The sequence below is a fragment of the Oncorhynchus gorbuscha genome, linkage group LG08 (genome assembly GCF_021184085.1).
Source record: "Oncorhynchus gorbuscha isolate QuinsamMale2020 ecotype Even-year linkage group LG08, OgorEven_v1.0, whole genome shotgun sequence".
Lineage (NCBI taxonomy): Eukaryota > Metazoa > Chordata > Actinopteri > Salmoniformes > Salmonidae > Oncorhynchus > Oncorhynchus gorbuscha.
Genome location: NC_060180.1, coordinates 51,704,347 through 51,981,525, shown reverse-complemented (window position 1 = coordinate 51,981,525; position 277,179 = coordinate 51,704,347). Strand labels below are relative to the sequence as shown.

The 277,179-nt window shown below is 44.0% G+C and overlaps 3 protein-coding genes across 8 annotated transcripts in view; 2 read left to right on the top strand and 1 right to left on the bottom strand.

Moving 5' to 3' along the window:
• Nucleotides 1–47,430: 47,430 nt before the first annotated feature.
• LOC124041794 (histone-lysine N-methyltransferase 2C-like) lies at nucleotides 47,431–170,931 on the top strand. Its single transcript, XM_046359827.1, is given in 62 exon segments — nucleotides 47,431–48,380; nucleotides 52,329–52,514; nucleotides 59,852–59,973; nucleotides 63,019–63,184; nucleotides 67,653–67,871; nucleotides 69,454–69,682; nucleotides 74,107–74,269; nucleotides 74,457–74,628; nucleotides 75,012–75,126; nucleotides 78,870–79,045; nucleotides 79,166–79,596; nucleotides 96,909–96,989; nucleotides 97,267–98,477; nucleotides 100,869–101,003; nucleotides 108,046–108,162; nucleotides 109,151–109,255; nucleotides 109,382–109,486; nucleotides 109,900–110,081; nucleotides 117,613–117,777; nucleotides 117,887–117,993; nucleotides 118,118–118,192; nucleotides 119,279–119,491; nucleotides 124,724–124,846; nucleotides 125,508–125,633; nucleotides 125,798–125,928; nucleotides 128,730–128,943; nucleotides 129,053–129,145; nucleotides 130,803–130,850; nucleotides 132,565–132,699; nucleotides 132,821–132,853; nucleotides 133,007–133,138; nucleotides 136,640–136,790; nucleotides 137,019–137,272; nucleotides 137,413–137,486; nucleotides 137,797–138,030; nucleotides 138,287–138,535; nucleotides 138,537–138,608; nucleotides 138,610–140,280; nucleotides 140,518–140,804; nucleotides 141,058–142,691; nucleotides 142,879–143,057; nucleotides 143,169–143,232; nucleotides 143,378–143,610; nucleotides 143,917–145,620; nucleotides 146,145–146,348; nucleotides 153,323–153,487; nucleotides 154,477–154,606; nucleotides 154,845–154,992; nucleotides 155,272–155,459; nucleotides 155,677–155,816; nucleotides 156,144–156,483; nucleotides 158,453–158,592; nucleotides 159,717–159,842; nucleotides 160,014–160,556; nucleotides 160,779–161,388; nucleotides 161,711–161,847; nucleotides 164,797–164,939; nucleotides 165,043–165,217; nucleotides 166,057–166,173; nucleotides 166,312–166,385; nucleotides 168,909–169,017; nucleotides 169,110–170,931. Coding segments are annotated over 61 exon segments (15,897 nt in total). The 5' UTR covers nucleotides 47,431–48,380; nucleotide 52,329; the 3' UTR covers nucleotides 169,203–170,931.
• An 8,891-nt stretch (nucleotides 170,932–179,822) lies between these two features.
• On the top strand, nucleotides 179,823–234,307 carry LOC124041791 (5'-AMP-activated protein kinase subunit gamma-2-like). Of its 6 annotated transcripts, XM_046359821.1 has the most exons (18): nucleotides 179,823–180,119; nucleotides 192,177–192,301; nucleotides 193,286–193,330; nucleotides 193,683–193,754; nucleotides 196,660–196,939; nucleotides 215,149–215,378; nucleotides 221,793–221,853; nucleotides 222,364–222,470; nucleotides 223,130–223,211; nucleotides 227,100–227,158; nucleotides 227,288–227,333; nucleotides 227,414–227,468; nucleotides 229,312–229,438; nucleotides 229,994–230,159; nucleotides 230,296–230,333; nucleotides 230,467–230,613; nucleotides 230,687–230,780; nucleotides 233,356–234,307. In XM_046359821.1, exons 2-18 carry the CDS (start codon nucleotides 192,284–192,286, stop codon nucleotides 233,385–233,387), a joined length of 1,659 nt encoding a protein of 552 aa, XP_046215777.1. In that variant the 5' UTR covers nucleotides 179,823–180,119; nucleotides 192,177–192,283; the 3' UTR covers nucleotides 233,388–234,307. The 6 variants fall into 6 exon arrangements, with proteins under 6 accessions (XP_046215777.1, XP_046215778.1, XP_046215776.1 ...); XM_046359822.1 differs by lacking the exon at nucleotides 193,286–193,330; XM_046359820.1 differs by lacking the exons at nucleotides 192,177–192,301; nucleotides 193,286–193,330.
• Nucleotides 234,308–247,134: 12,827 nt separating this feature from the next.
• The window catches only part of LOC124041790 (apoptosis regulator Bcl-2-like), a 58,737-nt gene continuing 28,692 nt past the window's right edge, over nucleotides 247,135–277,179 (bottom strand). Inside the window, exon 2 of the mRNA XM_046359819.1 lies at nucleotides 247,135–247,436. Coding sequence (XP_046215775.1) covers nucleotides 247,302–247,436 — 135 coding nt within the window. The 3' untranslated portion in view covers nucleotides 247,135–247,301. The remainder of the gene's footprint in view (nucleotides 247,437–277,179) is intronic.

Genomic DNA, 277,179 nt, shown 5'->3' with positions numbered 1-277,179 from the left:
ATATATTTTTTAAATATATCCCTACGTGGATTTATTGTACTGTTTAATTTCTCCGTGAAAAGGACGTTATTTTTACTCAGTTCTGTTTCCTGCGCTTGACTCCGTCCTCACCTATACACCACTGACGCTGACAGAATCACGCACTCCTTATGGAGTCAGTAGGTGCACCCAGTCCTCCAGTACCAGTGGAGGAACAAGTCCAGCAGCACGCGACAATGCTTCAACATCTTGGCACAGCCATGGATCGATTGCTGCTCAACATGGAGCGATGGGAAAGAGGGGTTTTTCCTATAACCTCATCAACTTCTCTCCAACCAACACCACAACCCACACCGCTGTCCACCCCTCCGTCATCTGGACCCAGTGGGATTCGGCTCTCCCTCCCGAGCGCATATGATGGGACAGCTGCCCAGTTGGAACTCTACCTGGCGACCGTCCACCCGGCCCCCTCGGGATACGAGAGCGTGTCCGCCCTCATCTCCTCTCTGTCTGGGAAGGCGCTTGAGTGGGCCAAAGCTCAATGGGGAAGTATCGATGCAGCCCGCCGCTTTCGAGTGGTCTTCGATCAGCCACCTGAGGGAGCGCGGCGGGGTAACGCTTGTTCCATCTCAGACAGGGGATGAGGAGCGCACAGGAATTCTCACTGGACTTCAGAACCCTGCCTGCCAGCGCGAGATGGAATGAGAGGGCCCTGATCGACCATTACAGATGTAGTCTACGTGAGGATGTTCGTCGGGAGTTGGCCTGCAGGGATACCACCCTTAACCTCAACCAGCTGGTGGATGTATCCATCCTGCTGGATAACCTGTTGGCTACCTGCGGACGTCTGGATCGGGGTCCGTCCATTCCATCTCACAACAAATCTGCAGGTGGACGCAGCACTTCCCAGGAGTCACATGTATCCTCTATCACAGAAGGAGACGGCGGCTATGGAAACATATATATATATATCACTGAACCTCTGGTACAGGGATACATTCGACCTTCCATTTCAACAGTCTCTTCAAGTTTCTTTTTTGTGAAGAGGGAGGGTGGTTTACGCCTGTGCATTGACTATAGGGGTTTAAATCATATTTCAGTGAAGTATAGTTACCCTCTGCCTCTCATAGCCAGATTGACCGAGTCATTGCATGGGGCAGGCTTCTTCTCCAAATTGGATCTCAGGAGTGCTTACGACCTGGTGCGTATCCGGGAGGGGGATGAGTGGAAGACTGCATTTAGTACCACCTATGGGCACTATGAGTACCTCGTCATGCTGTACGGGTTGGTGAATGTTCCATCTGTCTTCCAATCATTTGTAGATTTTCAGATACCTGCACGGGCAGGCTGTAGTGGTGTATATAGAAGACATTCTAATATACTCCGCTAAATGCGCCAAGCATTTGTCTCTGGTGCGCAAGGACTGTTGAAGCATGACCTGTATGTTAAGGCTGAGAAATATCTGTTCTTCCAACAGTCAGTCTCCTTCCTAGGGTACCGCCTGTCCGAGTCAGGGGTGGAGATGGAGAATGACTGCATTTCAGCCGTGCGTAATTGGTTGACTCCAACCACGGTAAAGGAGGTGCAGCGGTTCTTAGGGTTTGCCGACTACTACCAGAGGTTTATCCAGGGCTTTGGTTGGGTAGCGGCTCCCATTACCTCTTTGCTGAATTTTTATTTATTATTTATTTATTTATCCGTTATTTTACCAGGTAAGTTGACTAAGAACACGTTCTCATTTGCAGCAACGACCTGGGGAACAGTTACAAGGGAGAGGAATGAGCCAATTGTAAACTGGGGATTATTAGGTGACCGTGATGGTTTGAGGGCCAGATTGGGAATTTAGCCAGGACACAGGGGTTAACACCCCTACTCTTACGATAAGTGCCATGGGATCTTTAATGACCTCAGAAAGTCAGGACACCCGTTTAACGTCCCATCCGAAAGACAGCACCCTACACAGGGCAGTGTAGGGTGCTGCCCTGGGGCATTGGGATATTTTTTTAGACCAGAGGAAAGAGTGCCTCCTACTGGCCCTCCAACAGCACTTCCAGCAGCATCTCGTCTCCCATCCAGGGACTGACCAGGACCAACACTGCTTAGCTTCAGAAGCAAGCCAGCAGTGGTATGCAGGGTGGTATGCTGCTGGCAAAGGGGGACTGGTGCGACTGCAGTGGTCCGCTCGGGCGAACAGAGCTTTTTGTCAACTGAAGGCTCTGTTTACCTCGGCTCCTGTGTTGGCTCATCCTTATCCCTCCTTAGCGTTCATAGTTGAGGTGGACTCGTCCGAGGCTGGGATAGGAGCTGTGCTGTCTCAGCGCTCAGGTACACCACTTAAACTCCGCCCTTGTGCGTTCTTTTTCGAAGAAACTCAGCCCAGCGGAGCGAAACTATGATGTGGGGGACCGGGAGCTATTGGCTATTGTCGGGGCTCTGAAGCATGGAGGCATTGGCTTGAGGGGGCTCAACACCCTTTTCTTATTTTGACTGACCACCTCACTCTGGAGTACATCCGGGCGTTGAGGAGATTGAATCCTCGCCAGGCAAGGTGGGCTGTGTTTTTCACCCGTTTTGTGTTCACTCTATCATACAGACCAGGTTCCCAGAACGCTAAAGAAGACGCACTGTCTCGGACGTATGACACAGAGGAGCGGTCCATGGATCCTACTCGCATACTTCCGGCTTCTTGCCGAGTGGCAGCGGTGGTATGGGAGGTTGACGCGGACATCGAACGGGCGTTACGTACGGAGCCATACTCCTACCCAGTGTCCAGTTGGACGTAAGTATGTTCCGTCTGATGTTCGTGATCAATTGATTTGTTGATTGATCGATTGATCCTCTGGTCATCCTGGCATCGGTCGGACACTGCGCTGTCTTAGTGGCAAGTACTGGTGGCCCACTTTAGCTTAGGACGTGAGGGTGTATGTCTCCTCCTGCTCGGTGTGCATTCAGTGCAAGGCACCTAGACACATAATTACAACCCCTACCCGTTCTACAACTGCCATGGTCCCACCTATCCGTGGATTTTGTGACGATCTTCCTCCATCACACGGGAACACCACGATTCTGGTTGTTGTGGTTTACCTGTAACTATTCCCCAGGTCGTTGCTGTAAATGAGAACGTGTTCTCAGTCAACTTACCTGGTAAAAATAACGGATAAATACAATTTTAAATTGTCTAATATTTTTAAAGCTGCTGTTACAACTCTCAGAGGATGCCTTGCAGGGCATGTTTCTTGACTGGCCAACCATAAAATACTTCAGTGTTTAATTGCATTCAGGCCTTTCCTCCGTTTGACTGATAGATAAAGTGAAGTTCTGTGATCCCACAACAGCCACAAAACGCTGACCGACACCATTTCCATATGTTACAGAGCATGATTTGGAGAAAGGAGAGCAGTGACTGAATATTCACCTTGTCTGGCAGTGCTTTAAATGTGGCCATGTTTGCCTCTGTGGTAACCTTTCTACTTCTGCTGTGCCAGTTCTGTTCAGCACAAGAAATACAAATTATTATGCTGTCAAAGTGTCATTCAAACAGTATGTAGACTGGTGAAGTAGATTGCCTGTCAGAATGATTTATGTTAGTTCATAGCTCTCCACTAAGAACCATTGTATCTATGCCGTTTTCACTTCCCAAACGTACTGTACCTCCATATGAACAGATCATGGCTAATGATATGGTACTGTACCTCCATATCAACAGATCATGGCTAATGATATGGTACTGTACCTCCATATGAACAGATCATGGCTAATGATATGGTACTGTACCTCCATATCAACAGATCATGGCTAATGATATGGTACTGTACCTCCATATGAACAGATCATGGCTAATGATATGGGACTGTACCTCCATATGAACAGATCATGGCTAATGATATGGTACTGTACCTCCATATGAACAGATCATGGCTAATGATATGGTACTGTACCTCCATATAAACAGATCATGGCTAATGATATGGTACTGTACCTCCATATGAACAGATCATGGCTAATGATATGGTACTGTACCTCCATATGAACAGATCATGGCTAATGATATGGTACTGTACCTCCATATGAACAGATCATGGCTAATGATATGGTACTGTACCTCCATATGAACAGATCATGGCTAATGATATGGTACTGTACCTTCATATGAACAGATCATGGCTAATGATATGGTACTTGTGCAATAAGGAAGAATGGCTTGAGTGTAACACTGACAAATAATCACTATCACAATCAAGAACAATTCAAATATTGAAACAAAGATTCCATTCATTTACATTACATTTAAGTCATTTAGCAGACACTCTTATCCAGAGCGACTTACAAATTGGTGCATTCACCTTATGACATCCAGTGGAACAGCCACTTTACAATAGTGCATCTAAATCTTTTAAGGGGGGGGGTGAGAAGGATTACTTTATCCTATCCTAGGTATTCCTTAAAGAGGTGGGGTTTCAGGTGTCTCCGGAAGGTGGTGATTGACTCCGCTGTCCTGGCGTCGTGAGGGAGTTTGTTCCACCATTGGGGAGCCAGAGCAGCGAACAGTTTTGACTGGGCTGAGCGGGAACTGTACTTCCTCAGTGGTAGGGAGGCGAGCAGGCCAGAGGTGGATGAACGCAGTGCCCTTATTTGGGTGTAGGGCCTGATCAGAGCCTGGAGGTACTGAGGTGCCGTTCCCCTCACAGCTCCGTAGGCAAGCACCATGGTCTTGTAGCGGATGCGAGCTTCAACTGGAAGCCAGTGGAGAGAGCGGAGGAGCGGGGTGACGTGAGAGAACTTGGGAAGGTTGAACATTAGACGGGCTGCGGCGTTCTGGATGAGTTGTAGGGGTTTAATGGCACAGGCAGGGAGCCCAGCCAACAGCGAGTTGCAGTAATCCAGACGGGAGATGACAAGTGCCTGGATTAGGACCTGCGCCGCTTCCTGTGTGAGGCAGGGTCGTACTCTGCGGATGTTGTAGAGCATGAACCTACATTCCACACATGATGTAAACATTCACCAATAGATAGCATGAATAAAGCATGCCTGTCCTCTGTATTTTTATTTATTTTTTATTTAACCAGGAAGGGCTCATTGAGATTTGAAATCTCTTTTTTAAGAGCGTTCTGGCCAAGATAGGCAGTACCAAGTCATTACACAATTACAGACATATAATATGATAAACTACAGGTAATCTAATAAAAAAAAACAGAATTCACAAGAATATAACAAAATCATAAAACATCAAATTAAAAACATGGATAGGTCAGGGAATCAGCCTCAAAATCCTCATCAATGATTTAAAAACACCAATCGGGACAAGTTCTTACAGTTTAAAAGTATTTTGTAAGCTATTCCAAGCCGATGGCGCAGAGTACATAAAAGCTCTTTTACCAAATTCAGTTTGGACATTTGGAACAGTTAGCAGGACTAAATCCTGCGAACAAAGAGAGCACCCACTACATATCTGACCAATAAAAATGCCGAAATGAAAAAGTATACCAGTGCCTGAGCCTACGAGTGACGAGAAGGCCAGACAACCCTGGTATACAAAGTGCAGTGGTGCGTAAGGTTTTTGCAGTTTAAAATACATCTCAAAGTGCAATGGTAAAGGGTGTCAATTGATCTCAAACACTGAGTGGAAGCATTCATATATAAAATATCCCCATAGTCTAGTAAAGGCATAAATATAGCTGATACTAGCCTCCTGGTTTCAAAAGAAAAAACACATTTTAGGCCTTATTCCTAAAATAAAATCTCAACTTCAGCTTCAATTGTTTTGTTGAATATGCAATTTAATAGAGTGGCCATCATCAATTAAAAATCCACGATATTTATATGAGGTTACAGTCTCAATCTCATTGCCCTGACAGGTAGTAATAGGTGAAAGCTTCAGATGTTTCTTTCTTTCTTTAGAAAACACCATTAGTTTAGTTTGTCAGTATTGAAGCTTCAATTGACACAAGGTATGTTGAACAGTATAAAAAGCAGTTTGCAAGTTCTGGAAAGCTTTTGTAAGAGACGAGGCACAACAATAAATAACAGTATCATCAGCGTAAAAGTGAAGTTGCGTATTTTGCACATTTTTGTCTAAATTATTTATATAAATAGTGAATAAGAGGGGTGTGAGGGAAATTTCTGTTAAACCTTACTAATGCTTGTGTACTAAGATATCCTTCTTTAAGCCTAGACATTGGGCCCGAGATTGTTAAAGAAACTAACTCATATAACATAGAAAGGTGTCACGCCCTGACCTTAGTTATCTTTGTTTTCTTTATTATTTTGGTTAGGTCAGGGTGTGACAAGGGTGGTTGGTTTAGTTTTTGTATTGTCTAGGTGTTTCTGTATATCTATGGGGTTTTAGTATGTCTAGGTATATGTAGGTCTATGGTGGCCTGAATTGGTTCCCAATCAGAGACAGCTGTTTATCGTTGTCTCTGATTGGGAATCCTATTTAGGTGGCCATTTTCCATTTTGGTTTTGTGGGTTATTGTCTATGGTTGGTTGCATGTCAGCACTCCTCACTGAACTTCTGGAGAGAGTTTGCTGCACTGAAAGTAAAGGGGGCTGAATAATTTTGCACGCCCAATTTTTCAGTTTTTGATTTGTTAAAAAAGTTTGAAATATCCAATAAATGTCGTTCCACTTCATGATTGTGTCCCACTTGTTGTTGATTCTTCACAAAAAAATACAGTTTTATATCTTTATGTTTGAAGCCTGAAATGTGGCAAAAGGTCGCAAAGTTCAAGGGGGCCGAATACTTTCGCAAGGCACTGTATATATATATTGGCGTCACGGTCAATTTGTTCAGTGTTCGCTTTCATTAACGAGGAATGTATTCATATCACGCTGCGCCTTGGTCTCCTCATTATGACGAACGTGACAAAAGGTCTATGTGTGCATTGATATAGGCCTCTTCTAACTGTTCTGTGTGTGTGGAATGAACCCATGATGTTCAGGCACTCAGCCAAGAATATGACAGAAACTGACAACTGACTGGTTTCTCTTGATCCTAGACAGAGTAAAGGTTATATCCTGTACACCAGCAACATAGCTATTGTTCTGTTTTGGAGCCTGTTTCTGGGTAAAGACTGTGTTAGAGAAATCAGAATTAGCTTAGTACAACAGATAATCAAGATGGCGACAAGCCTCCTTGTTATAACAAGTCTTTTTAGAAGTAATACCTTGATTGATTATTCATTTTGCCTCCTCATTATTGATTAAGGGTATAATTTTCACCACAGAGGACCAAGTACAGAGCCCTGGGGCACACCATTACAGACAGACAATTTAATAGACATGAGCCCATCAAATTGAGTGCACTGAGTTCTATGAGACAGATAGTTAGCAAACCATGCAACTGCATGTTCCGAAAGACCTACGCTCGACAATCATTGCCTCAGAATAGCATGATCAACTGTATCAAAGCCTTAGAGAGATCAATTAAAAGTGATACACAGTGCTGTTTTTTGTCAAGGGCTTCGGTGATATAATTTAAAAACTTCATGGCTTTAATTTTTCTATCCTTCTTCCTGGAGCCCGACTGGTACATTGATACAATAGAGTATTTAAAGTAGTATTTAAACTATTTTGTTGCTGTTCACTAACAAGGGTTTCAAGTATTTTCGCCAGGGGTGACGGCTTTGAGATTTGCCTATAATTATTTGAAAGAGTTGGATCTCCCCCCTTTTAAAAAGTGGCAGGACAAATGCTGATTTGCAGACCTTTGGAATTTCATTACATTCCAGGGTTAGATTGAACAGATATGTAAGTGGTTCAGCTATGAAATCAGCTGTCAGATTTTATAGGCAGGGATCAAGAAGATCAGGACCTGCAGACTTTCTCTGATCTAAGGATTTCAGGGCTTTATGTACCATCTGCACTGAGAATGGCAACAAGCTAAATGTTTGACCACCTTTTACTGGTTCATCCACACAGGGTTGTACAGAGACAGAGGACACTGAATTAAATAGCCTACCAGATGATACAAAGTGCTCATTGAAACAATTCAGCATTTCAGTTTTGTCATATATGGCAACAGTCCTTCAATACACATAACGGTAATTCATTAACATTACTGTTACCAGACATAGACTTAATAGCCTTCCAACATTTTTAGGTCATTCAGGTTATCAGTGGTAACAGACATAAAATATTCAGACTTGGCCTTCCTGAGGAAAACAATAACACTTGTTTCGTAACTGCCTAAAAAGAAGCCAATCAGCTTCAGAACATGGTTTCCTTGCTTTAGCCCAGGCTAGATTACGGTTGTGAATAATACAAGACAGCTCAGAGGAGAACCATGGATTGTCCCTGTGGATAACCTGTGGAATGGGGCATGTTTGTTTACTATTTGGAAAAAAACATAATGAAAGAATTTCCAGTCAGTTTCCACACCAGGAATAAACTCAATCTTGCTCCAGTCAAAATAAATGAATCATGAAAGAAAGAAAGCCTGCTCGTTAAAACTCTTAAAATGTCTCTTAGGAATAAAGCGTGGGGTTGTCTTAGGAACCTTAGTATTTCTAACAACAACAGCACAATGGTCACTTAAATCATAAAAATAAAAAAACGCAATATATTTATGTGAAACATTTGTCAATATCAAATCAATCAGGGTAGATTTCTCTGTACATTTGAGATTTGGGCGAGGGGGTGAGTCAACTGGGTAAGATTCATAGAATTACAAAACATTTTAAAATCATCAGACACTGGCTTTAACCAACACCAGTGGAGATCACCAATCAATCTAATTAATCTGTAAAGATGTTTAGACATAAGGTCGCAGCCAATCACAGTTATGAGAGACCCTTTGAAACCTCAAGATTCAAAGCAAGAGGAGCAGCAAGGACGAGACACTCTGCGGAGGGAAAGCTGAGGACAGAACCCAGGCCAGCCAGAAATAGGGTTACTTTGGTCAACTTCAAGTAAAGAAGTGCAAATAGCGAGAGAGAAAAAATGTATCCGAGTTGAGGGACATCACGATCTTTACACCAGCAAAACAAAATAGTTTGCACTACGCAACAAGAAAAGTGTGGATTTGCTCCGCCATAAATTAATATGTTATTAGTAGGTTAAAATCTACTAGTCACAGACAAACGACTTGACATGCTGCCATCTTGGATCGTGAAGGCATTGGTGTGTTGTATTCTCCTACATTAATTTAACATTTCCACAAACTTCAAAGTGTTTCCTTTTAAATTCCTTTCAAATGGTATCAAGAATATGCATATCCTTGCTTCAGGTCCTTCTGCTATCATAGTTCTAAACAAACTACCATGGATGTTTCTGCATTGGGTTTTATTACAAGGATTCATTCATTTCCCTATGGACCTGAAATGTCCCTGTACACAGCATACAATTTGAAGGAGGTGTTTCCATTTGGACAGATTGAAATCAGAGTCAACACTATGTGTGCTGGAATCCACTAGCTGCTGTGTTCACAGGTTGAGAACCATCACTCGAGGCAAATCCCACTGCAACTGCATACTGATGTTCTCTATCTTTTTCATTTCACAGAAAGTACAAATAGTTCATATTTCTACTCTATAGTTTTCACCTGCTCTGGTTGTTGTTTTGGCTCACACTCTTTGTCGTTGCAAGTAACCATTTCCAGGTATACTCTGACGATTGCTCAATGTTGAATAGTAAGGGGTAGAATGTTGGGAAATACGCCTTTCAAGTCTCTCAAATACAATGGCCATTCTACAGTGAGTCCACCATCTACGGTGGAAATGTACAATGCTTTATAGGCTTATAATATTACTTATGTTTTTTCCCCATGTGTTTGTGCAAGGCATTTCACTGGCTTTAGATGGCAATCAAGGTGTCTAGAGAGTGTTGTTGTTATATCTCAATAATAATAAGGAATTCTGTATCAACCACATAGTGGTCTGAGAAACAGAAGACCCTTTTCATAAAGTCCTTATGAAAGTGTTCAGACAGCATTCCCATTATCTGTCTTTAGCCTAGATAATGTCAAATCTATTAGCAATGAACCATTAAAAGCTTTATTGACAAATGCCAAGTCATTAACGAATGAGACATAGCTGACAACGTTTCAACCAATTATAAGAGAACAACACAATACAGACACACACTTAACATTTGACTTTTTGGCTTTTGCTTGAAATGTCAAGTAACTTTCCATTTGAATTAGGGGAGAGACTAAGTATGAATGACTTCAGGTAACTTCAGCCATACCATGTCTTGTGTAAGGTCCAACTCACCTTGACACTTCTGTGAAAAGTAATGAAATAGGACTAGAGCCTAAAGGATAAATTAGGTATAAAGAACAAAAGAGAGTAGGCTGACAGTAACATTTAGAAGCATTTTGCTACACCCGCAATAACATCTGCTAAACACGTGTATGTGACCAATCAAATTTGATATGATGATGTGTGGAGAGTGAGGAACATGGCACACTAAACGTCAAGAGAGAGATGGCAGACATCAGGGTGTCCACTGGGTCACAGCTCCTTCAACAGCGAACCCCTGTCCTCATTACTGATGGAGGTAGCCTGGGTAACCAGTGAAGGACTCAGAAACATAATTTAGGGCTGTTTGTCTGAGTGCGATAGAGCGTTGTTCAACAACTCCAGTCCTCAAGTACCCTCAAAAGCACACATTTTTATTGTAGCCCTCAACAAGCACCTGGTTCAACTTGTCAACTAATCATCAAGCCTGTGATGAGTAGAATCAGGTCTGTTTGTTCGGGTTACATCATAAAAGTCTGCTGTTGGAGTACAGGAGGCTGGTGCCACGTTAATTAAGGAGGACGGGCTCATGGTAATAGCTGGAGCAGAATAGGTGGAATGGTATCAATTACATCAAACACATGGTTTCCATGTTTAATGCCATTCCATTTGCTCTGTTCCAGCCATTATTATGAGCCGTCCTCCCCTCAGCAACCTCCACTGTGTTGGAAGTACTTGAACACTAGAGTTGGGAAACATTGCAATAGACTAAATTGGAGGGTTGATTGAATAGAGAGAAATGGCATTTCCCTCATAAAACACCCCAAATACTCTATACTTTTCAGCATCAAACTGTATGGAGACAAACATTTATAAATGGAAATTCCAATTAAATGATTGTGTCAATAGTTTGATGACTACTGTGCTGACTGTAACAGGTACGACCCTCTGGCAGTAAGCAACATGACTGGATTAAAAATGTCACCTGCACGTACCTTGAACCATAACCAACCTGTAGTGGCCTCACACTACAGGGTTTATGAGAACTTGAGCCTCCAGCTGGCATGATAAGAGTCAGGAAAGTGATTTATACAGCAGTTGAAACAACCCCCATTTGGTGCTGCATATTTCAGTGAACCCTCAGAAGGAACAAAACATTACTGGCAAGAAAATAAAAAGAAAAGAAAACAGGGTAATTGAAACATACTTAAATTTGTTGTTTTTTTATCAACAATGTTGTAACACAAGGACAAGGTTGTGCTGTATAGTATTTCTATGTTGAATAGAATGTAGGATCTGTGCGTGTTCTCTGCCATCAATGAAGGTCCCACACTTACCCCATTGTTATAAGGTCCTACAAGGTGGTTTTAGGCACTATAGTGGATAGTATAACAAAAACATTATCGGGTAGAATATCCTCTAAACCCACTTGGACTAGCTTGCTATGTTTTACTATTTACCCTGCCCCTTGGCATGAAAAACTCAGGCAGGCACCTGGACTTGGCTTGATAGAACTCTATAATTGATCAAATCTAACTCTCCCTCACGGACACAGTTATGCAGCTAGAGCTGTTCACCAGCACTGTAGTTGTCCTGGAAGGGTACAACTCATCTGTAGGAGTTCTTCATGGAAGTACAAATCTATGCCAAATCTGAGAGCTCCTGGCACATATATATGCATATGAACGAGAGAGAGAGAGAGATAGGATCTCACCCCCCCCCCTGTCAGCCACCCTGATAGCCCTCCGGACAACCCCCCCCCCACACACACACACACACCCACTACGGACATACACAAGACACAGATTGTACTCCTTATGGACTCAAATGGGAAATCTAAATATCTCCACCCTGCTACCACAAAAAGACTTCCACCCTGCTACCATACAGCGGGTAAACGCAAGTATTTCCCGTGACTGTGCCTCAAAACCGAATGTTTTCCTGGCCTACCACTCCAGCCTGGACTTGAACAGCCTCTATGACCAGGTCCACCTATACAAGGCAGCAGTGCCCACCTTCGCCTGGACTGTAAAGGACATCGCTCTCAAACGCAGCCCGAACACTTCACACAGGAGCAGCAGATCAATAGACACCATGCCAAGACCAGCGAGACACCCTCCAAGACCTGCGGGACCCCCACCTGGACCTACACATAGAGGACCCACGCTGAGAGGACCTACATCCAGACCGTAACACCACCAGCCACATACACACACCCGAAGTCAACCATAACCACACCTCAATTAGGCCCCCTAAGATCAGATTTATCACTGACCTCAACCCAGAGTCTCTCAGAGTGTTCAGTCAGCCCACTGACACCCCTATCAAACCACAGCAAAATCACAGTCTACTTGAAAAGAGCAATACTCAATCATGAGGCATCAAAGCCAAAGGAACTGGATAATATTAAGAAATGCTATAGATGGAAGGCATGTTAAATCCCTTTTAGACAACTTCCTGGACAAAACGTTCCACTGTAATAGTGAAGGTGTAAACTTGGCAGTAGAAAATCTTAACAGTATTTTTGACCTCTCAGCTTTTGTATCAAATCTAAAACATCTTGAATAGAAAACCGAAGAAAATGAACAACAATGACAAACGGTTTGATGAAGAATGCAAAAATCTAAGAAAGAAATTGAGAAACCTGTCCAACCAGAAACATAGAGACCCAGAAAAAAAGTCTACACCTTCACTATGGTGAATCACTAAAACAATACAGAAATACACTACGGAAAAAGATGGAACAGCACGTCAGAAATCAGGTCAATGTAATTGAAGAATCCATGGACTCTAACCACTTCTGGGAACATTGGAAAACACTAAACAAACAACAACACAAAGAATTATCTATCCAAAATGGTGATGTATGGGTGAACCACTTCTCCAATCTTTTTTGGCTCTATAACAAAGAACAAACAGCAAAAACATACACATGATCAAATACAAATCTTAGAATAAACTATAAAGACTCCCAGAACCCACTGGATTCTCCAAATACCTTGAATGAGCTGCAGGACAAAATAAAAACCCTTCAACCTAAAAAGACCTGTGGTATTGATGGTATCCTCAATGAAATGATAAAATATACAGACAACAAATTCCAATTGGCCATACTAAAACTCTTAAACATCATCCTTAGCCCTGACATCTTCCCCAATATTTGGAACCAAGGACTGATCACCCCAATCCTCAAAAGTGGAGACAAATTTGACCCCAATAACACCGTGGGATATGCGTCAACAGCAACCTTGGGAAAATCCTCTGCATTATCATTAACAGCAGACTCGTACATTTCCTCAGTGACAACACTGTACTGTACTGAGCAAATGTCAAATTAGCTTTTTTACCAAATTATTGCACGACAGACTGTCACGAATCCCGCCGAAAATGGTGCCTCTTCCTGTTTGGGTAGCGCTCGGAGGTCGTTGTCGCCGGCCTACTAGCTGCCACCGATCCCTTTTTCTGTTTCATTTAGTTGTGTCTGATTAGTTGCACCTGTTTCGTGTTTAGGTTTTGGTTGTGTTTTTTTTAAACCCAGTAGGCCCGTCGGCTTTTGTGCGGGCTTGTTTTTCTGTTTATGGTGTGCGATTATTTCGTGGTATTCATTTTTCCGCTCAGTTTTGTCCTGTTTGTTTGGAATCAAATCAAATCAAATCAAATTTTATTTGTCACATACACATGGTTAGCAGATGTTAATGCGAGTGTAGCGAAATGCTTGTGCTTCTAGTTCCGACAATGCAGTGATAACCAACAAGTAATCTAACTAACAATTCCAAAAAAAACTACTGTCTTATACACAGTGTAAGGGGATAAGGAACATGTACATAAGGATATATGAATGAGTGATGGTACAGAGCAGCATACAGTAGATGGTATCGAGTACAGTATATACATATGAGATGAGTGTGTAGACAAAGTAAACAAAGTGGCATAGTTAAAGTGGCTAGTGATACATGTGTTACATAAGGATGCAGTCGATGTTGTAGAGTACAGTATATACATATGCATATGAGATGAATAATGTAGGGTAAGTAACATTATATAAGGTAGCATTGTTTAAAGTGGCTAGTGATATATTTACATCATTTCCATCAATTCCCATTATTAAAATGGCTGGAGTTGGGTCAGTGTCAATGACAGTGTGTTGGCAGCAGCCACTCAATGTTAGTGGTGGCTATTTAACAGTCTGATGGCCTTGAGATAGAAGCTGTTTTTCAGTCTCTCGGTCCCAGCTTTGATGCACCTGTACTGACCTCGCCTTCTGGATGATAGCGGGGTGAACAGGCAGTGGTTCGGGTGGTTGATGTCCTTGATGATCTTTATGGCCTTCCTGTAACAACGGGTGGTGTAGGTGTCCTGGAGGGCAGGTAGTTTGCCCCGGTGATGCGTTGTGCAGTCCTCACTACCCTCTGGAGTGCCTTACGGTTGAGGGCGGAGCAGTTGCCGTACCAGGCGGTGATACAGCCCGCCAGGATGCTCTCGATTGTGCATCTGTAGAAGTTTGTGAGTGCTTTTGGTGACAAGCCGAATTTTTTCAGCCTCCTGAGGTTGAATAGGCGCTGCTGCGCCTTCTTCACGACGCTGTCAGTGTGAGTGGACCAATTCAGTTTGTCTGTGATGTGTATGCCGAGGAACTTAAAACTAGCTACCCTCTCCACTACTGTTCCATCGATGTGGATAGGGGGGTGTTCCCTCTGCTGTTTCCTGAAGTCCACAATCATCTCCTTAGTTTGGACTGGGTCTTTACGCGCCCTTGTGTGTCTGGCATGACCGTCTCTCTGTTTTAAAAAAAAAATAAAGATCCACATCTTTTGAACTACCCTGATCTCTGCGCCTGACTCCTCCACCCACTACTTATAGAAGCCGCGACACAGACCACGTATTAGGATCTGGCTAAAAATACTTGAATCAATTCTAGAACCTATTGCCCTTTATGGTTGTGAGGTCTGGGGTCCGCTCACCAACAAAGAATTCACAAAATAGGACAAATGCCAAATTAAGAGACTGCATGCAGAATCCTGCAAAAATATCTCAGTGTACTTTCGTAGAACACCAAATAATGCATGCACAGCAGAATTAGGCCGATACCGGCTAATTATCAAAATCCAGAAAAGAGCTGTTAAATTCTCCAACCACCTAAATGGAAGCGATTCCCAACCTTCCATAACAAACCCATCACCGACAGAGAGATGAACCTGGAGATGTGTCCCCTAAGCAAGCTGGTCCTGGGGCTCTGTTCACAAACACAAACACACCCCACAGAGCCCCAGGACAGCAACACAATTTTTGAGAAAACAAAAAGGTAATTACTTGACACAATTGGAAAGAATTAACAAAAAAACAGAGCAAACTAGAATGCTATTTGGCCCTAAACAGAGAGTACACAGTGGTAGAATACCTGACCACTGTGACGGACCCAAACTTAAGGAAAGCTTTGACTACGTACAGACTCAGTGAGCATCGCCTTGCTATTGAGAAAGGCCACCGTAGGCAGACCTGGCTCTCAAGAGACAGGCTATGTGCACACTGCCCACAAAACTAGGTGGAAACTGAGCTGCATTTCCTAACCTCCTGCCCAATGTATGACCATATTAGAGACAAATATTTCCCTCCAATTACACAGATCCACAAAGAATTTGAAAACAAACCCGATATTGATAAACTCCAATATCTACTGGGTGAAATACCACAGTGTGCCATCACATCAGCAAGATTTGTGACATGTTGCCACAAGAAAAGGTTAACCAGTGAAGAACAAACACCATTGTAACTACAACACATATTAATGTTTGTATATTTTCCCTTTTGTACTTTAACCATGTGTACATCGTTACAACACTGTATATATACATAATATGACATTTGTAATGCCTTTATTAATTTGGAACTTCTGTGAATATGTTTACTGTTAATTTTTATTGTTTATTTCACTTATGTATATTGTCTAATTCACTTGCTTTGGCAACGTTAACATATGTTTCCCATGCTAATAAAGCCCCTTGAATTGAATTGATAGAGACAGAGAGAGAGACAGAGAGAGACAGAGACAGAGAGAGCGTGACAGAGACAGATACAGAGAGACAGAGGGAGAACCTTGGTTTTAATGAGGTCTCCAGGGTGAGGCGTCACATCCTCTGGCTGGAGAAAAGTGTGAAGAGGGGCCTCGTCTGTTCTCCATGTGAGGCTAACACCAGGTGGAAGAATGGGAGTATTAGTGGATGGGTGAAGAAAGAAGGGCAACTTTGGCTTGAACAGAGCCAAGAGGCAATCATGTCAAGAGTCATCCCAATTAGCATCTCAATTTAGAGGGGAGAAGGCTGGAGAAGTGCCCTCACCTCGTATCATCGTGTCTGTTTTGACTTATGAAGGACAATATTTTTCACATTCAGGTACATTCTGTTTCTATCCTGTCTTGTTAGTGGAAAAACTCTGCCCCCCTCTGCTCTGTTGATGTGACAGCGAATAAAAGGCTTTACACTGATAGAATATCATAATTACTAAAAACATTGAACCTTGACCCTTTTATCTTATTGCTGCTTTCAAAATATTGTTGTTTCACAACACTCAAATAAACATGACTCTGAGTGGCACGGTAGGGAGAGCGCGGGCTGTGTTAGTCGAACCAATGCGACATAGAAAACTGCTACTGATGAGGGATAATTGAACTACTGAGTATCGACCCCAGGCTTGTTTTCATGTCCTGTTGCTGTATTGCAGTGCATACGATTGAGTGTTTTAGTGCTTCACGACAGCAGGTCCAGGGAGGCCCATTAGTGCTTATCTGTGAATGGATGATGGTTGGCTCTGCTATGATGAGCTCATTTGAGTGCACCTAGAAGTGTCACTTAATTATGGAGACATGCATCGATTGCTAATCTGTCAATCATTCACCTGGAATCGTCACGGTCTGCTCGCGTACAAAGAGTAACTTCAGTATTTAACCTCACCTCGCTTCTCACGTGTTGTAGCTAGATAAGTGATAGTGCACTGACGTATTATATTATTATGAAGTCATTTTTATGCATATCAACCATGACCACTGATTTTAGCTATGACCCCTAAAATTCAGATACTGCACTCTGTGCCTTCGTATGACGTTAAACAACTATATTGGTAATTCAAAGGCAAGTGCAGTATCTACCATCTTAATGTGTTCATCCAACGTTCTTGTTGTTTTTCTATTTGATTTTGTATGGTCATTTATTTGACTTGGGGTCATAGGTCAAATCAGTGGTCATGGTCGATATGCATGAAAAATTACATCAGTGTTATCACTTATCTACCTAGAACATATTTGTCTGGACACTACATAAAACTTTAAAGCCATTTTTCTAAGTTTCACTGAATGCTAATTACTGCTCTTCGCCTTTGACTGGCAGAGCGGGTAACTGCAGTCAAAACCTGGAGGAACTTCAGTTACTGCTCTTCGCCTTTGACTGGCAGAGCGGGTAACTGAAGTCAAAACCTGGAGGAACTTCAGTTACTGCTGTTTGCCTTGATTTTTACTTGGATTTTGTAGTTGCTGCAAATTTCACACTCCATTTTCTCTGAAACAGAACATAATTGAACCAGGACACTTTGTCACAAGATAAAACAGATACTACAAAGCTTGATTTCAGTCTTAACTCAATTTTGAACAAAAGTGCAGTTAATGTGCTTTGCCTTTGTAGCGCAGAAATTGGTCAGTAACATAAAAGATCCCTACTACATTACATGGTCTACTGATGACTATCAATACAGCTTAATGAGGTGCAGTGTCTCTCCAAGAGTTGATTAATTTATTTTGTGAAATCTGGAAACTTTACCAGAGGTTAGTTGGAAATGTTGGAGTTGGTTGGCTATTCTTGCTGCCTGTAGCATGAAAATGCATTCATATTTGATCAAAGAGTTGTTTGTTTACATTGCATGGACTTGCTCATAGGGAAGACCATAAACCTCTAAATCTTGTACTAAAATTAACACATTGAATTATTATACAGTGTACAAAACATTAGGAACACCTGCTCTTTGTCTTTCCATGACACTAACCGTATTTCTATCCAACCTGTTTATGTGAGTAAAGTACATGTCGGATAAAACATGTCATGACAGACCAGATGGAAACAGAACATTTTTCAGTAAAATTTCCGAATGTCAACAAAAAAAATACTCTAGACAAGGTGGGATCTTTTTGTGTCGGTAAAATGAATTATGCGAGAAATGTATGTGGATGTCACGCCCTGACCATAGAGAGCCCTCTGTTCTCTATGGTGTTTATGTCAGAGCATGACTAGGGGGGTGTTCTAGTCATTGATTTTCTATGTGGCTGGATTGTATGGTTCCAAATTAGAGGCAGCTGGTAATCGTTGCCTCTAATTGGGGATCATATTTAGGAAGCCCTTTATCCCACCTGCTTAGTGGGATATTGTTTTTGAGTGAGTGCATTTAGCACTACGTTTGTTCATGGTCGGTGTTTGTGTATTGTTTTGTTTAGAAGATTTACTTTAAATAAATATGTGGAACTCAAATCACACTGTGCCTTGGTCCGTCTTCCCACACAATCGTGACAGTGGACATGCTTTCAAGTATTGAAATCATAACCATCATATGACGTGTGGTTCTCCCACTACGACTCATCAGGAAAGCATGCCGTTTATTAAATTACAGATGAAATAAATGATGAACTCACAGGGTGGTGAAAGTGCATGGTGATCTTGATGCTCCTTTCCAGTAAATACTGAGGGTCTTTTTCTGGTGACATGATGATTGATGCCTGGCTGGCGTTTGACAAGTTTGTCCATAATCTCATGTAGTAGACTATGATCTACCTGCGCTCTAGCCAACGGTATCTCTTCATAGGCTATACATGTGCTCTAGCTAACGGTATCTCTTCATAGGCTATACATGTGCTCTAGCCAACGGTATCTCTTCATAGGCTATACAAGTGCTCTAGCCAACGGTATCTCTTCATAGGCTATACATGTGCTCTAGCCAACGGTATCTCTTCATAGGCTATACATGTGCTCTAGCCAACAGCATCTCATCATGTGGGTAGGCTATTCATGACACACTATATAACACAAACATTTTTGCGAGAAAACCTATCAGAGTTGAAAATTAAATGGAAACCCATTTAAACTTGTATTCTTTATTCTGTAAATGAGAATTTAACCGCCGAAGGCATGTCACAATGCACAGCCTTTAATCTGCGACAAGTGGATGGAAACACATCTCTGGTGCATATTGTTTTTATGCTGATTTTAGAATATTTGCATAAAAATCTGTCGCCAATTGAATGGAAACCTAGCTATAGACTGACCAGGGGAAAGCTATGATCCCTTGTTGATGTCACATGCTAAATCCACTTCAGTCAGTGTAGGTGAAGGGGAGGAGACGGGTTAAAGAAGGATTATTAAGCCTTGAGACAATTGAGACATGCATTGTGCATGTGTGCCATTCAGAGAGAGAATGAGCAAGACGAAATATTTAAATGTAAGTACCCCCGGAGTCTCAAAAGAGTAAGAAAAATAGAAAACACCAGGTGGAATTTTTTATTTGGTTGTGCATCAGCAGTTTTCCCCTTGTCCCCTTGTCAGTCATTGACAGTCACTATATTAACCATGTCAGCTAACAATTAATAGATTGTTAATCTAGCCAGCGATTTAAGCTTTTAGTAAATCATGGCCGAATACCGACTGGTAGTGCAGGGCATGTGCCCAGGGGCCCTGCCCTCTATGGGGCCCCCATTGATCATATTAAATCATGTTAACATGGCTGCGTTTAGACAAGCAGCCCAATTCTGATCTTTTTTTTCACTAATTGTTCTTTTAACCAATCAAATCAGCTCTGAAAAACATTTGATGTGAAAGATCTGAGATGATTGGTTAAAGGAACAATTAGTGGAAAAAAGGTCCGAATTGAGCTGACTGTGTTTAACGCATCCATGGATACATCAAGATTAATATATTAACCATTTTTAATTGAATGGAAAAAGTATTGATTGATTAGGAATTGTGGTGCAGCTAGGCCAAGTCTAGCCAGCACAAGGAACTCTGGCTATGGAAACAAACTCCAGCTGAGCACTGTTCCTCTAATTATGGTGTGGCAGCCAACTAATTAACTGCCTAAAGACTAAAAAGGTGTGCAGCTCTCTCTCTGCTGGCGAGAGCACACGTGAGCTGTAACACAGAACTCAAACCGACTGCGCGTGCGCCATAGTGCGCTATCGTGCAAACATTTATCTTGTCCCTCTACGCCAAACGCGATCACGACACGCAGGTTAAAATATCACAATAAACTCTGAAACTATGATCCAATACAAACAGTCCAGTTATGCCCTCCATCAGTACAGAGACAAAGTGGAGTTGCAATTCAACGGCTCAGACATGAGACCTATGTGGCAGGGACTCCAAGCGATCCCGGATTATAAAGGGAAAACCAGCCATGTCATGGACATTGACGTCTTGCTCCCAGACAAGCTACACACCTTCTTTGCCCGATTTGAGGATAACATAGTGCTGCCTGTGAGCTCTCGTACTCCGTGACCGACGTGAGTAAGACATGTAAGTGTGTTAACACTCACATCCCTGGTTTCCCAGGTCTAAATCAGCCCATGATTAGAGGGGAACAATGACAAAAACGTAGTGGACCTGGCTTTGACGTCCAGAGTTGAGTTTGAGGGTTGTAGGGGGCAGTAGCGTTGAATGCGTAAAATCCCTGGGGAAGCAAAACCAAGCCAAAAAAAGCCATATAACAATCTACACTAACTACAGTACTAGTCAAGTTTGGACACCTACTCCTTCCAGGGTATTTCTTTATTTGTTCAATTTTCTACATTGTAGAATAATAGTGAAGACATCAACTTTGAAATAGCACATATGGAATCTTGCAGTAACCAAAAAAATGTTAAACAAATCAAAATAGATTTTATATTTAAGATTTTTCAAAGAAGCAACCTTTTGCCTTGATTATATCTTTGCACAATCTTGGCACAGAAATGAGTGCTACAGCCGATAGTTATTTAGTTTAGTGACCTTTGAATCCTTGGGTACAGGAACAATGGTGGACATCTTAAAGCAAGTGGGAACAGCTTACTGGGATAGGGAGATATTTAATATGTCTGTAAACATAAATAATACTATTTTTTACATTATTAACCCATCCACCGCCATCCCTGTACGGAGGTCATATACTTTGGCAAGAATGTTGTAAAATAATTCAAATTGAAAAACTCAGTGTTGAATCAAGTGTTTTTTGTACCAGTTCATGAACAATGTACCATGGAATCGGTACATTAAATCTCTTCCCATTTCTTTTGCAACCTGTATGGTGAAGCTGTCACCATATTTGTCCTCAAATAAAACGGGTATATTTTTCTATATATTCCAATTCCTTTCAGCCAATTTGTATCTTTAATTTATGGCAGACAAACCTGTTCTCTACCTTCTCCCTTTTCCACTTGCCTCCTCCATTTTTGTGGTAATGCTGCAATCAGTTGGTTGTAAGTTTGGATTGAGCAGACATTCCCATATATTTTTGTTAGCTGCATATGTGACAACTCCACTGTTTGTATTCATTGTATCATTAATACATTTCATTTGTACCATAAACCATAACTTTGTTTATAACTGTGGCAATGATCACCCAAAAATCAATCTTTTTAACACACAGGATATCTGTGGTGCATCCACTACTACCATATCTTCAGTAGCATCACTTGTTTTCTCAAATCTTTTAAATTGCCTCCACATAGGAGATTTGATTGGTCGCGCTACCTTTTGCTACCTTAATCTCCTTCACTGTAATGCTCCGGGTGTCGTGGGTGTGGAGTCAAATGCAGGAGACAGAGTTCAATGCTGTGCGTCTTTTAATAGCACCAACGCACCACAGGGTGCTCACAAAAATTACGTTCCCAACCACAGGGAATCAAAAAGTACAATGGAAAAAATCACGACTAGGCACTAACACGTACCTCTACAACAGAGCCGAAGGTTACATAGAAATAATCCCGCACAACAACCAGGCGGGCCGGCTGTCTAATAAAGACAAACTAATTAAACATGAACAGGTGCTACCACTAAACATACAAGGAGGGGGAGGAAAAACAATCAGTGGCAGCTAATAGGCCGGTGACGACGACCGCCGAGCGCCACCCGCCCGGGAAGGGGAAACACCCTCGGTCGGACTCGTGACATTCACCCTTACAGGGCACTCCAGGAACTCAGGATCACGATCCCCAACGAAATTCCAACACTGTTGTCCTTCTACACACCGTTCTTCAGGCCATTCTTCAGTAGACTCCATATGTCTTCACACACTTGAAACATGGCCAAATCCTTTACAGATCTTAGACTGCAGTGGTTCAGGAAGGAAAGCTCTTACAGCTTATCTTACATAACCAAGCTTCACATGCTTAGGTAGATGTCCTTTATCAAAAACAACAGAACTGACAAACGTTCTTATTTTTCTCCATTCACCCAGAGGCCGGGCATCAACGACACCAGGAATTCTCTTCAGGTATTCGACCTGAACATCTGTCGTCACCCCAGAGGTGACTCCTTTGACAGGTGCTCTACCCCGAAGTCCAAAGCACAAAACTTATGTTGTCTGGATTCTTTTGAGGCCTAGTGCAATCTTCCTCTGTTCTTCAGAAATACAATGAATCACAATAAGACCACTCCTGGTTACTCTGAAAGACTCCACTTTTTCCCAGCGCATACTTTGCCATTTTCGACACCCCAAGCTCACAGAACGGGACCACTGAGTGTTGAAGTGTGTAGCGCATAAAAATAGTCTGTCCTCAGTTGCAACACTTGTCATGCGGGTGAAAGAGGACCCAAACGCGACTTAACAGAAACAGAGTTTATTAAAGTCCAAAACGGAATAACAGAAATCCTCAAGATTTGTAGAGGGGAAAACAACTGGAGAAGCGGCCACAGACTGCAGGTCGCTTCGGGTAGGCGCAGGCCGTAGTCGACTGAGACACCTGCTCACACGCAGCATCTGATGAAGGCACAAAACACGACAGGACAGGGCGATACACAATCACGGCAAAAACACGACAGGACAGGGCGAAACGCAATCACAGCATGGTGAATACAATACAAGGAACCGACGGCACAGGAACGGATCACAAAGGAATAAATAGGGACTCTAATCAGGGGAAAGGATCGGGAACAGGTGTGGGAAGACTAAATGATGATTAGGGGAATAGGAACAGCTGGGAGCAGGAACGGAACGATAGAGAGAAGAGAGAGCGAGAGAGTGAGAGAGGGAGGGGGAGAGAGAGGGCTAGAAGGAGGGAAAGAACCAAATAAGACCAGCAGAGGGAAACGAATAGAATGGGAAGCACAGGGACAAGACAAGATAATAAATGACAAACATGACAGTACCCCCACTCACCGAGCGCCTCCTGGCGCTCTCGAGGAGGAACACTGGCGGCAACGGAGGAAATCATAGATCAAACGGTCCAGCACGTCCCGAGAAAGAACCCAACTCCTCTCCTCAGGACCGTAACGAAAAACGATAAAAAGGGAAACTAGGGTACTACTCTAAAAAAAAATGAGAACTAGGGACAGACTGAGACACAGCAAGGGCAGGGACAAGAACAGGAGAGATGCGATGGCAGGGAACAGACTGAGACCCAGCAAGACCAGGAGCAGAAGCAGAAAAAAATTACCAGACTTCTTCTGCGCGCAGTCTGAACACGCAGCCACGAAACGGCGCGTGTCACGCTCCTGAGTCGGCCACCAAAAGCGCTGGCGAATAGACGCAAGAGTGCCTCGAACACCGGGATGACCAGCTAACTTGGCAGAGTGAGCCCACTGAAGAACAGCCAGACGAGTGGAAACAGGAACGAAAAGGAGGTTACTAGGACAAGCGCGCGGCGACGCAGTGTGCGTGAGTGCTTGCTTAACCTGTCTTTCAATTCCCCAGACTGTCAACCCGACAACACGCCCATAAGGAAGAATCCCTCGGGATCAGTAGAAGCCACAGAAGAACTAAACAGACGGGATAAGGCATCAGGCTTGGTGTTCTTGCTACCCGGACGGTAAGAAATCACAAACTCGAAACGAGCGAAAAACAACGCCCAACGAGCTTGACGGGCATTAAGTCGTTTGGCAGAACGGATGTACTCAAGGTTCTTATGGTCTGTCCAAACGACAAAAGGAACGGTCGCCCCCTCCAACCACTGTCGCCATTCGCCTAGGGCTAAGCGGATGGCGAGCAGTTCACGGTTACCCACATCATAGTTGCGCTCAGATGGCGACAGGCGATGAGAAAAATAAGCGCACGGATGAACCTTATCGTCAGACTGGAAGCGCTGGGATAGAATGGCTCCCACGCCTACCTCTGAAGCGTCAACCTCGACAATGAATTGTCTAGTGACGTCAGGAGTAACGAGGATAGGAGCGGACGTAAAACGTTCTTTTAGAAGATCAAAAGCTCCCTGGGCGGAACCGGACCACTTAAAACACGTCTTGACAGAAGTAAGAGCTGTGAGAGGGGCAGCAACTTGACCGAAATTACGAATGAAACGCCGATAGAAATTAGCGAAACCTAAAAAGCGCTGCAACTCGACACGTGACCTTGGAACGGGCCAATCACTGACAGCTTGGACCTTAGCGGAATCCATCTGAATGCCTTCAGCGGAAATAACGGAACCGAGAAAAGTAACGGAGGAGACATGAAAAGAGCACTTCTCAGCCTTTACGTAGAGACAATTCTCTAAAAGGCGCTGTAGAACACGTCGAACGTGCTGAACATGAATCTCGAGTGACGGAGAAAAAATCAGGATATCGTCAAGATAGACAAAAACAAAAATGTTCAGCATGTCTCTCAGAACATCATTAACTAATGCCTGAAAAACAGCTGGCGCATTGGCGAGACCGAACGGCAGAACCCGGTACTCAAAATGCCCTAACGGAGTGTTAAACGCCGTTTTCCACTCGTCCCCCTCTCTGATGCGCACGAGATGGTAAGCGTTACGAAGGTCCAACTTAGTAAAGCACCTGGCTCCCTGCAGAATCTCGAAGGCTGATGACATAAGGGAAGCGGATAACGATTCTTAACCGTTATGTCATTCAGCCTCGATAATCCACGCAGGGGCGCAGAGTACCGTCCTTCTTCTTAACAAAAAAGAACCCCGCCCCGGCCGGAGAAGAAGAAGGCACTATGGTACCGGCGTCAAGAGACACAGACAAATAATCCTCGAGAGCCTTACGTTCGGGAGCCGACAGAGAGTATAGTCTACCTCGAGGAGGCGTGGTCCCTGGAAGGAGATCAATACTACAATCATACGACCGGTGAGGAGGAAGGGAGTTGGCTCGGGACCGACTGAAGACCGTGCGCAGATCATGATATTCCTCCGGCACTCCTGTCAAATCGCCAGGTTCCTCCTGAGAAGTAGGGAGAGAAGAAACGGGAGGGATGGCAGACATTAAACACTTCACATGACAAGAAACGTTCCAGGATAGGATAGAATTACTAGACCAATTAATAGAAGGATTATGACATACTAGCCAGGGATGACCCAAAACAACAGGTGTAAACGGTGAACGGAAAATCAAAAAAGAAATAGTCTCACTGTGGTTACCAGATACTGTGAGAGTTAAAGGTAGTGTCTCAAATTTGATACTGGGAAGATGACTACCATCTAAGGCAAACATGGGCGTAGGCTTGTCTAACGGTCTGAAAGGAATGTTATGTTTCCGAACCCATGCTTCGTCCATGAAACAACCCTCAGCCCCAGAGTCAATCAAGGCACTGCATGTAGCACCCGAACCGGTCCAGCGTAGATGGACCGACATAGTAGTACAAGATCTAGATGAAGGGACCTGAGTAGTAGCGCTCACCAGTAGCCCTCCGCTTACTGATGGGCTCTGGCCTCTTACTGGACATGAATTAACAAAATGTCCAGCAACTCCGCAATAGAGGCACAGGCGGTTGGTGATCCTCCGTTCCCTCTCCTTAGTCGAGATGCGAATCCCTCCCAGCTGCATGGGCTCAGTCTCAAAGCCAGAGGAGGGAGATGGTTGCGATCTGGAGCAGGGAAACACCGTTGATGCGAGCTCTCTTCCACGAGCCCGGTGACGAAGATCTACCCGTCGTTCTATGCGGATGGCGAGAGCAATCAAAGAGTCCACATCTGAAGGAACCTCCCGGGAGAGAATCTCATCCTTAACCACAGCGTGGAGTCCCTCCAGAAAACGAGCGAGCAGCGCCGGCTCGTTCCACTCACTAGAGGCAGCAAGAGTGCGAAACTCAATGGAATAATCCGTTATGGACCGTTCACCTTGGCATAAGGAAGCCAGGGCCCTAGAAGCCTCCTCACCAAAACTGAACGGTCAAAAACCCGAATCATCTCCTCTTTAAAGTTCTGGAAATAGTTAGAGCAAACAGCCCTTGCCTCCCAGATAGCTGTGCCCCATTCTCGAGCCCGGCCAGTAAGGAGTGAAATGACGTAAGCAACCCGAGCTCTCTCTCTAGAGTATGTGTTGGGTTGGAGAGAGAACACAATCTCACACTGCGTGAGAAAGGAGCGGCATTCAGTGGGCTGCCCGGAGTAGCAAGGTGGGTTATTAACCCTAGGTTCTGGAGGCTCGGCAGGCCAGGAAGTAACAGGTGGCACGAGACGTAGACTCTGGAACTGTCCAGAGAGGTCGGAAACCTGAGCAGCCAGGTTTTCCACGGCCTGGCGAGCAGCAGACAATTCCTGCTCGTGTCTGCCGAGCATGGCTCCTTGGATCTCGACAGCAGTGTAACGAGCGTCTGAAGTCGCTGGGTCCATTCCTTGGTCGGTTCCTTCTGTCATGCGGGTGAAAGAGGACCCAAACGCGACTTAACAGAAACAGAGTTTATTAAAGTCCAAAACGGAATAACAGAAATCCTCAAGATTTGTAGAGGGGAAAACAACTGGAGAAGCGGCCACAGACTGCAGGTCGCTTCGGGTAGGCGCAGGCCGTAGTCGACTGAGACACCTGCTCACACGCAGCATCTGATGAAGGCACAAAACACGACAGGACAGGGCGATACACAATCACGGCAAAAACACGACAGGACAGGGCGAAACGCAATCACAGCATGGTGAATACAATACAAGGAACCGACGGCACAGGAACGGATCACAAAGGAATAAATAGGGACTCTAATCAGGGGAAAGGATCGGGAACAGGTGTGGGAAGACTAAATGATGATTAGGGGAATAGGAACAGCTGGGAGCAGGAACGGAACGATAGAGAGAAGAGAGAGCGAGAGAGTGAGAGAGGGAGGGGGAGAGAGAGGGCTAGAAGGAGGGAAAGAACCAAATAAGACCAGCAGAGGGAAACGAATAGAATGGGAAGCACAGGGACAAGACAAGATAATAAATGACAAACATGACAACACTCACCACCGAGGTCTAAACTGCCTCTGGAAGCAACGTCAGCACAAGAACTGTTCGTCTGGCGCTTCATGAAATGGGATTCCATGGCCGAGCTGCCAAACACAAGCCAGTGGAAAGGAGTTCTTTGGAGTGATCAATAACGCTTCACCATCTGGCAGTCCAACAGATGAATCTGGGGTTGGCGGATGCCAGGGGAACGCTACCTGCCCAAATGCATAGTGCCAACTGTAAAGTTTGGTGGAGGAGGAATAATGTTCTGACCTCAACCCCATCGAACACCTTTGGGATGAATTGGAACGCTGACTGCAAGGCAGGCCTAAATGCTCGACCTCATTAATGCTCTTTTGGCTGAATGGAAGGAAGTCCCCGCAGCAATGATCCAACATCTAGTGGAAAGCCTTCCAGAAGAGTGGAGGCTGTTATAGCAGCAAATGGGGGACCAACTCCATATTAATATCAATGATTTGGAATGAGATGTCTGACGAGCAGGTGTCCGCATACTTGATCAGGTAGTGTGTGCATTAATTTGTGGTTGTCCATCATCCATTTTGTATAGTATGTTACAATTCTTATAATATGTTACGAATTTGCAAAACGTACAATATGTTATGAATTTGCAAAACGTATGATATGTTGCGAATTCTAATTTAGTGGCTAAAGTTAGCTAGGTGGCTAATGCTAACGTTAGCTAGCTGCTAACGTTAGCTAGGTTAAAGGGTTAGGTGTTAGGTTAGGGGAAGGGGAAGGGTTAGCTAAAAGGGTTATGGGAAGGGTTAGCTATCATGCCAAGTTGTTGCAAAGTGTTGTAGCTAAAAAGTAGTAAGTAGTTGGAAAGTTGCTAAAATGCTAAAGTTGTCCTTGATGAGAATCAAACATGCATCCTTTGGGTTGTTAGACGTTCATGGTATACACCCATCCACCCCTCATTTTTACCTTTAGTAACCTTATCTTATGTAACCCTACCAAACCTAACATATCATACTAATTTGAGTGTCCCGAATTTCCGTTTACTATGTTACATCTAGTCTGAGTCCCGGCAGAAAACTGCGCTACCTGCTGCACATGTTTGTCCACTCCAAAATAATTCCAGCATCTAAACAGTCGCACTGTGCACCAGCTCCATTTGATGAATGGAAAGAGACATGTGTTACAAAACACCAGAAAGTGTAATGACATACGGTGATGGTCATTGGGTCTACACTCTTGTAGCCTGAATGAATTGATGCGTCTTGCTGACAAATTGACATTTTTTTTGTAGAAAGAAAAGTTGGGACACCAAAAAAGGGCTGAAATACAGGACTGTCCCGGGATGACAAGTGCAGCAACAGAGGCAAAAATTGTTTAAACTAGTCCTTGCATGCATAGCTCTGTCTATGAATTTAAGAGTGGTTACACTTCTCCAGCCCCATGGTCTAGATTTAAAGAGGGAGTGTCTACCCTAAATGGTGTTACCCTGTATGGTCTTCAGCGCACTTAATGTTGTACATGGTGTCATACTGCCCCCTACCTCAAACGAAGAGGTCATACAAGCAGGAGTATATTATGCAGTGGGTTGTATGTAAAGAGGAACATATGAGCACTGTATAAAAGGTCATTAGGACTATAGTGGTGTTTAGCTGAGAAAATGTATTCTCACCATAGGGCTGTAAAAAGCAACACCCAGCACTGCAGGTCCCTCTCACTTTACTACCATGCTGCTCTACAACTGTTGATCTCAACTGCCAGTTCTGTTCAAATGAGTGTCATTACCATAGAGATCTAATTATATGGTCATTGTCTACTTTGCTAGTACAAACTGGGATATGTCCCGGGATTCATCCGATAGCATTGAGGAGTTTACCACAAGAGTCACAGGCTTCATCAATAAGTGCACATCTCCACAGTGACTATATGTATCCAAACCAAAAACCATGGATTACAGGCAATATCCATGCTGGGCTAAAGGCTAGAGCTACCACTTAGAAGGAGCGGGACATGGACACATGCAAGAAAGCCCGCTAGGACCTCCCACGAGACATTGAACATGCAAAAGGACAATGTAGGAGGAAGGGGAAATCCTATTACACCGACTTCAAAGCTCGTTGTATGTGGCAGGGCTTGTCACATACTATAATGGATTAAAAAAGGAAACACAGCCGTGTGCTGCCCAGTGACACAAAACTCCCAAACCAGCTAACTGCCTTTTATGCTCGCTTCGAGGAATACAACACGTCTTGCGGGAAAGCCCTTATCTTTCAAGCTCTCCTTGTCCCAGTCTGTAATCACAACATGTTTCAAGCTGACCATCATTGTCCCTGTTCCCAAGAGCTCCAAGGAAACCTGCCTAAATCTCTATTGCCCTGTAGCACTTACATCTGTAATTATGAAGGGCTTTGAAAGGCTGGTCATGACACACATCAACACCATCCTCTCAGACACCCTGGATCCACTCGCAAACCTCGCAAACCACCCCAACAGATCCACTGATGACGCAATCTCAATTGCACTTCACACTACCCTCTCCAACCTGGACAAGAGGGGAAATAACTAATGTATGTGAGAATGCCGTTCATAGACTACAGCTTCGCATTCAACAGCATAGTCCCCTCCAAGTTTGCCGATGACACAACGGTGGTAGGCTTTATCACCGACGGCAACAAGAAAGCCTACAGGGAAGTGGTCAAAGATTTAGCAGTGTGATGCCAGGACAACAACCTCTCCCTCAACGTCAGTAAGACCAAGGAGCTGATCGTTGACTATAGGAGGGGAGAGCACATCGACATCCACATTAACGGGCTGTAGTGGAGCGGGTCGAGAGCTTCAAGTTCCTTGCTGTCCAAGTCACAAAGGACCTTTTTTTTATATACACATCTTTTTAAATGTATTTTCCACTAACCCTACCAACCCTCTCCTAATTGGAGTAAACTAATGAATAACAACACTTAGGCTTCTACTTCCAGCTTATACATACTATATACACTTCTCAAAAAAATAAAGGGAACACATAAACAACACAATGTAACTCCAAGTCAATCACACTTCTGTGAAATCAAACTGTCCAACACTGATTGACAATACATTTCACATGCTGTTGTGCAAATGGAATAGACAACAGGTGGAAATTATAGGCAATTAGCAAGACACCCCCAATAAAGGAGTGGTTCCTCAGGTGGTGACCACTTCTCAGTTCCTAAGCTTCCTGGCTGATGTTTTGGTCACTTTTGAATGCTGGCGGTGCTTTCACTCTAGTGGCAGCATGAGACGGAGTCTACAACCCACACAAGTGGCTCAGGTAGTGCAGCTCATCCAGGATGGCACATCAATGCGAGCTGTGGCAAGAAGGTTTGCTGTGTCTGTCAGCGTAATGTCCAGAGCATGGAGGCTCTACCAGGAGACAGGCCAGTACATCAGGAGACGTGTAGGAGGCCGTAGGAGGGCAACAACCCAGCAACCCGTAGCAGGACCGCTACGTCCGCCTTTTTGCAAGGAGGAGCAGGAGGAGCACTGCCAGAGCCCTGCAAAATGACCTCCAGCAGGCCACAAATGTGCATGTGTCTACTCAAACGGTCAAAAACAGACTCCATGAGGATGGTATGAGGGCCCGACGTCCACAGGTGGGGGTTTTGCTTACAGCCCAACACCGTGCAGGACGTTTGGCATTTGCAAGAGAACACCAAGATTGGAAAATTCGCCACTGGCGCCCTGTGCTCTTCACAGATGAAAGCAGGTTCACACTGAGCACATGACAGACGTGACAGAGTCTGGAGACGCCGTGGAGAATGTTCTGCTGCCTGCAACATCCTCCAGCATGACCAGTTTGGAGGTGGGTCAGTCATGGTGTGGGGTGGCATTTCTTTGGGGGGGGCGCACAGCCCTCCATGTGCTCGCCAGAGGTAGCCTGACTGCCATTAGGTACCGAGATGAGATCCTCAGACCCCTTTTGAGACCATATGCTGGTGCGGATGGCCCTGGGTTCCTCCTAATGCAAGACAATGCTAGACCTCATGTGGCTGGAGTGTGGCAGCAGTTCCTGCAAGAGGAAGACATTGATGCTATGGACTGGCCTGCCCGTTCCCCAGACCTGAATACAATTGAGCACATCTGGGACATCATGTCTCGCTCCATCCACCAACGCCACGCCACGTTGCACCACAGACTGTCCACCTCCCTACAACGCCACCTCATCAGGAGCATGCCCAGGCGTTGTAGGGAGGTCATACAGGCACGTGGAGGCCACACACACTACTGAGCCTCATTTTGACTCGTTTTAAGGACATTACATCAATGTTGGATCAGCCTGTAGTGTGGTTTTCCACTTTAATTTTGAGTGTGACTCCAAATCCAGACCTCCATGGGTTGATAAATTTGATTTCCATTGATAATTTTTGTGTGATTGTGTTGTCAGCACATTCAACTATGTAAAGAAAAAAGTATTTAATAAGAATATTTCATTCATTCAGATCTAGGATGTGTCATTTTAGTGTTCCCTTTATTGTTTTGAGCAGTGTATATATTTTACAGACACAATCTATTTTACAATAGTTATTTTTTGTTTGTCTTTACTCCTATCCTTCCGCTACTCTCAACCCCTGAAGATCATCCAGTTTGATTTATATTTGCCATATATTTTTCAACTGCGCTGTTTCACAAAAGTTCGAACCTAATGTACATTTTACGGACACAGTACATTTTTACATTAGTTATCCTGTTATTAGTCCCACTCAACCCCTTCCATCTATCACCTAACACCATCTATATTGGATTTCTATTTGCCTTATATTTTTCAACTGTGCTGTTTCATAAAGGTTCTGAACCTTTCTACTTTCATAGTTTTTACAGATTGTAAATTAAAGATTAATTGTCATGTTTTGTCATAGATTGTCATGTCTTGTCCCTGTGCTTTCTCTTCTATTCGTTTCCCCCTGCTGGTCTTATTAGGTTCTTTCCCTCTCTCTTTCCCTCTCTCTCTCTCTATCGTTCCGTTCCTGCTCCCAGCTGTTCCTCATTCTCCTAACTACCTCGTTTACTCTTTCACACCTGTCCCCTATTTTGCCCTCTGATTAAGTCCCTATTTCTCTCTCTGTTTTCGCTTCTGTCCTTGTCGGATCCTTGTTTGATGTTTGCTGTGCTGTGTTCTTGTTCCGTCCTGTCGTGTTTTTGCCTTCATCAGATGCTGCGAGTGAGCAGGTGTATCGGTCAGCTACGTCCTGCGCCTACCCGAAGCGACCTGCAGTCTGTGGCCGCTTCTCCTGTTATTCCCCTCTACAGACTAGAGGATTTCAGTTATTCCCCGTTTGGACATTTCCTGTTAAGGATTCAGGATTTGTCGTTTTCTGTTTGGACTTGAATAAACTCTGTTTCTGTTAAGTCGCTTTTGGGTCTTCACTCACCTGCATAACAGAAGGATCCGACCAAGAATGGACCCAGCGACTACGGATCTTCGCAACTCAGCCGTCGAGATCCAGGGAGCGATGCTCGGCAGACAAGAGCAGGAATTGTCTGCTGCTCGTCATGCCGTTGAGGCCCTGGCCGCTCAGGTCTCCGACCTCTCAAGACAGTTTCACAATCTCCGTCTCGAGCCACCGGCTACTTCCTGGTCTTCTGAGTCTCCGGAACCAAGAATAAATAACCCACCGTGTTACTCTGGGCAGCCCACTGAATGCCGCTCCTTTCTCACCCAGTGTGATATTGTGTTCTCTCTCCAGCCCAACACATACTCTAGGGATAGAGCTCGTATCGCCTACGTCATATCTCTCCTTACTGGACGGGCTCGTGAGTGGGGCACGGCTATCTGGGAGGCAAGGGCTGAGTGTACTAACGAGTATCGGAACTTTAAAGAGGAGATGATACGGGTTTTTGATCGTTCAGTTTTTGGGAAGGAGGCTTCCAGGGCCCTGGCTTCCCTATGTCAAGGTGATCGATCCATAACGGATTACACTATAGAGTTTCGCACTCTTGCTGCCTCCAGTGACTGGAACGAGCCGGCGTTGCTCGCTCGTTTTCTGGAGGGACTCCACGCTGAGGTTAAGGATGAGATTCTCTCCCGGGAGGTTCCTTCCAGCGTGGATTCTTTGATTGAACTCGCCATCCGCATAGAACGACGGGTAGATCTTCGTCACCGAGCTCGTGGAAGAGAGCTCGCGTTAACGGTGTTCCCCCTCTCCGCATCACTACCATCTCCTCCCACTGGCTCAGGTGTTGAGCCCATGCAGCTGGGAGGTATTCGCATCTCGACTAAGGAGAGGGAACGGAGAATCACCAACCGCCTCTGTCTCTATTGCGGTTCTGCTGGACATTTTGTCATTTCATGTCCAGTAAAAGCCAGAGCTCATCAGTAAGCGGAGGGCTACTGGTGAGCGCTACTACTCAGGTCTCTCCATCAAGATCCTGTACTACCTTGTCAGTCCATCTACGCTGGACCGGTTCGGCAGCTTCCTGCAGTGCCTTGATAGACTCTGGGGCTGAGGGCTGTTTTATGGACGAAGCATGGGCTCGGAAACATGACATTCCTCTCAGACAGTTAGGGGAGCCCACGCCCATGTTCGCCTTGGATGGTAGTCCCCTCCCCAGTATATTATGTGAAACACTACCTTTAACCCTCACAGTATCTGGTAACCACAGTGAGAGCATTTCCTTTTTGATTTTTCGTTCACCTTTTACACCTGTTGTTTTGGGTCATCCCTGGCTAGTGTGTCATAATCCTTCTATTAATTGGTCTAGTAATTCTATCCTATCCTGGAACGTTTCTTGTCATGTGAAATGTTTAATGTCTGCTATCCTTCCTGTTTCTTCTGTCCCCTCTTCACAGGAGGAACCTGGTGATTTGACAGGGGTGCTGGAGGAATATCATGATCTGCGCACGGTCTTCAGTCGGTCCAGAGCCACCTCCCTTCCCCCTCACCGGTTGTATGATTGTAGTATTGATCTCCTTCCGGGGACCACTCCCCCCCGGGGTAGACTATACTCTCTGTCGGCTCCCGAACGTAAGGCTCTCGAAGATTATCTGTCTGTTTCTCTCGACGCCGGTACCGTTGTGCCTTCTTCCTCTCCCGCCGGAGCGGGGGTTTTTTTTGTTAAGAAGAAGGACGGTACCCTGCGCCCCTGCGTGGATTATCGAGGGCTGAATGACATAACGGTTAAGAATCGTTATCCGCTTCCCCTTATGTCGTCAGCCTTCGAGATTCTGCAGGGAGCCAGGTTCTTTACTAAGTTGGACCTTCGTAACGCTTACCATCTCGTGCGCATCAGGGAGGGGGACGAGTGGAAAACGGCGTTTAACACTCCGTTAGGGCATTTTGAATACCGGGTTCTGCCGTTCGGTCTCGCTAATGCTCCAGCTGTCTTTCAGGCATTAGTGAATGATGTTCTGAGAGACATGCTGAACATCTTTGTTTTCGTTTACTTTGACGATATCCTGATTTTTTCACCGTCACTCCAGATTCATGTTCAGCACGTTCGACGTGTTCTCCAGCGCCTTTTAGAGAATTGTCTTTATGTGAAGGCTGAGAAGTGCGCTTTTCATGTCTCCTCCGTCACATTTCTCGGTTCTGTTATTTCCGCTGAAGGCATTCAGATGGATCCCGCTAAGGTCCATGCAGTCAGCGATTGGCCCGTTCCTAAGTCACGTGTCGAGTTGCAGCGCTTTCTCGGTTTCGCGAATTTCTATCGGCGTTTCATTCGTAATTTCGGTCAAGTGGCAGCTCCTCTCACAGCTCTTACTTCTGTCAAGACGTGCTTTAAGTGGTCCGGTTCCGCCCAGGAAGCTTTTGATCTCCTCAAGAAGCGTTTTACATCCGCTCCTATCCTTGTTACTCCTGACGTCACTAAACAATTCATTGTCGAGGTTGACGCGTCAGAGGTGGGCGTGGGAGCCATTCTGTCCCAGCGCTTCCATTCTGACGATAAGGTCCATCCTTGCGCGTATTTTTCTCATCGCCTGTCGCCGTCGGAACGTAACTATGATGTGGGAAACCGCGAACTGCTCGCCATCCGCTTAGCCCTAGGCGAATGGCGACAGTGGTTGGAGGGGGCGACCGTTCCTTTTGTCGTTTGGACTGACCATAAGAACCTTGAGTACATCCGTTCTGCCAAATGACTCAATGCGCGTCAGGCTCGTTGGGCGTTGTTTTTCGCTCGTTTCGAGTTCGTGATTTCTTATCGCCCGGGCACTAAGAACACCAAGCCTGATGCTTTATCCCGTCTCTTCAGTTCTTCAGTAGCCTCTACCGACCCCGAGGGGATTCTCCCTGAAGGGCGTGTTGTCGGGTTGACTGTCTGGGGAATTGAGAGACAGGTAAAGCAAGCACTCACACTCCGTCACCGCGCGCTTGTCCTAGTAACCTTCTTTTCGTTCCTGTTTCTACTCGTCTGGCCGTTCTTCAGTGGGCTCACTCTGCCAAGTTAGCTGGCCACCCCGGCGTTCGGGGTACGCATGCTTCTATTCGCCAGCGGTTTTGGTGGCCTACTCAGGAGCGTGACACGCGCCGTTTCGTGGCTGCTTGTTCGGACTGCGCGCAGACTAAGTCAGGTAACTCTCCTCCTGCCGGTCGTCTCAGACCGCTTCCCATTCCTTCTCGATCATGGTCTCACATCGCCTTAGACTTTATTACCGGTCTGCCTTCGTCAGCGGGGAAGATCAAATCAAATCAAATATATTTATATAGCCCTTCGTACATCAGCTGATATCTCAAAGTGCTGTACAGAAACCCAGCCTAAAACCCCAAACAGCAAACAATGCAGGTGTAAAAGCACGGTGGCTAGGAAAAACTCCCTAGAAAGGCCAAAACCTAGGAAGAAACCTAGAGAGGAACCGGGCTATGTGGGGTGGCCAGTCCTCTTCTGGCTGTGCCGGGTAGAGATTATAACAGAACATGACCAAGATGTTCAAATGTTCATAAATGACCAGCATGGTCAAATAATAATAAGGCAGAACAGTTGAAACTGGAGCAGCAGCACAGTCAGGTGGACTGGGGACAGCAAGGAGCCATCATGTCAGGTAGTCCTGGGGCACGGTCCTAGGGCTCAGGTCCTCCGAGAGAGAGAAAGAAAGAGAGAATTAGAGAGAGCATATGTGGGGTGGCCAGTCCTCTTCTGGCTGTGCCGGGTGGAGATTATAACAGAACGTGGCCAAGATGTTCAAATGTTCATAAATGACCAGCATGGTTGAATAATAGTAAGGCAGAACAGTTGAAACTGGAGCAGGAGCATGGCCAGGTGGACTGGGGACAGCAAGGAGTCCTCATGTCAGGTAGTCCTGGGACATGGTCCTAGGGCCCAGGCCAGTTGAAACTGGAGCAGCAGCATGGCCAGGTGGACTGGGGACAGCAAGGAGTCATCATGTCAGGTAGTCCTGGGGCATGGTCCTAGGGCTCAGGTCCTCCGAGAGAGAGAAAGAAAGAGAGAAGGAGAGAATTAGAGAACGCACACTTAGATTCACACAGGACACCTGAATAGGACAGGAGAAGTACTCCAGATAAACAAACTGACCCTAGCCCCCGACACATAAACTACTGCAGCATAAATACTGGAGGCTGAGACAGGAGGGGTCAGGAGACACTGTGACCCCATCCGAGGACACCCCGGACAGGGCCAAACAGGAAGGATATAACCCCACCCACTTTGCCAAAGCACAGCCCCCACACCACTAGAGGGAAATCTTCAACCACCAACTTACCATCCTGAGACAAGGCCGAGTATAGCCCACAAAGATCTCCGACACGGTACAACCCAGGGGGAACCCAGACAGGCCGACCACAACAGTGAATCAACCCACCCAGGTGACGCACCCCCCCCAGGGACGGCACGAGAGAGCCCCAGCAAGCCAGTGACTCAGCCCCTGTAACAGGGTTAGAGGCAAAGAATCCCAGTGAAAAGAGGGGAACCGGCCAGGCAGAGACAGCAAGGGCGGTTCGTTGCTCCAGAGCCTTTCCGTTCACCTTCCCACTCCTGGGCCAGACTACACTCAATCATATGACCCACTGAAGAGATGAGTCTTCAGTAAAGACTTAAAGGTTGAGACCAAGTTTGCGTCTCTGACATGGGTAGGCAGACCGTTCCATAAAAATGGAGCTCTATAGGAGAAAGCCCTGCCTCCAGCTGTTTGCTTAGAAATTCTAGGGACAATTAGGAGGCCTGCGTCTTGTGACCGTAGCGTACGTGTAGGTATGTACGGCAGGACCAAATCAGAGAGGTAGGTAGGAGCAAGCCCATGTAATGCTTTGTAGGTTAGCAGTAAACCCTTGAAATCAGCCCTTGCTTTGACAGGAAGCCAGTGTAGAGAGGCTAGCACTGGAGTAATATGATCAAATTTTTTGGCTCTAGTCAGGATTCTAGCAGCCGTATTTAGCACTAACTGAAGTTTATTTAGTGCTTTATCCGGGTAGCCGTGAATTCTAACGGTTGTCGTTAGGTTCTCTAAGGCGGCTCATTTTATTCCCCTCGCTAAGCTTCCTTCCGCTAAGGAGACGGCACAAATCATCATTGAGAAAGTGTTCAGAATTCATGGCCTTCCGTTAGACGCCGTTTCGGACAGAGGTCCACAATTCACGTCTCAGTTTTGGAGGGAGTTTTGTCGTTTGATTGGTGCTTCAGTCAGTCTCTCTTCCGGTTTTCATCCCCAGTCAAGCAGAACGGGCCAATCAGACGATTGGTCGCATCTTACGCAGTCTTTCTTTTCGAAACCCTGCGTCTTGGGCAGAACAGCTCCCCTGGGCAGAATACGCTCACAACTCGCTTCCTTCGTCTGCAACCGGGCTATCTCCTTTTCAGAGTAGCCTTGGCTACCAGCCCCCTCTGTTCTCGTCCCAGCTCGCCGAGTCCAGCGTTCCCTCCGCTCAGGCTTTTGTCCAACGTTGTGAGCGCACCTGGAGGAGGGTCTGGTCTGCACTTTGCCGTTATAGGGCGCAGACTGTGAGAGCCGCCAATAAACGTAGGATTAAGAGTCCTAGGTATTGTCGCGGTCAGAGAGTATGGCTTTCCACTCGTAACCTTCCCCTTACGACAGCTTCTCGCAAGTTGACTCCGCGGTTCATTGGTCCGTTCCGTATTTCTCAGGTCGTTAATCCTGTCGCAGTGTGACTTCTTCTTCCGCGACATCTTCGTCGCGTCCACCCAGTCTTCCATGTCTCCTGTGTCAAGCCTTTTCTTCGCTCCCCCGTTCGTCTCCCCCCCCCGTCCTTGTCGAGGACGCACCTATCTACAGGGTACGGAAGATCATGGACATGCGTTCTCGGGGACGTGGTCACCAGTACTTAGTGGATTGGGAGGGGTACGGTCCTGAGGAGAGGAGTTGGGTTCCATCTCGGGACGTGCTGGACCGTTCGCTGATCGATGATTTCCTCCGTTGCCGCCAGGGTTCCTCCTCGAGTGCGCCAGGAGGCGCTCGGTGAGTGGGGGGGTACTGTCATGTTTTGTCATAGATTGTCATGTCTTGACCCTGTGCTTTCTCTTCTATTCGTTTCCCCCTGCTGGTCTTATTAGGTTCTTTCCCTCTCTCTTTCCCTCTCTCTCTCTCTCTATCGTTCCGTTCCTGCTCCCAGCTGTTCCTCATTCTCCTAACTACCTCGTTTACTCTTTCACACCTGTCCCCTATTTTGCCCTCTGATTAAGTCCCCATTTCTCTCTCTGTTTTCGCTTCTGTCCTTGTCGGATCCTTGTTTGATGTTTGCTGTGCTGTGTTCTTGTTCCGTCCTGTCGTGTTTTTGCCTTCATCAGATGCTGCGAGTGAGCAGGTGTATCGGTCAGCTACGTCCTGCGCCTACCCGAAGCGACCTGCAGTCTGTGGCAGCTTCTCCTGTTATTCCCCTCTACAGACTAGAGGATTTCAGTTATTCCCCGTTTGGACATTTCCTGTTAAGGATTCAGGATTTGTCGTTTTCTGTTTGGACTTGAATAAACTCTGTTTCTGTTAAGTCGCTTTTGGGTCTTCACTCACCTGCATAACATTAATGTTATTACTAAAGGTATTATTATATTATTGATCAATTGACTATGACTTTTCAAATCACCCAGTAGTGCAATCTGCAGAGTTAGCTCCAGGTAAATGTTACAATTCTTCAGCCATTCCTGGACTGTCACTCTGCTACCGTCCGGCAACAGTACGGGAGGATCGGCACTTGGACCAACAGGCTTCGTGACAGCTTCTTCTCCCAAGTCATAATACTTTTAAACAGTTGTGTAAAAAGTATCCAATTGTCAGACTTGAGTAAAAGTAAAGATACAGTACCTTAATAGAAAATGACTCAAGTAAAAGTGAAAGTCACCCAGTAAAATATTACTTGAGTAAAAGTATTTGGTTTTAAATATACTAAAGTATGAAAAGTACATGGAATTCCTCAAATATACTTAAGTATCTGTAACGGCATTCATAGGAAGAAGGTGAGGACCAAGGTGCAGCATGGTACGTAATTCATATTATTTATTCAAAACTGAACACTAAATAACAAACGGAATAACCGAACCAGTTCTGACAGGCGATACAAACACTCAACAGAAAACAACTACCCACAAAAACCCAGTGGGAAAAGGCTACCTAAGTATGGTTCTAAGTATGGAAGCACAGGCCAAACAACAAAGAAATATAAAACATAGAAAATTAACATAGAATGCCCACCCTAGTCACACCCTGGCCTAACCAAAATAGAGAATAAAGGCCTCTCTATGGCCAGGGCGTGACAGTATCATTTCAAATTCCTTCTATTAAGCAAACCAGATGGCAAAGCAGACAGATAGTCAGGGGCACACTCCAACACAAATGAAGCATGTGTTTAGTGAATCCCCCAGATCAGAAGTGGTAGAGATGACAAGGGATGTTCTCTTGATAAGTGTGTGAATTAGACAATGTTCCTGTACTGTAAGCATTCAAAATGTAACGAGTACTTTTTGGTGTCAGGGAAAATGTGTAGATTAAAAAGTATATTTTCTTTAGGAATGTAGTGAAGTAAAAGTTGTACAAAATATAAATAGTATAGTAAAGTACAGATACGCCAAAAAACGACTTATGTAAAAATACTTGAAAGTACTACTTAAGTACTTGACACCACTACTTTCAAATAGCTACTGGACTGATAAATAGTCAATTAATGGTTACCCGGACTATCTTGCACTGACCGTACACACAAACACTCACTAGATTATACACGCTATATACACTATATACAAAAGCATGTGGACACCGCTTCAAATGAGTGAATTTGGCTATTTCAGCCATACACGTTGCTGATAGGTGTATAAAATCGAGCACACAGCTATGCAATCTTCATAGACAAACATTGACAGTAGAATGGCCTTTACGAAGAGCTCGTGACTTTCAACCTGGCACCGTCATAGGGTGCCACCTTTCCAACAAGTCAGTTCATCAAATTTCTGCCTTGCTAGAGCTGCCCCGGTCAACTGTAAGTGCTGTTTTTGTGAAGTGGAAACGTCCAGGAGCAACAACGGCTCAGCCCTGAAGTGGTAGGCCACACAAGCTCACAGAACAGGACTGCTGAGTGCTGAAGCATGTAGCACGTAAAAATGGTTTGTCCTCGGTTGCAACACTCACTACCGAGTTCTAAACTGCCTCTGGAAGCAACATCAGCACAATAACTGTTTGTCAGGAGCTTGATGAAATGGGTTTCCATGGCCGAGCAGCCGCACAAGTTTACGATCACCATGTGCAATGCGTTAGGCTCGCCGCCATTGTACTCTGGAGCAGTGGAAGCACGTTCTCTGGAGTGATCAATCACGCTTCACCATCTGGCAGTCCGGCGGATGAATCTGGGTTTGGCTGTTGCCAGGAGAACGCTACCTGCCTCAATGCATAGTGCCAACTGTAAAGTTTGGTGGGGAAGGAATTATGGTCTGGGCTGTATTTCATGGCTCGGGCTAGGCCCCTTAGTTCCAGTGAAGGGAAATCTTAATGCTACAGCATACAATTACATTCTAGACAATTCTGTGCTTTGAAATTTGTGGCAACAGTTTGGGGAAGGCCCTTTCCTGTTTCAGCATGACAATACCCCTGTGCAGAAAGCGAGGTCCATACAGAAATTATTTGTCGAGATCGGTGTAGAAGAACTTGACTGGCATGCACAGAGCCCTGACGTCAGCCCCATCGAACACCTTTGGGGTGAATTGGAATGCCAACTTCAAGCCTGGCTTAATCGCCCAACATCTGTGCCCGACCTCACTAATGCTCTTGTGGAGCAAGTCCCCGCGGCAATGTTCCAACATCTAGTGGAAATCTGTCCCAGAAGAGTGGAGGCTGTTATGGCAGCAAAGGGGGGACCAACTCCGTATTAATGCCCATGATTTTGGAATGAGATGTTCGACGAGCAGTTGTACAAATATTTTGAGTCATCTAGTGTACGTACACACTCACACACACCACTTTGGCACTCCCACACAAACCCCCACACAAACATACAGTACCAGTCAAAAGTTTGGACACATCTACTCATTCAAGAGTTTTTATTTATTTTCAGAATTTTCTACATTGTAGAACAATAGTAAATAACACATATGGAATGATGCAGTTACCAAAAAAGTGTTAACCAAATCAAAATATATTTTTGATTTTAGATTCTTCAAAGTAGCCTTTCATTGTAAAGTCTACACCATTTGTATTCGGCCCATGTGGTATAAAATGTACTACTTTTTTTTTACCATACATCTAAAATGTTCTAAAATCAGACGCAGCCATCATCTGTTTTAGCTTTGATCTCTCTATAGGCTATGTCTGTGTCCTGACTGCAGACGTCTCATGTCAAACTGATACATCCTGGTAGCTGGTTATAGTTTTAGATTTCACATTTCTATCTATATACTCTATACTGAGGCCATAGGACTGAGACTAATAGAGTAGACTATACTTGTACGACCACATGGTGGCAATATTTATCTACTTAACTGTTATCACAAAGTTTTTTAAAAACGGAATCCATCCTAATTCAATGGAACAGTAATTGTGTTTAGGTACAGGCATATTTGGAGGAAAAAAAATGTGGGTTAAGGGTTTGGATATTGGGCTGATCTAAAATGAATCGGTGTCAATAAAGCATGTCCTTATGACCCTACAGACTATAGGCCTACTGCCAATGATTCATACAACAAACAAAAACCAATGTGAATCACAAAATGCCAGACCTATTCTGTATTGAAATACTATTGACCAGACATTGCCCATGGGCACCCAATTTGGAACCCACGGGGTGTGCAGGATTTTCAGCCAAGTATTATATCAAAACACCTGATTACACTAACTAAGCAATAACTTTCATGCTTGACTCCGGTATGATAGTGCTAGTGTAACATCTATTCAAACCACAGGTTCTAGGCCCATTAAAGCAGGCCTATAGGGAACAGTCTGAGGCAGATATAAACAAAATTAAAAAACTTTTTAAATTTTCTATTCAGGTATATGATTTGCTTTTTTGAAATAGGATCTTACTGGTTCTGAAGGTCTGATTCAATAGTATAGGCCTGCTGGACTCCTATCTGATGTTCTCCAAACACATGGAATAACCTGCAACCAACTGAAAACAAAATGCATTAATGCATAACTTTACACAATTTAATTAGAATTTGGTCAAACTTGAATAAACAAACATTGATGATAAAGTTAATATACCTTGTGAGCACATTTGACAACACCCCAAATAGCATGGTCCCAAAACGTTTGCCTTCAAAGAAATACACTTGTGCAGCAATGACCCAATACACTCTGCATAGGTCATAAGATCTTATCTAAACACTAAGCCGGTGTAGCCTGGGCGATTTAATCAACTAATTAGGGTCCCCTGGGAAACAGTTCCTACCCTGTTTGAAACAAAAGTATGCAGCCCAGGCCTGTAGCCTACCACTTTTCAACCTTCAACCTTTCAACACTACTTGAGCAAAAGTCTAAAAGTATTTGGTTTAAATACACTTAAGTATCAAAAGTAAAAGCGAAGCTATAAATGGGGCGGGGGTAGGTTGACCTCAGGTCTCCCCACTGGAAGCCCAAGGTAGAGGGAGCTGGATAACCTATTAAATAGCACTCCTCTAACTTTGTACAGTACTAATGCAATAAATAAAATCAGTCACACTACGAAATACTACCAAATAAACCACAATTCATTCATACCACTGTGAATACAGTATATAGTTGCATTTTTTCTGGTTTGTGCGAAATCGTTAATAATATTAAACCAGTGTGCACACCACCAAGGTGTATTGGTTTAGTCTTGACTCTTGGTTGACAGTGTTGGGAAATGGTTAATGTATTGATGCTGGAGTGCCAAATCAACGCAAATTTGATTCTATTTGTCTTTGTTACTTGGGGGGGGGGGGTTCGCCCAGGGAGCTAAACAAGCTAGAACCGCCACTGACCAGGGACACACTTCAACACTTAGACATAAGCAGTTGTGTTTAATGAGTCTGCCAGATCAGAGGCAGTAGGGATGACCAGGGATGTTCTCTTGATAAGTGTGTCAGAGAAAATGTAGGGAGTAAAAGGTACATTATTTTCATTAGAAATGTGGTGAAGTATCAGTAATGGTGCCGGAGGGAGGGCCTGCCGTCTTCTCAGCTCTTAACCAGCCATACTATTATTTTTTTTTTTTTGCGTTGTTCGTAACTTGTTTTGTACATTTGTTCTAGACATCAGTACTGCGATTGCTCACCTCAAACTGGAGGAAGAGTTCTTCAATGAGTTGGACGGGAGGGATATAATACGGACACCCGACCAGGCCCAGATCCTCGTTATTCGCTGGAGAAGGAAACTGAGATATCTCGGAAAGAGACCAGGTTGCTTTGTGAGGATCAGGCGACGAGTGGCTAATCTGCAATTGACTTCCGTCCTGCTAGCTAACGTTCAATCACTGGAAAATAAATAGGAAGAACTGAAAGTATGTTTATCCTACCAATGGGACATTCAAAACTGTAATATCTTATGTTTCAACGAGTCGTGCTGAACAACGACATTAAGAACATACAGCTGGTGGGTTATACGCTCTATCGGCAGGACAGAACAGCAGACTCTGGTAAGACAAAGGGCAGGGGCCTATTCATTTATGTAAACAACAGCTGGTGCACAATATCTAAGGAAGTCTTGAGGTTTTTCTCGCCTGAGGTAGAGTAACTCATGATAAGCTGTAAACCACACCATCTACCTAGAGAGCTTTCATCTGTATTTTTCGTAGCTGTCTACATACCATCACAGACCTATGTTGGCACTAAAACTGCACTCAATGAGCTGTATACCGCCATAAGCAAACAGGAAAATGCTCATCCAGAGGCGGCGCTAATAGTGGCTGGGGACTTTCATGCAGGGAAACTTAAATTAGTTTCTATCAGCATGTTAAATGTGCAACCAGAGGGAAAACAATTCTAGACCACCTTTACTCCACACACAGAGACTTGTACAAAGTTCTCCCTTGTCCTCCATTTGGCAAATCTGACCATAATTCTATCCTCCTGATTTCTGCTTAAAAGCAAAAATTAAAGCTGGAAGCAACAGTTACTCGGTCTATAAAAAAGTGGTCAGATGAAGCAGAAGCAACACTACAGGACTGTTTTGCTAGCATAGACTGGAATATGTTCCAGGATTCTTCCGATGGCATTGAGGAGTACACAACATCAGTCACTGGCTTTGTCAATAAGTGCATCGAGGACGTCATCCCCACAGTGACTGTATGTACATAACCCAACCAGAAGCCATGGATTATAGGCAACATTCCCACCGAGCTAAAGGGTAGAGCTGCCGCATTCAAGGTGTGGGACTCTAACCCGGAAGCTTATAAGAAATCCCTCTATGCCCTCCGACGAACCATCAAACAGGCAAAGTGTCAATACAGGACTAAGATCAAATCGTACTAAACTGGCTCCGACGCTCGTCGGATGTGGCAGGTCCTGCAAACTACTACAGACTACAAAGAGAAGCACAGCCGAGAGCTGCCCAGTGACAACAGCTTAACAGACGAGCTAAATAATTTCTATGCTCGCTTCGAGGCAAGCAACACTGAAACATGCATGAGAGCATCAGCTGTTCGGGACGACTGTGTGATCACTCTCTCTGCATCCGATGTGAGTAAGACCTTTAAACAGGTCAACCTCCACAAGTCCGCAGGGCCAGACGGATAACCAGGATGTGTACTCTGAGCATGCTCTGACCAACTAGCAAGTGTCTTAACTGACATTTTCAACCTCTACCTGTCTGAATCTGCAGTACCAACATGTTTCAAGCAGTCCAACATATTCCCTGTGCCCAAGAACACTAAGGTAACCTACCTAACCTGCCTAAACTACCAACCTGTAGCATTCACGTCTGTAGGCATGAAATGCTTTGAAAGGCTGGTCATGGCTCACATCAACACCATTATCCCAGAAACCCTAGACCCACTCCAATTTATATACCGCCCTAACAGATCCACAGATGATGCAATCTCTATTGCAAGCCACACTGCCCTTTCACACCTGAACAAAAGGAACACCTATGTGAGAATGCTATCAACACCATAGTGCCCACAGAGCTCATCAATAAGCTAAGGGTCCTGGGACTAAACACCTCCCTCTGCAACTGGATCCTGGACTTCCTGACAGACAGCCCCCAGGTGGTACTGGTAGGTAACAAAACATCTGCCACGCTGATCCTCAACACGGGGCCCCTCTGGGTTGCGTGCTCAGTCCCCTCCTGTCATCCCTGTTAACTCATGACTGCATGGCCAGGAACGAATCCAACACCATCATTAAGTTTGCTGATGACACAACAGTGGTAGGCCTGATCACCGACAACGATGAGACCGCGTATAGGGAGGTCAGAGACCTGACCGTGAGGTGCAAGGATAACAATCTCTTCTCAACGTGATCAAGACTAAGGAGATGATTGTGGACTAGAGGAAAAGGAGGACCGAGCACGCACCCATTCTCATCGATGGGGCTGTAGTCGAGCAGGTTGAGAGCTTCAAGTTCCCTGAAGTCCAAATTACCAACAAACTAACATGGTCGAAGCACACCGAGACAGTTGTGAAGAAGGCACGACAAAACCTATTCCCCTCAGGAGACTGAAAAGATTTGGCATGGGTTCTCAGATCCTCAAAAGGTTCTACAACTGCACCACTGAGCGCATCCTGATGGGTTGCTCACTGCCTGGTATGGCAACTGCTCAGCCTCCGACCGCAAGGTACTACAGAAGGTAGTGTGAACGGCCCAGTACATCACTGGGGCCAAGCTTCCTGCTATCCAGGACCTCTATACTAGGCGGTGTCAGAGGAAGGTCCCTAAAAAATTGTCAATGACTCCAACCACCCTAGTCATAGACTGTTCTCTCTGCTACCGCATGGCAAGCGGTACCGGAGTGCCAAGTCTAGGTCCAAGAGGCTCCTAAATAGCTCCAACGTCCAAGCCATAAGACTCATGAACAGCTAATCAAATGGCTTTCTATGCATAGTTACTTTAATAACTCTACCTTCATGTGCATATTACCTCAATTACCTCGACACCGGTGCCCCCACACATTGACTCGGTACCACCCCCTCTATTGTTATTTTCTGCTGCTCTTTAATCATTTGTTGTTCTTATCGTTTACTTTTTTGGGGGTATTTTCTTAAAACTGCATTGTTGGTTAATTAAGGGCTTGTAAGTAAGCAGGTCTACCTGTTGTATTTGGTGCGTGTGACTAATACAATTTGATTTGGTTTGAAGTGAAAGTAAAAGTTGGCAAAAATATAAATATTAAAGTAAAATACAGATACCCCAAAAAACGACTTATGATATGATTAATATGAGGCTGACAATTGGCGGAATTGCCCTTTAAATCACAAGGCCTACTGCAGTCCATTCCACAGGATGAGATCAGAGTTCCACATTTTAGAAGTAACCGATACACTTTACCGTATTTATTAAATGCCCATATTCTTCCGCAGGGTCAGGGAGTATTTTCAATAAATTGTTTTATAAACCTATGGATATTGCATTTAACCTCGTTTGCAGTTTTGATTTCTAATACAAGTGAAAATAGTAAAATATTATTAGAAACCATTACATCTCCAAGTGTATCGCTTCGATTTATGCAACGATATTTTCGTCCTATATTTTTGGGAGTCCTACATTCGGGAGTTATTATTTTGTGTCACTTAAACATGGCCACCGTAAAGAGTACGATACAACTTTAATTATTTTGACCAGGTAGAACTCGCCATTTCGTGTTTATTGACATAGCGAGAGTAAAAAAAGTGTTTTTGTTTATCGGAACACTCGTGTTAGTGTTTCCGGCTCGCCAGCTGAGGCGTCTTTCTGCCGCGGCTGAACAAAATAGAACCAGTTGGCAACGCTCGTGAGCCAGCGAGCTAGCTCGAGGAACTAGCCTTTGCATCGGTTATTTTTGTCCAAAGCATTGGCTTTCTCGTGAAGATTTTGTGATGTTTTTTTTTTTGAAGAAGACTACTTGGAATTTGTGCCTGTTTTGGATTATGGATATTGGCTACATCTTCCCCCTATAATAATAGTTAGTAAAAGGATTAAGTGTGGCAGTTAGCTGAACATTTTATTTGTGCGACGACAGCTGTCATTTGGAGAAAAGAAAGTGATCCATCATGCGTTTGCAATGAAGCTGATCTCTACTGGATTTACATTTGGCATCCTTTTTTCAAATGGGTGATGTTAAACATCGGAGTATTGGTGTATGCGTTCATGCTTTGTTTTTAACAGCGGTGGTATTTCTTTCGTAGCTAACATTGGCGTGGCCACCTAGCTAGTTAGCTACTTCTCGTACAGAACAGAAGACTGAGCTAGCTAACTTATCTAACGTTAACTAGCTGAGTGACAGTTGGCGATATCATTATTCCTCACAAATACACTACAAAGTGATATAACTATATATCTCTTACAATTTTGGACATGAAGAAGATAACCTATTCATAATTTTGAAGGTAAGTTATTTTAGCTAGCTATTTAATGTACTCGCTTGCTACATAATTCTCGGATTTGCAGCGGCCGCTCGAGCCCTAGTGTTTTTCCGCCGCCTTGTTTGGTCCGTTCTTTGACACAGAGAATCAGCCAAACTAGACGAATTTCTGCTAGAAAATACATTTAGACACGTAAATGCTTAAGCTGTGGCTAAATGCAAGGCAATGCAGATGCAATGTGTGCTGTTAATCACCGCTGTTGATTATGTATACTGTAATGTTATGTAGCTAGCGAACCTGTTAGCTAACAACTAGAAGTTGACCAGCTAAGTTAGCTACGCTCGTTTTGATCTCTGTATATTTATTTTGGAGGTCGTCTCATACAAAACATAATGCTAACTAAACTCGATAGCTATCTAGTAAACTAGATGGTTATCTACATTGTTGGCAAACTTTTGTATTTTGGAAATGTAGCGAGTTAGCTCTAGCTAGTTGATTTGCTAGCCAAAACCTTTTATCCACACGCTAGTTAGCTAACGTTAGCTACCGTGTAGGTAGCTGTGGAATCATGCATGGCTTCTAAAGTGACTTGACTTTGAAGTTTAATGTTAGCTAATTGTTAAAACTATCAGGCAGCCTTGGATATCAACACTACGTAGATGTTGACTAACGCTAACTCTCATGTTCAACGGCTCAACTAAATTAGCTAATGGTAGCTACCTACCGTTTTAAGCTAACTGGTCTTTCAGATACTTTGGCTGGCAATATAGGCAGTTGCATCCCATTTATCATTAATCAAATACCCTGATCATCATCTTATGTCTCTGTATCCCACAAAGTGAGATATCACTAGTCTATTAGTAGGCACATCATATTGTTACTCATTTGCAATGCCATGCAATAGCCTAACAAAGACTACAAAGAATCTAGGATGGCTGGCTAGCTGGTTAGCTTGTTTTGGCTGACTTGAGCATGCAGTTGCTTTGTGCTGTACGCTAGTTTAACAAAGGTAGCTAGCTAGCCCAGTGTGTCTGGGGGTACCCAACTGTGCCCACTGCCTTATGAAACCAATGTTATTCCATGCTAATATAGTTCTCTATAGAAACTAATATGAAACATTAAGATTCACTTTAAAGTGAATATATTTAGTCTGTTTACTATAATTGGTCACTACACTTTATTTTATTCCACTTTTTTTTATCCAGTCATTGATCTACTTCACGCCCCAGCTTTTCGCTATCCACTTGTGCCACCTCGTTATGGTCATAGTCTGAGTAGGGCTATAGTGAATCTTTCTTTCCAGAATCCATACTTTATCTATTTGTTATGTTTGTAACCTGTACTTGTTCAAACTTGCTGTCAAGCCTATTGCTCTATATGCAGACAAGGGCACATAATGTATCAGCCTACTTGCTTGTGTATGACAAAGACCACATTAAGGGCTGCTGTGATTACCTTTGGGAAGAATGGAATATAGACGTTAGGCAATTGGCTTACCAAAGACCATCCAATCAGGGGGGCTCATCTAGGGTCTACATATTTTGCAGCAACCTACACGATCTGGAACATCCCCATGCTCAATTTGTTGATACTGTGTCATTTATGTTTTTTCTCTCCCATTGACTACATCTAGTCTTAGCTGAACTTCCCACACAAAGACTGCATTGGATGCCACAAGAGGTCAAATGTAGACTCCGTCACAGAATAACATCAAGCTGTGTTTTGGAAAAGACACCCTGCTCTCACATAGGTAGCTAGTTCATTACAATCTCAAAATCAGTATAAGGTCCCCCTGATGATACAGCAGTATACTGTGCAGTGGATCCTGGTCATGGCTAGCAGGAATGCATATAATGTCAAATAAGGCACTTCTGGCATTAGCTGCATCCTGTCTAGTCAACCATGGATCCGGTGTAGTAGGCTAGTTCCAGGAAGAGACAGTGTGCCGGAAGAGAGTCTCCCATTGGCAGTGTCCCTCAACTGTCTGAGAGAACAGGGTGTCAGACAAGCCCATAAAAAAATCGGGATGACATCATCTTCAACAGACAGTCAGGCTGAGCTGAAAAGTCAATACACTTCTGACTTTTTGTTCTCAGTGTTTGTCATAAAACAAATATGCCTACTGGTTTACAGTGTGTCCTCTCGTACTGTTACAATATGATACTGAACAGAGAACCACAGTGGAGCAAACTAATTAATCCACTGTGGAACAAACAAATAGAGCAGGCTTATTTCAGTGGTAAGTAGAGGCAACTTCGGAGGCTGATAGGAGAGGAATGCAAGAACACAAGCAAGGCATCGAAGGACGAACGATCATCCAGACAGAGACATGAGGTCACAGTGTGGTGGTAGGTAGCTCAGGAAAGGAGAGAGTAGGTATGTGAACTCTTACATTGATAACATTGTCGAATAGGTTGAACATTGCTTCAGCTGATAAGTGATTTTGAAGGACACGTAGAAAGGTCAGAGGTAAGTTTTAAGCATTTCCTCGAGTATCATATCTGGAAAAAGATATGCCACCCCTGTTTTGGTAATAAGGTGAGGGATGGGCCTGAAGAAATGAGAGCTATGGGTGCCAGAACTATGACAAATGTGTTTGAACCATGTTTTGATTTATACTGAAGAAAAATATAAATGCAACAATTTTAAAGATTTTACTGAATTACAGTTCATATAAAGAAATCAGTCCATGTATTTCACATGATTGGGAATACAGATATGCATCATAAAAAAGTAGGGGTTTGGATCAGAACCAGTCCTCATCTCCTTCGTATAGAGTTGATCAGGATGTTGATTGTGGAATGTTGTCCCACTCCTCTTCAACGGCTGTGCAAAGTTGTTGGGAACTGGAACACGAGCATCCAGAGCATTCCAAACGTGCCCAATGGGTGACATGTCTGGTGATTTATGCAGTCCATGGAAGAACATTTTCAGCTTCCAGGAATTATGAATAGATGCATGCGACATGGGGCCATGCGTTATCATGCTGAAACATGAGGTGATGGCGACTGATGAATGGCACGGCAATGGGCCTCAGGATCTCATCATGTTATTTCTGTATATTCAAATTGCCATCAATAAAATGCAATTGTGCTCGTTGTCCGTACTAATGCCTACCCATATTGTAATCCCACTGCCACCATGGGATGGGACACTGTTCACAAAGTTGACATTAGCAATCTGCTCGCGCACACAATGCCATACACGTGGTCTGCGGTTGTGAAGCCAGTTGGGCGTACTGCCAAATTCTCTAAAATGACATTGGAGGTGGCTTACGGTAGAGAAATTAACATTGAATTCTCTGGCAACAGCTCTGGTGGACATTCCTGTAGGCAGCATGCCAATTGCACGCAACCTCAACTTGAGTTATCTGTGTCATTGTGTTGTGACAAAACGGCATGTTTTAGTGACTGTTTATTGTCCCCACCACAACATGCTTCTGTGTAATGATTGTGCTGTTTAATCAGCTTCTTGATATGGTTCACCTGTCAGGTTTGATGGGTTATCTTGGCAAAATATGAATGGTCACTAACAGGGATGTGCACAATATTTGGGAAATATACTTTTTGTGCGTATGGAAAATGTTTATTTCAGCCCATGAAACATGGGACCAACACTACATGTTGCGTTTTATATTTTTGTTCAGTATACTTTGTTTACAAACATTGGAGTAAAATAAGGTTATATTTTGGGTTCTGATGGGGTACGACAGTTGAGGCATTTAAGTTATGTTCTTCAAGAATCAATGGGTACATTTAATTTATGTCTAAAAATGGAAGAGCATCTGCAGATTGACCCTTTTTTAAATAATCAATTGTGTAGAATAGATTCAACATTTGATCAAGGCAATGTGATAACTTGTCCGGCACATCTTATTCATATACTGATTCCAAAGTACGTCAAGTAACCAAACCACATATTCAAACAGGCATTATTGTGCACTGATGCCTCTCTCTCCTTCCCTTCGAGAAGAATGTCATCAGAGGATAAGACTGTGGAGCCCTCTGACCAGGGACCCTCGCTGCCCTCCGGCAGTGCAGGGGCCACGTCCACAGGAAGCCCTGCCCAGACAGACAAGCGCCCCAGGGGCAGGCCACGCAAGGATGCTGCCACCACCATTGCACCCCAGGCGCCACCCACATCCAAGACCAGGAAGAAGTATGTTGTTTACCCTCCATATCGTCACAATTCTATTGGTAATTTACAGTGCACATAGATTTGCCTGAGTCATCACAAACACTGTAAGTCATTCTTCTGTGAACTTAGTCTGCGTTTTGTTTGTGGTGTTAGAACTGGAAGCTATTCAAGTGCTTATAGAGCCCCACAGTGGAGGTGTCATAATACCCATAAAACCTAGCGGGCAAACGGAAACTGTTCCAATTGTTTTTCCACCATTACTTTTTCCCCATACAGGATTTTAGAAATACTTAAAATAAGGGCTGTGTTTCGTGTAAGCTTACCCTGGCGTGACTTTTTGATAACCATGTAAATGTCTCGGACAAGCTGACACTTATCAATATATTCGTCTCTATATTTGCTCAGATTTGAAAATGGTAATTGGCATCAAATTAGAAGTCATGCAAAACTACATATCCCTGCAAGCTCCTGCATGTCATCTCTAGCTGACCCCATTGCTGACAGGTATTGTGTCAATTTAAAACTTAATAAACAAGACAGTTCACGGAATTGTCAATTTTAAAAAATGTAGCCAATTTATTCATTACTACATTTGAATTAACATTCGATAGTTAATCCAAATATTCTTACCTTTGCCTCGATTCGGCAGTCTCACCCATATCATCATAGTATTTGTAGTTCTTTATGATATGCTAATTACCTTCTACTATGGCTTTCATTTTTGGGGTGTAATCACAGGCGAATATATTGGTCAAAGTCACCTTGTCCTAGAGAGATTTACACTTATCAAAACGTCACATCAGGGTAAGCCTACACGAAGCTCTTATTGTAAGTGTTTCTAAAATCCCTTATGGGAAGAATGAATGGTAGAAAGACGATTGGAACCATTTCCCAGTTTAACCTCTAGGTTTTATGGGTGTTATGACTCATACTGTGGTGTTCTATTCCCCTTCCCCAAAATGTGTTTAAACATTACACAGATACTATCCAAATCTGTTCATCAGGCAAAGATCTAATTTTGCAGACAGTTATCCAGAGCTACTCTATGCATAGGGGGCTAAACACATTTATAAATACAGGTAACTCAAGCACAAACCCTTTCCACGGTTTTATTGCATGCAGCAGTACCAACCTGGCTCATTTGTTATATCCATGGCAACACATAATGCAGCTCAGAGAGCTGAGCTGTGTAATATGATGCCTACAATTCATCTAACTCTGACTAATTTGATCTGGGGTCACTATATTAGGATATCAAGGAGATGTGTGTGTGAGCAATCTATTATCAATCATCCAAATGATGTGTTTATGCCATGGCTATAAGGACAGCCGAGACAATTCCCGGTCTAGGTCGAATTAGCTGATAGGTTGGTTGGTGGGAGTGGCAAAGCATGGGTGTAGGTCAACATGTCATTTGCCCCATTATTTATAGCATGCAGGTGATCCAAGGAATACATAGCCTATGTCTGCTATATGGTTGGGCTGTATTTCCCAGCATGCGCTGACGTCCTCACTTGGTTCTTTCCAAGGTCTCCCATGTTCCAGAATCAAGCAGTGGGCGGCTGGTCAGGTTATCAGTGTGTTATTATGGTCAGTTGGGTTTGTATGAGAGAGAGTGCATTAGTTTTCTGGGACACTCTTGGCGGTGATAATGCTAAAGACCCATGGGACGGTGGAGCGAAGTATGCATTATTACGATACTTGTGTCTCAGGCAGCACCTTTCATTAAGGGGGAGGGGAAGCTTGCTGTATACATCTCAGATGACTCAATACTAGCATGCTGTTTTTGTAAGAAGAGTAAGATTTGAAGTGTTCATATCAGGAGAATGAACAAATGTAGTCTAGAGCTAGTGATACTGTATTGTCTTTGCAGCATGTATCAACTGGGCACTATTTTGATGTAAATAGGACACAGAAGGCTTCTCTTAGAAGTTAGACATTTTGTTGACTAATTGGATACTGCGTTGAATCACCCAGTCATCCACCACTCCATTCCAGAATAGATAACGCTGTTCCGGGTTTTCTTGTCGGCTCCCTGAGAGCTGGAACTACTTACCACAGCATTATTTTCAACCTTTTTTTCCTCCTCTCTCCTGGTGGTGGGATCATGGGGAGAAGTTGGGGAGTTGGGATGTTACAGACCTTTAGGGTTTTTTGCCATTTCAAGAAAAGTCAAAAGAAAAGACTACACTTCGAAGGCTACATGAGAGCATAAGGGCACTGCGCTATAGGCACAGCACGTTCGGAATGGTCACAGACAGGGTTATGACGATATACAGTTGTCTGTACTAGACCTAAATGTCAGATATTCTTATGTACCCGTTGCTCATAAAGTGTATTTATCATTAATACCTTGGTGAATAATCAGAAAGCCCTGGTAATTGTGGAGAGAGTGATATTCCATGCCAGTGAAGGTAGGTCAGATCAGATGCATCATCAACTTAATACAGGTTGACTTTATGGCTCGTGTGTATGTACTACCAATCTTCTGAATATGGCTGATATCAGGCATTAATTTACGTCAGACCTATCTATCTTTACTCAAACAGACATATCTATCTGCTGTAGACGTTGGGCACCAGAGAAGCCCCTTACGACAGAGGGAGAGAGGAGCTGGAGATGTCTGGGAACAGCGTTGCATTTTTAAATTTATCCTGGTGTCTGTCTACTCTACACCCCCGTGCCGTCATCACTGATGCTCCTGGGCTTTGAGGTCGTCGGTTACAACATTATGGAGCTCTCGTCACTGTTAGAGCTGAGCTTATTTTGGGCCTTATGGACTTGCTTAAATATGTGTTGCCATGACGAGACCTCATTACAGAAATAAAGATCAGGGCTATCTAGTGTCTACTTCACTAATCATTTATTGATTTGGTACTTTCTGTTGGTATGGCTTTTTTTTGCTTCACTGTTTCCTGCCCAATGTAGAGTCTTGAACTGTGACATTTAGTCTTCCATCTTGTTGCTGCTTATCTGGAGTAGGAAGTCATTTTGGAGGGAGGAGTTGACTTGGCAAACTGGCCGACTTGTGTGTTCTTTCTCCAGTGGCATCGAAAATTACCCCCTCCCCCTGCATCCTCCCCACTACCCCCGCAAAATGCTGGCTTCTCTCATTTAGACTGTTTGCTCTTCCCACTTAGTGGGCTCACTGTACGTGGTGCTGTTTAATTTGTATCCATGACAATTATCACATCGACGTGGCCCTCAGATTGGGTTAAGACAGAACTCCTACTGGGGGATCCTGACACTGACAAATCTCTCCGTGTGTGTGTGTGTGCTCTGTTTATGCACTCTCCATTGATGTTTGTTGACTTTTCTCTGCATACTGTTCATTTCAATAAAAAGAGGAAAAGGTACATCACCTTGTTTGCAGGTCTGAATTTTGACTGTAGCAACTATCTGTGTGTCTTTAACTCTGCACTAGTATCATCATCAGAGGAGCCTAGAGCCTAGAGGTGAAGGGTGGGGTAGGCTAGTGATGGTATGAGAGGTGAAGGGTGGGGTAGGCTAGTGGTGGGGTGAAGGGTGGGGTAGGTTAGTGATGGTGTGAGACGTGTAGTAAAGTCTCTTGAGCCACTCAACAGGAGGTCGAGTGTGATCTGAGTAGGGCCAAATTCCATCTATTGTGAGAAGCATAAAATGCTGAATTTTCTTCAGTCTGCCTTCCACTGGTAGTTGGACAAGCGTCATTGACCAGCAGCTTGTTTAGGAGGTGGTAGCCTAATGATTTTAACCTGATTAAGTGAATATATTATCCAAATACATGTTTTGCGTGCTCGTCCAGGTTTGTAGGCCCATATACACTTCACAAAAATACAGGGATGGACAATAACAATAAAACTGACAGGTTCAATGTCCTTCTGATTGTACTAAGTAGCTGAAGTAATATGGCCTTTCTGTTCATTTCCAGCTTGTGTCTGTCTGAAGCACAACCTCTGGCCATATTACAACTCTCATCATCCAGATTGATCAACGCGTGTTTGTGTTTTGTTGTGTTATAAATCACTGGCTTGTTTTTACGTGATGTATTCTCCCATTGGGTTAAAATGTGGCTTGCTTATGTTCAGCAGTTACAATTATTATGGCCTAATCGAAATGTGTCATACCATTTGGGACTGAGAGTAATGGGCTTGGCTTTGCTTCTCATATGCTTCCCTGGTTTGATCTATGATGGGAGAATTTAGTTGGAATGAAGATATCCCAGTCCTAGGCATTCTCAATTACATATTTACCTCACAGTTCTTGTTTGGATGATCTCGCTAGCTACTATCAATCTATATTTAAGCAATAAGCCCTGAGATGTGGTATATGACCAGGCCAGTATACCACGGCTAAGGGCTGTTCAAATGCGCAACGCGGAGTGCCTGAACACAGCCCTTAGCCGTGGTATATTGGCCATGTATCAAAAACCCTCGGGGGCCTTCTATTATAAACCGGTTACCAATGTAATTAGAGCAGTAAAAATAAATGTTTTGTCATACCCGTGGTATACGGTCTGATATACCACGGCTGTTAGCCAATCAGCATTCAGCTCTCGAACCACTCAGTTTATAATATTGAATGTTTACCAGGTTTCTGTCTGATGTTGATGTTTGTACATTCAAGCTCATTGAAAGCAGGGAGGGAGAATCATGCTCCTCATTCTTGCCCTCTCTCGTTGCCCACCACGGTACCAGCAGCTTGTACCCATACTCTACCGCACCACTCCTCCTACTTTGCCTTTCCTTGCCCAGCGGCCTCAGTGCCATCCTTTTAAGAATCGGTCATGTTTTTTTCTTCTGCCGATGTAATCCTTGGGCGGGCTGCCTAAGCGTTCTTTTGGGTTGCCCAAGTCCAAACAGTGTTAAACAAAAATGCTTTCATTGTTAACTTAAATGACTAAAACCATATATGAAGTATGTAGAAACTATAATTGACCTTTGCATATACCAAACATTTGGACTACCTTTCTAATATTGAGTTGCACCCTCCCCTTTTGCCCTCAAAACAGCCTCAATTCGTTGGGGCGTGGACTCTACAAGGTGTCAAGTATTCCACAGGGATACTGGCCCATGTTGACTCCAATGCTTCCCACAGTTGTGTCAAGTTGGCTGAAATTCTTGATACACACAGGAAACTGTTGTTGAAGAACCCATTAGGGTTGCAGTTTTTTACGCAGTATGTATATATATATATCTCTTTGAGAACTAACAATCACCAAAATAAAAGATTAACAGTCAAGGGATAATAGAACATTCTAAATTCATTTAGCGGTACTAATAACATCACACTAGCCAAAATGCATAGAATTGCAGAATACTAGCTTTAAAACGGCAAACCTTTCTCTCAGCTCCCAAAAACAATCCCATTACAAAATAATGCTTTAAAAAAAAAAAAAAATAAGTGGTTGTTTGGATGCTGATTGGACGAGCAGCATTTCAATCGGTGCTGTGTTGGCTGTCACAACACACCTATGCCTGCTAACCGTTACTGTTTGTCCAGATCTGCAATAGGCTAACTAGCAATCATACCACACACAAAATCATTCGAAGTTGCACAAATTTTCAATATGATAAGGAACACTAAAATAACACATCCTAGATCTAAATGAATTAAATATTCTTATTAAATACTTTTTTTTTTACATAGTTGAATGTGCTGACAACAATCACACAAATTATCAATGGAAATCAAATTTATCAACCCATGGCAGTCTGGATTTGGAGTCACACTCAAAATTAAAGTGGAAAACCACACACAGGCTGATTCAACTTTGATGTAAAACAAGTCAAAATGAGGCTCAGTAGTGTGTGTGGCCTCCACGTGCCTGTATGACCTCCCTACAACGCCAGGGCATGCTCTTGATGAGGTGGCGGATGGTCTCCTGAGGGATCTCCTCCCAGACCTGGACTAAAGCATCCGCCAACTCCTGGACAGTCTGTGGTGCAACGTGTTGTTGGTGGCTGGAGCGAGACATGATGTCCCAGATGTGCTCAATTGTATTCAGGTCTGGGGAACGGGCGGGCCCACTCCAGCCATGTGAGGTCTAGCATTGTCTTGCATTAGGAGGAACCCAGGGCCAACCACACCAGCATATGGTCTCACAAGGGGTCTGAGGATCTCATCTCGGTACCTAATGGCAGTCAGGCTACCTCTGGCGAGCACATCGAGGGCTGTGCGGCCCCCTAAAGAAATGCCACCCCACACCATGACTGACCCACCACCAAACCGGTCATGCTGGAGGATGTTGCAGGCAGCAGAACGTTCTCCACGGCGTCTCCAGACTGTCACGTCTGTCACATGTGCTTAGTGTGAACCTGCTTTCATCTGTGAAGAGCACAAGGGCGCCAGAGGCGAAATTGCCAATCTTGGTGTTCTCTGACAAATGCCAAACGTCCTGCACAGTGTTGGGCTGTAAGCACAACCCCCACCTGTGGACGTCGGGCCCTCATACCACCCTCATGGAGTCTGTTTCTGACCGTTTGAGCAGACACATTTGTGGCCTGCTGGAGGGCTCTGGCAGTGCTCCTCCCTGCACAAAGGTGGAGGTAGCGGTCCTGCTGCTGGATTGTTGCCCTCCTACGGCCTCCTCCACGTCTCCTGATGTACTGGCCTGTCTCCGGGTAACACCTCCATGCTCTGGACACTACGCTGACCGACACAGCAAACCTTCTTGCCACAGTTCGCATTGATGTGTCATCCTGGATGAGCTGCACTACCTGAGCCACTTGTGTGGGTTGTAGACTCTGTCTCATGCTACCACTAGAGTGAAAGCACTGCCAGCATTCAAAAGTGACCAAAACATCAGCCAGGAAGCATAGGAACTGAGAAGTTATTATTATTATTATTATTAAGTGGTCTGTGGTCACCACCTGCAGAACCACTCCTTTATTGGGGTTGTCTTGCTAATTGCCTATAATTTCCACCTGTTATCTATTCCATTTGCTCAACAGCATATGAAATGTATTGTCAATCAGTGTTGCTTCCTAAGTGGACAGTTTGATTTCACAGAAGTGTTGATTGACTTGGAGTTACATTGTTGTTTAAGTTTTCCCTTAATTTTTTTTGAGCAGTGTATATCTCAGCAAAAAAAGAAACATCCTCTCGCTGTCAACTGCGTTTATTTTCAGCAAACTTAACATGTGTAACTATTTGTATGAACATAACAAGATTCAACAACTGAGACATGAACTGAACAAGTTCCACAGACATGTGAATAACAGAAATGGAATAATGTGTCCTTGAACAGGGGGGTCAAAAATAGGGACATTTTCTTGTTGTTTACACAGATATTTTTTGCGGGTTTACGTGGAAACATTCTGTCACCTTTTTGGGCCCTCACAAGTTTGCGTCCTTGTCTTTCTCGCTCGCTCTCTCAGGGGGCGTGCAAGAGGGAGAGCGGTTGTGGAGGAGGAGGAGGAGGAGGAGGAGGAGGAGGAGGACAGCAGCATGGATGGGACGGAGGCAGCCACTTCAGAGAGCCCCCCTCATGATGCAACAGGTGAGTCAGTCTTCCTCTCCCTCCCCTATGTGAGACCTATATAGCCTATTTTGAACTCCAGCTGAGCTGAGAGCTGACACATCCTGGCTGCTCAAAGTATACAATGTCTCAGGAGTTCTCAGGAGGCAGTGGAGTGGTTCCCTCCCCCAATCCTGGAGAGTGAAGGGAGGGATGAATGAGAGCATGCAGATAGATATCTGAAGACTTCCAGTCATTGTTGTAAAGCTAGTTATCATTGGCTCGCAAAACTGCCTGTAACTTTCTTCTTACTGGACACAGAGACACAAAAATTCCTGAGTATATCTGACTCTCTCCCCTCTTTACTCTCCCTCCTTCTGCCCTCTCCTCTCTGTATTTCTCCTCTCCCCCTTTTCTCTCTCTCCCTGCTCTGAGGTTGGCATAGAGAGGTGCAGAGCAGGAGGGAGCCCAAGGCTAATGCCCTCTAAAAGCTTTTCAAAATCCCATCACTCTCCCCCAGCCCATTTTGGATGCTTCTCTATGTGTGTACATCACGTGACCTGCTCCCAGTTCCCATACAGCTCAGAGCTGTCATGGACTTGGCTTATCTATATACAGAGCATTTGGAAAGTATTTAGACCCCTTCCCTTTTCCATGTTTTATAACCTTACAGACTTTTTTTTTTATCCCCTCATAAATCTACACACAATACCCCATCATGACGTTACCTTATTTACATAAGTATTCAGACCCTTTGATCATCCTTGAGATGTTTCTTCAACTTGGAGTCCACCTGTGGTAAATTAAATTGATTGGAAATTACTTGGAAAGGTACACACCTGTTAATATAAGGTCCCATAGTTGTCAGAGCAAAAACCAAGCAATGAGGTTGAAGGAATTGTCTGTAGAGCTCCGGGACAGGATTGTGTTGAGGCACAGATCTGGGGAATGGTAACAAAATATTTCTGCAGCATTGAAGGTCCCCAAGAACACAGTGGCCTCTATCATTCTTAAATGGAAGAAGTATGGAACTGCCAAGACTGGCCAAACTGAGCAATCAAGGGAGAAGGGCCTTGGTCAGGGAGGTGACCAAGAACCCGATGGTCACTCTGACAGAGCTCTAGAGTTCCTTTGTGGAGATGGGAGAACCTTCCAGAAGGACAACCATCTCTGCAGCACTCCACCAATCAGGTCTTTATGGTAGAGTGGCCAGACAGAAGCCACTCTTCAGTAAAAGGCACATGACCGCCAGTTTGGACTTCGCCAAAAGATACCTTTAAGGACTCTCAGACCATGAGAAACAAGATTCTCTGGTCTGATGAAACAAAGATTGAACTCTCTGGCCTGAATTTCAAGCACCACATCTGGAGGAAACCAGGCACCATCCCTACGTTGAAGCATGGTGGTGGCAGCATCATGTTGTGGGGATGTTTCTCAGTCGCACGGACTGGGAAGACTAGTCAGGATGGAGGGAAAGTTGAATGGAACAAAGTACAGATATCCTTAATAAAAACCTGCTCTAGAGTGCTCTGGACCTCAGATTGTGGTGAAGGTTCACCTTCCAACAGGACAGCAACCCTAATCACACAGCCAAGACAACGCAGGAGTGGCAAGACCCGAGGCTGTAATCGCTGACAAAGGTGCTTCAACAAAGTACTGAGTAAAGGGTCTGAATCCTTATGTAAGTGTGATATTAAATGTTTTTTTTTTTATATACATTTGCTCAATTTCTCAACATTGTGTTGCATTATGTGGTATTGTATGTAGGTTGATGGAAAAACAAACAATTTAATACATTTTAAAATAAGGCTGTAACTTGACAAAATGTGGAAAAGGGGTCTGAATACTTTACGAATGCACTGTTGTTGGACGGTGCTATATAGTTGGAGTGATTTTCTTCTCTCAGCTCTAGACCTTGTAGGTGTTTCAGAGGGTGTGTGTGTGCATGCATTTGGGAGTGGGATATGTTATTTTACTTTGCTTTAACAATGGGTATGGATTTTGTTGGTCGAAGTTCCCAATTTTTATGAAAAAGTTACACAATCACTATTGTTATTTATCTCACCGACTGGCTTCTAGGGCTCCTATAGGGGCGTGCTGGTGAACGGAGTCAGACTCTGCATTACTGTCTGCTTTCTTTTCAGGCAGTTGGAACTGAAGGGTCTTCACTCGCAATGTGTCTTTACAATACTCTTGGCCCTTGAGTTCAAGAACAGAAAAAGTCAACACCGAGGTCGTGACATGACCTTTAGTACCAATCCTTCCTGTGTCTGTCTGACTGTCCTTTCATGACACCATGTGTTTAGGCCACTTTACCTTTCCTTTCATGCTTGTTGCCATAGTAATTGTCTCAATAGGTTATCAATACATTACTGACCTTCAAACCTAAACAATGAACATACCTTGGAGAAGACCTTTGACCTTTGGGACTAAATACATCTATTTATCCCCTAATTGCCAGTGGCATTGACATGTTAGCTAAATGCTCATCAAAATTACAAACCAGCAATAGATGGAATGTAACTGCAAGTGCAGGCCAGCCACAGACATGTCAAAACGCAACCAAAACCACAAACCACTCAAAGAGGTTACTTGTCAGATGTCCAATTATAGTCCAATCTTCAAAGTGTCTGTGTAAAAGGCCATGGCCACTATTCAGGTTTCTAATAACCCTCTGTTCTGTTTGTCTGAAGTGACGTGAGTAATTGGTGTTTTTGTCGACGTTGTTATTGTCGTATGTGACTGGAAACCTGCCTGTGGGCTCCCCTTGGGTTTACTGCAATCAGCGCTCCAGCATATGGTCTCCATATTCCCACCATCATCCCTTGCTCTACCAAAGGGTGTTTCTGTTTCTGACCTGGAGCAAATAGCCTGGAACTGAAGACAACAGTCCAGTCCTCCGTGTCGGTCAGAGACTTCATGTCTGTATTCACATCTGATCTGGCATTTGGTAGATGGATGATCACTTCAGGGCACAAATATACATGACTGATAGAAATCTATGGAAACGTACCGGTTAGATTCTATGGCTAGATATTCATGCTTCTCTGCCTCTAAACCCCATCCTATGTGTCTTTGCACCATCAGATGCTCCAGCCCAGCAGCAGGTGGACAGTGTGGATGTGGTTACCACTGAGGGTCCGGGGGAGACCGAGGAGAAGCCCCACTCTCCCCACGTCCAGAGTCCTCAGACTGGGGATGCAGCCGAACCCTCCGCCGCTGGCCCTGCTACTACCCGAGGAGCCAAAAGCAGGTCAGTCAGAGAGGCCTACGTCAAGTCTTCATATGTATGTATTGTATGTGGTCTGTCTGCATGTTTGTGTATATTTGTTAATGAGATATGTATAGGTCCGTCTGTCAGTGTACATGCGTACAGCATATGGGCTTCTCTGCTATTCTCATTAATGCACAAACACACGCATGCACAGTGAACCCCCCCCCCAGGTGTCACTCTGTTAAAGGTTGTAATCAATCTCCCAGACTGACTGCACTGTCGATGTTGCTGATGGAGGGGCAGTCAGGCCAGACAGGCAGAATCTCTCCAGGGATCGTATTAATCTTATTAACAAGCCTATCTCCTCTAGAAACCAACCTGATAAATGTTTGCTGCCTGCGCTGGTCTGCTCTGCCTGGCTCGCTTTACTTTCCCTCACACACGGACTCCCAACCTCTCGGCCCATCTCTCTATGATGGCTCGAGATCCTCTGTTTTGGATCCTCAAATACATGGATGTGGCTTGATCAGTTGATTGAGTATAGGTTGATCAAAGGTCTATGTGTAACTTTCAATTCAGACAGATTTTTGTTGTAAGAATATATTGCTGTGTGTGTACCGTCGCGGCCCAAAGTTTTGAGAATGACACGCATACATTTTCAGTCTGCTGCCTCAGCTTGTATGATGGCAATTTGCATACACTCCAGAATGCTATGAAGAGTGATCAGATGAATTGCAATTAATTGCAAAGTCCCTCTTTGCCATGCAAATAAACTGAATCCCCCCAAAAAAACATTTTCACTGCATTTCAGCCCTGCCACAAAAGGACCAGCTGACATCATGTCAGTGATTCTCTCTTTAACACAGGTGTGAGTGTTGACGAGGACAAGGCTGGAGATCTCTCTGTCATGCTGATTGAATTCGAATAACAGACTGGAAGCTTCAAAAGGAGGGTGGTTCTTGGAATCATTGTTCTTCCTCTGTCAACCATGGTTACCTGCAAGAAAACATGTGCCGTCATCATTGCTTTGCACAAAAGGGGTTTCAGGCAAGGATATTGCTGCCAGTAAGATTGCACCTAAATCAACCATTTATCGGATCATCAAGAACTTCAAGGAGTGGTTCAATTGTTGTGAAGAAGGCTTCAGGGCGCCCAAGAAAGTCCAACAAGCGCCAGGACCGTCTCCTACAGTTGATTCAGCTGTGGGATCGGGGCACCACCAGTAAAGAGCTTGCTCAGGAATGGCAACAGGCAGGTGTGAGTGCATCTGCACACACAGTGAGACAAATACTTTTGGAGGATGGCCTGGTGTCAAGAAGGGCAGCAAAGAAGCCACTTCTCTCCAGGAAAAACATCAGGGACAGACTGATATTCTGCAAAATGAACAGGGATTGGACTGCTGAGGATTGGGGTGAAGTCATTTTCTCTGAATCCCCTTTCCGATTGTTTAGGGCATCTGGAAAAAAAAGTTTGTCTGGAGAAGACTAGGTGAGCGCTACCATCAGTCCTGTGTCATGCCAACCAAATCAAAAATCAAATCAAATGTATTTGTCACATACACATGGTTAGCAGATGTTAATGCGAGTGTAGCGAAATGCTTGTGCTTCTAGTTCCGACAATGCAGTAATAACCAACGAGTAATCTGACCTAACAATTCAACTACTACCTTATACACACAAGTGTAAAGGATAAAGAATATATACATAAAGATACAGTGGGGCAAAAAATTATTTAGTCAGCCACCAATTGTGCAAGTTCTTCCACTTAAAAAGATGAGAGGCCTGTAATTTTCATCATAGGTACACTTCAACTATGACAGACAAAATGAGGGGGAAAAAAATCCAGAAAATCACATTGTAGGATTTGTAATTAATTTATTTGCAAATTATGGTGGAAAACAAGTATTTGGTCACCTACAAACAAGCAAGATTTCTGGCTCTCACAGACCTATAACTTCTTCTTTGAGGCTCCTCTGTCCTCCACTCGTTACCTGTATTAATGGCACCTGTTTGAACTTGTTATCAGTATAAAAGAGTCTAAAACAATCACACTCCAAACTCTACTATGGACAAGACCAAAGAGCTGTCAAAGGACACCAGAAACAAAATTGTAGACCTGCACCAGGCTGGGAAGAATGAATCTGCAATAGGTAAGCAACTTGGTTTGAAGAAATCAACTGTGGGAGCAATTATTAGGAAATGGAAGACATACAAGATCACTGATAATCTCCCTCGATCTGGGGCTCCACGCAAGATCTCACCCCGTGGGGTCAAAATGATCACAAGAACGGTGAGCAAAAATCCCAGAACTGCACGGGGGGACCTAGTGAATGACCTGCAGAGAGCTGGGACCAAAGTAACAAAGCCTACCATCAGTAACACACTACGCCGCCAGGTACTCAAATCCTGCAGTGCCAGACGTGTCCCCCTGCTTAAGCCAGTACATGTCCAGGCCCGTCTGAAGTTTGCTAGAGAGCATTTGGATGATCCAAAAGAAGATTGGGAGAATGTCATATGGTCAGATGAAACCAAAATATAACTTTTTGGTAAAAACTAAACTCGTCATGTTTGGAGGACATAGAATGCTGAGTTGCATCCAAAGAACACCATACCTACTGTGAAGCATGGGGTTGGAAACATCATGCTTTGGGGTTGTTTTTCTGCAAAGGGACCAGGACGACTGATCCGTGTAAAGGAAAGAATGAATGGGGCCATGTATTGTGAGATTTTGAGTGAAAACCTCCTTCCATCAGCAAGGGCATTGAAGATGAAACGTGGCTGGGTCTTTCAGCATGACAAGGATCCCAAACACACCGCCCGGGCAATGACGGAGTGGCTTCGTAAGAAGCATTTCAAGGTCCTGGAGTGGCCTAGCCAGTCTCCAGATCTCAACCCCATAGAAAATCTTTGGAGGGAGTTGAAAGTCTGTGTTGCCCCAAAACATCACTGCTCTAGAGGAGATCTGCATGGAGGAATGGGCCAAAATACCAGCAACAGTGTGTGAAAACCTTGAAAAAAACGTACAGAAAACGTTTGACCTCTGTCATTGCCAACAAAGGGTATATAACAAAGTATTGAGAAACTTTTATTGACCTAATACTTATTTTCCACCATTTTCATATAAATTCATTAAAAATCCTACGTGATTTTCTGGATTTTCTTCTCATTTTGTCTGTCATAGTTGAAGTGTACCTATGATGAAAATTGCAGTTCTCATCTTTTTAAGTGGGAGAACTTGCACAATTGGTGACTGACTAAATACTTTTTAGCCCCACTGTATATGAATGAGTGATGGTACAGAACGGAGAGGCAAGATGCAGTAGATGGTATAGAGTACAGTATTTGCATGATGAGTAATGTAGGGTATATAAACATAGTGCTGTAGTTTAAAGTGGCTCGTGATTCATGTATTACATAAAGATGGCAAGATGCAGTAGAATAGAGTACAGTATATACATATACATATGAGATGAGTAATGTAAATATTAAGTGGCATTGTTTAAAGTGGCTAGTGATACATTTTTTTTACATCAATTTCCATCTTTCCATTATTAAAGTGGCTGGAGTTGAGTCAGTATGTTGGCAGTAGCCACTCAATGTTAGTGGTGGCTGTTAGCGATGACCAACAGTAAAGCATCCTGAGACCATTCAAGTGTGGGGTTGCTTCTCAGCTAAGGGAGTGGGCTCACTCACAATTTTGCCTAAACACAGACATGACTAAAGAATGGTACCAACACATCCTCCGAGAGCAACTTCTCCCAACCATCCAGGAACAGTTTGGTGACGAAAAATGCCTTTTCCAGCATGATGGAGCACCTTACCATAAGGCAAATGTGATAACTAAGTGGCTCGGGGAACAAAACATCAATATTTTAGGTCCATGGCAAGGAAACACCCCAGATCCTAATCCCATTGAGAACTTGTGGTCAATCCTCAAGAGGCGGGTAGACAAACAAAACCCCACAAATTCTGACAAACTCCAAGCATTGATTATGCAAGAATGGGCTGCCATCAGTCAGAATGTGGTTCTGAAGTTAATTGACAGCATATCAGGGCGGATTGCAGAGGTCTTGAAATAGAAGGGTCAACACTGCATATATTGACTTTTTGCATCAACTTCATGTAATTGTCAATAAAAGCCTTTGACACTTATGAAATGCTTGTAATTATACTTCAGTATTCCATAGTAACAGCTGACAAAATATCTAAAGACACTGAAGCAGCAAACTTTGTGGAAATTAATATTTGTGTCGTTCTCAAATTTTGGCCACGACTGTATTCTTGCTTTGCTTGCACCTGACCAGGCCATACCAAAGATAATTAATTCACGACCAGCCAGTGACCATTTCCATTTTTGTCATTTAGCAGACACGTTTAGCAGATGCTCTTATCCAGAGTGACTTACTGTAGTGAGTTCATACATTTTCCTACTTTTATGTACTGCATGCATAGCTGAATGTCCCATATATAATTAACCCTCTCTCTTTCTCGCTCTTTCTCTCTCTCAGTGAGCAGCTCTGTGCCTTCTGTTACTGTGATGGCCGCAGTCTGCTGGGTCAGGGGGATCTCCGAGTATTTGACTCCTCGCCTGGACACGAGCGCAGTGCGACAGGCGGAGTAGGCCATTCCAGTGACCACAGGAAGGCCAGCCAAGGCGGTGGTGACAGAACCACTAAGCCCAGTGACTCGGCTGGAGAGGCCAGCTCAGGACAGAGGGACACACGGAAGTAAGTAGAGCTGGCTGGCAGAGGGTTTGGCCAGCGGAGCTGGTCTGGCTGAGCAGGGACGGTGAAATCTGTCCTGGCCTCTAGCCGGCTAATGAGCTGGGTGAAAATGAGAGCTGAGCTTTGCTGCTGTTGTCCAATACAGACGCACAGACTTTGAGTGAGAAACATGACACATGAGCATAAACAAAGGAACATGAAAACATTATCAAACGAAGATGTGTGTGTGCAGCATCGTTATAGGACGTGATTTAGCTGGCAGATGAGATCTGTAATCTCAGAGTTGATGTGTGGAATAAGTGCTTTGTATATTTCAGAGGAAGGGTCTGAGTGCGTCTATGAATGCTAGCACTCTGCTCTTGAGGGCTAAATTGGTGCCGCTCTGCTCCACCTTAGCAAGCCTTTTCTGCCTACTGTGGTCACCAGGGGCCCTACGATGCCACGAGTAACACTAACACGTGAGCGTTTGCAGTGTGTGTGTGCGCGCACGCTGTACATTTGTGTGCGTGCATACTGTGCGCTATGCCAACAAAGGAACCTCCCTGGACACGTTTTGGACAGCTGCCTAATTTGTTTTGGCTCTTTTGGAGCCAATAGAGCATCTCCCTGGGGTCCCTGTGATGTAATGTAATGAGCAGAGCACTAACGCACACACACCGCAACTCCCCTGGCAGCGGGCTAACGCCAGCCAAGCATTGTTGTGTTGGAGCAGTGTGATTGGTCATCGGGTCTCTAGACTTGACTGGTCCATTGGAGAGAGAGTGTGCGGGTGGGGAGAGGGAGAGAAACCGAGGATGTGGAAGAGGGAGGAGGAGGATGATATAAACAAAAAGAATGTTGGCATTTGTATTTATTATGGATCCCATTAGCTGTTGCCAAGATAGCAGCTACTCTTCCTGGGGTCCAGCAAAATGAAGGCAGTTATACAATTTAAAAAAACATTACAATACGTTCACAACAGATTTCACAACACATTAAGTGTGTGCCCTCAGGCCACTGCTCTACTACCACATATCTACAACACAAAATCCATGTGTGTAGTGTTTTTTTTATTGTGTCTCTTCATAGTCCGCGCTGTTCCATGAGGTGCATTGAATACTAAACCTATATTGCACAATATATAAGCTCCTGTCAGAAGAGCGATAACAATGACAAGGCATTATACAGAGAATATGATTCTAACTACCTCCATCTTAGACCTCAGTCTTTCTGTTTTTGGCTGTCTGTGTGTTTACTGTTTACTGAAACCAACTAGGGTCCTTATAAATGCTAATTCCCTCTCGCCACATTTTCCGCATGCTTTGCTGCTCACTAGAGCAAGCCATGGACTCTGGGAACCCCTTCCCTTTCAGCAGATTTTATGAGACTGAACAGCCAGCCTCTTGTGTGTCACAGCCAAATAATGCGACCCTCCCACCCCCTCTTTCTCCTCTTCTGCTCTCTCCCTCTCCTCTCTGCATTAGTTATTCTCCTTAATCCTTTACGGTCTTCTCCTCCCAGGTTGCCTCACTTTGCTTCATCAACTCTTTCTACCTCTGCCTCATCTCCAGTTGTCTTTGCTCATCTCTCTTCATCTCTCTTCCAGTGGAGCTAAGAGCTGTGGGGAGTTACCCGACCCAGACAAGGCAAGCAGGTTCTGGGATGAGCTGGCTCATGTGGGCCTCCCAGGAGACGTGGACACCCGGTCTCTCTTTGAGGAGTCGGGGCAGTGCTGGGCACATCACCGCTGTGCGTTATGGTCGCAGGGTGTGTGCGTGGGCGAGGGACAATCACTGCTCAACGTGGACAGATCCATCGACTCAGGTAGCACAGAGGTGAGCAGCCCACATTCCACTGATAATGAAACATGTCTATAAAGTGAATGGGATTGTTCACTAGAGCAGTGGATTTCAAACTTTTTCAGTGGGGACCCAATTTTGTTTTTCTGCCAGTTTTTGTGGACCCCATTCCCCCCCCAAGAATTTCTTGCAAGCCCACCCTAAATCTAATGACAACCTTAAAGTCTGTAATTTTAAGGTTTTTACATAAACAAATTACCTTCAATTCATTGCATTTTCGTCTCTTATCAAAATGAAAAGAAACCAATAAATGAATTTACTCAAATTGTATTTTTCAAATTCTCTTTCTCAGTTTTTATACTCTGTGCTCTTAATTTTGTGTTCCCCGACTTTGAATACCACTGCTCTAGAGAATAGGATTTGAACTGTCTCGTGAGTTTTCAGTGTCTACGGTTAAATACAGTAGAACTTTGCACTGGTTTATGAATATGCTTTAACAGTGTGTCCATAGTGAGTGTTAACATGGTGCCTGTAATGAATGACAGCAGCAGGAAAGGGGTGTTCCAGTGAGAGACTAATAGAGAGGGAGGAGGAGAGAGAGAGAGAGACTGATGAGGTGATGGATCAGGCCGGTTGGTAAAGGTCGCCCCTGGCAGCACTGCTCTCTCCTCTCTCTCAGCTGTGAAATGGAAAAGGTCATGCCACTCAACAGTGAAGGCTGTATAGAGTCATGGTGGCTTAGCTCGGTGCCTACTGTAGCATTAGCACCAACACAACTCACAGACCCCTGACTGGGTGGCTGTGTCCCAAATGGCACCCTATTCCCTATATAGTGCACTCATTTTGCCTTGGGCCTACAGGGAATAGGGATCCATTTGGGGCACATCCCATTTGTCTGGCACCTCTTTGCCTGCTAGACCATCAGCAAATCAACCAGCTCCTTTTCAAGTGTCTAAACCTCCATCCGCCTTCATCTGCAATGGTTGGAAAAGACTTGAAGAGTGATAGCAATATGGTGGAAGCTCATCAGTAGGCTGGCTTTCGCCTGGTCAGTTTGTTCAGATCATTGCAGATGAATGAGCCGAGGCATGACTCGGTGTATTTGGGGAATAACATCTGAGGGAATCTGAAGTACCATTAGCATATGATATGACACTCTGTAAGGGAAATGTTAACATCAATGGGCTAATCATGGTGTGACAAAGGGAACCTTTTTGATCTGGAAGCACTGAGAGCATTGATGGATGGTTTTAAAGGAAGCATGAAAGGATGAGGGAACCACGGACTTGCATGAGCAATGCTGCATTCTGTGGACAATACTTTAGAGAGGTCGTCCTTTGAAATTATTTGTCCTTTGTTGTAGGAGTTTTTCAATTGGTTTGTAGATGCTGTTAGGGACTGGATTACCATATTGTATCAATTTTAATCTGTTACTGTAAAAGCACTATGTCCTGGAGGCACATCCAGAGCATTCCTTGTGCCCAGTGATTTTAATGCAGGGAAACTGAAATCTGCTTGACCTCATTTTTACCAGCATGTCACCTGTGCAACTAGAGGCAATAAAACACTTGATCACCTTTTAGTCCACACATAGAAATCCATACAAAGCTCTCCCTCGCATTCCATTTGGCAAATCTGACCATAACTCTATCCTCCTGATTCCTGCTAAGAAGCAAAAACTCAAACAGGAGGTACCAGTGATACGCTCACTACAGAAGTGGTCCAATGAAGCAGATGCTAGGCTACAGGACTGTTTCGGCTATCACAGACTGGAATGTGTTCCGGGATTCATCTGATGGCATTGGGGAGTTTACCACCTCAGTCAGCGGCTTATTTAATAAGTGCATTGGCGACGTAGTCCCCACAGTGGGGGGAGCATTTGACGCTTATAAGACATCCAGCTACAACCTCTGATGAGCCATCAAACAGTCAAAACGTCAATACAGGATGTGGCAGGGCTTGCAAAATATCATGGATTACACAGGGAAAGCCAGCCGCGAGCTGCCCAGTGAGTACTGGACGACTGTGTGATCTCGCTCCCAGGAGCCGACGTGAGTAAGACCTTTTAAACAGGTCAACATTCACAAGGCCGCGGGGCCAGACGGATTACCAGGACGTCTACTCCGAGCATACACTGACCAGCTGTCAGGTGTCTCCACTAATATTTTCAACCTCTCCCTGACCCAGTCTGTTATACCTATATGTTTCAAGCAGACCACCATAGACCCTGTGCTCAAGAATGCCAAGATAACCTGTCTAAATGACAATCGCCCTGTAGCCATGAAGTGCTTTGTGGCTGAGGGGCATTGCTTGCTGTCGTCGGGTGCTTAAAATGTGTGTGTGTGTGTGTGTGTGTGTGTGTGTGTGTGTGTGTGTGTGTGTGTGTGTGTGTGTGTGTGTGTGTGTGTGTGTGTGTGTGTGTGTGTGTGTGTGTGCATGCAATCATCTTAAAAAATTGGATGGTTATTCTTCAAATGATTGAATGAATGTGTTATGTTGCCTCTTGTTATCGCCACAACTCTGAGGGACTTTTTGCACATGAAATTCTTTGAAAGGCTGGTCATGACTCACAACACCATCCCAGACACCCTGGACCCTCTGAATTTGCATACAGATCGACAGATGATGCAATCTCTATTGCACTCCACACTGCCCACTCCCACCTGGACAAGAGGAACATCTATGTGAGAATGCTGTTCATTGACTACAGCTCAGCGTTCAACACCATAGTGCCCTCCAAGCTCATCGCTAAGCTCAGGACCCTGGGACTGAACATCTCCCTTTGCAACTGGATCCTGGACTTCCTGATTGAGGGTAGACGACAACAACACATCCGCCAAGCTCACCCTCAACACCGGGGCCCCTCAGGGGTGCGTGCTTAGTCCTATGGCTGCACTATTTGGACAAAATACAGTATCTAATTGCAATTTTTTGGGGCCAGATTGCGATTTATGAATGGTGAATTTCAAACAAATGTCAGGGTAGAGAACATCACTTCTAAAATGAGACCATATGAATGAATGCACACTGTGCTAACTGAATACAAAACAAATATTTTCTGACATTGTTACTGGCTACATGATTAGAATTATTACACCTAATATTAACAAACTAATGTTTTACACGCTCATCAAAATATAGTGTGCTTTAAGCGCAGCACTAATGAATTAATAATATTCCCATTTCCTATTTTACCATTATGAATTCTTAAATAACCAAAGTTAATTATTTATTCAGGTAGCAATAGACTGCAAATGGAATAGGAAGCTTATGATTGTGTAATTATGTATAAGTAGGCTCAATCATTATTATAATTGAAATCATAAGTGTCTTCAACATGTAACGCACACAGTCTACCGACTGCAAGGTGTCATTGGTGTCTGAAGCATTTGAAGACTGGTACAGTCATTCAACGTGACATTTTTCAATATCTCCCTTATTTTTGTTATAGTGTTGGGATGGCGAATGTGTGCGAGATGGATGGAATCTTGTATCTTCTTGAAGCCACCTTTGTTGACTGTGTAAATAGGAACCTTGGATCTTGAAGCCGTCTTTGCTGGCTGTGTAAATAGGAACCTTGGATCTTGAAGCCGTCTTTGCTGACTGTGTAAATAGGAACCATGTTTTTGGCTATGTGATAGCTTCCTGTTTCACCCACACGACACCATAGATTCTGTCTGCCATTTACCCGGTACAGTTGAAACCCGGATTCATCAGTGAAGAGCACACTTATCCAGTGTGCCAGTGGCCATCAAAGCTGAGCATTTTCCCACTGAAGTTGATTACGATGCCGAACGGCAGTTCTGATCAAGATCCTGGTGAGGACGACGAGCACGCAGATGAGCTTCCCTGAGACTGTTTTGAACAGTTTATGCAGAAATTCTTTGGTTGTGGAAACCTACAGTTTCATCAACGTCCGGGTGGTTGGTCTCAGACAATCCCACCGGTGAAGAGGCCGGATGTGGAGATCCTGGCCTGGCATAGTTACACATGGTCTGCGGTTGTGAGGCCGGTTGGACGTACTGCCAAATTCTCTAAAGCGCCGTTGGAGGTGGCTTATGGTTGACAAATGAACATTCAATTCTCTGGCAACAGCTCTGGTGGACATTCCTGCAGTCAGCATGCCAATTGTGCATGCTCCCTCAACCTGATACATCTGTAGCATTGTGTTATGTGACACAACTGAAATTCTTTTTGTGGCCTTTGATTGTCCCCAGCACAACATGCACCTGTGTAATGATAATGCTGTTTAATCAGCTTCTTGATATGCCACACCTGTCAGGTGGATGGATTATCTTGGCAAAGGAGAAATGCTGACTAACCGGGATGTAAACAAATGTGTGCACTAAATTAGATTTTTTTGTTTGTTGCCTATGGCACCAACATTTAGCATGTTGAGTTTTATATTTTTGTTCAGTATAAATACATTTGATTGACTCTCTTGTTTCCCCCTTCTCTAGCACTGTGCGTACTGTAAGCGCCTTGGAGCCTCCATCAAGTGCTGTGCTGAAGGATGTGCTCGACTGTACCATTACCCATGTGCGGGGGCAGCAGGGACTTTTCAGGATATCAGGAGTCTCTCCCTCCTCTGTCCAGATCACATAGAACTGGCCATCAGCAGATGTGAGTCCAGCATTCTAATAATACACTTGAAATAATTTAAGTAATGCTGTCATAAGTAGGACCAAGGAAAAACTCTCTAGACACGAGCTACTCACAATCCCCATTCTATTCTCCATTTCTCTCTCTCCCCCCTCCCTACCTCTTACCCTCTCTCATTTCCTTACCCTCCCCCTCTTCCCACTCTTAGTTCCAGACGACTTTATCTGTGCACTGTGTGACAGCCCTGGGGAGCTCCCTGACCAGCTCTTCTGTACCAGCTGTGGGCAGCACTACCACGGGGCCTGCCTGGACATGGCTGTGACTCCGCTGAGGAGAGCCGGCTGGCAGTGCCCCGAGTGCAAGGTCTGCCAGACATGCAAGTGAGTCACCTTCCAACCGCCCCATCCGTCCACCCACACACCTGACCTGGCCCTGTATTGAGATGTGTGTGTCTGTGGCCGTCAGGCATGGAGGTGGAAACTGTGATTTTTGTTTGTGCTTCCACTATGGTTTGTGGGTAACGCACCCTCAGGCACTGCTCTTTCGTCTCGTACCTCAAACAGCCTGGTTACTGTTAGCAACCGAGTCCGTGATAAATTCAGGTCAGCTCTGCAATACAGATTAGAGCAACACATTGACCCTTTAGCTGTGACTTTGCAACAGTCGTTAGTTTCAAGGATTAGAGCACAAGGGGCTACGTATAGAGTCCATAGAGCCAAAGAATATATGTACAGCCCTCAAGTGTCCTTCTCCCTGTGTGCAGGAACCCAGGGGAGGACGATAAGATGTTGGTGTGTGACATGTGTGACAAAGGCTACCACACCTTCTGCCTGCAACCGGCCATCGACGACATCCCTACCAACGGATGGAGGTGTAAGGTATGTGGAAGACACTACAATACTGTAAGGTGCTGTATCGGGGTTGGAATTTAACGAGGACTTGGGGCAGAAATGCCCACTAAAGTTTCTTAAATGCCCCCTAATTGTCATAATGAGGGCAAATAAATGCCCTTAAATGTATTGTAAGCTATCACAAATTAAAACTATACACCAGCTGCAGTAGCGGGATCAAGCCCCCCCCCATCTCGCACAGCCTGGGCACCTCGGGCAATAATAACAGAGGCGAAGTGAAGGAGTTAACTCCTGTCAAAATCTGTCCACTGTAAGCAGACCTGCTCCCCTTTCTCAATTTTTTTTATTTTATTGGCATTGAGCGATTTCTAATTTGAAAAACGAAGGCGCAAACATCAGCGGCAGCAGAAGTGGAAAAATATGTTAATAATAATGACCCACCGCTAGCCTCTACTGTTGAGCAAGTCAACCGTCAAAACCACAGTAAAAAAAACACTACCATCGAGGGATGGAAGATTGATTGGGTGGGGGTCGAGGCCATTCAAGATCCTGTGTTCTGCAAAGCCTGCCACAAAACGTTGGTACAAAAGACATCTAAGAGCTTTCGCGGGGCTATCGCTTTTGATTTTTTTGTGACATGGACTCAGTCTAAAAGATATGAGAGCAACAGTCACTAAGCAGTGTATGGTCAGTTTAGTTCATTTGTCACTTAAACTAGTTAAATATGTATTTCATTTTTTTTTGCTTCAGACAAGGTGGAAATGGGCTTTTTTCATTAATGAATAGTGTAAAAAGGACAGGAGAATCCAGCTCAATACCAGCACGCTGACGGACCTAATGATCTTTTCGAAGGCCCACCAGAGGAATAGATCAACCATGTTCCATAAATTACTTAGTAGTCCTGTAATTATATTTATTATATTTCTTTTTACGAATGTTAATACTGATCATTGGTGTGTCCAATTGTTAGGCATCACATTTAGGCAGCTAACACCACAAATAATGTGAATTTTTACATGTGTGATTTTAAATTAATAATACAAATATAAACTGTTACAATGACATTAATTGAGTAAATGCTTGCTTTTTTGCTAATACACGACCGTAGAAACATTTCCACATTCGTTATTTACGTTTTTGTTTTTTTCTCCCACAAATGAAAATGTCGTGGAAACGCCTCAAAATACCTCTAAAGGGCAGAACATGCCCTGTCAGAACATGCCCTGTCAGAACATGCCCTGTCAGAACATGCCCTGTCAGAACATGCCCTGTCAGAACATGCCCTGTCAGAACATGCCCTGTCAGAACATGCCCTGTCCCCTGCTGTATATTACAGGTAAACTTAGCAAAAAAAAAGAAACATTCTCTCACTGTCAACTGCGTTTATTTTCAGGAAACTTAACATGTGTAAATAGTTGTATGAACATAAGATTCAACAACTGAGACATGAACTGAACAAGTTCCACATACATGTGACTAACAAATGGAATAATGTGTCCCTGAACAAAGGGGGGGTCAAAATCAAAAGTAACAGTCAGTATCTGGTGTGGCCACCAGCTGCATTAAGTACTGCAGTGCATCTCCTCCTCATGGACTCACCATATTTGCCTGTTCTTGCTGTGAGATGTTACCCCACTCTTCCACCAAGGCACTGCAAGTTCCTGGATATTTCTGAGGGAATGACCCTAGCCCTCACCCTCCGATCCAACAGCTCAATGGGATTGAGATCCGGGCTCTTCGCTGGCCATGGCAGAACACTGACATTCCTGTCCTGAAGGAAATCGCACACGAGCAGTATGGCTGGTGGCATTGTCATGCTGGAGGGTCATGTCAGGATGAGCCTGCAGGAAGGGTACCACATGAGGGAGGAGGATGTCTTCCCTGTAACGCACAGTTACAGAGTTGAGATTGCCTGCAATGACAACAAGCTCAGTCCGATGATGCTGTAACACCGCAGCAGACCATGACGGACCCTCCCCCTTCAAATCGATCCCGCTCCGGAGTACAGGCGTCAGTGTAACGCTCATTCCTTCGATGACAAACACGAATCCGACCATCACCCCTGGTGAGACAAACCCGCGACACGTCAGTGAAGATAACTTTTTGCCAGTCCGGTCTGATCCGGCGACGGTGGGTTTGTGCCCATTGGCGTCGTTGTTGCCGGTGATACGTGGTGAGGACCTGCCCCTTACAACAGGCCTACAAGCCCTCAGTCCAGCCTCTCTGTTTATTGCGGACAGTCTGAGCACTGATAGAGGGATTGTGCGTTCCTGGTGTAACTCGGGCAGTTGTTGCCATCCTGTCCCACAGGTGTGATGTTCCGATGTACTGTTACACGTGATCTGCCACTTTGAGGACGATCAGCTGTCCGTCCTGTCTCCTTGTACCTCTGTCTTAGGCGTCTCACAGTGTGGACATGGCAATTTATTGCCCTGGCCACATCTGCAGTCCTCATGCCTCGTTGCAGCATGCCTAAGGCACGTACACGCAGATTTGCAGGGACCCTGGAAATCTTTCTTTGTGTTTTTAAGAGTCAGTAGAAAGGCCTCTTTAGTGTCCTAAGTTTTTATACCTGTGACCTTAGTTGCCTACCATCTGTAAGCTGTTAGTGTCTTAACGACCGTTCCACAGGTGCATGTTCATTAATTGTTTATGGTTCATTGAACAAGCATGGGAAACAGTGTTTAAACTCTTTCCAATGTTGATCTGAGAAGTTATTTGGATTTATTTGGATTTTTACAAATTATCTTTGAAAGACAAGGTCCTGAAAAAGGGCCGTTTCTTTTTTTTGCTGAGTTTGTATGGTATGAAAAGCTGTAGATGGCACGGGGGGAACAAATCTGTATAGAATGAGAAATGGAATAAAAGGGTTGCCTGTTCCTTTTATTTGTCAATATGTATGAACAGAGGTTTAAAACTCCCACAGTTCTTATTGAGAAATTATCACCTGATGAGAATATTACATTTTTTCCGTGGTTGTATCTGTGTTTCCCATGGTTAAGAAATGACTCACACAGGCTGCTCTTTTAAAGGCTGCCGTTTAGCCTCAGACCCTGTATCATTTCAGATAAGGCAGCTGTGTGTGTGTGTGTGTGTGTGTGTGTGTGTGTGTGCGCGCGGCGGGGAAATCAAACCGTATGCGTCATCATCCCCTGCCTGTGGCCCCTTCCTCTGGTGGAGCAGGTGGTGTGCACTGCCTGTCTGGGTGGCCTATCAGCTGTGGTGGTGGGTGGGGATCTGACTTCAGACCGCAGCAGCCAGTGAGGAGCCAGCCAGGTGGCGGAACATCTTACACTCACTTAGCTTTTGCCTCTCAGTCTGACTCGGCAGCACAGAAGGAACACAGCCCACACAGCACCCAACCCCCTCTTGCTTTTCTTTTGCTTTCGCTCTCTTGCTCTTCTCGATCGCTTTTCTTGCTCTGTTCTCGCTCTTTCTCTTGCGCAGCCTAACTCGCCCCTCTCTCTCTCCTCCACTCTTGAAGCTGCTGCGTCTCACCCAAGCACTTCAGTTCAGACTGAAGCCTCATCTGAATGTCTTCATGGAGATGAATAAAAACAAAACATCATTGCTCCAGTTTCAGTTGTCTGTCTCTCTCTGTCTCTCTCTGTCTCTCTCTGTCTCTCTCTGTCTCTCTCTGTCTCTCTCTGTCTCTGTCTCTGTCTCTCTCTGTCTCTGTCTCTCTCTGTCTCTGTCTCTGTCTCTCTCTGTCTCTGTCTCTCTCTGTCTCTCTCTGTCTCTCTCTGTCTCTCTCTCTCTCTCTCCTCCAGAACTGCAGAGTGTGTGTCCAGTGTGGCACCAGGACCAGCGGTCAGTGGCACCACACCAGTCTATTGTGTGAGACCTGTGTCCAACATCAGGACCCCAGCCTTAGCTGTCCACTGTGTGCCTGTATCCTGGACCCAGAGCACCACAAAGACCTGCTGTCCTGCCACAGTTGTAAAAGGTACTAACACACACAGTCCCGTTGGTCATTCTATTTTTTTTCCATTGTTTTAGCATTGTCTCTTTTTCCATTGATGTGTGATGTCCTTAATCTTCATTTGTCCACTCCTCCTGCTTCCAGATGGCTCCACCTGGAGTGTGAGCGCCAGTCGTCAGGCCATGCAGACATCCAGCCCAGCCAGGGCTATGTATGTTCAAGCTGCAGGCCTACTGGGTCACAACCACAACATGCACCACCACAGGTAGAAGAGGAGGTGGTGGTGCCGGAGAAGGACACTGGAGGCCTAGAGCTGAGCCCACAGACTGCTACTCAGAGCCACACAGACTCCCAACCGGTGGTTCTAATGCACACCGATCTAGAACCTGGTCTGAAGCAGCTGAGGTCTCCTCCACCAGTGCATAATGATCCAGAACCGGAATTACAACCAGTTCCAATGCACACTGATACAGAACCAGAGCCCCAGCCAAAGCCTATCCAAGCCACCGCCGCTGTCTGTGAGAACGACCATGAGGAGAGGCAGCCACAGCAGGCTACGTCAGACCAGCAGCCTGGTAAGTCCTTCTTTTTTTGTCTGACTAGGTTATTTGTGTCTACACACAGAGGCCAACTGTGTGTTGTGGTTGAACATTATTTCCCCCTATCATTCTCCTTTAATGCTCTCCAGCGGTTTGGCAGGTGGACTCATTAGAGTGTGAGAGATTTGTTTGTCACGTGGCTTATTACCTCAGGATTGAAAGGTTGCATGAAAACCGCTAGTCTGGCTTATTTAGTGTCCAAACTCAGACCAGACAGGCTTTCGGGTACAGAATGCCAGACAGTGTAACTCTGTGGGCTAGACACACACACACACACACACACACACACACACACACACACACACACACACACACACACACACACACACACACACACAATTCCTTTCCATGCAGGTGTTAGGTTTGGCCACGGTCGAGCAGCAGTATCACTGATGAAGTTATAAGTCCCTTGTGTGTAGATGAAGGCGGTCTGGCCTGGATGAAGACCAGAGGGAAGCATCGCTCTGTCTGCTCACTCTCTTTGCCATGGCTCACATCAGACTGACAGCCATTCATCAGCAGGGGCTTTGTTTCTAAAGGCATCGATAACCAGATGGGCTCACATTATCACAAGATTAAAGCCATGAAAGCATTGTCTTTGTAATTCTTTTGGAGTGAAAAAGCACTTTGTATTCTACCATTGATGCTCCTGGGGAGATCTTGGTCTCTGTCCTTGTTTTGAGGACTGGGCTAGAGACTAACCTGGGTGAACAGAACACTACTGGCTGGTGTTCAATATGGCGCACTGTAGCAAGATGTTTTGCAATGGAAAACAGAAGTCTGCTTTTATTTGACAAATGAATACATTCTACAATGAGTTCAGAATTCGAAGTAGGCGTTCGTTCGAACTACCCAATGTTTCACTTCCCTGCAGAATGTGTCTTCTCTTGAGCACGACCCTGGCCTGGATTCCTCCTCATCTATTATACTTTAGCAGCAATGCTTTTCTTCGCTACAGTTTCCATGGGCGACAAAGCTTCTTGCTCACATACCGTAGATATAAGTAGTTTTGTCCCCGATTTTGTGATATCCAATTGCGGTCCAATTATGATAGGCTGGACTATAGAACGAGTCAAAATTCAAACAAGGCTGAAAAATGTCAAAAGAGCATTTGCTAAGCTGGAACACTAGCGTGAGCCCATAGCAAATTAATGGAATCGAATGTTCGCAGAGCCTCTGGCTGGAGTGACGCTTAGAATTCCATTTTGTCTAAATGGCACCAAAAAATGTATAACTTTGTATTTTACCACTACAATCTGTTATTAGGACAAAACTGAAAAATAATAACTTAGAAAGTAAACATCTGCAGTTTTTGATGGTGCCAAGTGAGCTTATGTCTGCATAACGAAGTAGGGAAAATGACAACTTTTGACTATTTCTGGTCCAGCGATCGATGACAGCTGAGTACACTGCCCAACCTTATGTAATTAGAAAGAGGAGATTATCCTGATTTAAAATGGTGTCCGCTTTGAAAAAAATTGGAATATATACATTGGGGCGGCAGGGTAGCCTAGTGGTGAGTGTTGGACTAGTAACCGAGAGGTTGCAAGTTCGAATCCATGAGCTGACAAGGTACAAATCTGTTGTTCTGCCCCTGAACAGGCAGTTAACCCACTGTTCCTAGGCCGTCATTGAAAATAAGAATTTGTTCTTAATGGACTTGCCTAGTAAAATAAAGGTAAAAAAATAAAATTAAAAAAATTGCGAGTTATTTGGCAAAATAGACAGATATACCTGTATTTCCCTATAGTAAATAATGGAACGACCTCAAGAGTTCCATGAGTTCCATTTTTTGTTGTTTACATTTTAACTACAAACAACGTGGGCAGTTCTCATTGCCAACAATAGCAAAGCAGGCATTGTGACGTAGAACAATAAACTGGGAATTTTAATGGGGGGGAAAAAGCATTGTTAAAAATGTCATATGTCCAGCCTAATTATGATCTTGTCTCATTGCTGCAACTCCCCAATGGGCTCGGGAGAGGCGAAGGTCGGTTCATGCGTCCTCCCGAAACATGACCCGCCAAACCGTGTTCCTTAACACCCGCCCGCTTAACCTGGTAGCCAGCTGCACCAATGTGTCAGAGGAAACACCATTCAACTGATGACAGAAGTCAGCTTGCAGGCGCCTGACCCGCCACAAGGAGTCGATAGTGCGCGATGAGCCAAGTAAAGCCCCCCCCCAGGCCAAACCCTCCCCTAACCCAGACGGCGTTGGGCAAGTTGTGCACCGCCTTATGGGACTCCCGGTCATGGCCGGTTGAGATACAGACTGGTATCAATCCCGGGTCTGTAGTGACGCCTCTAGCACAGCGGCGCAGCCTAAGGACTGCTGCACCACTCGGGAGGCCCCATCACTGAGCTCTTCAGTAAGGCCATTCTACTTCCAATGTTTGTCTATGGAGATTGCATTGCTGTGTGCTCAATTTTATACACCTGTCAGCAATGTGTTGTGGTTGAAACAGCCGAATCCCCTAATTTGACAGGATATCCACATACTTTTGTGTAAATATAGTGTATGTTCATGTCATTGTCACTCAAAAGTAATTTAAATGTAGTTGCGAGTAGACTAACGACAACGTTACAATGGTTAAAGTAGTTTTTATGTCGTTTTGGAAATAAAACCTCCTTGCCACTGCACTGCTTTAACACCTATTACCATAGGAAGCTTCTTCAGACAGTTTTGTCGACGAGCTACGGGCGTGGAGGTATGTTTTAGTTTGAAGATGCCATGATGTTGGCATTTTTCCTCTCTCGCTTGCTTCTCAAAAGTGGCTTGCGATGTGTCTGCTGCAAGCACAAGTATCCTAGCTAGCTTCTGCTCCTTGAAGATTTAGACAAATTACTAGACACTCGATCCTCTCAATCTGTATATGAAGTGAGACACATTTGAAAGAAGTACTAAGTGACAAAAATTAGAATACTGAAAAGTACAGATGTTTCGGTATACCGTGCAACACTTATAGGTAGGGGTAAAGTGACTAGGCACCAGGATAGATCATAAACGGTAGCAGCATCATATGTGATGAGTCAAAAGGATTAGTGCAAAGAGGGTCAATGCAGAATGTTTAGTAGTCTTATGGCTTGGGGATAGAAGCTGTTCAGGGTTCTGTTGGTTCCAGACTTGGTGCATCGGGACCACTTGCCGTACAGTAGCAGAGAGAACACTGTGACTTGGGTAGCTGGAGTCTTTGACAATTTTTAGGGCTGACACCACCTGGTAGAGAGGTCCTGGGCGTCAGGGAGCTTGGCCCCAGTAATTGACTGGGTCGTACTCAGTACTAGGGCCGGACGGTATACCGTATTGTACTATACTGATGTATGGACCGGTTTGGGTTTTTACTTTCTAATACTGTTATAAAGGTAATGTTTGGTTTGTTAAATGTGATACGCTGTGTGTAACGTCTGTTTTTATAGTTTACTCCACTACTTGAGTCATCCCTCTCCACTCGCGCTCTCTCTCTCTCGCTCTCTCCATGCCGCTTTCCACACAGACCTAGTCCAACCGCCTGTCACTCAAGGAGCGCATTTGTTGTTGCTTGACCATGAGATACTTTTGTTCAGTCTGCATGGTCAATGTAGCACAGTTATTTTTTTATTTAAACTTTTATTTAACTAGGCAAGTCAGTTAAGAATAAATTTGTATTTACAATGACGGCTTACCGGGGAACAGTGGGTTAACTGCCTTGTTCAGGGGTTGAACATTTTTTTCCATTTTTATTTTATTTAACCTTTATTTAACCAGGTAGGCTAGTTGAGAACAAGTTCTCATTTGCAACTGCGACCTGGCCAAGATAAAGCATAGCAGTGTGAACAGACAACACAGAGTTACACATGGAGTAAACAATTAACAAGGCAATAACACAGTAGAAAAAAAGGGGAGTCTATATACATTGTGTGCAAAAGGCATGAAGAGGTAGGCGAATAATTACAATTTTGCAGATTAGCACTGGAGTGATAAATGATCAGATGGTCATGTACAGGTAGAGATATTGGTGTGCAAAAGAGCAGAAAAGTAAATAAATAAAAACAGTATGGAGATGAGGTAGGTGAAAATGGGTGGCTATTTACCAATAGACTATGTACAGCTGCAGCGATTGGTTAGCTGCTCAGATAGCAGATGTTTGAAGTTGGTGAGGGAGGTAAAAGTCTCCAACTTCAGCAATTTTTTTTGCAATTCGTTCCAGTCACAGGCTGCAGAGTACTGGAACGAAAGGCGGCCAAATGAGGTGTTGGCTTTAAGGATGATCAGTGAGATACACCTGCTTGAGCGCGTGCTACGGATGGGTGTTGCCATCGTGACCAGGCATGGTAGAATATATTCAGGGCATAATGCGCAGACAGGGGTATGGTGGGGTGCGGGTACAGCGGAGGTAAGCCCAGGCACTGGGTGATGATGAGAGGTTGTATCTCTGGACATGCTGGTTGTAATGGGTGAGGTCACCGCATGTGTGGGAGGTGGGACAAAGGAGGTATCAGGGGTATGAAGAGTGGAACTAGGGGCTCCATTGTGAACTAAAACAATGATAACTAACCTGAACAACAGTATACAAGGCATATTGACATTTGAGAGAGACATACAGCGAGGCATACATTAATCACAGGTGTTGAATTGGGAGACCTAGCTAAAACAGTAGGTGAGACAACAGCTAATCAGCTAGCACAACAACAGCAGGTAAAATGGCGTTGACTAGGCAACGGGGCCGACAGATTAAACATAAACAAGCAGAATGGAGTACCGTGATTAATGGACAGTCCAGCGTGCATCAGCTATGTAGCCAAGTGATCAGTGTCCATGGGGCAGGGAAGCTGGACTGGCGAGTGTTATCCAGATAAAAAAAAAAAATAACAATGACTAAATAGCTTGTAGCTGGTTAGCTTCTGGAGGTTCTTGAGTGTGTTCTAAAATAAAAAATAATAGCGATTCCGTATCACATTGGGTGAGGCAGGTTACCGGAAGGTATAAACAAATTAAAAATCGAAAAGAGATAGAAAGTAAATATGGGTCCAGTGAGTGTTTGGGGCGCGGCGATTCAGATGGTTAGCAGGCCTGTGCTAACAAGCTAACAGTTAGTAGGCCGGGGCTAAACAAGGTAGCAGTTAGCGGACCGGGGCTAAACAAGCTAGCAGTTAGCAGGCCGAATTAGCAAGCAAGGAGATAGCAAGGGCTAGAGTTATCCTTTAGAGGACGTCGCGATGGGGTGAGTCTGTTTATTCCTCTTAACCTCTTGCTCCTTCCTGACATGCAGGCGTCCCATCTAGACATCTGGAAATGCAAATGCGCTACGCTAAATGCTAATAGTACTAGTTAAAACTCAAACGTTCATAATAATACACATGCAGGGTATTGAATTAAAGCTACACTCGTTGTGAATCCAGGCAACAAGTCAGATTTTTAAAATGCTTTTCGGCGAAAGCATGAGAAGCTATTATCTGATAGCATGTAACACCCCAAAAGACCCGCAGGGGACGTAAACAAAATAATTAGCATAGTCGTCACTACACAAACCGCACAAATAAAATATAAAACATTCATTACCTTTGACCATCTTCTTTGTTGGCACTCCTAGATGTCCCATAATCACTATTGGGTCTTTTTTTCAATTAAATCGGTCCATATATAGCCTAGATATCGATCTATGAAGACTGCGTGATAAACGAAAAAAATAGCGTCTTATAACGTAACGTCATTTTTTTAAATTTAAAAAGTTGACGATAAACTTTCACAAAACACTTCGAAATACTTTTGTAATGCAACTTTAGGTATTAGTACACGTTAATAAGAGCGTCTGCTAAATGACTTAAATGTAAATGTTAATAAGCGATCAAATTGATCACGAGGTGATGTATATTCTATATGGGGTACGACTGGAAATAATGTCCGGGTAAATCTCAACCAAAATATCCGGTCGGAGACCTGAACAAATTGCTTGTCTCTTCTTCGTTTGACCAAGAAACAAAGCCTAGGCAAATGACAAGACTGTTGACATTGTGTGGAAGCTGTAGGTATTGCAACCTCAGCCCCATTTAATGTGGTTCGCCTTTAACAATGGGTTGATGCGGCGGATGGATATATTTTTCCATTTTCAGTGATCAGATTTTCCTGCGCTTTTCGATTAAACGCACGTTCTGTTATAGTCACAGCCGTGATTTAACCAGTTTTATAAACGTCTGAGTGTTTTCTATCCACACATACTAATCATATGCATATACTATATTCCTGGCATGAGCAGCAGGGCGCTGAAATGTTGCACGATTTTTAACAGAATGTTAGAAAAAGTAGGGGGTAGGAGTAACAGGTTAATGCGGTGACATCGATAGACCGGTCGTGGGTCCCCAAACTGAAGTATTGTAGCCCAGTAGTATGCTACGGTGGTAGCACAGGGGCTCTGGCCGGGCTAGCTTCAAGCTAAGTGGGTGGAAACGCTAGCCAGGAGTAATCATCCGGGGTTGTGGTTTAGCTAGATAGCTAGTTGTGAAGATCCAGCTGAAAAATGTTCTGTTTGCGGTGGGAATCCGGGGATAAAAAAATAAATAGGTCCGTTATGCTCTGGTTAGAGTCGCGTTGTTCGAACTGGCGAGAGCTTTCCGAGCTAAAGGTTAGCTGAAGACCGCTAGCATAGCTGGTAGTTAGCTGGCTAGCTTCAGTTGAGGGGTTCCGGGTTTGAAGTAAATATAAATACTTTAGGAAAAATAGCTACATTGGGTGAGGCGGGTTGCAGGAGAGTATTTAGAAGCTAAGGTTTAGTAAAATGTTTTAAAAGATATGTGAAGAAAAATATGTAAAAACGAGAAAAAAAACGATACATACAAGGGACACGACACGACAGGACGTCTTACTGCTACGCCATCTTGGATCACCTTGTCAGCTTGGGGATTCGATCTAGCAACCTTTCGGTTACTGGCCCAACGCTCCAACCACTAGGCTACCTGCAGCCACATGCAACAATGTTGGTGACAACGATCTTAGTATAAATCCGCAAGCATTCTATAATTACAATATTCATTTTTGTTTCTTACATCTGCAAACAGCTAGTTTGTATTTTCTTTGCAAGTTAAGCTAAATTGTGTTAGTTGGGATTGGCTAAGAATTGAGAGAGCCATGTGAATGAGAGGTGGCTGTGTAGCATGGCGATTGGCAGCCAGGAGAAGGGAATTATAATTATTATATTCAGCCCAAAGGCACAATTGTTTTTATGGGTTTATTACTGCCACAAGGGGGGCATGCTCGGGCCTCCGTTTGCTGTAGTCCACGAGCAGCTCTTTTGTCATGTTGATGTTGAGGGAGAGGTTGTTGTCCTGGCACCACACGGCCAGTTCACTGACCAACTCTCTATAGGTAGTCTCATTGTCGGTGATCAGGCCTACCACTTCCCCAAACTGAATTACTGTTTTGGAGTCGTGTGCGGCCACGCAGTCGTGGGTGAACAGGAGGGGACTTACTAGGGCTGCACGAGGAATCGAATTCAGATCGATATTACGATATTGACGTGCACTATCCATATCGCAATAGGCTGCGATTTTCTTGTTTCTTTGACATTCCATTAATACAACAACAACCAGACTAATATACCTCCTCCAATGAGATGTGCTAATTTGTTAATTCGCTCTACATGCACAGAGGATGCTGAACAATCACAAGCAGGCTTTCTCTCTGCATGGCATGCACACACTCCCTGCTTAGAGCACACCGCTAGATGCTGGCAGGAGAGAAAGGGCTTTACCAAAGACCTTACAGTATAAGGTTTAGGAACTCTGTGGCTTTACCGCATGTGTGTCGGATACACAAGTGCTGCAGGTTCTAAAGAGAACGTCGATTTGGTGCCAAAGAAGGGCACATCTTCAGTGGTATGGGAGTATTGCGGCTATAGACATACCGATATCAACTAAATGCAAGTGTTGTGCAAAAAGTCCCTCCGTTGTGGCGACAATGAAGCAACATTATTGTTTAATAATTTTAAGAATAAACATCCTCTACTTTACGACAATTGCATAGTTACAACAACAAAAAGCGATCGACAGTTGCAATGCCCCTCAGCCACAACCGGCACCCTATGTTAAACAGGCATTGATTGCCGATGCGTTTTGAAGTGTAACGCCCTATGAATGACAGACGCGATCACAGCCAAAGACACGGTTCCTATTTACACAGTCAGAGAAGACTACTTCATGAAGACAATGAAGAAGGTGAACAGGAAATACAAGATTACATCTCGCACATATTCACCATCCCAACACTGTACAACAAAAATAAGGGAGATGTTGAAACATGTTGCATTAAGTGACTGGACCAGAATCCAATGTTTTGGACACAAGCTGCACCAAATGTTACATGTTTTAAAGGCACTTTGCCTTTAAAAAAAAAGTATAAATCACTTTGATTTATAATTTGAATTATAATAATGATTAAGCTTACTTATACATAATTACACAATCATAAGATTTCTATTCAATCTGCATCCTATTGTTGCCTGATTAAATATCTTGGGTTATTTAAGAACTCATCATTTTTAAAATGGGTACTCATGTTATAATTCATTAATTACTGCTGCGATTAAAGTCTATTTTGATTATTTAAAAAAATGTTTGTTAATATATGTAGGTGTAATAATCCTATCTATTATCATATGTAGCCTATAACAATGAAAAAATGTCATTTGGTTTTGTATTCAGTTAGCACAGTATGTATTAATTCATATGATATCATTTTAGAAGTGATGTTCTCTACCCTGACACTGGTTTGAAAATCACAATTGCGATATCTGGCCAAATCCTGCATTTTATCCAGTTGCACAGGGAGGTGTTCAGTCCCAGGGTCTGGAGCTAAGTGATGATCTTGTAGGGCGCTATGGTGTTGAATGCTGAGCTGTAATCAATGAACAGCATTCTGACTTAGGTGTTCCTCTTGTACAGGCGGTATACATAATTTAAACATTCACAGTGTAGGTTGGAAAGGTATGTGAACCCCTAGGCTAATGGTATTTCCCAAAGCTAATTGGAGTCAGGAGTCAGCTAACCTGGAGTCCAATCAATGAGACTAAATTTGAGATGTTGGTTAGAGCTGCCTTGCCCTATAAAAACTCTCGCAAAATTTGAGTTTGCAAAATTTGAGTTTGCTGTCAAACAAAAGAGATCTTAGAAGACCTAAATAATTGTTGACTTGCATGAAGCTGGAAAGGGTTACCAAAGTATCGCTAAAAGCCTTTGTTCATCAGTCCACAGTAAGACAAATTGTCTATAAATGGAGAACATTCAGCACTGTTCCTACTCTCCTTAGGAGTGGCCGTCCTGCAAAGATGACTCCAAGTGCACAGCGGAATGCGTCATGAGGTTAAGAAGAATCCTGGAGTGTCATCTAAGACTTACAGAAATCTCTGGAACATGCTAAAATCTCTGTTGACGGGTCTACGATACGTAAAACAGTAAACAAGAATGGTGTTCATGGTAGGACACCACGGAAGAAGCCAATGCTGTCCAAAAAAAACATTGCTGCACGTCTGAAGTTTGCCAACCGCACCTGGATGTTCCACAGCGCTACTGGCAATAATATTTCTCAGACAGTTGAAACTACAGTTGAGTTGTTTGGAAGGAACACACACTGTGTGGAGAAAAAAAGGCACAGCACACCGACATCAACCTCATCCCAACTGTAAAGTATGTTGGAGGGAGCATCATGGATTGGGGCTGCCTAAGGGCCTGGACAGCTTGCTATCATTGACGGAAAAATGCATTCCCAAGTTTATCAAGACAGTTTAGGCTATCTGGCCGCCAATTGAAGCTCGACAGACAAAAGTTTGGTGACGCAACAGGACAACGACCTAAATCACAGAAGTAATGGCTTCAACAGAAGAAAATACGCATTCTGGTGTGGCCCATTCAGAGTCCTGACGTCAACCTGATTGAGATGCTGTGGCATGACCTCGAGAGCAGTACACACCAGGCATCCCAATAATATTACTGAACTGAAGCAGTTTTGTAAAGAGGAATGGTCCAAAATTCCACCTGACCGTTGTGCAGGTTTGATCCGCAACTACAGCAAATGTTTGGTTGAGGTTATTGCTGCCAAAGGAGGGTCAACCAGTTATTAACCTGTTAATCCTACCCCCTACTTTTTCGAACACTCTGTTAAAAATCGTGCAACATTTCAGCGCCCTGCTACTCATGCCAGGAATATAGTATATGCATATGATTAGTATGTGTGGATAGAAAACACTCAGACGTTTATAAAACTGGTTGAATCACGGCTGTGACTATAACAGAACGTGCGTTTCATCAAAAAGCGCAGGAAAATCTGATCACTGAAAATGGAAATATATATCCATGCGCGACTTGAACCCATTGATAAAGGTGAACCACATTTAATGGGGCTGAGGTTGCAATACCTACAGCTTCCACACGTTGTCTAGAGTCTTGTCATTTGCCTAGGCTTTGTTTCTTGGTCAAACAGACTCAAGGCAACGCATTTTTTCCGGTCTCCGACCGGATATTTTGGTTGAGATTTACCCGGACATTATTTCCAGACGGACAGCTAAAGAATATACTTCGCCTCGTGATCAATTTGATCACTTATTAACATTTAATAATACCTAAAGTTGCATTACAAAAGTATTTTGAAGTGTTTTGTGAATGTTTAGTCAACTTTTTAAATTAAAAAAAGACGTTACGTTATAAGACGCTATTTTTTTCTGTTTATCACACAGTCTTCATAGATCGATATCTAGGCCATATATGGACCGATTTAATCGGAAAAAAAAGACCCAATAGTGATTATGGGACATCTAGGAGTGCCAACAAAGAAGATGGTCAAAGGTAATGAATGTTTTATATTTTATTTGTGCGGTTTGTGTAGCGCCGACTATGCTAATTATTTTGTTTACGTCCCCTGCGGGTCTTTTGGGGTGTTACATGCTATCAGATAATAGCTTCTCATGCTTTCGCCGAAAAGCATTTTAAAAATCTGACTTGTTGCCTGGTTTCAGCTTTAATTCAATAGCTTTAATTCAATACCCTGCATGTGTATTTTAATGAACGTTTGAGTTTTAACTAGTACTATTAGCATTTAGCGTAGCGCATTTGCATTTCCAGATGTCTAGATGGGACGCCTGCGTGCCAGGTAGGACCAAGAGGTTAAATCCAAGGGTTCACATACTTTTTCACCCTGCACTGTGAATGTTTACACGGTGTGTTCAATAAAGACATGAAAACAAATAATTGTTTGTGTTATTAGTTTAAGCAGACTGTTTGTCTGTTGTGATCTAGATGAAAGTCAGATCAAATTTTATGACCAATTTATGCAGAAATCCAGGTATCTCCAAAGGGTTCACATACTTTTTCTTACCACTGTAGGTAGGGGTAAAGTGACTATGCATAGATAATAAACAGTGAGTAGCAGCAGTGTAAAACAAAGGGGGTGTCAAAGTAAATAGTCCAGGTGGCCAATTGATTAATTGGTACCGCTTTCCTTGCGGTAGCAGAAAGAGCGGTCTTTGACTTGGGTGGCTGGAGTCTTTGATATTTTTTTGGCCTTCCTCTGACTGCGCCGAGTATATAGGTCCTGGCTGGCAGGAGGTTTGTTCCCAGTGATGTACTGGGCCATACGCACTACCCTCTGTAGCGACTGAAGGTCTAATGCCGAGCAGTTGCTATACCAGGCGGCAATGAAACCGGTCAGGATGCTCTCGAGGGGTGCAGCTGTATAACTTTTTGCCAAATTATGCCAAATCTTTTCAGTGTCCTGAGGGGGAACTTATTGCACTCATTGATTAAGACAGTGACCTGAGGTGGTGTACTCCTTAATGCCATTGGATAAAACACTGAACATATTCCAGTCTGTGCTAGCAAATCAGTCCTTTTTAACATCTGCGTCGTCTGACCACTTCCATATTGAGCGAGTCACTAGAACTTTCTGCTTTAGTTTTTGCTTGTAAGCAGGAATCAGGAGGATAGAATTATGGTAAGATGTACTAAAGGGATAGCGAGGGAGAGCTTTGTATGGGCCTCTGTCTGCGAAGTAAATGTGGTCTAGAGGTTTTTTTCTTCTGGTTGCACGTGACATGCTGTTAGAAATTGGGTAAAATGGATTTAAGTTCCCCTGCATTAAATTTCCCGGCCACTAGGTGCGCCTTTCTGGATGAGCATGTTCTTACTTATAGCCTTATACAGCTTGCTGAGTGCGGTCTTAGTGGTTGTAAATCGGTTTGTGGTGGTAAATTGACAGCTATGAATAATATAGATGAGAACTCTCTTGGTGGATTGTGTGGTCTAAAGATTATTATGAGGTACTCAGTTGGGCAATACCTCAAGACTTCTTTAATATTAGACATGGCACCAGTTACTGACAAATAGACACACCCCTGACCCTCGCCTTACCAGACGTAGCTGCTCTGTCCTGCCGATGCACGGGAAACACAACCAGCTCTGTGTCATCTTTCAGCCACAACTCCTTGAAACACAAGATATTACCATTTTTAATGCCATGTTGGTAGGATAGTCTCGACCGTTTGTTTCATCCAGTTTGTTTTCCGGTGATTGCACGTTGTTCAGTAGAACCAATGGTAGTGGTGATTTACTCACTTTCATACGAATCCTCACAAGGCACCACGACCTTCACCGCCTGTATCTCCATATTTTCTTCACCCGAATGACTGGGATTTGGGCCTGGTCTCCGGGAAGCACTAGTATCCTTCGCATCAGACTCATTAAAGAAAAAATCTTTGTCCAGTTTGAGGTGAGCAATCGCTGTTCTGATGTCCAGACACTCTTTTAGGTCATAAGAGACAGTAGCTGCAACGTTATGTACAAAATAAGTTACAAACAATGCGAAAACACAAGAAATCGCTTAGTTGGTTAGGAGCCCGTAAAACGGCAGCCATCCCCTCCGGCACCATTATATAGTAGATGTGAGTGCTACGGGGCAATAGTCATTTAGACAGGTTACCTTTTGAGTTCTTGGGTACAGGGACAATGGTGGTCTGCTTGAAACATGAAGTTATTACAGGCTGTGTCAGGGAGAGTTTGAAAATGTTAGTAAAGACACCCGCCAGCTGGTCCTCATGCTCTGAGTACGCATGCTCCGAGTATGCATTCTGGTAATCCATCTGGCCCGCAGCCTTGTGAGTGTTGACCTGTTTAAAAGCCTTACTCACATTGGCTACAGAGAGCTAGATCACACAATCGTCCTTAACTGCTGATGTTCTCATGCATGGTTCAGTGTTGCTTGCCTTGAAGTGAGCATAGAAGGCATTTAGCTCCTCTGGTAGGCTGGTGTCACTGGGCTGTTTGTGGCTAGGTTTCTCTTTGTAGTCCATGATAGTTTGCACACCCTGCCACATCTGACGAGTGTCAAAACCGGCGAAATAGGATTCACCCGTGGTCCTGTATTGACGCGTTACCTGTTTGATGGCTCCACGGAGGTCGTGTCGGGATTTCTTATAAGCGTCCGGATTAGTGTCCCACTCTTTGAAAGTGCCAGCTCTAGCCTTTAGCTCAGTGTGGATGTTTCCTGTAATCCATGGATTTTGGTTGGGATATGTACGTACAGTCACTGTGGGGAAGATGTCATTGGTGCACTTATTAATGTAGCAGGTGAATGAGCTGCAGGGTATATTACAGTGGGTTCTAACCTGGATGTCCACCGTCTGCTGTGGAGGGGGGGAGCGGTGCTGATGACAGAACCAGGCAGCGAGTTGTCCAAGATTCTGATCCATCGCCTATGTGGCTTTTAAAAACACCCCTGAGTTGATCCCCTCTCTTTACCACTCACACTCTCTTGCGATTATATATACACACACACACACACACACAAAGAGGAGCAGATCACTTTAGAATCCTGTATGTCTGTGTGTGGCTCCTGTCCTAAGCAGCAGTGCTTTTGTTTTATTGTGCTGCTGCTGGCTGCTTGGAGAGAGGCTGGTGATTAGGCCTGTATGATGGTAAAAACCACTAGGGGCCTTGATCTAGTAGCATTTCATCTCCATTGATTGGATGAGCGGAGCCTACCTCGAGAGGCCTGAGGCTGAACACCAAGGGCTATAGCACTAGGTCATACTAGATGGTTGGTTTAGCTCCGAATTCAGCCGCCACATGCCTCCTGTCTACGGTCTGGCCCCTACATCCCCTCCTCCATTCACTGCCCCTGCTGTCTCACACCTGTCGAGAAACTTCAACTCTACACTCTCTGTTGATCGGTCAGCCATTCAAATCAAATCAAATCAAATTTATTTATATAGCCCTTCGTACATCAGCTGATATCTCAAAGTGCTGTACAGAAACCCAGCCTAAAACCCCAAACAGCAAACAATGCAGGTGTAAAAGCACGGTGGCTAGGAAAAACTCCCTAGAAAGGCCAAAACCTAGGAAGAAACCTAGAGAGGAACCGGGCTATGTGGGGTGGCCAGTCCTCTTCTGGCTGTGCCGGGTAGAGATTATAACAGAACATGACCAAGATGTTCAAATGTTCATAAATGACCAGCATGGTCAAATAATAATAAGGCAGAACAGTTGAAACTGGAGCAGCAGCACAGTCAGGTGGACTGGGGACAGCAAGGAGCCATCATGTCAGGTAGTCCTGGGGCACGGTCCTAGGGCTCAGGTCCTCCGAGAGAGAGAAAGAAAGAGAGAATTAGAGAGAGCATATGTGGGGTGGCCAGTCCTCTTCTGGCTGTGCCGGGTGGAGATTATAACAGAACGTGGCCAAGATGTTCAAATGTTCATAAATGACCAGCATGGTTGAATAATATAGTAAGGCAGAACAGTTGAAACTGGAGCAGGAGCATGGCCAGGTGGACTGGGGACAGCAAGGAGTCCTCATGTCAGGTAGTCCTGGGACATGGTCCTAGGGCCCAGGCCAGTTGAAACTGGAGCAGCAGCATGGCCAGGTGGACTGGGGACAGCAAGGAGTCATAATATAATATAATAATATATGCCATTTAGCAGACGCTTTTATCCAAAGCGACTTACAGTCATGTGTGCATACATTCTACGTATGGGTGGTCCCGGGGATCGAACCCACTCATGTCAGGTAGTCCTGGGGCATGGTTCTAGGGCTCAGGTCCTCCGAGAGAGAGAAAGAAAGAGAGAAGGAGAGAATTAGAGAACGCACACTTAGATTTACACAGGACACCTGAATAGGACAGGAGAAGTACTCCAGATAAACAAACTGACCCTAGCCCCCCGACACATAAACTACTGCAGCATAAATACTGGAGGCTGAGACAGGAGGGGTCAGGAGACACTGTGGCCCCATCCGAGGACACCCCCCGGACAGGGCCAAACAGGAAGGATATAACCCCACCCACTTTGCCAAAGCACAGCCCCCACACCACTAGAGGGAAATCTTCAACCACCAACTTACCATCCTGAGACAAGGCCGAGTATAGCCCACAAAGATCTCCGACACGGTACAACCCATTCAAGTGTCATATTGACAGCTTTTGGCATATGTTTGATGCTCTTGTCCTCTGTAGATGAGGGAAGTCATTCACAATGTAGGCCATGTATCCAATCACTGCTCCCAGACAGGTTTACCAAATGTCCTTTCAAGCCTATGCATATGTGTATGTTTGGTGCTGGGCTATATGCTAGCTGTGGTGTTGCATAGGCTAGCTAAACATTGGCTTTGTGGGATCATGGCACTACAAGCCAATCTCCTCCTGGCCCACCTGCCACCCAGTGTAAAGTTAATTAAGGTTATTAAAATGAGCTGTGGATACCTGTCCAGATCCTTCTCATCCACTCATGGCTTAGCAGCAGGCTTATCATGAATCTAATGACAGACATACCGCCTACTGTCAGATCTATGGTGTGAACTCCAATTAAATCTGACACGATGATGGCTTATCTGTGTAAAATAGAGCTGTGTGCGTGTGTGTCTACAATCGCTTCCTTCTGCAAGGAGTCAAGGGGAATAAGGATTTGATAACAATCTGCAGTAAGGGTTCATGATGACAGTAATCAGCAGTAAGGGTTTGATAACGATAACACAAACCCCTCTTGTAGTGTTTGTACGAAGGATACAAGGATGCTTGAAATGCTCGCTCATCTCGTAATTGACTCTGGGTGTTGAGGCCCAGATATGCTTGTGTTGTGAGCTGCACAGTCATCAGAGTTCAGACCTTGATATGCAGGTTGTCATGGTTACTCAAAGTCCTTTACGAGTAGAGAAATGCTCAGCAGGTGCATGTTGTGTGTTTGCTAGGGATGGGATCATTAGAGCGGGGATGCTGTGGGAACTTGTGAAATGTGAGGGACTGTTTGTAGTTTGTATTAAGCTGTCAGCAGGAATTCTGAGGGTAGGCGGGATGAGCTACCGGAGTATGTGTAAGAATGCATTGATGATTATTACAAATTTGATTGTAGCTATACGCAGTCCATTGTTTTCTAACGTTGCTTGGATTTCCAAGCAACCATTGCTTTCTTTGAGTGAGCACCACAGGCTCTGTTCTCCAGTTTACTGTTTTTTTGTGCAGCAGCTGGAGTTGAGAAACCTGAGGTGTTTAACAGCCTGCAGCTCAGGTCTGTTAACCTCAGCCAATATTGAGTTTATAAAATCCTCCTATCTGGTGTTGGCCTAGATGGATGACTGTCTTTTCCATGAGGAAATTAGGGCTTTTTATGTGACAGATTCATGACTTAGTAATGGATTATTGGGTTACTTTGAGGGCACTTGGCTGGGAATCTGCACGTCTCAGTGGTTCGGTTCTGTGTGTGAGGGGGACAGCCACCGCAATCAAAGACTGCGAGCTAGGATTGACGTTACAAATCAAAGCAATGCGTCTTTGGCTGTTGGAACTAGGAGTGGGATTTGAAATAATGCCCAGTTAAAACTGACTCTGTTCACTGCCAATAAGCCTGCTGGGCATCTAATATTTCTGCCTGTATTAGCCCACTTTTTATTTCTCTCTCTGACTTTCACTCTCTCGTTCACACATTCAATTTAATTTGCTTTATTGGCATGATGTAACAATGTACATATTGCGAAGCGTACTTTGGAAATGATTAATTAGCAACAGCATAAAAAAAATACAAATCAAAATGTCACTAACAGGACAATCAGTAACAACCTCTTTCTCGCTCTCCCCCTCTGTTTTCTCTCTCTCCTTCTTTTTGTCTGTCATTTTCACTCCATTAATGTTTAGTTATGTCCATATCCTGTGATGAAAATGATGACTCCAATCTTTACCTACATAATATGTCATTTTGTAAGAGGCTGAGTCTGGACAAATTAACAGTTGATGGTGGTGGGTTTCAGGTTGGTCTCTCTCTGCTATAATTCACTGCTTCTCTCCCAGGCATCTCAGTGGGAGCAGCTGCTGTGGAGCAAGGGACTGATGAGGTGTCTATCAACAAGGACCTGGGCCAGTTACATCCAGGTTAGGTTCATAGCCTGCTTTGCTAGTCCATCAATGTATCAAGAATATTTGTTCTGCTCTTACTCAGCCTATAGTTCATTCTCTACTTCTACTTTAATCCCCTCACAGCATAAAAGTGATCATTTTTTTAAATGGGCCTTTCACCATCTAAGGCAACTTCTCTTATGTGAAAATATTGGTTTAAATTCCAAATGGTACAGCCTTTGTCATCTGTTGGTTTTCATTATGATATTTTACTGACGGGTCGTGTGATGTCTATCTCTGTTCATTTCCTTAGAAATGCAACCAGCAGCGGAGACCCATGTTCCTTCAACAAAGAGTCCTGAGTCTCCATGGCTGACCAAGCAGGAGCCTGAGAAACAACCCCTGTTAGCCCAGGTGTCAAGAGAGCCAGAGCAGCCACAGGATGTAACAGGACTGACCAAGCAGGAACCTGAGAAACAACCCCTGTCAGCACAGGTGTCAAGAGAGCCAGAGCAGGCACAGGATGTAACAGGACTGACCAAGCAGGAGCCTGAGAAACAACCCCTGTCAGCCCAGGTGTCAAGAGAGCTAGAGCAGCCACAGGATGTAACAGGACTGACCAAGCAGGAGCCTGAGAAACAAGCCCTGCCAGCCCAGGTGTCAAGAGAGCCTGAGCAGCCACAGGATGTAACAGGACTGACCAAGCAGGAGCCTGAGAAACAACCCCTGCCAGCCCAGGTGTCAAGAGAGCCAGTGCAGCCACAGGATGTAACAGGACTGACCAAGCAGGAGCCTGAGAAACAAGCCCAGGTGTCAAGAGAGCCAGAGCAGCCACAGGATGTGACAGGAATGACCAAGCAGGAGCCTGAGAAACAACCCCTGCCAACCCAGGTGTCAAGAGAGCCAGAGCAGCCACAGGATGTAACAGGACTGACCAAGACAGTAAAGACAGAACCTTCCTCTGAAAACAGGGCATTGAAACACAGCACAGAGGACATCATGACCCCGCCCACCAACACCAAAGAACCAAGTACCGCCTCTGTAATCATCAAGGAAGAACCCATGGAGGTGTCGGCTTCTGATAATTCAGGAGTAGAACAAGTGGAAGGTCCTTCTAGTCTGGAGACAGCAATGAAGGCTAGAAGGGAGAGGAAAGGGGAACCTATGTCTGAGGCACTGGCTGGTGGGGCTTTGGAGGGGGCCTGCGCCTTGGAAGAGATGGACACCACCCCCGAGACTGAGAACAAGCCTAAACTCTCCCATCACAGTCCCCCCATCAAGGAGAAGCCTTACAAGACATCCATGGAAAGACTGGCAGAGATGGCTGCCTCCCCTACCCACTCCTCCCCTAGGACCATGGGGCCCTCTCCTAGGGAGCCTCCCCTCCACGCCCACCCTGCCCCAGGGGAACACAGCAGCAGCGTCCCCTCCACCACCCTCATACTTCTCACCCCTAAGATCGGCATGGGCAAGCCAGCCATCTCCAAGAGGAAGTTCTCCCCAGGCAGACCCAGGGTGAAGCAGGTAATGCTGGTGGGTGTGTTGGGTGCTCTTATATCCAAATCTTCACGTGTTATTCTTAGGGTTTTATCCCAGGGCTTCAAAATCTATTTCAGAATCTTTTTTTTTGTGTGTAATATATGTATTATTTATGTATTATCTAGGCTTATGTCTTTTATTTTCAAAGAGAATCTAAAAAATCAAAGGTTGAAATCTCTGGAGAGGAACCATAATTGTGTGATCCTCTAGGTTGGTCATTCTGTGGTTGAGTGTGTTGAATGATGAGAGGAGGAGAAGCTTTCTGAGTGCTCTGCCCCAGAGCGGTGGATTGGCTATGATGTCAGTGGTTTGGAATATGACTAAAACGGGTGTTGCTGCTGCAGAGGACACTTAACCCAGAGAACTTGCCAGTTGTGGCAGTTGAGAACCGTTGAGTCCTGTGTGTTTGATGTCGGGTTATTGGCCAAACTGTATCGTCAGCAGAGACCACGGCTGTTCTCACCCTCCCGCCTCAATTTTCACTTGAGCTGAATCCCAAATAGCCCATCCCCCTCAATTTGCACGCTCGTGCTCACCACCACCATATGCACAAGTGTCCCAAAGTTGAGGGAGTGAAAATGATCAAGGGCGTAGGGGCTAATTTGACCCGCAGACAGCCACTGCGGCCTCCAGAGTGAAGTGATATCCCAACACGCACCGTAGGTTTGGAGTCTGCACAACATCACACAAAAGAATTGAGAGGCATGACTAATCCTCTGACTCATGTTTGTTTGTCTGATTTTGAGTCTTGACAGGTTAAACAGGTGAAATAACCACTTCATTTGGGTGGTAGCCTAACTGTTGCTGAGGTTTATATCTTGTGCAACCATAGGGGGAATTTGTTCATTAGAATTTCCTGCTCGTTTTATTATTACATTTGGAATTGCATCATACAAGTTGCCAGTGTGTCCCAAAGTTGATGCGTTTATTGATCCCCTCGCCACTTTATATACGTCACCCTCCGACTTACGCCAACAACACGTGACAACGGGGGGCCCTCCGAACAAGTTTTTAGGGGTGAGAGGGCCTGGTTTTGGATTCACTGATGGTGTGTCTGAAGAATACTGATGGTGAGTCTGAAGAATAGTTTCCCACACTGCAGAATGAGAATTGAATATTAGTACAGCCTATTCCTTAGGCCATGTGCAAACACCACCTACCAGAAAACCTTACACACCATACCCCACCTCTACATTTTACCTGTTCTTTCTGATCCACTCTGCAAACACCCACCACACACTGCCCCACTGCCCTATAGGAGCACACTGCCAACATGTATAGACAATACTAACAGGCTACTTTATATACAACCCCATATCCCCATATGCAATCCCACAGTATATAACTTCAAGCTGTGTCACCTGTCCTAGACTAGTATCCAATTTCCATGGTATTCCTAGTACATGTTTTATGTGCTGAAGGCAGTCCATCTCTGATGATGGCTACAAGCCTGTTCTCATTCTCCTTAGAATACCTTCATTAGGGCTTTGTTAACCCCCCCCCCCCCCAAACACACTTTCATCAAGCCACTAATCAGAGACACAGTATGCGGGTTGGGTCAAATCCTAATAATACTGGGATGTTAATCATACACATGGCTATGATATATTATGGATGAGGCTGAGGAGAGTTTAGCCTTGCAACGTCGTGCTTTTCTCTCCAGATATATCCTATTGCTTAAATAAACGCTGTGTGTAGACAGACTAATTTGTTAGATCAGGCCTGGGGGAGATCAAATGTAGGCTATTTGAATAGAGTGGGATCTTGTGTAGTCCGATTTGGTGTCTTTGTGCTTCTGCCTCGGAAGAGCCATGCGCTATCAGTCGTGCAGTCTGACGCAACCAGGTGGTGTTTTGTCAACAAGCCAGCGATATGAGTGAGGCAGTGACAGGCGGTTGCCATGGCAAGAGGATGCTGTGGTCTCTTGCTCCTCCCCGTCCTGCTGCTGTTGCATGGTGCTGTTGCTTGTCTGAATTCAAGGTTGCTGCGCCGACTAACATGATTCTGCTTCACCTTTGCAAGCTCTCTCTGAACGTCTAGCTCGAAACAACATGCCTCAACTCGTATGCATGAAAGATCTCTTGGAATGGCTTCAATATAGAAAGTATCTTGTGCATCATAATATCCTGGCTTTTTGCCCCAAGTCAGAATGTATAACAGCATCATTATTAGCGCCATATCTCTTACTTTGGGTGTGTTGAATGGTCCCAACAAGCTTCTTCAGCCACCAGCCTTTTAAACTCACTGCATCTGCCTGTTATGTTTTCATCTTTCTCTGGCTTTGTTTTTTAAGTTGCTGCATTTTGTCACCCTCCTTCTCCCCTCAATCCCTCCCTCTCTCACCCACCCAACCTGGCCCCCCTACCTGTACCTTAGGGCGCATGGCATGGGAGCCCCCATAGCAGTGTGAGCTCCCCCTCCTGGTCTCCAGACCAGCCAGAGGCGTGGAACGTCCCAAAGACCAGGCAGCTCTCGTCCGGCTGCTGCAGCCCTGCCTGGAGCATCAGAGTGGTAAATAACCGCGGCTCTCTCTGGGGACCAGACCTCCAGAACCACCACAGGGCCATGCCACAGCAGTCTTCTGCTTACCTTAGGCTATGTGAAGCACACTGGCAGAGTGATGCTTGATGTCACTGTGTTATTGGTGGACTTTCACAATGAATCATTCAACTAACACTGTCACCAGAGGAGAGGAGACTGTGGTAAATTCACATTGACAGGCTAATAAGGGAACGGTGAATGAGAACCTGTAGTAGCCTAATGCAACTCATCCTTATTAATGGCAAAATGTTTAACTTTTTATCCACTAGAGGATCTCTTGCTAGGCTTTGTACTTGTAATATAGCATTGTGAATTGGGTTAATATCTTGGCCTTCCTTTGCAGCCTGGGGCACAAGGTTTAACCTGTGTTTGTTTGTTGCCTGTTTGTTTAATTGTTTGTTTAGTTTGTGTCATACTTTTGTGGGTGAGTTTGGGGCGGGATGGAGATTTTTTTTAAGTGGGCTGTGTGGGCACTTAGGCCTGCCCAAGTGAATACTGCAATCTGTCGCCATGGTGACATTAGTGTTACACACTGGCGCTAAGTGAGGTAGTAATTGCTGGGTCTTGGCATGCGTTTTGGGCAGGTTAAGCAGCACCATACTGTGTGTCAATCAGGTTGTCAGACCGCTGGGGGGTGTGAAGAGAATGGACTGGGGAATCAGGGAGGAGGGATTTGGGGGGAAGATTCACAGAATGTAGACTCGTTTGACAGTCGTGATTAGGCCCCAGCAGCCACCACCACCGGAAAAGTGTTGACAGCGTAATGGAGTTCAAATGGCCAGAATAACATTAGAGAGGTCCTCTGTCAACAGCCTGGACAGAGAGCCTGGACACTTGCTGTGTTACAAAGGCTGTCTCTCATAGTGCTGAGCGATTTAACCAACATTTTGTTTAGTTTTAGTTTTTTAAACAACGACCGATGTAGGTTCAATAATTTATTACATGTATTATTATTTTTGTGAGCTCAATGCACGCATTGATCCAGCCTGAACTGTGCAATGTAGCAGGGCGTTGTTTCCAATAGGCCAATATTCTACTTAGTTTAGTGCATAAAATGTGGTAATTAACTACAATGACCATAATCCATTGCACATCTACTTGTCCAGCCTGTGTTTTCTTTTACACCTGCTACAGAAGAGACAGAAGAATTTTTTTTTTTATTTTACCTTTATTTAACCAGGCAAGTCAGTTAAGAACATATTCTTATTTTCAATGACTGCCTGGGAACAGTGGGTTAACTGCCTGAACAGGGGCAGAACGACAGATTTGTACCTTGTCAGCTCGGGGGTTTGAACTTGCAACCCTCCGGTTACTAGTCCAACGCTCTAACACTAGGCTACGCTGCCGCGTGAGGGGATATTGAGGAACAACAGGAAAGTAATTCTGCTTTTGCAAGTTGATCAACTTGTAAATGGAGCGGCAGGGTAGCCTAGTGGTTAAGAGCGTTGGACTAGTAACCGGAAGGTTGCAAGTTCAAACCCCCGAGCTGACAAGGTACAAATCTGTCGTTCTGCCCCTGTTCCTAGGCCGTCATTGTAAATAAGAATTTGTTCTTAACTGACTTGCCTAGTTAAATAAAGGTTCAATTAAATTTAAAAAACTCACTTGAGAAAATCATATTCAATGTTTTAGTACTACTATTGGAGAGCCCTTCTTTGTCTATACCAGGTATTTCCCCAGGGGTACGCACAATTCCGTCGGGGGTACACCAAATAAAAATGTGATTCACATTTCCAAACGGTACATTTATATTTTCCAACGGGGCTATACATTTGGGTGAGTTTTTTTTCTCTCGTCTGAGTAGCCTCGTTTCACTGCCAAAAATAAAACAGTTAGCCTAGTCAAATAATTAACATCCAATCACATTAACCGTTACACTCTCGTGGGAATTCCACTAACGGTCCGTATGTAGACAAACGTAGCTGCTGCTCATTCGGTTTGCTCCAAAATTGATAAAGGGTTAAAAGAAGTAAGGCCCGTGTCCATAGAAATGCATACCAGCTCTACTGGTAGTACTGCTACTACCAGCTCTACTGGTAGTACTGCTACTACCAGCAGTACTGCACCTGTCGATGACACAAGTTGTTCTGCTTCCAGGAGCACATCCAATGTAAGCATCAGTAATTCTACATTTGTTGCTAGCCCAGCTAGCATAGACGCTGACAGTTGTGAGTCTGATGCAGCCAAAGAGCTACTGCCCCCTTAACCGGGAAAGCACCGAACAACAGACAGGGACATTGGACCATCAGAGGCACAAATATGTTGAGAGCTACATTGATTTGGGGTTCACTTATATTGGAAGTAGTGCCTTTCCTCAGCCACAGTGTGTTATATGTGCAAAAGTACTATCTCACAACTCGATGAAACCTTTACTCTTGCGCAGACATTTAGAAACAAAACATGCCAATTTGAGAAATAAGTCACGGGAGTTTTTGAGCGACTGTTATATGTCCGTTAAGTTTATGGGGGATCAATTAAGGAAGACTTCCTCTCCTGCAAACCACTGGAAACCAGGACAACAGGAGAGGATATTTTTAAAGTACTGGACAGCTTTGTGACATCAAATGGACTTTGGTGGTCAAGGTGTGTTGGTATCTGTACAATTACGTAGGTACTTTCCCGAAACGGATGACACAAACAACTGGATTTGTTATCCCTTTTTTGCCCTGCCTCCAGTCCACTTATCGATATCTGAATAAGAGAGCCTCATCGAGATTGCAACAAGCGGTTCTGTGAAAAATGTAATTTAATCAGAAGCCACTGACAGATTTCTGGATTCGGCTGCGCTCAGTGTATCCTGCACTGTTTAGACACTGATGCCCTTTGCAACCACATACCTATGTGAGAGTGGATTCTCAGCCCTCACTAGCATAAAATCTAAATACAGGCACAGACTGTGGAAAATGAATTATACAACCGAACATTGCAGGGTTATGTGCATCCTTTCAAGCACACCCTTCTCATTAACCTGTGGTGAGTTATTCACAATTGTTGATGAACAAAAGTTGTATATGTAAGATGGCTAAATAAAAAGAAAAATTATTGATTATTATTATTTGTGCCCTGGTCCTATAAGAGCTCATTGTCACTTCCAACGAGCTGAGTTGTGACAACTCACACTCATTCTTATGTTTAATAACTGTATCGTATAGTGTGTGTGTGTGGCAAGGATGGCAAATAACATTTGAGAGTGCGCTGACCCTGGTGCTAGAGGGGTCATGCAGCTGGAGGTTGAATGTTTGAAGGGGTACGGGACGATAAAAAGTTGGGGAACCACTGGTCTATACCCCTTAAGCATTGTTCACACCCTCTTAAGCCTTAGGTGGGGTTATCTCTTTAAGTGTTGATCGGAACGTTCTTCACTAACATCTAAGACATCTGAGAGAGAACAGCTCACTGAACATTACTCGCCCAAGCAGAGCTGGTTAGGCTGTTATGTTATCCAGAGCATTGGTGACTGCAACTGTGCTGTCAGATTGTCCATTTGTAAATTCAGAGCGTTTCGTGTTGAGGGCACACTGGACACTCTGGCCAATACGTAGGGTTGATCCGAAAGCTCTGACCTCACAATGACAGTCAAGCACCCAAGCTAACTGGCTAACATTGGCTAGCTACTTCCAGACACATAATGAGAACACCCCACTCTGATCATTTTACTCCCTCTAGCAGAGCTGGTTCGGCTGTTTTCATGTTATCCAGAGCGTTTGTGACTAACTGTGCTGCCTACAACAATTTAATTACGCTTGGTTGCGTTTACTTTGGCAGACCAATCCAAACTCCTCTCTTTGCATGTCCAGCCCACTCATTATCTCAGCCAATCATGACCAGCCTGAAGGTTGCTCACTTTTTCTGTGGCTAAACCAACTAGGCTCGTAATTTAACAATTTTGATAGTTTGATATTAAGGCACATGAAAGTTCACATGTTAGAGAAGGCATTTCTGCCAATAAATGCATTTTGGTAAAAAAGAAAATGATCAAATATGGTTTATGTCCAAACGGCTCGACTGAAGTCGTGACTTGCACCATAAGGCCTAGTTTCCTGAATCAGCTCACAAATAGTGATTTTTATCAGACAGTATAGGTAGCAGCTCTACAGAGGTGAGATGACTTGGAATGAAATAATAGTCATCAAATAAAACAAATGTAATATACAGAACTTTAATATTTTATCAAGGTAATGTGAACAAATGATGGCTAATAAGTGATAATCAGTAATGAGCAGTCACTACCACCATGGGACTTTTTAATTGTTTTATTCTGTGTTACGGCATCCAAACCACATTTATATAATCAAGCCGAAAACGAACCGATCTCAAAAAGCACTAATCGCTCAGCAGTAGTCTCTCAGAATGGTGCAGGAGAGATGATCCTATTACTGAGAAAGATGAACACGTCAAGGTGTCTTATTTGGAGAAATGGGTTTTGTGTTGTCACCACTGGACTGCCTATGTACTGTTGACTTGTGGAATGTGGAGACTGAAGGGGTACCCTACAAAGCAGGATCAATGAGTTAGCCAGCTAAATATTCTGAAGTAACTTTATTTTTAAGATATGCCTAACATGGGCACGTTCTAATTGACTCAACAAACACATATACTGAACAAAAATATGAAAGCAACATGTAACAATTTCAACGATTTTACTGAATTATAGTTCATATAAGGAATTCAGCTGAAATAAATTAATTAGGCCCTAGCGTATGCATTTCACATGACTGGACTGGGGTGCAGCCATGGGTGGGCCTGGGAGGGCATAGCCCACCCACAAAAGGGCTTTATTAGGGACAGAAATACTCCTCCGTTTCAACAGCTGTCCGGGTGGCTCGTCTCACACGATCCCGCAGGTGAAGAAGCCTGGTGTGGTTACGCATGGTCTGTGGTTGTGAGGCTGGTTGAGTGTACTGCCAAATTCTCTAAAACGACGACGTAGGAGGCTGATGGTAGGGAAATTAACATTCACGTCTCTGGCAACAGTTCTGGTGGACATTCCTGCAGTCAGCATGCCAATTGCACGCACCCTCAAAACTGCATGTTGTAGTCCGATAAAACTGCACATTTTAGAGTGGCCTTCTAATGTTCCCAGCACAAGGTTCACCGGTGTTCCCAAGAAAGCTAAGGTAACTGAGCTAAACGACTACCGCCCCGTAGCACTCACTTCCGTCATCATGAAGTGCTTTGAGAGACTAGTCAAGGACTATATCACCTCCACCCTACCTGACACCCTAGAACCACTCCAATTTGCTTACCGCCCAAATAGGTCCACAGACGATGCAATCTCAACCACACTGCACACTGCCCTAACCCATCTGGACAAGAGGAATACCTATGTGAGAATGTTGTTCATCGACTACAGCTCGGCATTCAACACCATAGTACCCTCCAAGCTCGTCATCAAGCTCGAGACCCTGGGTCTCGACCCCGCCCTGTGCAACTGGGTACTGGACTTCCTGACGGGCCGCCCCCAGGTGGTGAGGGTACGCAACAACATCTCCACCCCGCTGATCCTCAACACTGGGGCCCCACAAGGGTGCGTTCTGAGCCCTCTCCTGTACTCCCTGTTCACCCACGACTGCGTGGCCACGCACGCCTCCAACTCAATCATCAAGTTTGCGGACGACACAACAGTGGTAGGCTTGATTACCAACAACGACGAGACTGCCTACAGGGAGGAGGTGAGGGCCCTCTGAGTGTGGTGTCAGGAAAATAACCTCACACTCAACGTCAACAAATCTAAGGAGATGATTGTGGACTTCAGGAAACAGCAGAGAGAACACCCCCCTATCCACATCTCATATGCATACGTATATACTGTACTCTATCATCGACTGCATCCTTATGTAATACATGTATCACTAGCCACTTTAACTATGCCACTTTGTTTACATATTAATCTCAAATGTATATACTGTACTCGATACCATCTACTGTATCTTGCCTATGCTGCTCTGTACCATCACTCATTCATGTATCCTTATGTACAGATTCTTTATCCCCTTACACTGTGTATAAGACAGTAGTTTTGGAATTGTTAGTTAGATTACTTGTTGGTTATTACTGCATTGTCAGAACTAGAAGCACAAGCATTTCGCTACACTCGCATTAACATCTGCTAACCATGTGTATGTGACAAATAAAATTTGATTTGATTTGTAATGATGATGCTATTTAATCAGCTTCTTGATATGCTACACCTGTCAGGTGGATGGATCATCTTGGCATTGGAGAAATTGTCACTAACAATTTGTAAGTCGCTCTGGATAAGAGCGTCTGCTAAATGACTTAAATGTAAATGTAAATGTAAAAAAAATTGTGCACATAATTTGAGAGAAATACGCTTTTTGTGCATATGGAACATTTCTGTGATTTAATTTTTTTTTTTTTCCACTAATGAAACATGCGACCAACACTTTACATGTTGCATTTATATTTTTGTTCAGTATAGAAGTTGAACTTTATTTTAGTTTTTTAAATATAAGTTAGCCGACTAACTCATCGATCCTGCTTTGTAGTATGCTGCTCTAGCTGAATAAAGAAAATAAAAACAAATTGCGTTCTCAATTTTCTTAAATCAGAAATGGCAGCTTTTTCCCCCTGCATCAATTTGTTTTGTAGCTTGAATTAAGCACTATTCTAAGATGTGTTAAATATTACTATGGATATGAAACCATTTCATATCAGTGCGTAGGCTTTGCAATGTTCTACCTACCATCCAAGAAAACACCACTGAATGGGAAAGGACATTACCTCTGTAAAGTAGACCAAGCTGCTGTTCCTGTTACCTGACTAGATACCAGCAGCCTCATAGCTCAACAGCTCTACAGTGGGTGGAGGGAGAAGTCCCCTACGGCAAACTTTTTAATTAAGCTGACTTCATCGATCACAGTCTAGCAAGTGAGGACCTGTGTGTGTGTTTTTCTGTATCTGACTGTGAACACGACTCTTGCGAGTGTTTTTGTGTGTGTGATCCGGTGTGTGTTGAGAAGGAGTCCTGAGGTGTGTGTTTCTGTTGCAGGGTCGGGGGTCAGGGTTCCCCGGGAGGAGGCGACCCAGAGGGGCTGGTCTGTCGGGCAGAGGGGGTCGGGGCCGAGCGAGAGGGAAGAATGGAGCCAGTCCCACAGTCAACCCTGGGGTAGGCTATGTCACCTGTCAACCTGATCTCTTTAGTTCACACTAATCCATTACAATTAACTGAAAGACAGTTTTATTACTAGTGTTGGGAGGAAAAATTTAGTTATATATCGCAATATTATTGGATGTTATTAATTCTGGGGCTCCCGATGCATCACATCCGGCCATGATTGGGAGTCCCATAGGGCGGCACACAATTGGCCCAGTGCCGTCCGGGTTTGGCCGGAGTAGACTGTCATTGTAAATAAGAATTTGTTCTTAGCGGACTTACCTGGTTAAATGGAGGTTAAATAAAACATTTTATAAAAATACTTTGGCTCCAAGTATCGATTTTTATCGGTATTTTTATCCTATAGCTTGTTCGCAATCTTAAAAAAGAAATAGTGAGCCAATGTGTTTTCAGCACTTTTATTTTCATGGCTGATCAAAACAAATGTTCTAATGCCCTATCCTGTCTCTACTGCAGACATATACTAAGCAATATGTTTCGAACATCAAATTGCAATAAAATTACAGTATCCAATCACAATACATATGGGATCGTTTGAATTGCAATACATATTGTATCGGCACCTAAGTTTCGTGATAATATCGTATCGTGAGGTTCCTGGCAATTCCCAGCCGTATTTATTACCCATAAACCTCCTAGTTTTCCTGGTGTATTGTAAACCGTAATCATATGTTGTGGATAGATTATTTGCTGCAGCACAAAAACAGAGTCACCCAGTGGACATGTTACTCCATACCACAGCATGACACAACATTCGTGTCCGAGGCAAATGCTAATCAATAATCCTATCCAGGCAGTCTCTTGTAATGCTGACAACTTCACATGCTGTAAAATAATCTGTAAGAATGTACGCCATAAACAGAGATGCATACCTCTGCAATATTGGTTTAGAGACAAACACTTCACTTTCACGTAGGGAATATCACAGGACTCAATCCTATCTAATGCTGTGTTGGTGCTCATGCTTCATAACATACAGGTCACCACCATGGAATCACCATACCAGATGAAGGAGGAAGAGGAGAATGCCATGCACAACACCGTGGTCATATTCTCCAGCAACGACAGCTTCACATTGAAACAGGTGGGCATCTGTTTGTGTACAAATTATACATTTCCTCTACCTCTATTATTCGATTAGTACCATATCACAGTTCAACATTGATTCTCTAGTATCATGTGTAAACTCCATTTGTTTCCCCTCTCTCAGGACATGTGTGTGGTGTGTGGGAGTTTTGGGCTGGGTGCAGAGGGTCGTCTTCTGGCCTGTGCCCAGTGTGGGCAGTGCTACCACCCCTTCTGTGTTGGCATCAAGGTAAGTACCCCGTCCTTTACAGTGGCATTTTCTCTGAGATCTTACTGACGATTCTGATACTACATACGAGTAGGAATCGTGGGAACCCCACAGATGACTGGCCTTAAGGTTATTCATCTATTGATTTCAAAGATTTTAACCTGGCTATGACTGACTGCCTCAGTATGTGAGTGTCAACTGGATTAAACGGGCCATTTAAACTCTGTAATCACAGGAAGCTCAGCTCAAGTTGATTCCATCCTTATCTCTTAATGCTGCCAATTACTGCAAACAAAACTTTTTAGTGTAGCCTGGCAGCACAGGGATATATCAATGTCCTTTACTATGGGATCTTCTTTAGAGATAAGCTCACACAATTTGGACTTTTGCCAATATACTCTCACACCACATCTGACCCTGTCCTCTCCTTCCAGATCACCAAGGTGGTGTTGAATAAAGGCTGGCGCTGTCTGGAGTGTACAGTGTGCGAGGCGTGTGGCCAGGCCACCGACCCGGGCCGTCTGCTGCTGTGTGACGACTGTGACATCAGCTATCACACCTACTGCCTGGACCCTCCGCTGCAGAACGTTCCCAAGGACAGCTGGAAGTGCAAATGGTGTGTAGCTGACTTTTTATATTTTTTTATTTTTATTTCACCTTTATTTGTCCATCCCCTCAACCTCTTTAACCTGCATATTTAGTTAATATTGCCTGCTAACATTAATTTCTTTTAAATAGGGAAATTGTGTCACTTCTCTTGCGTTCCGTGCAAACGGAGTCAGGGTATATGCAGCAGTTTGAGCCGCCTGGCTCTTTGCGAACTGTGTGAAGACTATTTCTTCCTAACAAAGACAGCCAACTTCGCCAAACTGGAGAGGATTTAACAAAAGCGCATTTGTAATTGTTGCACGAATGTACCTAACCATAAACATCAAGGTCTTTCTTAAAATAAATACACAGAATTATATTTTTTTTAAACCTGCATATTTACATTTTACATTTAACATTTAAGTCATTTAGCAGACGCTCTTATCCAGAGCGACTTACAAATTGGTGCATTCACCTTATGACATCCAGTGGAACAGTCACTTTACAATAGTGCATCTAAATCTTAAAGGGGGGGGGGTGAGAGGGATTACTTATCCTATCCTAGGTATTCCTTAAAGAGGTGGGGTTTCAGGTGTCTCCGGAAGGTGGTGATTGACTCCGCTGTCCTGGCGTCGTGAGGGAGTTTGTTCCACCATTGGGGGGCCAGAGCAGCGAACAGTTAAAAAAAAAAAAAAATTCATGTTAGCAGGCAATATTAAACTATTGAAATTGTGTCTCTTCTCTTGCGTTCATTGCACGCAGTGTCAGGGTATATGCAACAGTTTGGGCCGCCTGGCTCGTTGCGAACTAAATCGCCAGAATTTTACGTAATTATGACATAACATTGAAGGTTGTACAATGTAACAGCAATATTTAGACTTATGGATACCACCCGTTAGATACTGAAAGAATAAACCTTTTGTTTTCAAAATGATAGTTTCCGGATTCGACCATATTAATGACGTAAGGCTCGTATTCCTGTGTGTTATTATATATGTAATTAAGTCTATAAGGCTCGTAAGCATTCATTCAAACAGCACTTTACTGGGTTTTGCCAGCAGCTCTTCACAATGCGTAAAAGCATTGCACTGTTTATGACTTCAAGCCTATCAACTCCCGAGATTAGGCTGGCAATACTAAAGTACTTATTAGAACATCCAATAGTCAAAGCTATATGAATTACAAATGGTATAGAGAGAAATAGTCCTATAATAACTACAACCTAAAACTTCTTAACTGGGAAAATTGAAGACTCGTGTTAAAAGGAACCACCAGCTTTCATATGTTTAAGGTCCTTGCTCAGAACGTTTTTTTTACATGGCACATATTGCACGTTTCATTATTTGAGACTAAATTGATTTTATTGATGTATTATATTAAGTTAAAATAAGTGTTCATTGTTCATTCAGTATTGTTGTAATTGTCAAATGTGTGTGTGTATATATATATACAGTGCCTTGCGAAAGTATTCGGCCCCCTTGAACTTTGCGACCTTTTGCCACATTTCAGGCTTCAAACATAAAGATATAAAACTGTATTTTTTTGTGAAGAATCAACAAGTGAGACACAATCATGAAGTGGAACGACATTTATTGGATATTTCAAACTTTTTTAACAAATCAAAAACTGAAAAATTGGGCGTGCAAAATTATTCAGCCCCCTTAAGTTAATACTTTGTAGCACCACCTTTTGCTGCGATTACAGCTGTAAGTCGCTTGGGGTATGTCTCTGTCAGTTTTGCACATCGAGAGACTGAAGTTTTTTCCCATTCCTCCTTGCAAAACAGCTCGAGCTCAGTGAGGTTGGATGGAGAGCATTTGTGAACAGCAGTTTTCAGTTCTTTCCACAGATTCTCGATTGGATTCAGGTCTGGACTTTGACTTGGCCAATCTAACACCTGGATATGTTTATTCCATTGTAGATTTTGCTTTATGTTTTGGATCATTGTCTTGTTGGAAGACAAATCTCCGTCCCAGTCTCAGGTCTTTTGCAGACTCCATCATGTTTTCTTCCAGAATGGTCCTGTATTTGGCTCCATCCATCTTCCCATCAATTTTAACCATCTTCTCTGTCCCTGCTGAAGAAAAGCAGGCCCAAACCATTGATGCTGCCACCACCATGTTTGACAGTGGGGATGCTGTGTTCAGGGTGTTGCTTTTACGCCAAACCTAACGTTTTGCATTGTTGCCAAAAAGTTCAATTTTGGTTTCATCTGACCAGAGCACCTTCTTCCACATGTTTGGTGTGTCTCCCAGGTGGCTTGTGGCAAACTTTAAACAACACTTTTTATGGATATCTTTAAGAAATGGCTTTCTTCTTGCTACTCTTCCATAAAAGGCCAGATTTGTGTAATATACGACTGATTGTTGTCTTATGGACAGAGTCTCCCACCTCAGCTGTAGATCTCTGCAGTTCATCCAGAGTGATCATGGGCCTCTTGGCTGCATCTCTGATCAGTCTTCTCCTTGTATGAGCTGAAAGTTTAGAGGGATGGCCAGGTCTTGGTAGATTTGCAGTGTTCTGATACTCCTTCCATTTCAATATTATCGCTTGCACAGTGCTCCTTGGGATGTTTAAAGCTTGGGAAATCTTTTTGTATCCAAATCCGGCTTTAAACTTCTTCACAACAGTATCTCGGACCTGCCTGGTGTGTTCCTTGTTCTTCATGATGCTCTCTGCGCTTTTAACGGACCTCTGAGACTATCACAGTGCAGGTGCATTTATACGGAGACTTGATTACACACAGGTGGATTGTATTTATCATCATTAGTCATTTAGGTCAACATTGGATCATTCAGAGATCCTCACTGAACTTCTGGAGAGAGTTTGCTGCACTGAAAGTAAAGGGGCTGAATAATTTTGCACGCCCAATTTTTCAGTTTTTGATTTGTTAAAAAAGTTTGAAATATCCAATAAATGTCATTCCACTTCATGATTGTGTCCCACTTGTTGTTGATTCTTCACAAAAAAATACAGTTTTATATCTTTATGTTTGAAGCCTGAAATGTGGCAAAAGGTCGCAAAGTTCAAGGGGGCCAAATACTTTCGCAAGGCACTGTATGTAATTGTCATATATATATATATATATAGTAAGAAATCAGCTTTTTTTTTTTTTTTTTTTGGTCCGCCAATAATTGGTATCGGCGTTGAAAAATCATAATCGGTCGACCTAGTACCAACAACAACTTATTTGCCGTCTCCTCACACAAAAAAACTATCCATTTTCTCCATGAATGACCTAGTTCATTATTTCTCAATCTACTGTACTTAATGTACATCCACCTAAATGTACTCAGCTATTCATTGAAACCTTTTATTTATAAAAAAAAAAAATAAACCTTTATTTAACCAGGTAGACTAGTTGAGAACAAGTTCTAATTTGCAACTGCGACCTGGCCAAGATAAAGCATAGCAGTGTGAACAGACAACACAGAGTTACACATGGAATAAACAATTAACAAGTCAATAACACAGTAGGAGAAAAAAGGGGAGTCTATATACATTGTGTGCAAAAGGCATGAGGTAGGCGAATAATTACAATTTTGCAGATTAACACTGGAGTGATAAATGATCAGATGGTCATGTACAGGTAGAGATATTGGTTTGCAAAAGAGCAGAAAAGTAAATAAATAAACAGTATGGGGATGAGGTAGGTAAAAATGGGTGGGCTATTTGCCGATAGACTATGTACAGCTGCAGCGATCGATTAGCTGCTCAGATAGCTGATGTTTGAAGTTGGTGAGGGAGATAAAAGTCTCCAACTTCAGCGATTTTTGCAATTCGTTCCAGTCACAGGCAGCAGAGAACTGGACCAAAAGGCGGCCAAATGAGGTGTTGGCTTTAGGGATGATCAGTGAGATACACCTGCTGGAGCGCGTGCTACGGATGGGTGTTGCCATCGTGACCAGTGAACTGAGAAGGCGGAGCTTTACCTAGCATGGACTTGTAGATGACCTGGAGCCAGTGGGTCTGGCGACGAATATGTAGCGAGGGCCAGCCGACTAGAGCATACAAGTTGCAGTGGTGGGTGGTATAAGGTGCTTTAGTGACAAAACGGATGGCACTGTGATAAACTGCATCCAGTTTGCTGAGTAGAGTGTTGGAAGCAATTTTGTAGATGACATCGCCGAAGTCGAGGATCGGTAGGATAGTCAGTTTTACTAGGGTAAGTTTGGCGTCGTGAGTGAAGGAGGCTTTGTTGCGGAATAGAAAGCAGACTCTTGATTTGATTTTCGATTGGAGATGTTTGATATGAGTCTGGAAGGATAGTTTACAGTCTAGCCAGACACCTAGGTACTTATAGATGTCCACATATTCAAGGTTGGAACCATCCAGGGTTGTGATGCTGGTCAGGCGTGCGGGTGCAGGCAGCGAACGGTTGAAAAGCATGCATTTGGTTTTACTAGCGTTTAAGAGCAGTTTGAGGCCACGGATGGAGTGTTGTATGGCATTGAAGCTCGTTTTGAGGTTAGATAGCACAGTGTCCAAGGACGGGCCGGAAGTAAATAGAATGATGTCGTCTGCGTAGATGTGGATCAGGGAATCGCCCGCAGCAAGAGCAACATCATTGATATATACAGAAAAAAGAGTCGGCCCGAGGATTGTACCCTGTGGCACCCCCATAGAGACTTCCAGAGGACCGGACAGCATGCCCTCCGTTTTGACAGACTGAACTCTGTCTGCAAAGTAATTGGTGAACTAGGCAAGGCAGTCATCCGAAAAACCGAGGCTACTGAGTCTGCCGATAAGAATATGGTGATTGACCGAGTCGAAAGCCTTGACAAGGTCGATGAAGACTGCTGCACAGTACTGTCTTTTATCGATGGCTGTTATGATATCGTTTGGTACCTTGAGCATGGCTGAGGTGCACCTGTGACTGGCTCAGAAACCAGATTGCACAGCAGAGAAGGTACGGTGGGATTTGAGATGGTCAGTGACCTGTTTGCTGACTTGGCTTTCGAAGACCTAAGATAGGCAGGGCAGGATGGATATAGGTCTGTAACAGTTTGGGTCCAGGGTGTCTCCCCCTTTGAAGAGGGGGATGACTGCGGCAGCTTTCCAATCCTTGGGGATCTCAGACAATATGAAAGAGAGGTTGAACAGGCTGGTAAAATAGGGGTTGCGACAATGGCGGCGGTTAGTTTCAGAAATAGAGGGTCCAGATTGTCAAGCCCAGCTGATTTGTACGGGTCCAGGTTTTGCAGCTCTTTCAGAACATCTGCTATCTGGATTTGGGTAAAGGAGAACCTGGAGAGGCTTGGGCGAGTAGCTGCGCGGGGGGCGGAGCTGTTGGCCGAGGTTGGAGTAGCCAGGCGGAAGGCATGGCCAGCCGTTGAGAAATGCTTTTTGAAGTTTTCGATAATCATGGATTTATCGGTGGTGACCGTGTTACTTAGCCTCAGTGCAGTGGTCAGCTGGGAGGAGGTGCTCTTGTTCTCCATGGACTTCAGTGTCCCAGAACTTTTTGGAGTTGGAGCTACAGGATGCAAACTTCTGCCTGAAGAAGCTGGCCTTCGCTTTCCTGACTGACTGCGTGTTTTGGTTCCTGACTTCCTGAACAGTTGCATATCGCTGGGACTATTCGATGCTATTGCAGTCCGTCACAGGATGTTTTTGTGCTGGTCGAGGGCAGTCAGGTCTGGAGTGAACCAAGGGCTATATCTGTTCTTAGTTCTGCATTTTTTGAACGGAGCATGCTTATCTAAAATGGTGAGGAAGTTACTTTTAAAGAATGACCAGGCATCCTCAACTGACGGGATGAGGTCAATGTCCTTCCAGGATACCCGGGCCAGGTCGATTAGAAAGGCCTGCTCGCAGAAGTGTTTTAGGGAGCGTTTGACAGTGATGAGGGGTGGTCGTTTGACTGCGGCTCCGTAGAGGATACAGGCAATGAGGCAGTGATCGCTGAGATCCTGGTTGAAGACAGCGGAGGTGTATTTGGAGGGCCAGTTGGTCAGGATGACGTCTATGAGGGTGCCCTTGTTTACAGATTTAGGGTTGTACCTGGTGGGTTCCTTGATGATTTGACTGAGATTGAGGGCATCTAGCTTAGATTGTAGGACTGCCGGGGTGTTAAGCATATCCCAGTTTAGGTCACCTAACAGAACAAACTCTGAAGCTAGATTGGGGGCAATCAATTCACAAATGGTGTCCAGGGCACAGCTGGGTGCTGAGGGGGGTCGGTAGCAGGCGGCAACAGTGAGAGACTTATTTCTGGAGAGAGTAATTTTCAAGATTAGTAGTTCGAACTGTTTGGGTATGGACCTGGAAAGTATGACATTACTTTACAGGCTATCTCTGCAGTAGACTGCAACTCCTCCCCCTTTGGCAATTCTATATTGACGGAAGATGTTATAGTTGGGTATGGAAATCTCAGAATTTTTGGTGGCCTTCCTGAGCCAGGATTCAGACACGGCAAGGACATCGGGGTTAGCAGTGTGCTAAAGCAGTGAGTAAAACAAAATTAGGGAGGAGGCTTCTGATGTTGACATGCATGAAACCAAGGCTTTTTCGATCACAGAAGTCAACAAATGAGGGTGCCTGGGGACACGCAGGGTCTGGGTTTACCTCCACATCACCCGCGGAACAGAGGAGGAGTAGTATGAGGGTGCGGCTAAAGGCTATAAAAACTGGTCGCCTAGAGCGTTGGGGACAGAGAATGAAAGGAGTAGATTTCTGGGCATGGTAGAATATATTCAGGGCATAATGCGCAGACAGGGGTATGGTGGGGTGCGGGTACAGCGGAGGTAATCTCTGGACATGCTGGTTGTAATGGGTGAGGTCACCGCATGTGTGGGAGGTGGGACAAAGGAGGTATCAGGAGTATGAAGAGTGGAACTAGGGGCTCCATTGTAAACTAAAACAATGATAACTAACCTGAACAACAGTATACAAGGCATATTGACATTTGAGAGAGACATACAGTAATCACAGGTGTTGAATTGGGAGAGCTAGCTAAAACAGTAGCTAAAACAGTAGGTGAGACAACAACAGCTAATCAGCTAGCACAACAGCAGGTAAAATGGCGTTGGCTAGGCAGGGAGGGTCGGATTAACTACACACAGAGCCTGAGTGTGGCTGGGGCCGACAGATAAAACGTAAACAAGCAGAATGGAGTACCGTGATTAATGGACAGTCTAGCATGCATCAGCTATGTAGCCAAGTGATCAGTGTCCAGGGGGGCAGGGAAGCTGGACTGGCGAGTGTTATCCAGGTTTAAAAAACTGTCTGGCTGTGCAAAAGGTAAAAGCCGCTAGCAGTGGCTAACAATTACTAAATAGCTTGTAGCTAGTTAGCTGGTTAGCTTCTGGAGGTTCTTTAGTGTGTTCTAAAAATAATGGTGATTCCGTATCACATTGGGTGAGGCAGGTTACCGGAAGGTATAAACAAATTAAAAATCGAAAAGAGATAGAAAGTAAATATGGGTCCAGTGAGTGTTTGGGACGCGGCGATTCAGACGGTTAGCAGGCCTTTGCTAACAAGCTAACAGTTAGTAGGCCAGGGCTAAACAAGGTAGCAGTGTCCTCACTCCGTCTCCCCTCCCCTGTTTCCTCCTGCAGGTGTGTGTCCTGTACCCAGTGTGGTGCCACCTCGCCAGGCCTGAGGTGTGAGTGGCAGAATAATTACACCCAGTGCGCCCCCTGTGGCAGCCTGGCGACGTGCCCCTTCTGTCTTCAGGACTACAGCGAGGGAGAGATCGTGGTGCAGTGCCGCCAATGCGACAGGTGGGCATTGCTACAGTTATAGCTAAGCCTCCCGTAACCTATATTTATTGTCTGTTATTTTTAATCATGGTAACCGAAACCCCAACCCCTTCTCCTTCCTCTCCGATAGGTGGATACATAGTTCCTGCCAGGGTCTCCATTCAGAGGAGGATGTGGAGAAAGCAGCAGACAGCAGCTTTGACTGCACCATGTGCCGAGTCCACAAGGCCTCCAAGGGTAAGGAAGCACTACATACAGTATAGCCTTCTGAGTCCTTGGAACTGTATCTGACCCTCTCAGGCATCTCGTGTATTGCAGCCAATTACTCATTGGCTTTTGTGTGTCCTCACTGCATCCACAGCGCTTGTGTCCAAGGCCAGAGAGTCCATTGAACCAGCAGTTATGACGCAGATTCTCACAAAAGCTAAAGACATGGGTAAGAACAATAAGTCTGCTTTTGGTATTTATTTATTTAATAAAACAAATATATTCACTACGGTTCAAAAGTTTGGGGTCACTTAGAAATGTCCTTGTATACAGCGTTGTATGAGATCTTCAGTTTCTTGAATTTCTCCCCTTCATTTCTCAGAACAAGAGTAGATTGAAGAGTTTCAGAAAAACTTTTTTGGTTCTGGTCATTTTGAGCCTATAATCAAAACCGCACATGCTGATGCTCCAGATACTCAACTAGTCGAAAGAAGGCAAGTTTTATTGCTTCTTTAATCAGCACACAGTTTTCAGTTGTGCTAACATAATTGCAAAACTGTTTTCTAATGATCAATTAGCCTTTTAAAATTATAAACTTGGATTAGCTAACAACGGTTGCTGATAATGGGCCTCTGTATGCCTTTCCAGCTACAATTGTCATTTACAACATTAACACTATTTCTGATCAATTTGACGTTATTTTAATGGACAAAAAAAAGGCTTTCTTCAAATATTAAGTTTCTAAGTGACCCCAAACTTTTGAACGGTAGTGTATCAGCTTTAATATTGCAAATAGATTGTGGCTTTTATCAATGTAATTGTCTGCATAATTTGCAATCCCCTATATATTCTCCCATATATATTTTTTATAAATATATATTTTATATTTATTATTATTATTATTATTTTTATTTTTTCTCCCCCTTTTATTATTTTCCCCTAATCCTACCACCCCTCCCCTAATTGGAGTAAACTAAGGGACGACAACACTTAGGCGTCTACTTCCAGCTTATACATACTATATACATTTTACCGGCACAGTATATTTCAGTCCCACCCTTCAGCTCCCCTCAACCCCTCCCATCTATCTCTGAAGACCATCCAGTTTTGATTTCTATTTGCCATATGCTTTTAGTATTTGTTCTGTCTGGAGATCGAGACATTTCTTCTTCTCTGAGATGCCTTCTAGCTCTTTGACTTAATGAAACCTTGTTTTAATCCCATTGAACAGTACTGTACATTCCACACATTCCAGTTCATCTAGGATGTTCAAACAGCACCATAACCTTGTGGAGTGTGTGTGTGTGTCTTTCAGACTTGGTCAGGACGTACACTCAGGATGGCGTGTGTCTTACAGAGTCAGGCTTGTGTCAGCTCAAGAGCCTGACGGCACCTGCATCGCGGCGTAGGAAACCCAAGCCCAAGCTGAAGCTGAAGATCATCAACCAGAACAGTGTTGCAGTGCTGCAGGCCCCCCTGGACCTGCTGTCAGAACACTCCCGGGACGAGGACATGGAGGACCACAGAGGTGCATGTCTTTAAATAAGAATGTGTTCTTAACGGACTTCCCTGCTTAAATATAGGTTAACTCACCTAAATTTACAACAAGCCTGTTAGAAAACACTATGGGATAGTTTCCCAGGGCACAGATTAAGACCCTCTGAAATGGCAATTGTCCTTCACGTTCCTAAATTCCAATGACGCTGACAGCAGACGGTTAGGTGGTGGCATAGAGTTGTGGAGCTAAATTCCACAAATTGAAAAATCCACAATTTCAATTAGGCTGATCTCTTGAAGTTGACTGGAGTTGAAATGGGATTGACCCTGGGTGCTGTAGCTTGGGGGTAGAGTGGTCTGTTAGTCCGTTCTGCAGACTGGCTGTCTCCTTATCACCTCTCTCTGTCTCTCTGTCTCTAAGAGCTTTAGTAGCATGGGAAACATTATGTTAACAGTAAATTCATTGACAGTAAACATTACACTCTCAAACTTTCTCAATAGCAAGGCTATGCTCCTTAGTAGCATGGGAAACATTATGTTAACAGTAAATTCATTGACAGTAAACATTACACTCTCAAACTTTCTCAATAGCAAGGCTATGCTCACTGACTCATGGATATTCAAAGCTTTCCTTAAGTTTGTGTCAGTCACAGTGGTCAGGTATTCTTCAAATTGTGTTGTTGTGCTGGGGCTCTGTTGGGTGTGTTTGTGTTTGTGAACAGAGCCCCAGGACCAGCTTGCTTAGGGGACTCTTCTCCAGGTTCATCTTTCTTTAGGTGATGGGTTTGTTATGGAAGGTTTGGGAATCGCTTCCTTTTAGGTGGTTATAGAATTTAACGTCTCTTTTCTGGATTTTGATCATTCACGGGTATCGGCCTAATTCTGTTCTGTATGGATTATTTGGTGCTTTACATTATATACTGAGGATATTTTTGCAGAATTCTGCATGCAGTCTCTCAATTTGGTGTTGGTTCCATTTTATGAATTATTTGTTGGTGAGCGGATCCCAGACCTCACAACCATGAAGCACAATGGGTTCTATAACTTATTCAAGTATTTTTAGCCAGATCCTAATTGGTATGTCGAATTTTATGTTTCTTTTGTTGGCATAGAAGGCCATTCTTGCCTTGTCTCTCAGATCGTACACAGCTTTGTGGAAGTTACCTGTGGCGCTGATTGTTTAGGCCGAGGTACGTATAGTTTTTGTTGTGTGCTCTCGGGCAACGGTTATCTAGATGGAATTTGTATTTGTGGTCCTGGCGTCTGGACCTTTTTTTGGAACAGCATTATTTTTGTCTAACTGAGATTTACTGTCAGGGCCCAGGTCTGGCAGAATCTATGCAGAAGCTCTGGGTGCTGCTGTAGGACCTCCTTGGTTGGGGACAGAAGCACCAGATCATCAACAAAGCTGTAGCTCAGTTGGTAGAGCATGGCGCTTGTAACGCCAGGGTAGTGGGTTCGATCCCCGGGACCACCCATACGTAGAATGTATGCACACATGACTGTAAGTCGCTTTGGATAAAAGCGTCTGCTAAATGGCATATATTATTATATTATTAAAGCATGAGAAGACTTTGCCTTTGTTTTGGTTTGTTTGTTTCACCCTAGCGTGCAGGGCGAATAATTGCTCTGTCGTACAGTCATTTGGTAAAAAAGCCAATTTGACATTTGCTCAGTACATTGTTTTCACTGAGGAAATGTATGCGTCTGCTGTTGACGCATATCCCAAGGTAGTTATTGGGGTCAAATTTGTCTCCACTTTTGTAGATTGGGGTGATCTGTCCTTGGTTCCAAATATTGGGGAAGATGCCAACGCCAAGGATGATATTAAAGAGTTTATGAATTATAGCCAATTGGAATTTGTGGTCTGTATATTTTATAATTTCATTTAGGATACCATCAACACCATAGGCATTTTTGGGTTGTAGGGTTTGTATTGTGTCCTGTAGTTCATTCAGTGGAGAGTCTTTAATAGTTGATTCTAAAATTTGTATTTGATCATGTATATGTTTTTGCTGTTTGTTCTTTGTTATAGGTGTTTGTTAAAGGTTAGAAAAGTGGTTTACCCATACATCACCATTTTGGATTACTCTTTGTGTTGTTCTTTAGTGTGCTCCATTTTCCCAGAAGTGCTTAGTCTATGGATTCTTCAATTACAATGAGCTGATTTCTGATATGCTGTTCCTTCATTTTTGCCGTAGTGTGTTTCTGTATTGTTTTAATGATTCACCATAGTGAAGGCGTAGGCTCCGGGTTTTCTGGGTCCCTGTTTTTTGTCGGATAGGTTTCTCAATTTCTTTCTTAGGTTTTTGCGTTCCTCTCTCTCTCTGTGGCGCTCTCGCGCGCTCTCTCTCTCTCTGTGTGTGGCTCTCTCTCTCTGTGTGTGGCTCTCTCTCTCTGTGTGTGGCTCTCTCTCTGTGTGTGGCTCTCTCTCTCTGTGTGTGGCTCTCTCTCTCTGTGTGTGGCTCTCTCTCTCTGTGTGTGGCTCTCTCTCTCTGTGTGTGGCTCTCTCTCTCTGTGTGTGGCTCTCTCTCTCTGTGTGTGGCTCTCTCTCTCTGTGTGTGGCTCTCTCTCTCTGTGTGTGGCTCTCTCTCTCTGTGTGGTCTCTCTGTGTGTCTCTCTCTGTGTGTGGCTCTCTCTCTCTGTGTGTGGCTCTCTCTCTCTCTGTGTGTGGCTCTCTCTCTCTCTGTGTGTGGCTCTCTCTCTCTCTGTGTGTGGCTCTCTCTCTCTCTGTGTGTGGCTCTCTCTCTCTCTGTGTGTGGCTCTCTCTCTCTCTGTGTGTGGCTCTCTCTCTCTGTGTGTGGCTCTCTCTCTCTCTGTGTGTGGCTCTCTCTCTCTCTCTGTGTGTGGCTCTCTCTCTCTGTGTGTGGCTCTCTCTCTCTCTGTGTGTGGCTCTCTCTCTCTCTGTGTGTGGCTCTCTCTCTCTGTGTGTGGCTCGCTCTCTCTCTGTGTGTGGCTCGCTCTCTCTCTGTGTGTGGCTCGCTCTCTCTCTGTGTGTGGCTCGCTCTCTCTCTGTGTGTGGCTCGCTCTCTCTCTGTGTGTGGCTCTCTCTCTCTCTCTGTGTGGCTCTCTCTCTCTCCCTGTGTGGCGCTCTCTCTCTCTCTGTGTGTGTGGCGCTCTCTCTCTCTCTGTGTGTGTGGCGCTCTCTCTCTCTCTGTGTGTGGCGCTCTCTCTCTCTCTGTGTGTGGCGCTCTCTCTCTCTCTGTGTGTGTGGCGCTCTCTCTCTCTCTCTGTGTGTGTGGCGCTCTCTCTCTCTCTCTGTGTGTGTGGCGCTCTCTCTCTCTCTCTGTGTGTGTGGCGCTCTCTCTCTCTCTGTGTGTGTGGCGCTCTCTCTCTCTCTGTGTGTGTGGCGCTCTCTCTGTGTGTGTGGCGCTCTCTCTCTCTCTGTGTGTGGCGCTCTCTCTCTCTCTGTGTGTGTGCGCGCTCTCTCTCTCTCTGTGTGTGTGGCGCTCTCTCTCTCTCTCTGTGTGTGTGGCTCTCTCTCTCTCTGTGTGTGTGGCGCTCTCTCTCTCTCTCTCTCTCTCTGTGTGGCGCTCTCTCTCTCTCTGTGTGGCGCTCTCTCTCTCTCTGTGTGGCGCTCTCTCTCTCTCTGTGTGGCTCTCTCTCTCTGTGTGTGGCTCTCTCTCTCTCTGTGTGGCTCTCTCGCTCTCTGTGTGGCTCTCTCGCTCTCTGTGTGTGGCTCTCTCGCTCTCTGTGTGTGGCTCTCTCGCTCTCTGTGTGTGGCTCTCTCGCTCTCTGTGTGGCTCTCTCGCTCTCTGTGTGGCTCTCTCGCTCTCTCGCTCGCTCTCTCTCGCTCGCTCTCGCTCTCTGTGTGGCTCTCTGTGTGGCTCTCTCGCTCTCTGTGTGTGGCTCTCTCGCTCTCTGTGTGTGGCTCTCTCGCTCTCTGTGTGTGGCTCTCTCGCTCTCTGTGTGTGGCTCTCTCGCTCTCTGTGTGTGGCTCTCTCGCTCTCTGTGTGTGGCTCTCTCGCTCTCTGTGTGTGGCTCTCTCGCTCACTCTCGCTCGCTCTCTCGCTCTCTGTGTGGCTCTCTGTGTGGCTCTCTCTCGCTCTCTGTGTGTGGCTCTCTCGCTCTCTGTGTGTGGCTCTCTCGCTCTCTGTGTGTGGCTCTCTCGCTCTCTGTGTGTGGCTCTCTCGCTCTCTGTGTGTGGCTCTCTCGCTCTCTGTGTGTGGCTCTCTCGCTCTCTGTGTGTGGCTCTCTCGCTCTCTGTGTGTGGCTCTCTCTCGCTCTCTGTGTGTGGCTCTCTCGCTCTCTGTGTATGGCTCTCTCTCGCTCTCTGTGTGTGGCTCTCTCGCTCGCTCTCTCGCTCTCTCTCGCGCTCTCTCTCGCGCTCTTGCTCTCGCTCTCGCTCTCTGTGTGTGGCTCTCTCGCTCGCTCTCTCTTTGTGTGTGGCGCGCTCTCTCGCTCTCTCTCGCGCTCTCGCTCTCTCTCGCTCTCTCTCGCTCTCTGTGTGGCTCTCTGTGTGGCTCGCTCGCTCTCTGTGTGGCTCTCTCGCTCTCTGTGTGGCTCTCGCTCTCTGTGTGTGGCTCTCGCTCTCTGTGTGGCTCTCTCGCTCTCTGTGTGTGGCTCTCTCGCTCTCTGTGTGTGGCTCTCTCGCTCTCTGTGTGTGGCTCTCTCGCTCTCTGTGTGTGGCTCTCTCGCTCTCTGTGTGTGGCTCTCTCGCTCTCTGTGTGTGGCTCTCTCGCTCTCTGTGTGTGGCTCTCTGTGTGTGGCTCTCTGTGTGTGGCCTCTGTGTGTGGCTCTCTGTGTGTGGCTCTCTGTGTGTGGCTCTCTGTGTGTGGCTCTCTGTGTGTGGCTCTCTGTGTGTGGCTCTCTGTGTGTGGCTCTCTGTGTGTGGCTCTCTGTGTGTGGCTCTCTGTGTGTGGCTCTCTGTGTGTGGCTCTCTGTGTGTGGCTCTCTGTGTGTGGCTCTCTGTGTGTGGCTCTCTGTGTGTGGCTCTCTGTGTGTGGCTCTCTCGCTCTCTCGCGCTCTCTCGCTCTCTCTCGCTCTCTCTCTCGCGCTCTCTCTCTCGCGCTCTCTCTCTCGCTCTGTGTGTGTGGCGCGCTCTCTCTCTCGCGCGCTCTCTCGCGCTCTGTGTGTGTGGCGCGCTCTCTCTCTCGCGCGCTCTCTCGCGCTCTGTGTGTGTGGCGCGCTCTCTCTCTCTCTCTCTCTCTCTCGCGCTCTGTGTGTGTGGCGCGCTCTCTCTCTCTCTCTCTCTGTGTGGTGCTCTTTCTGTGTCTGACCTCTCTCTCTGTCCCTCCCATTCCTCTCTCTCCCCCACTCACAGATGCAGACCTCTCTCTGGACTGTGATGGGAAGTCTGACTCGAGCCCAGAGCGAGAGCCAGCAGAAGATGAGTCCAAGGGGGCAGACGGCAGCAAAAAGAGGAAGAGGAAGCCATACCGGCCGGGTAGGGCACCTGATTGGAGGAGACAGCTCCTCTGGAGCTTGAAATGGTGCAGTACGTGCCCAGCACTGTAGCTTGCCATAGCCCTCAATACACAGCCAGCCAAGCTCAGGGATGGCATGACAAGGCCTCAGAAGGAAAGAAAGAGGGCTAATTCCAGGGGTTATAAATGGTGTTTTCTCTGGCTCCCGAGTAGTGCCGCGGTCTAAGGCACTGCATCTCAGTGCTAGAGGCGTCACGACAGACACCCTGTTTCGAATCCAGGCTGTATCACAACTGGCCGTGATTGGGAGTCCCATAGGGCGGCGCACAATTGGCCCAGCGTCGTCTGGGTTTGGCCGGTGTAGGCCGTCATTGTAAATAACAATTTGTTCTAAACTGATTTGCCTAGTTAAATAATGGTTACATTTAATATATATATATATATAATCTAGGTTGAAGATGTTTCCTTCTCTAGTGAAAGCATTGAGATATACTCTATGGAAACACCAAGAAAAAAAAAACATGTTTTTTGTCCTCCCAACAGTAATTTCTTAATAAAACAGATCTTATAGTATTCTAATAAAAAATAACTTGTATTACAATTTGCATACTTTACTTTACTTAGAACCAGCAATCTTACCGTGGCTATGTGTTGGTTCATTGTTGAATATCTCTTTCTCAGGCATCGGTGGCTTCATGGTGCGCCAGCGGAGCCGTCCAGGCCAGGGCCCAGGCAAGGCCAAACGATCCCTGAGCAGGAAGGATTCTTCTGGCTCGGTCTCTGAACCGCCCACAGGAAAAGAGGAGGGTGAGTTCCCACACATCTACGGATGTGTGATCAATTGCATTTGTCTGAATATCCTATTTCTGCCTCGTGAAAATAAATTGTCGAATAAAATGCCCAAGCATGCATATGTAGATTCTATATTTGAACGGATCAGGTTCTGACCTACTCTTCGGTGCCCACTGCAGGCTGGGGAGAGATGCTGCCTGATACCCCTGTGGATGAGACGCCCCATGGGCCAGATATCCCAGAGAAGATCAAGAAACGATATAGGAAGAAGAAAACCAAGCTAGAGGAGGCCTTTCCCACCTACCTGCAGGTCAGTCCCACATCTACAGTCCCTTCAAAGTATTCGTACCTCTTGACTTATACAACATTTTGTGTTACGGCCTGAATTCATAATAGATTAAATCTGTAATAACAAAAGTGAAAACATGTATTTAGAAATGTTTGCACATTTATTGAAAATTAAATACAGATCTCATTTACATAAGTATTTTCACCCCTGAGTCAATACTTAGAAGCACTTTTGACAGCGATTACAGCTTTGAGTTTTTTGGTGGGTAAGTCTCTAAGAGCTTTGCACACCTGGATTGTATAATAGTTGCCCATTTTTATTATTTTTTTAGAATTCTTCAAGCTTTGTCAAGTTGGTTTTTGATCATTTCCGGAGAGCAGTTTTCAAGTCTTGCCATAGATTTTCACGCCAATTTAAGTCAAAACCGTAAATAGACCACTCGGGAACATTCAATGTTGTCTTGGTAAGCAAATCCAGTGTGTATTTGGTTTTGTCCTTCTCAAAGGTGAATTTGTCTCCTAGTGTCTCCCTTGTTGTCACTGGTGGAAAAAGTACTCTATTTTCAGACTTAAGTAAAAGTAAAGATACCTTAATAGAAAATGACTCAAGTAAAAGTGAAAGTCACCAAGTAAAATACTACTTGATTAAAAGTCAAAGTATTTGGTTTTACATATACTTAAGTATCAAAAGTAATTACTAATAATTTAAAATTCCTTATTAAGCATACCAGACAGCACTATTATTATTATTTTATACGGGTAGCCAGGGTCACCAATACTCAGACATTTTAAAAACAAACATTTGTGTTTTGTGAATCTGCCAGATAAGAGGCAGTAGGGATGACCAGGGATGGTCTCTTGAATTGGACCATTTTCTGTCCTGCTAAGCAAAATGTAACAAATACTTTTGGGTGTTAGGGAAAATGTATCGAGTAAAAAGTACATCATTTTCTTTAGGAATGTAGTAAAGTAAAAATGGTCAAAAATAGAAATGGTAAAGTACAGAAAGAATATTTTTTTCTCCAAAAACTTAAGTAAAAATACTTTAAAGTACTACTTAAGTACTTTAACCACTGCTTGTTGCAAGCAGGATGTATGTTTTGGACAGGTACAGTAGCTACAAGGAGCTACAATTTCTTTTTTTTTGTACCTTTTATTTATGTTATTGAACCATCCTCAGTCTTCTCATATCACAACCATTAAACTCTGTAACTGTTTTAAAATCACCATTGGCCTTGTGGTGAAATCCTTGAGTTGTTTCCTTCCTCTACGTCAACTGAGTATCTGTGTAGTGACTGGGTGTATTGATACACCATCCAAAGTGTGATTATTAATGTCACCATGCTCAAAGGGATTTTCAATGTCTGATTTTTAATTTTTACCAAGAAGTGCCCTTTGCGAGGCATTGTAACTTGTTCTGTGTTGTTGAATCTGTGCTTAAAATTCACGAATCGATTGAGGGACGTTACAGATAATTGTATGTGTGGGGTACAGAGATGGGGTAGTCATGTTAACCACTATTATTGAACACAGTTTGAGTCCATGCAATTTATGCGATTTGTTAAGCACATTTTAAATCCTGAACATATTTAGGCTTGGCATACATAACAAAGGGGTTGTATACTTATTGACGCCATATAATTCCACTTTGAGATTATGGGGTATTGTGTGTAGATCAATCTCAATTGTATCAATAAAAACATGTAAGCTGTAACATAACTAAATGTGGTAAAAGGGGTGTGAATACTTTCTGAAGGAACGGTACGTTACGGCTGACATTTATCTCAGGGTTTATGGGATTTGGAAGATGTGTCACTTAGTTTTTTGTTATAACTGAGGGAATATATTTAGCCATGATTCCCTGGCGTAGTTGTAAGGTTACAATTAGGCAAAAACACCACTTGGTGATAGGCACAGTGTTTGGAGTAGAGATCGTCTTGCTGCAACAACAAAAAACATGTTATTAAGGACCTCCGTATGCAATTAATTGTCAGAATAAGCTGCCAACCTAAATGTCAACCACTTTCTTTGAGGCAACCATTCATAGATGCAGGAGCACACTGATAGCCTGGAACGTCATATTGCATCTTCATAAAATGTCGATTTACATGAGAATACTCAGCATTCTGCCTGACAACTTAAAGATAGACCATTGGAGATGGCAGAAGCCCTGTTTGTGTGCTCTCAAAGTGGGAGGGAAAGCCTCCAAGACTTGAACTTAGAGGATAGCTAAAATCCTCTACTCTGATCATCCTTTTGTTTGGGGGTTCAATATGCTGTATGTACGCTAGACTTGCTCGCTCGCTCTCTCGCTTGCTCGTGCTCCTGCTCTCGCTCGTCTCAAACCCAGAGCTCTGTGTCACCTTGTGTTGGCCAAAACAGATGAGATGTGAGGTGCATTAAGCCATGGGCATCTGTCACTACTGGTCTGTACTCAACAGCAGGAGGGCACAGAGACCGAGGAAAACATAAAGGACTCCCAACACAGAGCACATTGGATTAATTATTGAGTTGGTTAGCTAGGCTTTTAATGTCCCAGCAATGTGGGAGGCTGCAGCAGTCACGTGATGTCTGTCCTCTGCGAGATAAAACGTTGCTGATGGGGAGATGGATCCATGTCATTCTACACTGGTAGAGAGGGAGAGAGTCCACTGACGCTAGTAAAAAAGAAAATCTATATATATTTTAAGTATTTGAAAGGATGGATCATGTCACTGTGCTTGTTGATGAAAGTCCATGGGGAAGGTGGGAGATAAAGGTTGACAGTTATCCTGAAATATGGTGGGTCTATGGAGAAGTGACCCGTGTTGTGTGCCTTTCTAGGAGGCGTTCTTCGGTAAGGACCTGTTGGATAAGAGCAAGCAGAGCAGGCAGCAGGCGGTGGAGTCTGGGCTGCTAGAGGAGGGCCAAGCTGGGGCTGGAACCGGGCCCCAGGGGGACAGGAAGCATCCCACCACCAGCATCATGGACCCATCCTCAGATCCCCTGCTCAGTGCCACCTCAGCCTCGTTCAGACCAGACGGACCACCAGGACCACGTATGTACTATGCAGATGGAGGCACAGACGCACGCACACACCACACACACTTGTCCATTGATCCATACCGTGGTTTCTGACTCATGTCTGCATGTCTTCTCATCCACAGAACCCTCTGAGGAACCTCTAGTGGATCTGTCTGAGGTTCTCAACACGGATGCAGACCTCCTGAGGATGCTGGGGAAACAGACCGGTGATTCTGGTATGTCACTGATCTTTTTTTTCCTTTTATTTCACCTTTATTTAACCAGGTAGTCCAGTTGAGAACAAGTTCTCATTTACAACTGCGACCTGGCCAAGATAAAGCAAAGCAGTGCAACACAAACAAAAACACAGAGTTACACATGGGATAAACAAGCGTACAGTCAATAACAGTAAAAAAAAAAAAGACTATATACAGTGTGTGCAAATGGCGTGAGGAGGTAAGGCAATAAATAGGCCATATTGGCAGAGTAATTACAATTTAGCAGATTACCACTGGAGTGATAGATGAGCAGAGGATGATGAGCAGATGAAGGTGTGTAAGTAGAGACACTGGTGTGCAAAAGAGCAGCAAAGTAAATAAAACATTATGGGGGTGAGGTAGGTAGATTGGGTGGGCTATTTACAGATGGACTATGTACAGCTGCAGCGATCGGTAAGCTGCTCAAATAGCTGATGTTTAAAGTTAGTGAGGGAAATATAAGTCTCCAGTCTCCATATAAGTCTCCATATAAGTCTCCAGCTTCAGCGATTTTTGCAATTTGTTCCAGTCACTGGCAGCATAGTACTGGAAGGGAAGGTGGCCAAAGGACGTGTTAGCTTTGGGGATGACCAGTGAGATATACTCGCTGGAGCGCGTGCTACGGGTGGGTGTTGTTATCATGACCAGTGAGCTGAGATCAGAGGGAGCTTTACCTAGCATAGAATTATAGATGACCTGGAGCCAGTGGGTCTGGCGACGAATATGTAGCAAGGGCCAGCCGACTAGAGCATACAGGTCGCAATGGTGGGTGGTATAAGGGGCTTTGGTAACAAAATGGATGGCACTGTGATAGACTACATCCAATTTGCTAAGTATAGTATTGGAAGCTATTTTGTAAATGACATCGCCGAATTCCAGGATCGGTAGGATAGTCTATTTTACTAGAGTAAGTTTGGCGGCGTGAGTGAAGGATGCTTTGTTGCGAAATTGGAAGCCGGTTGTGGATTTGATTTTGGATTGGAGATGTTTGATATGAGTCTGGAAGGAGAGTCTAACCAGACACCTAGATATTTGTAGTTATCCCTGTATTCTAGGTCGGAACCGTCCAGGGTGGTGATGCTAGTCGGGCAGGCGGGTGCGGGCAGCGAACGGTTGAAAAGCATGCATTTGGTTTTACTAGCGTTTTAAGAGCAGTTGGAGGCCACTGAAGGAGTGTTGTATGGCATTGAAGCTTGTTTGGAGGTTAGTTAACATTGTCCAAAGAAGGGCCAGATGTATACAGAATGGTGTCATCTGAGTCGAGGTGGATCAAAGAATCACCCGTAGCAAGAGCGACATCGTTGATGTATACATCTCTGAGGCTGTCATAGTGGGTAGAGTTTACTGCTAGCATGAGATCTCTTTCTGTCTGTCTATTCAAAAGGGCTTTTCCAAGGGTTAGGGTAAGGATAAATTCTCACCATTTATCCTTTACCTCCACTACATTTTTATTCAGCACATATTTGTCACATACTTTTCAAAATTATTTTATTCCTTTTTTAGTTGTTTTATCTTTATTTGTCATTGTTTCAAGTGTGTTTTATTCATTTATTTCCAGTTTGATTTGCTTGCTCTGTCTCCAGTATTCTGTTTTATTCACTCATCTTGTGGCTTGGTTTCGGTTCCATTCCTGCAGGTCTTGATTTTTGCCCTTTCCAGGTCGACTCCTCACCTCCTCCTTTTGGTAAGGGCTCCATGGCCTTAATAGCAATAGTACATTCTCTTTGAGTTACTGTGTGCGCCTGTGCTCTCTGACCCTCTCACGCTACATTTCACCTGGTCTACAATGGCCTCTCACACAAAAGGTTTTCCAATCCTTTGTTTGGTTACAGTTCTGTTTGTGAAGTACAAATTCAAGTCTAATTGACAAACGCTAAAGTGATTCAAATTGTCACCAAAACAAATGGTCAAGGACAGAAACAGCAATTTAGAGGCAGATTATTTGGAGAGAGTGGGAGGCCTTGGTGAGTGGCCTTGCATTTTGTGGTGACAGTGAATGTCTCCGTCTCTCTCGTCCCTGTTCGGTGATTGGTGAAGAATAGGTTCTTAGCAACTCCACTGAGGCCAATAAAATTCTGCATCCTTGGTTCTTTCTCAGTAATCACTACTTTTATGTAACTTAAAATGCACTTAGTATTTCTTCGCCTCAAGAAAAAGCCTTGGTGGCTCATAGTTCGCAGTAGTCGTCCTGACGTTGATGGATGGATGGTTGTAATCTGTTTCTTTGGGAGTAGATTAGATGTATACTGTAATTTCTGGACTATTAAGCGCACCTGAATATAAACCGCACCCACTGACTTAAAAAAAAGATATATGTATTTTGTACATAAATAAGCCGCACATGTCTATAAGCCGCAGGTGCCTACCGGTACATTGAAACAAATTAACTTTACACAGCCTTTAAACGAAACACGGCTTGTAACAAAAATAAATAGGCTTTTAAACGAAACATGGCTTGTAATAAAAATAAATAGGCTTTTAAACGAAACACGGCTTGTAACAAAAATAAATAGGCTTTTGAACGAAACACTGCTTGTAACAAAAATAAATAGGCTTTTAAACGAAACACGGCTTGTAATAAAAATAAATAGGCTTTAACAAAACACGGCTTGTAACAATTTTTTTTTTTTGTTGAAAAATAGCACTAAACAGTAGCCTACCAAGAAAGTCATTGGTCACTATCTTCCTCCTCCTGTGCACTGAAACCACTGAAGTCATCTCCTTCGGTGTCGGAGTTGAATAGCCTCAGAATTGCTTCATCCGATGTTGGATCGCTGCCCTCTTCAACACGCAGCAGTCCAGCCTTTCGAAACCCGTTGATGATAGTCGATTTTTTGACAATGCTCCACGCGGTCAGCAGCTCTATTTCCTTTTCTAACAGCCAGATCGATCACCTTCAACTTTAAAGCTGCATCATATGCATTTCTCCGTGTCTTTGCCATGATGAGGGTGACAAAATGACTAACGTAATCAGAATGATGGGAAGTTTGAGCGCGCTCGATTTACGTCATATTATGTGACGGTGCTCAGTTTTTTGGCGGCATGAATCTTGTGAAAGCGGGAAAAATCCATAAATTAGCTGCGTCATTGTATAAACCGTGAGTTTCAAAGCGTGGGAAAAAAGTAGCGGCTTATAGTCCGTAAATTACGGTAGTAGATTTTAAAGATTAATCTCAAAATATAGTCATCATGAGTAATTCTGCTAAGCGTGCACCGTTGCTTATTATCTTCATTTAATTTGCACACAATGTAGATATCCCCCCCGTAATTCAAATGAGTCGCAAAGCTTATTAGCCAGATAAAGTTCTGATTGCGTCTAGCTTTGAAGTGAGTGGACCATGCATAGTTTTTGATGTGTATTTTTGCTTGTGCGTGTCTCTCTGTGTGTGCTTTCTCAGCTGGTCTGGACATTGGGCCCTTAACAGACCGCTCCCCAGTGCGTGCCCATTCTCAGTCCGGCCGCCGGACTCCCCGTACGCTCCCAGATGAACATCTGGACGGGATCTTCAGCCCAGAGCTGGAGATGGCTGATGGTCAGTACAAGACCTGGTGGTCAACACGTCTGTATTTTAGCCCCTTCATATTCAATTCACTGCTTGGTATAACTCTGATCAGATGAATAATCTGTGTCATTTCTTTTTCTTCTGGCATCAGAATCGATTCTCAGCAAACTATACAAAATACCAGGTTGGTTATTACTCTTTTTTTTTTTTTTATCACTGTATATCGTTTCCCTCATTCAGAGAACCAGGGTTATACAGAACTGAACATTACTGTTGTCTGTCTATCAGTTTGAACTCTATTAGTGTTAATGACTGTCTCTGTTGCTGTGCCCTGTAGAGCTGGAAGGGAAGGACGTGGAGGACCTCTTCACTGCCGTCCTGAGCCCCAGCACCAGCCATCCACCACAGATGCCTCAACCCCACGGCTCACCTGGGGAACCAGGAACCAGCCTGGTACACCCTCACGCAGGTATGACTCTCCTCAGGGTCCTGTAGCAGATACTGGCAGTATTTCGCTCTCCTCTGGCGTTTTGATAAGACTAGTGCTGTTACGGGGACGTATTACTACCACACCAGCATTCACAAGTCATGACCACAGTCAAATGCCATGTGACCGTTTAGTCGCGGCTTCTCAAACTGTGCTCTGATGCCGCTGATGTTCATTAGTAGCCCACAAAACTTGCTGAATGACAGTGGCTAATGGCCTGGTACTCTGCTCTATTTTTCCTCTAATCATTCTGACGTAAATGTAATCGAAAATCCAATCAAACACGTCATGAGAGCCCATGAGCTCATGTTACGCAACATTTATGTAGGCTATGCAAGAATGCAGTTTTGATGGCCTCTATTAAACAGAGTAGAATCCCATCAGCTTTCTATAGGCTAGGGCTGGGCGATAAGTCAATATCAATAATTATCAAGGTAATTACTTCTCTCAATAACGATATAAAACGCTTCGATTCATTTTCGATAATGCCGATATAGAATCATTGGGTACAGCAGTCCATTTCACCTCTGACGCAGGAGGAACATGCGTAGAAGTGACAATATGCACATGGAGAGGTATACGCCCACTAAACACTTAGCACCTCGAGTGATGGAGTAGCCACTATTAACCACGACAAATGAGTGATGTAGGTGAAAACGGGGGCAGTGATGGCCATGGAGAAGGAGCAGCTTCCAACAAATAAATTATTGATAAAAAGGGTTAAACTGTTTCAGTAATTTGGAAGTGGTTTGGCTTTTTGAAGTTCGACAAAGAACAGAGCAATGTTCGGTGCAAATTGTGCCGTAGGCAGGTGACTACGAAGTCTGGTAATACGATAAAACCCTTTTCAACATCTGAAGCCAAATCACTCTTTGGAACATGCAAGAAGTTTTGAGTTTGCGCCACGGTATTGATGAACGTCCGTCAAGCACCAGCCAAACTAGGGATGTTTGTTCCTGACGCAGTCAACACTGACAGCGTTTATGCCCTACAAACAAACATCGAAAAGACCGACATCACAAATGCTATTATGTATTGCATTGCTAAGGACGTACTATCAATTAGCACAGTCGAAAAGGAAGGTTTCAAGAGGCTTATCAATTTAATAGACGCCAGGTACGTGCTCCCTGGCCGCAAACATGGAACAATTTTCCTTAAAGTCTAATTGTATGTGTAGCTCACATAATAAAATAAAAAATGTAACCTTTATTTAACTAGGCAAGTCAGTTAAGAACAACTTCTTATTTACAATGATGGCCTATCAGGGAACAGTGGGTTAACTGCCTTGTTCAGGGTTAGAACAACAGAGTTTTACCTTGTCAGCTCAGGGATTCGATCTAGCAACCTTTCGGTTACTGACCCAACACTCTAACCACTAGGCTACCTGCCTAGTGGTTTGTTCAGGCATTAGGCATACTGGAGTCTGAAGCAGATATGCACCTTTTAAACATTATTTGATTAATATCGTGATAATTATCATTATTGAATGTAAAAATATAAAAAAATAGAAATATTGTGATAATTGATTTGCCATATCGCCCAGCCCTAGCTAGGCCTACTATATTTATTTCTCAACTTTCCTAATATTAGCACATTGCTTCTCTACAACAGGAGTATATTATCAAGGCACAAGGCGAGACCCAGATGCAGACACAGGAGGCAGATGATTGAAGTCTTACAATGTTTATTCATCCAAAAGGAGTAGGCAAGAGAATGGTCATGGACAGGCAAAAAGGTCAAAACCAGATCAGAGTCCTGGAGGTACAGACTGGCGGATAGGCTCTCATGGTCAAGGCAGGCTCTCATGGTCAGGCAGGTTGGTTCAAAGTACAGAAACAGACAAGGGTCAGAACCGGGAGGACTAGAAAAAGGAGAATGCAAAAAGCAGGAGAACGGGAAAAACGCTGGTTGACTTGGAAACATACAAGACAAACTGGTACAGAGAGACAGGAAACAAAGGGATAAATACACCACGTGACTGGGTACTACTGGTAAGCTTCATAATGAAAAATGCTGTGACAGGTGAAATGAGAACGTGATCTCCTAACATATTGCAAAAGTTTGCCGTTATTTGCTTAAAAAAATAACAAAATATTCAAATGTATAAATAAAAAAATCAAGGAAATAGTTTCAACAGTATTGAAAAAAACATCCCATGGCTATTTCCAAATATCCCAGTGTACTGGTATATACGATATACTGAAATCGTTTGGGGAATATATCCTTTCTATTTTATTCAGCTTTGTTCAATTGTATTCTTCATACTATAAAATAATTCCACGGAATTCTAAACACATTCTAAACAAATCTTCTCTGCTAAATGGGAGGTCCTGTAGCTCAGTTGGTAGAGCATGGCGCTTGTAACGCCAGGGAAGTGGGTTCAATCCCCGGGACCTCCCATACGTAGAATGTATGCACACATGACTGTAAGTCGCTTTGGATAAAAGCGTCTGCTAAATGGCATATATTATATTATTATTATAAATGAACTTGTGTAGCCCACAGCCATATGGCATAGCCAGATCAGGGCCTAACATAAGGACAAGTCAGTGTATGCTATTCTGTTCTTCTGAAATAGGCAACATTTTCATCATATATTTCTTTAGACCTGTCTAAAATAAATAATGGATTTTTTGTGATGGTGTAGGTTATATTACAAGGCTATATTAAATTAATTTATTAGACTTTAAAATGTAGATGTTCCAAAGGTCTGCATCATTAGCTTGTAGGCTAAGAATAAAAATATAAACGCAACATGTAAAGTGTTGGTCCCATGTTTCCTGAGCCGAAATAGAAAATCCCAGATATTTTTCAACGCACAAAAAGTGTATTTTCTCAAGTTTTGAGCACAAATTTGTTTACACCCCTGTTGGTAAGAATTTCTCCTTTGCCAAGATAATCCATCCACCTGACAGGTGTGGCATATCAACAAGTTGATTAAACAGCATGATCATTACACAGGTTCACCTTGTGCTGGGGATAATAAAAGGCCACTATAAAATGTACGGTTTTATCACACAACACACTGCTACAGATGCCTTAAGTTTTGAGGGAGCGTGCAATTGGCATGCTGACTGCAGGAATGTCCCCAAAGCTTTTGCCAGAGAATTGAATGTTAATTTCTCTACCATAAGCTGCCTCCAATGTTGTTTTAGAGAATTTAGTCAGTATGTCCAACTGGCCTCACAACCGCAGACCACGTGTAATTACGCCAGTCCAGGACCTCCACATCCGGCTTCTTCACCTGGACTGTCTGAGTGGGGGTCATGTGAAATCCATTGTTTAGGGCGTAATTTATTTATTTAGACTGATTTCCTTATTTTCTGTGTTCCTCAATACTGTTAGCCCGATGAGCTAAAGATTAGGCATTAGTTCAGAGCGCAAATGCAAGTCTTCATGTTTCAGAAGAGGTTGCTCATCACACAAACATCGTTTTCCTACAGTAATGCAGTCCGTTTGATATAATCCTGTTTTTGCATACAGGGAATGCCATGTTTCCACGGATGCCAATGATGAACGGGCTGATGGGACCTAACCAACGATTCCCTCTGAATCCGTCCAATCCCGGAGCAGGACCCTGTATCCCAGACAATTTCTCTCCCCTCCACCGCATGCCTTTTACTGACAATCCAAGGTACTAACTGCAAATCTTACCTTGCTGTGGAAAGCACATAATTATCTGACAAACTGTATTGAACGTTAAGTCATCTCCATACAAACTACTTGGTTTAACCAAATCAAATGGCAAACTTTGTTAGTGACTGTAGTTACCGTAGGGAGCTCTAGTTGTCCACAAAACAATAATAATGATGACTACATGTTGTCTATCACTCAAATCCCTGTACTTGTGTCCTTCCTGCAGGGACAGGAAGTTTAATCAGATGGCCAGAGAGGCGGTGGGTCCGTGGCAGGGGGCTCCTGGTCTTGTTCATGGTGGCCCAGGCCTCACCCCTCCACCTGGGCCCGGGCCTGAGGGAGGTGAGGCGGAGGCCATGTCCAACGCCCAGAGGAGCACACTGAAGTGGGAGAAGGAGGAGACGCTGGGAGAGCTAGCAACTGTAGCCCCTGTCCTTTACACCAACGTCAACTTCCCCAGCCTTAAGGATGAGTTCCCAGGTGTGTGTGTTCCCCAGTCACACCTCTGTGCATATCCAGCAGTTATCATGACTTAATTTACAGTGGAAGATATCAGATGTCCTTTTTGAGCTGCAGTCTGTTTTAGTCATATAAAATGATCTTCTTCCGGCACTCTACAGACTGGTCTACAAGAGTCAAACAGATTGCAAAGCTATGGAGGAAAGCAAGTTCTCAAGACAGGGCCCCATATGTGGTAAGATGCATTTCATTCTGCTTAAATTACTTATTGTCTCCAGTAGACAGACATACATTGAACATGTGAGAATCATGTGAAGATCTCTGTCTCCCTTAAACTTTAGTCTGATGTGGTATTTGTTTTCAGTGTTAACCTCAATACAGAACCTTTCATTTCTGGCAGAGGCCATGTTTTAAAATAATGATAAAATAATGACTGAAGAAATAAAATAAACTATTCGTAATCGTCTCCAAAGGTTTCTATGGCACCAGCTGAAATAATTTATTATGTGTGTGTGTATTTGTCTGCGACTGATTTTGCTCCGCAGCAAAAGGCAAGGGACAACCGGGCTGCTCTGCGCATCAACAAGGTCCAGATGTCCAACGAGAGTCTGAAGAGGCAGCAGTCGCAGCAGATTCCCCTGTCCCAGCATCCTCCCGTCTCACTGCAACTCCCCGACGAGGTGTTTGACCCCAACATACCTCTAGACACAGACTTGCTCTTTAAGGACCCTTTGAAACCCAAAGAGTCAGAGCATGAGCAAGAGTGGAAGTTTAGACAGGTAAGATTGTATTCAGAGAAGTGAGATAGTAGTAGTGTGGCCTGTAGTAGTGTGGCCTGCAGGCAGGTTAGTGTGTGTGAGATGCAACCAGGTGAGATGCAGTTTAGGAAGGCCCCCCCCCAAAAAAATACATTAGTCAAATAGTCTCTTTTTTGTCTTTTTGTAATTTAGGCTGCTAAGCAAACATGCATTGCTTGTGAAGCCACTATTTAATAAACTAAACATGTTTTGCCTTTTCATCCTGTTCTTATGACAGCAAATGAGACAGAAAAGCAGGCAGCAAGCAAAGATCGAAGCCACCCAGAAGCTGGAGCAGGTGAAGAACGAGCAGCTGCAGCAGCAGCAACAGCAGTCAGGCAGCCAGTCGGAGGGAGACGGTAACAACAGCGGCAACCAGAGTCCTTCCTCCCAGCACGGCAGCAACGGCAGCATGTCCCCCATGCAGCACAGCACCGGAGGTAAAGAGGGCTTCCTCCGACCTCAACTGCCAGGGACGCCCACCTCAGGGCCCCCCCGAAGATGTGTTTCTGCGGCCCCCTCCTCCCCCGCCCTCAGGGGGTTCCTCTCAGCCCCAGTCCCCCCCAGGTGTTCTCCCCTGGCTCCTCTGGCTCCAGACCCTCCTCTCCCTGTGACCCTTACGCCAAGATGGTGGGCACCCCCAGGCCTCCAACTCTAGGACCCGGCTCAAGTCGCAGAATGTCCATGGAGTCTGGCAAGTCTCCCACCACTCTGATGGATCAGCAAGATAGAGGGAGGCTCACATCTCCCGCTCATGAGGCTTTTGGTTCGCCCACGTCCATGAGTAGGGAGATGGATCCCTATGCCAAGCCCCCTGACACCCCCAGGCCTGTTGCTGCGGACATGGACCCCTTCCTAAAGCCTATGGGCCCACCCAGAGTCAACCAGGGTCCTCAGGGGAGGCCCCCGATGGGCTCTCCAGTGCGGGGAGACCCTTACTCCAGACCCATGATCCGCCAAGAGGCCTACCAACGGATGGCTCAAAACAGGATGATCCTGTCAGACCCTTACTCCAGACCTCTGTTAGCTCCCATCCCGGGAAGCAACGAGCAGGGCTCAGTTCCTCAGTCTCTATTCAAGACCCCCATGCCTCCGCCCCAGGCCCAGGACCCCTTCAACAGACCAATGGGACACCTGTCAGACAGAATCTCTCAGCAGGGAGACCCCTACTCTCAGGCCTCTCTTACTCCACGACCCCATGACAATTTCACCAGTCCACCCAGGATGGCCCAGCACCATCCCCAGGGCCACCCCTTCCCTCAGCCGGGCCCAATAGCACAGTTACCTAACCGAAACCCTTACGCTCATGCTCCCTCTACCCCAAGGCCCGACCACTTCACATATGACCCCTTCGCCCAGCCCCCTGGAAACCCAAGACCCTCTTCAGACCCCTATGCTCAGATGTCAGGTATCACTCGACCCATGAATGACCCCAGTTGCCAACTTCCTGGAAACAGACCGTTCTTTGAGTCCAGCTACGCTCGACCTCCAGGAACCCCTCGCCCACACGACAACTACGGTCAGTCCTCGGACCCTTACTCCCAGCAGCCCAACACTCCTCGCTCTGGCCCTGGCATGAACCAGTTCCCTCACCCACACCCCCAAGCACCTGGTCAGAGGATGTCCCCCGGGCACTCCGTGGACCCCTACGCCCAGCAACCTGGTACTCCTCGGCCCCCCATGGGAGAGAGATTCTCCAAGTCCCCAGGCAGCCATAGGCTAGCCCCCATGGATCCCTATGCTAGCCAACCTGGAACCCCTAGGCCTATGAGTGGTGACATGTTCTCTCAGACCACCAGGCCGATGCTGAGTGACCCGTACGCCCAGGCTCCAGGAACCCCCCGGCCAGGGATGGGGCCTGACGGGCTGGGCAGACTGCAGGTGCAGAGGCCTGGTCCCTTGGGGAACCAGCAGGACCATTTCTCCACTCAAGGCGTTAGGCCCCAAGACGCTCCCTTCCCGCACCCTGGGTCACAGACACCAACGCATCACGGTGGGATGGCCGATGATGGATTCTCTCCGTCACCGTCCAGACGTCCCAACCAGACGCCTGTCCATGATCCTTATGAGCAGGCACCCACCCCCCCGTGTCCACAGCCAGCAGAAAGACTGGAGATGAAGGAGCAGCAAGGCCAGGACCCTGGAGGACAGCTGCAAAGACCCTCCCAGATGCCTGGAACTTCTGAGGTTCAGAGTGTCTCCCTGGCCGACAGTGAGGAGAGACTCAGACAGGTACGAGGACTGACAGTGTTTTTATTAACTGCTCTTATCTTTATTTAAAGCATTATCTTTCAGAGATTCATTTCATCCGCTTCAGTATTCACTTAAATAAAAAATGTATCCCTTGTCAAGCTGGAAGCCATGGTGTTTAATAGCTTATACATTTCTATCACTTTTAATTTTGCAAACATATATTCAGTAGAGTTCAGATGTGAATTATCTAGGTCTGACTACTTGTGTTTTATTTAGCGTCAACGCATCCGAGAGCTGATCCTGAAGCAGCAGCAGCAGAGGAGTGCCATCCGCCAGGACAACGCTGGTAACATGGCCCCTAGCACCTCTCGACCCTGGCCCCATGAGGGCCACGGACAGCAGTGCGAGATATTCAGTCGGCCCCCTCCACCCTACCCTGGGCCAGGGCCCATGAGGTTCCCTGGACCCTTCCCAGGGGACCAGCGTGGCCCTTTCCCTAATGAGGGCCAGTTCCCCAGAGGACAACATCCTGGGGATCCTAATATCAGACGTCAGGGGCCAAGGTTAGTAACTGGAATTACTGTCCTTAGAGAGGTTACAGTAAACATGTCGTCCCCCATGAATGATATACCTGTACCTATATATATATATATATATATATATAAATTTAATCAACGAATGTCAAGTTCCGTAACTGTTTAATTACATTTCAGTTCATTACTACAGCTTCCGCCTTGTGCCAGTTAGTGTAATTTTGTAAATGCTGGATTCAGCACAGGAATATGTATTAAAATATGTTTATTTTCTATCTCTCAGGTTTGCATTTCCACCTGGTGGGCCGGGACCTCACGGAGGACAGGAGTTCTTCCTCAGAGGCCCCCACCCCATGCAGGATATCCACCCGGGGATGAGACGCTCTATGTCCGTGGACATGGCCAAGTCCGTGGGGGGCAACCCCAACCCTATGGGGCTGCCACAACATTTCCCTCCTCGCGGCTTGCCAATGCAGCAGCACAACATCATGGGTCAGCCTTTCATCGAGCTGAGACACAGAGCTCCTGACAGCAGACTTCGCCTCCCCTTCGGTCCCAACGCCATGGATCAATGTCCCAACATGGATCCCAACCTCCAGCCCCAAAGGCCTCCTGGTTTCATGGGAGGGCCTGAGTTCAGGTTCCCTCCAGGTATGAACCAAGATTGCCCCAGGATGATGATCGGTTCCATGGGGAACCAGCAGGTTGGCCAGAGCCAGCTGTCCTCTAGCATGGAGAACCTCCACCAGCAGCAGCAGGCTCAGATGCAAGGGGGCACCATGCACAGGCAAGCCCAGCTGATGAGGTCCATGAGCCAGCCAGCTTCGAACGAGACCCAGAGTATGTCAGCTCCTTCCATGATGACGCCAGGGCCATCTGTTGGACACACTGATGATCAGGGAGTCTCCATGGCTAACAACCACGATGGAGTGGAGGAGAAACTGGACACCGTCGAATCGGCTGTCAAAGACCTGGAAGACGTGGAGGTGAAGGACCTGGTCGATGCCGATCTGGACAACCTAAACCTGGATCCGGAAGAAGAAGACGGCAAAGACTTGGACCTGGAGACCAACGATTTGCACCTGGACGACTTCCTGACATCAGGGAAGTTCGACATCATTGCGTACACCGACCCTGACCTGAACGATATCAAGAAGGACATGTTCAACGAGGAGTTGGAGCTTAGTGACCACATGGAAGACCACAGTGATGCCTCGGACTTCCAGAAGGCTTTGCCTGAGAAGAGGAACTTCAACTCTAGCTGTGGTGGTGCTGCATCTCCCTTCTCTAATTTAACATCTGGAATGGGGAAGTCAGAGGGAACGGCCGAGAAGTATTCCTCGTCAGCTGACGTCAAACAGGAAGTGAGCTGTAGACAAAGTGCCGCCTCCTCCCTGCCCTCGAAGCAGAAGATCAAAATGGTAGACGGAGACAACCTGTCCCAGGCGTCCAATGACAGGACGGACCAGCAAGCAGACGGAAACCCTAACAACCAATCAGGAGTGCTCTCTGACTCCACCCCAGTCCTCTCTAGCTTACTAATCAAGCAGCAGCCAGAGGACTCCTCCCCTGACAATCAAGGCAGTGGTAACGCTATGGCACAGCCAAACCAAGATGCTCAGAACAACTCCCAAACCATGGATCCCACTACCAGGGGAGAAGGAGAAGGAGAAGGAGAAACATCCATTTCTACCTTTGAGATAGACCAGAGTGGGTTGACCCTGGCTCAGCAGGCCCTGTTGGTCCAGACGTTGGGCCAGGTGGGGCCAGGGGGGCACAGACCCCTGCTGCTGGAGGAGCAGCCACTCCTCCTACAGGACCTGCTGGACCAGGAGAGGCAGGAGCAGCAGCAGCAGAGGCAGATGCAGGCCATGATCCGACAACGCTCCTCCAGTGACTCCTTCTTCCCCAACATCGGTAACTAGATGTTTTTCATTCAGGCTAAATACTTTTATTCCAGTTCAAACAAGTTATTTACCTTATTTTGTATGATAAATAAATAGTATGAATATAAGTATGTAATTTGTCTATAAAATATATCATTGAGGACATTGGTCTTTAGTAATGGGCAAGTTGCTGACCGCACATCTTTTTTTGTCTGCAGACTTTGACGCAATCACTGACCCTATTATGAAAGCAAAGATGGTCGCTCTGAAAGGCATCAACAAAGTCATGGTTCAAAACAACATGGGAATGACACCGATGGTCATGAACAGGTTTCCACCTGGTGCTGCAGCACCGTGTCCTGAAAGTGCCTCTGCTCCTCCACAGGCCGTTGGACAGGTAACGGAATCGCTTATCACCAAATCAGTTCTCTCAAGTCACCTTTCATACACAAACCATACTAGGAAACACAAATTATAACAACAATTTTTTTGTCTCTTTCAAAACCAGGATGGCAAGCTGACACCCGCGGTGGCAAGGCCCAACCCTCCGAATTTTGGATCAGATTTTGTCAGTAAGTTCATCTTTGATTTACAAGCCAAAGTTCAATAATAATGGCAAAAAATACAATTCTGTCTCCCCCAAGACCATAAGGTGTTTTTAAGAAATGCTGTTTAAAATATGTCATATGAAAACTCACTCTGTTATCTCTCCCTCAGATAATGCTCAGAAGGCTCAGTACGAGGAGTGGCTCCAGGAGACCCAGCAGCTGCTCCAGATGCAGCAGAAGTTTCTGGAGGAGAAGATCGGAGCCCACAGGAAGGCCAAGAAGGCCCTGTGTGCCAAGCAGCGCACAGCCAAGAAGGCTGGGAGGGAGTTTGCTGAGGAGGACGCAGAGCAACTCAAACATGTCACAGAGCAGCAGAGTGTCGTCCAGAAACAGCTGGAGCAGGTAAATGCTGCTGAGGGCACTCTTTCTTTCACCTTTTTCCATCAGCACTTCCTCTCCCCCTTCCACTATCCTCTCTGTTCAACTCTCAAACTGCCCTTGCTTGGAGAGCTATGTTTTGAGCCCCTTGTCAAAATGTTGTTTCTTTCTTCAGTTATTCAGACATTTCAATGCTCCTCATAATGTTCATGAATATGCATTAAATGATGTCAATGAAAACATAACATTTTTATTGTCTGTGTTTGGGTTTGAGATTGTCATGAGTTTGCCTAATTGCTCATGAATTGTGTTTGGTTCTTGTCCTTTCAGATCCGGAAGCAGCAGAAAGAGCACGCTGAACTGATCGAGGAGTATCAAGTGAAGCAGCAGCAGGGTGGCAGTGGCATGCCTCCCACTGTGATGCCAGTGACTGTGCCAGGGATGCCACCAATGCAGGGTGTCCCTGGTGGCAAGGTACCAAGCGGGCCTCCGATGAACCAACAGGCACCTATGAACCCCATGATGCATCAGGTGCCACTACATCCAGGCCAGCCGAACGCCCCTCCACAACACATGCCGATAACCAACCAACCAGGCTGGCATCCTGGAGCTCCCATGCCCATGGGTGGCCCCAATATACCCTCTCAGATTCCCATGGGAAACACAGCTCAGCAGCCCTCCCAGATGCCCCAACAGATCCCCATAGAAAACCAACCTCCGACTCAACCCAGTGGGGTCACAACCCCACAGGGCTCTGGTCTGAAGTTTGACGACAACAACCCATTCAGCGAGGGCTTCCAGGAGAGAGAGCGGAGGGAGAGGCTGAGAGAGCAGCAGGAGAGGCAGAGGGTCCAGCTGATGCAGGAGGTAGAGCGCCAACGGGCACTGAAACAACGCATGGAGATGGAACAGCAAGGCTTGCTGGGGTCCGACGGGGGGAACATGGCGCCCATCTCTCAGATGCCATTCTTCAATGCCGAGCTGCCCCAGGACTTCATGCAGCCACAGAGGCCACAACTACCACAACAGCAGCAGCAGATGGGACCAATGTTTCCCCAGCAGCAGTCCATGCAGTCCGGGATGGGCTCTCCTCCTGCGGTCTACATGCAAGGCGGTGACCGGAGGGCCATGATGAGTAACGGTATGCTTCCTCAGGACATGGGGCCTGGAGGTTTTGGGCCTGATACCATGGGTCTACAGGGTGCTAACTTCTCCCAGGGTCCACTCAGACCCAGGAGGTTCAGCGGGCCAGGTATGATGCCTCAGATGCCTGGAGAAGGCCCCCCGTTTTGCGGAGACTCCTCCACCACACCCCTGCCTTCCAACTTCCCCGGATCGGGTCAGTCTCTGATCCAGCTCTACTCCAACATCATCCCGGAAGAGAAGGGGAAGAAGAAGAGGAACAGAAAGAAGAAGAAAGACAACGATGACGCAGATTCCATTAAAACCCCGTCCACGCCGCACTCTGACCTCACAGCACCTCTGACACCCTGCCGGTCGGACACATCCTCCACACCCACCAGGAACAACGCCCACCTCTTCGGGGACCAGGACCTCTCCAGGTCCCCCTTACTGGGCTCCTCCACCTCTACCCACAGCCACTCTGAGCTGGAAAGGCAGCTCTCTGGAGGAGGCCTGGGGGTGGGTGGTGGGCAGCCTGGAGGAATGAGCAGCATCCCATCAGACGTCGCCAGGGCCCAGGCTCTGGAGCAGGAGCGTATCCTCAGCAACATCAAGCTGGAGCAGACTGAGAGCACCGAGTGCGCCTCATCCGACATGTGCTCAGGGATGGGCATAGTAAAGGAGGAGGGTGGACCTGCAGCACAGAGCCCCTTGCACGGCGGGGGAGCCAAGGGGGAGTCTGGGGGTAATAACGAACTCCTCAAACACCTGTTGAAGAACAAGCAGACACCTCTTAATGGACCAGGGCTTCCCCACCAACGGTCAGACGAGAGCCTGAGGTCTGAGGAGGAGGAGGTGGCTACGGACTGCAAGGCCCTGCTGCTGAGGCAGAGCTCCATGGACAGCAATGGGGTGAGTTTCACTGTCTGGCAGATAAGGCACGGCAGTGGAGGCTGGTGGAGGCTCATTGCAACAGCTGGGATGGATTGAATGGAACAGTTCCTTTCCGTTCATTACAGTGATCCTGTCCTCCGATTTCTCCCTCGACCAGCCTCCATTGAGTCAGTGATCGCTAGCTTGCTATGTAGGTAGATGAGCAGCTAGTGTGAGTCAGAGCCAAGCCAAGCAGGCTCAGTGAATCAGTCCGATCGGTCGTGTCTCTCGCTGCCTGCGACAAACTGCTGTGAGTCATAGGACTCAGTATTTTAGGCTGAGTCATGATTGATTAAATGTTTTTTGAAAACACTCAGACATTCCCAAACGGCTGAAGAGTTGACATTTGACAATTTATTTATTTTACAGTTGTGATCCTCCTTGATGTCATGTTTATTTATTTTTAGAGATATTGTTGTGCTTGGCCATGAGAGCGATCCTGCTGTCTTATCAGTTCCTTTGTTAAATGGACAATAAAGTAATCTTTATCTAACTTCTCCCAGGCGTATTCAGACGGACAGATGTCTGGCCTGCCAGAGTTCCCAGGACCGCTGCTAGCAGGACAGGAGAAAAAGAAAGGCAGGAACAAGAGGACCCCCAAGGGAGGGGAGAGGCCTGCCTCTCGCTACAGGAAGAGGAAGAAAGAGGGGGAGGAGAAGCAACTGGTGCACTGTAGCACAGATGCACTAATGACCCAGCTAAAACAGGTAGGGGATATACCTAAACATCACATAACACTAGGGAATATGTAGTCCGCGACAGAAAAGAAGCCCATGATGAAATAATAAAAGGAGCACTGTTGATTCTCTAAACACACTTCAGAGTATAGACTGCTTCTTACACCGGTAGGGCACATTCATCATGCAGGAAGACTACATGTACTCACATGTATCTCACATTAAGGGGAGGTGAATTCTCCCTTCAGATATATTTCTTTACACTATTCAATCTTTAGCAATGCTGTTATGCATTGACCACAGAGCTAACTAATTACAGATAGGATAGGATGGTGCCCCTGGTGTGTGTATGCTGATACCATTACATGTTTAATAGCCACACACACTACATGACCAAAAGTATGCGGAACATATCATTCCAGAATCATGGGCATTAATATGGATATATTCCCCCCTTTGCTGCTATAACAGTCTCCACTCTTCTGGGAAGGCTTTCCCCTAGATGTTGGAACATTGCTGCTGGGACTTGCTTCCATTCAGCAACAAGCATTAGTGAGGTCGGGCACTGATGTTGGACCATTATGCATTGCTCGCAAGCGGCGTTCCAATTCATCCCAAAGATGTTCATTGGGTTTCAGGTCAGGGCTCTGTGCAGGCCAGTCATGTTCTTCCACACTGATCTCGACAAAGCATTTATGTTTGGGACCTTGCTTTGTGTAAGGTGGCATTGTCATGCTGAAACAGGAAAGGGCCTTCCCAAACTGTTGCCACAAAGTTGGAAGCACAGAATCGTCTAGAATGTAATTGTATGCTGTAGCCCGAACTATGAAAAACAGACCCAGACCATTATTCCTCCCCCACCTTCCTTGACAGTTGGAACTAGTGTTGGAGTAGGTAGCGTTCTCCTGGCATCCGCCAAACCCAGATTAGTCCGTCGGACTGCCAGATGGTGAAGCATGATTCATCACTCCAGAGAATGTGATTCCACTGCTCCAGAGTCCAATGGTGGCGAGCTTTACACCACTCCAGCCGACACTTGGCATTGCACATGGTGATCTTAGGCTTGTGTGCGGCTGCTTAGCCATGGAAACCCATTTCATGCAGCTCCCGATAAACAGTTGTTGTGCTAACGTTCCTTTCCAGAGGCAGTTTGGAACTCGTAGTGAGTGTTGCACCCAAGGACAGATAAAACTGATAAAACTGACTTGTTGGAAAGGTGGCGTCCTATGTCGGTGCCACATTGAAAATTCACTGAGCTCTTCAGTAAGGCCATTCTACTGCCAATGTTTGTCTATGGAGATTGTATGGCCGTTTGCTTGATTTTATACACCTGTCAACAATGGGTGTGAGTGAAGTAGCAGAGTCTACTAATTTGAAGGGGTGTCCACATACTTTTGTGTATATATAGTGATTATGGACTAGCAAATTATGCCCCTCCCCTCATGGTTCTGTTCATTCATTAAGTCTGATCATATAATGTCTTCATAAATGGCTGTATTTAAATGGGTAGAAACTACACAGTTTGATTGCGTACTGCTATCCACAGTTTGATGGCATAGAACCATATATGAAATGTAGAAAATGATCATTCATTGAATCGAATTGTCGTTGAATACTGGGTGCTGCTACACCATACTTGTGCATCTCATTGATAAATGAGACATAAATTATGTTCTTCTTACCAAAGGTTATTATAAAACAGTCAACCAGCTCTTTAGAGTTACAATTTACTCGGTGCTTTGTCAAAGTTAAATTACTGTCATTTTGGTAAGTAATTGCTGTCACAATTTTATTCCCATGTGGGAAGAATAATTTTAGAAAATGAATTTAATGGGAAATCTAGGCTTTCAAAACCCACTTCAATTAGAAATACCCGATAATCGCTGTAAACCATAAACAAGGACAAATTACACACAGACTTCAACTAAACATATAGCCACCACAGCAGAGTTGAAAATGTGAGTAATACCTCAGGCATGTTAATTGGAGTGGTGCTATTTGTGTTCATATATCTGAGGTAATTATGGAATTTTGCAGGGAGTTTTACACCACCAGAACATTCCTCTCACTTCACAGACAGTGCCTTCATAAAGTATTCATACTCCTTCACAACCCTGAGTCTTTACATGTTGTAATTGATGCCAAAGGTAATTCGAACTGTGAGTTTTTCTGTGTACATATCTAAGAGCTTTGCAAACCTGGATTGTACAATATTTGCATGTTATTCTTCTTAAAATTCTTCTTAAAATTCTTCAAGCTCTGTCAAGTTGGTTGTTCATCATTACTAGAAAGCCATTTTCAAGTCTTGTCATAGATTTACAGGCCGATTTGAGTCAACTGTAACTCGGCCACTCAGGCACATTCAAAGTCACCTTGGAATATTTGGCTTTGTGTTTTTGGTTATTGTTCTGCTCAAAAGTGAATTTGTCTCCCATTGTCTGTTGGAAAGCAGACTGAACCAGGTTTTACTCAAGGATTTTGCCTGTGCTTTGCTCTAATCCATTTTTTTTAAATCCTAAAAATCTCCCTAGTCCTTGCCGATTACAATCATACCCATAACATGATGCTCGAAAGTGTGAAAAGTGGTACTCTGTGAGGTGTTGTTGGATTGCCCCAAGCATAACACTTTGTATTCAGGAGATAGTTAATTTCTTTGCCGCAGATTTACTTTAGTGCCTTACTACAAACAGGATGCATGTTTTGGAATATTTTTATTCTGTACAGTCTTCTTTCACTCTCGTTTAGGTTAGCATTGTGGAGAAACTAATGTTGATCCATCCTCAGTTTTCTCCTTTCACAGCCATTAAACTCTTAACTGTTTTAAAGTCACCATTAGCCTCATGGTGAAATCCCTGACTGGTTTCCTTCCTCTCCGCCAACTGAGTAAGGAAGGACACCTATAGTTGAAGTCGGAAGTTTACATACACCTTAGCCAAATACATAACTCAGTTTTTCACAATTTGTGACATTTATTTTAAGAATGTGAAATGTCAGACTAATAGTAGAGAATTTCAGCTGTTATTTCTTTCATCACATTCCCAGTGGGTCAGAAGCTTACATACGCTCAATTAGTATTTGGTAGCATTGCCTTTAAATTGTTTGGCTTGGGTCAAACGTTTCCGGTAGCCTTCCACAAGCTTCCCACAATAAATTGTGTGAATTTTGGCCCATTCCTCCTGACAGAGCTGGTGTAACTGAGTCAGGTTTGTAGTTCTCATTGCTCGCACACACTTTTTCAGTTCTGACAACAAATGTTCTATAGGATTGAGGTCAGGACTTTGTGATGGCCACTCCAGTACCTTGACTTTGTTGTCCTTAAACCATTTTGCCACAACTTTGGAAGTATGCATGGGGTCATTGTCCATTTGGAAGACTCATTTGTGACCAAGCTTTAACTTCCTGACTGATGTCTTGAGATGTTGCTTCAATATATCCATATCATTTTCCTGCCTCATGATGCCGTCTAGTTTGCGAAGTGCATCATTCCCTCCTGCAGTCAAGCAATTTGTAAGTCGCTCTGGATAAGAGCGTCTGCTAAATCACTTAAATGTAAATGTAAATGTCAAGCACCCCCACAACATGATGCTGCCACCTCCATGCTTCACGGTTGGGATGGTGTTCTTCGACTTGCAAGCTTCCCCCTTTTTCCTCCAAAAATAACAATGGTCCTTATTGCCAAACAGTTATATTTTTGTTTCATCAGACCAGAGGACATTTCTCCAAAAAGTATGATCTTTGTCCCCATGTGCAGTTGCAAATCGTAGTCTGGCTTATTTTATGGCGGTTTTGGAGCAGTGGCTTCTTCCTTGCTGAGCGGCCTTTCAGGTTATGTTGATATAGGACTCGTTTTTACTGTGGATATAGATACTTTTGCACCCGTTTCCTCCAGCATCTTCACAAGGTCCTTTGCTTTTGTTCTGAGATTGATTTGCACTTTTTGCACCAAAGTACGTTAATCTCTAGGAGACAGAATGCGTCTCCTTCCTGAGTGGTATGACGGCTGCGTGGTCCCATGGTGTTTATCCTTGCATACTATTGTTTGTGCAGATGAATGTGGTACCTTCAGCCGTTTGGAAGTTGCTCACAAGGATGAACCAGACTTGTGGATGTCTATATTTTTTTTTCTGAGGTCTTAGCTGATTTCTTTTGATTTTCCTATGACGTCAAGCAAAGAGGCACTGAAGTACATCCACAGGTACACCTCCAATTGACTCAAATTATGTCAATTCGCCTATCGGAAGCTTCTAAAGTCATGACATGTTTTTCTGGAATTTTCCAAGCTGTTTAAAGGCACAGTCAACTTAGTGTATGTGAACTTCTGACCCACTGGAATTGTGATACAGTGAATTCTAAGTGAAATAATCTGTCTGTAAACAATTGTTGAAAAAATTACTTGTCATGCACAAAGTAGATGTCCTAACTGACTTGCCAAAACTATCATTTGTTAACAAGAAATTTGTGGAGTGGTTGAAAAACAAGTTTTAATGACTCCAACCTAAGTGTATGTAAACTTCCGACTTCAACTGTGTATTTTTGTAGTGTATTGATACACCAACCAAAGTGTAATTAATAACTTCACCATGCTCAAAGGGATATATTATATTCAGTTGCATAAAGGTTAAAGGAAATGCAGGCAGGCACCACTTTACTACAAGACAAAACAGCTCAGTCAATCAAGCCTGATGGTCTTGTAGGTTTAAAAGCGAAGCTTGCTTTCAAATAACATTTTTTTTTAAGTGCTTAAAGGTAATGTAATGGGATAATGTCTTATTGTGGTGGGTGTAGAATCCAATACAGTAGAAATCGCAATATGGTGGAAGCACATCCTCAGAGTATGACTTACATGTATGCTGTTTGAGAAGGTTTGAATCCTAAGCAACCTGCCTACACATTGTTTGCAGTACAATAGACCAAAATGGACCATAATGGCACGACGGGTGTGCTTGCATAACTGCAAGTCTTGCTGGTTTAAACTCTGGTATGCTGCCCTCTAAAATCAGTTTTGAACTAACTAGATTGCTGCAGTCTTACATTGCTTTGAATGGGAAGTCATAATTTACCAAGTTTTAACTCAGTTTGACTTTGAAGGTCTTAGCTCAGCCTCTGAATTTCATAGTCTTTTAATCTTGTTTCTAGCCTTAAGGGTTACGGTGTTATGCAACGCTATACACTACCGGTCAAAAGTTTTACACATTCAAGGGTTTTTCTTTATGTTTACTATTGTCTATATTGTAGAATAATAGTAAAGACATTCAAAAATATGAAATTACACCTATGGAATTATGTAGTAACAAATCAAAATATATTTTATATTTGAGATTCTTCAAATAGCTGCTCTTTGCTTTGATGACAGCTTTGCACACTTGGCATTTTCTCTACCAGCTTCACCTGGAATGCTTTTCCAACAGTCTTGAAGGAGTTCCCACATAGGCTGAGCACTTGTTGGCTGCTTTTCCTTTTCCACTCTGCTGGTCCGACTCATCCCAAACCTCAATTTGGTTGAGGTTGGGGGATTGTGGAGGCCAGGACATCTGATGCAACACTCCATCACTCTCCTCGGTCAAATAGCTCTTACAGCCTGGAGGTGTGTTGAGTCATTGTCCTGTTGAAAAACAAACAAGTCCCATTAAGCCCAAACAAGTTGGGATGGAGTATCGCTGCAGAATGCTGTTGTAGCCACGCTGGTTAAGTGTGCCTTGAATTCTAAATAAATCACACACCATGTAACCAGCAAAGAAACCCCACATTATAACACCTCCTCCTCCATGCTTTACGGTGGGAAATACACATGCAGAGATCATCCGTTTACCCACACCGCGTCTCACAAAGACACGGCGGTTGGAACCAAAAATATCAAATTTTGTACTCCAGACAAGTACAAATTTGCACCGTTCTAATGTTCATTGCTCGTGTTTGTTGGCCCAACAAGTCTCTTCTTCTTATTGGTGTCCTTTAGTAATGGTTTCTTTGCAGCAATTCGACCATGAAGGACCGATTCACAAAGTTTGCTCTGAACAGTTGATGTTGTGATGTCTGTTACTTGAACTCTGTGAAGCATTTATTTGTGCTGCAATTTCTGATGCTGGTAACTCTAATGAACTTATCCACTGCAGCAGAGGTAACTCTGGGCCTTCCATTCCTGTTGCGGTCCTCATGAGAGCCAGTTTCATCATAGCGCTTGATGGTTTTTGCGACAGCACTTGAAGGAACTTGAAGTTTTCCATATTGACTGACCTTCATGTCTTAAAGTAATGATGGACTGTCGTTTCTCTTTGCTTATTTGAGCTGTTCTTGCCATAGTATGGACTTCTTTTACCAAATAGGGCTATCTTCTGTATACCACCCCTACCTTGTCACAACACAACTGATTGGCTCAAACGCATTAAGAAGGAAATATATTCCACAATAAAACTTTTTAAGAAGGCACACCTGTTAATTGAAATGCATTCCCAGTGACTACCTCATGAAGCTGGTTGAGAGAATGCCTAAAGCTGTCATCAAGGCAAAGGGTGGCTATTTGAAGAATAGATTTTGATTTAACACTTTTTTTGGTTACTACATGTGCTATTTAATGATGTGTTGTATATGTTATACATGATGTGTTATATGTAGTTACTACATATGTGATATGATGGTAGGGAGATAGGAATTGAAACTTTCAAATTCAACCAATCCCAACTATTGTCGCGACTATAATCATCATTAGCTCATTCAAACCCTCTCCTTTCCCCAGGTTGTTGCTGTAAATGAAAATGTTTTGTGTTTATTAGGTGTCAAACAGAAAAAAATACCTGAAACAGGGAGGGACTATCTGGATGTGATCCAATAAAAAAAATGTTTAAAAAAAGGTTCATTTAAAAAAAAAAAAAGTTTAGCTACAGTGTGCTCTACTGAATGTAAACCGTGTAAAGTAAGGATTAAGTAAATAAATAGTTAAACCTCATGTCTCTTCCTCCTCCCTTTTTCTCCCCTATTTCCATTCCTCTCGCTCTTTCCTCCTACAGCAGCTGTCCCTTCTGCCCCTCATAGAGCCCCTGATAGGTGTCAACTTTGCCCACTTCGCCCCCTATGGCAGTGGCCAGCTCAACGGGGAGAACCATCTGTCTGGGACCTTCGGCAGCGCCGCTCTGGACGGAGTCTCGGACTACTATTCCCAGCTAGCCTACAAGGTGAGGCCTTAGCTCCAACCACTAGGCGTGGGCGGTATACCCTATATACCATATACCGGGGTATATGGAAAAGGCCACTGGACATTTTTTCAATTGTGGCTACTTTTTAAGTTAAAAAAAAAAACGTCGTGGTGTTTGTTTACAAGCAGACAACTAGCGATCGGAGCCTTGAGTCTCTCACTCTTGTGCAGCATCCACCAGGTGATCTAATTATAGTATGGAATCTACAACTAAATGTGTGCCAGCTAGATATCTGATAACAATTAAGTTAATTGTCTAAAATGTGCTAAATACTCTGCATTTGTGCATTTCGTTAGCTAATTAGCAATCTGATTAAGTGGTTAGCTGGCTTCTTCCAAAATCAAGCATTCTCTTGGTAACAGCATTGAATCCCCTCCTGGATCAAGAACCTTGCTGGCTAATATTTGCTTTGTGCATGCAGCGAACTATGAGTAGCATTGTTTAGTTACTTGTATACTTCAGGTCATAAACTGTACAAAATGTTCAGTGTGCTCATTAGCATTCTACGGGATTTTACATGTACTTGTTAGCATCGCTAACCTTCCGATTACAGAGTATCAGTGGGGTTTGAAAACAGCGCCGTTATTACAGAATATCCCGGTATGGCACAATGTCGGTATGAAGATATGACTGTCTGGATACCGCCCAAGCCTACCAACCAAAGTTAAATATTTTCCTCTTAATTTAAAATACCACTCTTGTTTTTATATTCAACTGGACTTTGAATGAGCTAAGTGGAGATGGAGTGATCCTACGCAAGCATGTACTGCATACTGTATGTGCTGAAGGCTGTGGCACTACCCACTAGACCAGCCCCAGGCACAGGTTTTATTAATATGAAGTTGAAGGATGCCTTTAGTGCCTTTTTGAAGCAGTGATTTGTGGTAGCACGAGACCACTCTGCCATATGCCAGATCCCTCCCTGTTGTAGTATGGTGACATGTATTCCTTGGGTTGTTTATTCAAAGCAGAACAATCTGAGCAACCCCCCCACCCCGCCGGCTTCCCTTCCTCCGACTCCTCCACCTGTGAACCGACAGAAGATGATCAATGGCTTTGCCACTACAGAAGAACTGGCCAGCAAAGCTGCTGCTATGGGTGAGTACTGGGACAGGGTTCAGGGGTGACTAGGGTTTAATGGCATATTCCTGTGTTTCTCATGTATAGTGTCATGCTGTGTATTGCTGTTAGGACCCTAGACATAGCATTCCTAGAGTAGACACTACCGTAGACATAAAGCCTAACTCCTAGAACAAACATTTACATTAATGTGAAGTGATTGTATTTCTATGGTTAGGACCAATCTGAATGTCTCATTCATATGTTCCTCTTCAAGTGTCTAAAGGTCTGGTCCCCAAGCCGCTCCATGTCCCATTCAGGACTGAGGAGGACCTGCTGGCCCGGGCCATCGCTCAGGGACCTAAAACTGTGGATGTGCCTGCCTCCCTCCCCACGCCCCCTCACAACAACCAGGAGGAACTCAGGTAAGGAATGTCTCTGCTCACCAGAACAGAGAAATTAGAAGTGATGTCTTTGGTTATGCTTGCATGCTTTACATCAGTCTTAAAGACGCCATATTACCTTATAAACTTGTCATTGTGAGTAGAGTATATTCTGTAAATACTTGGCCACAAAATGATTTCACAATGTTCTCAGTTTAGGAAATCCTGATTAGAATTGTGAATGCAATGATTGATTTTTTTTTGTGTGTAAATCCTAACATTTTTTAAATCTCAAACAACCCCCCTCTCTCTCTGTCACAGCAACAGGCTGGGACAAGAGCATTGTAAGGATCGGGACACACCAGACAGTTTCGTCCCGTCCTCGTCTCCTGAAAGTGTGGTTGGCATGGAGATCAGTCGCTACCCAAACTTGTCATTGGTGAAGCAGGAGCCTCGGTCCCCCTGTCTCTCCCCCGTCCTCCCCATGCTCCCAGCACCCTGGGGGAAAGGTAACATGTTGGTCATTTGTTTAAACTGGCGATAAACTGGAAACAGAGATGTGCCTTTCTAACTACTATATGTACTCCATCCTCAATCAGGTTATTTATAAAGCCCTGTTTACATTACGTTGTCACAAACTGCTTTACAGTATCAATGACAGGACTAAGTATTAATGAAATATCCTTTCAAATATTTTTCCGGGTGTGTCTATTACTTTTCTTGTAGTGTTAGCGGTTAGGCTGAAGACTGAGCTCAAGACGGAGCCTTCTGGGATGTTCTTCGGCTCCCATTTTGGCCCAGCATCTAACGACGCTAAGCCAGGCCTGGTGTCTGTAGCCATCACCCTGAGACCAGCTGCCGCAGAGGTGAGGGTTCTGTTGGCTTCAGTTCCTCCTGCTCTCAGAGAATGTCACCATGGGGGAAATGGTTTAGATCCTTTTATTTTTATTTAAGCGCTTGAACAATGTAGTTCGTGGAGTAGTTTTATTCCCTTTTTTCCCCTCTCAAATGCACCTCAGTTCTTTCACTACTGTTGTGATATGTTAGGATTCAAATCTCACCCGGCTTAATTGTAGAAGCTAAAGCCAATTCTTTGTCTGCCAATCATGCACTGCTCTCCATCTCTGCCATTGGCTTTTGAGTGGCAATAGTTGTTACATACATTTTTACGACATTGTTTTTCCCCCTCCCAGAATGTCACTGGTGTGGTAGCAGCCATCTCAGATCTGCTGTGTGTGAAGATCCCCAGCAGCTATGAGGTCAGCAGCCCCCCTGGCCCAGATAGGGGTCCCCTGGCCATGCTCAGCGGCCTGAGGGGGGGCCCCCAGGGAGATCTTGAGCACCGGCGGCCGGGCGCCCCAATGATATACCCGGGCCGTGGTGGTGCTGGTGACATGGGGGGCCCGCACCCTCAAGGAGCCCCAGGCCAGCTCATTAGGTCCCGAGGAGGTGGAGGACAACAGCAAGGGATGATGATGCAACAGCAGCAGGGACATCCGCAGCAGCACATCCGCTTCCATTCTGACGGATCAGGTGAGAGACTGAGCTACATCCCTGCACCTTATTGCCCCCTTATGTCCAAATACTGACATAACAGGGGAGATGTTTCTGCTCGTGTGCTTGTCTTGAAATGAGACACTGACAATTCATGTCCATCCAGACCAATTTGTTTGTTTTTTAGACTTATTTTTTCTGATATGAATAATATATTGTTTTTTTAAACACGACGTCACTGCACCTGGAAGTGCACAAGACAACAAATCCATCTCTATCTAATTGTTTTCCCACTCATCGTCCATCTGCATACTTAGCCTCTTTTAACAATGTTTACAAACGGTCCGTTTCTTCATCCAGTGCATCTTTATCCTTCTGTCTGCAGCCTAAAGGCTGTGTGTATCTGGCCTACCAGGGAGTGAGGGCTGTCCATATTGATCTCACACAACGATCCGCTCCGCTAATAAAATTGACTAATCATCCTTCCTTGGCCTAGTGCACACACACACACGTACCTGCTTAGTGCTGCTGTCAAAGTGTCAGAACACGGGCTTAATGAATGGTCAGTTTGCCTAGAGTCATAGATGCAAACAGCCAGATGAACAGGAAAATGGACACCCCTGGTGTTAATTGTCTTGGCGGGCTTATAATTAGGAGCTGTTTACCTCCTGACCAATTGTGTGGTTCATCTAAGACAATTAGCATCAAAGTATGACGAGCTGCCTTCTAAAATGTTGTGGCGAGCTGCCTTCTAAAATGTTGTGGCGAGCTACCTTCTTAAATGTTGTGGCGAGCTGCCTTCTAAAATGTTGTGGCGAGCTGCCTTCTAAAATGTTGTGGCGAGCTGCCTTCTAAAATGTTGTGGCGAGCTGCCTTCTAAAATGTTGTGGCGAGCTGCCTTCTAAAATGTTGTGGCGAGCTGCCTTCTAAAATGTTGTGGCGAGCTGCCTTCTAAAATGTTGTGGCGAGCTGCCTTCTAAAATGTTGTGGCGAGCTGCCTTCTAAAATGTTGTGGCGAGCTGCCTTCTAAAATGTTTGTAAAAAATCAGGTGCTTAAAATGTATAGCTTGTCCTAAACAAGACCGCAGCAGACCGCCCCTCATTTATTTGACGTAATAAACCCATTCCTCCTCTGTAAGAGAAACAAATATATAAATAAACAACAAATTATCCCTGAAATGTTCCATATGCGCAAAAATATTATTTCTTTCAAATTTTGTACACAAATTACATCCCTGTTAGTGAGCATTTCTCCTTTGCCAAGATAATCCATCCACTTGACAGGTGCGGCATATCAAGAAGCTGATTCAACAGCGTGTTCATTACACATGTGCACCTTGTGCTGTGGACAATAAAAGGCCACTAAAATGTGCAGTTTTGTCACATAACACAATGTCACAGATGTCTCAAGTTTTGAGGGAGTGTGCAATTGGCATGCTGACTGCAGGAATGTCCACCAGAGCTGTTGCCAGAGAATGTAATGCCTCCAACTACCTTTTAGAAAATTTGGCAATGCGTCCAACCGGCCACACAACCGCAGACCACGTGCATGGCGTTGTGTGGTTGAGCAGTTTGCCAATGTCAAAGTTGTGAACAGTGTCCCAAGGTGGTGGTGGGATTATGGTATGGGCAAGCATAAGATATAGACAACGAGCACAATTTCCTTTTTATTGATGGCAATTTGAATGCAAAGAAATACCGTGGACAGATCCATTGCCCATTTTGTTTTTAAGGTATCTGTGACCAACATATGCATATCTGTATTCCCAGTCATGTGAAATCCATAGATTAGGGCCTAATGCATTTATTTCAACAGAATGACTTCCTCATATGAACTGTAACCCAGTCAAATATTTAGAAATTGTTGCATGTTGCATTTTTTATGTTTTTATTCAGTATAATAGAGCTGAGCAAAGCCATGCAGTGCTGTGCTGTGCTGCTCTGGCCTGTTCAAGCATCTACTGTTGTAGGAGCTGTGTCTTATTTGAGTACTGTTGCTGTGCATCAGGTCCAGCTGCAGTCAGAGGCGCCCATCAGAAAGCCCCCGGCAGCCCAGGCTCCAAGCCCCAATGGTGCTGTCATTGCAAGGTGGTGGTGCTGGGAAATGGAGTCTGCAAGTCAATCAAAGACCTTCCAGTGCACAAACAGGTAACGTACGGCCAGCGCTTTCATGGGGTCAAGTTGTGCTACGTGTTTATCCCGCTGAACTCCATACGTTGCAAAGACTGTTCGTCTATTGCGATACATAGAAACATCAATCTTGTGGCGATCCACATCAGATAATCGTCTCTATATCAATCTCATGGTCCACATGATCTGTCAAAAAAGATCATTTGATCAATTACCTTGTTGGATCTGACCCAATCAAGCTATGATCTATATGAATTGGTTAACTATCTTCTTGGTCAACTCAGTAAAAGCTCTCCTTTCCACCAGTCAGCCGTGGATTACTGTTGCATTAGTCTGCCCCCCCCAGGAGGCAGGAGAGCACAGACAGGCCATGGCTAGAGGCTCAGACCTCACTTCAAACGGTAGATTAATCCACATTATGCCCTTAGGCACACACACAAGCATGAATGCAAACACACACACACACATCCAAGAACATTATGTCCATACACACACGTACTGTAGAGCTTCTAATTATGCTAAACCCCCCCCCCCCCCCCCCCCTCCCCCATTGTAGTGAAATCTATCTCAGTGCAATTAGTGGGTTAAGCGGTAGCATGCCCTTAGACTGCAGTCTGGGGAGTTCACAAATGGTTAAACCCTAATTCATCTGAATATTGGAGCTGTTTGATTTAATAACCCCTTTTAGTATCGATAATGGTTCATGTATAGAAATTGATTTGACCTTTGATGTCTCACTTTGATTATGAGCTTAAAGGAATAGTTCTGGATTTTGGCAATGAGGTCCTTTATCTACTTCCCCAGTCAGATAAACTTGTAGATACCATTTTTATATCTCTGCATATAGTTTGAAGGAAGTTGCTAACTTGCGTAACAATTGCTCGTGAAACTACATCTAATTTCCTTCATACTAGACGCAGATACATAAAAATGGTATCCACAAGTTCATCTGACGCTGGGGAAGTAGACTAGATTAAAGGGTTTCATTGCCAAAATCACAAACTATCCCTTTCTTTCTCTCTTCTTCCTACAATTGTAAAGTAGCTTTGTGTCCCTGAAGTGTGGATAAATATAATGTATTATTATTATCTCATTCTCTCTTCCTCACTCCGTCTCCTGACATGCCTTTCTTCTCTCTTCAGGAACAGGAAGGTCTGTTGCGTTCCGAGGGAAACTTGGTATTCTGCAGCCACAGCTGCTTCCTCCTCTACTCTGCCTCCACCTCCTCCTCTTCCACCTCACAGGCCAGAAATACTACAGATACTAAGGTTTGTTTCTATTGATTCCCGAAGGCAATTATTTTTTTACTTTCTTGACCAGTGTAGGTCATCCGTGTACAGTACTTGTTGTATCCAGTTTTTCTACCGGTGTGTCATAAATGGTCAACTTTTATTATTTACTGCAGGACATTAAATTATTGTCATTCATGTCTTCTGCAGGACTCGGTGGCCCTCCTGTCTCCAGACTCAGACCAGAAAGAGAGCCTGTCTAAAGCCCACCACCAGTACAGCAACAACATGTCCTCTCTGGATGTCCACTGTCTGGCCCAGCTCCAGCCCAAGCAGTCTCCTCCCTCTACCCCACCCATTCCCTTCCCCCCAGCCAGTGACACCCCTAAGACCCCTAAGACAGATGTCAAGTCAGACACCATCAAAGTGACTGTGAAACTGAAGGCGCGGGGCCCCAGGGCTCACCAGGAGGGCTGGCACCAGGGGAAGAGACACAAGGGTCTCCGCTGGAGGAAGTGGACAGTGCAGGTGGTGGTGCCTAGAGGAAGCTCCCAGCTCCCTGACGAGAACCAGATAGACGAGCTGTTGAGGAAGCTGGGAGCGTCTCTCCGCCCCGGGGCCAGTCTCAGGGACCAGCGCCGCTGCTGCTTCTGTCACCAACTAGGGGACGGGGTCACCGACGGCCCTGCCCGTCTCCTCAACCTGGACCTGGACGCGTGGGTGCACCTCAACTGTGCCCTGTGGTCGACAGAGGTAGGTAGCCCAGAAGTCAAGTGAGGTGGTGGACTGGTGACCGCAAGGTTCATGTCCTCGGTCGGTCGTAAATAAATAAATAAGTGGGGGGGTGGGCAGAACTGGCTAAAGGGGGGAAGACTGCTGGTTTCAGATCTTAACTGCCATACCAACCACTACAATTGTGACCCTTTTATTAAAGTTGTGTTGTGTGTGTATTATTAACATTGTTTTGTTGTGCAGGTGTACGAGACGCAGGCAGGCGCCCTGATCAACGTGGAGCTTGCGCTGCGACGGGGTTCAGCGGTCCGCTGTGCATACTGCCAACAGATGGGCGCCACCAGCGGCTGCCACCGCCTGCGCTGCACCAACATCTACCACTTCACCTGCGCCCTGCAGGCACACTGTACCTTCTTCAAGGACAAGACCATGCTGTGCCACGCCCACAGGCCCAGAGGCTCTGGCTCCGCCCACGGTGGCTCTGGCCTCGTCCTGGAGCACGAGCTGCGCTGCTTCGCGGTGTTCCGCCGCGTCTACGTCCAGAGGGACGAGGTGAGGCAGATGGCCAGCGCCGTGCAGCAGCCCGAGCTGGGATACACCTTCAGAGTGGGCAGCTTGGTGCTCCACGCCGTGGGTCAGCTCACCCCGTCCCAGATGGCCGCCTTCCACTCGACCTCCGCTATCTTCCCCGTGGGCTACGAGGCCTGCCGCATCTACTGGAGCATGCGCCATGGCAACCGCCGCTGCCGCTACCTGTGCTCTGTGGAGGAGAGGGAGGAGCAGCCGGAGTTCCACGTCCGCGTCATCGAGCAGGGATACAAGGACCTGGTCCTCACTGACTCCACTGCCAAAGGTGGGCAGGGATGGATTTGTGTTGGGGCTCATTTAGATTAGGCTTGTCTATTGAAGGTGGGCTGGGCTAAATGTTTTGTTTTAGGGCTGGTTTAGATTAGGCTTGCCTTGTAAGTTGGCTAGCTAGATTGGTTTTATGACATGCTTAGATATAGCCTTGTTTATGGCTGTAGCCTCTACCATTCATGTATCTGGGTTGGCTTGGACTAGGATGTCTTGTTCAGTTTGCTTTTCAGATTCTCTTCTACTATTGTAAATGTGTTCTGTAGGAGTTCCTATAATATATTATGATACATAACCCTGCTGTTTTCCTGTCTTTTCAGGAGTGTGGGATAAGGTCCTGGGACCCGTTGCTGACAAGAGGACTGAAATAGGAACTCTGAAACTCTTCCCTGTCTATCTGAAGGGAGAGGACCTGTTTGGACTCACCGTCTCTGCAGTCACCAAGATCACTGAATCGGTTTGTATCTGTTCTCTGTTGTATTAAATTCAAGCAATTCCGATTTATACTAAATGATCAATGCTCGAATGGTACTATAGATGTCTAAAGCTACCTATTCAGATGAGCGACTGTTAAAATGCTCACACCATACTACACTGAACAAAAATGTAAATGACACATTTAAGCGTTGGTCCCATGTTTCATGAGCTGAAATACAATCATTTTACGTGCGCACAAAAAGCTAATTTCTCTCAAATATTGTGCTCAGATTGTGACCAGATAACCCATACAGCTGGCAGGTGTGGCATATCAAGAAACTGATTAAACAGCATGATCATTACACAGGTTCACCTTGTGCTGGGGACAATAAAAGACAACTCTAAAATGTACAGTTTTGTCACACAACACAATGCCACAGGTGTCTCAAGTTTTGAGGGAGCGAGCAATTGGCATACTGACTGCAGGAATGTCCACCAGAGCTGTTGCCAGAGAATTGAATGTTCTTTTCTCTACCATAAGCCCACTCCAACTTCGTTTTAGAGAATTTTGCAGTACATCCAACCGGCCTTTCAACCGCAGACCACTTGCGTGGTGTTGTGTGGGCGAGTGGTTTGCTGATGTAAACCGAGTGCCCCATGGTGGCAGTAGGGTTATTGTATGGGCAGACCATAAGCTACAGACAACGAACCCAATTGCATTTTATCGATGGCTATTTGAATGCACACAGACACCGTGATAAGATCCTGAGGCCCATTGTTGTGCCGTTCATCCGCCGCCATCACCTCACACGACCACATGTCACATGGATCTAGCCACAATTCCTGGAAGCTGAAAATGTCCAGGTTCTTCCATGGCCTGCATATTCACCAGACATGTTTAGGATGCTCTGGATTGACTTGAATGACAGCATGTTCCAGTTCACGCCAATATCCAGCATCACAGCCATTGAAGAGGATTGGACAACGTTCCACAGGCCACAATCAACAGCCTGATCAACTCTATGCGAAAAATGTTGAGCTGCATGAAGCAAATGGTGGTTACACCAGATACTGACTGGTGATCTGATCCATGCCCCTACCTTTTTTGTTTAGGTACCTGTGACCAACAGATGCATATATATATATATATATATATATATATTGCCAGTCATGTGAAATCCATAGATTAGGGCCTAATAAATGTTTTTAAATGTGCTTATTTTCTTTAATGAACTCTAACTCAGTAAAATCTTTGAAATTGTTGCATTTTACATTTTTGTTCAGTGTATATATTGTAGACTAAAGGTCGACCGATTAATGATTTTTCAACGCCGATACCAATTATTGGAGGACCAAAATAAGCCGATACCGATTAATCTGACTATTTTATATATATATATATATATATATATATTTGACAATTACAACAATAATGAATGAACAATGAACAATTTTATTTGAACTTAATTAAATACATAAATAAAATAAATTTATTCTCAAATAAATAATGAATCATTTTCAATTTGGTTAAAATAATGCAAAAACAAAGTGTTGGAGAAGAAAGTAAAAGTGCAATATGTGCCATGTAAAAAAGCTTACGTTTAAGTTCCTTGCTCAGAATATGAGAACATTTGAAAGCTGGTGGTTCAATATTCCCAGTTCTTTATTATTCCCAGTTAAGAAGTTTTAGGTTGTGGTTATTATAGGAATAATGATGCGTAGACTATTTCTCTCTATACCATTTGTTTTTAATATACAGTCGATTTTCAACCACTCCACAAACTTCTTGTTATCAAACTATAGTTTTGGCAAGTTGGTTAGGACAAGTTAAACAATTTAAAGGCAATGCTACCGAATACTAATTGAGTGGATGTAAACTTCTGACCCACTGGGAATGTGATGAAAGCAATAAAAGCTGAAATAAATCTCTACTATTATTCTGACATTTCACATTCTTAAAATAAAGTGGTGATCCTAACTGACCTAAGACAGGGAATTTTTACTCTGATTAAATGTCAGGAATTGTGAAAAATGTAGTTTAAATGTATTTGGCAAAAGTGTATGTACACTTCCGACTTCAACTGTACCTTTTGACTATTGGATGTTCTTATAGGCACTTTAGTATTGCCAGCCTAATCTCAGGAGTTGATAGGCTTGAAGTCATAAACAGTGCTGTGCCTAAAGCATTGCTAGTCGCTGATGGCAAACACAGTCTAGTGCTATTTGAATGAATCCTTACGAGCCTGCTGCTGCCTACCACTGCTCCATAAGACTGCTCTATCAAATCATAGACTTAATTATAATATAATAAACACAGAAATACGAGCCTTTGGTCATCAATCTGGAAGCTATAATTTTGAAAATAAAACATTTATTCTTTCAGTGAAATACGGAACGCAAGGAAAGTAACACAATTTCCCTAGTTAATGTTGTCTGCTAACATGCATTTATTTTAACTAAATATGCAGGTTAAAAAATATATACTTCTGTCTTAATTTTAAGAAAGGCATTGATGTTTATGTTTAGGTACATTTGTGCAACGATTGCTTTTTTTCTCTCGGCGTTGTGCTTTTGTTAAATCATCACCCGTTTGGCGAAGTTGAAGTAGGCTGTGATTCGATGATAAATTAACAGGCACCGTATTGATTATATGCAACGCAGGACAAGCTAGTTAACCCAGTAATGTCATCTACCATGTGTAGTTAACTAGTGATTATGTGAAGATTTATAGTTTTTATAAGATTTGTTTAATGCAAGCTAGCAACTTACCTTGGCTCCTTGCAGCCACAAAGTCCTTTTGACCCTGCGCTCGCATAACAGGTGGTCAACCTGCCACACAGTTTCCTTGTGGATTGCAATGTAATCGGCCATAATTGGCAGATTACAGATTGTTGTGAAAACTGCCGATTAATCGGCCGGCCTCTGTTGTAGTCACTGAAGTGAGGAGGAGTGTTCGTCTCATTTCCCTGTGCTGCTGGTTGTGTTCCAGCTCCCAGGGGTGGAGGCCTGTGACAGGTACACCTTCCGTTACGGACGTAACCCTCTGATGGAGCTACCCCTAATCTTCAACCCTTCTGGCAGCGCCCGCGCCATGCCCAAAACCAGCTCCCCATTCACTGCCGTTGTCATAAGGTATTGTGGAGGAATTAACATTTGTTTCAAGTCTGTGGATGTAATATACTTAGCACAAGTTATCTTTATAACAGAATACACACACACACATTCACTCCTATAGGCCCCAGCCAGTGTCCAGAAACACCAGTACCACCTCCAGGTGTCAGAACACAGCCCAGGGGGAGGGAGGCGTCCCCTACACCAAGCCCCCCACTGTGCACCACAGGTCCTCTCAGTACCGCTGGATGAAGAGTGAGTGGAGGGCCAACGTCTATCTCGCTGCTTCCAAGATCCAGGTGGGTCTAGGGGACATGATCCTCTAATTTCAGCACTAGGCCTGGGCTGTGAGGGGGTGCATGCTACGCCACTGCTTATAACTAAGTTAAGAGCTGTGAAAAGTATGTTCTTCCTTTCAAATTCCCTCTATGTAATTAGACCTTCAACCAAAACCAAATATGAGATAAAGTGAACCTGAGTGAACAAATAACACAACAGTTCCATATTTATTTCATAAACAAAGTTCTGCAACACCCAGTGCCCCCTTAAACTCAGTAACTGGTTGTTCCACCTTTAGCTGCAATGACTCCAACCAAACACTTCCTGTAGTTGTTGATTAGTCTCTCACATCAATGTGGTGGAATTCTGGCCCACTGTCCCATGCAGAACTGCTTTAACTCAGCGATTATTTGTGGGTTCTTTAAAGCATGAAGTCAGGTTAGGTCTGAACTTTGAATAGGCCATTCCAAAACTTGAAATGTGTTACTTTTTAGCCATTTTGGTGTTGCATAACTTTGTTAATTAAATAAGTATCACATTATTCTATTTGAAAACTCTGGTTCCTTCTATCTAACTTTAGGGTTTGTTGAATATGTGCTTACATAAAGTGTAAAAAATATGCAAATATTAGAAATAGGGCAAATACTTTTTCACGGCACTGTAGATGTGCCAAATAAGATCAAGCTTCTTGATCACAGCAGAGACATTCAATCCCCTGCGAAAAGCTGCGAACATTTGCATCAATTCTAACAGGTTTTAAGTAGCAGATGGAATATAAGACTGAAGTATGACAGCATGAGAGTAAAGGGACTCTTACTGTTGAACGTACTGTAGACACATTTTCTGGTTGTGTCCACAGGGCCTGGGTCTGTATGCTGCCAGGGACATAGAGAAGAACACCATGGTGATTGAATACAATGGAACCGTCCTCCGCAACGAGGTGGCCATCAAGAAGCAAAGGACTTACAAATCTCAGGTGCAAATCTTCAAAAAATAAAAATACTTAAGGCTCTAGTATCTGTACTTACTGTGTTGTGAAGGCTGAATAATATATATTTGCTGTATTCTCTCATGTGATGACTGTTGGTCTAAGTGATTACTTTCACCTCTGCAGAATCGTGGAGTGTTCATGTTCCGCATCGACAGTGAACGTGTTGTTGATGCCAGTCAGACAGGAGGTCTGGCAAGGTAAGCATAATTGTTTTACGTAGTCAATTTCAACCTGATTCACATTCTAACCTTACCTGATTAATTTGTCACTTCAATGTTAGGATGTTTGCAATAATTCACAGGGCTCAGTATGTACAGTACAGTCGTAAAGTATTCAGATCCCTCGACTTTTTCCACATTTTGTTACGTTATTGTTTTTTCTCATCAATCTACACACACACACACCCACACACACACAAAAAAACTTTCACATTTACTTAAGTATTCAGACCCTTTACTCAGTACTTTGTTGAAGCACCTTTTTTGTCACCTCCCTGACCAAGGCCCTTCTCCCCAGATTGCTCAGTTAGTTTTTCTTCCTCATCAATCGACACACAATACCACAATTCATGCTATCCAACATTTCTGAATCAATTAGGTCCACTATTGCTCGTAATGATTTGTACAGCCTTTCACAAAGGTTGATTTAGCAGAGATGTGACCATGGCACTAATTTAGCTTTTATTAAAAAAGGTGAGGATGCCACCAAGTGTTTTCATTATCGCCCCCTATCTTTTATAAACACAGATATTAAGCCGTTTTCCTGAATGTTGTCATCTTATCTCGATTTACCCAAATTGATCCACTCGGACCAAAGCGGGTTTGTTAAAAAGCGTTTATCCTCGTATAATCTCCATCGACTATTACATATCTTAAATGCTTCATCACAAACAACAGCTCCTTGGGATGTTTTATCTCTCGGTGCAGAAACAGCTTTTGATAAACTAGAATGCTCATATCTGGCCTATTTTGGAACATATGGGAATTGGCTCAAGTTGAATTCATATGATTAAAGTACTTTATACAATGGGTGGGTCTAATCCTGAATGCCAAGAAATTTATAAACTTGATCTTCACTATAAAAACCATCTTGACATTATCTCACATTTCTTTTATACTAACATTTAGTTTTCAACAGCAGAGATTTGTAATTTGTATAAACCTTGCTGTCTGTCTTTGACATTTGCAACATTGTTTCAATATTAATTTGCAACATTGTTTCAATATTCAAATTTGATCTCCAGCTGTCCTACAGTAATGAACGAGTCGGGATGAGACAGACGGGCAGTGTTTCTCAGCCAGTCAAAATCATGAATCGGCTGGCTTCATTTTTATGGATATATATATATATATAAAGAAATGTCAATTGGAAAAAGGTGGAACGAAACGAAGAGCGGCTACTGTAGTTTGCGGTCTTTCCAGCTTCAATTTGAAGTGATTGTGTTACTGTAGCTGTGTTGTTGGCTAGCTCCTCTGAACAACAGCGTCCTGGCGAGTGAGCACATTTTCTATGCCAGGCGAAATAGTGCCTCATTAGGTCATCGTTATGGATTTATGCAAATAAATGTCACTTGAAAACATAAACAAATGCAAATGCAACTCATCTTTTTAAGTGGGAGAACTTGCACAATTGGTGGCTGACTAAATACTTTTTTGCCCCACTGTATATATAACATTTAAGTAATAAAACAAATATAATGTATACATATTTACGCTGTAGCAATAATAAATGTCCATGGGTTGTGGTTGGGGGGGATCTGCAAGGGGGGCAGATGGAATATCAAGGACCCGAATGTTTTGAGAACATTTCAAGATTTGAAAGATACATACACATTACCAGGCAACTCCTTTTTTCTACATTTACAACTGAGGTCATCTATGCTGGCCTATGGATTCCCTTGGGAATCCCAACTACCAACCCATCCAATGATTGCATTCATAAATAAATGATCTAGACTCTATAATATTAAGGACTGATCTGTGTAATATATAAACAATTTTATATATTATACAGACAAAATACAACAATACAAAAAACTAAGCTTGTTCTGGGCTAGCCATTAAAATATGGTCCACAGATCTAATTTAATCTTACCCACGCTTTTAACTGGAACAGAATATGGAAAAATATGACCTTAGCATCCCGTAATCAGAACCATCAATTTATACATTTTAAATTTGTTCAGACTGTATTTAACACCAAGGAAATGTTTTACAATTAAATTGGCCCCAACTCCCCAACTGTTCATTGTGTCCCCTAAATCAGGTAGACACATTCCTTTTATATGATGTGGGAGTATCCTGCAGTTAAATTGTACTGGGGCAAAGTTACAAAATTAATTTAGAAGTGCATGAATTTAAATATTCAATGCTTTCTGTCTTTAGTTACTTATTGATAGCCACCTTGAATATCTCAATCAAAAGATGAAGATTACTGTAGGCAGGCTGATGCAAATAGTTTTTGGGCTCTAAGATGGCAACCACCTCACTGTCTCCCATTTAACCAGTGGATACAGTTACTATTAGAAGTTAAGACATTAGAATTATCGACAGTGAGAATGAATGGTGCTAGTCAAGGAACAATTGGGGGGGGTGAGTTAGGGTTTCCTTTGTATGCTTTTATTTGTTTTTGAAAAAAAAAAAAAAATGACTGAACTAAATCAAAAGTTGGTCACAAGAACATATTGCGTCATAATGTGCTGTGTTTGTTTTCTTATACAGGTACATCAATCACTCTTGTGCCCCGAACTGTGTTGCTGAGGTGGTAACCTTTGAAAGAGGTTATAAAATCATCGTCACCTCCAACCGCAGAATCGAGAAAGGAGAGGAGGTGTGTTCTTTTTCTTTTCAATTGGAAATCTCCTACTATGCTATGAGTGACCTTTGCATTGTCATCACTATTTTCTCTGCATTATTTTCCAGCTGTGTTTTGACTACCAGTTTGACTGTGTGGACGGCCAACACAAGATCGCCTGTCACTGTGGAACAGCGGACTGCAGGAAAAGGATCAACTGAAAAAGAAAACAAAAATGACAACAAATGCATTCCTTTCCATATTATGCAGATGCCCTGATCTCTGTGTAGACAGAGAGGTGCTTCAGGCTGTCCTTTCTTAGAACGAGTGGAAGACCTGAGTTAAACCCTGAGAGCGATGCATGGATGGAGTCCCATGTTTGGAAACAGACTGAAGATGGACAAGAGAGGACTTAGAAAGAGGTGAGCAGGAAGAAGCAACAGCAGATAGACGTGTGATTTGTGCCATATTACATGAGGCTGGTTTTATTGCAAGGCCTCTGTCAACGAGTGGATGCGTCTGTGTATTAGTGAGATGATATACAATAGGGTGCAGAAGAGAATCCACCAGCGAATGAGAAGAGAGCACTGTGTGGGTCACGGACCTTATTGGTAGTTAAGGGCAGGCCCTTTTGTTTAAAATTTTAAATGTAAAACTGTTTGACTAAATGTAGAATTCACTGAATGGGGAATGTACAGCAATGACTACAGCGAAGGGAATATTAACTTGCACTAAAAAAAAAAGAGACACGTACACACAACTTTAAGATACTTGATTCCATGAGTCAGTTTTATCATAGGTTTCTGTCATGTGATTTGAGTGAAATTCGAGAGGACGTTTTGTATTTATTATTGAGTGAATGAATTTTATTGTCAAAATGACGAGACAGTAAAACGAAGGCTAAACTGATAGTTTTCTGAAGATTGAAGAAATGCTCTTACTTTTGTACAAATGTATATAAAGAAAAATATAGGAATAACTGACCAAATACTACCTTAACCTTCTCGATGTTTGGGTGTTTTTTTTTGTCATTGCAATTTATTTAAGAAGGATGTCATGATATCAGTTTGAGAGTATATATTATGATTATTCTGTACAGAATTTGTAAAATAACCACAATAATTCAAAGTATTTTTGGTTTATTAAAAGTATGGTATTGTAGTGTAGTGTTTTTGTGATTTACACATACTTTGACCACTCAAAAAGAAATATTTTTGGTGACTAACGAGTGTAGAAAAGAGTCATTGGTTACAGAATTTCAAAATGGGAAAGACATCATTCTGACATCTTTGCTGTTAATCAGGTTTGATTTTATAGAACTGTGAATAAGGTTTTTAAACCACCCAAACACAATTTTAACTTCTTTTTAACCCAAATAGGCATAGGAATACCACCTTGTTTTTGTGTTGTTCTTTTACATAGAAATTGTGTACAGATGTCCAATAACATTGCTTACTGCTTCAGGCGATTTGAAATTAAGGTGTACTGGAAAAAAAAAATCATGTTTCTTGCAGAGGAAAAGGTTGGGACATTTGGTGGTGCTATATTTTGAAAAGAGAAATGTATCTGATATGGACACTTCACAAGCCACTTACAATAGTTAGAAAATGCAAGATGTTTTGCGTGCACAATTTCAAGTCGACTGTAAAATTTTGGAGACAGTCTTAGAACTTGTAATGTATATGGCATGTATTTTTTTAACTTTCCGAAGACTCAATTGTATATATTTTCTCAATGAATGGTTGTAACAAAATGATTTCTTGGATATTTTTCTTCTCTTGTATAAAATGACATCATCCTGCCAGTGTGTTTGTGCTACATTTTTCTTGGTCCTGTAAAGTAGTCAATGTTTTTTGAAAACAGCCTTTTGGAGTGTACAGAGTAATGAGATTTGGAGTTTGTGTAATTGATTTTAGAAGCATTTACAAAATAAACTATTTTACATCTTAATTATTTGTTGTGTGCCGTTTTGAAATCACACACTTCTTACTGACCCATTGGACTGAACCCACTGGAGTAGAGTAATGTAGTTCACTGCTCAAGAAAGACACCCACTGGCCAAATAAGGTAACTTAATCAAATACAATTGTATTTCGTACATGCTTCATAAACAACAGGTGTAGACTAACACTGAAATGCTTACTTACAGGTCACATCACTAATGCAGAGTTAAAGAAATAGTGACACAAGGAATAAATACACAATGATTAACTAATAAAAATAACATGGCTATGTACCAGGCTCGAGTCAATGTGCAGGGGTACAAGGTAATTGAGGTAGGTAATGTACAGTGCCTTAGAAGTATTTTCTTGATTCCAAATGGATAAAAAAATCTCACCCATCTACACACAATGCCCTATAATGACAAAGTGAACACATTTTAAGAAATGTTTGCAAATTTATTGAAAATGAAATGAGTAATTTAGATAAGTATTCACACCCCTAACTTGATGTGTTAAAATCACAAATTGGCAGTGATTAAAGTTGAGTCTTTCTAGGTAAGTCTTAATAGCTTTCCACACCTGGATGGTACAATATTTACTTATTTTTCTTTTTAAAATTCTTAAAGCTCTGTCAAGTTGGTTGTTGATCATTACTAGAAAGACATTTTCAAGTCTTGGTAAGCATTGTGTTTTAGGTTAAAAGGTTCATTTGTCTCCCAGTGTCTTGAAAACCTGGTTCAGTCTGTATTCCATCTGTGATTGCCTGTGCTTAGCTCTAATCTGTACATTTTTATCCCCCAGAAAACTCCCTAGTTCTTGCTGATGAAAAGCATACACTTAACATGATGCTTGAAAATATGAAGAATGGAACTCTGTGAGGTGTTGTTTTGGATTTGAACCAAACATAATGATTTGTATTCAGGAGATAAAGTTAATTTCTTTGCAAAAATGTTGTCAGTTTTACTTCAGTGCCTTATTGCAAACAGGATGCATGTTTTGAATAATGCTATTCTGAACAGGCTTCCTTCTTTTCACAATCATTTAGGTTAGTATTGTGGAGTAACTAGAATGTTGTTGATCCATACAAAGTTTTCTCCAATCACAGCCTTTAAACTCTGCATACACATCCAAAGTGTAATTCATTTAATTAGACGTTTTGCATATCTGTTAGTAAGCATTTGTCCTTTATCAAGCTAATCCATCCACCTAAGATATGGCTTTTCAAGAAGCTGATTAAACAGCATAATCGTTACACAGGTACACCTTGTGCTGGGGACAATGAAAGGGCAGTCTAAAATGTGCAGTTTTGTCACAACGCAATGCCACTGATATCTCAACTTTTGAGGGAGCATGCAAAGTGCTGTTGCTAGAGAATTTAATGTTAATTTCTCTGCCGTAAGCCACCTCCAACATTGTTTTAGAGAATTAGGCAGAACATCCAACTGACCTCAACCGTAGACCACGTGTAACCACGTCAGCCCAGGACCTCCACATATGGCTTCTTCAGCTGCGGGATCATCAGACCAGCCAACCGGACAGCTGATGAAACTGGGTTTGCAAAACTAAAGAATTTCTGCACAAGCTGTCCGAAACCGTCTCAGGGAAGCTCATCTGTGTGCTCTCGTCGTCCTCACCAGGGTCTTGACCTGACTGCAGTTTGCCATCGTAACCAACTTCAGCGGGAAAATGCTCACTTTTGATGGCCACTGGCACGTTGGAGAAGTGTGCTCTTCACGGATTAATTCCAGTTTCAACTGTACTGGGCAGATGGCAGACAGAGTGAATTGCGTCGTGTGGGCTAGTGGTTTGCTGACATCAACGTTGTGAGAGTGTCCTAAGTTTGGTGGCTGTGGGGTTATGGTATGGGCAAGCATAAGCTACGGACAACGAACACAATTGCATTTTATTGATGGCAATTTGAATGCACAGAGATATCGTAACGAGATCCTGAGACCCATCTACCGCCATCACCTCAGGTTTCAGAATGGTAATGTACGACGGCCCCATGTCGCAAGGATCTGTACACAATTCCTGGAAGCTGAAAATGTCTCAGTTCTTCCATGGCCTGCATACTCACCAGACATGTCACCCGTTAAGCCTGTTTGGGACGCTCTGGATCAACAAATACAACAGGGTATTTCAGTTCCCACAAATATCAATTAACTTCGCACTTAGCCATTGAAGAGGAGTGGGACAACATTCCAAAGGCCACAATCAACAGACTGATCAACTCTATGCGAAGGAGATGTTTTGCACTGCATGAGGTAAATGGTGGACACACCAGATGCTGAATGGTTTTCTGATCCACGCCCCTACCTATTTTTCCATGACCAACAGATGCATATTTGTTTTCCCAGTCATGTGAAATCCATAGATTAGGGCCTAATTTATTTATTTCAATTGACTGATTTCCTTATATGACCTGTAACTCAGTAAAATCTTTGAAATTGTTGCATGTTGTGTTTATATTTTTGTTCAGTATATGATGGTCTGCTTAAAACAAGTTGGTATTACAGACCGGGTCAGGGATAAAATGTCAGTGAAGACACTTCACCCCCCCCCCCGGCATTTTTCCTATTTTGTTGCCTTACAAACTGGAATTCAAATGGATTTGGGGGGTTTGTGTCATTTCATTTACACAACATGCCTACCACTTTGAAGCTGAAAAATGCTTTTTATTGTCAAACTTGAGCGTGCATAACTACTGTATCCCCCCTCCAAGTCAATATTTTGTAGAGCCACATCTAGTCACTGGGATTTTTGCCCATTCTTCAAGGCAAAAGTGCTCCAGCTCCTTCAAGTTGGATATGGGTTCTGCTGGTTCTTTAAGTCATACCCCAGATTCTCAAATGGATTGAAGTCTGGGCTTTGGCCATTCCAAGACATTTAAATGTTTCCCCTTAAACCACTCACGTGTTGCTTTAGCAGTATGCTTAGGGTCATTGTCCTGCTGGAAGCTGAACCTCTGTCCGTCTCAAATCTCTGGAAGACTGAAACAAGTTTCCCTCAGGAATTTCCCTGTATATTAGCGCCATCCATCATTCCTTCAATTCTGACCAGTTTCCCAGTCCCTGCCAATGAAAAACATCCCCACAGCATGTTGCCGCAACCACCATGCTTCACTGTGGATGGTGTTCTCGGGGTAATGGGAGGTGTTGGGTTTGTGCCAGACATAGCATTTTTTTTAAGCAATGGCTTTTTTTCTGTCCACTCTTCCGTAAAGCCCAGCTCTGTGGAGTGTATGACTTAAAGTGGTTCTATGGACAGATACTCCAGTCTCCGCTGTGGAGCATGTGTAGCTCCTTCAGGGTTATCTTTGGTCTCTTTGTTGCCTCTCTGATTAATACCCTCCTTGCCTGGTCTGTGAGTTTTGGTCGGCGGCCCTTTCTTGGCAGGTTTATTGTAGTGCCATATTCTTTCAATTTTTTTATAATGGATTTAATGGTGCTCCGTGGGATATTCAAAGTTTCTGATATTTCTTTTATAATCCAACTCAGATCTGTACTTTGTACTTTGTCCCTGACCTGTTTGGAGAGCTCCTTGGTCTTCATAGTGCCGCTTGCTTGGTAGTGCCCCTTGCTTAGTGGTGTTGCAGACTCTGGAGCCTTTCAGAACAGGTGTACATATACTGAGATAATGTGAGAGATCATGTGACACTTAGATTGCACAAAGGTGGACTTTATTTAACTAATTATGTGACTTCTGGAGGTAATTGGTTGTAACAGGTCTTATTTAGGGGCTTCATATCAAAGGCGGTGAATACATATGCATGCACCACTTTTCCGTATTTTATTTATTTTTTCCTTTCACTTCACCAATTTGGACTATTTTGTGTATGTCCATTACATGAAATCCAAATAAAAGTACATTTAAATTACACGTTGTAATTTGAATACTTTTGCAAGGCAATGGTCTTTCTCACATCGGCTACAGAGAGCGAGATCCCACCGTCATCTTTAACAGCTGGTGCTCTCATGCATGGTTCAGTCTTGCCTCAAAGCGAGCAAAGGAGGAATTTAGCTCATCTGGTAGGCTTGCGTTGCTGGGCAGGTTGCGGCTGGGTTTCCCTTTTTAGTCAGTGATAGTTTGCAAGCCCTGCCACATCTGTCGAGCGTCAGAACCGGTGTAGTAGGATTCGCTCTTAGTCCTATATTGACACTGTGTCTGTTTAATGGCTCATCGGAGGTCGTAGCAGGATTTCTTATAAGCGTTCGTATTAGTGACCTGCTCCTTGAAAACAGCAGCTCTAGACTTTAGCTCAGTTCGGAGGTTCCTTGAAATCCATGGCTTCTGGTTGGGGTATGTGTGTATGGTCACTGTGGGGATGACTGTCAATACACTTATTAATGAAGCCTGTGACCAATGTGGTAAACATCCTCAATGTTATTAGATGAATCCCGGAACATACTCCAGTCTGTGCTAGCGAAACAGTCCTGTAGCTTAGCATCCACTTTATTTGACCACTTCCGTATTGACACAAACCCCCCCAAATCCATTTGAATTCCAGACTGAACCATGTCACTGGTACTTCTTGTTTGAGTTTTTTCTTGTAAACAGGAGGATAGAGGTATGGTCTGATTTGCCAAATGGAGGGCGAGGGAGACTGCAGCTCCACCATATAATTAATGACAAGACAACAGATACGAATATCATCAACAGAAGTATGGCCTGCCATGAATAGTGTTTAAATCTATAAACAAACTGCAACAAGAGCTGTTGGATGTTTCTGCAAAAGCACTAGTGTAATGGAAACCAATTAGATGAAGGGAACAAAACCTTCTCTCAGGAGAGGGAGAGAGAGAGAGCAAGGACCAGAGCTGAATGGGAACGGATGACTCATGGCTCACGCATCATCCGCATAAGCACCAGATGGACTGAGAAAGATGGCCTAAGAGATCTGCCTCGCTATTCAAATGTTACACTCTTAGAAAAAAGTTGTTACATAGAGCCTAAAAGGGTTCCTCAGGAGAACCCTTTGAAGAACCCTTTTGGTTCCAGGTAGAACATTTTGAGTTTCATGGAGAACCTTTTCCTCAGAGGGTTCTACATGAAACCCAAAAAGGGGTTCTACCACGAACCAAAAACTACTTAAAGCTGTAATATGTAACTTTTTGGGCGACCTGACCAAATTCACATAGAAATGCGTGTTACAGATCTCTCATTCTCATTGGAAGCAAGTTTAAGAATCGATAGATCTGTTTTATGTGCGCTAATTCTATGCTTCCTGTTCTTAAGCTTTGTTTTGCATGTTTTACTTTCAGTTTTGAACACCAGCTGAAAATAATATATTTTTGGTTATGGAAAATATATGTCACAGTGGTTTAGATGGTACAATGATTATCTACACTATACTTGCTGGTTTTGTTACATAATCTGAAATTAGGCTAATTAATGTAATTTTAGCAACCAGGAAATGGAGGAGCAATTTCTGCGTAGTGCATCTTTAAGTAATACTACTAAGTTGTTTTTATTAGTTACTTTACACCACTGTATGTGTGTGTGTATATGTGTTTTCCATTTTGATCACTGACCCATTGGCTTGATTCCTACCCCTTTCTGGGTTTGGAGATCTAAAGTGATCAGACAATGAATGTCCCCATCCCCAACACGGCCCTTTGAATAAAATGTGATGCTCTGCTTTATCTATCCAGTCTTTTGATATTTATGGGAGAAATGGAGATGGTATAACCTAGAAGAAGGAGTCAAGGAGATAAGAACCATAATGAAACCAGGAGCAAATTCATTCCACCGATTCTGTTACAAAACGTTTCTTAAACGGAAACAAACGGGACGAAACAGGGAGAGACGTATGTGAATTTGTCCAATAGAAACTACAGTTTTAGTTGCAAGTGTTTGGACTAATGATTACACAGCCTAGTCTCATAGACTAGACGTAACATAGTAAATGTAAATTCGAGAAACTCAAATTGATATGTTACATTTGGTATGGTTACATAAGAAAAAAGGCGAGGGGTTTGTTGAATTGGACGGATGAGTGGGCGTATAATGCAAACTTCTAGCAACCCAAAGGATACGTGTTTGAATCTCATCATGGACAGCATTAGCAATTTAATTGGCAAGTTTGAAAGGACTTACTACTTTTTTGCTCTTTTGCAACTGCTTAGCATGTTAGCTCACCTTAACCCCTAACCTAGCCACCTAGCTAACATTAGCCAAAACAAATTGTAATTTGTAGCATATTGTTGTGTTTTGCATCTGTTGCCGTTAACAAACCGTTAACGTACCCTCCTCACAGCATCTAACTAGTCTGACTCACCACAGTTAGCTTGCTAGCGTTAGTTCAACTTAACTATACTTAATGGATGCACTTTGTGTATTCTGGTCAACTCCTCAATGGTGGCAGGGGTTGAAGGACACAACAACTATTTTGTGCTGTTTATTAAGAACTTGACATACAACACAGACTGACCAGCTCCAGCACAAAGAAGTATACTGAACAAAAATATAAACGCACATGCAACAATTTCAAATATTTTGCTGAGTTACAGTTCATATAAGGAAATCAGTCAACTGAAATAAATATGCCCCTAATCTATTGATTTCACATAACTGGGCAGGGGCGCAGCCATGGGTGAGCCTGAGAGGGCACAGGCCCACCCACTTGGGAGCCAGGTCGACCCACTGGGGAGCCAGGCCCTGCCAATCAGAATTTTTCAGAGTTTTTCCCCACAAAACTACTTTATTACAGACAAATACTCATCTCAGGAAACATGGGACCAGCACAGGACCAGTATTTGACCCTAGTGACAAAATTAAGGAAATTCAAATCAAATCAAATTTTATTTGTCACATACACATGGTTAGCAGATGTTAATGCGAGTGTAGCGAAATGCTTGTGCTTCTAGTTCCGACAATGCAGTAATAACCAACAAGTAATCTAGCTAACAATTCCAAAACTACTACCTTATAGACACAAGTGTAAGGGGATAAAGAATATGTACATAAAGATATGAATGAGTGATGGTAGAGAGCGGCATAGGCAAGATACAGTAGATGGTATAGAGTACAGTATATACATATGAGATGAGTATGTAAACAAAGTGGTATAGTTAAAGTGGCTAGTGATACATGTATTACATAAAGATGCAGTAGATGATATAGAGTACAGTATATACATATACATATGAGATGAATAATGTAGGGTATGTAAACATTATATTAGGTAGCATTGTTTAAAGTGGCTAGTGATATATTTTACATAATTTCCCATCAATTCCCATTATTAAAGTGGATGGAGTTGAGTCAGTGTGTTGGCAGCAGCCACTCAATGTTAGTGGTGGCTGTTTAACAGTCTGATGGCCTTGAGATAGAAGCTGTTTTTCAGTCTCTTGGTCCCAGCTTTGATGCACCTGTACTGACCTCGCCTTCTGGATGATAGCAGGGTGAACAGGCAGTGGCTTGGGTGGTTGTTGTCCTTGATGATCTTTATGGCCTTCCTGTGACATCGGGTGGTGTGGGTGTCCTGGAGGGCAGGTAGTTTTCCCCCGGTGATGCGTTGTGCAGACCTCACTACCCTCTGGAGAGCCTTACGGTTGTGGGCGGAGCAGTTGCCGTACCAGGCGGTGATACAGCCCGACAGGATGCTCTCGATTGTGCATCTGTAGAAGTTTGTGAGTGCTTTTGGTGACAAGCCAAATTTCTTCAGCCTCCTGAGGTTGAAACGGCGCTGCTGCGCCTTCTTCACGATGCTGTCTGTGTGAGTGGACCAATTCAGTTTGTCTGTGATGTGTACGCCGAGGAACTTAAAACTTACTACCCTCTCCACTACTGTTCCATCAATGTGGATAGGGGGGTGTTCCCTCTGCTGTTTCCTGAAGTCCACAATCATCTCCTTAGTTTTGTTGACGTTGAGTGTGAGGTTATTTTCCTGACACCACACTCAGAGGGCCCTCACCTCATCTCTGTAGGCCGTCTCGTCGTTGTTGGTAATCAAGCCTACCACTGTTGTGCCGTCCGCACACTTAGAAGGGTTGGGGGGGTATTTCGGCAAGGCCATTTTCTAGAGTCAAATACTTTCTGTGGGACATACTACTTATGTGTGTGTGTGTGTGTGTGTGTGTGGGGGGGGGGGTCTTTCTATAGAACAAACTTCACGTAAGGATTGGCAACCAAAGTTAATAATTTATGTATGTGTGTAGCAGACGCTCTTATATTAAACATAGAGGAGGGAGTCAAATTTAGGCAAGCAATAAACATTTCAGAACTACTAGTCGAATAAGATATGAGAGAGATGACGAATTCTGGCAAAGAGATGTATTTATAGACTTAATACACTTGAAACAAATAGCCAAAAACGAAAACTGCAGACATTACTTGTGCTTACCCCGCGATAAAACCGTCATAAAAAAACGTGTTCATTGACAGCTGCCTTGAAGGACACAAATAAAAAATGCTTTCTGCTACTAAAATCAGTGAAATATAGGCTAAACTGACAATGGGGTGAAGAGCAGAAATCTCAACTAGCAAGCAAGTCTCAGCAATGAAGAATTGGTATCACGCGAGGGGGGGGTGGAGATGTTCGGCACAACACCAACAACCTGAAGTTTAAACAAGTGTGCAAACAATATACACACGGAGCTCTCATCTGATTGGCCAGTGAGCCATCAATCATCGGCGTAACAAGATAGGGATCTCCACTCGTAACAATATCATACGTTTTGCAAATTGGTACATATTGTAAGAATTACAGTTCCTAACATATCATATGCATTGTAATTCGTAAGATACCATACAACATGAATGAGGGACATCCACAAATAAATACATACCACACGAAACTTAACATATCATAGCCTACTAATTGGAGTGTTCCAGAGTTGCGTTTACTATTTTAAGTTTATCCCTGACTCAAGGCAACGTTGTAGCACACCCTATGTTTTATGTTGAAACAGCTCAGTCTCGGTGATGTCAATACAGCGGTAGGTAGGCCTAATGCGTCGGTAGTGCAGTATACTTCCTGGTAAATTAACTAATTTCTTTGAAAGAACTTTGGCTTGAAACTTATTTTTACACATAAAGACGTATGGCATATGCCACGCAATTTACCCAAACTTGATCTTGCTCGTTAAAAATAAAGAAAATAGCATTATTAGTCTGAAAATGGGGAGCACGGTGATGGAGTCTAACAAGAAGGATAACTCGAAGAAAAAGGGAATCCTACGCATAAATATGCCAGTAAGTTCCTAAATGATATACGTTGTGTGAGATCTATGGGTATTTGTTACTGTGGCATTGTGTTAAGAGCAGACGATGTGGGCGTTTATTATAACAGTGAGATTAATGCAGTAGGCTACGTTAGTGTGTTTGGGCCACAATGTTGCAAAAGATATTGCAACTTCAGCTATGCGCGGGTATCAGCGTTGTTACTGTACGTCAATCCACATGGGCATCCTTTCCAATTGACAGCCTCTAGTCCTCACATTTGAGGTCATGGTGTTTTTTTATAGCCTTTTATGTTTGAATTACATCATAATAAAAAACAACACTGCTGTTTTATTTGATTAATATCTTAACACACCAGCATTGTTCTTTTCCATTCTTGCATGAAATGGAATATTAGAAACTGGCTAATCAAGTCATTAGTAAGCCTACTTTTAACATGTTCAAATGGAAGTTAAGAGTACGAGTTGGCTTGTGGGCAATAAGATATCTGATGTTGTCGTTTACAAATGTGAAGAAGAAGAAAAATATACAAAAATGGTAAGAAAAGGAAGCAAACAGCTGGAAGGAAACACTGATCTGGTCTCTGCTCTAAACCACTAAGTCATGATTCATTATGGGTGCCTGCATCTTAACTATGGCCAACACGAAGGAGAGAGCAGAGGAGTCATGATTCATTGGATTTCAGAGTATTATTCTGGTTTCTCTCACATCATGTTCTCTGTGCTCAAGTTAACAAAGTTACTCGCATTAGCATCATATCAGCCTGGTTTAACCTGAAACAATGCTGAACAGTGAGCACAATGTTAAGTCTGTTTTTTAATATATTTCTTTATTTAACCAGGAAAAGCCCATTGAGACCCAGTCTCTTTTTCAAGGGAGACCTGGCCAAGAAGGCAGCAACAATCAATGCATTACAGAATTAAAACATACAGTACAACATGATCCAGCCCCCAAAAAACATTTACATTCCTCCATAGAGTCTCCATCAATATTTAAAATTCATTCAGTGGCACTAACATATCTAGATAAAGCATGGATTGTAGACTATTCCATGTCTCTGGTGTGCAAGAAGAGAAGGCAGTCTTGCCTAATACTGTGAATGTCCTGGGGACTTTAAGTAGCAACCCCCTAGCAGGTATGGTAACTGCTGGTGGTGAAGGAGACCAGACTACAGAGGTAAAGAGGGAGTTTACCCAAAAGGGCTTTGTAGATGAACACATACAAATGTAGCTTTCTGAGCATATAAAGTGAGGTCCAATCTACCATTTGATACAAGGTGCAACGGTGGGTGAGTGACTTGGCATTTGTAATAAAGTGCAAGGATGCATGATAAACAGAGTCCAGTCTCTAAGACGGAGGAGGCTGCATGCATATACAACAAGTCACCATAATCAATTACAGAGAGAAGTGGCCTGAACCAGCTTCTTTCTAGCCATAAGCGGGAAGCAAGCCTTAATACGAAAGTAAAAACCCCATTTCAATTTAAGCTTCCTCACAAGATTATCCATATGAACTTTAAAGGACAACTTGTCATCAAACCATACACCTACAGTTGAAGTCGGAAGTTTACAGACACCTTAGCCAATTACATTTAAACTCAGTTTTTCACAATTCCTGACGTTTAATCCTAGTAAACATTCCCTGTCTAAGGTAATTTAGGATCACCACTTTATTTTAAGAATGTGAAATGTCAGAATAATTATAGAGAGAATGACTTATTTACGCTTTTATTTCTTTCATCACATTCCCAGTGGGTCAGAAGTTTACATACACTCAATTAGTATTTGGTAGCATTGCCTTTAAATTGTTTAACTTGGGTCAAATATTTGGGTAGCCTTCCACATGCTTCCCACAATAAATTGGGTGAATTTTGGCCCATTCCTCCTGACAGAGCTGGTGTAACTGAGTCAGGTTTGTAGGCCTTCTTGCTCACACACGCTTTTTCAGTATTGCTCACACATTTTCTTTAGGATTGAGGTCAGGGCTTTGTGATGGCCACTCTAATACCTTGACTTTGTTGTCCTTAAGTCATTTTGTCACAACTTTGTAAGTATGCTTGGGGTCATTGCCCTTTTGCGACCAAGCTTCCTGACTAATGTCTTGAGATGTTGCTTCAATATATCTACATACTTTTCTTTCCTCATGATGCCATATATTTTGTGAAGTGCACCAGTCCCTCCTGAAGCAAAGCACCCCCACAACATGATGCTTCCACCCCTGTGCTTCACGATGGGATGGTGTTCTTCGGCTTGCAAGCCTCCCCCTTTTACACCAAACATAACGATGGTCATTATGGCCAAACGGTTCTGTTTTTGTTTCATCAGACCAGAGGGCATTTCTCAGTGAATGGCGTCTTCCTTTCTGAGCGGCCTTTCAGGTTATGTCAATATAGGACTTGTTTTACTGTGGATATAGATGCTTTTGTACCTGTTTCCTCCAGCATCTTCACAAGGTCCTTTGCTGTTGTGCTGGGATTGATTTGCACTTTTCGCACCAAAGCACGTTATTCTCTAGGAGACAGAATGCATCTCCTTCCTGAGTGGTATGATGGCTGTGTGGTCCCATGGTGTTTATACCTGTGTACTATTATTTGTACAGATGAACGTGGTACCTTCAGGTGTTTGGAAAATGCTCCCAAGGATGAATCAGACTTGTGGAGGTCTACAATTGATTTATTTTGATTTTCCCATGATGTCATGCAAAGAGGCACCGAGTTTGAAGGTGGGCCTTGAAATACATCCAGAGGTACACCACCAATTCACTCAAATGATGTTAATTAGCCTAATAGAAGCTTCTAAAGCCATGACAGCATTTTCTGGAATTTTCCAAAATGTTTAAAAGGCACAGTAAACTTAGTGTATGTAAACTTCTGACCCACTAGAATTGTGATACAGTGAATTAATCTGTCTGTAAACAATTGTTGGAAAATGATTTGTCATGCACGAAGTAGATGTCCTAACCGACTTGCCAAAACTATAGTTTGTTAACAAGAAATTTGTGAAGTGGTTGAAAAACGAGTTTTAATGACTCCAACCTGTGTATGTAAACTTCCGACTTCAACTCTAGGTATTTGTAGGATGCCATCTTTCAAAGGATAAGCCACCAGATGTGACACTGACAACTCTGGCAGAGTTCGAGCTCTGGTAAAGATCATGAATTTAGTTTTTTGTACATTCAAGACTAGTTTGAGACCATAAAGGGAGGCCTGCAGTGACTGAAAAGCAGTATTGAGCTCTTCAACAGCCTGAACCAGAGAAGGAGCACATGATTATATGACTTTATCATCTGCATATACAGTTCTGTGAAAATGTATTTGCTCCCTTCCTGATTTCTTATTATTTTGCACATGTCACACTTAAATGTTTCAGATCATCAAAAACATTTAAATATTACACAAAGATAACCGAAGTAAACACAAAATGCAGTTTAAGTGATCATTTTATTTATTAAGGGAAAAAACTATCCAAACCTTCATGGCCCTATGTGACAAAGGAGACGCAATCAAGCGTTTGCGATAACTTGCAATTAGTCTTTCACGTCGCTGTGGAGGAATTTTGGCCCACTCTTTTTTGCAGAATTGTTTTAATTCAGCCACATTGGAAGGTTTTCGAGCATGAACCGCCTTTAAGATCAAGCCACAGCATCTCAATCGGATTCAAGTCCGGAATTTGACTAGGCCACTCCAAAACCTTAATTTAGTTTTTTTTTTTACCATTCAGAGGTGGACTTGCTGGTGTCTTTTGGATCATTGTCCTGCTGCATAACCCAAGTGCGCTTCAGCTTGAGGTCATGAACTGATGGCCAGACATTCTCCTTCAGGATTTTTTGGTAGAGAGCAGAATTCATGGTTCCATATATCACAGCAGGTCGTCCAGGTTCTGAAGCAGCAAAGCAGCCCCAGACCATCACACCACCACCACCATATTTGACTGTTAGTATGATGTTCTTTTTCTGAAATGCTGTGTTACTTTTACACCAGATGTAACGGGATGCACACCTTCCAAAAAGTTCAACTTTAGTCTCGTCAGTCCACAGAATATTTCCTCAAAAGTCTTGGGGATCATCAAGATGTTTGTTTTTTTGCCAAAAGTGAGACGAGCCTTTATGTTCTTTTTGGTCAGCAGTGGTTTTCTCCTTGGAACTCTGTCATGGATGCCATTTTTTGCCCAGTCTCTTTCTTATGGTTTAGTCATGAACACTGACCTTAACTGAGACAAGTGAGGCCTGCAGTTCTTTAGATGTTGTTGAGGGTTCTTTTGTGACCTCTTGGTTGAGTCGTCGCTGCGCTCTTGGGGTAATTTTGGTAGGCCGGCCACTGCTGGGAAGGTTCACCACTGTTTCAAATTTTCTCCAATTGTAGATAATGGCTCTCAACGTGGCTCGCTGGAGTCCCAAAGCTTTAGAAATGGCTTTGTAACCCTTTCCAGACTGATAGATGTCAATTAATTTGTTTGTCATCTGTTCCTGAATTTCTTTGGATCATAGCATGATGTCCTTCTTTTTGAGATCTTTTGGCCTACTTTACTTTGTCAGACAGGTTCTATTTAAGTGATTTCTTGATTCAACAGGTCTGGCAGTAATCAGGCCTGGGAGTGGCTAGTGAAATTGAACTCGGATTTCCAAAAAATGTGATTAACCACAGAAAATTCATGGGGGGGGGGCGTCGCAATTACTTTGTCACATAGGACCATGAAGGATCGGATAGCTTTTTTCCCTTAATAAATAACATTATCACTTAATTGCATTTTGTGTTTACTTGGGTTGTCTTTGTGTAATATTAAAATAGGTTTGATCTGAAACATTTAAGTGTGACAAATGTGCAAAAAAAAAAGAAATTAGAAAGGGGGCAAATACTTTGTCACAGCACTGTAGATGTAACTTTGCTGGTTGCATCCCATTTCCCAAATCATTAATAAAAATGGAGAACAACACAGGAGCTAAAATGGAACCCTGGGGCACACCTCTATTAATCTCAAGAAAGCTGGACTTGTAATTGTTAGTATATACACATTGTGTTCTGTCATAAAAATAATTCCTAAATCAATTTACTTCCCCTTCACTGAGACCAATGTTGCTGAGTCTAGCTAGCAACAATTCATGGCCAACTGAATCAAATGCCTTAAATCCACAAACATAGGATCACAATTAAGGTGCTGGCAGGCTAGCATAATATGGGTTGTCTTTGGGTGCGTTTGTGAATTCAGAGAGTTGTCAGATTGTCAATTCGTAAATTCAGAGCGGTGGGTTCTCGGAGTGTTCAGAGTGCACACTAGAAGCTCTGTCAGAGGAGTAGGGTTGATACAAGCGTTCTGACCTCACAATGGCAGTCAAGGACTAAAGCTAACTACTTCCAGACACAAATGAGAGAACACCTCACTCTGACCATTTTACTCACCCTAGCAGAGGTGGTTAGGCTGTTTACGTGTTATCTAGAGTGTTGGTGACTGTAACTGTGCTGTTGGAAACAATGAATTTACGAATGAGAGTGCTCTGAAATCTGAGTAGAAAGCCAGAGTGAATTTAGGAACGCACCCTTTGATTCCTCAGAGACAAAATTGATTACTTCAATAGCTGACCATGATGATACATTGATGAAATGTACTGAACAAAAATATAAACGCAACATGTAAAGTGTTGGTCCCATGTATCATGAGCTAAAATAAAAGATCCCGGAAATGTTCCATATGCACAAAAAGCTTATATCTCTGAATTCACTGTAATTAGGATGGATTCTCCAAGCTCTGATGCTACTGCTGGACATTAGTATCCTACCAAACTTGCTAACTGCCTGGTATTCAGCACTCTATTGTCCCTCTAATCACTCTGACATCAATGCAAATGTATGCACAGTGGCTTGGAAAAACTCCCTAGAAAGGCCTGAACCGAGGAAGAAACCTAGAGAGGAACCAAGCTCTGAGGGGTGGCCAGTCCTCTTCTGGCTGTGCCAGGTAGAGGAAACAGAACATGGCCAAGATGTTCAAACGTTCATAGATGACCAGCAGGGTCAGATAATAATAATCAATGGCAACGGGTCAGCACCTCCGGAGTAAAAGTGAGTTGGCTTGTCATAGCCAATCATTCAAAGTTAGAGACAGCAGGTGCGGTACAGAGAGAGTCCAAAATAGCAGGTCCGGGACAAGGTAGCAGTGAACAGGTCAGGGTTCCATAGCCGCAGGCAGAACAGTTGAAACTGTAGCAGCAACATGACCAGGTGGACTGGGGTCAGCAAGGAGTCATCAGGCCAGGTAGTCCTGAGGCATGGTCCTAGGGCTCAGGGCCTCTGAGAGGAGAGCAAGAAAATAAAAATTAAGAATTAGAGAGAGCATACTTAAATTCACGCAGAGGACACCGGATAAGACCGGAGAAATACTCCAGATATAACAGACTGATACTAGCCCCCCGCCATAAACTATTGCAGCATATATACTGGAGGCTGAGACAGGAGGGGTCGGGAGACACTGTGGCCCTGTCCAACGATCCCCTCGGACAGGGCGAAACAGACAGGATATAACCCCACTCACTTTGCCAAAGCACAGCCTCCACAGCACTAGAGGGATATCTTCAACCACCAATTTACCATCCTGAGACAAGTCCGAGTATAGCCCACCATCTCCCCCACGGCATGAACCCGAGGGGGGCGCCAACCCGGACAGTAAGGGCACGTCAGTGACTCAACCCACTCAAGTGACGCACCCCTCCTAGGGATGGCACGGAAGAGCACCAGTAAGCCAGTGACTCAGCCCCCATAATAGGGTTAGAGGCAGAGAATCCGAGTGGAGAGAGGGGAACTGGCCAGGCAGAGACGGCAAGGGTGGTTCGTCACTCCAGTGCCTTTTCCGTTCAGCTTCATACCCCTGGGCCAGACTACACTCAATCATAGGACCTACTGAAGAGATGAGTCTTCAATAGACTTAAAGGTCGAGACCGAGTCTCCGTCTCTCACATGGATAGGCAGACCATTCCATAAAAATGGAGCTCTATAGGAGAAAGCCCTGCCTCCAGCTGTTTGCTTAGAAATTCTAGGGACAATAAGGAGGCCTGCATCTTGTGACCGTAGCACACGTGTAGGTATGTACGGAAGGCGCAAAACGGAAAGATAGGTAGGAGCAAGCCCATGTAATACTTTGTAGGTTAGCAGTAAAACCTTTAAATCAGCCCTAGCTTTTACATGAAGCCAGTGTAGAGAGGCTACCACTGGAGTAATATGATACATTTTTTAGGGTTCTAGTCAAGATTCTAGGAGCCGTGTTTAGCACTAACTGAAGTTTATTTGGTGCATTATCCGGGTAGCCAGAAAGTTGATCATTGCAGTAGTCTAATCTAGAAGTGACAAAACCATGGTTACATTTTTCTGCATAATTTTTGGACAGAAAGTTTATGATTTTTGCAATGTTACGAAGATGGAAAAAAGCTGTCCTTGAAATATTATTGATATGTTTGTCAAAAGAGAGATCAGGGTCCAGAGTAACGAGGTCCTTCACAGTTTTATTTGAGATGACTGTACAACCATCAAGATTAATTGGCAGATCCAACAGAAGATGTCTTTGTTTCTTGGGACCTAGAACTAGCGTCTCTGTTTTATCCGAGTTTAAAAGTAAAACATTTGCCGCCATCCACTTCCTTATGTCTGAAACACAGGCTTCCAGGGACAGCAATTTTGGGGCTTCACCATGTTTCATCTAAATGTATAGCTGTGTTTCGTCCGCCTAGCAGTGAAAGTTAACATGAGGTAAAATATATCGTGACAACAATAGTGGTCCTAAAATGGAACCTTGAGGAACACCGAAATTTACAGTTGATTTATCAGAAGATTGTGTGAGAAAACAGAGTGATGGCCTCTACTAAAAAGAGGAGGATCCCATCAGCTTTCTATAGGCTAGGCCTACTATATGTATTTCTCAACTTTCCTAATATAAGCACATTGCTTATATTTACAACAGGAATATAGCCTACCTGGCTGGCAAGAAAATTAACCACGGGAAAAGAGTCCTCCATTCGCTATTTAAGTGCATAGATTACATGTACTAAATAATATATGTAAAGATTAAATCAAGAATAGTCATTTGGGTGACTATTAGCCTATCAGTTGTGAATGATATATTATCACTTGTGAATGATGCCCAGCTTAAGAAACAATGCCTTTTTTTGCCACTTTTTAGAATCCTAGTCATTAACCTCATGTAGCCGAGCCCATAGGCCTATATGTTTTGATAAGGTTTGTATCACAACTAAACTGGCCAAATAAAATGAAGCTCAAGTCACCATGAAAATTAACCTTTATAATAAAAGCATTACATGCATAATTGCATTTGCGGTCACTTTTGATAATGGTGTTTTCCGCTAATGGAGCATTCAAGCTTATAGCCTACTTCCATGTGCACATTGCTGCACTTATAATGTGAAGAAATAGCCTGATAATTTATCAACATTTGAAACGAAATGTTCTAATCTGTTTCATCAGCCACATTGCGTAAAAGTTTTTTTGATGCTAGCGGTTATATTAATTTGGGATCTATCGCATCCCACAACTGTCCCAGACGGTTTGGAATATTTATTTCTCGCACACAACAGAATAGTATATTGACATAGGCCAGTGCTTTTGCTGTTGGTTAGTCCTACTCATCATGTTGGCTGACGAAAAGTGAATGTGGACAGTTCTTCCAATATCTTCAATATGCACCTTGGATAAGGACGCACACAGTTCCGTCCCGGATGTGTCTGTCTTCACTAGAAGCCTGTGTGAATGACCTGATCACCGTTGTGCCCACAAAAGGCATGGATTTTTTTTTTAGGGTGCATTACAGCCACACGAAGGGGGTGCAGTCGGGAAATTCTAGGCACTATCAAGTGCTTGTGAAATTGTGAACGAGTAACTGCTGTAGTGTGTACATCCTGTGCAAAAAAAACTAAGCAGAACTCATGCCTTTTCAAGCAACTTTTTTCAAATCATTATTAGAGTTGCATGATGAAGCCTTACAATGAATAAACATCTAAACATATAGCCCAAGATTACATTAATAACTCAAAATAAAGCATAGAGGAATGAATACCTATTTCTTTGTTAACCACTCAACACAGAATAGCCGCATGTGCGCACTCCCTCATTGTTTGGGTAAAATATCCTTTCTATTTTATTCAGCTTTGTTCAATTGTATTCTTCATACTATAAAATAATACCACAGAATTCTAAGAAAGTCTTGTCTGCTAAATGAACTAGTGTAGCCCACAGTCAATTGGCATAGCCAGATCAGGACCTAACATAAGGACAACTCACAGTATGCTATTCTGTTCATCTGAAATGGGCTACATTTTCTTCATATTATTCTTTTTGTAGCCCTGTCTAAAATAAATAATGTATTTATTGTGAAGTGTAAGCTATATTACATGGATTAATTAGACTTTTTAAAATGTAGATGTTCCAAAGGTCTGCATCGGTGGGCTACCCAGGAGATGCTAAATGTGTTTATGTTAATTAACGGTCAATGAGACGACCGTGAGACGACAGTTATTTGCTTGACAATCACTGGCTGATGAAATTTCATGACCACCACAGCACTATCCACACCCCTAATTTTTTAATGTATCTGTGACCAACAGATGCACATCTGTATTCCCAGTCATGTGAAATCCATAGATTAGGACTTAATGAATTTTTTTTAAATTGACTGATTTCCTTATGAACTGTAACTCAGTAAAAACTTTGTAATTGTTGCATGCTGCATTCGGAAAGTATTCAGACCCCTTGACTTTTTCCACATTTTGTTACGTTACAGCCTTATTCTAAAATGGATTACCTACATTTTTTTCATCAATCTAAACACAATACCCCATAATAACCCCAGAAGCGAAAACAGGGTTTTAGACATTTTTGCAAATCTATATATAAAAAAAAAAAGCGATACCTTATTTACATAAGTATTCAGACCCTTTGCAATGAGACCCAAAATTGAGCTCAGGTGTATCCTGTTGCCATTGATCATCCTTGAAGCCCACCTGTGGTAAATTCAAATGATTGGACATGATTTGGAAAGGCACACACCTGTCTATATAAGGTCCCACTGTTGACAGTGCATGTCAGAGCAAAAACCAAGCCATGAGGTCGAATTTTCTGTAGAGCTCCGAGACAGGATTGCGAGGCACAGACTTTGGAAATCTGGGGAAGGGTATCCAAACATTTCTGCAGCATTGAAGGTCCCCAAGAACACAGTGGCCTCCATCATTCTTAAATTGAAGAAGTTTAGAACCACCAAGACTCTTTGTAGAGCTGGCCGCCTGTCCAAACTGTGTCGGGGCAGAAGGGCCTTGGTCAACGAGGTAACCAAGAACCCGATGGTCACTCTGACAGAGCTCCAGAGTCCCTCTGTGGAGATGGGAGAACCTTCCACAAGGACAACCATCTCTGCAGCACTCCATCAATCAGACCTTTATGGTAGAATGGCCAGATGGAAAAGGCACATGACAGCCCACTTGGAGTTTGCCAAAAGGCACCTAAAGATTCTCAGACCATGAGAAACAAGATTATCTGGTCTTATGACACCAAGATTGAACTTGTTCTAAATGCAAGCATCACGTCTGGAGGAAAATATGGCACTGTCCCTATGGTGAAGCGTGGTGGTGGCAGTATCATGCTGTGGGGATATTTTTCAGTGGCATGAACTGCGAGACTATTCAGGATCGAGGGAATGATGAACAGAGCAAAAAGAGATCATTGATGAAAACCTGCTCCAGAGCACTCAGGACCTCGGACTGGGGCGGAGGTTCACTTTTCAGCAGGACAACCACTCTAAGCACACAGCTAAGACAATGCAGGAGTGGCTTTGGGACAAGTCTCTGAATGTCCTTGAGTGGCCCAGCTAGAGCCCGATCTAATATATATGGAGAAACCTGATAATAGCTGTGTGGCGACGCTCCCCATCCAACCTGGCCGAGCTTGAGAGGATCTGCAGAGAAGAATGGGAGAAACTAATTAAATACAGGTGTGCCAAGCTTGTAACGTCATACCCAAGAAGACTTGAGGCTGTGATCTCTGCCAAAGGTGCTTCATTGTGAGTGCTGGTGCATGTTGCTGCAGCTCATGTTATTGTGAGTGCTGGTGCATGTTGCTGCAGCTCATGTTATTGTGAGTGCTGGTGCATGTTGCTGCAGCTCATGTTATTGTGAGTGCTGGTGCATGTTGCTGCAGCTCATGTTATTGTGAGTGCTGGTGCATGTTGCTGCAGCTCATGTTATTGTGAGTGCTGGTGCATGTTGCTGCAGCTCATGTTATTGTGAGTGCTGGTGCATGTTGCTGCAGCTCATGTTATTGTGAGTGCTGGTGCATGTTGCTGCAGCTCATGTAGGTATTCTTTGGATAAATCCATTGTTGGAGCAGTCCCGTTCCTTTCCTTACCCCTTCCAGGAGTAATGTATGGATTAAAAAATACCTCTAGACATGTTTATACACATCTGCTTTTCCATGCAATTACATTGGTTTATTGCTATGAAATATTTTCATTTTCACCTTTGAAACCTGATGATAGGCATGCACAACTTGGATGCTCTACACTGATATACAATTATCACAATCTCCCTACCATCATATCTAAGCCAATATGACACCATAACAACTTGATTGGAGCTACACAACACATTCCCTGCCTCTCGTCATGAGCTGCCAGTCCATGATCCCGGGCCAGATTAATCGAATCCACTCTCTGCTTGTTTAAATTGTGTGCCATGCTATGCACAGTCAAAAGAAAATGACATGCTTGCTAACTTGGTTAGCTATGTGATTAAATTAGTATTTTTCAACAAGTCAACTGTTTTAGACTATTTATATTTAAACCAAGCAAGAGAAATAAACATTCAATCAGTACTGAGTGAATGAACAAAATCATTTTGGAACGAACACTTCCAGACTGTTAATGGAAATGCTCTGTCGAAGTCAATGTTTTAGGAACAGAGTTCGTAGTGTAATGGTTTAGTTTCCTTCCGTGGATCTGAAGATGGTGGGTTCGCCTACCGTAGGATACATTTGTACAATTATTACAATTATTTTGCTCCCGACACACACTTATTTTCATTTATTAGGTGGCCTTTCGGTTCGTGGAGTGGCAGTGAGTGTGGTGGCCTGAACTACTGCATGCGTTTTGCTAGAACGGAGGTGAGACCAGCTCTCAGACTCAAGGAAGAGGTCGATGCACGCCATCTCTACGGTACTGCCCAGGGACACATTGTAAAGCACAATTTCTCCCCTTTCCAACATAATCAATTACATGACCTAAACGCTGCCTGTTTCTGCATAATTCAGAAAGGCAATGAGCCCTGTCAGGTCTTTTTTTTTAAATGGCGGGTGGGGAAGCGAAACTAATGCGTGATAGTGAGATGGAGAGATATTGTGTGGGAAAACTGCTTTTTCCCCCACTCGATCTGTCCAACTTATCACCTTATCGCCTCTAAAATGTAAATAAAACACTAAGAGTTTATATAATGTGTCATTACATACCTATTTACCTACCTACATACCTATTTCATTACATACCTATACCTATTTGAAGGTTTGTGTTGAATTTGAATCGGATTGTTAGGGCGGTGCTAAAGTGATCTTAGAAGTAAACAGCGGCTTTGAGAATGATGATCGCATGCAATGATGACGAAAAAAATTACGTGGTATCCCCCCTTACCCCGTCACTGTCCATTTCTTGTTTTTAAACGATGAGAGAAGTGCTACACTTGGTGGAGAGAGATTGTAAGACAGAAATAGTTGCTTTACGCGTGATGTACGTTACGACACGCCACGATGTCACGGAGGGTCCGTTTTTTTCAACTTTTATCCAATACTATAGAGCCAATACCATGTCGATTAACGCTTGAATAGAAACCTAGTTCACACCCCCGATTTTGACATCAATACAGTCGCTACAGTCCCATTAGTTTTCTTTGTAGCCTCGTTTGAATGTTGCGGTTGCGCACATTTGTACGGAATGGGGTGAGTTTACATTATGCTAATTCAATTGTACACATAGTACTTTGCACACTATCAATACTTAAAATGTACTGAAGGTACTGTAATAGGTCAAAGCTGTGTGCTGGAAAACACATTAGTGTTTTCCAGCTTTTCCAGTTTCTTTTCTTTTTTGGCTTCAGACCAATGCCTACTTCTCACTTAAAACAGTTTTTTGTTGTTGTTTTTAATACAGAACAGTATGAGGAAACCCAATCCTTGCTATGAGGAAGAATATAGGGTAAATATATTTCCTGGTTATGTCATGCCCCAGTAGTGGTTTAACATGTTTCTCCTCTTTTAGAGGTTAACATGTCTTGGAGGAAGCACATTTTAACGTGTTAAAGATTGAACCTAAAACTGTAAATGACAGTAAATGGGCCAATCAATCACTGTCTGGGCGTAACAAAGATAGTCAAAATTGGCTAAAATGTTGACTACACTTAACGTATTGATGATGGTGTTGAGAAAGAAATGCTGCATGTCATAACATGCCAGTTTATTATTCTGAGGCATGTCCTGAATGTTTAGTGATCAGCCTTTAGTATTATCTCATTGACAGTTTGACATAAGCCTTCCCTGTCTGTCTGCAGGACCTTAGGGCTTTTACCTCCCCCATACTGGATACAGAGTCTGGTGGCTCGGAAAAGGATGGCTCTCCTAAGGTAAATTGTCTTCTCTTCATACTCGTGTTTACACACAATGAAATTACACTTGACTAACAGTGTTGTGATTCTCACCTTTTACCTTTTCATTTCTATAGTTTTAAGTTATCTGAGCATCGTGTTTGGACACAGGCAGTGAGACAGTCAGACGATCATTGTTCCCGGAGCCCTCTGCTGTAATGAAAAGGGCTGAGGGGAGGGAGTGTCGTGGCACTGTTAAAGAAGTGGGTGGATGTCTGACAATCACCTGTGAAAATGGATCTCACATGACAGTGGGTTTGTAGATGTCATGGTAGAGGTCCCACATATGAAGGTTGTTCTGCAGAAGCTCAGGGTTATACTGAAAGATCAAACCAAACCGGATGAATGCAAGGTAATCATCCAATTAAATTGGATCAAATCTCATTTTATTCATCACATGCTTCGTAAACCACAGGTTTAGACTAACCGTGAAATGCTTACTTACAGACCCTTCCCAACAGTGCAGAGAGGATGAAAATGGAGAAATATGAGAAAAAAAGTAATGACACGTTATAATAAATACACAATGAGTAACAATAACTTGCTTATATACATGGGGTACCAGTACTAAGTCAATTGGCAGGGGTACGAGGTAATTGAGGTAGATACAGTGCATTCGCAAAGTTTTCAGACCCCTTTACCACATTTTGTTACGTTACAGCATTATTATAAAATTGATTCAATTCAAGTTTTTCCTCATCTTTCAATACACAATACTCCATTATGACAAAGTGAAAACAGGTTTTTAGATATTTTAGCAAATGTATTAAAATGTTAAAAAACGGATACCTTATTTACATAAGAATTCAGACCATTTGCTACCTGACTCGCAAATTGAGCTCAGGTGGATCCTGTTTCCATTGATCATCCTTGAGATGTTTCTACACCTTGATTAGAGTCCACCTGTGGTAAATTCAATTGATTGGACATGATTTGGAAAGGCACACACCTGTCTATATAAGGTCCCACAGTTAACAGTGCATGTCAGATCAAAAACCAAGCCATTAGGTCGAAGGAATTGTCTGTAGAGCTCCGAGACAGGATTGTGTCGAGGCACAGATCTGGGGAATGGTAACACAAACTTTCTACAGCATTGAAGAACCCCAAAAACACTGGCCTCCATCATTCTTAAATGGAAGAAGTTTGGAACCACCAATAGGTCTTCCAAGAGCTGGCTAGATTAACCCAAGATTTAAATCTTTGGCCTGAATGCCAAGGCTTGCGTCTGGAGGAAACCTGACACCATCCCTAAACCATCCCTGGGAATATTTTCCATAAAGGACAGGGAGAATAGTCAGGATCGAGGGAAAGATGAACAGAGCAAAGTACAGAGAAATCCTGGCTGAAAACCTGCTCCAGAGCGCTCAGGACCTCAGAAGAAGACTCGAGGCTCTAATCTCTGCCAAAGGTGCTTCAAGAAAGTGCTGAGTAAAGGGTCTGAATACTTATGTAAATGCGATATTTCTGTTTTTTATTTGTAATACATTTACAAACATTTCTAAACTGTTTTTGCATTGTCATTATGGGGGTATTATATGGGTTGATGAGGGGGAAAAACCTATTTAATCCATTTTAGAATAAGGCTGTAACAAAATGTGGAAAAAGTCAAGGGGTAGGAATAATCTCTGAATGCACTGTATGTGCATATAAATGAATAGGCAACAGGATATGTAATGAACAGTAGCAGCAGCGTATGTGATGACTAAAATACAAGTTTGTGCGAAAAAGGTCAATGCAGATAGTCAGGGTAGCTATTTGGTTAACGATTGAACTATAAGCTGTTCAGGGTCCTTTTGGTTCCAGACTTGGTTCATCGGCACCGCTTGCCGTGTGGTAGAAGAGAGAACAGTCTATGACTGGGTGTTTGACTTATTTAAAATAGTAGAAAGTATGTATCAGAGCTGTTTAGACAACTTCTTGGTTGTGAGAGCTCTGGCTAGATTTGTCTCCTTTGGTTGTGAGTTTATAATAATAATAATAATATATGCCATTTAGCAGACGCTTTTATCCAAAGCGACTTACAGTCATGTGTGCATACATTCTACGTATGGGTGGTCCCGGGAATCGAACCCACTACCCTGGCGTTACAAGCGCCATGCTCTACCAACTGAGCTACAGAACCACTAGTTTGGCAGTGATTTGGTTTTACCTTGTCCCTTTTCTATCATGTTTTTTTCTACGAACTCCTTAGACTGTGGGTGGGGAAGTGCAAGGAGGCAGTCTCCAGACATGGTCGGATCAAATACAGGAAATTGATCCCTGCAAAACAAGCTTCCTCTTTCCTCTCTGTCTTTACATTGTCTGAGTCAGTCTTTTCGTCCTTTCACTTATTTATTTTCCCAACAACCTCTTTTCTCCGAATTCTTAGGATTTGATTGTTCTCATTTTTTCCTACTGTCCAGAGTTTACTGTACATGTAGTGAATGAACCACCTGTCTTTCCTCGTGTTTTGAATGAGCCGATAGATCTGCTGATAACTCTCCAAGGTGACTCGCTTGCCTAAACACGTTCTTTCGCAAGAAGTCACTGCTAAATGAATAAAGGGGAAACACTAATGTGATAGCTCTGACTACATATGGTTTCATATCTCTCACAAAGAGAAGTGGCTTCACCCAAAGCTCTGAACATCTCGCCTACAGATGCTGATATCAAGCCTTAGAAATTCCACTCAGGCTCCAATGCAAAAGACATCCAACAGAGACATTTTGTGCTGATGATGGACGTTGTGGTTTCTTTGATGACTGTAGTCCATAAAGCCTCTGTCATAGTATATCCAGGTGTTATCCGCCTGGCTGTTTAGTGACACTTTGTACACAAATAAACTAGGTATTTGCATGAGTGTATGTAAATGAAATTCCCTCTCATCTCTTTTCTTCTATCTCAGGGAGAGGTCTGCTTTCACTCTGCCAGCCTAACTAAAGGGCTCTTTGTGAGGGGTTGTGCTGCTGGTGTCTGCCAACCTTCTAGTCCCATGTTTGCCCCTGCCCACTCCCAGTCTCAGACCAGTCCGGGCTCATCTCGAACCATCTTCCCCTATCCCTCCACCCACCAGGACCGCTCACCACCCAAGTCGCCCTGCCGCCTCAACTTCAGCGGTATCTTCCGCTCTTCATCCAACTCATCGTCCAACTCTAGCATCAAGCTCTTCTCTAGGACAAGGAAAGGTAATACAAATAAATATATTTCAAAGAGCCGACTGTGGTTTCCAGTAGTTACATGCTGAAAAACCTCAAGACAGGAAGTTATCAGCATTATTTTGATCTTAGAATTTGATTCTGACAGAATGATCTATTGCTGAATATTGTGCAGATGCGCTGTTGTAATAATATAGAATAAATAGCATGGCAAACACCGGTAGCTCTTCAAAATAAAATAGTCACAACACTAAAACCCTATACAGTCACACCGCATTAGTGCTAAAATTCCCTGCAAGAGCTGTAGGGGGCAGCAGTCCCCTCCTTGAAAGCAAACAATGCAAACATCATCTGATTGCCTTGTCCTGAGAGTATTCTGGGTCTTTTAGCTTAGAGAGGGCCATACTATATTATTAGAGGACTAGACAGATGGGCTTCCTTCCTCGCTTAGACTCGTATCATCAGTGTCACTGTCAACTTCTTCTTGGGGTACAAATATAGAAAGTGACAAACAAATAGGACTTTGTTTTGACTTTGATTTCTGGCTTTCATGGATGGACTGTAAAGCATGCATGTCAGATTGAGTTAATGTATTGTGCTGCTGGCCTCTGGGATTCATTGAACTAGAGTCCAAGCACATTTTCTTCTAGCTGATGTTAACAGAATTATATTGTTATAATTACAAAATGACATGCAGTCAAGAACACAAAACATTGGTAGTCATTTTGTAAGGGCTATTTTACCAAGAAGGAGAGGGCTCCAGGGTGAAAGAAAAGCAGCCGGCAAGTGCTCAACATATGTGGGAATTCCCGGTTGAGAGAATGCCACGAGTGTGCAAAGCTGTCATCAAGGCAAAGGGTGGCTAATTGAACAATCTCAAATAAAATATATTTTCATTGGCTTAACACTTTTTTTGGTTACTACATGATTCCATATGTGTTATTTCATAGTTTTGATGTCTTCAACTATTATGCTACAATGTAGAAAATAGTAAAGTATTTGAATGACAAGGTGTGTCCAAACCTTTGACCGGTAGTGTATTAGGCTTGCCATAACAAAGGGGTTGAATGCTTATTGACTCAAGATATTTCAGCTTTTAATTTTTACAAATTTCTAAAAACATAATTCCACCTCGACATTGAGTTATTGTGTGTAAGCCAGTGACACAAAATCTCAATATAACACATTTCAAATTCAGGGTGTAACACAAAATTTGGAACAATTCAAGGGGGGTGAATACTTTATGATGTGAAAACAATGCATTTCTACTTCATGTAGAAAAAAAAATCTAAAGTTCAAAGTTATTTCTGCTGAAATCATCAAAAGCTGAAACACTTAAAAAACATGCATTTCAAATGCTGAGATTTCTGGTGACATGGGGTAGCAAGAAAATACACTCTGTCTAGAAATTTATTGCAGGTCTTTAAAAAAATAAAATCATTTAATCCTACCCTGTGATGTCACCGATAAGCATTTTATTTCTTTAACCACAGATAATAGAAATGCACCATTTCCACATATGAATACACTAGTATGATGCTGGAGATCATGTATTCCCAATCTGGGGTATGCGTACCCTTGCAGAGAATGCCTGACAGCGCAATGCTATCGGGGGTACGCCAAATAAATGTGATTCACATCCACAAAAAATACAAAATAAATTATATACAAAAATAAATCAAACGATACGTTTATATTTTCCAACGGGACTATGCATTTAATTTTTTTCCCCCCTCGCCCGAGTAGCCTCATTTCACTGCCCAAAATTTAATCAAACCATCTAGTGTTCAGCGAAATAACAACACAATGTCAAATATAGGTAGAGCGAGAATAAAGACTACTTTCGAGTAGTAAAACATGTATAAAAGTAACAGATACCATTAATTAGAAGCATCTTATATTGTGAGCTACCGATACTATTGTAGAGGACTTAATTCTTCCTGCTGCCGCAGATATGGCTGGGACAAAAGGCCAAAAAAACTATACAGACAATGCCTTCATCAAACACTGTTTCACGACGCATCAGTGACATGACAGGAGATGTTTTGAAACAATTACTGTTTCGCATATAAGCCAGTGAATTATATGCGTTACAGCTGGATGAGACAGATGTTGCGGGCCTGGCACAGCTCCCGGTATATGTTACGTTTATGGGGGGTCAATTAAAGAAGACATCTTCTGGAAACCAGGACAACATCAAATAATATTTTAAAAGTACTGGACAGCTTTGTGACATCAAATGGAGTTTGGTGGTCAAGATGTGTTGGTATCTGTACTGATGGCGCAAAAGCTACGACAGGGAGACATAGTGGAGTGGTAACGCGCGTGCAAGCAGTTGCTCCCGACGCCACTTGTGTACACTGCAGTATCCACCGAGAGCCTCTTGCTGCCAAGAGAATGCCTGAGAGCTGAAAATACATTTTGGACACTACAGTGTAAGTGCTTAACTTTGTTAAAGCAAGGCCCCTAAACTCTTGTGTATTTTCTGCAATATGCAATGATATAGGCAGCGACCATGTAATGCTTTTAAAACATACAGAAATGTGCTGGTTATCAAGGGGCAAAATATTGACACGTTTTTTTATTTATTGAGAGACTAGCTTAAAGTTCTCTACTGACCATAATTTTCACTTGCATGGTGACGAGCTTCTCACTCGACTGGCCTATCTGGGTGGTGTTTCTTCTCGCCCGAATGATCTGAATCTAGGATTACAGGGACTTTCAGCAACTACATTCAATGTGCGGGACAAAATTGAGGCTGTGTCATGAACACAAGGGGAGCTGGTTTCAAGTGCAGGGCGCAGCAGGTGTTTATTGTAAAGGACCACAGGAGGAGTCAGGTAGTTGGGTCCAGGGGCAGGCAGAAGGTCATACACAGAGTGTCCAAGAGGGCAACAATACAGGCAAAAACTATCATTCACGTGAAAAACAGAGCTCCGAAAGATGTGTCACAATACCTCACAGTGATGGGGTGCAAAGAACTGAACTAAATAGTGTGTGATAATGACACATAGGTGTGTGAACAGGTGATTGGGAACTGGAGAGTGAGCTGCGTTCAGGGGATATAGGTGTTTGAGTGTTTGAGCTGGAAAGAGGGCTGGAAGGTGAGCTGCGTTCAGGGGATCTATGTGTTTGAGGGTGTGAGTTGGAAGCAGACGTTACACTATGTTTAAGAAGTTGGAGCTCTTTTCTGTCTGCATTAACAAGGACAACACACAGGTCTTTCTATAATTTTATGATTTTTTTTGTATGAAAATTAACTCAAGCTACAGACAATGTCAAATGTGATATAGCGAAGCAGCTGAGTGATTTGGGTGCACATTTACGTAGGTGCTTTCCGGAAATGGATGACACAAACAACTGGATTCTTTATCCCTTTCATGCCCTGCCTCCAGTCCACTTACCGATATCTGAATAAGAGAGCCTCATCGAGATTGCAACAAGCGGTTCTGTGAAAATTAAATTTGATCAGAAGCCACTGACAGATTTTTGGATTGGGCGCTCAGAGTATCCTGCCTTGGCAAATCGCACTGTTAAGACACTGATGCCCTTTGCAACCACATACCTATGTGAGAGTGGATTCTCAGCCCTCACTAGCATAAAATCTAAATACAGGCACAGACTGTGGAAAATGATTTAACACAGACTCCAATACAACCCAACATTGCAGGGTTATGTGCATCATTTCAAGCACACCCTTCTCATTAACCTGTGGTGAGTTATTCACAATTTTCGATGAACAAATAGCATTTTATATGTAAGATGGTTAAATAAAGATTACAATTATTGATCGTTATTTTTGTGCCCTGGTCCTATAAGAGCTCTATGTGACAACTCACTCATTCGTATGTTTAATAAATGTATCATATAGTGTGTGTGTGTGTGTGTGTGTGTGTGTGTGTGTGTGTGTGTGTGTGTGTGTGTGTGTGTGTGTGTGTGTGTGTGTGTGTGTGTGTGTGTGTGTGTGTGTGTGTGTGTGTGTGTGTGTGTGTGTGTGTCAGGCTTACGATGATGGCAAAAAAACAAGCGCTGACCCTGGTGCTAGAGGGGGCACGCAGCTGGTGGTTGAATGTTTGAAGAGGTACGGGACTATAAAAGTTTTGGGAACCAATGCTGTAGATAATGAATATGAGGTTGAAAAGTGGCGGAATCGCCCTTTTAAGCTTTTCATTGACAGTACTGGTATAGTTGATGGTCTAATGCAAACTAGTCTGTTGTACATAGAAATACTTTGTTTAAAAGGTGAGCCATTTTCCCTGGCTGGGATTCACCCATTCTTCCCAGCTCCTATCGAATTGTATTTGTCACATGCGCCGAATACACAAATAAACTAAAGTAAACAACTAAATTGAAAGTAAAATAATAAAATAACAATACAGAGGCTATATACAGGGGGTACCGGTACCGAGTCAATGTGCAGGGGTACAGGTTAGTCAAGGTAATTTGTACATGTAGGTAGAGGTGAAGTGACTATGCAAAAAAGCCTCAAGTGGCTTGTTTGGCAGTTTTATAGTGTAATGCTTAATCTGGGGCCTTAGCTTGGGGAAAGCTCTGTTTCTTCTTGAAGATTGATATGGGTCATCAACCACACTGAAACTCATATTCTGACTGTAGACACAACTCTTCAAGGTTCATGGCAACCAGTGGCCACTAGGGTGTGCTATATGCCCTGTTCTGTTCTTTCCTTGCTCTGTTCCCCCCTCACATTATGAGAAGTTGTTTGGAGCTGGAACCATGAATGTGTTTTGGATGTCAAGATTGGATTTTTGGTTTTATGCTATAATGTAATAAGCTATTTGTCATTCAAGGTCATTTAAAAATGATTTATGTTGTCATTGAATCAGGTTGATGCCTGTCTGTTCCAATGCCAACCTGGCTGCATTTGTCTCCTGCAAATATAATCAGAATATCCCTCAGTTTTATAGCTTTTTTACATGTGTGGTTTCCCATAGTCTGGACATTGTCACTCCCTCCCCGTGGCAGACAACTGTAGCTCTTTCATGCCCTTATCTGTAAATGCCCAAACAGACTTGTATCAAGCTCTTCAGGCAGGCAGGCAGGCAGGCAGGCAGGCAGGCAGTCTGCATCTTTCTTTCCCAAGTTCTGTCACTATCTCCCCTTCCCCTGTGTATTGTATAATATGTTCAGTAAATTAAGGGAGTGGGTAGTTTTTATAAATTGCCCACCAATTCACTGAGACCCATGACAATATGGTATAACATTAAAGAAGAGACTACATTGAAAGTGAAGAGAAGTCTAGAGAATGAAGAAGAAATGCTCATGAAGTATTTTTCTCCATAATTTATGCAAACCAAGCGTAAAAACAATGGAGGTGTCATAGGTAACACCCTGACTGCATCTCCTCATTCATGCTCTGCTGAGCTGTTTTGACTTATTTGGGCTGATCAGTTGCATAACCATTTTGAATGGATCTGGGGTCGTGGAGAAGGCAGTCAATAGTGTCATAACTAACTGGGTCATCGCAGGGCGTCGTGGGGGGGTGTTAGTGTATTGAGTGGAACCCGTGTGATCAGATAAATCTACAGCTGGCAGCCCAGGGAGAGACCGTGGGGCCTCCCTTTAGTCAGCTGATGATGGGTGAGGGGATTTGTGACTGGGCTCAGCAGTCTTTTAAGGTCAGTCTTAATGAGTTCGCTAGAGTACTGGGACAGTGATCTGACCTGTCTCTGTTAGGCAGGTGATGTGGTCTGGGGAGTTGACAGATCTTACACAACCCCCATGAGTCACAACAGGTAGGGCTGTGACGGTCATGGAATTTGAGGTTACGGCAGGGTTTCCCAAACTCGGTCCCCAGAACCCCAAGGGGGACACTTTTAGTTTTTTGCCCTAGCAATATACAGCTGATTAAAATAATCAACCAATCATCACGCTTTGATCATTTGAATCAGATGTGTAGTGTTCGGGGGAAAAACTAAACGTGCAACCTTTAGGGGCCCGAGTTTCGGAAACTCTGGGATACAGTAATTGGCCGGGCCAATCTACATGGTCACCGACATAACCGTTGGGGGGAGGATTGGAGCGTATCAGACTCAAAAGAAACATGTGGCTTTTCTCTGCAACTTCACTATTGCCATTACACTTCGCTATTATCAGTAGCAATTCATTATTATTATTCAAGTTATTACCTTTAAATATTATTAGTCTAGTATATTCATTAAGAAATGTCAGATTGGTGAGGCATTCTGGAAAAAATACATATTCCGATTTTGACGCACTAACCTATTCATATCAAGTCCGATGCGTGTTTCCCTCCAATTTACAGAACAAAAACAAAATGGCCTATTTAACAGCGTTGATTAGTCTATAAATGATAAAGATTCCGTAACTAATTATACCATGCCCGGTTGAACAGGATTGTTAATTTATTCAACCCCTCCATCTTCTTTGCTACATATACACAACCATCCAAAAGTTTGGGGTCACTTAGAGATTTCCTTGTTTTTGAAAGAAACTTTTTTGTGTGTCTATTTTAATATATAACATCAAATTTATCAAATCGCAGTTGATTTGTCACGTGCGCCGAATACAACAGGTGTAGACCTTACAGTGAAATGCTTACTTACAGGCTCTAACCAATAGTGCAGAAAGGTATTAGGTGAACAATAATAAGTAAAGAAATAAAACAACAGTAAAAATCACAGTGAAAAACAGTAGCGAGGCTATAAAAGTAATATAATAATATAATAATATATGCCATTTAGCAGACGCTTTTATCCAAAGCGACTTACAGTCATTTGTGCATACATTCTACGTATGGGTGGTCCCGGGAATCGAACCCACTACCCTGGCGTTACAAGTGCCATGCTCTACCAACTGAGCTACAGAAGGACCACAGAAAAAGTAGCGAGGCTATAAAAGTAGCGAGGCTATAAAAGTAGCGAGTATAAAAGTAGCGAGGCTACATACAGACACCGGTTAGTCGGGCTGATTGAGGTAGTATGTACATGAATGTATAGTTAAAGTAACTATGCATATATGATAACCAGAGATTAGCAGCAACGTAAAAGAGGGGTTTGTGGGGAGGCATACAATGCAAATAGTTCGGGTAGCCACTTGATTACCTGTTCATATATATATATATATATATATATATATATATATGAATGTGGGACTATTTAAATGTATTTGACGGTTATATTATTTTCATGACGGTTCCACAGTTATTCAATTACCCTTACTGCCCTGACAATCTTTCAAGTCTTTCTCTGGGTGTTCCACTATAAGTAGATGGGGATTTGAATTCTTATGTCAACTTACTGTCTTTAGTTGGATTGAGATATAGTGTGAGTGTGTATATGAAGACAGAGTGAGACCGATGTGGGTATGGTGATTTGAATGTGTTGGGGAGCGAGAAGCAGATGCTTAGCCAATCACTTTGTGTGGCCCTCCCGGGCAGGCCTCCTTTTACAGTCTGCTGACACGCGTGCTATATTAAAGAGACACCACCCAGAGCTGCACCTGACAATTTACAGCAACCAACGCCACTACTAGGGCTCTGCAGAGAGAGAGAGGGAGAGCAAAATAGAGCAGGGAGAGCGAGAGGAGGAGCAGAGTGAAATTCAGCAGAGAAATAGGAGACCAGAGATATTCTGCCTGTGTGCACTGTGCTACGCTGTGCATCATCACTTCGGAGTGTTGGACTTCGTCTCACAGAGAACATGTGGAATTTCCAGCTTTCTTTCCCTTCGTGTTCTCCAGCAAACGTGTGAGCTGCCACAGACATCAATTCCCTGAGAGGGGAGCCTGCTTCGCCTGCAGCCTCTGCTGGGCTCTGTGGACTCAAACATTTTCTGGACATTTTCAGTTTCATTCTGGCACAGATCTTGTCATCTTTGACACAGATCTTTAACTTTATTGTATTTACAAACGGGCATCAGGCGGAGTAGCCGGAGTAGCTCTCTCGTCACTCTTCTGGGGAGTGGTGGTAGTGCCCAATAGTTGTGACCGGTCCCTATCCTGGATGGTCATGGTCCATATTGGGTGCTGAACCCATCGCTTGAACCCACTTGTGTCCATGAAGAGGTTTGGCAGCCTGAGGAGGAGTAAGAAGCGGAAGGAGCAGGACCTGCTCGCGGAAGGAAGACGCCAGTCAGAGCCACCATGTCTGCCTGGTAATGTCTTATGCTGTTCACATGATCACACCACTTAAATTGTCTATAAAAGTGTCTGAGTAGTATACACTGAGTGTATAAAACATTAGGAACATCTTCCTAGTATTGAGTTGCACCCCCTATTCCCCTCAGAACAGCTTCAATTCGTTGAAGCATGTACTCTACAAGGGGTCGAAAGTGTTCACACAGGGATACTGGCCCATGTTGACTCCAATGCTTCCCACAGTTGTGTCACGTTGGCTGGATGTCCTTTGGCTGGTGGACCATTCTTGATACACACAGGAAGCTGTTGAGCGTGAAAAACCCAGCAGCGATTGCAGTTCTTGACACACTCAAACCGGTGCGCCTGGCACCTACTGCCATACCCCATTCAAAGGTACTTAGTCTTTTGTCTTGTCCATTCACCGTCTGAATGGCACACATACACAATCCATATCTCGATCCATGTCTCTACATGTCTCCTCCCCTTCATCTACACTGATTGAAGTGCATTTAACAGGTGACATCCAGATGGGATCATGGCTTTCACCTGGTCCGTCTATGTCATGGAAAAAGCAGGTGCTCTTGTGTTTTGTGTATGACGGGCCACAAGACTGAAGACAGTATATGTTGAATATATTATCCTTCCCTCAAGGTCTCTTTAGATTCCATCCTGGATCAACAATCGCACTCAGAATAAATGTTTCTTATCGGAGCAGTCAAATGGACCCTCTATTAATACAGTAGTAGTAGTACAGTATAAACGGCATATACATTTTGTAACAAGTACAGTAAGGTAGACATCACCCGGACCCCCTGCTGATCCAGACGGTAAAAACAGAGCATCCATTTTGTAATTGGCACTGCAGCTACATATAGGGGCTGCTGACAGCTCGAAGGTCTTTATGGCCGGTGTCCCTCTGAAACATTTGTGATTTTTTTAACGTTGTACAGTGAGGATATGAGACGGTAAACTAACATGTTTGCATGTTAATTGCATTCAATCTAACTCATTGTGATTTAAGAGTAGTCTCGTGCTACATGAAATGGTAATTGATAGTCCTGTTGCTTGAGCTGGGTGATAATACGACGCTGTTATTTTTGACCCACATCTGTTAGTCACTATGTAATCATCGCTGCTCTGATTTGGAACGTTAAACTTTATGAAAATGACGGTGTCTCTCCTCCAGGAGTGTCAGGGACAGGGTCATCACACTGGATACATGGGGTTTTATGAATGTTGCCTTTGGAACATCTCACTGGATGCTTGGGCTGCATGAACTCCACAGCTCCTAAGGGGTGGGACTAACCTCTGGTTGACCTTTAGCCCTATTCTGTCCTGGGATCAGTGGAGGAAGAGGTCAAGGCACTACTGTCATTATGATGTGAACCTGTATGTGTAAACCCATATGTGGTGCTCAGTTGATTTTGGTCTGGCCCTATACTGTATGTGCTGTTGCCAAGTCTTCTATGGTTACAGCATGACAATAATAGAGGAGATTGACATGTCAACAATAGAAGAGTTGTCTACACAACAGCACGTACAGTATGGGACCAGGCTTGAAGACTTGTCTACACTACAGCACGTACAGTATGGGACCAGGGTTGAAGAATTGTCTGCACTACAGCACGTACAGTATGGGACCAGGCTAGAAGAGTTGTCTGCACTACAGCGCGTACAGTATGGGACCAGGGTTGAAGAATTGTCTGCACTACAGCACATACAGTATGGGACCAGGCTAGAAGAGTTGTCTGCACTACAGCACGTACAGTATGGGACCAGGGTTGAAGAATTGTCTGCACTACAGCACGTACGGTATGGGACCAGGCTAGAAGAGTTGTCTGCACTACAGCACGTACAGTATGGGACCAGGCTAGAAGAGTTGTCTGCACTACAGCGCGTACAGTATGGGACCAGGCTAGAAGAGTTGTCTGCACTACAGCACGTACAGTATGGGACCAGGCTAGAAGAGTTGTCTGCACTACAGCGCGTACAGTATGGGACCAGGCTAGAAGAGTTATCTGCACTACAGCGCGTACAGTATGGGACCAGGGTTGAAGAATTGTCTGCACTACAGCACGTACAGTATGGGACCAGGCTAGAAGAGTTGTCTGCACTACAGCGCGTACAGTAAGGGACCAGGGTTGAAGAATTGTCTGCACTACAGCGCGTACAGTATGGGACCAGGGTTGAAGAATTGTCTGCACTACAGCACGTACAGTATGGGACCAGGCTAGAAGAGTTGTCTGCACTACAGCGCGTACAGTATGGGACCAGGCTACATTTTGGTGCTGTGTTTATTATACATGGAGAGCACAATGTGATGAGACTACAGCCATAAGTAATATATCAGTAGCACTTTACTAAAAGCAAACAGGTGTAATGCATTTTGATGTGGTTTAAATGCAAGATTTCATCAGCATGTATGACCCCATTTATAACATTATTATAGTTGAATAATGATCCTGACAGCACCTTTTTGACAGCAACTATCTCGTATAGTTACTAAGCTCGTCATGTTAGGTTTGAGCTCACATGTCATGTAGTGTAAGGGAAAGGGGGAATATTAAGGATTTACAAAATGTACTGCCCACACACAAAAAAATCCTCAACAATCTACACATAATACCCCATTTTGACAAAGCGTAGTAGGTTTTTAGATGTTTTGCCAATTTATTAAAAGCAAAAAATAGATCATATTTACATACACTACTGTTCAAAAGTTTGGGGTCACTTAGAAATGTCCTTTTTTTGGAAGAAAAACATTTTTTTTGTCCATTTTAAAATAACATCAAATTGATCAGAAGGAGAAAGTGTAGACATTGTTAATGTTGTAAATGACTATTGTAGCTGGAAACAGCAGATTTTTTCAATGGAAGTTCTCTGCTACTGGAACAAATTGCAAAAATCTGAAGCTGGAGACTCCTATCTCCCTCACTAGCTTTAAGCACCAGCTGTCAGAGCATCTCACAGATCACTGCACCTGTACATAGCCAATCTATAAACAGCCCATCCAACTACCTCATCCCCATACTGTATTTATTTATTTATCTTGCTCCTTTGCACCCCAGTATCTCTACTTGCACATTCATCTTCCGCAAATCTACCATTCCAGTGTTTAATTGCTATATTGTAATCACTTCGCCACCATGGCCTATTTATCGCCTTCACTCCATTTTCTTACCTCATTTGTATATAGACTTTTTTCTACTGTATTATTGACTGTATGTTTTGTTTATTCCATGTGTAACTCTGTGTTGATGTATGTGTCGAACTGCTATGCTTTATCTTGGCCAGGTCACAGTTGCAAATGAGAAATTGTTCTCAACTAGCCTACCTGGTTAAATAAAGGTTAAATAAACGTCTGGAGGAAGCCTGGCACCATCCCTACGGTGAAGCATGGTGGCTGTGGCAACGTGCTGTGGGGATGTTTTTCAGTGGCAGGGACTAGGAGACTCGTCAAGATCGAGGCAAAGATGAACGGAGGAAAGTACAGAGAAATCATTCATGAAAACCAGCTCCAGAGCGCTCAGGACCTCAGATTGAGGCGAAGGTTCACCTTCCAACAGGACAACAATCCTAAGCACACAGCGAAGACAATGCAGGAGTGGCTTCAGGGCAAGTCTGAATGTCCTTGAGTGGCCCAACCAGAACTGAGAACATCTCTGGAGAGACCTGAAAATAGCTGTGCAGCAACGCTCCCCATCCAACCTGACAGAGCTTGAGAGGATCTGCAGAGAAGAATGAGAGAATCTCTCCAAATACAGGTGTGCCAAGCTTGTAGCGTCATACCCAAAGAAGACTCGAGGCTGTAATCGCTGCCAAAGGTGCTTCAAAAAAGTACTATGTGAAGGGTTGAATACTTATATAAATGTCGTATTTCGTTTTTTTTTAAAATTTGCTAACATTTCTAAAAACCTGTTTTTGCTTTGTAATTATGGGATATTGTGTGTAGGTTGATGAGGGACAAAAAACATTAAATCAATTTTAGAATAAGGCTGTAATGTAACAAAATGTGGAAAAAGTTCAGGGGTCTTTATACTTTCCGAATGCACTGTACATCAGACAGCCAGCCTTATAACCCAACATGGCTGACAGCCCAGTCACCCCTTTCAAACTCCTAAGGGAAATCTGCCCCTCACCACTGCAGATCAGAAACACTGATTGCTTAATGTTGAGGCCAAGCAGTATTGTGACACCTGCCTTCCTCCTTAGACTTAATGGAAAGAACATTGGCCAATATGATGCCGTCACAGTCTTAGTTCACCATTGCCCTTTTATACACAAAGCTTTTCAGTGTTTTCAAAATGTAGTGTGACACAATCTGACATGCTGAATTAGATGACGATTGTTGGGTGTTTCAGTTAAACAACTGAGGGGCCAGTCGGCAAAATCCAATGGGCCAGTGCTGATCCATGGACTAAATGCAGGGGTGGGCAACTCCAGTCCTCGAGCGCCTGATGGTGTCACACTTTTCCTTCATCCCACGTAAACACAGCCGAGGTGTGTTAGCTGGGGCTGGGGCAAAACTGTGATACCAATCAGGCCCTGGAGGACTGGTGTTGCCCACCCCTGGAGAGGTTAAGAAACACTGGTATAGATGACCTCAGTACCCCATGTGGCGTATTCCCCCTCCCTCCCTGTGTGTTTGATGAGGAGGGCCTCCCTCCCTGCTGTCCCCCTGTGTTATCTTCTCCTGCGGAATGTGCCACAACAGCGTAGCTAAAATAAGACACCAAAACGACTGAAGAGAGGGCTGGTATTAGCCAGCTAAATGTCAGGAGATTAGTGGAGATGTGTTTTTGTGTGACACGATGAATGCCTGTGCAGATTGATCCTCTTCAATGAAGTTGAGCTTTCATTAGATGGTATATCGGTTTACATTTGAGTGCAACTTCCATTTAGTATTCAGTCCCTTTTATTTGAACGCAGAAGTCGGTGTGTGCGCTGTATGGTTTACTAGGGGGTTCTATACACAGCCATAAAATTTGAATTCTAACTCAAAAGAGAAGGTAGTGAATTAGTTTGTATGCCCCAATCCAAAAACCATGCATGTCTTAAAATGACTAGTATAAATCATAAAATATGTCAGTTTCACTTAAGGTCGAGAGGTTTGACAACTATACCGCGTAAAATTCAAGATAGTTGGGAACATTTTTGTTGTCCCAATACCGTGACATTGGGATTATGAACTGATGTACAAAACATTTGACGCATCGATCCATTATTTTCAATATAAATTATGATATTTTCGCTACAAAAAGACTGCTCAATATATTGGGCATTGAACAGTCAGCCCTGTGCAGACTCTGCCACGAGGAAACAGGATCAATAGTTAATCTCTTTTCATCTTTGGAGTCAGGTCCAGAAGGGGTTTTAAGTCGTGTCTATGTTCAGATGGACCTACAACTGTACTATAAGGGGATCTGAAAAACCATGATCAATCAATGGGAAATATGATTATACTCTTAAAAGTCAAGTACGAACTTTTAGGGCAATCTCTGTAGAAATGGTACGAGTAGAGCGGTTCAAGACCCTCGTAAGACAGTAAAATATAATGATGTATTGTAAAACGGTAATATACTAGGAACAAATGTGTGAATTAACATTAGAGGGATTGGTTGACTTGACAACGTACTTGGAGTCCAGTAAAAATAGGAGGCTGTATGTACACTGTATCTACACTGAAAAAAATATTAACGCAACATGTAAAGTGTTGGTCACTGAAATAAAGCTGAAATAAAAGATCCCAGAAATGTTCCATACGCACAAAAAGCTTATTTCTTTTAAATGTTGTGCACATTTGTTTACATCCCTGTTAGTGAGAATTTCTCCTTTGCCAAGATAATCCATCCACCTGACAGGTGTGGCATATCAAGAAGCTGATTAAACAGCATGATCATTACACAGGTTCACCTTGTGCTGGGGACAATAAAAGGCAACTCTAAAATGTACAGTTTTGTCACACAACACAATCCCAAAGATGTCTCAAGTTTTGAGGGAGCGTGCAATTGGCATGCTGACTGCAGAAATGTCCACCAGAGTTGTTGCCAGATAATTTAATGTTAATTTCTCTACCATAAGCTTCCTTCAATGTCATTTTTTGAGAGAATTTGGCAGTGGGGTTATGGTATGTGCAGGCATAATCTACAGACAGCGAACACAATTGCATTTTATCGATGGCAATATCGTGAAAAGATCCTGAGGTCCATTGTAAGTGTCACGTTGTATAATGATTGGAGACAGGTGCAGGAATACGAAAGTTTTTATTTATTTCACTACCCAAAATGCCGTACGTCATGAACATGAATGGGACAAACCCCAAAACAAACACGTGTGTATATGTGTGATATATATATATATATAACACAGGGCTGTGACCCAAACAAAGGGCGAGGTGTAAAACTCTAATAAATACATGGGACGAGACCCGTAATAACACACAAGCCGATACAACAGAGCACAGGTACTCACAAGACCAACGGACATGGAACAATAATCAACAAGGACAATGGTTGAAGTTGAAGTCAGAAGTTTACATACACTTAGGTCGGAGTCATTAAAACTCGTTTTTCAACCACTCCACAAATTTCTTGTTACCAAACTATAGTGTTGGCAAGTCGGTTAGGACATCTACTTTGTGCATGACACAAGTAATTATTCAACAATTGTTTACAGACTGATTATTTCACTTATAATTCACTATATCACAATTCCAGTGGGTCAGAAGTTTACATACACTAAGTTGACTGTGCGTTTACACAGCTTGGAAAATTCCAGAAAATTATGTCATGGCTTTAGAAGCTCCTGATAGGCTAATTGACATCATTTGAGTCAATTGGACTTGTACCTATGGATGTGTTTCAAGGGCGACCTTCAAACTCAGTGCCTCTTTGCTTGACATCATGGGAAAATCAAAAGAAATCGGCCAAGACCTCAGGAAACAAAATGGTAGACCTCCACAAGTCTGGTTCATCCTTGGGAGAAATGTTCAAATGCCTGAAGGTACCATGTTCATCTGTACAAACAATAGTACGCAGGTATAAACACCATGGGACCACACGTCTCCTAGAGATGAATGTACTTTGGTGCGAAAAGTGCAAATCAAAATTGGTTAACAACAGCAAAGCACCTTGTGAAGATGCTGGAGGAAACAGGTACGAATGTATCTATATCCACAGTAAAACAAGTCCTATATCGACATAACCTGAATGGCCGCTCAGCAAGGAAGAAGACACTGCTCCAAAACAGCCATAAAAAGGCCAGACTACGGTTTGCAACTGCACAAGGGGACAAATATCGTACTTTTTGTAGAAAGGTCCTCCGGTCTGATGAAACAAAAATATAATTGTTTAGCCATAATGACAATCGTTATGTTTGGGGGAAAAAAGGGGAGGCTTGCAAGCTGAAGAACACCATCCCAACTGTGAAGCACTGGGGTGGCAGGATCATGTTGTGGGGGTGCTTTGCTGCAGTTGGGACTGGTGCACTTCACAGAATTGATGGCATCATGAGGGTGGAAAATTGTGGATCTATTGAAGCAACATCTCAAGACATCAGCCAGGAAGTTAAAGCGTTGTCGAAAATGGGTCTTCCAAATGGACAATGTCCCCAAGCATACTTCCAAAGTTATGGCTTAAGGACAACAAAGTCAAGGTATTGGAGTGGCCATCACAAAGCCCTAACCTCAATCCTATAGAAAATCTGTGGGCAAAACTGAAAAAGCGTGTGCGAGCAAGGAGGCCTACAAACCTGACTCAGTTACACCAGCTCTGTCAGGAGGAATGGGCCAAAATTCACCCAACTTATTGTGGGAAGCTTGTGGAAGGCTACCCAAATATTTGACCCAAGTTAAACAATTTAAAGGCAAAGCTACCAAATACTAATTGAGTGTATGTAAGCTTCTGACACACTGGGAATGTGATGAAAGAAATCAAAGCTGAAATAAATCATTCTCTTTACTATTATTCTGACATTTCACATTCTTAAAATAAAATGTTGATCCTAACAGACCTAAGACAGGGAATTTTAACTAGGATTAAATGTCAGGAATTGTGGAAAAACTGAGTTTAAATGTATTTGGCTAAGGTGTATGTAAACATCTGACTTCAACTGTATATTGAATTGCAAAGTTTTCCACCAGATCCTCCAACGAGTGGAGGGGTTGGTAAAAAAAAGGGTGATCAGAAATAATGCAAGCAAGGTTATTTGATAGACTAATCTGTCTTCTAGCAAAAAAAGGTTTATCTATGTTTCTGCTTTGTAATGCAACCTGGGAAGTTGTCGTTTTTCAGATCAAACATAATTTAGTTTGCTTGAACAATTTACATTTCGGTTCAAGTAATCCCTAATCACCTCCGCTGTTACGACAGTGTGCCTTCATAAGGCAGTTATGACTTATAGTTCTATAGGCGATTTGTTAGATCAGTGAGTGGTGACTTGAATGTCAAAGTGAAGTTGTTGATAAGTTACTGGAGATGAGCAGAGTACCATGGCAGTCCCAGGGTCTAGTGGAGGAAATGTGAACCCCTCGGTACGCATCACCCACGTCACTGGAAATATGGCCTCAGAAATATGTCAGCAGGGTGGGGCTCGGGCCATGTGTGTGGGTGGGTGTCATATGTCAACCCGTTCCCCGTGCTGGGTCGTGACTGCTGAGGGCCATGTGAGGGCTGTCATGTGATCAAGCGGCAGCCTCGACCTGACAGACGCTGCCAGAACAGGAGCTTTCTAGCCTCTCAGGCAGCTGTCCAATAATACTATGGCCAGGCTGAATCACTATTAGTTCTGTATGGTATACTGTACACTAGATACCGATAACTGCCAAAATAAGGGAACACTTGAGTAAATGAGGGATACAAAGTATATTGAAAGCAGGTGGTTCCACACAGGTGTGGTTCCTGAGTGCTTAGGTTCCTCATGCTTAGGGTCATGTATAAACATGGCCAGTTGCCCATTATTTTGGCATCCATAGAAGAAGAATAAGTCTCTGTGACTTTGAAAGAGGTGTCTCAAAGGAGAATAGGGGGTTTAAAGGGTGTGTGCGTGTGCTTGCGTGTGTGCGTGTCAGTCAGTCAGCAGATCTCAACCCAAATGAAAACTTATGGGAGATTCTGGAATGGTGCCTAAGACAGCGTTTTCCATCAAGAAAACATCAAATGATAGAATGTCTAGTGGAAGAATGGGGTCATATCCCTCCAATAGAGTTCCAGACACTTGTAGAATCTATAATGCGCATTGAAGCTGTTCTGGCGGCTCGTGGTGGCCCAAAGCCCTACTAAGATGCTTTATGTTGGCGTTTCCTTTATTTTGGCATTTACCTGTATCTCTTCACTGATTTATGATATGATACACATCATCAAGGCTGGGTAATGGCACAGTGGTAGTGGTAGTAGGACATGAAGCTAGGAATAGAGGAAGGATGGATCGATAACTATATTCCACTCTATTGTTAATTGCCAGAATATAGATGTTCTTCACATTTATTTGATTGAAATTTGAACCAGCTTTGGATACATTTTTTAGGTATTCGAAGATGTTCTCTGATACTGTGTGTTGGTCCAACCCGTTCCTGACAACCTACATACAGTACATTCAAATACGTCTACTGTAGTTGTCATAGGACTCACAAGCTTTGCTTGCACTGCAGTGATCCACTGAAATCAATTGATTGCTGTTCTTTAGGGACAGGGTGGGCTGGATATTTTCATTATTTTCTTGGCAGGTTTCCAGGCCCTGGCAGCACTTAACCACACATGATGTGAATGGAAAATCCCATCAGCAAGCTCAATTCAGATTATTCATCTGGATGAATCAAGCATTATTGACACATCAGCTTCGCTGATGATAAATGAGGATACTTAATGATATTCCAATCAATATTGTTCTGAAAAGCAAAATATCTTGGGGAGCCACTCCACTATTACAGTATCATGTGACAAGCACAAACTATGTTGAAAGGGTACAGTATATCCCAATCAGAAAGGACATAATTGAGTTGAGATTGACTGTGAACATTGCAACAGCACTACAGGAGATGTCTAGGGAAACTCCATGTATAAATGACAGGCCTGTGTAGACCAGTGCTAACTGCTAATCCTTTTCTGGTCTTTGTTTTTCCTCCACAGTCTCCGGCCTCTCGTCTTCCCCCACCCCACCCAGCACCCCCACCCAGGCCCCTAGCCAGTCCATGCTGTTCCCCCAGGAGGTCCACCAGAGTGTCCCTGAACGTCTGGGCCGCTCCCTCTCATCACCCCCACCAGACACCGGACAGCGCCTCAGCCTGCCCGCCTCTGCCAAGCCCTCTTCCTCTCCGATACCCTACGCCTTCCCACTGCCCCAAGCTACCTCACAGCCAGTGAGTGATACCTCTTACTACCTACTACACCAACTGCTGGTTTAGGCTGTGTGTTAGTAGCAGTGATAATTGATTGTGCAATGAAACAATATTGCAGGGTTGCCGAGGAAAAGTGGTGTAAGGGAGAAGCTGAGGTGATTTTCTGTGAGTCTCCTAGACCAGGGGTTCCCAACCTTTTTCCCCCAGGGCCCCCTTTTTCACATTGTTTAATGCCCCCCCTTTCAATTATTGTTATTAAATACAACACCAGCCTGATTTTTCTTTTATGTGAGGGACCTAGGAAAATGTTGTTTAAAAATAAATTCTACATAGTTTAACAAGACTGATGTCTTTAAGATAAGAGGTAAGATAGTACTTTATTAATCCCCCAGAGGAACATTTTTATTGCACCAGCCAGTAGATATATTACAAATAAATACACCATAAAAACACAAGAACACACAGACACTAAGAGCAGCACATCATCAATGAATATAAAAATGAAGTGTTCGTGGTAAAAAGCCTCATAGCATATGGTAAAAAGGATTTCTGTCTGCCAAAATCTGTCTGCCATCAAACTGCAATGCTCCAGGCAGATACTGTGGAGGTAGCTAGTGTTGGCCTCTATACTGTTGAGCTTTTTGAGGATCCTCTTTTCCAGGATGGGCTCTAGATTGTCCTGGTGGGTGCTAATGGTAGATCCAGTCTTCTTTGTGATTTTGTTTAGCCTGTCTCTAATGATGTTAGCCCCCCGAGCAGATTACGCTGTAAAACAGGACACTAGACACAACGCTATTTAAAAAATATTTGGAGCATTTTTGAGCAGACATCAAAGGATCTGAGCCTCCTCAAAAAGAATAGCCTTTACTGAGCATTTTTGAAAAACCATGGAGGTGTTCTCTTTCCACTGCTGCTTATCATCAATCACCACCCCCAGGTATTTGTACGAGTCCACCCTTTCCACAGTGATGATCACAGGAGATGCGCTCCTTCTTCCTCCTGAAGTCTATCAGCTCTTTGGTTTTAGACGCATTAAACGCTCCAGGTGGTTTTAGATGCGCCGTGCCACAAATGAGGATATTTCCTCCCTGTGTAGGGGAGTCATCATCCTTCGTGATGTAGCCTACAATGCCTGAATCATCTGAAACCTTTTGTAGGTGACAGGAGGCTTGGGCGTGCCGGCTGTCTGCTGTGTAGAGGGTGAAGAGGAATGGTGACAGAACCTTCACTTTTGTGGCACCCGTGTTAGTGATGATGGTTTCTGAGACCGAGTGGTTCTGTTGTCTGACCCGTTGCGGCCTGTCAGTGAGGTAGTCCATGAACCAGGTGATGGTGGAAGGATGTAACTGCCCTGACCTGTGGTTTGCAGGCTAGAAGATTGGCTTAGATATTGTTGAAGGCACTGGAAAACTCTTAATAGCATAATGCGGACTGCTCTCTCCAAGTGCATCTTTCACACCTATCTTGGCCTGGTTGGCAAACTGCAGGGAGTCAAGAAACCCCTGCACCTGCTGATTAAGTTGTGCAAGGACCACTCTCTCAAACGCCTTCATCAACTGAAAAGTGAGTGCAACAGGTCTGACGTTGTTTAGCTCTGTCTCTTGGCGTTTTTGGGAACAGGCACAATGCAGGAGGATTTCCACTGTGTAGGTACAGTAGAGGTAGACAGTGACTGTATTTGTATTTATTATGGATCCCCATTAGCTGTTGCCAAGGCAGCATCTACTCTTCCTGGGGTTCAGCAAAATGAAGGCAGTTATACAATTTTAAAAACATTGTAATACAACAGATTTCACAACACATTGTGGGCCCTCAGGCCACTACTCTACATCACAAAATCCATGTGTACATGTGTGTATAGTGCGTATGTTATCATGTGTGTGTATGCGTGTGTCTATGCCTGTGTGTGTCTCTTCGTAGTCTCCGCTGTTCCACTAAGCCGGGTGGACACTACACGACTTTCACAATTCTAACATTGCTGAGCCTCTTTCTTTAAACGACCGTCTTTCCTCAAATCAAATCAAATTGCATTAATCACACGCGCCGAATACAACAGGTGTAGACCTTACAGTGAAAAGCTTACGTACGAACCCCTAACCAACAGAGAAGTTTTAAAAAATACGCATCAGAATTAGAGATAAAAGTAACAAGTAATTAAAAAATAACAATATATACAGGAGGTGCCGGTACAGAGTCAGTGTGCGGGGGCACCGCTTAGTTGAGGTAGTATGTACATGTAGGTAGAGTTCATTGAAGTGACTATGCATAGATGACAACAGAGAGTGGCAGTGGTGTGGAGCAATGCGAGTAGTCTGGGTAGCCATTTTACTAGATGTTCAGGAGTCTTATGGCTTGGGGGTAGAAGCTGTTTAGAAGCCTCTTGGACCTAGACTTGGCGCTCCGGTACCGCTTGCAGTGCGGTAGCAGAGAGAACAGTCTATGACTGTGGTGGCTGGAGTCTTTGACAGTTTTTAGGGCCTTCCTCTGACACCGCCTGGTATAGAGGTCTGGGATGGCAGGAAGCTTGGCCCCAGTGATGTACTGGGCTGTACGCAACTAACCTCTGTAGTGCCTTGCTGTCAGAGGCTGAGCAGTTGCCATACCAGGCAGTGATGCAACCAGTCAGGATGCTCTCGATCGTGCCGCTGTAGAACATTTTGAGGATCTCAGGACCCATGCCAAATCTTTTTAGTTTCCTGAGGGGAAATAGGCTTTGTCGTGCCCTCTTCATGACTGTCATGGTGTGCTTGGACCATGTTAGTTGTTGGTGATGTGGACACCAAGGAACTTGAAGCTCTCAACCTGCTCCACTGCAGCCCTGTCTGAGAATGGGGGCATGCTCGGTCCTCATTTTCCTGTAGTCCACAATCATCTCCTTTCTCTTGATCACGTTGAGGGAGAGGTTGTTGTCCTGGCACTACATGGCCAGGTCTCTGACTTCCTCCCTATAGGCTGTCTCGTTGTTGTCAGGCCTACCACTGTTGTGTCATCAGCAAATTTGATGATGGTGTTTGAGTCGTGCTTGGCCATTCAGTCATGGGAGTACAGGAGGGAACTGAGCACGCACCCTTGAGGGGCCCCTGTGTTTAGGATCAGTGTGGCGGATGTGTTGTTACCTACCCTTACCATCTGGGGGCGGCCCGTCAGGAAGTCCATGATCCAGCTGCAGAGGGAGGTGTTTAGTCCCAGGGTACTTAGCTTATTGATGAACTTTGAGGGCACTATGGTGTTGAATGCTGAGCTGTAGTCAATGAATGGCATTCTCACATAGGTGTTCCTTTTGTCCAGGTGGGTAAGGGCAGTGTGGAGTGCAATAGAGACTGCATCATCTGTAGGGGCATTATGCAAATTGGAGTGGGTCTTGGGTTTCTGGGATGATGGTGTTGATGTGAGCCATGACCAGCCATTCATAGCACTTCATGGCTACAGACGTGAGAGCTACTGGTCGGTAGTCATTTAGGCAGGTTACCTTAGTGTTCTTGGGCAGAGGCACTATGGTGGTAAGCTTAAAACATATTGGCATTATAGACTCGGACAGGGACAGGTTGAAAATGTCAGTGAAGACACTTGTTAGTTGGTCAGCGCATGCTCGCTGTACACATCCTGGTAATCAGTCTGGCCCTGTGGCCTTGTGAATGTTGACCCATCTAAAGTTCTTACTCACATCAGCTGCAGAGAGCGCGATTCCTGTAGTTTTTTGTGTGTTGCCTATGTAGTGGTGTGCACACTAAACGATCTGGCACAGACAGTGATCACACACTACAAGATTCTTCACTTGGATTCTCCATACCATGCTGTCTGGCAAAATCTATGATGTGATTCGATTTACGTAGCTACAAGCTGTTGCTCAATGCAGCCTCATAAACATTCAGTCAGACATTCACGCTTGCCATACAGCTTTGAAATATCTAGCCAACATTTTGAATTGAATAGCATTGCTTGTGAACTTCAGAGCTGTAACGATTTGTCACTTTGGCTTTGTTTGAAGGCAAGTACAAACACATACTGGTACTAGTCATCACTCCTTCTCGAGAGTACACACATTCTGGGTGAAGCGAAACGACGTCGTCTCACTGGCTTCTTCTCTGGCGAGCTGTCTTTGGCTATTGCTGATTACCGTTCTCAAAACATGTCGTTGCATATCTCACACTACAAGAGCGTTGCAGATTTTGTGCCAATTAAAATCAAACCTGTTTGAAAATATCTGGGACTGCTCAAAGACCAAAATGCGCCTTTGGCCCGCTCACATTAAACGGGTGACGGCCGCGCGCCCCGAGTTGGCAATGACAAGGGGATTTTGTCTCCGATCTCACAAACTTGTCTGGGACGGCTAAAATGCCGACCAAAATCATGTAGTGTACACCCGACATAAGGTGTATTTTTATCTGTTTTTACTGCCAGGCAAGTCAGTTAAGAACACATTCTTATTTTCAATGATGGCCTGGGAACAGTGGGTTAACTGCCTGTTCAGGGGCAGGACGACAGATTTGTACCTTGTCAGCTCGGGGGTTTGAACACGCAACCTCTAACGTGTATTGACTCAGTGATGTGAATACTTATGCAAATGAGATATTTCTGTATTTCATTTTCAATACATTAGCTAAAATGTCTAAAGCAAACAAATTTTCACTTTGTCATTATGGGGTATTGTGTGTAGATGAGTGAATGTTTTTTAAAATACATTTTGAAGTCAGGCTGTAACAACAAAATGTTAGGGGGGTATGAATACTTTCAGAAGGCACTGTTGATTGATTGAGGATGTGATGTATAACTAATACTTCAAGTAACTGTCTGTGTCTGTCTGGTTGAGCTATAGCACACACTACCCTGATCGTGTAAGTCAATACTTCATCACCATCTTTGGTTTTGTTGTTTCTTCTTACACCCTAAACCCCATGACTATAAGACCATGAGTCATAAGTATCTCTCCCTCTCTCTCTAATATTGATCATTTCTCACGCTGTCTCTCTCCTCCTCTCTCCTCACCTCTCGCTCAACACACACCAGGCTATCCTCTTACCACAATCAAAGGAATGACTTCACTGCCACTTCCAATCTGGAAGCGTGTTAATGAAACAGCCCTCCATCTCCAATCTGACATCTCCGTGTTAACCTACAGCGCGTTCCCTTCCCTGTTCCCTGTGGCAGTGCAGCAGCAGATTGGGATGGGATTCATGCCCATGCTGATACGGGGTTAGGCTGAGAATTGCTGTGTCACGATGAGGGTGACTCTGGGGGGGGGGGTTGGTTGGACATGCCATGGGTGATCTTTCAGGGCTGTTTCTTCTACTGCACTGGATTAGGGTCTAATCAAGGGTTTAGGGGAGATGAAGAAAAACATGTTTTTAAAGGATTTTGAATCCTCATATGCTACAAAGAGCACAGTATGGCGTATGGCTTGGCTCATTGTATGTGCCATGATGAAGTGTTTTGTAGGATAGGGAGGAAGGGAATTTGCCTCATTGACATTTGCATGTTAGTGCTGTACACAGATTTATTTTGTTGTAGGATTATTTTGCTGCAGCACAGCCTCTGTCTCTGCACAGTGTCTTAGTCATTGTGCAGTAGCCAGCCTACTTCATCTCTTGCCATACGGATTTATTTTTATGCACTACCCATATACGTAAATAATTCTCTATTGTGCAAATTGTTTCATTTTAATGTCTTGCAAAAAAGGTTAAGGGCATAGAGAAGGACGGGGAATCCTTGGCTTCTGGCTGCTTGGCAACATAAGGGATTTCCTAATATGGTGAAAAGCCGTGGTTGTTTCGCATGTAGGATTCTAGTGCGTGATCATAATAATAAATGCAAATTGAACGAATTCCCTTGTCGTTCACAATCCACAGAATGCGCAAAAAAACATATGCTTCCGAGCAGATACACTGTCACACGTAGCCTATGTCAGTCTGTTTTTTTTAAATAAAAATATTTTTGCTTCGTTTTTTATCCGGAAGACTTGTACACTCCTTTGTTTTATTCAGTAGTATGCTTCTACAGTAAGCATTGGCTGCTTGATATATTTAGGAATGTGCCACTAATACAGAGTTAAGGGGTGTGTAGTCTACTAATAATGTGCCATTACAGTTACTGGCAGGCACAGTGCTCCAGATATGAATTGCCCACAGTCTACAGTAGAAACTTGGACAAGGGCAATTGAATGAGTTGCACGCAGTACGCACGTTTTGACATTGTCAGACAGACGGGGCTTGCTTTTCTTAATGTTGCCTTTGCGCAAGGACATGTAGCCTACTGGAAGTCTCTCAAAAATATAGATGATTTTGTCATGGTGTAAAGTGCCAGCAATTATTGAATGTATATTGTTATTTTAATCTTAACTTTGCCAAACGGCGAGTGGTTGTGCGCCTGAAAGCGTGCGTCTGATGTCATATTGTGGTAGGTTTGGAGCGCGTTCTTGACTGTCTCTTATTCTTACAGAATTTCTACGGTTTATTCGAAGGCATGTTGGAGAAACTTGAACTAGACGATGATGGTGTTGGTAAGTGCATTTACGTAGTCGACTAGTCTACATTTAGAATTTTACTTGATGGTGTTATGTAGCCATTTATTTGGCGTTTTTGCAATTGTATCAGCTTATAGTTAAAGACCAGGGCTCAATATGGAATGCATGCTAATTTGTAAAGTGCTGGTGTGAATTGTAATGTGAATATTAATTCCAGTACATAGGTGACACCGGTTGCTATTCACAGAATATGACGCTTCATAGGTTAAATTACTCTGGTTTTGCTCATTTTTGTACCAATACAACAAGTGTCATCCTGATTGCAAAATCACAATCCTTCACATTGATGCCTTATTATGCAGGATGTGTTTTGATCGTAACCCAACTATTGCCTGGTGATAGCGCAAAGTCTTCTGCAGTCCTGTCAGCATGCTCTGTTGGAATAAGGGATCCCCCAGCCCAAGAGGTGGCATCATTGCTTCAGTACGAATATTGAGATGATCCAATATACACATTTGATGTGAATATTTGTGTCTGTCTTTACAGCTGCTGAACCAGACAGTGACATTTACATGCGCTTTATGAAGTCCCATAGCTGCTATGACATCGTCCCCACCAGCTCCAAGCTGGTTGTGTTTGACACTGGCCTGCAAGTAAGTGAGCCCAGCTCCTCCACATGACGACACGTTGACATCACGTTGGAGCCATCATGGATAAGGGACCATATTCAAAAAGCGCTTCAAAGTAGAAGTGCTGATTGAGGATTATTTCTTTGGGTTTTAGATCATAATGGATAAGACTACATGGACACGGGGCACCTGATCTTAGATCAGCAATCTGAGACACTTTCTGGCCAAGCCCAGACAGACACACAGGGTTGAGAATTCAGACTATGTATAAATACGTTTGAGTAGGCCTGACTGTAACCTAACATTGAGCATCTGCATAGCTTTTGTTTATCTTACTAGGTTTGTCCACTGAGGGACGTTCTTATGGCTATTGAAGTGTCTCCTTGGTTTGAAAGGCACTGCTGAGAGCGGTTTGGTTAATGTTCCATGAGGAGAGCAGTGCTATTGCTAGTGCTAATGATTTGCCTCATAAAATGGTTAAACAGTAATCAGCCACTGAATCTATTTAAACTCAAGGTTGTAGTTCCCTTTATCTGAGTATGAAACCCCTTAAAACCAGAATGCTTCAGTGTTTGATTTGGATTTCAATTGAACACTTCCACATTTGTACAATATGTACAATACCACCTTCAGAACCTTGCCATCCATGTGTTTCTGTGCATGATCGTGGTCTTTTCTCACAGGTGAAGAAGGCTTTCTATGCCTTAGTGGCCAATGGGGTGCGAGCTGCTCCACTGTGGGACTCGGAGAGGCAGTGTTTTGTGGGTACGAAACGCCTTTTGTGTATGACACACGTTCACATGAAATGCATTCATGCTTAATGCATTCACTGATGCGAACACACAACAAAATGCTAATTCAAAGAACAGCAAAAACAAGCAAAACCCCAGCCATTATCACATTGGTTGCTGTAGCTTCATTCACCTCAGTCGATCTATAAACACATAGCCTGTTAGCCATATAGTTAGCCACTACACATTAACTCACATTAACTCAGCACCGGAATTAAAAACGTTTTAGTTGTTGCAGTTTTACAGCTAATTTCCTACAATTCTACACATATTGCAATATTGCAAACTTATCTGAGTGAGAGTGACTAACAAAATCAATGGTGTTCCTGCAGGCCCTGTCGGTATTTCGTCTTTGATTATTACATGTTTAGATAGCTGGCTAGACTCTCTAGACTAATTTTCCCATCTAAAACATGTTAATTGACATGGGCTAATTGAATGACTGTCATTGAGTGACACAACAAGAGGAAAACTGATGTTGCACAACCAAGTTTTGAAATTGCACCTTGTGTATTCTACTATTCTAACTCTCAAGTTGAAACCCCAACTGAGTTCCAAATGTGTAGATAGATAAGATAAGATAAGATAAGATAAGATAAGATAAGATAAGATAGATAGATAGATAGATAGAGTGCCAGTCAAAGGTTTGGACACATTTACTCATTCAAGTTTGTTTTTATTTGTAAAATTTTCTACATTGTAGTATAATAGTGAAGATATCAAAAATATGAAATAATTCATATGGAATCATGTAGTAAGTAAAACAATGTAAAACAAATCAAAATTAATTTTCTATTTGAGATTTTTCAAAGTAGCCACCCTTTGCATTGATGACAGCTTTGCATGCTCTCAACCAGCTTCATGAGGAAGTCACCTGGAATGCATTTCAATTAACAGGTGTGCCTTGATAAAAGTTAATTTGTGGAATTTCTTTCCTTAATGCGTTTGAGACAATCAGTTGTGCTGTAACAAGGTAGGGTGGTATACAGAGATGGCCCTATTTGGTAAAAGACCAAGTCCATATTATGGCAAGAACAGCTCAAATAACCAAATAGAAACGACTGTCCATCCTTACTTTAAGACATGAAGGTCAGTCAATCCGGAACATTTCAAGAACTTTGAATGTTTCTTCAAGTGCAGTCGCAAAAACCATTAAGCACTATGATGAAACTGGCTCTCATGAGGACCGCAACAGGAAAGGAAGACCCAGAGTTACCTCTGCTTCAGAGGATACGTTCATTAGAGCTACCAGCCTCAGAAATTGCAGCCCAAATAATAGCTTCACAGAGTTCAAGTGACAGACACATCTCAACATGAACTGTTCAGAGGAGACTGTGTGAATCAGGCCTTTATGGTCAAATTGCTGCAAAAAAACAAATAAACGACACCAATAATAAGAAGAGACTTGCTTGGGCCAAGAAACATGAGCAATGGACATTAGACTGGTGGAAATCTGTCCTTTGGTCTGATGAGTGCAAATTTGAGATTTTTGCTTCCAACCACCGTGTCTTTGAGACGCGGTGTGGGTGAACGGATGTTCTCCGCATGTGTGGTTCCCACCGTGAAGCATGGAGGAGGAGGTGTGATGGTGTGGCGTGCTTTGCTGGTGACACTGTCAGTGATTTATTTGGAATTCAAGGCACCCTAACCAGCATGGCTACCACAGCATTCTGCAGCGATACGCCATCCCATCTGGTTTTCGCTTAGTGGGACTATCATTTGTTTTTCAGTAAGAAAAAGTCAGACTGTTCTCTCTACTACCGCATGGCAAGCGGTACCGAAGTGCCAAGTCTAGGACAAAAATGCTTCTCAACAGTTTTTACACCCAAGCCATAAGACTCCTGAACAGATAATCAAATGGCTACCCGGACTATTTGCAATGTGTGCTTCCCCCCAACCCCTCTTTTTACACTGCTGCTACTCTGTTTATCATATATGCACAGTCACTTTAACTATACATTCATGTACATACTACCTCAGTTGGGCCGACCAACCAGTGCTCCCGCACATTGGCTAACCATTGTGTCCCACCACCCGCCAACCCCTCTTTTACGCTACTGCTACTCTCTGTTCATCATATATGCATAGTCACTTTAACCATATCTACATGTACATACTACCTCAATCAGCCTGACTAACCTGTGCCTGTATGTAGCCTCGCTACTTTTATAGCCTCGCTACTGTTATAGCCTCGCTACTGTTTTTCACTGTCTTTTTATTGTTGTTATTTTTCTTTACTTACCTATTGTTCACCTAACAGCTTTTGGTTAGAGCCTGTAACTAAGCATTTCACTGTAAGGTCTACACCTGTTGTATTCGGCGCACGTGACAAATCAACTTTGATTTGATTTGACCCAACACACCTCAAGGCTGTGTAAAGGCTATTTGACCAAGAAAGAGAGTGCTGATGGAGTGCTGCATCAGATGACCTGGCCTCCACAATCACCCGACCTCAATCCAATTGAGATGGTTTGGGATGAGTTGGACCGCAGAGTGAATGAAAAGCAGACAACAAGTGCTCAGCATATGTGGGAACTCCTTCAAGACTGTTGGAAAAGCATTACTCATGAAGCTGGTTGAGAGAATGCCATGAGTGTGCAAAGCTGTCAAGGCAAAGGTTGGCTAATTTGAAAAATCCAAAATCTAAAATATATTTAGATTTGTTGATCACTTTTTTTCGGTTACTACATGATTCCATATGTGTTATTTCATAGTTTCAATGTCTTCACTATTATTCTACAATGTAGAAAATAGTAAAAATGTAAATAAACTCTTGAATGAGTAGGTGTGTCCAAACTTTTGAATTTCTTTCTTAAATTTCTGGAATTTGTGAGTATTGTTTTGTATTGTTAGGTATTACTGCATTGTTGGAGCTAGAAACATAAGTATTTCGCTGCACCTGTGATAACATCTGCTAATTATGTGTACGAGACAAATAAAGTTTTATTTGATTTGATTTATAGACCACATTAATTTAGACCACATGAATTTAGACCACATGAATAAAATTCGGTGAACTGGTTCTACTCTTTTTGGCCATTTCTGGTGTTTTGTGGTGTGAAACTGAATGGGTCGAGCACAACACGTCAACTCCCTGTTAGCCATAGCAAGACAGGCTAGAATAACATGTCAACTCCCTGTTAGCCATAGCAAGACAGGCTAGAATAACATGTCAACTCCCTGTTAGCCATAGCAAGACAGGCTAGAATAACATGTCAACTCCCTGTTAGCCATAGCAAGACAGGCTAGAATAACATGTCAACTCCCTGTTAGCCATAGCAAGACAGGCTAGAATAACATGTCAACTCCCTGTTAGCCATAGCAAGACAGGCTAGAATAACATGTCAACTCCCTGTTAGCCATAGCAAGGCAGGCTACAAATGATTTATCAATACGTTTTTGTTGTTGTTAAGTTTGCATTCAATTGCCCATCCCTGTTGCACATAACAAGCTTCCATTCCCCCTGTCACGAGGGAACTCATGGCTGATGTAAGATGAAATTGGCAACCCTGTTACGGTCAACCCTGTTACGGTCAATGCTGTTACGGTCAACCCGGACACTTTATTTTACACTTAGGAACTTACTATAACCTGTTGAGATGGGAAAACGTGTTTTTTAATTAAGTTGTACGTGTGCTCTTTTTTATTATTTAGATGAACCTATATGACCCAAAATGTCACTCATTTCGTGGAACGACCCAGATAACAATTATCTCCAGATTTAAATACGATGTTAGTCAGTTTTGTTACAAGTCCTAGCCAGTCGAGCATGATTTGTTGACATGAAGTCCGTTAGCAACCTAATGCTTTACGACAGCTTCATGACAACGGTTAGTCATTCTGACATGTCTTCTCATTTCAGGAATGTTGACAATCACAGACTTCATCATCATACTAAACAGATACTACAAGTCACCGTTGGTAAAGTTTGGTGGACGAAACCATTTTGCGTTATGTTTGTTCAACATTTGAAACCTATGATGGATTTCTGTAGTTCTGTATTGTGTGTGTGTTTTTGTATTTTTATATCTACATAGTTGTGTTTTATAGGTGCAAATATATGAGTTGGAAGATCATAAACTTGAGACATGGAGAGGTATGTAAAGAGCTCTGGTTTATATTATAACATTAAACTAGATGTACCGAACGTTGAACTCCCATCGTCCCTCTCCACAGAAGTATATTTGCAAGAGACATTCAAACCTTTAGTGAACATATCACCCGAATCAAGGTAAGTTGTTACTGCATAACAATGTCTATTATGCAGTTGTGAATGTGTGCATGACTGTTTGCCATGTACAGTGGGGCAAAAAAGTATTTAGTCAGCCACCAATTGTGCAAGTTTTCCCACTTAAAAATATGAGAGAGGCATGTAATTTTCATCATAGGTACATTTAACTATGACAGACAAAATGAGAAGAAAATAAATCCAGAAAATCTCATTGTAGGATTTTTAATGAATTTATTTGCAAATTATGGTGGAAAATAAGTATTTGGTCACCTACAAACAAGCAAGATTTCTGGCTCTCACAAACCTGTAACTTCTTTTTTAAGAGGCTCCTCTGTCCTCCACTCGTTACCTGTATTAATGACACCTGGCTGAACTTATCAGTATAAAAGACACCTGTCCACAATCTCAAACAGTCACACTCCAAACTCCACTATGGCCAAGACCAAAGAGCTGTCAAAGGACACCAGAAACAAAATTAGACCATAACAACATTAGACCTGCACCAGGCTGGGAAGACTGAATCTGCAATAGGTAAGCAGCTTGGTTTGAAGAAATCAACTGTGGAGTTTTTTTGCAATTATTATGGATTTCAGAAATGGAAGACTGGTTCCAGATCTATAATCTCAAGCCCATGTTTCATGACAATCTGGGGCTCCACGCCCTCCTCATCCAAGATCTCATGAGGCCCCAGGAAGAGGGTGGCTCAGGGGGTCAAAATGATCACAAGAACGTGTTGCAGTAAAGCAAAAATCCCAGAAGCGCACAATGTCAAGGGGGACCTAGTGAATGACCTGCAGAGAGCTGGGACCAAAGTAACAAAGCCTACCATCAGTAACACACTACGCCGCCAGGGGCTCAAATCCTGCAGTGCCAGACGTGTCCCCCTGCTTAAGCCAGTACATGTCCAGGCCCGTCTGAAGTTTGCTAGAGAGCATTTGGATGATCCAGAAGAAGATTGGGAAAATGTTATATGGTCAGATGAAACCAAAATATACCTTTTTGGTAAAAACGCAACTCGTTGTGTTTGGAGGACAAAGAATGCTGAGTTGCATCCAAAGATCACCATACCTACTGTGAAGCATGGGGGTGGAAACATCATGCTTTGGGGTTGTTTTTCTGCAAAGGGACCAGGACGACTGATCCGTGTAAAGGAAAGAATGAATGGGGCCATGTATTGTGAGATTTTGAGTGAAAACCTCCTTCCATCAGCAAAGGCATCGAAGATGAAACGTTGCTGGGTATTTCAGCATGACAATGATCCCAAACACACCGCCCGGGCAACGAAAGGAGTGGCTTCGTAAGAAGCATCTCAAGGTCCTGGAGTAGCCTAGCCAGTCTCCAGATCTCAACCCCATAAAAAAATCTTTGGAGGGGGTTGAAAGTCCGTGTTGCCCAGCAACAGCCCCAAAGCATCACTGCTCTAGAGGAGATCTGCATGGAGGAATGGGCCAAAATACCAGCAACAGTGTGTGAAAACCTTGTAAAGACTAGCAGAAAACGTTTGACCTCTGTCATTGCCAACAAAGGGTATATAACAAAGTATTGAGATAAAATTTTGTTATTGACCAAATACTTATTTTCCACCATAATTTGCAAATAAATTCATTAAAAGTCCTACAATGTGATTTTCTGTATATTTTTTTTCCTCATTTTGTCTGTCATAGTTGAAGTGTACCTATGATGAAAATTACAGGCCTCTCTCATCTTTTTAAGTGGGAGAACTTGCACAATTGGTGGCTGACTAAATACTTTTTTGCCCCACTGTATGTGTTTTGAATATACATACCTGCGAAGACAACGCCTGCATTTTCTTTTAATGTGCGTTTTATGTTTCTCTTTGAAGCATATTTGATGCGGTGTATTCCCTCATCAAAAACAAGATCCACCGTCTGCCTGTCATCGACCCTGTTACGGGAAACCCACTTTACATCCTCACACACAAGAGGATCCTCAAATTCCTACAGCTCTTTGTAAGTCTCAAACCATTACTGACAACCTGACGTTAGGTTTTATGATAATACACACTAGTCCCATTGGGGAAGAATATAAGAAAAACGGTCTTTCTTGAAACAAAAATCTGACAACTCTGCTTTTACTTGAACACTGCCCTTGGAGTTGGACAATAATCTGACAACTCTGCTTTTACTTGAACACTGCCCTTGGAGTTGGACAATAATCTGACAACTCTGCTTTTACTTGAACACTGCCCTTGGAGTTGGACAATAATCTGACAACTCTGCTTTTACTTGAACACTGCCCTTGGAGTTGGACAATAATCTGACAACTCTGCTTTTACTTGAACACTGCCCTTGGAGTTGGACAATAATCTGACAACTCTGCTTTTACTTGAACACTGCCCTTGGAGTTGGACAATAATCTGACAACTCTGCTTTTACTTGAACACTGCCCTTGGAGTTGGACAATAATCTGACAACTCTGCTTTTACTTGAACACTGCCCTTGGAGTTGGAGAAGAAGGTGAATAGAAACTGAAAGTGTCTCTCTCGCTATGTTGTGTTGCTCCAGGTGTGCGAGATGCCCAAGCCAGCCTTTATGAAGCAGACCCTGGGGGAGCTGGGCATTGGTACCTACAAGAACATAGCTTTCATCCACCCTGACACACCCATCATCAAGGCCCTGCAGATCTTCGTAGAGAGGAGGGTGTCTGCCCTGCCTGTGGTGGACGTATCTGGTACGTGTTACTGTAAAACACTTTGACAGCTGTTGTTCAAAGATGCTTTAAAAGGGTAATTTGATGGATTCATTGATTTAGATTCAGTTTAACTCTCGTGGTGAAGCCTAATGGTTATGTTTCAATCTCCTCACAGGGAAAGTGGTGGATATTTACTCCAAATTTGATGTCATAGTAAGTGGTTACTAAATATTGATGATCTTAATACACCTTGGTAATCACCTGACTTCCTCCCTCAACAATATATTGTGAATAGTTTCCTTCAAAAATACATCCATATGAGTGTGTCTATGTATCATGTGTGTAGAACCTGGCAGCAGAGAAGACCTATAATAACCTGGACATCACCGTGACCCAGGCTCTGAGGCATCGCTGCCAGTACTTTGAGGGGGTCATGCAGTGCCACAAGCTGGACACACTGGAGACCATAGTGGACAGGATTGTCAAAGCAGAGGTGAGTTCTAACACACACGCCTCTCTTCCTCTCTTTTTCTCTTTCTCTCTAACTTTGTGTGTGTGTGTGTCAGGTCCATCGGTTGGTGGTGGTGGATGATCGCTCGGCCATCGAGGGCATCGTCTCCCTGTCTGACATTCTGCAGGCCCTGGTGCTCAGCCCAGCAGGTATAGACGCTCAGCATTCCTAACCCCCCTCATCCTACACCTGGACCCTGAGCTCCCTCCCTCCCCACCCACCCTGTCGTGCCCCGCCCTGTACCTCTCACACAGGTAGGACACAAACACAAACTCTGGCCCTTGCTGGTTGGCACCCACATGCGGATGGCACGTGCCTGTGGCTGCAGATGGCACGTGCCTGTGGCTGCAGATGGCACGTGCCTGTGGCTGCAGATGGCACGTGCCTGTGGCTGCAGATGGCACGTGCCTGTGCTCGTGAGCTGTCCTGTATTGCCAACTCGGTATGGTGTAGTATGGGCTTGTCTGTGTCCTGTCCTTTCCTCCTACCCTCTGATTAAAATCGAATCTAATCAAATTGTATTTGTCACATGAGCCGAATACAACACGTGTAGACCTTACAGTGAAATGCTTCATTACAAGCCCTTAACCAATAATGCAGTTTTAAGAAAATACCTTTAAAAAGTAAGAGATAAGAAAAACAAATAATTAAAGAGCAGCAGTAAACAACAATAGTGGGGCTATATACAGGAGTACCGGTACAGAGTCAATGTGGAGGCTATATACAGGAGTACCGGTACAGAGTCAATGTGGAGGCTATATACAGGAGTACCGGTACAGAGTCGATGTGGAGGCTATATACAGGAGTACCGGTACAGAGTCAATGTGGAGGCTATATACAGGGGGTACCGGTACAGAGTCAATGTGGAGGCTATATACAGGAGTACCGGTACAGAGTCAATGTGGAGGCTATATACAGGAGTACCGGTACAGAGTCAATGTGGAGGCTATATACAGGAGTACCGGTACAGAGTCAATGCGGAGGCTATATACAGGAGTACCGGTACAGAGTCAATGTGGAGGCTATATACAGGAGTACCGGTACAGAGTCGATGCGGAGGCTATATACAGGAGTACCGGTACAGAGTCAATGTGGAGGCTATATACAGGGGGTACCGGTACAGAGTCAATGTGGAGGCTATATACAGGAGTACCGGTACAGAGTCAATGTGGAGGCTATATACAGGAGTACCGGTACAGAGTCAATGTGGAGGCTATATACAGGGGGTACCGGTACAGAGTCAATGTGGAGGCTATATACAGGAGTACCGGTACAGAGTCAATGTGGAGGCTATATACAGGAGTACCGGTACAGAGTCAATGTGGAGGCTATATACAGGGGTACCGGTACAGAGTCAATGTGGAGGCTATATACAGGAGTACCGGTACAGAGTCAATGTGGAGGCTATATACAGGAGTACCGGTACAGAGTCAATGTGGAGGCTATATACAGGGGGTACCGGTACAGAGTCAATGCGGAGGCTATATACAGGTGGTTCCGATACCGAGTCAATGCGGAGGCTATATACAGGTGGTTCCGATACCGAGTCAATGTGGAGGCTATATACAGGGGGTACCGGTACAGAGTCAATGTGGAGGCTATATACAGGAGTACCGGTACAGAGTCAATGTGGAGGCTATATACAGGAGTACCGGTACAGAGTCAATGTGGAGGCTATATACAGGGGGTACCGGTACAGAGTCAATGCGGAGGCTATATACAGGTGGTTCCGATACCGAGTCAATGCGGAGGCTATATACAGGTGGTTCCGATACCGAGTCAATGTGGAGGCTATATACAGGGGGTACCGGTACAGAGTCAATGTGGAGGCTATATACAGGGGGTACCGGTACAGAGTCAATGTGGAGGCTATATACAGGGAGTACCGGTACAGAGTCAATGTGGAGGCTATATACAGGGGGTACCGGTACAGAGTCAATGTGGATGCTATATACAGGGGGTACCGGCACAGAGTCAATGTGGAGGCTATATACAGGGGGTACCGGCACAGAGTCAATGTGGAGGCTATATACAGGGAGTACCGGCACAGAGTCAATGTGGAGGCTATATACAGGGAGTACCGGTACAGAGTCAATGTGGAGGCTATATACAGGGAGTACCGGCACAGAGTCAATGTGGAGGCTATATACAGGGAGTACCGGTACAGAGTCAATGTGTGGGGGCACCGGTGTCAAGGTAATTATGTACATGTAGGTAGAGTTTTAGAGTGGTTATGCATAGATAATAACATAGAGTAGCAGCAGGGGGGGGGGCTCCTCTGTTGTCTTGTTATTTTGTCTGCTTATAGTTTCAATAAAAGATGAATGATAATTGATGTAAGATAAAGTGTTTGCATTTCTGTGTTTTGGAAGGAAATGCATTTGCTGCTGCAGTCATAATGCATTTGGAATTTGCTGGTGCATCAGTTCCCAGAATGAAAAGTACAGTGAGCAATACACATTATCTTTGATGTGAGACGTGATGAGAAAAAACCTGAAGCATCTTGCACAACTCTCTACCTGAAGCAAAGAAGCCTACTGTTATGTTGGGCATTAGCCTGGTCCCAGATCTGTTGGTGCTGTATAGGCAACACCTATTGTCGTGTCGCTATGCCATAACAACAACCATAAGAGTTGGCTATACAGCACAATAAGATCTGAGACCAGGCTAGTAGGATGTGTTCTTGTTTTCTCACATGTCTGTCCTCTCTCCCCCCACCCCTAGATGCCTGCCGAGAGGAGGGCTTGCTGGAGTGAGAGGGGAAAAGCTGTGGGGACCACTGAGGTTGAAGGCTGTTATAAAACTTAGTATTCTACTTCTATCGCTTCAGAAACGGGGCCCGGAGCCCTTGGTATTGATGCTCTAGACTTTGAAACCAAAAGGATGGGCTGGACTTTACTAGACTGATTGGACTGATATGGGGATGTAAAGGGCTCTAATGCCCGAGGACCAACATCTCTCTGTCTAAATGGAACTGGGCTTCATTCACTGTGGGAGGATTATAGTAGGGTGGAATGATGACGCAGGGTGAGGTTGAGCCAGTCTGGAGACTGGCTATGTATATGAGAGCTATGTATATTTAGGTATTTCTCTCTATCATGCTGCTCTGTCGTTGTTCCCAGCAACAGTGCCTAGTCACTCCCAGTAAGTTTTAAACCTTCAAGGATCAAGAAGATTGACCGATATGGTTAAAGCATCTTAGACTTGATGATACACACTTTTAGGAGAAATGGCAGGTTTTCATGCTTTACCTTATAATGGTGGGAGGGTCTGTATTTTTATATGAGTAATATGCTGTGAAGAGAGACAGAACATAAAAAAGGCCTTATTTTAAGACATGTTTTGCCTGCTTTATGTACTTTATGTACTCTATGTACTTTATGTACTCTGACAAAACTCATCTGTGTTCTATTACTGTAAACAACAACGTTTTGAAGAAAAGTGCCAGAGAAAGCTTTTTTTTATTTGAGTTTAAACAAATTATGTTAAACTGACTACAGTTTAATATTCTCTTTGTAAATATGTGGCAGTGTTGTATAAAATGTTGTATTCAGAGCAAGATGGACTACAAGTGCAAGTGATAAATGACACTATAACAGTTGTAAATGTTCTTTACTTTTCTAAAAGCAGCTAAATAAATATAAATATTTTTATGGTACATTTTCACCACCACATATTTAACTATTGTTTTATTTCGAGTTAGCAAGAAAGCCAAATTAAAAGTGCCTAGGACCTAGGTAAATACATTTGATATAATGATAATCCTAAATACATTGATTGATGTAATATTTTGATAACCGCCATACACATGAATCATTTTAATGTCATACACTATAACACATGTTTTATGCTCTTCTCTGATGAAATGTATTTAACGGTCATGGCTATAATGCCTTCAATGATAATCATCGGATTGGACGTCTGAACACTGCCACCATCTAGTGGTTAGGAGCTGCACTGCAGGTATATCTGCACCTGTTCAATGATTGACCATCACGCGTCCTGAGAGTACTCTTTGATGGCGCCATAAGCATATTTAGTCTGAGGCTCAGAGGAGATCAATGGCAGTTTGTCTTTTCCCTCCTCTTCTTCGAAACTTCATGCTAGAAAATATTGGAGGGCTCCTATGACAAATTGAAATGGAAGCAACATCCTAATGTGTAAAACATGATTTTAATATTTAAAGTAAACAAAATGTCTTCGGGCCATATACAGATCAGCAAACACCACCAAGGTGCCCCTCAAAAGCTGTTCTACTTCAGCTTTTAAGCAAAGGATACTCCCAAAACATTTCAAACACCAGCCACAAGATGACAGTGTAATACAAGCAGTATTTTATTTATATATTATTTTACCTTTATTTAACTAGGCAAGTCAGTTAAGAACAAATTTTTATTTTCAATGACAGCCTAGGAACAGTGGGTTAACTGCCTGTTCAGGGGCAGAACGACAGATTTGTACCTTGTCAGCTCGGGGATTTGAACTTGCAACCTTCCGGTTACTAGTCCAACGCTCTAACCACCATGAGGTGCTAATGCTGCATTCATAACCAAGTTTACCACATACGACTGGGAAAATCCACTTCCAACGCCACTCTTAGTCGTCATTACTAGTGGGTAACGTCATTACTAGTGGGTAACGTCATTACTAGTGGGTAACGTCATTACTAGTGGGTAACGTCATTACTAGTGGGTAACGTCATTACTAGTGGGGTAACGTCATTACTAGTGGGGTAACGTCATTACTAGTGGGTAACGTCATTACTAGTGGGTAGCGTCATTACTAGTGGGTAACGTCATTACTAGTGGGTAACGTCATTACTAGTGGGTAACGTCATTACTAGTGGGTAACGTCATTACTAGTGGGGTAACGTCATTACTAGTGGGTAACGTCATTACTAGTGGGTAACGTCATTACTAGTGGGTAACGTCATTACTAGTGGGTAACGTCATTACTAGTGGGTAACGTCATTACTAGTGGGTAACGTCATTACTAGTGGGTAACGTCATTACATTACTAGTGGGTAACGTCATTACTAGTGGGTAACGTCATTACTAGTGGGTAACGTCATTACTAGTGGGTAACGTCATTACTAGTGGGGTAACGTCATTACTAGTGGGTAACGGGTAACGTCATTACTAGTGGGTAACGTCATTACTAGTGGGTAACGTCATTACTAGTGGGTAACGTCATTACTAGTGGGTAACGTCATTACTAGTGGGTAACGTCATTACTAGTGGGTAACGTCATTACTAGTGGGTAGGGTCATTACTAGTGGGTAGCGTCATTACTAGTGGGTAGCGTCATTACTAGTGGGTAGCGTCATTACTAGTGGGTAGCGTCATTACTAGTGGGTAGCGTCATTACTAGTGGGTAGCGTCATTACTAGTGGGTAGCGTCATTACTAGTGGGTAACGTCATTACTAGTGGGTAACGTCATTACTAGTGGGTAACGTCATTACTAGTGGGTAACGTCATTACTAGTGGGGTAACGTCATTACTAGTGGGTAACGTCATTACTAGTGGGTAACGTCATTACTAGTGGGTAACGTCATTACTAGTGGGTAACGTCATTACTAGTGGGTAACGTCATTACTAGTGGGTAACGTCATTACTAGTGGGTAACGTCATTACTAGTGGGTAACGTCATTACTAGTGGGTAACGTCATTACTAGTGGGTAACGTCATTACTAGTGGGTAACGTCATTACTAGTGGGTAACGTCATTACTAGTGGGGTAACGTCATTACTAGTGGGGTAACGTCATTACTAGTGGGGTAACGTCATTACTAGTGGGTAACGTCATTACTAGTGGGTAACGTCATTACTAGTGGGTAACGTCATTACTAGTGGGTAACGTCATTACTAGTGGGTAACGTCATTACTAGTGGGTAACGTCATTACTAGTGGGTAACGTCTGACATCACCTACTAATTAAATTACCATTGATAACAGCATTTCGGCTGTTAAATGTAACATCTAAATATTTATTCATGAAAAAAAATCTAATATAGTTTACGAACCCTCATTTGTTTACAAGCATAATAGCTGTACTTTAAGTTTATGGTTGACGCAACTTGTTGGCCATTAGCCAATCAGCGTTTCTTGAGTTCAAAGCATGTGAATGCATCCAACTGGTATTTCCGACTTCACAACTGGTAATTACAATGCCTTCGGAAAGTACTCAGACCCCCTGACTTTTTTCACATTTTGTTAGGTTACAGCCTTATTCTAAAATTGATTCAATTGTTTTTTTCCCTCATAAATCTACACACAATACCCCATAATGACCTCACAATACCCCATAATGACAAAGAAAAAAACTGTTATTTTAGAAATGCTAGAAAATGTATTAATTTTTAAAAATTTAAATGTATTAAAATTGAAATACCTAATTTACATAAGTATTCAGACCATTCACATAGTACTTTGTTGAAGCACCTTTGGCAGCGATTACAGCCTCGAGTCTTCTTGGGTATGACGCTACATGCTTGGCACACCTGTATTTGGGGAATTTCTCCCATTCTTCTCTGCAGATCCTCTCAAGCTCAGTCAGGTTGGATGGGGAGCGTTGCTGCACCGCTATCTTCTCCCCCTATTGCTCAGTTTTTTCCGGGGGGGCCAGCTCTAGGAAGAATCTTTTTTGTAAGTCGCTCTGGATAAGAGCGTCTGCTAAATGACTTAAATGTAAATGTAAATCTTGCTGGTTCCAAACTTCTTCCATTTAAGAATTATGGAGGCCACTGTGTTCTTGGTGACCTTCAATACTGCAGACATTTCTTCCCCAGATCTGTGCCTCGACACAATCCTGTCTCGGAGCTCTAGGGACAATTCCTTCAACATCATGGCTTGGTTTTTGCTCTGACATGCACTGTCAACTGTGGGACCTTATATAGACAGGTGTGTACCTTTCCAAATCATGTCCAATCAATTGAATTTACCACAGGTGGACTCCAATCAAGGTGTAGAAACATCTCAAGGATGATCAATGGAAACAGGATGCACCTGACCTCAATTTCATGTTTCATAGCAAAGGGTCTGAATATTTATGGAAAGGTATTTCTGTTTTATTTTTAATAGATTTGCACATCGTTTTGTCATTATGAGGCATTGTGTGTAGATTGTAGAAAACGTCAAGGGGTCTGAATACTTTCCAAAGGAAATGCATCACCTTTCCACTTGGTTATGAACACAACATAAGCACCATGTGCGTGTATGATAGGTAGACACACTGTGAAGGCTAGTATAATGTCGTTTCGTGGCACTCCAAATGAGACAAGATGTTTTGCTCCAAATTCACCAACAAAACAGTATTTATTTATAGAAATGACATGCCATGTATTACCAGGCAGTAGAGACAGGCATCCGCTAGTCTGTGTGTGGAGTAAGAATGGTACTGTAATCTCAATGCAGCTTCTGGACTTTACTACAAAGGTAAAACTATTTTTCTGGACACTGGTCTTAGATCAGTTTTTACCCCCCTCCACTAACCAGCAGTGAGGATGAAATCTCGCCAATACCTTGTATCCTTAAAGCAAGATGGCTTATCTGCTTGCTGGCCCCCTCCTGAGCTGACAGCCCATCACACATACACACACTGGACGTTCCCTTGAAAGTGTATGGGTGATTTATAATTCTCCTTCTTCGGAGTGTCATGTATTTTATATGCATGGAGTGAGAGGAGAGTTCTCCTTTCATTCTTTCTCTCTCCCCCACTGTCTTTTTCTCTCTCAGCATTAGTTTTACTGCATCATGCTTTTCAGTAATTGTGTGAAGGAGCACATGACCCTGGCCTTTGAAGACAAATGTGATATGAATGATGAGGGGAGAGTGTAAAAACCAGGCCTCGGGGCATTTGATTTTTACACTTGTCGCATTTAGCTGCACGAAAGAGCAGTCGGAGAGGGCGAGGACTGACGAGCTCTAGGTTTCAGAGAGTCGGCTTTGATGTCTTGTGGGGTGCGGTTGCTGTTCCTCTGCAGAGCCCCTAAGAATGGGAGGATTTGGGTCTCAGACAGTCATGTCTACCCAGCCACCCGTATGCACTGACTAGACAGCACACAGCAACACAGACAGGGAAAAGCACTATGATCACACCTCTGATAAAAGTCTCTTTCCCTCACACTCCCTCTCTCCCTCTCTTTCCCTCACTCCCTCACTCTCCCTCTCTTTCCCTCACTCTCTCTCTTTCCCTCCCACTCCCTCTCTCTCTCTCTTTCCCTCCCACTCCCTCTCTCTCTCTTTCCCTCCCACTCTCTCCCTCTCTCTTTCCCTCCCACTCCTTCTCTCTCTTTCCCTCCCACTCCTTCTCTCTCTTTCCCTCCCACTCCCCCTCTCTCTCTCTTTCCCTCCCACTCCCTCTCTCTTTCCCTCCCACTCCCTCTCTCTTTCTCTTTCCCTCCCACTCTCTCTCTCTCTCTTTCCCTCCCACTCCTCCCTCTCTTTCCCTCCCACTCCCACTCCCTCTCTCTCTCTTTCCCTTCCTCTCTCTCTCTCTCTCTTTCCCTCCCACTCCCTCTTTCTCTCTCTCTCTCTTTCTCTCCCTCCCCCTCTCTCTCTCTCTCTTTCCCTCCCACTCCCTCTCTCTCTCTCTTTCCCTCCCACTCCCTCTCTCTCTCTCTTTCCCTCCCACTCCCTCCCCTCTCTCTCTCTCCCTCCCACTCCCTCTCTTTCTCTTTCCCTCCCTCTCTCTCTCTTTCCCTCCCTCTCTCTCTCTTTCCCTCCCACTCCCTCTCTCTCTCCCTCCCACTCCCTCCCTCTCTCTCTTTCCCTCCCTCTCCCTCTCTCTTTCCCTCCCACTCCCTCTCTCTCTTTCCCTCCCACTCCCTCTCTCTCTCTTTCCCTCCCACTCCCTCTCTCTCTCTCTTTCCCTCCCTCTCTCTCTCTCTCTTTCCCTCTCTCTCTCTCTCTCTCCCTCTCTCTCTCTTTCCCTCCCTCTCTCTCTCTTTCCCTCCAACTCCCTCCCTCTCTCTCTCTCTTTCCCTCCCTCTCTCTCTCTCTTTCCCTCCCTCTCCCTCCCTCTCTCTCTCTTTTTCCCTCGCACTCCCCCTTTCTCGATTGATAGATGTAGTAGTGCACAGACATGGTGGATGAAATATTTGAGACAATTAAATAAAAAAATGTTAGTCACAGAGTCAGTCACGTAATTTAATAGAAGTCAATATTTGACTGTGTTTTTTATTTTATTCAGAATGTTAGAAACACCGTCCTAATATTGAGTTGCGTTCCCTTTTGCCCTCAGAACAACCTCAATTCGTCGGCGCATGGACTACACTGTGTTGAAAGCGTTCCACAGGGATGCTGGCCCATGTTGACTGCAATACTTCCCACAGTTGTGTCACGTTGTCTGGACATCCTTTGAGTGGTGGACCATTCTTGATACGCATGGAAAACTGTTGAGCGTTAAAAACCCAGTAGTGTTGCAGTTCTTGACACACTTAAACCAGTGCGTCTGGCACCTACTACCACAACCCGTTCAAAGGCACTTATATTTTGTCTTGCCCGTTCACCCTCTGAATCGCACACATACACAATCCAGGTCTCAATTGTCTCAAGGCTTAGAAATCCTTATTTAATCTGTCTCCTCCCCTCCATCTACACTGATTGAAGTGGATTTAACAGGGGATATCAATAAGGGATCATAGCTTTCACCTGGATTCACCTGAGTTGACCTTTTGTATTTTACTCTTAATTTTGACTGTCTCTATGCACACTCACAGGGCCCTACACACAATGCACACTCACAGGGCCCTACACACTATGCACACTCACAGGGCCCTACACATTATGCACACTCACAGGGCCCTACACACTATACACACTCACAGGGCCCTACACAATATGCACACTCACAGGGCCCTACACAATATGCACCCTCACAGGGCCCTACACACTATGCACCCTCACAGGGCCCTACACACTATGCACACTCACAGGGCCCTACACACTATGCACACTCACAGGGCCCTACACACTATGCACACTCACAGGGCCCTACACACTATGCACACTCAAAGGGCCCTACACACTATGCACACTCACAGGGCCCTACACACTATGCACACTCACAGGGCCCTACACACTATGCACACTCACAGGGCCCTACACACTATGCACACTCACAGGGCCCTACACACTATGCACACTCACAGGGCCCTACACACTATGCACACTCACAGGGCCCTACACACAAATAAAATTGGATTTGATATACAAACACTCTATCATTAACTCACACACATAATATGCACATACATTTATACTGACTCTACACACACCCACTCACATACAATCATCATATACGCTGCTGCTACTCTGTTTATCATGTATCCTGTGGCCTAGTCACCTTAACCCTATACATATCTACTTCTATCGACACAGTATCCTTACACATTGTAAATATGGTATAGGAACTGACCCTTGTACACAGTATGCTTATTTACTTTATTGTGTTCTTGTTTTTACATCTTGTGTGTTTTTATCCTACCTTGTTATTTGTAGTATTCCATGGTTATTGATGACAGCATTGTTGGGGTTAGAGGTGGCAAGAAAGGCATTTCACTGCACTTGTGCATTGGACATTAAAACTTGAAACTTGGTCAGTCATGGAAAGAGCAGGTGTCCCTAATGTTTTATACACTCAGTGTGCCTATCACAAGCCAAAACAATACCGACCACATGCAGAAAACACACATCTCAGACTGCAGGAAATATGTGGTTTATTGGGAACAACATGATCCCAGCTAGCTTATTGTGAATACATACTTAGCAGTAAACAATGGTAACGCATTTCCTTCCACCTTTTTAAGTGCCACAGGCTGAGGATTCTATTTACAATGCTACAACCATGGTGTCATGGAGGCTACAATCATTTAAACAGCATTACAGTAGGGGATCTGAGAAAACCATCACACATCTTTCAATTATGAACAGGTTAATGAGTAATTATCTAAAAGGTCTGGTCAAGACTACAGTACTGAAAACAATGTTTTTATATGTGTCTATGTACATATCCATTGAGGGTTTATCACGAGCAGGAGGGATTCACAACTAATGTTATTATAGAAAAATAATAGTGCCCGTGGTTAAGATGATATAATCTAGCAGGTAAAAAGCACAAGATGTGGAGACATACACTTGAGAAGGAATTCATAACTATGTTAACAATCACCATACATACATATCATTAAAGCACGGGTGACCATATATACAGTTGGTTGCCACAGTATCTACTGAAACGTTATGAACAACACCAAGCAGGCTAATATTTACTGTGCCCCAAATGATATCCTATTTCCTACATGGGGCACTACTATTTACTGGAGCCCCACAGGCCCGAGTCAAAAGTAATGCACTATAAAGGGGATCGGCTGCTGTTTGGGACGCTTCTTTACGACAACCCTTCCACAGAAATCCTGCAAAATCTGACTCTGACACTCTTTCAAAGGAGTGAAAGTGAATTGGCATGGTGTTTCTCTCTTCATGCTACATCTTCACATCCTATGAACACAATGTTTACTTACAGGTTAACTTTGGTTTACAGCTTTCTATAACGATACTGTATCTGTGTGGCAGTTTGAAGCTGTGAGTTAAGTTAAATCAGGACTATACAGTATAGCAGCGATAAGCCAAAATGAACACGTCTTACACAGAAAGTCACTATTCAATGTTACGTCCGATACAATAGCAGCCCCAAATAGTGTATTGTTCCATTAATAAAACTAAAGATACCATTTCTCTAGACACTTCAGTGTCTCCATGATCTTAACTTGTTGTCCCATCTATGATTTAAATATGTGTGTTCTGGTACCTCTCAATAAATACAAATCAGAAGTTGGTATATGTATCATTTGTCCTATTCTGATATACAGTAGATATGGGTATACATAGTGAATATTCATTCTGGGAAAACTATTTTTTTATTTTTTTGCATTGATGTAAGAAGACATTAAAGAAGAATGAGATTTGTTTTTGATTTTTTTGTTAAAACAAAAGTGACAGTCTACACAAGACAGTCTACACGGAATTTAGATGGTTCAACAACATGCTCTTTACACTTATCTACATAAACATACTGTGTGTGTGTGTGTGTGTGTGTGTGTGTGTGTGTGTGTGTGTGTGTGTGTGTGTGTGTGTGTGTGTGTGTGTGTGTGTGTGTGTGTGTGTGTGTGTGTGTGTGTGTGTGTGTGTGTGTGTGTGTGTGTGTGTGAAAGAGAGAGCAAGAGAGTACATATGGATTGTAAGGGCTATATTCAATCCAGATCTCCAGAGTTCAACGCGAAAGCCCAAATGAAATGTAAAGGTAATGTTCCCTCGTTGGCGGAGGCTGCATTCACCGTAAACACTGTATATGTCGGCTCAATCAGAAATGACCTTCACGTTTCTGCCACGCCATCTGCAACGCTTCAGCGGCACGGTTTGAATAGAACCCTAAGCTTTTCCGAAAACGCTAGACAAACACATAAAACATTATTGGAAATGATTGTTTACTCTGAAGAGATGTTGCGCTCTGTGCCAGCCGGTGCCAACCTCGCAGAGGGTGCTCAAATATCTCAGTTTACTGGGAATACAATAGACACCACTTCACTCCAACACAGTACAGAGTCCAACAGGGATTCTTCTTGCTGTGAGAGTTTGATACGGTTCGAGATACTGTGAGAGGTGCACACTGGGATTTACTGTGTCTCCAACATGGTCGTCCTAAATGTGGAAACAACCATTAACGTGGCCTGTGGGGAGGGTCTCTTTGTCCCCTAGCTAAGAGCCCAGCAACAGTAGCAGCTGGAGGACACATGTTCTAGGAGAATTGGCAGTTTGGTTCAGTCCCCTTACAGCAGTGGCTTGGCTTGGGTGAGGCCATGAGTTCTGGTCAGACATACTGTACAGGCAAGAGGGGGAGAGAGAAACCAAGAGAGATAGAGAGAAAGATAAAGAGTACTATAACGAGAGGCAGTCAGAGACATCCAAAATGCTGACACAGCGAGTGAGTGACGTGAGGCCAAACTGATCCATGCCTTTCTGGGAGAGTCAGTTCTTCCTGCAGATGAGACTGAGAGTGTCTAGCTTCTGGAGAGGGAGGCTCACTGTCCCTCTTATGTTTGTCCCCAAGCATTGTATGTTCCTAAAACTCCTTGTTCTCTTTCTCTGTACCCACATTGACTTTCTCTCTTCTCTTGCTCCCTCTTTTTATTTCTCACACGTTCTCTTTCTTTCTCTCTATTTACCTCTCCCTCTCTCCCTCTCTCCCTCTCGGATCTCGACTAAGCCAGAAACCCAGCTAGGTGGGATAATATTTTTTCACTTTCTGTCAGTAACATCTGATTATTATTATTATCTGACCCTGCTGGTCATCTATGAACATTAACATCTTGGCCATGTTCTGTTATAATCTCCACCCGGCACAGCCAGAAGAGGACTGGCCACCCCTCATAGCCTGGTTCCTCTCTACCCGGCACAGCCAGAAGAGGACTGGCCACCCCTCATAGCCTGGTTCCTCTCTACCCGGCACAGCCAGAAGAGGACTGGCCACCCCTCATAGCCTGGTTCCTCTCTACCCGGCACAGCCAGAAGAGGACTGGCCACCCCTCATAGCCTGGTTCCTCTCTACCCGGCACAGCCAGAAGAGGACTGGCCACCCCTCATAGCCTGGTTCCTCCTACCCGGCACAGCCATAGCCACCCCTCATAGCCTGGTTCCTCTCTACCCGGCACAGCCAGAAGAGGACTGGCCACCCCTCAGCCAGAAGAGAGGACTGGCCACCCCTCCAGCCTGGTTCCTCTCCACCCGGCACAGCCAGAAGAGGACTGGCCACCCCTCATAGCCTGGTTCCTCTCCACCCGGCACAGCCAGAAGAGGACTGGCCACCCCTCATAGCCTGGTTCCTCTCCACCCGGCACAGCCAGAAGAGGACTGGCCACCCCTCATAGCCTGGTTCCTCTCACCCGGCACAGCCAGAAGAGGACTGGCCACTCATAGCCTGGTTCCCTCACCCGGCACAGCCAGAAGAGGACTGCCACCCCTCATAGCCTGGTTCCTCTCTACCCGGCACAGCCAGAAGAGGACTGGCCACCCCTCATAGCCTGGTTCCTCTAGCCTACCCGGCACAGCCAGAAGAGGACTGGCCACCCCTCATAGCCTGGTTGGCCACCCCTCTAGCCTGGTTCCTCTCTACCCGGCACAGCCAGAAGAGGACTGGCCAGCCTGGTTCCCCTCACTGGCCACCCCTCATAGCCTGGTTCCTCTCTACCCGGCACAGCCAGAAGAGGACTGGCCACCCCTCAGCCTGGCCAGCACAGCCAGAAGAGGACTGGCCACCCCTCATAGCCTGGTTCCTCTCTGCCCGGCACAGCCACCCGGCACAGCCAGAAGAGGACTGGCCACCCCTCATAGCCTGGTTCCTCTCTACCCGGCACAGCCAGAAGAGGACTGGCCACCCCTCATAGCCTGGTTCCTCTCTACCCGGCACAGCCAGAAGAGGACTGGCCACCCCTCATAGCCTGGTTCCTCTCTACCCGGCACAGCCAGAAGAGGACACAGCCAGAAGAGGACTGGCCACCCCTCAGAGCCTGGTTCCTCTCTACCCGGCACAGCCAGAAGAGGACTGGCCACCCCTCATAGCCTGGTTCCTCTCTTGGCCACCCCTCATAGCCTGGTTCCTCTCTACCCGGCACAGCCAGAAGAGGACTGGCCACGCCTCATAGTCTGGTTCCTCTCTACCCGGCACAGCCAGAAGAGGACTGGCCACCCCTCATAGCCTGGTTCCTCTCTACCCGGCACAGCCAGAAGAGGACTGGCCACCCCTCAGAGCCTGGTTCCTCTCTACCCGGCACAGCCAGAAGAGGGCTGGCCACCCCTCAGAGCCTGGTTCCTCTCTACGTTTCTTCCTAGGTTTCTGCCTTTCTAGGGAGTTTATCTCAGCCACCGTGCTTCTACATCTGCATTGCTTGCTGTTTGGGGTTTTAAGCTGGGTTTCTGTACAGCACATTGTGACATCGGCTGATGTAAAAAGGGCTTTATAAATACATTTGATTGATTGATTTGATTGATAAAACAGGGGTTTGGGCTGCCAAAAGCTCTAACTAACCTGCTTTTCACTCCTTCAATGCCTCCCTCTATCCTCTCTACAATGCCTCCCTCTATCCTCTCTACAATGCCTCCCTCTATCCTCTCTACAATGCCTCCCTCTATCCTCTCTACAATGCCTCCCTCTATCCTCTCTACAATGCCTCCTTCTATCCTCTCTACAATGCCTCCCTCTATCCTCTCTACAATGCCTCCCTCTATCCTCTCTACAATGCCTCCCTCTATCCTCTCTTCAATGCCTCCCTCTATCCTCTCTTCAATGCCTCCCTCTATCCTCTCTACAATGCCTCCCTCTATCCTCTCTACAATGCCTCCCTCTATCCTCTCTGCAATGCCTCCCTCTATCCTCTCTGCAATGCCTCCCTCTATCCTCTCTGCAATGCCTCCCTCTATCCTCTCTGCAATGCCTCCCTCTATCCTCTCTGCAATGCCTCCCTCTATCCTCTCTGCAATGCCTCCCTCTAACCTCTCTGCAATGCCTCCCTCTATCCTCTCTGCAATGCCTCCCTCTATCCTCTCTGCAATGCCTCCCTCTATCCTCTCTACAATGCCTCCCTCTATCCTCTCTTATTACATTTCATATGGGTCAAATGCAAAGAAAGAGGCTCCACTGCACAGTCCAACAGCTCTCTCTCAGATCTCTGCAGGGCAAGCTGCATCTGTGGCACCTAGATGGCGTTCTGATGAGACCTTGTATCTATACATGTATTTATAACGATGCTGTGTGTTCAGAGTCGAGTGATGCTCTTGGTATATTGCACTGTAGAAGCGGTGGGTGGACAGACACACCGTTCTGGTTAGTGGCGAACTCCTTCCATTATACATTCAGAGCTGCTGTTGTGTGGAGGAAGTCCTTTGAAGGTGGGTTGAAGGAGGCACACAGTTCAAAAAGAGCTCCTCGCCCTAACAACCGGGGTCGGGGCCATCACCTTGGTGCAAGCGGTTGAATCATCAATGTCCTTGCACTCCTATTAGTAAATCCTTCAAGGGAGGCCTCAGGTGCAATATCTGCTTTCTTTTGCCACACCGACACATGCTACACAAATCTACACGAGCACACAAAGGTTTCATGCTACAACTAGTACTGAAGCAGGCCGAACAAAAAGGACACATGCCAACCCGCCCCTCCTCTCCTCTCTTGTCAAGCCCTCAGTTGTCTCTCCAAACATTCTGTGATTACAGTTAAACGGCACGGCTTTCATGACATGTTTTCTTCTCTGTGGGCAGTGACTGTTTCATGACATGTTTTCTTCTCTGTGGGCAGTGACTCTGTTTCATGACATGTTTTCTTCTCTGTGGGCAGTGACTGTTTCATTACATGTTTTCTTCTCTGTGGGCAGTGACTGTTTCCTGCTGTTGTTTGATTTGGGCATTTGTTTTATGAAGCGAGGGTTAAGAAAGAGGGAGTTTTTTTGAGAACAGGGAGAAAAGAGAGAGAGAGAGAGAGAGAGAGAGAGAGAGAGAGAGGCTTTGAAGACATGCAGGTTGGGGATTCGGGATCGTCTCGGAGGGGGCAGAGCTGCCTTTGAAAAGAGAAAGTAGCAAGAGGGAGGGAGGACAAAAAGAGAGGGAGAGAAAAGGAGAACTCCTTCACTTCTGTGTAAGGTATGCTCCGATGGTAAGGCTTGCGGCCCCCAGTGCAGCCAGGCCGAAGACGGTCTTGATGGATGGCCACGAACAGAACACCGAGTCCCTCTGTCTATCATAGAGCTCAACAAAGGCCTCCTGAGAGAGAGAGAGAGACAGAGAGAGAGACAGAGTTAATACAAGCTGTGTGTGTGTGTGTGTGTGTGTGTGTGTGTGTGTGTGTGTGTGTGTGTGTGTGTGTGTGTGTGTGTGTGTGTGTGTGTGTGTGTGTGTGTGTGTGTGTGTGTGTGTGTGTGTGTGTGTGTGTGTGTGTGTGTGTGTGTTCAAAGCTAGCTGGGGGGTCTCCTTTGGAAGGGCCTGCGTATCTCAAACCCCCTTGGATGCCATCCAACTCCAGTGTTATTACATGCAGGAAGCCAGATCCATTTCAAACCAGCTCCCCTCACACCCGTAACACCCCTCATGCTCACCCCCGGCAAAACTCTGAGGGCCCCTCATAAACACAACACACACACACACAACCTAGAGTACTCATGGTCACAACCCAAGACAAACACTCCACATGGAAACATACACTGCATCCTATTGATGTCTTGATGCAAGCTACAGTATACTGTACAAGGTCAGTCATTGATGGAAAACACTGCATAACAGCTGTGGTGCTCCATAGATGCTTCATGGTCCTACAACAGCCTGTTACTGGTGCAACTGCTTCTTCATAATCTCAATGAATACAGCCTGTTAAAATAAACGATCCCATATGTCCGTATCGTGTACAGTAGGATATCCACCCTGGCTTCATGTATTTATGGCCCATGTGCTGTGTGAGGAAATCAATACCATTTAGAAGCATTCAGGCCCTGATAGTGAGAACAGCTAGATGGGAAGCTAGAGGATAGAGATCCCCCTTGAAGAACCCATAAATGGTTGGTGTTGATGAACCTGTATCAAACTGGTCAACCCAAGAAGGAGTGCACCTTTGGATATAGGAGGCGTCTGAGGGTTGGGGGGTGCAGTACACATGATATTGTAGTGTTTTCTTCAGAGCTGAAGGGGGGCCCATGTTGTTTATGCCCCTGCCCTATATTAAGTCCCTAAACCTAGACCGGTAATACATTGTCGTTACAGCAGTAGCACTAACCCTAGACTGCTTTAACATTGATAATCATATAAACAATTCATTTGAGATACAGTGGATTATAGGTACAAAACGCACACCCATCACCTCAATAGTGGAGCACTACTGTAGCATGGCAGATAACCTGATTATGGGTGAATTCAAGTGTTACCTTCAATTCAATTCTACATTATTAGTCCCCTGAGGGCCAAATTCTTTTCAGTCTGTCTTGATTAGATCAAGGCTCCATTTACCTACACACATCATGTTATTTACTATTTGTAGAGCAAGACAAATATATGTTTGTTTCAAAATTGCCCTCGATCAAATAGAAAGATAAACTGGGCCATCTTCTATGAATAGTGTCACACTGTTAGAGAGTGTAAGAGAATATTTCCAGCAAACCAAGCCTCACAGGATGACTAAAAAAGGCAGTCTATTTCAAATGGCTACGGAAGACAAAAGTATTTCCTGACTCCCTCTTCTCTCCCCCTTTCCTTTCCTGTCACATTCCTGAGGCCAGGGGCCATTGAGAGTCAGGATCAGATCAGCAGTTTCTTTACTTTAGGTGCTCTGTTATCAAAACACACAACCGTTCCTAGTCAGACACTATTCACTAAACCAACAGACATTTCTCCTGTTGTTGCCATTTTTGTTTCTTTGTTGTTGCTGAAATTAGCACAAAATGAAAAAGGAGCTAATTGAAAAGGCCCCTACCCTTATTGATCAAATCAAATCAAAATGTATTTGTTAAGTTCTCCGAACACAACAGGTGTAGTAGAACTTACAGTGAAATGCTTACTTACAGGCTCTAACCAACAGCACAAATTTGAGGTTAAAAAAAAGGATATTAGGTGAACAAGAGATTAGGTGAACAAGAGTAAAGAAATAAAAACAGTAAAAAAATATAGAGAAAAATAACAGTAGCGAGACTACAACAGTAGCGAGACTATAACAGTAGCGAGACTACAACAGTAGCGAGACTACAACAGTAGCGAGACTATAACAGTGGCGAGACTATAACAGTAGCGAGACTATAACAGTGGCGAGACTACAACAGTAGCGAGACTATAACAGTAGCGAGACTACAACAGTAGCGAGACTATAACAGTAGCGAGACTATAACAGTGGCGAGACTACAACAGTAGCGAGACTACAACAGTAGCAAGACTATAACAGTAGCGAGACTACAACAGTAGCGAGAATACAACAGTAGCGAGAATACAACAGTAGCGAGACTACAACAGTAGCGAGACTACAACAGTAGCGAGACTACAACAGTAGCGAGACTACAACAGTAGCGAGACTACAACAGTAGCGAGACTACAACAGTAGCGAGACTACAACAGTAGCAAGAGCTACAACAGTAGCGAGAATACAACAGTAGCGAGAATACAACAGTAGCGAGAATACAACAGTAGCGAGAATACAACAGTAGCGAGAATACAACAGTAGCGAGAATACAACAGTAGCGTGATTACAACAGTAGCGAGACTACAACAGTAGCGAGACTACAACAGTAGCGAGACTACAACAGTAGCGAGACTACAACAGTAGCGAGACTACAACAGTAGCGAGACTACAACAGTAGCGAGACTACAACAGTAGCGAGACTATAACAGTAGCGAGACTATAACAGTGGCGAGACTACAACAGTAGCGAGACTACAACAGTAGCGAGAATACAACAGTAGCAAGGCTATAACAGTAGCAAGACTATAACAGTAGCGAGACTACAACAGTAGCGAGAATACAACAGTAGCGAGAATACAACAGTAGCGAGACTACAACAGTAGCGAGAATACAACAGTAGCGAGACTACAACAGTAGCGAGACTACAACAGTAGCGAGACTACAACAGTAGCGAGACTACAACAGTAGCGAGACTACAACAGTAGCGAGACTACAACAGTAGCGAGAATACAACAGTAGCGAGAATACAACAGTAGCGAGAATACAACAGTAGCGTGAATACAACAGTAGCGAGAATACAACAGTAGCGAGAATACAACAGTAGCGAGAATACAACAGTAGCGAGAATACAACAGTAGCGTGATTACAACAGTAGCGAGACTACAACAGTAGCGAGACTACAACAGTAGCGAGACTACAACAGTAGCGAGACTACAACAGTAGCGAGACTACAACAGTAGCGAGGCTATAACAGTAGTGAGGCTATAACAGTAGCGAGAATACAACAGTAGCGAGACTACAACAGTAGCGAGAATACAACAGTAGCGAGAATACAACAGTAGCGAGAATACAACAGTAGCGAGACTACAACAGTAGCGAGGCTACATACAGGCACCGGTCAGTCGGGGTGATTGAGTTAACTCCCTCTGAATTAGCTCGTCTGGTAGGCTCATGTCACTGGGCAGCTCGTGGCCGTGCTTCCCTTGTAGTCTGTAATAGTTTGCATGCCCTGCCACATCTGACAAGCGTCGGAGTCGGTGTAGTACGATTCAATCTTAGCCCTGTATTGTCGCTGTGCCTGTTTGATGGTTCGTCGGAGGGCATAGCGGGATTTGTTATAAGCTTCCAGGTTAGAGTCCCGCACCTTGAAAGTGGCAGCTCTACCCTTTAGCTCAGTGCGAATGTTGCCTGTAATCCATGGCTTCTGGTTGGGGTATGTACTTACGGTCACTTGTGGGGACGACATCCTCTGTACACTTATTGATAAAGCCAGTGACTGATGTGGTGTACTCCTCAATGCCATCGGAGGAATCCCTGAACATATTCCAGTCTGTGCTAGCAAAACAGTCCTGTAGTTTAGCATCTGCTTCATCTGACCACTTTTTTATAGACCGAGTCACTGGTGCTTCCTGCTTTAATTTTTGATTGTAATCAGGAATCAGGAGGATAGAATTGTGGTCAGATTTACCAAATGGAGGGCGGGGAGAGCTTTGTACGTGTCTCTGTGTGTGGAGTACACGTGATCTAGAATTGTTTTCCCTCTGTTTGCACATTTAACATGTTGATAGAAATTTGGTAGAACAGATTTAAGTTTCCATGCATTAAAGACTCCGGCCACTAGGAGCACCACCTCTGGGTAAGCGGTTTCCTGTTAGCCTATTTCCTTATACAGATGACTGAGTGCAGTCTTAGTGCCAGCATCCGTCTGTGGTGGTAAATAAACAGACACAAAAAGTATGAAAACTCTCTTGGCAAATAGTGTGGTCTGCAGTTTATCATAAGACACTCTACTTCAGGCGAGCAAAACCTAGAGACTTCCTATGATTTCGTGCACCAGCTGTTGTTTACAAATATGCACAGACCAGCGCCCGTAAAACTGCTGCCGCTTTATACCATCCACCCACCAACACACACACCCTTCCATCCTTCTCAGCACAGGTGTGATTTAGTGTACGGGTGCCTCAGTCGGACCTCCTACTGTGAGGACTGTAGTACAGCTCCTCTGCTAAAAACATCGGCTGCCTGTTGCCCTTCTTTTCCCACCACAGGAAAACTGTTTGCTACGACAACACAGACTGGTTGCCACCGGTTGCCACTACTAGCCGTTGCATGATGCCTTCCTGACCATGAAATGATAATATTATGGATAGCTAGACAAACTTGCAAAAAGGAAATGTGCATCTATAGCAGCAATAAATGATATAACATGTGGGGTTCCGAACAATGGATAATTCAAATGCAACAACTGACTAGACACTCCGTTGTGTAATAACCTGAGACAGGGAGCACCAGGGCACCATGGGTAATGGAGTTGATGGGTCAGTCAGGTGGACATCATGAGACTGTGGTGTGGTACATCATGCTCTAATTCTCTCGGTCAGCTCCCAGACACCAGTTAGTTTCTCACCATTACAGACAACATGTGACTACTGTTGAAAAACAACAACTAGAGGTCAGTCTCTCTCTCTCTCTCTCTCTCTCTCTCTCTCTCTCTCTCTCTCTCTCTCTCTCTCTCTCTCTCTCTCTCTCTCTCTCTCTCTCTCTCTCTCTCTCTCTCTCTCTCTCTCTCTCTCTCTCTCTCTGCAAGGTCAGAGGAGACAGGGAAAGGGCCTTTAGCTTACACTCAGATAGTGAAATATCATTCTCCTATCCATGCAAGAACAAAAACATGACAAGTAGTTTGCCCTTCACCAAGACCATCTGCTAGCTTAAGGAGGTGAGGGACTGGGGAATCAGTCCAATGTTACATACAGTCTTTCAGCGCTGAAGTTCACCTAGAGTGCTTTGTTGATCAACACACACGGGTGCCAAGAATCAAACAAAAATCCGGCCCAACCTTCTATCAGGCCCAGTAAATCTTTTTTTGCTTTATATCTATGACAACATTCACAGTGTCACGTAACAAATCCCTTGGAGACCCACAGCAGCACTCTGGGAAAAAGCAGAGAAACAAAATGAGGGGAAGAGAAGATCACTGGCTGCCACAGGCATGGGCGGCACCATGTAGCCACAGTGTCATGGTTACCCCTGTAGCATGCCACATCTCCTGATGCTACAATATAAGCTTGACGACCTGAGATTGACTTTTCCCACCAGCAGGGCTGTCTTTTCTTGACCTCTGATTTGCTTTTCTCATAATACAGAGCTTCAGCATGGTCTCTTAGAGAATGTCCCTCTAGACTGAATTTAACTCTACTCTCCCCAAGAGGGGAACAGGAAACTTCAAAATTCCACTCCAGTCCTGGGTATCCCGGGCTTCTCCTGTTCGTTATTGTGAATGGATAATTTGCCTACACTTGCCTTGTGTGTGGGAGATAAGGAATAGCCTTGTATGCTTGGCTGGCCTCTAGTCTCCACCCTCTCAGACAGACAGTTGATTAAAACATCACCAGGCATCAAGGCCTTTGTGAAAACAGATAAATTATTAGGCAAGTTATCTCTGTTGTTTGGCTCACTGGCTAATTATGGCCAGCTTGGGAGTTCTCCTCTCCTCATTACGACCACGGAAAAGGAGGGATGAGAGAAGGTGGGATAAGAGGAGGAGGGATGAGAGGAGGAGGAGGAATGTGGGTTAAGGGTCAGACATTAATTAAAGTGCCTATGTATTGTGGCTTCAGAGCAGCAGCCGCTAAACCAAGCGTGTCCCAATGCTGTGGGTCTACACCACCACACCATAAACATACTGTTTAGTACACTGCAGACACACTCAGACACACTACACCTCTCAGCTCTTACAGTGTCTTCTCTATGGAGGATCTGGCTGTTTACCCCCAAAGCTAATTCATCTAAGACATTTACATTTACATTTAAGTCATTTAGCAGACAAAACTCTTACTAAAAGAAGGGGGGCAGAGAAGAAAAAATAGTGTAGAAATACAGAAAAACAGAAACCATAGCAAAGCCTATAGGGGAGAATCTCTCATTGAATATTGTGCTACACTTGTTTATTGCTCAAGCAGGAAATCCTGCCTGTATCTATCTAGTTCTGTTTACCTAAACAGACGCAGCCCTATACTATCCTGTTCAATCCAGACACAATAGGTGACAAGATGGCAACCTTGAGTCTGCGGCGACAAGGTCGCTCGGCGTGTGTAGCGTCTCTGGTGTCATCCATCAACCTGCTGCCTGCTGGGAAACAGATGACTGAGGACTTTTCAGACACACACTCATTACCCAGAAAATCCCCTAGCGTCAGCTGCACAGGCTCAGGAACAGGGGACAACATCTGAGTCCTTGGATAGCATCGATATTACACACAGAACCAAACTGATAGCCTGGTTATATAAAGTGACAAAAAAAGAGGTGCGCTCTCTGTCGATCAGTCAGAAATCCACATTAAGTTGGGGTGGAAATAACAAAATAACTAAGACCATTTTTTTGGCATAGCTACCAAGTAATAGAGAGAATATTTTAATGGTAAGAAAATAACTACTGTACACTGCTACTGTAGAAATACCTGCTGAGGACAATGACATACGGAAAAACATGTTTTGCATTATGACAATATCCTTCCAACGGGACATTAAAAACTGTAATATCTTATGTTTCACCAAGTCGTGCCTGAATGACGACATGAATAACAAAAAACTGGTGGGTTTTAAGCTTTTTCGCAGGATAAAACAGCAGCCATTAAGACAAGGGGTGCATAAAATCGAAGGAAGTCTCGAAGTTTTGCTCGCCTGAGGTGGAGTATCTCATGATAAGCTGTAGACCACACTATTTACCAAGAGATTTTTCAACTGTATTTTTCGTAGCTGTCTACATACCAACACAAACTGATGCTGGCACTAAAACCGCACTCAATGAGCTGTATACCGCCATAAGCAAACAGGAAAATGCTCACTCAGAGGCGGCGCTCCTAGTGGCCGGGGACTTTAATGCAGGGAAACTCAAATCCGTTCTACCTAATCTCTACCAGCATGTTAAATGTGCAACCAGAGTGAAAAACACTCTAGATCACCTTTACTCCACACAAAGCTCTCCCTCACCCTCCATTTGACAAATCTGACCATATTTCTATCCTCCTGATTCCTGCGTACAAGCAAAAACTAAAGCAGGAAGCACAAGTGACTCGGTCAATTAGAAAGTGGTCTGATGAAGCAGATGCTAAGCTACAGGACTGTTTCTTTTTTCACACCTGGACAAAAGGAACCAGGCACGACTCCAACACCATCATTAAGTTTGCAGATGACACAAAAGTGGTAGGCCTTATCACTGACAATGACGAGACAGCCAAAAGGGAGGAGGTCAGAGACCTGGCCGTGTGGTGCCAGGACAACAACCTCTCCCTCAACGTGATCAAGACAAAGGAGATGATTGTGGACTACAGGAAAATGAGGACCGAGTATGCCCCCATTCTCAAGATTGGGCAGGTTGTCCACATCACCAACAAACTAACATGGTCCAAGCATACCAAGACAGTCGTGAAGAGGGCACGACAAAACCTATTCCCCTTCAGGAGACTGAAAAGATTTGGCATGGGTCCTCAGATCCCCCAAAAGGTTCTATAGGTGCACCATCGAGAGCATCCTGACTGGTTGCATCACTGCGTGGTATGGCAACTGCTCGGCCTCCGACCGCAAGGCACTACAGAGGGTAGTGCGTACGGCCCAGTACATCACGGGGGCCAAGCTTCCTGCCATGCAGGACCTCTATACCTGGCGGTGTTAGAGGAAGGCCCTAAAAATTGTCAAAGACTCCAGCCACCCTAGTCATAGACTGTTCTCTCTGCTACCACATGGCAAGCAGTACCGGCACGCCAAGTCTAGGCCCAAAAGGCTTCTAAATAGCTTCTACTCCCAAGCCATAAGAATCCTGAGCAACTAATCAAATGGCTACCCAGACTATTTGCACCCCCCACCCTAGTTTACGCTGCTGCTACTCTCTGTTTATTATATATTCATAGTCACTTTAATAACTCTACCTACATGTACATATTACCTCAATTACCTCGACTAACTGGTGACCCCACACATTGCGCTGTACCGGTACCCCCTGTATATAGCCTCGCTATTTTTACTTTAATTATTTGTCACTTTTATGTATTTTCTTTTTTTAAGGTATTTTTGGGGGTTTGGAATTTTTTCTTAAAACTGCACTGTTGGTTAAGGGCTTGTACGTAAGCATTTCGCTGTAAGGTGTACCTGTTGTACCTGTTGTATTCGGCGCATGGGACAAATAACATTTGATTTGACGATACACAGGTAACTGCCAAAATAAAGGAAACACCAGCATTAAGTGTCTTAACAGGATGTCGGGCCAACAGGGGCCAGAACAGCTTCAACACCTTGGCATAGATTCTACAAGTGTTTGGAGGGATGCAACACCATTATTCCATAAGAAGTTCTATCATTTGGTGTTTTGTTGATGGTGGTGGAAAATGCTGTCTCAGGCTCCGATCCAGAATATAAGTGTTCATTTGGGTTTAGATCCGGTGACTGAGACAGCCATGGCATATGGTTTACGTAATTGTCATGCTCATCAAACCATTCAGTGACCACTTGTGCCCTGTGAATGGGGGCCTTGTCATTCTATGGGGGTTTATCCATGCTAGCCGAAATAATGGCCAAAGTAATGGCCTGCCCAGCATTTTGATTCATGACCCTAAACATGATTGAATGTTAATTGCTTAATTAACTCAGGAACCACAGCCTTCCTTCATGAACTGGCCTCTGTAAAATGGTATAGAATCAGCTTGATCCCCTCTGTCGAAGACGCTTGGACCTTCTTTTTGATATTTTCAGTGGTATTGTGAACAAACACGCCCCCATAAAGAAAATGAGAATTAAAAACAGGTTCAGCCCCTGGTTCGACCGTGATCTTGCAGAGTTACACCACCTCAAGAATTGCATTTTGCAAAAGGCTCGGCACGCGCATACTCAGGCTGACTGGCTCTCGTTCAGGCAAATGAGAAATATGTGCACTCAGGCTATCCGGAAGGCCAAAGTTAGTTACTTTAAGTAGCAGTTCTCTCTCTTTGGGACTGACCCCAAGAAGTTCTGGAAGTTGGTTAAAGACCAGGAGAATAAACCCTCATCCTCACAGCTGCCCATGTCCCTTAATGTTGATGATGTAGTTGTCCCTAACAAGGAGCACATGGCTGAGCTGTTTAATCACCACTTCATTAAGTCAGGATTCCTATTTGACTCAGCCATTCCTCATTGCATGTCCAACATTTCCTCATCTCCCACGCCTTCTAATGCGACTATCCCAGAAGCTTCTCACTCTTTTCCCACTGCCCCGATACAAAGTTTCTCCCTGCAGGCAGTCACTGAGTTCTAGGTGCTAGAGGAGATCTAGAAACTTGACCCCAAAAAACATCTGGGTGAGATGGTTTAGAGTCTTTCTTCTTTAAGGTTGCTGCACCTATCATCGCCAAGCCTATCTCTGACCTTTCAAACCTGTCTCTCCTCTCTGGGGAGGTTCCCATTGCTTGGAAGGCAGCCACGGTTTGTCCTTTCTTTAACGGGCGAGGTAAAGCTGATCCTAACTGTTATAGGCCTATTTCTATTTGCCCTGTTTATCAAAAGTGTTGGAAAAACGTGTCAATAATCAACTGACTGGCTTTCTTGAAGTCTACAGTATTCTCTCTGGTATGCAATCTGGTTTCCGCTCAAGTTTCAGCTCAAATAATGTGTCACTGCAACCTTAAAGGTCCTCAATGATGTCACCATTGCCCTTGATTCTAAGCAATGTTGTGCTGCTATTTTTATTGATACGGTAGACCATTCCATTCTTTTGGGCCGGTTAAGGAATATTGGTGTCCCTGAGGGTTTTTTGGCCTGGTTTGCGAACTACCTCTCTCAAAGAATGCAGTGTATAAAGTCAGAAATGCTATTGTCTCAGTCACTGCCTGGCCATAGAAAGGCTTTTTATTCTCTATTTTGTTTAGGCCAGGGTGTGACTAGGGTGGGCGTTCTATGTTATTCTTTCTATGTTTTTGTATTTCTTTGTTTTGGCCGGGTATGGTTCTCAATCAGGGACAGCTGTCTGTTGTTGTCTCTGATTGAGAACCATACTTAGGTAGCTCTTGCCCACATGGATTTTGTGGGTAGTTGTTTTCTGTCTTTGTGTGTCTGTACCAGACAGAACTGTTTTGTTGGTTCCGCTTTGTTGTTTCTTTGTTCCTGTGTTCAGTTTCTTTATTAAATCTACCATGAACACGTACCACGCTGCACCTTGGTCCTCTTCACCTTCTTCCACCTATGACAACTGTTACAGCCTGTCACCAAGGGAGTACCCCAAGGCTCAATCCTAGGCTGCACGCTCTTTTCAATTTACATCAACAACATTGCTTAGGCAGTAGGAAGCTCTCTCATTCATTTATATGCAGATCTCATACTCAGCTGGCTCCTCCCCGGATTATGTGTTAAATGCTCTACAACAAAGCTTTCTTAGTGTCCAACAAGCTTTCTCTACCCTTAACCTTGTTCTGTACACCTCCAAAACAAAGGTCATGTGGTTTGGTAAGAAGAATGCCTCTCTCCCCACAGGTGTGATTACTACCTCTGAGGGTTTAGAGCTTGAGGTAGTCACCTCATACAAGTACTTGGGAGTATGGCTAGACAGTACACTGTCTTTATATAAAAGCTTTCCACATATCAAAGTTGCAGGCTAAAGTTAAATCTAGACATGGTTTCCTCTATTGTAATCACTCCTCTTTTACCCCAGCTGCCAAACTAACCCTGATTCAGATGACCATCCTAGCCATGCTAGATTACAGAGACATAATTTATAGATCAGCAGAGAAGGGTGCTCTCGAGCGGCTAGATGTTCTTTACCATTCGGCCATCAGATTTGCCTCCAATGCGCCTTATAGGACACATCACTGCACTCTATACTCCTCTGTAAACTGGTCATCTCTGTATACCCATTGCAAGATCCACTGGGTGATGCTTATTTTTAAAACCCTCTTAGGTCTCACTCCCTCCTATCTGAGATATCTACTGCAGCCCTCATCCTCCACATACAACACCCGTTCTGTTAAAGGTCCCCAAAGCACACACATCCCTGGGTCGCTCCTCTTTTCAGTTAGCTGCAGCTAGCGACTGGAACGAGCTGGACAAACTGGACAGTTTATCTCAATCTCTTCATTCAAAGACTCAATCATAGACACTCTTACTGACAGTTGTGGCTGCTTTACGTGATGTATTGTTGCCCTTTGTGCTGTTGTCTGTGCCCTATAATATTTGTACCATGTTTTGTGCTGCTACCATGTTGTGTTGCTACCATGTTGTGTCGCTACCATGCTGTGTTGTCATGTGTTGCAGCCTTGCTATGTTGTCTTAGGTCTCTCTTTATGTAGTGTTGTGTTGCCTCGCTTGACGTGATGTGTGTTTTGTCCTATATTTATATGTTATTTATTTTAATCCCAGCCCCCGTTCTTGCAGGAAGCCTTTTGCCTTTTGGTAGGCCGTCATTGGAAATAAGAATTTGTTCTTAACTGACTTGCCTAGTTAAATAAAGGTTCAATTTAAAAAATGTAAATATTTTTTTTAAACACCTGTGTTGAAGCACCTGCTTTCAATATAATTTGTATCCCTCATTTACTCAAGTGTTTTCATTATTTTGGCAGTTACCCGTACCTGCTTCCATTAATGGCAATTATCATTGCTTGTCTTACCATGATTACCTATGATAAAGCGACAATATTGTATGAATAAATTATGTCACCAACCATGCTGGGGTGTTTGGCCATATGTATGTGTTTTAGGTAGCTGATGTATTGCTGCTGGAAAAAAATCCCATGGAGCAAGTGAACTACAAACAGACTATCTGCAAAGAAAATCGTATTGGACTCGCAGTACCGCCGTAACGCTGGCTAGCGTGTTAGCTCGATTTGGGCCTACCCCCACATCAAAGCTAGTTAGCGTTGCTAGCTAACAACTCAGAATAATGACCAAACTCACCCCTGGATGTGTCAATTGTCAACAACTGACCCAGAAAATTGCTGAATTGGAGGGTAGAGTGTCTATTCTTCATCAGATTTAAGAAGATGAACAGCTGATTGACTCTTTGCTTGAGTCAGGCAAAAATGTTGTCCATGGCTTGTCAACGCGGCCTTGGAGGAGCCTGCGGCTGTGAGGCGTGCTTTGGTCCCGCTGGAAGAGCCTTGGTCATTAGGAGCCATAGATTACTGTATGGAAACCAAAAAACCATGGCAGGAAAACGCCAAAGCAAAGTGATGCCTTGGAACTGGGAAACAGATACCGGGTATTGGAAGAGTCTGAGATTTCTGCCGCTGGCCACAAAGGAACAAACAACTTTGCCCGGAAGCAAGTGGACCCACTGCCATCTAAACCATTTACAACGAAACAGCTCTATAACTAGCCCCAAACAACTTTCTAGGAAGAAGGTAACTCAAGAGAGACGCAACTTTAAAAAATGTTTACCAAGCAGTAGTCCCACTGTCCTTAATTGTGGGCTCATCTAGGATCCAAAATGTTTCTATTAGGAAAGCAGAGGCCATCTGTTGCCCGGGTGCCCAGATCCAGGACATTAACTGTATGATCCCGCTACTCATTAGTGAACACCCGACTGCTTCAGCTATCACAGTCCATGATTCATAATGTACTTAAATCAGGTAAACAGTGCATTATTTCAGGTCCATTCCCGTCTCCACGCTCTACGGATAATAATTTCAGTCGTATACGCCAGCTACACATCTGGCTTAAAGGTTATTGTTGTTCAATAGCATACAATATGTGACCAATTTTACAGCTTTTCGACATCGACCAAATGTATTTCTCCAGGATGGATTAAATCTGAATAGGTTTGGTACAAGCGTTCTCTCCTCAAACCTGGCTCTCACTATAGCCTCATACAGGGCATGTGAGAATTGACAATACTGTATATAGCCATGGGGGTTGATACTCGGGACTATAATTACTGCTCCCCCCATAGCTTTAAATAGCTCTACAGGTGCTGCTAACATGGATGAACCTTTCGATGGACTGTTATGTTATTGTTACACTCCTGTCAAGGTACCGTGTTGCCACTTCCTCGCACAGGCAGAGAGGTATTGTTAGAAGTCATCTCATCTCCATCCAACTCAGGCCTGTCAGTAGCTGCACGAGGAAGCGTTGCTCATCTAATATTACCTCGAATGCTTCATCTGACATGAGCTCTCGAAATAGTGGCCTTGGAATTATTCATTTGAATGCTAGAAGCTTGATCCAAAAGCTAGATTTCATTGAAATACTGGTCTCACAATTACATGCTGACATATTGATTATATCTGAATCCTGGCTGTGTGTCTCTGTTCCAGGCTCAGATGTTCTGTTAGCTGGGTATAATGTCTACAGAGCAGACAGAGTGGGTAGAGGTGGAGGTATTGCCATATATGTTAAATGCAACCTAGATGTCACTGTGTCCATTTCAACTTCTGTTCTGAAACAGTATGAATGTTTAGTTCTGAATGGGGTCCTTGGTCGTAATGCAATATTAACGCTAGCGGGAGTTTATCGTCCAGCCTCAGCTCCGAGATCTGCTCTATGCAAATTGGTTGAGTTAATGTCTAATTATGCAAACTCTGAATTATTGATTATCGGAGATGTCAATCTGGACTGGCTGATGCCAGCATCGTTTAAATTAAAAGACATTTGTAACGAACTAAATCTTACTCAACTAATAACTATACCTACCCATCCTAATCCAAAGGACGCACCAAAAATTTACATTAATAGACCTTATCTTAACAAATACACCTCACAAATATATAGCTAGTGGGTTATTTGCTAATGACATCAGTGACCACTGCCCTATTGCATGTATCAGAGATACTAGGCTACCCTGCCACCACAGTGACCACTGTCCTATTGCATGTATCAGAGATACTAGGCTACCCTGCCACCACAGTGACCACTGCCCTATTGCATGTATCAGAGATACTAGGCTACCCTGCCACCACAGTGACCACTGCCCTATTGCATGTATCAGAGATACTAGGCTACCCTGCCACCACAGTGACCACTGTCCTATTGCATGTATCAGAGATACTAGGCTACCCTGCCACCACAGTGACCACTGCCCTATTGCATGTATCAGAGATACTAGGCTACCCTGCCACCACAGTGACCACTGCCCTATTGCATGTATCAGAGATACTAGGCTACCCTGCCACCACAGTGACCACTGTCCTATTGCATGTATCAGAGATACTAGGCTACCCTGCCACCACAGTGACCACTGCCCTATTGCATGTATCAGAGATACTAGGCTACCCTGCCACCACAGTGACCACTGCCCTATTGCATGTATCAGAGATACTAGGCTACCCTGCCACCACAGTGACCACTGTCCTATTGCATGTATCAGAGATACTAGGCTACCCTGCCACCACAGTGACCACTGCCCTATTGCATGTATCAGAGATACTAGGCTACCCTGCCACCACAGTGACCACTGTCCTATTGCATGTATCAGAGATACTAGGCTACCCTGCCACCACAGTGACCACTGTCCTATTGCATGTATCAGAGATACTAGGCTACCCTGCCACCACAGTGACCACTGTCCTATTGCATGTATCAGAGATACTAGGCTACCCTGCCACCACAGTGACCACTGCCCTATTGCATGTATCAGAGATACTAGGCTACCCTGCCACCACAGTGACCACTGCCCTATTGCATGTATCAGAGATACTAGGCTACCCTGCCACCACAGTGACCACTGCCCTATTGCATCTATCAGAGATACTAGGCTACCCTGCCACCACAGTGACCACTGCCCTATTGCATGTATCAGAGATACTAGGCTTAAAAAAACCTGACCCCCATATAATTCTAAAGAGAAACTATAAACACTTCTCAGAGCAAGCCTTTATCCATGACCTTTATTACTCAGAGCTTTTATCCGTAAATTGCATAATGGACCCAGTTTTAGCGTTCTCTTTCTTTTCATCAAATTGTACCTTCATTGGCTGATAAGCACGCCCCGTTAAAGCGACTTAGGGTATAAATAAATCGAACTAATCCTTGGTTCTCCTGTGATTTGAAAATCCTTTTTCTGCAAAAGAATCAAGCATGGGCCTTGGCGAGGAAAACTGTTGAAACAGCTGATTGGCTGCTTTTTAGGCAATTGAGAAATAAATGGACCGGAGGAATAAAAAAAGCAACATTAGGTATTTTCTTGATGCTCTGACAGAGTCTGGTGATCCCACTACATTCTGGAAAACTGTTAACTCACTTAAACCAGGAAACTCCTTGACATCCCTGCCGAATAAAATTACATCGGAATCTGGGATCATCAGTGACCGAACTGAAATGTGTGATGTTTTTAATAATCATTTGATTTCTGCTGGTTTTCTTTTTGAAAGAAAAAATGGCCAACATGATCCTGACCGTTCTATTGTTTCAGTCCCTCGACCTTCAGCTGATGTGGAAAACAGTAAGCCGTTTTTTTCATTTTCAAAAATTCACGGAAGATGAGGTCTTATCTGCACTATCTGCTATAGATTCTAAGAAATCATTAGGCACTGACAAACTGGATCCATATTTACTCAAGTGTGCGGCACCTATTATTGCTCAAGGTAGTGACGCATATCTTCAATCAAACATTTGTCGTAGGAAAGATTCCTAAATCTTAGAAAACAGCTTTTGTTTTAGCAATCCTCAAGGGAGGTGATGGTAGTGAATTGGATAATTATCAGCCCATCTCTAAGCTCTCCTGTTCTAAAATTCTAGAGTCATTGGTGAATAGGCAACTACAATTCTTTTCTAACTGTTAACAATACTCTTTCTAGTAATCAATCTAGCTTCAGACCTAAACACAGTACTATTACGGCCACTGTACGTGTTGTAAATGATATTACTAATGCCCTAGATAATAGAAAGTACTGTGCCGCCTTGTTCATAGAATTATTTAAAGCTTTGACACTGTAGACCATACGATACTTTTGGGTAAGCTGTTGTCAATAGGACTGGAATTGGATGCCTGTCGTTGGTTTCATGACTATCTAAAGCAGTGGTCACCAAACTACGGCCCGCGGGCCGGATACGGCCCGTCAGCACATTTGGCCCAGCCCTCTGAACAATACCAGAGACGCTATCGGATTTTTTTCCTATTTGGCCTCCAGAAAAAAATCCTAGGCCCGGCCCTGTCAAAGAGAGAACGGAATAATGGCGAAAAGGTTAGGTAAGAGAAAAATTGATTCAGAATGCAGGGTATTTAACCTGCAGTGGACAAACGATTATTTTTTTGTTCAATGCAAAGAAAAGGCTGTTTGTCTCATCTGTCAAGAGACGGTGGCGGTATTCAAAGAATACAATCTTCGCCAACACTATGAATCCCGTCACAAAGACAAGTACGATAGCTTGCAAGGCCAAATACGAGCAGACAAACTCTCAAAGCTAAAAAGTGGACTACTATCTCAGCAGAATACATTTGTACGCCAAGCTCAGCTGAACCAGGCATCCGTTCGGGCCAGCTTTCGGGTTGCTAAACTGATAGCAAGAAGCGGTAAGCCTTTCACTGACGGAGAGTTTGTTAAGAAATGTATGGATGCTGTCACGGAGGAGGTGTGTCCCGAGAAGAAAGATGCATTTAATGCCGTAAGTCTGTCGGCGAGTACAATCACCAGACGCGTTGAAGAAATCGGGAGTAATGTATATGCCCAGCTGCAGCAGAAGACGAAAGAATTTGACTTTTTTTCATTAGCACTGGATGAGAGCACAGACGTGCAAGACACAGCGCAACTGCTCATTTTTATTCGTGGAGTTAGCGCAAACTTTGAGATATGCGAGGAGCTGGCAGCCCTCCAAAGTCTCAAAGGGACTACAACGGGAGAGGATATTTTTGACAAAGTGTGCCAAACCATGGAGAAGTTGGACCTGGACTGGTCAAAGCTAGCTAGCATCACGACTGACGGGGCTCCTAGCATGGTGGGCGAAACTCGCGGTCTAATAGGACGCATGAACCGGGAGTTGGAAAAAGGGGTCTCACCGCCCCGCTACGAGTCCATTGCCTAATTCACCAGCAAGCACTGTGCTGCAAAGTGTTGACGTGGGATTCTGTAATGAAGGTTGTGGTGTCGTGCATAAACTTCATCAGAGCAAAGGGACTTAAACACAGGCAGTTCCAAGAATTCCTGTCTGAACTGGAGTCTACGCACGGAGATGTGCTGTACTACACAGAGGTCCGATGGCTGAGCCGGGGCAGAGTTTTGAGGCGTTTTTACGAGCTGCTACCCGAAATTAACGCATTTCTTCATTTAAAAGACAAAACGGTCCCAGAGCTGATCGACCCAGAATGGAAATGGCACCTCGCATTTTTAACAGACGTGACAGAAATACTTAACAGCCTTAACTTGCAGCTACAAGGCGGGGGAAACTCATTTGCGACATGTATTCACACATAAAAGCATTTGAGGTGAAATTAGCGCTGCTTTTGGAACAAGTGAAAAAGCGCAACTTCGTCCATCTTCCTGCTACCCAAAACCTGTCGACAGAGAACCCAGCGGTCCCGTTCCCAGCTGAAAAGTGCGTGGAAGCACTGGAAATGCTGAAGGCGGAGTTCGGTGTGCGATTCAGTGAACTACATGTTCATGCAAAAGAAATCCGTCTTTTTCAGAACCCCTTTGTTGCCGACATTGATGAAGCCCAGCCTTCATATCAGTTTGAGTTGGCTGAGTTACAGAACTGTGATGTTCTGAAAGACGCATTCAAGCCCAACAGTCTCATTGACTTCTATGCCGCCCTCCCAAACGACACATATCCAAACATCAAAAAACACGCAATGAAAATGTCCACAGTTTTTGGCAGCACGTATATCTGCGAGAAAACCTTTTCTCGCATGAAACTGCTGAAAACCCCGATGAGATCAAGATTGACAGATGAACATTTGCATCAGTGCTTGAGACTGGCTGTAACTAGAATGGAACCTGATATTCAACTTCTCACCAGCCAGATGCAGGCCCACAGTTCACACTGATGAACATACATAGGTAAGCTCACTTTTCTGACTTGAATGAGTCATTCTGAGCATAAACAAATATAATCATAATAAAGTCTACTGGGATAAAATCCATCTTTACAACCATACTGGTAGTGAAATGTATTGTGCTGTGTAGGTGCTGTATCACTTAGTTCAGTTTCTCAACCTGCTTCTTTTGTGGTTTTCACAGGGAAGTTGATGAGAGAGAGCTGCAAACAGCGGTGTCTACAAGCCTACTGGAACCTACAAAAGGATTATAAGGAAGGAACACAAGAACTTTAAGAGACTGCTCATATGTGTCAGAGAGATTCTGCTCTGACAACTGAGCTGAACTTTTATCTGTTAAGATTATGCATGGCACGACAGAAAGTTAATGTTCCATGGCTTTTTTTCTATGAAGAACCCAGAGAGAGTTATTTAGTTATTATTTATTTCCTGTTTTTTCTGTGAAGAACTCAGAGAGGGTTATTTAGTTATTATTTATTTCATTAATAGTGTTATTATTTGTTTCCTGACTTTTTTTCTGTAAAGAACCTGGAAAGGGTTATTTGGTTATGTGTGGCTTTCTGGAAAACAATAAATTTTTTAAGCTCCCCTACGATCGTCACACTTTTTCTGTTACAAACTGACACCGGCCCCCCATCAGAGAAGGGAAAAGTTATGTGGCCCTCACAGGAAAAAGTTTGGGGACCCCTGATCTAAAGGATAGGAGTCAGGCTGTTAGAGTCGACGGCATCCAGTCGGAGCCATTGGAGTTGGTTAAAGGGGTCCCACAAGGTTCTATACTTGGTCCATTACTGTTCACTCTCTACATAAACAATATTGGTGATGAGATAAGAAAATGTCAAATTAATTTACGTATATGCTGATGACACTGTCATGTACTCTATTGCTTCAACGGCTGACTAAGCATTACCACTATTGGAGACAGATTTTAAGGTATTACAAGGGTCTTTTATACAGCTGAAAGTTGTTTTAAATGCAAAGAAACACATTATGATTTTTAATAGGTTCAAAAAGTTGGTTGAAAATACACTTGCACTTACGAGCTTAGATGGTTCTCGAATTAATCAGGTCTCTGCATATAAATACTTAGTGATATGGTTGGATGATAAACAGTCTTTTAAAATGCATATTGACTAACTTTGTAAACGGCTAAAAATCAAGCTGGGCTTCCTCTATAGAAACAGGACATGTTGTTCCTCTACAAATAGAAGAGAAATTGTGCAAGCTACTTTTATGTATTTTATAGATTATGGAGATATTATTTACATGCATGCTACGGAATCAACACTTAAATCGCTGGATGCTACTTATCAATGCGCACTTAGGTTTATTACGGGTGCTAGGTACAGAACTCACCGCTGTGTTTTATATCGAAATGTTGGTTGGACTTCGCTGTCCGTGAGACGAGAACAACATGCCCTCGTGTTTGTCTATAAAGCACTTCTGAATAAAGTGCTTTCTTATTTATCATCACTCATCAATATTAGAATTAGAATTCCTAAAACCAGGTCTCAAGCATGGATTACACTTGAGGCCCATGCGATTTCCACCGAGTTGTATATGGCTGCCTTTTCCTGTTACGCTCCTTGCCTATGGAATACCCTGCAGACTAAACTTAAACTTGAGACTCTTGTCCCCCTGTCGCCCATTTTAAATATTTATTGGAGGATTTTTATTTTGGTATTGGTTGTAACTGTTTTGTGTAATGCAAGTTCTTGTGCTGTTAGTAGAATAACCTGTGTGTAAATGTAATAGGTTACTGTATTTTTTTGTGTTATCTGTGATCATTTTGTTTGTCTCGTTTAGTTTTGTCATCATTGTACCTAAACTGTATGTGTAAACATGTATACGCAGGGCCCAGATGTAAAAGAGACCTTGGTCTCAGTTTGTGTTCCTTGTTGAAGTAAAGGTTAAAAAAATGTTTTTTTTTAACTCTCTCCTGCCTCCAAAATAACCTGCAAATGGCCCTGTTGATTCTCATAAATATTCAAATATGTGTCAGCAGCATCGGTGTGTTTACAAAACAGTGAGCGCCCACGGCTCTTCTCCTTCTCTCCTGGAACATGTAACTTGATAGCCCAGTAAATCACCAGAGGCTGTCAATGACAGTTCTCATTTTGATCATCTCCATTAATAATCTTTTAACTCCATCAGCAGGCCAGGAGAAATCTATTTTCTACACTTTATGCATGTGACATATTGTTTTACAGGAGTCAGGAGGGGAATAACTCTAGGCCTAAAGCACATTCTGGATTTATGTTGTTCATTGCTCAGAAAACAAGTGAAATCAGATCCTATTAAGGTAGGTGGATGACAGACATAGCTGGCTCTTTCATTATCTTATCAAATCAAATGTATTTATAAAGCCCTTTTTACATCAGCAGATGTCACAAAGTGCTTGTCATGCAGGTGAAAGAGGACCCAAAAGCGACTTGGCGAAAACAGAGTCTTTAATCCAGTAAAGTAAATACAAACAAAAAACACAACTTTCACTCGAAATGACGAGGACAAACTGGAGACTCGATCTTGAACAGCAGGTGAACAGCAGGTTGCCTCGGGAAGGCACTTGAACCAGACAGACTCAGACACCTGCTCACCACGCAGCATCTGAGGAAAACACGACACGACAGGGCGATACACAAACACAGCACGGTGAATTCTAGACAAGGAACCGACAGGACAGGAACGGAACACAAAGGAAGAAATAGGGACTCTAATCAGGGGAAAGGATCGGGAACAGGTGTGGGAAGACTAAATGATTGATTAGGGGAATAGGAACAGCTGGGAGCAGGAACGGAACGATAGAGAGAAGAGAGAGCGAGAGAGTGAGAGAGGGAGGGGGAGAGAGAGGGATAGAAAGAGGGAAAGAACCTAATAAGACCAGCAGAGGGAAACGAATAGAATGGGAAGCACAGGGACAAGACAAGATAATAAATGACAAAACATGACAGTACCCCCCCCACTCACCGAGCGCCTCCTGGCGCACTCGAGGAGGAATCCTGGCGGCAACGGAGGAAATCATCAATGAGTGAACGGTCCAGCACGTCCCGAGACGGAACCCAACTCCTCTCCTCAGGACCGTAACCCTCCCAATCCACTAAGTATTGGTGACCCCGTCCCCGAGAACGCATGTCCATGATCTTATGTACCTTGTAAATAGGTGCGCTCTCGACAAGGACGGGAGGGGGAGGGAAGACGAACGGGGGTGCGAAGAAAGGGCTTAACACAGGAGACATGGAAGACAGGATGGACGCGACGAAGATGTCGCGGAAGAAGCAGTCGCACAGCGACAGGATTGACGACCTGGGAGACACGGAACGGACCAATGAACCGCGGAGTCAACTTACGAGAAGCTGTCGTAAGAGGAAGGTTGCGAGTGGAAAGCCACACTCTCTGGCCGCAACAATACCTTGGACTCTTAATCCTGCGTTTATTGGCGGCTCTCACAGTCTGTGCCCTGTAACGGCAAAGTGCAGACCTCACCCTCCTCCAGGTGCGCTCACAACGTTGGACAAACGCTTGAGCGGAGGGAACGCTGGACTCGGCAAGCTGGGATGAGAACAGAGGAGGCTGGTAACCCAGACTACTCTGAAACGGAGATAACCCGGTAGCAGACGAAGGAAGCGAATTGTGAGCGTATTCTGCCCAGGGGAGCTGTTCTGCCCAAGACGCAGGGTTTCTGAAAGAAAGGCTGCGTAGTATGCGACCAATCGTCTGATTGGCCCTCTCTGCTTGACCGTTAGACTGGGGATGAAACCCGGAAGAGAGACTGACGGACGCACCAATCAAACGACAGAACTCCCTCCAAAACTGTGACGTGAATTGCGGGCCTCTGTCTGAAACGGCGTCTAACGGGAGGCCATGAATTCTGAATACATTCTCGATAATGATTTGTGCCGTCTCCTTAGCGGAAGGAAGTTTAGCGAGGGGAATGAAATGTGCCGCCTTAGAGAACCTATCGACAACCGTAAGAATCACAGTCTTCCCCGCAGACAAAGGCAGACCGGTAATGAAGTCTAGGGCGATGTGAGACCATGGTCGAGAAGGAATGGGGAGCGGTCTGAGACGACCGGCAGGAGGAGAGTTACCCGACTTAGTCTGCGCGCAGTCCGAACAAGCAGCCACGAAACGGCGCGTGTCACGCTCCTGAGTCGGCCACCAAAAGCGCTGGCGAATAGACGCAAGAGTGCCTCGAACACCGGGATGACCAGCTAACTTGGCAGAGTGAGCCCACTGAAGAACAGCCAGACGAGTGGAAACAGGAACGAAAAGGAGGTTACTAGGACAAGCGCGCGGCGACGCAGTGTGCGTGAGTGCTTGCTTAACCTGTCTTTCAATTCCCCAGACTGTTAATCCGACAACACGCCCATAAGGAAGAATCCCCTCGGGATCAGTAGAAGCCACAGAAGAACTAAACAGACGGGATAAGGCATCAGGCTTGGTGTTCTTGCTACCCGGACGGTAAGAAATCACAAACTCGAAACGAGCGAAAAACAACGCCCAACGAGCTTGACGGGCATTAAGTCGTTTGACAGAACGGATGTACTCAAGGTTCTTATGGTCTGTCCAAACGACAAAAGGAACGGTCGCCCCCTCCAACCACTGTCGCCATTCGCCTAGGGCTAAGCGGATGGCGAGCAGTTCACGGTTACCCACATCATAGTTGCGCTCAGATGGCGACAGGCGATGAGAAAAATAAGCGCAAGGATGAACCTTATCGTCAGACTGGAAGCGCTGGGATAGAATGGCTCCCACGCCTACCTCTGAAGCGTCAACCTCGACAATGAATTGTCTAGTGACGTCAGGAGTAACGAGGATAGGAGCGGACGTAAAACGTTCTTTTAGAAGATCAAAAGCTCCCTGGGCGGAACCGGACCACTTAAAACACGTCTTGACAGAAGTAAGAGCTGTGAGAGGGGCAGCAACTTGACCGAAATTACGAATGAAACGCCGATAGAAATTAGCGAAACCTAAAAAGCGCTGCAACTCGACACGTGACCTTGGAACGGGCCAATCACTGACAGCTTGGACCTTAGCGGAATCCATCTGAATGCCTTCAGCGGAAATAACGGAACCGAGAAAAGTAACGGAGGAGACATGAAAAGAGCACTTCTCAGACTTTACGTAGAGACAATTCTCTAAAAGGCGCTGTAGAACACGTCGAACGTGCTGAACATGAATCTCGAGTGACGGAGAAAAAATCAGGATATGAAAATCGTCAAGATAGACAAAAACAAAGATGTTCAGCATGTCTCTCAGAACATCATTAACTAATGCCTGAAAAACAGCTGGCGCATTGGCGAGACCAAACGGCAGAACCCGGTACTCAAAATGCCCTAACGGAGTGTTAAACGCCGTTTTCCACTCGTCCCCCTCTCTGATGCGCACGAGATGGTAAGCGTTACGAAGGTCCAACTTAGTAAAGCACCTGGCTCCCTGCAGAATCTCGAAGGCTGATGACATAAGGGGAAGCGGATAACGATTCTTAACCGTTATGTCATTCAGCCCTCGATAATCACGCAGGGGCGCAGAGTACCGTCCTTTTTCTTAACAAAAAGAACCCCGCCCCGGCCGGAGAGGAAGAAGGCACTATGGTACCGGCGTCAAGAGACACAGACAAATAATCCTCGAGAGCCTTACGTTCGGGAGCCGACAGAGAGTATAGTCTACCCCGAGGAGGAGTGGTCCCCGGAAGGAGATCAATACTACAATCATACGACCGGTGAGGAGGAAGGGAGTTGGCTCGGGACCGACTGAAGACCGTGCGCAGATCATGATATTCCTCCGGCACTCCTGTCAAATCGCCAGGTTCCTCCTGAGAAGTAGGGACAGAAGAAACGGGAGGGATGGCAGACATTAAACACTTCACATGACAAGAAACGTTCCAGGATAGGATAGAATTACTAGACCAATTAATAGAAGGATTATGACATACTAGCCAGGGATGACCCAAAACAACAGGTGTAAACGGTGAACGAAAAATCAAAAAAGAAATAGTCTCACTGTGGTTACCAGATACTGTGAGGGTTAAAGGTAGTGTCTCAAATCTGATACTGGGAAGATGACTACCATCTAAGGCGAACATGGGCGTAGGCTTCTCTAACTCTCTGAAAGGAATGTCATGTTTCCGAACCCATGCTTCGTCCATGAAACAACCCTCAGCCCCAGAGTCTATCAAGGCACTACATGTAGCACCCGAACCGGTCCAGCGTAGATGGACCGACAAAGTAGTACAGGATCTTGATGGAGAGACTTGAGTAGTTGCGCTCACCTGTAGCCCTCCGATTTTACAGATGAGCTCTGGCTTTTACTGGACATGAATTAACAAAATGTCCAGCAACTCATTAATAGAGGCACAGGCGGTTGGTGATCCTCCGTTCCCTCTCCTTAGTCGAGATGCGAATCCCTCCCAGCTGCATGGGCTCAGACTCTGAGCCAGAGGAGGGAGATGGTTGCGATGCGGAGCAGGGAAACACCGTTGATGCGAGCTCTCTTCCACGAGCCCGGTGACGAAGATCTACCCGTCGTTCTATGCGGATGGCGAGAGCAATCAAAGAGTCCACATCTGAAGGAACCTCCCGGGAGAGAATCTCATCCTTAACCACTGCGTGGAGTCCCTCCAGAAAACGAGCGAGCAGCGCCGGCTCGTTCCACTCACTAGAGGCAGCAAGAGTGCGAAACTCAATAGAATAATCCGTTATGGACCGTTCACCTTGGCATAAGGAAGCCAGGGCCCTAGAAGCCTCCCTACCAAAAACTGAACGGTCAAAAACCCGAATCATCTCCTCTTTAAAGTTCTGGAACTTGTTAGAGCAATCAGCCCTTGCCTCCCAGATAGCTGTGCCCCATTCTCGAGCCCGGCCAGTAAGGAGTGAAATGACGTAAGCAACCCGAGCTCTCTCTCTAGAGTATGTGTTGGGTTGGAGAGAGAACACAATCTCACACTGCGTGAGAAAGGAGCGGCACTCAGTGGGCTGCCCGGAGTAGCAAGGTGGGTTATTAACCCTAGGTTCTGGAGGCTCGGCAGGCCAGGAAGTAACAGGTGGCACGAGACGTAGACTCTGGAACTGTCCAGAGAGGTCGGAAACCTGAGCGGCCAGGTTCTCCACGGCATGGCGAGCAGCAGACAATTCCTGCTCGTGTCTGCCGAGCATGGCTCCTTGGATCTCGACGGCAGTGTAACGAGCGTCTGAAGTCGCTGGGTCCATTCCTTGTTTGCGCAGGGCCCAGATTAAGGTTCCTTCTGTCATGCAGGTGAAAGAGGACCCAAAAGCGACTTGGCGAAAACAGAGTCTTTAATCCAGTAAAGTAAATACAAACAAAAAACACAACTTTCACTCGAAATGACGAGGACAAACTGGAGACTCGATCTTGAACAGCAGGTGAACAGCAGGTTGCCTCGGGAAGGCACTTGAACCAGACAGACTCAGACACCTGCTCACCACGCAGCATCTGAGGAAAACACGACACGACAGGGCGATACACAAACACAGCACGGTGAATTCTAGACAAGGAACCGACAGGACAGGAACGGAACACAAAGGAAGAAATAGGGACTCTAATCAGGGGAAAGGATCGGGAACAGGTGTGGGAAGACTAAATGATTGATTAGGGGAATAGGAACAGCTGGGAGCAGGAACGGAACGATAGAGAGAAGAGAGAGCGAGAGAGTGAGAGAGGGAGGGGGAGAGAGAGGGATAGAAAGAGGGAAAGAACCTAATAAGACCAGCAGAGGGAAACGAATAGAATGGGAAGCACAGGGACAAGACAAGATAATAAATGACAAAACATGACAGTGCTTGTACAGAAACCCAGATTAAAAACCCAAACAGCAAGCAATGCAGATGTAGAAGCACGGTGGCTAGGAAAAACTCCTTAGAAAGGCAGGAACCTAGGAAGAAACCTAGAGAGGAACCAGGTTCTAAGTGGTGGCCAGTCCTCTTCTGGGTGTGCCAGGTAAGAGATTATAAGAGTACATGGCCATTAAGGCCAGATCGTTCTTCAAGACGTTCAAACGTTCATAGATGACCAGCAGGGTCAAATAATAATCACAGTGGTTGTAGACTAAAGGGTGCAACAGGTCAGCACTTCAGGAGTAAAATGTCAGTTGGCTTTTCATAGCTGAGCATTCAGAGGTCAAGACAGCAGGTGAGGCAGAGACAAAGAGAGAGACACCTTCACGAGTGACGTCTCAGTACTATGATGGGGTCTAAAACCAGACTGGAGCATTTTGTATCCATTATTTGTGTTTCATTTTTCGGGTCAAGGTTTTGGTTTATCAGGAGAGGCTTTATTACTGCCACTTTTAGTGAGTTTGGTAAACATCGGGAGGATAGGGAGACATGTATTATGTTCAACATAGGAGGTGTCAAGCACAGGAAGTAGCTCTTTCAGTAGTTTAGTTAGAATAGGGTCCAGTAGGCAGCTGGAAGGTTTAGAGGCATGACTATTTTCGTGAATGTGTTAAGAGATAACGGAGAAAAAACGTAAGTGTCTCTCTTGATCCCAGGTCCTGGCAGGTCTGTGCAGACTCAGGACAACTAAGTTTTGGAGAAATACGCAGATTCAAAAAAGAATCCGTAATTTGCTTTCTAATGATCATGATCTTTTCATCGAAGAAGTTCATGAATTCATCACTGCTGAAAAGAAGGCCATCCTCTCTTGGGGAATACTGCTTTTTAGTTAGCTTTGCAACAGTATCAAAAATACATTTTGGATTGTTTTTATTATCCTCAATTAGGTTGGAAAAGTAGTCTTTAAAAGCTGGTTGGAAGACTTACAGTTCGGTGGAGAGTCATTTCCGTTCCAATTTTATGGAAGCTTGCTTCAAACCACAGGTATTTTCTGTATACCAGGGAGCAAATTTCTTGTGAGAATTTTTGTTTTGTTTTTAGAGGTGCTACTGCGTTTAGGGTGTTACGCAAGGTTACATTTAGATCTTTGGTTAGGTGGTTGATTGGTTTTTGTACTGCAATGTCCTTGGGTAGGTGGGAGTCTGGAAGGAATCTTTGGCTTGTCTGAGAATTTATAGCGTGGCTTTTGATCATTCTTGATTGGCGTCTGAGTAGATTATTTGTTGTAATTACAAACGTAATAAAATCGTGGTCCGATAGTCCAGGATTATGAGGAAAAACATTTATATCGACAATATTTATTCCACTGGAATTGTACAAATATATTTTTTTATTATTTCTACAAATAACCTTTATTACCCTTGACTGAACTCCAGTATAATGTGGTGGCCTTTTCCCCCCCATACAATTCTACTTCCTCTACATGACTGGTAACATGAGCAGAATGTTTCTAATATCACACAAATGATCAAAATTATATTCTGACATTTACAAACTGAGATCCATAAAAATGACGTCGTGGTGAATGCAATCATTAGCTCAGGCCAATGAAAAGAGGCGAGACACAGATTATACAATATTAGGTGGAAATATAATAGGCTACTAACAGTATAGGCTACTAAATAAACCTTCCAGTGACACCGACTCACCCAAAGACAAAGATAACATGAATATCATATGTTTTCTCACTGGTGATGGCTGATGTGCTCATGCCAATATCGCTAGGCTACTATGTTTAGGTAGTTTCTACAGACAGAATAGACTAGTCTTCTCTTTTCAGTCATTTGCTTTCCAAACAACATTTTTCCCGCGACTGTATTTAGAAAGTTGCGAAAAGCCAAATGTAGCTGTCGTTCACTGACATCCACAAGCATAGAAACATAATCCATAGAATGGACGTGCCCATCAAGTCAGAACTGGCAGCCATTGCGAGTGTACTCTTGAGTTTACCGGACAAATTGCCAGGGTGAGAGGTTCCGAGGCCCTTCTCTGGATTATATTTCTATGGCGCTTGCTGCCCAAATTGTGTCTCTCTAGTATTTGAATAATTTGATTGATTTCAATTTATCAGAGGGTGCTGCAGCACCTCCAGCACCCCTACTTCCTGCAGCTATGCCACTGCTAGTCTCTCTCGCTGCTATAAATAACAGCAGGCTGGATGGCCAGGTCAGGGCTGAGGGCAGTTGCTGCCCAATCTAATAAAGCTGCTCTCTCTCATCTCCCCATCTCTGGAGCTTTGGCTGTTTAAAAGGCCAGCGATGACGTGTGAGGAGGAGAAAATGGAACAGAACAGGGTAGCTGAGTCACCATGTACTTCCCCTGGGGGAGGGGGGAGGATGAGTGAGGTTGGGGGTGGTGGTGTGGGCATGAGTACAGGAAGACTGACACTTTTTGTGTATTTTGCTATGCCCAGCAGAGTGTATGGACTGATAGCTTGTTTTGCGATAACATCTGTTGGCTGTCACAATCAAACCATGGGAACCACCTAAAATCAGTCAACTATGGTCACTTTGCCTGGGTTAGGTGCATGAAAAGATTATGCCTGACTTCTTTTTACATTTTTCACTTGGACAAGTGAAGGCAATCTTGGAACGAGGTACTTAGTACACCAAAGTGGTATGTGTGGTACCTGAAACACTAGACGTCATAAATTGTTCAAGAAATTATTAGAAACAAGGTTCTAGAGCTAGAGCTGCTTGTTCCCAGTTCCACTCTGCACTCCTCATTTCTTGCCAACTCGCTATCAGCCTAAATTCAGTTCTTAAGGAACGATAGCACAACAAGGGGGCTGGATCCAAAACGATTGACACAACACTGTGGCAACTGAGTGAGCGTGGGAGCCCCCCGAGCCATGGCCAAGCCCCAGTGTAGTTCAGATGGAGGGCCTGATACGGCCTCACAGACCGCGGGAACTAGAAGATTCCCAGGTGGCCTGTGGCTTCCGTTGTGACAAGTACGCCCTGTGGGAGAAGTTAATTTCCTGTGACAGGGGCTCCACCACACTCTCCTCATGCCAGGTCGCAATTGTAAATGAGAACATGTTCTCAACTTGCCTACCTGGTTAAATAAAGGTGAAATAAAAATAAATAAAAATAAATGCCTTTTAAGGACTTATTCACTGATCCTGGTCCGTCCTTCAGACCACGCAGCACACCGCCCCTATAGGCTTCTCTTGTATGGTCACTGATGCTTATTACACAACTTATAAGCAGAGACAGTGCTAAATGTGGACACCTAAAATAAATCACGATTTCGAGGCCCCTGATTTACGGGAAACAATAAGTATTCACTGGCTTAATCTAACTTAGCAGGCCTGAGCGGAGTTCCCACATCCGGTTTTTAAGTGGAAAAGGAAGCTAAGTTGAATTAGCTGTATTCCTGAAAACCGGACGCATCCGGTTGTTAGCAACTCCGTTAAGAGTGCCCCTGGCTAAACCCTCAGCAGATCATTTGCTGTGAGATCACTTCCTGTGGGGTGAGTGTGAAGATGACATCACTGTCTGGTTTGAGGCTGTATGGTTTCTCTACTGCAATACGCCAGCCATGATCCATGGCCAAAT

Excerpts from the sequence above, each read along its gene's own strand:
- LOC124041791 (XM_046359820.1), top strand. The coding sequence starts at position 180,045 with ATGGGGAGCACGGTGATGGAGTCTAACAAGAAGGATAACTCGAAGAAA. Across the intron at positions 230,160-230,295 it reads GCCTGTGGTGGACGTATCTG|GGAAAGTGGTGGATATTTAC; the intron begins GTACGTGTTACT and ends ATCTCCTCACAG. Across the intron at positions 230,781-233,355 it reads CCTGGTGCTCAGCCCAGCAG|ATGCCTGCCGAGAGGAGGGC; the intron begins GTATAGACGCTC and ends CCCCACCCCTAG.